The sequence below is a fragment of the Osmia bicornis genome, chromosome 11 (assembly GCF_907164935.1).
Source record: "Osmia bicornis bicornis chromosome 11, iOsmBic2.1, whole genome shotgun sequence".
Taxonomy (NCBI): domain Eukaryota; kingdom Metazoa; phylum Arthropoda; class Insecta; order Hymenoptera; family Megachilidae; genus Osmia; species Osmia bicornis.
The window spans coordinates 7,975,151-8,235,813 of NC_060226.1; the positions used below are offsets into that span (position 1 = coordinate 7,975,151).

Genomic DNA, 260,663 nt, shown 5'->3' on the forward strand with positions numbered 1-260,663 from the left:
GCCGTACCATACCACTCCAGTGGTCATGCGGAAAGTAATTTAGTTAAACCATCCCGTATACACAATAAAACGGTTTCCTATCATGCATATAGTATATGCGCCATTTAGAGGGAATTCTAAAATTCCATAATCATATACATAATAACCTCTGTCCAACGAGTTATTTTATTATGGTATAAAGGGATGCTTAACAGTTACTTTATTATATCCATTATTTTTCCCAGCACACCCCTAGGAAACATTACATATTTTAAGAACGATACATTTTCGAGCTGTGGCAATTAATAAAAAATTGTAACAACACGGTACTATAAAAGTGTTGTAAAATAAAGTGTAGGAAATTTACTCTAACAAGTTGGTTCTCTTTTTTCTTTAATCAATTGTCTATGAGGGTTCGAAGGTGTTGTTACACTTAGGAAGTACAAACATCTTTTGACTTTCGGGTTACGAGAAAAAGCATCAAGCAAGGTGACCATGTAACAGTGGGTAAGGCAATTTCGACCCTTCGCCAGACGTAAAGAAGTGTTAGCCCAGCAACCAATGTTGTTCACGGTCCAATACATCTTATCGACTTTACTTCCTATCCCATCTACGTGGGAAAACTCTCATTCTTTTCCCCTCTCTTTCTTCCGCCTTCTTTTATTTCTATCTTCCTTCGGTCACCGTTTACATGCCGCTTTTCTATCCTACTTCTTCCTGGGATTATTTTTGTCTACGGCTTTAAATCTTCGCCCGGTACTTTCAAATAAAGTTTACGGTAGCGGTAGAGTTGATTTATATGAAGAAAAACGAAGAAACACGGGAAAGAAAGTACATATGCGTACGTTTCTGTATTTATATACAGGGTGCTGCAAAAATAACGCTGATGGCTCGTGGACAATTTACATATTAATTTTTCATTTCTCTTATATTTTTTTTATCATTCTCTCCATGGTCCGCCAGTCGGGGGTTAATTCAAGTAATTTATATGTTTGAAAATTGTTAAGGAGAATCAAGAATTCATTCTCATTTCTTGTACACGAATTCAGCCAAGTGGTAAGAATTCTTTATTCTAACAACGGTGAAGAATAAACGCAACCGACCGTCAACTGAACGGTTAAATTAGTTTGCACTTGTAGGGTGTACATCCTTTAACCTGTATTCCTTCCATTTTCGAGCGAGAAATATCGTGAATCTTGCTTTGCTCGAGAACGATCTAACTATTACACAAAGTCTTATCTTAAGGTATACACACCTCATAAAACAGGGAAGAGATACAACCCTGGTTTAGTGTACTGTAAACTATTACACGACGAATGCACCCTCATTACCGCTCCAACAATTGTACTCGTATAACAGGATTTTCCGATTTACCAATTCCCGCGTAATCTATAAATTACGATGGCATAGTCTCGATAGAGTTATATGTATTATCGCACTGCTATTAATTATGGTGATTGCAGTTTGTAAAACATTTTCAACGTGTCATCGTTTAATCAGTGACGTGTTATATGTTTATTCAGTGGTCTAATAATAGTTAGTGTTTTATTAAGATAAAAAATATGAAAATTTCATTTTTTTTAGCGTTTCACATATAGTAATATTACCGGTTGAAAATTAAAATTGGAATTCTCTTCATGGTCCGCCGTCTGAGGGTTAATAATAATATTATTTCATTTCTTTCAATTTCCTCGTTTTACTTAAACTTCCTCTAGTAGAAACTATAAATTCTAATGTATCCTGTTCTTCTCGAAGTAACATCGTCAATTTCGTTCTGCAGCAACCAGCTGCATAAGTATTTGTGCGGTGTTTTCAATAGGTAAACATTGCAGTATTTCCGCCAAATACGAAGCAACTTTTTACTTAAGTCGCTTCATTTAGTTGGCCATCCCGGTATATATTGGCTCGGGAAGTTGCTAGCTGAACTTTCAGCCTCACTATATCCAGCCTCCTCTTAACTGTAGTAAGTTTTTATTTACTTAAAGTCGAAGGAGGATGTTTCAGTCAGCCATGGGAATATTTACTTCGCATCTTTTGATTTTCCTGGATCGTGCGTGACTGATAAAATTATAATGGATTGATCGTCGAGGTAACTTTAGGAATTTTTATAACTTGCAGTATGAAAAAATTTTTACGCTTAAAATTTTCAAGCTTCTAATTATTCATATGAAATTATAATTTGTTTCGATTAACAAATTAATCATTTCCTTCCCAAGTATTTTAAATGTTCCCAACAATAAATCACTTAAGTCTAATCGTAGAAAATAAATGATATTTATCTCGTGATCTCACGACATGGAAGAATATTGACTTGGCTGACCTGAAAACGTAGAAAACATTCTCGAGAGGCATCGGCATTCGCTAAACGGTTACGGAATCTCTAACAAAAGACGGAACGATTTTGCTAAGCGTTGCGATCGTACGCCTTTCTAGCCACACGGTGAACGCATGGGGTGAGGCATAGGTCTGCGTTGTTCGGACAAGTATGCACCCATAAATGCCACAAGTTTGTTTATTTATGGCTAGGTGAGCCACGTAACTTAGGACACAACTACTTTTCGCCGATGTATTTATTTGTTATTCCAGCAACGTGGGTAACTGGGACGACCAGCGTGTAGGGTAGGTCTCAAAGGCTGTTATTTACCGAGGGCCAACGGCTACGCCATGGTAGCAGCAGTTTCGCCAGGCTGCCTATAAATATGCGTAATGATATGAAACGGAACGTTTCCTTCTGGTCATGCGAGAAACGCTTCCTCGTCTTTCTTCCTTTCCCATTCTGATCCTCTTGCCGTTGGTATACTTCCTTCTTCTGTCTTGATATTCCTCGGCATAACGCCAGAACGAAAAACCTTTAATTTTTCATGCCTCAATTTACAATTTTGGCAATATGTCCTCGCTTATAATTTAATTTCGCCATTAATTCATTTGGCAGAGAATAGCCATCAACGTCCAAGGTTCTATATCGCTCAATGTTCGTTCTCCTTTTTCGTTAATCGATTACCCGAATTCGTCAGCTTAACGGCAGACAACGTGTTAATTTGCAAGCGAGTGTATCTATTTCTTGGTCGTCACGATGTACCTCGGCTCATCTAGTAATAACATGTTTATCAGACGATGATGCGCGAGTATTAAGCTGAACGCACGCCTCGGGTAATTATGCAGCAACCTATCAGCAGAGAAGCACGGCTCGGTTAACATCATAGATATCGATGAACCGTGCCTCTTCTAGCTCGCCCCAATGGCCTCTTGCTCCTACTGTACATTATAGCCGATCTGGGCCACCCAATTATACGCTCATCTACGACCGGAGGATCTACGAGACGTACAAATTGATCTGTCTAGGAAATATCACGATAGGTATCGATACCATTGTTATAAAATAGAGATACGACTAAGAAGATCAGTTCTATTCAAAAAAGTAGAATCTACCTATAATTCTTCCGTATTAAAGAATTATTTAAAATCCAATTTTGATAATTTTCTGTAACAAAAATTGAAGATGAATTTTCGATTTAGAACTTTCTAATTAATTATCCGGTTAAATAAATACGCAAGGGTAAATCTTAATTAGACACAGATAGAAGGAGAAGCTCAGCCGCAGATTTATTGAAGTCAGGCATATCTCCGAGCTGAAACTTCCATCTTTGGATACATTCCCTCGCTCTTTCTCAACCACGCTCACGAGCTCCGAACTTTACCACCCCTAACCCAGGCCTCCTTGTTTACACGAATCTGATTTAATCGAATTCGCCTTGATTCACCGATGCACCCCCGAAATTCTAAGTCGATCCATGCTCGTCTACGGTGTTCCGTGTCCTTAGCCGCCGTTGGCGCAGTTTGTCGAACAACGAAGATTGGTTAGATCGAGCAAATTCGTCCTGAATTTGCATGCTGTGGACTTAGGTCCGATAGACAGCGTAGGATGGTCGGATGCATCGAGGCTGAGGGAGGAAAAGGCCGCGTTTAACTAAACTATAGCTGTTACGATAGAATAGTTCGAATTCATAGTTTAACCACAGACGTTGTCGTACCGTGGAAGAGAGGAGTCAGGGAAACAGAGACAGAGATCCTTGGAGGATAAACAGAAAAGATATTGGGGGATTTAATAGGTCATATCCATCCCTTTCGCTTTAACAATTTTAAGATTTTTTTTTAAAGAATGCTCGCGTGCTCGGTTTAATTTTTAGTATAACAATTTAAAGCTTGAAATCTTCTGAAAATAATCGTAAAAATGATTTATTCATATTTTTGATATAAGCTACCTTAATTCTGTGAGTGTCGCCTTATTGATTACTGTATAAATGCACAGTAAAACGATTCTCGCTAGTTTGAACCAAAATTATTAATAAAGAGCTTACGCAGTTTTCTATAAAGTTCACCGGATATAGGATGAATGGTATTTGAAATCGTGTCAGATTAATGAGCAACAATCTGACACTTGAGTAAAATATCTTGCTAAGCAATGAATAAATAGTACATTTAATAGGATTTCCAATTACGAACACATTACTGGTAGCTGGATATACGCTCTTATGATTGAAGCGAACCTTTGATATGCAAAATATTGATAATCCCCACCTTCGACCGATAATGGCACGTTTCAAACTTCCATCAAGCACTTAAGGGTAATCCCATTATTGCAGTGTCTAATATGCAAATCGCCTGCTTTTTCACTGCCTATTTATTTATCGCTTTCTCCTTTCTCAATCACCAAATTGAATATTTCCAATATCTATTTTATTATTCCATATAGCTGTAAAAAGCAAAGACCCGTATTTGTTAATTTTAATTTTCGAAATACTTCAGTGAAAATTAAAATGAAATTCATTGGATAGTATAATTAATTCATTTCTTCTGTTCTCGTTAGTTAGGAATCTTCAAGTAAAATAGGTCGAAGATTTGAGAAGGAAGTGATGAAATCTATGTGATCATGTCGGATAAGGTTTTTAATTAAGTAAAGTTTCTACTTAAACACGATTCGCAAAGGGATATTAATGAAATTGCTGAAGAAGTGGAATGTCAACGCGATAAGGAGACTTGGAATAAGCTATCCCCTTGTTCATTAGATCCGTGAAAAGTGTTCCACTACAGCTGAAAATTATTTAGTTTCTTCAAGTCTGTTAAATCCTCTTTTAAGGATTTAATAGTACCACTGTTCGAGGCATTAATAATTTCAGTAAGAAATAAAATGAATTTGTTTTATATAAAAGTTTTATATATTGAAAGAAAATTTTTAAGAGAACAGTATGAAATTTATAAAATAAAAATAATATGAAATACAAAATTAAAAATAAAGGGTTAATTCGATGACGAAGGGATCAAAATTGCAGGAAAATGTTAAGAAAGCTCGGGTTATTTTACATGTCCCCATCTAAGGAGGATTCTCAAATATACATAGGTAGATATCGTATCGAATTTCCCTAGCGGACACCAAAAGCAGTACCAACGACGAAGGGTTTGCATCAAGTGAATAAGAAGCCTCTCCGAGGACGTGTCTGTAGGTACACCTTACGTTTGTTCGGTCCAAACGTGTACTCTGTAAAACTAAAGTCAGCAAAAGGTGGCAGAGAAACAGGAATGATCCGTGCTACGTGACACAGGTCTCCAGCGTGTCTTCGAATTCTCACAGATGTAAAAATCCCCTGAAATTCAAATTGCACTGACACACGAGAGCTAGGAAACGCAGGTCCCTTGTGAATGATGCTTTCGCCGTTGAAGAGGATGCTACAGACACTTTAAGAAAATTTGATTCAATAATTTAAATACGTTGGCCCTGCGGCTTTTACAAATTTATTCCTTCTTACATATAAGGTAGATAGATATTTTGGGATATTTTCTCTGGATGGGATATACGTTTATTTTAGGCAAATAGAGATCATTGGCATAACTTGGTCCTTCTTCGAAAGCATTACTGAATTTCATTTCTCGAATAAGACTGAGTTATAAAAAAATTTTTATTACTTTATCTTAAGCAGTTTTCTTACAATTTTTCCAATATATGTATGTATTCGAAGAAATACCCCTGTGTTTCAGGATACCTTTCAGAACGTGGTATATCTATCTTTCGTTTCACAGAAAATATCACAACTCCCTTGGAATAAAACCGAGTGTTAAATCATAAAATAGAGGGAGGGAAAAGGATATAAACTAAACTGTTTCATGGTCGTCGATAATACCGGTGTACTTTTTGCGTATCCCTTTAGCTTGTACGTACAAACGATTTACAATCTTCCCGGTCATCCCTTTCCACCATTTTCTTCTCTCGTCACTATTTCTTTCTTCCTATTCTCTGTTTCTATCCAACATCGGGAAGGCCCCTATGGGAAGTTCGTGAACCTTCCCGTTTGCAAATCCCTTTCTGTGCCTCGACGGAGCAAGAAATGCAACTCTCCTTAGGGAATTAATTGCGCCGTAAAACGTAGATTCAAATCCATGCTTTAAAGGAGAAGGAAAAAAGATAGGCAAACGAATGGTAAGAAAGAACGGGATGAAAGGAGAAAGATGTTAGCTTCCTTTTCTTCAGTCGTCCGAAAGGTTCTCCCAAGATGGTTCTCATCTCGGCTGCAATCAGTGTCGTAAATTGCTTGCAATCGCCCCTGCAATTAATTCCGTCTCATCCTCTCGGGATTTATTATTCTCAATAATACTGTAATATTCTTGGACGCAAGGACAGATCGCTGTCTTCGCGGCTACGTTTTCTTACTGGGCCATCGTAATATCTCGTCGCCATTTTTTCTTCTCGACAATTCTTCTCAATAACGTGATTCAATATTTAAGATTAATCTATGTAAAAAGAAAAATTGTATTCGATATCTTTTTGACATAGTAAATGGAAGGCTTATAAGGAGGTGCCCAGACCTCTCCTTAATTAAGCACTCTGTAACTTTCTCGCGTATGACAGTGGTACCCAAGTGATTCATGTAAAAAGAAAATTTTGATAGCGTGTGTATAGTTAAACGAGACGGACTATAGATTAATCAACGTCGATTAAATTTACGAGAGCGTAATTTAGAAAATTTCCAGCGAAAAGCCGTTCTAAGCTCGTACGTGTGTCTACACCGGTATCATCCATTTGCACGCTGGCTGAGTTTCTCTTCGCTGGAGTTAATTAGTAACAAACAGTCATGGACTGTTCGCGCCTAACTTTGTTTCGCTCAATCTACAGTCGCAATCCAACCGTTGCATTGGCCAGAAACCGTGCAACCGACCAATTTCCGACACCTATCCTATCATTCGTAACTCAACACGAAAACACAAACGATTCTTTCGTTTTCTGTTCTTTTTTTTTTTAATTATGATTTCTGGGGCCCGGATGCTGTTGAACCTTGGAAAGCACCTTTGGTTAAAAAATTAAAATTTATTCTAAATAATAGTGTGGGGGCGTGAATTTCTGGCGGGAAAAAGTTAGCCATGCCTGTCTTAACAATCAGAGCGCAAGAAGAATGATGAAAAACTGCGAGGAAGGTGAGAACGAGCAAATGGAAGGGCGTAACAAAGGAAGAAAATGGCGAATAACGCTGGTCTTTCTTCTAGCGAAAGAAGAAGAAGAAGAAAGAGAAAGTTGAAATACGAAGTGGCCGTGAAAAGTGCGAGGGCTCGTTCAAACTTTTACATCAGAGAATTCTTTCTAGGTTCGCGGGAATATCGGTGATAAAGTTATAAACTTTTTGGAAGGACTTGCCACCGGCTAAATAACTGCTTACTCTCCCCTACTCCATTTCTACGCGACATCTAACGACCTAACTAAATTTTCTTTTACCGTGAAAGCCATGACCGCTTTCGACAATTAATTTTCTTCCACTGTTGTAATAAAGAAAGGAGAAATGGTAGTTGTACGGTTGAATTATACGGTCGGATTAAATGTTATTTACTGGAATAATTGAATTTATGGCGATTATAGTTTATTTTTTTAATTTAATCACCCTTGGTATAAAATTGGGAACGAAGGAGGAAATATTTTTAAAAATTTATATTGTGTTTCTTTTCTTTTTTGTATTCGTTCTATATTTTCTCTCTTTGAATTTTTATCTTTTAATATCCACATTCCGCGATGAACATAGCATTAGTGTTATTATTTCAAATAGAGGTCAATGACTTAGTTTCACGGGAATACGAGATTTTTACGATTGAAAATACCAGGAATTTCTCCCTTCACTTTTGTTTGCTACAAAGGAATCGTTAAAATGGTACGAATAGGGGTGGAATGTCGGTATTCAGTCGCAAGGTTTGGACTGGGTCACGTCACGAAAGCTTTGTCGACACGGTGCGGCTAATTAATCAAGCTTTTACGGTCGACGTCCAGTAAAACCACTATTTGTGGGTTTCTTTGTCTTTCTTTTGTACGCCGTTCGTCAACATACAGCCGTATAAATTATTCTTTTCACGATCAGCGCGATTAAATGTCAAAATACTTCATTACCACTTTTATTTTATTATCAGTTTCTTGTATGCAAAACTATTGAAGCACTTATTTTTTACATGATTTTTGTCAACTTATTTAACGATTTTTTAAGCAACAGACAGAATTTATTTCTAAAAATTGAGATGCAGTCACTTCGTTCGTGTTTGTTTTTTTAGAAGTGATTAAATTATTATCACCTCACACGAATTGCTTTTCTCTTTTTTATTACAAAAAACTTGCTGATAGAACGTGCCAATAAATCATAAAACATCGAGACTGATGAAACGCATTCCGAAATGTGACACTGGGGAATAAGAGAGCCAACGTATTGTCAGATCAATATTTCTAATACATTACGAACGGATGTGTATTCATTTTGCAATAAAAAATAATTACACAAACAGAAATATTTTCACTCACAGATATTTACAACAAAAGCGGTACCAATGATTTCTATACTGTTTTACAATATGTACTGCGGTTGAATTTCAAAATATTTTTATCAAATAATTATTAAATAAGAGAAATTTATTGTGGTCCAATTTAGAAGAAAAAAGGGTGATAATAAAATTGAAATAAGAGATTTAACTATAAATAAATTAAAAGTCTATTTCCGAGCATCTATAAATATTTCTATGTATACAGGAAAGAATTAAACGTTATATTTCGTGAAAAGATGGCGTTAGTTCACGCGTACGGATCAATATTTCTATCAATTTCCACAGACCGAACGTGTTAACGGGGAACCGCGGACGCCACGTCTCAAAGGAGCAATGGCTACCGTGTTCTGGTAATGCAAACCCCTCGATTGTCCCTCTTTCTCTCAGCAAGTTGGTAGACTAGTTGCCCGAACCCCCATCCCTCTTGTAGATTTTTCCGTTCGCACTGGTCTCTTGCACTTCATCGAAAGCTTGCGGCCTCCTAAAGTTCCCACCCTTCAGTAATAATATATCTGTCCCTTGGGTGTCGCTGAAGAACCGTGCCCTTCTAAGACCAAAAGCGTAACCATTATCTTATACATAACGAAGTTCCCCTTCCGGCCATTTTCTGACCAGCCTAACCTCGATAGCCCCTGCTACCGTCTATACCTTGAAGATTTCATAGCCGGAAGTAAGTGCTTTCTCCGAACTACCCCGTACCTGTAATTAGCGATCGGACCGATACTAATAGATATTGATGGGAAGTATTGGATGGTATCGACGTTTCAGATACCTGGTATCAATTTTCAACATTGATGCTTCTTAAAGCGATATGGTGCATTTTTTATTATATATTTTAAAAAATTAGGGTGAAAGTGTCCTTGGGTACTTATCGCCCTCGGCAGTGGACCTTTGTTCTCCTCCAAAGTCATAGAAGTCATCAGTGATTAGCAGTGTAAATTAGATAAATTTAAATAATAAAAAAGGATAATAATGGAAAAATACTACTATTATGTTAATAATGAGAGATGGCAAACTGAGAGCCTGAAACATGAAAGGTCTTTTAAAGTAATTTTCCTCTTTAATCCTCTTTTATCCTTTTATAATGCTCTCTATTCAAACATACGCTCAGCTTTTAAATCCTTCAGATAGATCAGCATACTCGCTTCTCAATTCACGTGTCGAACTCAGCAAACAGCCATAATTAGTCTGTCGCTAATTACCCGTACTTTTCCTTCGCACCTTCTGCGTCACGTTTAATCCTCATCTGTTCCAGTTTCCCCACTTTCTGCACATCAGTCTTCTAGACAGAAGTGCTGAGCTAACGACCAGATACAATTATTAAATTAATCTCTCTTTCAGTGCGATAATTTTATCAGTGTCAAGAAAACTCTTTCAAACTTCGTTTGTTAACTTACGTAACTTTCTTGTACAAAGTGTCAAGATAAGATTTTGATAAATTTCAATAACATTGTTTGACATAAAATAATCAAATATTTACAAAATAACGAAATTCATTTTCAAAATCTTCTATAAACTGCTTTCTAATTAATTAATTAATTAATTGTTGTGTTAGCTTGTAGCCATTAGCAATCGTTATTATGTACATTAGTGATGGTTTTACTTATAATTAACATTGGTGATAATCTTAATTATATATAGGGTATCCCAACTAGAGGAGATCACCTTAATTAAAATTTCCCTGTAATTTGCTCGCCTTAGTTTGTATTAATTTTGCAGCTTAGTGTGTGAATCGATAATTATTCACTTAAGAAATTACACTTTAGAAGTTAGGTATATAGAGTTTCAAAAGTGGACATTCCCATGGGATATTTTCAGCTTAAGGTGAAAGAAATGCTCAGGAAAGAACGTGCTCAGAAGTACTATGTTACGAAGGTGTCGTTAAGCTAGCCAAGTCCATTCCCAGGGCTTTGTTAAACGGAATTGGTACCAAACCCATGGGACACGCTGGCCTAGAAGATCTCTATTATGTCAAGGAAGGACGAAATGAGCTTCTTGGGATTTTCTTTCCATTCATCCCTGTTGGAAAAACCGATCGTTCAATAGAAATCATTTCGCTGCTGGATTTCTGACGAGTTTAGATGATGAAACTGCCGATTTCTCCCCTGAGAATTGTCTCGATTGAACTTTCATATGACAGCAATTTTTTTTGCATTTCAATAATTTTAACGTGAAGTCATCAATAGCATCTCAGCTTTCTTCTGTATAGGGTTTTTTACGCATCCTGTAAGTAATTAATTAATTATCAATAATTTCTAGAATGATCGTTCTTGTAAGTTCGACCCTATAATTATTCATAATTAATTAATTACTGGCTGGATCCTTACAAAATCTTTTTGCATGATTTTATGACATAAAATAATTTTAACATGTTTTTTACAATAAAAACCTTCCCCCATGACGAAAACGGTACACGTTGCGCCATTTACTGGTGAACTTAGGAACCACCAAAATAGATCATTCCATTTTTTGGTAAATTCCTTTGTTCCTTAATATGCATTCAGTTTTTTCAATCTATTAGGGCTTATAGAATGATTTACATGTTGTTATTCATTAGTTTTATTATCAGCACCGGTGATTCTGCATACCGGTATGATACCATCCTGGGGTATCAGGGACCCCGATGCATCGGTAGCGCTCTGCATACCGACCTGGTGTCATCCGGGGTGTCTAGGACCCTCTGAGTATCGACTCCTCGAAAGCAGGGGGTAAATTGTCGTGTAGTTTCCACCGTTTCTGTATAGATGACGCTCTGATCGAATTTAAAAAATATTTATGGTGGTCTTTTTAAAACGCAAGTTTGTTAAACGTTTATTTTGATAGTTCTTTAGTCTCGTAATAAATAAAAAGGTGGTCGGCCGAGGCCTAATTAGAAGTATATGTATGTTTGATAGGTTTGATAGATCCGCACACTTGGGCGGTCGCTATAAGACTGAGGAGGTCGCACCTCGTTTTTATATAATTTTAAAAAGAAATTCTTGGAATTAATGTTAATTACCATTCACTGTTTAAATTAAAAATATATCATCCTCAGAACTCCTAAAAAATCTTCATAAAACAGAATCTCAACACGAAACCGTAAAAAAGTAAATTGCAAAAGAGATTGATGTGTAATTTCAATTTTATGAGGTGCAATAACAACGAATACAAATTTCACGTTCAAAATTATTCGGAAACGTACGCGTAATCAGACAGAAAAATTTATTCACCATAAAATAAATAAAAACTAGATAATTGAATTCATCTAACGAGTAATACCCTTGCGTATAATTGTACAGTGCATCTAAAAGAATTTTTTGCCTTGACGATGGGAAATTCATTTAATTAGCTGAGTTTTAAATGTAATATACCGGAAATCAATATCCAATTTTTAATCAATTATCGTTAATCAAACAAATCCAACTACACTCTGATTTTTTGCAATTACTTTATTTAACTCTCATACAGTGTTCATTGACATCCAATATTAAGGATATTCCTATGTTTCGTGCTAAAACATTGACTTTTTTTCCAGTTTAAATTTTTCATGGTATTCGTACTATTTGAATGATCCTGCGTGCGTACAAAAAGAAATCCCAGCTTCATTCGTATGCATTGTTTCATTATTGATTGGATACTCTAAATTAACAAGCAGTGTCTGTTTTTCCGGGCAGATTTCGCAGTTCGAACGGTTAAATGAAAAACAATGTTGGAAGCGGATGCGGAAGATACTTGAACAAACAATATATCGCAGTCAAAAATATGTGAAAAAATAAATTTTGCAAAACGTATGTGTTAACCATTCAGATAAATAACAAAAATCGTAAAAATGTAAATAAACGTGTTTACATATTGCACAGGATTTATAATTGCTTATATAATTTGTTGATTGCATACCAAATTTTTGTAAACAATAACAAATTTTAATGTCATTGTCTTTTTCCCTGGAGGTGCCTATGGGGAAGTCTGATTTGATCGTGAGTGTACATAGTATAAATCATATTTTATCCAAATGAACCTTTTTTTTTCGCATTCATCTGATTTTTCTTTTTACTATCCTGATCCTTGTAAAATGAAGGAAGATGGACGCGGAATTATCGCAACTAGTTTAATTAAAGCGATAGTACGATAAAACCATGGCACGTACGTAAACGGGATTTGCCTTCACGAATTTACGATATCCGCTTACGATACGACAGCCAGCCTGATAAAAGTAGAGGCACGCGAATTATCGTTACCGAATTTATCGGTTAACGTGTTATCACGATCGGTGTATCGACGAAACGTATATCAGGATCACCTCTATACGCATTCTCGTTTGCAACTTTTGAAATAGATCCTTCACGTCCGTTTTGTTTCCCATTGTCTCTTGATGGACATAAAGTGTCAATGATATTCAACCTTTGTCAGCCGATACTGGGCTACTTTTAACCCACACTTTAATCGATAAAAAGAAATAATTTCATGTTATTTTAGAAACAGTTAATCCTAGGATCCTCTTTATTCTCTTTAAGAATTTTTCATTGATCACCCGGATTTAGTATTTTTCATGGAACACCCTCTATAAAATTCGAGGGTAAGATAACTCTGTTTGGTCTATATGTTTCTATGCTTTCGCCTATATTTCAACGTTGGAAAAATTCATTGTCCCATATAGGTCACAATTAATATCGCAGACGTGGTATACAATTTCGGGGATCGAATTTGACGGTTTGTCACTCGTTCGAACATTTTCATGATTAATGTTCGCAGAAATTTTGGACGTGTAGACGAAACGTTGGCAAAACCTAGCAGACGTTGAATCATGACGATGTACTGCTCGATAAATCACAGCTTTGCTCACGGTATAATCCTCGATTTTTCACTCGTTTCACCAGCTTCTTCGTGCATTGGAAAACGCAAAGAACCGTCGTCTCTATAGGTAGATTCAATAAATCATCAGGCTTCTCGTATTCCAATTTTGTCAACGCACGATGAACCATTGAACAATTTGCAGGGTTTCGTAAAAGCGTGAAAATTAATTGGATGGACAAAGTCATATGAAACTGCATCGGAAGTTATTGGAATTTTTCAAAGAATTACTCGAGGGAAATTTGTCATCTCGTTCGATTATACATCGAGTTAACTAAAAATTGTAAAAAGAATAATGAATAAAAGAGTAATTTAAATTTCATACTGACGAGGGTAATGACCTTTGAATTAAGAAAATAAAAGAAAATAATAAATCTTCGAAACCCAAATAAAAGAAAGAGCTATTAGAAAGAATGCACGAGTACTGATCGAATCAAAATAAAGGAAACAATTGTAAGACTAGAAACAACACTGAAACAATGCTCATATCGTTGAGCACCAAATATCCTCGAGATGCACCTGTGCATTCCACCCCCAACGTTCATTCTTAACGTTTCATTAAGTAATGGCTTTCCATTACCAACGAAACTCTCTTCTTTACCTTCGCCTTTGGTATTTCAGTTACTCTTGTACTCTCTTATAATTACAAACAATAGAAATAAATATACTTACCTTAAAATTCATTCAAGATGCGAGGGGTAAGTGTAAATAAAGAATTTGATAAGGAAGACAGCAGGTAAAAGAGGATCCAAGAATATTTCATTGGGAACACCAAACTCAGAATATATTTAAACGCCTGAGTATGTGTGTATATAGATATATATATATGTATATTAATATGTATATGTATATATTTATAATCGCGTTCATCATAAAAGTACAATAATAGCTTTATATCAAATCACGAGGAGAAATTCAATATTCACACGGTAGGCGCGGACAGTAGCTATTAAAGTTACCGATTTACCGAGGACTGTTTCGTGTGTTCTTCCCACTATTATTACTATTATTATTATTACATTTCTCTTTCTGTTTTGTATCCTCAAAGGAGAAAAGAAGAAATAAAGTTTCTCGGCGCGATACACCCACAACGTGGTCGTTCTCTTTGCACGATAAAACGAATAAAACGAAGCGGAAATAACTCGCAGAAATAAAAACGTACAAGGTGTCCATATAAACAAAACGAAATACATAGACGATGTAGCAATAACAAGAAACAGTTACAAAAGAAATGCGTTTGGCTGTTCGTTAACGACGGAATGACTGATACACACGCCGGATCGTCCAGAAATCATTTAACAAATCTCCTTCTTCCTATTTTTTTTTTTTTTTTTTACATTGCTATTGTTTCCTTATTTTTTCATTCGTCTATTGACTTCCTTTGCCTCCCCTTTTTTCCTTAACCTGCTATCCTTGATGATAAACATTTTTGTAATATTTTAAAATATGTACATCTCTGATTACGTTTAACTGGTCCATAATTTAAATGAATGCGCAGTACCCTCTCGTTATTGAGCAAGCGAATTCTATTGCTCCTTAGAAACATCTCAAAAATAAAATTCCTTTCCTTTCTTCTTTTTTTTAATAATATTCAAGTAGTTCGCGTATACTTATTTCCCGTCAATTTTTCAAATTCATAATCAATTACGTTTTGTTAGATAGCGTTCAGGATAGAAGGCAATAAAAAAGGGTAGACGAATCGGTGTTGCGAAGGGCGTTGTAAACCAGGCACTTTATAATGTCCGTCACCCTTTTCGTGTTCACACGTGAACGGTACTTCCGTTTAAAAGTTATTTCGACATTTACACACTGGTCTCATGTGCTCTCGACGCGCCTGACCGTTCAAAAAAAAAAAAAAAAAAAAAATAATAATAATATACATACCTAAACACCTCGTTCACCGTCACACTCACGACAACGAGCACGCGATCGCACTGTCAATTATATAAGTGAACAACAGTCACACTTTCTCCGTACAGTGCGTTTTAAAAAAAGAAAAAAAATGGTGTCTTTACTATCACGTTTTGAACGAATTCCTCTTGTTCCTTTGTCCCCATTCTTTTTCTCTTCACCACTGTTCCCCCGTCATTCCTCCTCCTTCCCCTTTCAACGAATATTTAATATTTTGTTCTTTCTATTTTTACTTTTTTTTGTGTCTTTTCTTCTTTTTTCTTTACTTTTCTTCCTCTTCGTCTGGGACCACTTTGTTCTTTTAACTGGAACCGCGGCGGTTATCGATTCCGACCACCACGTTTTTTTCCTAACGCCGCACGAACACACCGATAAATTTCATCGTGATGTCGAAATTGAACGACTTTCATTAAACTCTTCGACGAGAGGTTTCTGTCGTTGCTTGGCAAGGGTATCTAGGTCATCAGCTCCGTTGTGTCGTCAACGTCCACGTCGTCCGGTGGTTCCACCCTCATGGCCAGCTGCGTGTAGCCCTTGTTCGTTTCTCTTCTGCTCGACATAGCCTGGAAACAAGGGTACGAGGATTTTTATTTGACTCGAGGTGCGTTGCGTCGGGTACCAAGATAATTTCTCCCTGGAGAAAGCAGGAGTGGATGGACCGATTGGACGGGGACAAACCGATTGGACAGGGACGAACCGACTGGACGTGGAAGATGAAGAAAGCATTCCACGAATGATAAATTTATACACACCTGAAGTGCAATGAATATAGTGGCAAACAAAGCCACTGACACCAGACAAATAGCAACAGCTATAGTTGTAGTTGCTGTTATCGCCAGTGTAGTCGAATCATTTTTATTCGCTGTCCCTTCGTAATTTGCGTACATTTCAGAAATAGCCGTGTCAGCCGAGGTGAATTCTGTGCCTGGTACTCTCCTTTTACCTGCCGGTGAGCTGTTCCTGCAGCCACCTAAAATTGCGACAAAACGAGCAAAGAAATTAGAATTATTATCAGTTTTTATTAATTTTACTTATTTTCAAAATAATTAAGATTTTAATGAATTAAAAGAAAATTAAAGTATCCAAAGTATAATTAATTTCCAGTCACGAACTGACGCAACTATAATCTACATATTTATCTCTAGGTTAGTGAATGGTGTTACCAGTTTCTGGGTCACAGAGGCAACATTCTTCAGCCTGAGCTCCTTTCTCGTTACCGGTGCAACAGGGTACGCACTGATTATTCAGTTTGTCCAAGTGTAATGGCGGCGAGCATGCCGCGCAACTGAATTTACCAGGACCCATACATCTTCGGCATTCGGAGTGACAGTTCTTGCAAAGTTGCGTCAGAGGATCGTAGTACTGTGCCCCAAGGCACTCCATGCACAAACCACCCTCCAGCATCGAATGCGGAGGACAAGAGGTGCATTCCAATGGCCCTTCCCCTGTAACGCATTAGATGGATGTTGTTATTCCTGAAAAATCCTTGACACAGGTTTCGTCTCACCTTTGCACGTGCGACAATAGTGATGACACTTCTGACAACCGAAGTTGGATTTGAAGAACCCTTCGGGACACTCCGGATGACACTCTCCTGCTGCTAGTTGCCAACCTCGAGGACAAGTTACGCACTGATCCCTTCTTGGTCCTGAACACGTCTTGCAGGATAAGTAACATTTGGCACATTGACCCCTATCGCTGTAATACCTACATGGAAAGACATTTTCATTTTTATTCATAAATTCGGATTAAAAAACTTGGCTCCTCTATCAGAGGGTTAAAATTATGATTTAAACAGAATTTGTTCATAGGGATGGCAATGACCTGTGGATGAGATAGAAACTAGAAGCTCATGTTATTCATTACACATGTAACTTTGTTCAATAATTACAATCCCCTTATGAATTTCTGCATAAAAGCCAACAAATTGACTACAGTAGTCCTCTGGACCACATAGGATAGTTATCACTTCTGACACTTTATCCTTTGGGAAAACCACCACAGCTAACTCGGCGCATAAATTATGGAAGGCTGTGTATATAATCCCTTCCGAACTCTGCAACAACTTCTGCAGACAAAAAAAATGATAAGTGTTTGGAAACTCACCCTTGAGCGCAAGAAGACCTGCATTCTCCGCTCTGCAGTTGCAGTCCATCCTGGCAGGCGGTGCAGTTCAACCGGGACACGCATGTTTTGCAGGTATGTAAACAAGGTACGCAGATAGGCCTCGAAGGCTGTGCCATGGAGTAGTAGCCATCGTCGCACTGATAGACGCATCGCTTTCCTTGAAGAAGCAACGAATTCTGGCAGGATATGCAGTCGGTCTCCGCAGGTCCGGCGCATGTCTTGCACGAGGTATGGCACGTCGTACAGTGTCCGTTGTCGAAATATTCGGAGGTATCGCAACGATCGTAGTGTTCTGGAGCACACAGATCCTCTTTGTTCAAGGTCCATCCGTCGATGCAGCTCGTGCAGGTTGCCGTGGCACACGTGGCACATCCTGGGGGGCATGGCACGCATTCTCGACGCTTCTTGTCTGCACTGTAGCCAGCTGGACAAGACGCTCGACAGGTGCCTGTAATTTATGAAAAAGGAAATTTATTTTTCTTCAGGAATTTTATTCCCACCCCCTGGTCATCCTCCAACTGGTTTATTCGGGTTGCAATATATCATTTCCTTACCTTAATAAATAAAAGTTAAGACCTGAACACTTTAGCTAAATAAAGGATTTCTAGGCTATCAGTTACAACAGTATATCATTTTTAAGGATTATCGCGTAGATGAGTGTATGTACATACCGTTCAGAGAAAACAAGCCCGGTCGACACGAGATGCAGTGATTTTCAGCGGTGCCGTTGCAAGTTTCGCAGGTAGAATGACACGGTGCACAGTTGTAATCTTGAGTCTCGTAGGTATACAGAGGACACGCCGCGTAACACTTGTTTTCATACATAACCAGGTGATGTTCGCAACTGGTACATTTATCCGGCCTATCCTGGCAACTGGCACAGTTCGCCTCGCAAGGTACACAGGTACCATTCTCGGTATCTGAAAACGTCCAAATATTTTCGTTCCAAACAAATCAAGTATTTTCGAATCGTTAACGAAATCGATGGTACTCACTCTCGTAATATCCTTCGGGACATTGTTGCAGGCAAACAGCCAGATCGGTGACCCGAAGATGAGCAGGTGCACAGGAAAGGCAAGAATCCTGACCAGCCCCGGCACAAATTTCACAGGACTCGTGACAAGGCCAACAAACGCCACCCTGGTTTGGAAAACTCCTCGGTGGGCATCGACTCACGCATGTACTGTAATTTTAATTTTCCAAGCAAACGTTCCTTCGCCATTTCATTTTATCGATTAATGAATTTTCATTGTTAGCAGTTCGTTAATTGCACCCTTACGGTTCGTTGACTGCGTACATCGTGTGTAAGGTGAGACATAAATTTTCTATTATCGATTAGACGGTGTTCTATTTTAGTAAGGGAGCTTTTTGCAAAACATAGAGCTACTTAAAATTGAAATTTATATGGTGCAGTTATTAAAAGTTATGTTAGTAATTATAGAGCGATCGATTCTGTTAGTGAAAAAGTTAGAAAGAATAGCTGCACTTTCTGCACCGGAAGAAGTTTCATTTTTCATGAATGCACAATGAATCTACGTTACAGAGCACAACGTAATTACGATGCGAATACAAAGTTACTTTAATCTTGCGGAACGAACATTTTTATTTTAAACTTCCATCCCCCCGATAACGTAGAAAATTGAACGAGTTAGTACTCGTTCTACCTGATTAAAAAAATTTTAATAACATTCAGCAATTATTGTTTTTAATAACGCTGAGTATTAACCATCGTAGAAATTAATCCTCTCATTCGAGTAGCTCTTTCGATTTCACGAAAAAAAGTAGCGAACTTGTTTTTACCGTTTGTATCGAGAAAATTCGAAATTCAATGTCGTACTTTTACATAAAAAGTATCACTCTGAATAACAGTTTGTTCCAAACGTTTGCGAGACACGATGGATGTGCAGAGGGTGCAATAAACCGTGGAACGAAATAAATGGTGCAGGAGACAAATTTCAAGGATTTCGTAGCAATTTTTTAAAACGAAAAACTACGTACTTTTATTTATATAAAAAAAAAAAAATAATTACCAAAAAATAGCAGCTTTCGAAATTAACATGCAGGAGGGTCTCCCATTTGGTAGAAAAATATTTTATACTGAAATTGATCCTGCCAGGACATCCCGTGTATAATTACCTCTGTTCCATGCTCCCTTTCCCAAGCTACTTTCCACAGCCAGAATTTCTAAAACGATCACTTACTTGTCGAGACGATAATTTTTACACGCAACACACTGGGTGGGTCCTTTCCCATAGCAGCCCTGAGGATCGCATTGAGGATCACAGTCGTGAAGGATCTTTCTAGTGGTGTCCAATGACTCGTCCCCGACTTGGGACAAGGACGAGGGAGAGTCGTAAGACGAGGACGTGTCCCCAGGTAGACGATTGGTCAGGATAGGCGCCGATGAACCGTCCAACGTGGCCACCGATGCTTGGATGTTGGAGGCGGAACCAACGTACGGGCCCTGGTAGCCCTGAAAGGTAGACGAAGGAAAGAAGTCGACGTCGCCGCGATGGCCCGATGGATCATCGTCTACAGGATATGGATAATGCACGGAGGCGTACGAAGAATGGGCTTGTACCGGGTTAAATTGACGTGTCCGTATCCGGATCGGGTTGGCTGCAGTTCCGTAAAATATTAGCTGCCACTTCTTTAAGATTCCTGGAACAACAAATGATAGAAATTATTTCAGATTTTTTCAGATTCTGTCTTTCATTTTTGAAACACTTTGTCAATCGAATTGGTCAGTTATAGCATTTTTCTTTCTTTTCGAGGGTGGAGGTGGGGGAGAATAAATTAATATAATATTACGATTTTTATAAAGTTGAAAGTGTAATAAAACTACAGCTGGAAGTTTAAATTGTCATTAAAGCGCGCAGGACGGGAACTGAATTCTAAAGTGAAGCAAATAAATCTTTTCTGCACTGCTCCGCAGTGATTAAGGTAAACGACAAGTCAGACCAAGTATAAACTTCTTTAATCACTATTGGTTTTTCTGGCAGCCTCGGTTTCTGGATTTTCAAATAATCAGATATCTGAAAAAATAAATATAAAATTAAATAAAAATGTCCAAAATGGAGGCAAGGAAGACCATTAGAACTGTACAAAATAGTCAGGGTTAATAACGTGGGATTAATAATTCAATATCCCGGTAAAATCCTATAACCCCATTCATCGACAAAGTGTTATTTGTACAATAATTTATATATATAATGGCAATCAATGTTAATTTGTTAATAACCATTTTCAGTACAAGGACTTAATTAGTCAGCGTACAAAGTTCAGTTTCAATTAGTTAATTATTAATTACTTACAGAGAAACAGTTTTACATTTATAACAAATTAGCAAAATTAATCTTATTAAGTTAGGTCACATTTGGATAACCATTGATTATTTAACAAAGTGTTAAATCGTATTTCTCTTGTCAAATCTGCTTGGACAAGTGAGAAAAGATATTAAAACTACTTACCTGGGGAATTGACGTGCCGGTTACCGGCGTTAATGATCTGCAGAGTCCACCGACCATCCGCCTTTTCACCCCAGAAGTGGACGCTGAGGAAAGGCCAGTCGTCGAAACTCGAGCTAAGAACGTCCCGTGGCCTTTCGAACAGTAAAGTCGACGTGGTACCCATCGGAGATGTCAACAGCAATCGCAGATTTCCTCGAGGAAAGAACCTTAATGAAACCTGTTCGAAAAATGTTTGACGTTTCAATCGTCTATCTCTTCGACAAAGAAAATACCTAGAAAACCTGTCCAACCCTCAAACTAATTTGATTAAAAAATATTTATTAGATAAACAGATACTCTAGAGCTCGGATCAACGATACTACTAAATATTTGATCCTTCTAATCTTCTAATAATGAAAATTCTATTTTGCAGCGTGTGCCAGTCAGTCTGTTAACCACTTCATTAGAATGAACACCCTCTTACCTTACACTGCACGTGCTCGAGGAAGCGAACCTCGTTCAAGGAGCCAGCACAGCCGGTAACGTCCATGGAGACGCTTAGAGTGTAACCGTAGGTCGGGTCGATACGTCTCTCCTCGTTGATCTCATCGGACTTGCAGATATGTTGAGGCGGCACGTTGGTCCATTGTTCGGCCAGGCTAACCATAGCGCCGGCATCCATGAGGCCATAACCGAATTTGTGGGAGACCTTTCTCTTTACACCGTTCAGTATCCAGCCAGGTTCCTTCTCGAGTGGTACCGACCTGGATGTAAGCACCACCAGGTACTGCATGTCTCTCCACGTGAGGCTCGGATTAGCTTCGAGGGCGAGGGCGGCAATACCGGCAGCCAACGGTGCCGATGCCGATGTTCCCGTGTGTTCGACCGTGCAAATATGATCTGGCCTTAGTTTCGCGTCCATATCCACCGTCGCGACGCTCTTGTCGTTACCGGGCGTGCCGGACGAGTAAGTGGAGGCTAACGTCGAGCTACATTCCTCGAGATACCAGGGCTTGTAACCGCCCTGGGTAGCGCTCGATATGGACAAGGTGAAAATACTGTTTGTATAGCCGTCGCAGTTGCAAGAGTCCGTGTGACGGCCACCGTTGCCCGATGCCCACACGAAGATCGATCCTTTGCCTTTGCGACCCTGTACGTTTGGAAATCGTTAGACCTTTCAAGTGGTCCTCGTTAAAGCGCTACCCGGCACACTTGACGGTGTTTGCGCTTCAATTTTAAGGGCTAGTTAAACCTTGCTGATTAAGAACGACTTGATCCTAATGAAAGTTTGCCGGACAGTGTAACGCGTTATAGATCACGTTTACTTTCAACTAATTATATCAAAGGAATTTTCAGCATCAACTCGTGAGAAAAAAAGCTTGGAGCGCAAAGGGTTGATGCGATACGTTATAAGATACAAACAAATGGAAATACCTATTGATTTTAACACCTTCATCAAGTATGGATTTAAATCGATCCCAAGCCGATTTGCTTGAGATCCATTGTATCCCGTGACACCTGCAGATTGCCTTGATGCACGCCCCTCGGTTGAAGCAATAAAAGAAAAGCAAAGGTGTATAACTTACGCTGGTTACGCCATAAATAAACGCCCTCCTGGCAAGAGGGCCAGGACCATCGACGGTTTTCCCATCGTCCTCGGGGCCCCAGGATGCACTGTATATATCGATGTGATCAGGATTCAATCCGAGTGCTCTGGCTTCGACAGCATCGTTTACCGGGCCATCGAGCATTCGCACGCCTGAGAACACGGATGGTATGTGTGTCAGATAGCTTTCCTTCTCGTTACCCCTCGTGGGAACCGCAAGATTTTCCCCGAAAATTTTCTAGCAACCCTTTCCCCTTGTTAATCCCGCCTACCCCCGTCTCGTCGCCGCGATCCACGCTATTTTCATTAAAATTTCTCCCGCACCCATTGTCATCTGTTTTTCACCGTTGATCGCAGTCGAGCCAATGAATTTTATCGTAGAAAACGCGTCGCTTCGATGCCGAGGTATGGCGCTATTCCGAACGCGTTAAATCGAACAGGGATTGTTGTCATGCATTTTAATGGAAACCAGCCGACAATATTATCGGAACTCGATATTCCCACGACGTAAAGAGACTTGTAATCGGCAGAGACGAGGAAAGAGGACGATGCATGAAACGAGTGACACCTCGGTAATTGTTATGGCGAGGTAAAAAGAAAAAGATGAACATCCAGGCTGGACGATGAAATTGTTGGAATGTAATTAAACAAAGTAAATGAAATCGAGCGGAGAATAGAATTTATTGAAGTTAATGGACGTGTTAGTGGTTCTGAAACGAATTCTCACGTGGTTCGTTTGGTGTTGATTTCTCTTTTATTTGTGATATATTTTCTGTGATTTTATAGAAGGGAAAAGAAGGATAGCTCGCATTATTCTTTTTAAGAACGAGAATTTGCACAGTTTTACGTGTATTATTGATTTTAATACTGAATTAATTATTCAAAGGTAACGAACCGAGGTTAAAACGATATTAACTCTAACTATAACAGAGTACGAAAGAATGACTGGTTAATTCAATCCGGAGCGTTGAATAATGAACACTATTAATCTCTCCGGTCCTGGGATTTACTCGTTATTACGTATTCCAGAGCTGAGCAGAAAGTTATAATTAAAAAATCAATTTTAGCAAATTGAAAAATATGAAAATGCTTGCTGGAATGGTTTGCATCGTTTATTTATGAGTAGCAACATTATAATTACGGAATGTTCAATTTGCCACTAAATTTAATACATTAACGTATAATTATAATATTTGTACGATGGATCAATTTGGTAATGCAATATTCTATTATGATATTTATCTAATGAAATTAATTTAACGTTCCACAGATATTCTGTTAAAAATTAAATTACTTTCAGAACCACAGTATAACGCGCGAATGAAATTTTAATTTATTCAACCTGGATATGAATACGTTTTATTTTGATTTATTTATGTAATTTATTATTAGTGTAAGATGATGTCAACCTGAGGCGGTTTTCGACCTCGTCAGGAGCAGATTCCTGAGTTTACGTTGGTCAATACATGGATGTAAAGAAAAATTTTTCCCGGGCCTCTAGGCTATCTGCGAAACCGGCAGAGTCGCTATTATGCTCGCGATAGGGATAAGCCCTAAGGATAAACATTCGGATTAGCGGTAAAGGCGGTACTCGTGTCGAAGCGCCGCGATAGTTTCATTCGTTCTTGAGCGTTCCGCGAGTCAACGCATATTAAATAGTGTTCTAAAGTGAATAGTTTAATTTCTAACCCGCCAATATTATCTCAATCGATAACACACAGTTTACATTCAGTGTTTTTAGATACATTACTGTGGAAAAAGTGTTAAAGGTTCCAAAATAATTCCATTATTCCGCGTGTTTCAAAGACGCTTACTCGGCTACCAAGTGACACAAATAAGAATCTATAGCAACGCGATGTCTAAAAGGAAGAAAGCTTTCCAAACACGACAATCTTCAAAACCAGCCACCCTCTTCGTTCTTCGAACTTTACGTAAACACCTCGAAGGATCATAATTCACCACACGAGGTAAGAGAAATGTGGCTTATAATAAAAAGAACCGTTCATTCGTGCGAAGTTTAATTTCAAAACCGCGAGAGTGTGAAACCAAAAACAATTATTTATAGAGTAAACGTGAAATGTTCATTTTTCGAGAAATCAATTGAAAAGAGATAAATTCTATGTATTATATTTTTGCCCCCCGAATCCAAAACTGCTGATAAAATTTGGGGGTCGCTTGTATTTACTAAGATATTGTGGTAAATATTGATAAAAATCATTATTTTCAAAAGTTAATGACTTTGTTAGGTTAGGTTATCAGAAAAAATATAACTTACCTCGCGGTAAAAACTTGACCAGTTAAGAATAGTCTCCTTACTCAGTTCTAAGTCTTGCTCATAGAGTGCACAGCACGGAGGACGCGTCGTGAGGAAACATTTAATAAAACGGGCAATCGTCGTGATTTTACTTGTCAATTTTAACACTTCATTTTAATTCACACTTTGAAGTTATTCTTTTCAAGGAGACTATTGTTGACTGGTCAAGTTTTTGCCATGAGGTAAGTTATATTTTTTCTGATAATTTAACCTATGTATCTTAAAAATACAAGCCACCCCCAAATTTTATCAACAGTTTTGGATTCGAGGGGCAAAGATATTTACCCCTATCGGAATTCATTCGAAAAGTAATAATTTCTTACCTCCTATGCTGGCATTATAGGCAACCCCGACACCGCAATATTGGTTGAAAGCAACCGCTGCGACCTCGCCAGCGCATCGTGTTCCATGCTTGTTGTCACCGTTGTCCCTTGGCATCGGATCGTTGTCGTTGTCGTTGATGTCCGTGCTGGCCTGGTGATCGTAATTTAACGCCAAGTCCGGATGATTCGTTTGTATGCCGTCGTCGAGGATCGACACGACTACACCCTTGCCTGTGTAACCCTTCTGCCAAGCCGGGCCAAGATTCATATCGAAGCCATCCTTAGCGCCGCCATTCTGGTACCAGACAACAAAATGGTATGTTTAATTTTTAGTGAAATAACTTATGTATTTAATTATTAAAAATCCTTTAGATATTAATCGTCCTCTACCACGTTAAGATTTCGAGATAAGTTCGAAGAAGCTCGAGCAATTTTTCTTTAAAAAATTTTAACCGACGATCTACTATCTATTATCTTCTTTTATCAACTCGACGTTAGTTATGGCACGACGTGATATCTCCATTTTATCCGCGAATGCTGATGGATGTACTACTTTGACCCGAGGCTACTATTGCCTCGTCTTTTCACTATTCTCCTCTCTCGGCGCTGCTAATTTATTCTCCGGTGAGAAAGTAAGAACGATTCGTTTCTTGTCGATACGAACGAGAAATTTGAACACGGTCAAAGGTCGTCCTTTCTCATCTTTCGTCGTTCATAATTCTCGACGCGTCGCCTCGAAAACGATCGTTTCCGGTACAAGTTAACGGTGATCGCTGCTCTTGTCATTTCTGGAATTAACGGCGGCAACGATCTATACGAGGGCGGTATTAACGATCAGATGTTTTTCATTCGAAAACAGGATTTCCGCCGCGAAATCGGACACGCCCTTCCGTAGAAACCACCCCGTTCTCATAAATATCGGATTCAATAATTATTCAGCGATTTAGGCGATTAACAACCGATTAATCGAGCAATTAAATACACATTTCCTATACGTCTGATTTATTATTAAAAACATTGTTTTAATCTAGGAAAATCTTGCAATTTAAAAACAAGGAAATAATGATAAAATTTAAGACCGTTGAATGAATTAATTTCACATAATTGTGAGATGAAACGCTTTCATTTTTACTCCCATTCTTTTATTTCGAACGTGTTGAATGAATGCAACATTTAATAACATTCTCCTATCAACTCGTACGATTTAACAAGGAAATAACAACTTTTGTTTATAAAATAGGAAAAAGCGAATCACATATAATCCTCATAAAAATAAATCTCTTTTATCCAGTGAATTTCTCTCCAACTTTTCACTTCTAGCGTGTTAAATAAGCACAGCGTTTAATAATATTTTTCTTATCACATCGTACGATTAAACGACAAAGAAATCATGACTTTTTTACATGTAGAATTTGAGGCAATTAAAAATTGACAGATAAAACTCCCAACATCGTTAAAACGTAACCAGTGTTGCGTAAAAGTGTAAAACCAGCTGAAAAACGTTTTCATCTCGTTTTCTTTCTCCGACCATATTATTCTTTTTTTTTTTTTTTTTTCATTTCTAGCGAGTTAATTCACGGTTCACAATTTCGAAACGTTCCATTTCCCTTGTATAGCGCGCCTTATTCAACTATACACCGTCTAAATTCAAAGGCGTGTAACGATACGAATGGAACTAATTCGGTAATAATTTAGGCAGAAATGATATATCGTGTTTATCTCGATATACGTGAAATTAATTAACTTCTCTAATGGCCACGGACATAAATATCCTGCAATTCTTTCGTATTCAAAACGCAGCGATAACGATAAATCTGTACCCGTCAAATGGATAAATTTATTTGACAATGCTAATGGAACTTTTCGATATAATTCAAATGAAATATTTTTCATTCTTTTCTTTTTTTTACAAAACTGACGGATGGAACTCGATTCATCCATATGCGTTATTCACGTCGTGGTTTCATCCCCGTAAATCTACGAATCAAACATAAATATTCGATTACACCGGCTCGATGTAATAACTGAATGATCGCGCCCGCGATTTTTGTACCGATTTATTTATCCAAATATTTTTTAACAAATACAGGCTAAATTGGATTGTTTTTTATTTTGCAATTTCTGGAGGGATGGACAACCTTCATAATTTTTGGACCATCCGTTGAATTTCATAGTCATTGCCTTTTTTACCTAAGGAAAGTTAAAGCTCCTACCTAAAGAAAATTGGTCCATTTCTTCCGAAATTATCCTGTCAAATTCTAAGTTTTTTTTTTTTTTTAATACGATAATTTAAATATTTGAAAGCGATCTAAAGTGTCGAGGTAGAGACGAAATCAGTAGAAATTGAAACGGCCTTAAGATGAAAGGAAACTAGATCTCGAACACGTTATAGCTGTTATCGGATGTCGTTAAAGTCAGCTACGTCGAGGAACGTAGCAGTCTCGTCACGTAGTTGGTTTTGGTCGGTTCTAAGGTAGCAAAATCGAGAGGTCCACTTACCAGGTACCACTGTTCCTTAAAGAGCGGATCCGTGAACAGGTTCTGAAGAGGTACGCCTCTATTCCTTTGTCGATGGAACGTGGTCTGCCTAGGACGTGGACCAAATTCATCGAAAAACGCCGGATAATCGGCGAAAGAGAACGAGGTGGGCACAAAGTCCCTCTTCTTGCGTTTCTTTTCGTGCTGTTGTTGGAACCATCGCACCTGGAAAAACACCAACGGATTTCTCTTTAGCAATCTTCCTACATGGATTTCGGAACTAAACAATTCCGAAGTACTTTGCCAAAGAAGAAACATACACGCGTGTTTCTTTTACCTGTTTATTTTCAAGATAAATAGTTCAAGAAATTGATTTATTGGAATATTTGAAAAAAATATTTGACACATCTTTTTATCACCCTTAAAAGGCTATTACTCGTGAAATTTTACACTTTGTAAATTCAATTTTAATATTCAATATATCCTTTCCCAAAAGTTTTACAATTAATTACTTTGAGCTAACTTAATTATTGTTTGATAACTTTGTCTTTGAAGCCGGCCAAGAGCAATTTATTGAAATTGAAATGCATTTAGTTTAATAATCATTGCCCGAAATATGGAAATGTACTCAAAGCTGTTGACCTGTTCCTTGGTAATGCATAATTTTAAATAACATCAAAGGCTATTCAGTCATTTCATTTAACTGAAACTAATGATAGTAGTGTAGTAGCTCCTTTGCCTTTGATGGGTTGCTAATTTACAGGCATAGTTTCGTTCATATTCAAAATTGCTTCCACACGGTAAATAATGGAATAGAAATCTAAAGTACATATTTTGATGAGAAAAAAATATGTGTGTATATTGCATTGATTAAGTTGGGCATTGATTATTTCTAAATCAGTGAGTCAATGAATCAGTTTCAGAATTTCAGAAAAATCTTTTTCGAGAAATTTTTTTCCGAACAGAGCTTTTCAATTGTAAAATAAACAAACGTCTGTAATGGAAATAATGCCTCTTCGAATGCAGGCTGTTTATAATGCACGTTCACGTATCCGCTTGGGTGCGACCGTAGGTGGGTGGGATTATTAAAAATTTTACATGTTTGCGGTTACGGGTCAGGACTTTTTTTTTCTTTTTTTTTTCAACCACCCCCTCCCCATACGCGCAATCAGCCAGCACGATTTATCATGGAATATGCAAGCGTGCAGCGGCGAGCAGACGAAAATTCGCAGAATATACGGATCCGGCCGTATGGCGCCTTGTAAACGGTTCCATCAACGTGAAGCGTTTTCGTGGTCGAGCTTTAACTCGACGGAGCGTGAAACGCGTGACGCCTCGGTCATCGTTTCATTCATATCGCCGGACGATTCGACGTTAAAGCCTCGCCACCGAAATTCACGGCTCCTGAATTTTGGCCAGTCTCCAAAATCCCTATGCTAACTAGCGTTCCGGGCCGATAAGTGTCACGCTCGTCTACCACCACTTGGGGGAAAAAAAGGGGAACCCAATTAGCAGAGCTCCATCGAATCAATGCTAATCAAATCTGTGATTTAAATATTTATTTATTTACGCGTCAGAGCTTGATGGCCATCGAGTTTATTACCTACTACGTTTTGTAAATGTCGTCCTTTAGAAAGAAAAAAAAAGGGTGACGTTGCATAACATTATTTTCCAAAATTAACCAAAAATATTATTTCATGCAGAATCAGGATGTAGGAAAATTGAGATTGTACTCTGGTGATTAGGGAACAAAGTTCCTACTTTATCAAGCAAAATTACCACAAATTTGCGCACACGTCAGGGTGATCGACAAGCGTTCGATTGCATCCCATTAATCGAAGTATCTAATTTAAAATGCGCGCGGTGACATGTGCGTGTCAGGGTTACCCACCGTGTGACAAAAGTTATTATACGCCAAGCTTGTAATGACGTTAAATGATTTGCTGTTTGACGGCAAATCTGATTAGATTCCACGTAATAACCTCCCCGTATAATCTGATTGTATGCACCTCTTTGGTGTGCGACCACGTTATACACTCCTTTCATTATTCAGGATCACGGTCTAACAATGTTTCGTAGATCAGAAATTCTCCTAGCATTAAATATTGGCGATGATGGGTCATTATTTTAATTTTCGAGTTTATATTTCAATTTTAGAAGCAATAACTAAATACATACACCCAACCCTTAATTCACAGGGTATTAATTAATTTTGCAAAAGTATTATTTAATTTCTTCTCAATTAGGGGGTTGAAAAATTCTTTTTATATTTGATTAGTAGTCGAGTTTAATAACGTTATCTAACATTTTTGAAAATAATCCAATATTTATTAAGATCAGCTGACTCCGTCTAAGCCCTCTTAGTTACACTACTGTTTTCTTGATTATTTTATGTGAATTCCAGCAATCGTTTGGTTGTAAATACGCGTTACGTATCCGTTCTTGAAACGGCTTCGGTATTTGTCGAATAAACCTTCTCAGGGCCGTTTCATTGGTGTCGACGAAACGCTTTATCGGCGAGAAATAGACAATGTCCGTGACTGGAAAGATGGTGCAAGCACAATATTATCTCCGGAAACAGGCTGATATTTTACCGTGTCCTTTTTCCTCATAGTCTCCCTCGCCAATTGGATACGTTCATTCTCAATGATCATGCCGAGTTTCACTGTTAAAGCTATTTTTATGGGGTAGTTCTAACGTAGCAAGTTACAGTTGAAAGAGCTCGAGACGAAAACGATCGAACAATCGAAGAAAGCTTTAATTAAAAGACCTTTCACTTGTCTTCGGTTCAGTCAATCTTCTAACAAAGTGTCCTTTTTATTATTTAAAAAAAAGTATCGATCCTGGGAATAGTTTATCGTCCTGGAAAAGCAATTCTTTGATTTAGAATATTTTTATATATTTCTTTATCGAATTTCGTCGTTGTTTGGTAACTGTACATTATCGTGCATGGTAGGTTTCGAAATACCTCTGCCAAATTAGGCCATTCCAGACAATATATTATTTATACTATTTAAACAATTGCCTAATTTATCAGAAGAATTACCAGGGATAATGTCAAACAAAATTAAACTATCTTTTAAATAAATTACAGTAGATTAGTAGATGTACAAAATGGACTTAATTGGGCTTCACGGAAATCGATACCTCGTGTGCAACGATAATTAAAAGGTATCCGTATAGTAAACCTTCCGAATTTATTTATTGTTTGGTATCCTTGATGATTAGCAGACTTTACTTTACACGTTCCATTAATTTCTGCCTGTTTGCAACGAAGGGTCGTGTTTTTCAAGCTAACGCGCGGAAACTAAATTACACGACAGGATAACGAATTCTGTACATACGAAAAAGTTATTCCATATGCATGAAAACATCATTTAAAATATGCGGGAATTATAATTCCACGTCACGTAAGAATTTAAAATTCATTCTATTCCGAGTCTTTCATTAACTTAGAATCCTTCGTTTCTCGCTATGATATTTCCTGCACGATTCTTCTATGTTTTACATTTTGTGTTTGAAAAAAATTATACAAAGCAGAAAATATGAATATTTTTGAGTATATTTTAAAAATACGTGTCAAATATTTTTTATAATAATACAAAATATATCGCATTGTTATATTCTTCTTTAGCGATTCGTAACAAAATCAACCACTGTAACAGTAGCTAGTGTAATCACGTGGCTGTGGTCGCGAGGAGGCAGCGTGCATTAAAGCGTGCAAGGAGTAGTAGAAAATTAGAACGTCGGGGTAAACAATGCGCGTTGCAGGATGACAGACACCGTGAAATTACGTCGGTTCTATATTTTGCACCTGTGCCAGAGGCTGGCAAAGTTTGATGAGCACGCCTTTGCGAGTCCGACACCAAAAGATGCATTCAACTTACCCGCGGCTCATCTCTTAGCGTCTTGTGATGCGACTCGCTGTTGGAAAGGGATCGTTTGTGAAGTCGTTTGTCGGCGAACAGGAAGTATTCCTTCAGCGCACCAATCTGCAAATGAACGGAAGCTTCAGTTAGTTTCGTTGTTATGTTGCAAACGTGATGAACAATCTTCGTTCGATTCAAAAAATTTTCCTTTTTTTTATAGTGATTGTCAAATTGAAAGTTTTCTAACAGTAAATTCATTTGGCAATAATTTTAATTTTCTATTGTAACTTCAAAATAATTAGATTCCACTTTTGCCAAAATGAATTTAAATAATAATTCCAGCTTCAAACCGCAGTATTCATTAGCAATGAAACTCGTATATTATTTCAGAGAGTTTATGATTCGTAGAAAACCATGCTTTGTAATTAAAACTGTTTCGAAAATATATTTACATTGGAGGAAATATTTAGTCATAGCAAATTAACTAATTAATTTTAATTAACATTAGGGTAAAAGTAAAATTTCAAAATGAAAAATAAGTATCTTTATTAAAACATTAAGTGAGACTTTTTAATAGTAGGAGTGAATCGATAAAAGTTAATTATAATTAGGTAAATTGATTATTAAATACATAGCAAATAATATTTTCATTGTAGGAATAAATTTCTGTTTGATCGTTATCGAGAACATTTTCCATGTATTATCTTTCATCGGCGAACGCGTATTTCCAACGAAATAATTTTCGTAATTGTGAAATCAATTAGATTGCAATTTGGATGCAATACACATTTTCCGACTGCAGATACATTATGATATTAATATGAGGAACTGATAACACTTCTCATATCAAATAAACGTCGAACAAAAATTGATATGCATTAATATTTTAATGAATAGAGGGAAAATTTAGAATTTTCAAGGACGTAGTTCATCTATAAATTCGTATCGAGTGCAATGGAAGTATTTCAGTGTCAAACCATTCAGCTTACAGCATCTTTTAAAATTTAACGAAGCTGACATTCTTTTTATTTTCATTCTCATTCACCATGAAGAAATTTAAATGGCAATTTCCCACGAGATGTACCTTCCAAAGTGCTCGTCGCGTTTCTTAATGGATCCTAATGGTACGTTTAAGGAACGAACCAAGGTTTATTTGCGAATTCCGCAAACGGGATGGTATAAAGACTATCAACTAGAAGAGAGCACTTTAAAAGGTATATCTATTATCTTTTCACTAGTGTTAACTCGATATCATTCAACGAGATACAACAATGAAATCGTTCTAAACAATTGCTAAAAATTCCTTCAATAACTCCAGTATAATTTAAATTTTCAAATAAATTATTTATCCCAGGGGATTTTTCGAGGTTTGATAGTCCTAGTCCTAGTTGTATCGAGATCTGGTGAAAAGTCAGTGAAAATCTGATTTAATTTCTTTTCATATATTATTCAAGGTGTAGTTAAGGATTCGTTATTCTTAGCTAACAAGTTCAGAGATTGTTGATATTGATTGTAGATTACTGTTCACGCATCAACTTCTCCAAACTAACAATACAGTTTGAATTATTGATCGTCTATTGGTTTGATTGTTCATCAACAATCCGTATCCTGTAGATTGAACCGTATCTGGAAACGGATATCCTTCTGACAGACACGATCTGATTCAGATAGTTAAGCATTATTGGTCCTCGTTGTATTAGGATATTAATTATTGTTACATCAAATAAGGATCTTTTTATTTATTTCTTCAAATATTATCTATTGCTACACGTAGCTTACGATGTAAATAATAGCAGTGAAAATTTCTATAGACGGTTTCGATGGGTCTTGGCTGGTTCCGCGGCGAAGTCGTTACAGTTTTTCAGAGGACCGGATAAGAATAAAAACGCGAGCCAATAGCGAATCGTTGGCTTGATTTCCCAGCGTGCACGGAAATCCATTTCGCCAGCTAGCGGAAGCGGTTTTGAGAAACGGCGATATTGTTCTCGAACTCGGGGCTGACCTTTCGTCGGATCTTCGAAATCCTGACTGTGGTTTCTCAACAGTCATGCTACCTCGCCTCTAGGAACACCTACGTTCCGATGCTGCAAGCAATCCCGAACGGATATTCCCTGCTGACCGAAAGACGACCGGATACGAGATATCGCGAGCGGAAAACGGAAAGCGTTTCGAATAATGCGATGGGGAAAGAAAATGTTGGAAAAGAAATTATTTTGTCTAGTGTTAATGACAGTAGGTTATGCGAGTAGGATTAATATTTGGGAATTTATTTCCATATTTTCTTTATTTTCTTAGCTGCCAGTCTCGAATTTTCATTAAAATTGTATTAGAAATTAGAAATGGTATTAGAAATTCTTTCACTCATTTAATCAGAAATACTTTTATTAGATATTCTGACTAATATCTAAAGAAATAGTTTCAAATTAAGAAAATGAAAACGACTCCCACACCACGGGTCATGGTGTTGGTTAGCAAACGCGAAGGTTTGGGATCAAGTGAAGGTAATAGGAAGTCTATGGAAACCCCAGAGTTTAAAGTTGGTGGGTAAGAACGGAATTTGTGTTAAGTGCAGCATGGTTAAGCTTACTCCCCGAGGGGTAGTCGGATGACCTCCCTGGAATTCGTGTGCAAATAACGACGTAGAAAAGATCAACTAAAAGAATTTGTTTAAAAAAAAAAATTAATTTTAAGCTCCGTTATTTGAAATTTTATTTCTTTTCGTTTTTCGTTTAAAAATGATTAGCTTGAAGCGTGAATTTAAATTTTTCAAGCTCGTGAAACGGTGTTTGATGAAAAAGTTGCATGCAAGCGTTAGTTCCCACTCGTTCGACGAAATGTAGTACTTATTTTCAGCATTTATGTTCCGAGTGCAACGACCATGTGATCGGTACACGTTGAATGCGAAACCGCGAAAGCTTCGCGATCGGCAAGCTTGCACTTGGGCGATTCTAAACACGTAGCATCGATATCATGGCCCTCACCCTCTTTTCCAAAGCTGATATAGGCAACCAGCAGCCACGTTTCACCTAGCACGCAGCTCGATACATGGAGGAACGAGAAGCGTGCTAGCTGACTAGCGAGAATAAAACTGTACTACTGCGATACCCGATAAATCAGCTCGTTTTCTCCTTCCCTTTCTTTTTCACGAATTTCTTAACAATAGAGTTTCTATAATCGCATTTCCTGTAAACGGTAAAGGAAAACGAGCTTAATATAACGAAGTATACACGGTTTTCTACTTAACTCCGGTTTCCTTAATTATTTTTCTTTTTATCCTCTGTTTAATATTGTCAGCAATTCATAAAAAATTGCAATTCTTAAAGTGATTATAATGAACGGATTCCACTGCATATCAAAAAGAAAATTAGGCTATGGGGGTGAAGATCCTCTTGAAGATAATGCTTTTTTCTTTAACGAGACAGCGAACGATACCAACAGTACAAATTTCTCTCTATGTATTTCCTTGAATTGGGAATGATCATTTACGAATTGAATTGCAAATTAATTTATAATAAACATTTCCTTTGATATTCGTTCCGATTAAATCAATACCATTGAAATAATAGTACCTATGCTTATTTAAAGCAGATTGTAATGCTAAATTGTTAATCGAGTGCGGAAATAATCGGAGCAAAGTTGATTCGCTTTAATTGTTCCCCGTTAATTTCCAAACCAATAAATTTCACCTTCCATTCAGCGCAAGAACAATCTGTCTTTCATAGTTTGAAACCGCAGAAGATTTGCTCTTGCACAATTAAATCCATCCCCTTTCCAAAACTGCAAGCCTGCATCGATCGGAATCGATGTCGCGTGCGGGGCCAAAAAATCCCCCGGGAACCCGGTGGCAAAAGCCGAAGAGGAGAAAGCGAGAAAGCGTACACACCCACGCACACACAAATAAAGGAAGAAAAACAAAAAAACAAAAGCCAGTGATTCGTTTGCGATTTCTAAAAACGTTTCAAAGTGCGTTGAATACCGTTCACCGCGTCCATTTAAAACGATGATCACTTCGATCGATATATCGAATCGGTCACACGGATATTTTTACTTTTCGCGACACGCTTTGCTGTGGTCGCGGTGGTCGCGGATTTCGTATCGGCACAACTGTTTCGACGTAACAATATCGCCATCAGTTAACATTCCTTGCATCCATTGTACCCTGTCCGTTTATGAATCCGACACACGCGATCAATCGAAAAAAAATACAAGGACCAATTTGATGTCGGATTTTTTATTTTGTATCTCTTTTTCAATTTTTCGAAATTTCATTACTTTGTTTCATCAAATAAAAAATTAAGAAATTCGATTAAAAACCTACATTATAAAATCTAATTGCATTAATGATAGTCATTAATGATGATCATTAAAAGGAAAATTATTAGAAATAGCTTCGTGGATAGAATTCAATTTTCCTGAAATTTCATAATTTCTGAACGATAGAAAAGATTTGATTTTCCTCAAATTTCATAGATTGTAGAATGATTGGATCCTTTGCTATCGAGCAGAGATTGGCACACACGTACCGAGCCACGTTCTTGCAGTTAATAATAACCAGATTATCGATGTAATTGGCAGCGGAAGATGATCTCGTTCATCCGTGTTCGTTATGGGAGCAGGGTAGAGGAAACGATGAAAGTAACGGATACTTATAACGTTAACACGGAGCAAAGAGCCGGGCTTGCTAAGTTAATGCATTTTTCACGGCGCTTATTAACGCCGATGGCATTATGGCGCGCCACGACCATAAGGAAATTAATGTCCGTAATGAGAACATCTTTGTACACGTAAAAGGGTAATTCGCGCTAAATATCGCTCGTAAATTCTTTTCCTTCTTACACGCTAGACGGAGCTAACAATGTATATTATTAACTATTATTATTTCATATCCATTTGGTGTAATTTTAATAAAACAATTATCTATTTGAATTTTAATTTATAATTTAATAATGTCAGCTTTGTGACATTATTGCATTAATTTTGTATAATTTTCAATAATTAGATTGCATCATTAAGTTTCTAATTTATATTATTACTGGGTTAATTTCGCATAATTTTCAATTGCTTCAAATTTGAATATTATATGCATAATTGGTTCGCAGTATAATTTTTTAGTTAAATAATTAAATCAGGGTATCATTTTGATAGACCATGACGGTGGAAATGATGGTGGCAATCAAAATTTGGAAATTCTTTGAGTTGTGCCACCATCATTGACAAAGAACGATATGTAATATCACAAAATTTGTACACGTATCGAAGTCGTACCAAAAGCGATATTGCATTGCAGGAGTCGAGGGAAATACCACTGGTTTACCTCGCGATAATGTCAGCTTACAAACGATTTGATTGTCAGCAACGGGGGAATAGTTTCTTATCGTGAATTTTTCATCAAATTTCGAGCCATAAAACTGAGTGAATTGTAAGAATAACTTCGGTTAGAACTGTCTTTCACGTATCAAATTGTAGGTCGGCTCGGTCCCAAGAGCACACCTGTGTCAACTTCAATTCTAGATGTACAACTTTCAGGCACGCTAACATAATCGAGGCGTGACGTGAAACAGTAAAGGAAGTTAGAAAGCAGACACAAGTGGTGCTAATGTTGGAAGAATGAAATAACTGAGCTGAATTCTGGCTCTGTTCAAATACCAAGTAAATTGTCTCGAGGAATAATTGCGACAGAACGTTAAACCAAAGATTCTGTAGCGGTTCGCTGTGATACAAAAGCGAAGAAACGAAAAGACAGAAAGGGGAAACATTTCGTTCAAGACCTTCTAATTTAATTAGTTGTTGCGCGTCGCGTTGCTGATTTAGAGACAGAAACTCTGACACGATTTCTGCGCACAAAAGTGCTTTAGAATATCTCGACAAGCGCAAGGTACACAGAAGATTCGAAACGTAGCCTAAAAGTTGTTTGCGTATCAAGAAAATTGTGTTAAAAATTCGTGGTTTCGGTTTGTCGACAGCAGGCTGAAGGGTCACGAATTGAAGCCCGTTTCAAAGTGTCACCGCGTACCGTTGAAAAATATTTACCCCTCCAATTTTCCAACGAGCGAAAAGTTCGAACGAAACTCGCGCAACTTACTTACCTCTATACTTTTACCGGCATACGTCCTCGAACTTAAATTACTAGGCAAAAGTTGACTGTTGGAAATCGCGGAAAGTAATGTATCCATATCGATGGATTAAAATTGCGAATGATAAAGATTGAAATAATACAGACTTTCTAACAAGAAAAGGGTGAACGCCTAAGGGTGTATAATCGAGATTGGTCACGTCGATGGAAAGTCAACTATGAAACGGGAGCATTTATTGTTATTTCAAGTTTCGTGATTGGCACAGGGATGAAGTGAAGTTTAAATCGATCCGAGAAAATTTAATTTTATTCCTCGAAACAGCCAAAACTAATAAACGTAAATTTACAAGCAATCCTTACTCGATCCTCCTCTGAATGCAATCCTTTTTATTCGAAGTCCAAGGAGAATTTAATAATTCTTAATTCATTGCAGCGATGCTCGAAGCAATCGGTGAGAAAGATTAAAAATACAATGAAAGGTCCTCGCTGGGTGCCATTTCTTTCCTCTGTCTATTTTCTTGTGTTTTTATCTTCTCATATATTGGCTTCGCCATTGTATCTCTTGTTTCTTATTCTGTAGTCTCTATTAAAGGAATGATGTCTTTGAAACTGGAGAGGTTGTAAATCTTTTCTATGTTAACAGTAGAATAGAAAATTGAAAAATTTTCAAAAATTATGGGAACTGTAGTTTTCTTTTAGAAAATTGAAATAGTGGGTGAATTGAAAGTTGAAAGAAAAAATTGTCCAAGATGCCATTAAGGATATTTTTATTTCTAAATTACAATAAATAATTAAGACACTCCAAAGAAGATGAAAATAGGAAAGGTTAATTCCCTTTCTGGTCACCGTTCTTTGACCAATTATCTTCCCATGAAAACGATGGAAAAAAGATAGGAAGTCTAATCCGAAATGAAAAGAAATTGTCTTGGAAAATAGCGAAGGTAAATTCAAAGAGCGTTTCGTTGATTTTTTGGTGGGACGTTAAATGGGTGAGAGCAGCACGAAATCTCGTGTTACAGTCGAAATTCTCAAACCGCAATTTACCCTATCTCTCTTTTCTCTAGCTTTTTATCTGGTTTCAACGTTCTTTCCTGACCGTTTCGAGCCGTTTCCTCGTAGACTGCTTATCTGGTCGTTTCGTGCGGTTTCGCTTCCGCCGATCCGAAACAGGACTCATCGTCAGCTTATTTGACCCAGGCTGCTGATCGATATTTAACATTCGAGGCTGGGAGAGATGCTCTTCACTAATCTGTTATTGGAATTAATACCTCGTCGATGCTATTGATTAGAGGTGTTGCTCTTAATAAGTAGGTTCATATAGTAACAAAACGTTGTTGATAATTAAGTGTACTAATAATATCATTAACATCCATATTATGGATGTTCTTCATTATTAACCACCCACTGATGTCTAGGCAAATTTTGTCGTTTGGAAATTTTGATATCATCATTTTTGTAATTATAAGGGCAAGAACCATTTGTCTTGGGAGAGCCTAGGGGGAGCTTAGGGGGAGCCTAGAAAGAATCTAGGAAGAGCACAGGAAGAACCTAATGGAAGCCAAAGTTAAAACCTAGAATCTATCCTAAACGCCATTATTTTTCCATTTCCCTTTAACTAAAAAAGGCCTAAGTTACATCCGCGAAATCAGGGACCAATCAACGCCTAATAAAAATAATCAGGCCAATCCTGAAGAAATAAATGACAAAGTTATAAAAATTGAAATGAGTTTTATCGTGAAAAAAGACAATTTATTTTATTTATTGTAAAATTCCGAGATAAAACAGCTTTGGCTGTAAATACTTCTAGATTGAAGGTACATACTTTTAAAAGGATTATCGAAGGGTCGATTCGAACCAGGATCGTAGTAAACGACTCTTTCTTCAATGGACTATTGATTCCTTTTTATTTCGTTTTTATGAAGCCACTTATTTTCTGTTTATTGTTAGCCCGAGACCGCTCATTTCTCGTTGAAATTCAATTCCAAGACTGAAGGGATACGAATGAACAAGACGCTGGATTTTTCTTACGTTTCATCGGGAGGAGAACAGAAACGTCAAAATATCGGTGGATATTTTATTTACTCTTGGATCTCATTTAGTTCGATGCTCTCGTTTCCTCAACGATAGTCAATTCAGTTGAATGAATAGAATGGTTATCGGTATTTCTCTCTGAATGTAAAGAAACTAGAAGAAAGCGAAGTAATTTTAACCCTTTGAACCATGGAGAGAGCCCCAATTTTCATTTAATTTTCAGCTTCATATTATTTTTATTTTCTAAATTCTATACTACTTCTTTAAAAATTATACCATTAACTTCAAGCTGATATTTTTGTATGTATTTTGCAAATTTGGTTCACGAATGATCCAAACTCGATCGTTCAACGATTAAAGCTAATAAGAAGAAATCAATGAATCAATCAGCCCCGCAAAGAGCAGCCGTTTTAATCGATATTATGCGTGGAGAATGCTACGAGAAACAGTGTATGTATACGCTAATCTGTCGATGCTCGTTTGAGGTAGCGTCACGACGCAAAGCATCGAGTAACTAGGAAGCTTCGATCGAAAGCGGTTTACAAGCGAACCGAAGAACAAGCTGGCTCGAGTGCTGTGTAGTGTTCTTTACACGATCTTTTATCGGTCTTCTGGCAAAACAGCCAGAGATAGCTAACGATCTCTGCCCTTCTCTTTCCCGCCCTTTTATCGTGCGAACGAGACAGAACCTAATGACCGGAAAACATGCTTCCCCATGGTGCGTCTCATTCTTATTCAACCACTTTTTTCCACTCTTCTTTGACGTGGATCTGTGCGCGGATTCAAGCTGGCACAAGAGTGGTTGCAATCGTTGGCAGAAATACTATGTGCATTTGTGAAGCAAAACATCAGTCAAAGAAACGAGACGCATCAAAGGTTGTGATTTAAAAAAGAGAAGTTGGGGAGATTTTTAATTTGTTGTTAGAAAATAAATTTTAAATTGACGACCGGCTGGTTGCAAACTTTTGCGTTTAAATGCGACAGCTTGTGCCGTAACTTGAAAATGTTGACAAATATGCCGTCGAGAGGAGGTCAGACATTTATCTAAACTACTTTGAAGAGTACACACCGCCATCAATCTATGTGTCCAAGTGTTTCGAAAGCGTTATGATATTACCAGCGAGCCAAAGTTGCAAGATCTATCAAGTGGATGACTTTAAAAATCAACTTCCTATCCAACCTGAAGAATATACATCGCCTGCTCGAGTGTTTATCAATATCAAAAGGTATCTCCGCGATGTCGATATTTCCTTTTTATTGAGATTGATAGGTTTTAAGAACTTTTTTTAAGAGGCAGGAAACGACCCACTTGCAATATAAACGCTGTTTGAAAAGTGACAATCATTTGAACGTAGCAGGTTGAAAAATAGTCGAACTTTACTTCGAGGGATACAAAATTTACATTTTTCATATTCTGATAATATTCGACAAGAAAAATTAAAAAATGCAAGTGTTGTCCTTAATTTGACTATGAGATCGATCGTTAATTTAGTTTGTTGCATTTCGCTCTACAGGTAGGTCGGGAAGAAACGTTTTGTAAGGGGATGTAATCATGACCGTCTTTTTTGTAGAGAATGAAAAGGTAAAAGGTGTGAGCCCTCGATGTTAGGTCAAAGGGTGAATGAAAGATAAAACGGTGTAGCTTCAGGCGCATGACAGACAATTTCCTTCGAGAGACGCCCTCGAGACGAACGATGCTCACGATGCGTGTCACTTGCAGAATGCCAGATCGAAAATCAATTTCCGGTAAACGAATCGGAAAACGAGGATTTGATGCGAACATTACGTATAAACAGAAATGGTTTATATCGTGTCTGATAGGTAGAATTTATATCATTTTTATATAAATTATACAATTATTTACAGACTCACGATCACTATCGGATTTAATTAATTTCTGCAAAAATATTTAATTACCTATATCGACACTATTACGTTAATGGTATCATAGTCTAAAAATGTCCAACTGCCTTTCTCTACCGGGGAACAATAGCGATCATATTTTACACAGTATCCTTTACAACCGCATTCATGGTTGGGTAATATGCTCGAAAGAATCATAATATAACATGATACGGTATAACAATATAGCCTAAAGATATACTATAACGTTATTCATAGCGTTACTTCATGAAAATTTTATGATAATAAATTGATGAAAGGTTTCGGTTAAAGCGGGACAATTTTCCTGTTCGATGACTTATAAGAAAATGAATTTTATTGCAAACAATATTAGCTTTCTTTCAGCTAAATAAAAAAAAAATCATAGTTGGTTACATTCTTGTATCTAGTTATTTATTCGGTATGACATTCAATTTGAAACGGCAGGCGTCATATTTAAAAAGGCCGGCAGTGAAAAGGAAAACAAGCTTTTCAAAACGCGTTCGATTCCGAGTCGATACGTCAATCCGTTTCCGAGAAGAAGCTTCTGAAGCGAATCGTTTAAAGCTTACGGAAAGCTGAATGGCAACCGAAATTCCAGGAAATGGTTCGACCTATTTCATCCTTCGGGATATACGCACAGGGTGCGACTAGCGATAGCGAAACAAAAAGGGATACGCTGACCCAGCTACCGTCATTCAGCAGAGGCTAGTGCCTCGTTCGGGATAGGTCAATGGAGGGATACTCGAAATAAATCCAAATGAATCCAAAGCATTAACACTTTTAGTGTTACCGTAAAATCGCAGAGAATTAATGGAATTTTTAGAAACTTTATAGGATAAAAACTGCTTTTAGAGCACAATTTTTCAATACAATTCAGTTTGTTTCTCGTCCGGTAAGAAAGATAGAGTTCCATTTCTAAAACTGTCGAACGCAACAAAAGTTACCCACTCGAGGTGATTGCGATACAACTTCATATAAAATTTCATCCATTCGCCATGCAGCCTGCCAGCTCTTTCCATGAAATCAAATCGGTTGTTTCGCTTCCTCTTTCCACCGTTCCTCCTCTATTCCCTTTTCCTTTCTCGAAGGAGCTATATTAAATTGAGCGAGAGCGAACAAATGACAAAATGGAAGAACGAATCTTGAAGCAAAGTCGGCTGCAAGGCAAAAGTAAATAGATAAAAGACAAACTCGATCGTTGAAGACGATATCTTTCGAAGCGTTTGAAATCGGTCTTATTCTTCCGTGAACTTATACATTCAAACGTAATCGATTATATTTTCATTTAATACACGTATTAAATCAATTTCGAATGGTACCAAAAAGAAAATAGATATTGGGGATCTTAAGGGACCATTTTACCGTGTTGAGGGTTAATTTAACATCATGTTTTATGCAATAAATTTTCCATATCTCGAATTTTGCAACCGAGTACACGCATGGAGTACTATGCACGATCATGCAAGACGATCCGAAGTAAATGCCAAAGTAATCGTTTCGAGTGATTCGAAATCCCCGAAGCATCTTGGAGAAGTGGTGTAAGGGCCGATCTATCCAACCTTCTAGTCCTTTTGCCGTCCCTAGAGTGCAAGTACGCCTGGAGCATCTCTATTTGCATAGATTTACATGCTCGGTAACCTTGCCGGCTCTATCCACTTGCATACGTCTCCCCTTATTCACAAACCTTTCGCTCACAGCTATATCGGCTCTTGTTCACTTCACAGATTTTTCAAACGTTTCACCCGATTTCCAAATCTTCCTACCCGTTCCCGGTCACTCGCCGCACGACGTAACTGTGATTGTCTTGAATGTTTGATGGGATATAAAGCGACGCGAGTTCGTTGAATATTTATCGTTTAAAAGCGAAACAGCTGAAATATTAACAGTGAAAAATTGCTCGTCCCTGTTTTCGTCCTCGATCATGCAACAATTATGTTGTCTCGTGTAAAAATGATCGAATTTGATTATCCTTGAAATTTCTGTTCATTTCACTTTGAAATATTTTTCTTTTCCCATTTGGGATTGGAACGAGTGCAATAGTTGCATAATTGATGGAGTTACATTAATGCTATATTTTTGCCAAGACTATACTCTTGCCTATTCATACTCGGGCGCTTTCTTCCATTACAAAATGATTCGAAAAATGACGAGGAAGCAATTGGGTCAGATTAGACGACAGCTTCGTTTCGTTTCGTTTCGTTCAACTGAAATTCACGCCAATTGGAAAATACGAGTTCGCCGAACCCAGGTTTTCCGGGAAAACGTTGCACGGGATTTCAAACTGGTTGGCCAGTGAAAATTTACGACGACGAATCGTCGATAACCCGGTTATTCTCGTAAATGGGAACATGGTTTGCAGCATCAAACGAAGCCACCCTCGAGGGTCCAAAGATATTTTTTACGTGGTTCGCGTGCCCCGTATCAAGCAGCGCACGGATACTTTTAACGCGATCTGAAACGTTTGTTCGATTGGTGCTCCGAAAATTGGAGAAAAAAATTTCCAAACGTGGACCATTCAACCGAGAGCGAAATACCGTCGCCCTTTAGCTAAGCAAAACAATGTTTAAGTTACATTGTTTTATTTTGTTTGATTGATGTCACGCATTGAATGCGATGCAGCAAGAAACTCAGTCGCCTAGACGAGGAAGCAGTGGCTACAGCTTTTTGGAATCGCTTTGAGAGGCAAGAACCACGAATCATGCAGCATTCCAGGTCACTGTAAACAAGGATTAATAATCCAAGTACAGAATTCTCGTTGAAAATCGTCGACCAAGAGCGTACCCATGTTAGCATATTGCTGCTGCAATATTGTGATGGTCTATTATTAAAATTTGCAACGCGTCATTCAACTGCAAAAATGCAACTCGCTGCATTTGTCTGAGGTGAAAAATTTGCATGTCTAAAAAATGAATTATCCTTCGTGTTTTGAACTTACAATATTTCTAATTACAATAAAAATTTTCATCAGAAATTCGATGGAGTATAAAATGCAATCATGCGTCGTCTTTCAATCTCTTCAAATCGAATCACCGACATAAAATTTTCCATCCAGCAAGAACATTGATTCGACATCAGTGAAATCGATGTCAGGAAGGAATATTGAAGAAGAAACACGAAGTAGAATAGAAAAAGGAAAATGCTAGAAGAGTATCTACAAGATGAAGAAGGGCTCGTGGGAGGTGAAAGAGCAAGGTGACTAGGTGGAACGTACGCTCGATTACGAGCTCTTCGGGTAAAAGCAAAGGAGCATTAGCCATCTGGGCGAAGAAATCGGGCAGTGGTGAAAGAACTCGACATTGGAAGGAATAACCGTGGAGAAAACGGAGAGAAAAGATCGTAAAGCTCAGTTTCGCGTTGGTTAAAGTCAAGGAAGAGGAGGAGCTACGTGGCTGGAACAAAACCTGGTAAACTTTCTCGCGTTACTTTTCAACGCGGTTGTCGTTCCGGAGGTTGCCAAGGGACCGCCAGTCGAGGATAGTTCTGGGTTAGGTGACGAAACGGCCCTGTGATTTCGTCGTATGGAGTTCTAGTTGCGAGCTTCTCTGATTTATGAGACTTCCTGTCCGCGCCTGTGCCACCACGGAATCGGATCAAAGTGGAACGTGTTCGGTGAAACGCGAACGTTTTTGCATACCGATGAATCCGTTCCAGAAAACAGTTCCAGAGAAAATTTTCACGGCAAGGGACAGTTTCAGTGATTGCGTTGAATAGAATTTCGAACGATTTCTTTGCAATTAGTGATTTTTTATAAATTCTGTTGTATTTGAGCCTTTAAGAGTTCTTCTTGGTGCAAAAATTCAAATTATTTCTAAATGAAATAAAATAAAATTTGCATAAGAAATATGCGTTCATTTCGCGAAGAAAACTGCTAATCATAGTAATGCACCGAGTACAAAGAAGCGACACTCGCGAGTAATTAATTACTTGTTCGCTCCTCCAGCTGGAAACTAAATCTCTCTGAACGTCATATAACACCGCCAGTCTGTTTACCTTAATTAAAAATAAATCACCTCTCTGTTTTTCATTAGCCGACGCGTAACACCCCCTCCGTTACGTTAATAAAAACATTTTCGTGTTTTTATTTTCATTGATTACGAGGTAAGAATTTTGTTTAAAATACCTGTCAGAAATATCCGCAGCTTTAACAAGATGAAATTGTAATCAGAATAAATGAACTTAAATTAATTAAGCTTTACCACGACGATGGACGTCTGTACAACCATGATATTTCTTTTGCATTTATATTAAATTTATTTTAAAAAATGTGCACAGATTAAATTCGCAAAAAATGGATTATTAAATGACTAGATAAAATATACAAATATAGATGGGTAAAAAATGAGGTGGCAATACGGATATTGATTATAATTTTAATTAATTTAAATTGGATTAAATGGATTAATTGAAATAAAAAGATTCAAAATTTATTACCGTCAAATTTGATCCAAATTAGCAAGCCAAATGAAAGAGTCAAAATGAAAATAATAATCCACAGAATATTCAGAATTAATTACAGAAATAAATTGCATTGTTTAAGCTTCATTTCACATTATTTGAAGAAAAAGTATTATCGTTTGAATATGTGTGATGACGAGATTTTCGAATGATCCCGTATCCTACATCATTCCGATTTAAATCCCCATTTAAGCTTGCCTATTACCAATTGAAAATCGATTACGTTGCTCATGCGAATCCTTCGACATCACGAGAACAAATCCTCATATTCATTACATAATTGAAACAAAATGAAAGTCAAGAATGAATGCGTATTCACGCAAAATGACGATTAGCAGGTGAAAACATGCTTTTGTTTTAAAAATACCAATTAAACCGCATTGGTTAGTGGCTTGGTGTATTTGTAGTCAGTTTCAAATGATTCGATTCAGAGGAAAAACCGATTGTACCATCGTCACAAATAGAAATGCCAGCTATAAAGTATCAGTGTGAAACAGCTCGGTCTGCTTTATTGTTATCCTCGAAGCATTGTCGCCAAAAACAATGATGCTTCTTTTCGTATAAGCAATTATCACCGCCACTGCGCTTCTCTGATTAATTACACTGAATTGATTGTGCCTTTTCATAGTTCGGACTGTTGAAATGAAAATTTCCGAATAAATAAATTTATTTATATCGTAATCTGGTTCATCAGGACCCTTTTATAATTAAAACTTGAAATCAATTTTATCAAAGAATCCTTCGGTTATCGGTGACAATGGAGAAGACAAAAAAGACGAAAGAGAACGAAAGGCTGTAAGTAACGACGGTTTCATTTTTCTTCAAGAATTTTATGCGTCCCCGAATCTTTCGACCACAAAGCAAGAGAAATTCGTAAGAAAGTTGTGGCCATTTTCTTAGCATCCTGTGAGGAGAAACTTTTTAAGCCCGACGAGAAGTATTAAGCGAAAAAAGGCGATTTCTTTCGCTTCCTCGTTTCGACGGACTCTTTTAATCACGACCGAACGGTTCAGCAAGTTGCTGCAGATGAATTTAATTATCCATCCTTCCATGCCGATGATTTAAACTTAACTAGCGGCAAGTTTTCTCCCCGATAGAAAGAAAAGAACGAATCACGTACGTGAATTATATTCGACAAACGATCGTGAATAAAGATCATCATACTGCATTTATTTAATTTATGCAGATGATTCTAATAAATTGATCACCTCCTGTAGGCAACCTTACCGAATAGATTAAGGACAGCCCCTATTCTTTTTGTCGCTTCTTTTTCGCATCTCATAAAGAAAGAACAAACGCATCAGTGATTATTTTGGCACAGAATGCTTTTTCTTTTTCTCCCCTTTAACGATAAGCCATGCGATCGAAATAACGCGAAGCAGAACAAGGGAGGACCGGCGAGTTTTCAAGCCGCTTTAACGCGCGGCAAACAGCCAAACTATTCCAGAGCTCGACTTTTCGCGTCTATGAAACCGATGATTCGTTCATTCATGCGTACCGTTTGTCTTTCATCCCTTTACGCGTTCCAGTTATTTCATCCCCTGTGACGTACACGCGAATATTCATATTCCTTTCAACGAAATCAATCACAATTTCACCAACGACAAACATTCCTGGTCCTATTCTAAAACATAAAAGTTTTGCAAAAATTCAATATCCCTTTTCATTTTACTTTCGGTCGAAAGGCGCGAGAATTATTTTGTACAAGTTCGTTCGTACGTACAAGTGGTCGTTTCCGTCTTTTCGAAGTGAGCTGTATTCCATTACAATATCGGTTCAAACAATGACTGGACACGGGTGATGATAACGTCGGTAAGCATTGTACTACTCACTCGAAATCGCGTGCTCGATAGAGAGTTCCGTGTTCCATCACGCGATATTCTGTTCTAGATCGTCAGCGTTAAAATAAATATCTCATCACGCGATTTGACGAACTTCGAATAAACGCTGAATAATGGATTACTCGATACCACGTGTTCCATTTTCAACGCTCTATATCCCAACACGCGATATCGCGTGCTCTATCGTAAACGCCGTGTTTCGTCGCTAAATGTCTCGTCACCGAATATCGCGAATTTGGAGTAAACACTAAATAGAAAATTCCCCGATACCAGCTGATCTAGCGTTTCGAGCTCTATGATCCATCACGCGATATAGCGTGGTCTATTTTCAGATTTAACCGGAATTCGAATGCTTTATAAATGAAAATAATGGTGTTAGCAGGAGCAAGGAGTTACGAAGCTCCTTTCCTCAAACATTTTCTCCGCGATAAACGTAAGGTCAAATAGACGTAGCAATTACGCGTTTCAGCTAATGAAGCAATCTCCAGCTCGTCCTTGTTATCTCGTTGTATCCGTGGAGCAGAGATGTTAGCACGTGGACGCATGCTCGACGGATATTCAGGCATCGAGACGATGGAAGATTTCCCGGGGGCCCCCTCATAATTCGGATGTGCCCCAGAGGGGAGGGAGAGCAACGAGCTCTGGATTTTGGACGCGAAATTTAATAGGTACCTTCGTGTGTCACAAGAACGTTGAACCAACGGTCGAGCTACTCTAATAATTAAATTCATTTTCATGCGATTGCCCAGAGGGTTGAACGCCAACTGTATCCCTACTACAACTCTAACCAAGACGGATCCACGTGGTCCCTGCCTGATACCATTTATTCCTTCCGTTTCTTTTAATTTTCTACTTTATCCCGGTTGTAAATGTAATTTCGTCCTCGGCTGTAAGATAAACGAGTATTTCTATCGGCTCCCAACGAGTTACACCCTGTACTGGAAAAGATTCGTTTTAATTTGCGGACCATTGGTCTTTAACCCTCTTAGGACTAACCCTTTTAACTTTCTTTCTTTGAATTACAGTTCCGGGTAATACAAAGGAACGGAGCAAATTTCTTAGCACATTCCTTTCTTTCGAAACATTTAATTTCGTTTCAATTCAATTCTAAAATTCTAACACTCGAAAATTTTTTAAATCCGGTACTAATATTCTGATATTCTAAGAGAACATTTTGAGATATAAATATCGAGAATCGATAAGAAAATCTTGTGTAATGAAAGATAAATAAATTTATGCGCGGTAAGGAAATTCAAAGGTTCGGACGAAGAAAAGAAAAGAAAGCGATAAGTAATGAAAAATAAGTAAGTTCGTGGGAGGAGAAATTGAAAGAAGGATTCGTAAAACGATCGACACATTGAAGTGCTTTCAATAGTCTGTCGCGAGCAGGTAAGTCTCCGGTAAAGGAGCCAATAATGAAAATCACTGCTTTCACGATGGTAGATTGGTTCACCTTTCAAAATCACGCGTTAGTCTCGTTATATCGGGCAATTGGTTTTTGCACTCGTAGAGCAACGCAATATTCTATCGCGCGGGACACCCCGAGAGACGTTTTCATCCACGGTAGTCGTATTAAAAGCTTAAGCTTTAGGGCATGTCGCGTTGAAAGAAGAAGCAATTTCATATGAACCGGTATTGCTCGAAGATTTGTAGAGTTCGTGTGACTTGTATACAGGAAAGCTGTTCTTTTCCCTACAACGTCGACAAAGATATCCCTTTGTTGTCAGATTCATTTTCAGAATAGAAATCTTATAAAGGAAAATTCTGCGATTGTATCAAAAAGATTTGTATTCATGTTTTCACGTATGTCGCTTGAATATGTAGCTTGTGAATTCCGAAACCCTCTTATGAAAATATGTAAAGCATACATTTATTTTGTAATTGCTTTTCCCTTTTTTCTTTCATACTACGTTTATTATGCAAATATTTTGCATTAAATTATTTCATACTTAACGCATATAAAATTTTATTCCATGACAAATTCTACATCTATTTCTACGCCAATTATCACTGATTATCAGTGAAGAAAGTATCTCCGGTGGTGGACAGGTTCCAGGTCGGGGTTGGAACGACTGGTAAACGTCTACTTATTCGTGGGTGGATTTCCGTATGGAGTTATAGAACCGTGAGCGTGCGTGGAAACGCGAATGCAGAAAGGAGAGAAAACCGTAACCCGATGCGGATTGTTAGTAACGTTCCGAAACTCAACACCATGTTCAATTAAAGCGAAATGAAATCCCGGTTTAGAAGCTGCGATAGCCGCTTGTTACGTCGTCGACAAGCTGCACCAGTGCGGATTCGAGACACGTAACAACATCAAAGTAAGTGGAATTATGTAGGGCCAGGATTAAACGTTTATACCGGTCATATTATGAAACATTTAACATTCGGATATGTGTAAATTAGAAATGACAAGGGTATCTCGTGTCTCTTCGTTAAACAATTTAATTTTTTCGTGGTCAAATGAATGTTCTTCTATAAAAAAATAAAATGGTACATCTACTGCTCGTCGAGTCTTCAATCCTTTCACGAAAACCAAGTACATTTTACCTTTGAGTGTTTAAAAAATTAATTTTTGCTATTTCTACTTTGGCTATCGATGTATTAATTATTTAAAAGATAACGGCAATGATCAGTTGTTAAATAATTAATAATATCTTCCTTTTTCATCAACAGGTAGAAAATTGTATTTATCGAAATTGCCTTGATTGTGAAAATTTAAGTATTTAAAACACGTTGGTGGAACGCGTTAACGGGAAGTCGTTCAATGAACTATTCATCGATAATGCTTGAAAATTAATGTCGTTCAACTGTTCCAGCACGCTTAGCGGAGCGAAAAACGTCATTTTAAATGCGAGGCATGCATGATAACTTAAATTCCAATACTACCCTTACGTATTATATCTATGGATTGTCAATAAATTATTGGTAAATATGGTACACATTTTAATTGCGCGTTCATTTCAATTCAACACAAGTTGCTTTTACTTATTACTCGTTCATTTTGATACAATGAGAGTTGATGATTTGTTTCGAGATTTATCAACACCATGAACAATAACACGTAAGCTTCATTCTCTTATTGATTATCGGGAGTTTAGGAAAATTCCCGGTGGACCAGAAGTATCTGTGAAATATTTTTTCAAATACTATTTTATACTGCAGCAGCATCAAAATTGCTGGCTTGCCTAAAATTTCATTCCAGTAGAATTGTCGTTTAATCTCTTTCAATCGCAACACTGTATCAGATTTTCGTGCGTTTTATTTCTTTTACATTTTGTGCATATGAAAAACAATAACACGGATAGATTTCACGAATAGTTTCAGACAATACAGAATAGGTTTAGACAACTTGATACCCGCATGTCAAAAGCCTTGTTATTCTCTCTCACGATATATCTAAATCTCTGAAAAAAAAGAGAGATAGGAAAAGCTAAAATCAAATGAAAGTTTGATACTGTTCCAGGTTACGTACCGTTTCGAACGAACCAATCCCGAACTAAATTAGTTTTTTCCCCCATATACGATTCAATTTTTGCCATCAACAGTCACGTATTACGTTGCGAGCTTGAAACCACATCGTTTCCCATAACGCAACGCTGCGTATACTTTCGTGTTGTTTGAAATTAACTTTCAGATCGCAACACGTTCAAACTCGTTATTAAACGTAAAATGTAATTTTATTACATGGTTGGCTGTAGAATCGCAACCAATTCAAATTATAAAGCCATTCCTGGGAAGAATTCATTCAAACATTCTACTCGCTAACATTTTACATTAAAATTCCAAAATTTTGGGGTTACACTTGCAATCAACTCAGGTTTCTCGTCCCCTAATTGGGGAGGGTTGGACCACCTATCTGGAGTAAAATTTTATTTCTAAATCGCTTTTAATGTTAATATTGTCAAAAGGAGGATTTTGAGAATTTCTTCTTCTTCTATATCGTCATTTTCCTCAGGGAAGCCCCTAATTTGATGGCGAATGTATTATTTGTTCTGAGCTATTAGCAGAGCTTATAATATTATAGCTTGTAATAGCAGTGCTATATAATTCTATAGCTCTTGTGCAATGCCACAACCACAAATTCTAAAAGCTTACGATACTAAAGCTACTTTCTTCCAAGTGAATAATAAAATATAATTTGAAAATTTATTATGAAATTTCGGGAAAAAATTTCGAGTTTTATTGATCGGTAACAATTTTCTGAAATGGTTCTTAGAAATTCGATCCCGCAGGCAGACATAGACTCGTACGAAGTCGAAATGATTCTTTGGCATGCAATTGAGAAGCACTTAAGGGGAAAAGCAATCAACATTTCAGGAAATTGTAACGCGTCGTTCACGGTTCGCGCAAGTTACAGCAAATTTTTCGCTGGTAAGCGAACGAGAGTTTGGATCCTGTCCAGAGTTCTTCACTTCGGACATACTTGCAAACTCTACTCAGCTTCCAAGTCGATTCACATTTTGCGAGCCATTTCAAAATGAGTTGCACTTTATTAATTTAAAGCCCCGCCTCTTCAACGACTTTGGATGAAATTATCGCTATACGCTTGATTGAATTTTGCGAACAGAGTATACTGTGCTTTCCTTACAAGTTGACGGAATTTTCGAAAGTTGAAATTACTTCTAATTAAAATTTTCTCGAATTTATACTTCAAAGAAATCATTTTTTACTACTTACACGCTGTTTTAGCTTTTAACTTGGCAACTACTTACATTCGGCAACTTTACATCCATTTACTTTCCATAGAATTATCTATTAAAATTTAGCAAATGTTTTTCTCAAACTTATTTTCCATTTTTGTTTATTTTTGTAGAAGCAACCTTTTAACTATATTTCTCATTTATAACTTTGTATTATAATAAACATGATAAGTTGTTAATACACCTGCAAGATATGCAGGATAAGAAAATTAAAAATTAAAACAAAAATTATTGTAAAGGGCAACATTAACACGAAAGATCATTAAATTTTCGCTACATGCATCCTGCTGGTTTTATGAGATTGTTATGCGTAGGATATGCATGTTGAATACCGCAAAACATGGCATGTAGAATCAACAATGAGGTTCGTTACTTTTCTCTCTTAATTAGTACACGGTATGAATTGAGAATTATTCAAAATTCTCTTTCACAAAATTATCATTTGTATAAATTAATAAGCTTAATTAAGCAAAAAGTATCGTTCGTTTTACAGTTCATTTACAAAAACTATCATTGTTTTATACATATATGCCTAAATCAGTATTCACCGAGCTTCCAGAATTATCAATATATCCACCATTATATTAGTTCAGTAAAACAGTAAACATTCCATCCTGAGCGTATATATGTATACACCCTTCGTGCATATTAATGATCGTTTGAGAGCGTATATATACGCCTTTCGCATTCAAAGGGTTAATTTGGCCCAGTTAGCCAGCAACCCAAGCTTTTGGCTGCCGTTATATTAACCCTGGATTAAATCTTTTTGTCATAGTCGTTTGAGCCTGATCCGGAAATCGAGGGTTTGCTAGAGATATTAGGAAATGAGGGCACACTGCTGACTCTCATGGTTTTGTTTAATTTTGACTCAATTTCTCCATTGTGGCTAGGTTGCATTTGAAAATGAATTAATAACTGCAATTTTAATTTAATATATTATCGATAATTACTAAATGAACCAATTCCCTTTGAAATAAATATCAACCCAAATACTCGTCTCGCATAAACCAGGCATAATGTATAATACTATAATTCTCGTGTAAGGAAGAGAGTGGTGAAACCTTCTTCCCCTATATCGCGTTCATCCCCTAGGGAAGGTTAGCGTGCCCGATAGTGTACCTAATCGATTTTCCTTATATAATATCGCTTCCTCGGTGGAAAAAAAAAACGTATGGATTATAAATCGAAGGAGGAAGAAAACGGAAGGAAGGAGGTATTAACTTTCCGCGAATTCTCGCGCAGAATTGTTCGTCGAGCGTCGCTGAGATATGGAGAGGAATAAAATCGAACGGAAGGTAGAACGACGATGGGGAATAAAAACGAAAGAACAGAAGAAGAAACGAGGCGGACCAACTGCCGTCGAAATGTACGCTCGGTTTCCTGCCAGAGAACGCGACCACGATTCTCGAACAATGAAAATGATGCGGTAAGTTCACGTTTTTTAACGGTCGTTACTGCTGTATTACGGTAATGCGGACTGTTCGAAGACCGGCCAGAGACGACAGGCTGCAAAGGGGACATCTAAATTCAGCGGAAAGAAAAAAAAAAAAAAAAATTAGTCGCTTGGACGTTTACGAATACACTGGCTTGAGAAAAATGCTGAAGACAGTAAAGTGGATGATACGGTATTAAAAAGGTGCACAGGATTACCCTTTCTTCGCTCACCGCTTTACATACACCGGAATAAGACTTTTAATATAGCTGGAATTTCATTTGAATAATTATCATGTAAATTTTCCTACCCTTCCGAGCGGAATTGTATTCAAAAGGGTGCAAAAGAATAGGGTATTTTCAGAAATTTATTTAAGAAAAGCTACTCCCTCAATTGATTTCATTTTTGGGTTAATAGAAAGACGATACGTTGTAGATTATTTAATTAAAACAGCAGCGATAATTACGAAAAGGAAAGGCAGAAATTACAAGCTTAATTAAGTAATTTAATCTTGATCACTCGCGTTTCTCTTTGTAGTTTTAAACAATAATTTTCAAGCTTTATTTTCAAGCCGGTTTGTATAATAAACGTTTCGTTTAAAATAACCTGTTTGCTACACAAAATACTCGCATAATTAAACCATTGAAACTGCTTAATGACCGTGACGGGAAAATAAAAATAAAGTCAGACTCGTTATAACTTGCAACGAGGCAACAAGTAATTTTTTTAAATACTTCACTCAGAATGTGCTTGATCATTAAAAGTTATATTTAAGTCGTGATATATTTAATCCTTGTACAATGGTTCATTTTGTAAAATTTTAAATTTTGGGAAGCCAACTCTACTTTGGGATTTCAACAAAACTGTCCCAGACTCAGTGTGCCAGTGGACCAATCTGCTAACAAACTTGAAACGAAAACAACCAGCATACACGTGTACGTATCACGCATAACTCACCGTCAAACTGTTCCCTGTCTCTATCAAACTTTTCCAACGATACGTGTCGTCGTTAGTCACCATCCGTTAGCCGGTTTAATCGTAACGATATAACAAGGACTACGGTGAAGCACCGCAAAAGTGTTAACAGTTACAAACGATTCACGCGGCGATGTTCAATTCACAAAGGGACCAACCGGTCGGTGATATGGTCGTTGGTAAAGGGTGAGTTTCGTTCCGATGTGAAACTCCGTGGCATAAGTGGAACGTGTGGGTCCGGGCTTTCGTCGATGTCACCGACTCGGATCGAATGGCCGTGATCTATTTTGTGTTTCTGTTAGGAGAATCAGCGAGTTTACCTGACTCGCGACATTAATGTTCACGGGGGCGCGAAATGACGCGACCTAATTGGGAAACTCCCGGAGTAATCCCCATAGCCTGACATTCTGAGAAAATCGACTAACGAACGGAATAGGAGGGTGGGATTTGGGGAAAGGGATGAATGGATCGATACAGGCTGTTCGATAAACGTTACATCAAATTTTAGTTTGATTTACTATTTGCCAAAATAATCTTAAATATTTTCACCCAGGAATAAAAATTTTGCATAATTCTGTCTGTACAGCGTCGCGTTGCACGTCGTTGAAATAACGAGGTAATTATCAGCGCGAAGAAATTAACCGTAGTGTTTCAGCTCTTTTCCATCGGTGTCTGCCCTCCGGCACCCTTCGAAGCTTAGCCGTGTCGTTTTCAGACGTCATCGGCTAATTATCGAGCGACGCCGGCTTCGCGTCTGCCATTCAGGGTCGCGACGAGCCGCGTCACGCGTCTTCTGTCCGCCTACGATGAATAAAAGGGCGCGGAGCTCGATCGGACCGTTATAATTAAAATCTTTAATTACCGTAGAAATCAACGACGAACGAGGGTGGAAGCGTAACTGGCCGGGTAAGAGAATTACTCGTAGCAAGGTGTACGAAACGGAAGAGGAAAAGAAGTCGGCGCAAATTATCAGGAATTATTGCGTAATGGAATTTCTTTCCGGTCCGTGGCGTAACCCGACCCGTTCGTTCGATCCTTTCGGTTCAACGATTGCTCGTCGGGTATTTTTTTACGCGTGCGTGTGCAATTTCGTCGATCGAATCGACAAAGGGCGTTCAGGGATGAACGAAGTGAGAGAGGGAGAGGGAAAGTGGTATAGGGAAAAATTGCAAACCACACGTGCGGTTCGTTTAATGTGCAAACGAGGGAGGCTCGTATCAGTGGAAAACAAGCTTTTCCTGGTCGGCGAATCCGCACGTGATAACTATCCCTGCCCTCTATTCCGGGTCTATCGTAACCCCTCCACAGTCTGAGTACTGGGATTCAGCAAATTCATAACCAGATGCTGGTATATTCAGTTCTTTATGTGAATTTCAGTGTAATTATCGTTGAAGCACAATAATACAGGTATACGTAGGCAGAAACATAAAATTTTCTAACTTTTAAATCATTCTAGTAATTGTAGATATGATATTTTATTTTATTTTTCATTCGGATATTTATTTAATGAAGAAGAAACTTTCTCGACTTAAAAAAATGAATAAAACAAGTTGTGTACCATTAAGTTGACATAGGACACGTCGTCCAATTTCGACTTGAAAAATACTCTTTGAACGACGATGATACGGTACACACGTTCCATGTAACGACACGCTGTGCAAGTAAAAGCGTTCAGATTTGTCAAGCAGATGTTCTGATGAATCTTCCTTGCAGTTGCATGAAAGATTCAGCCCATCAACAGAACGAGAACAAACTTATTTCACCGATGTGCAAGAAACATGACGTTCTATCGAAGCAATTTATTTCGGTCGCGGGGCTTTGAAAACGCGCGAGCACCTCGATAAAAGACGAAGGTTTCTCGGGAAATCAAAGAATAATCTGATCAGAATTGATAAAACTCGGAAAGCTATGGTACTACAGATGAATCTTATCCTATTCCATCGTCTGGCTGCTATTCGAGTCCTTTCCGTAAATCCAATGGTACTCGTAGAGATATATTTTGCATTAGGATAATTAGTGACTTCTGTTCATATTATAATTAAAAATTGAAGGAACAAATAATTCTAATTATAAATATTTTTATTGAAATTTTCAGTTGTAACAAATCTTATTTATCTAATACGAATATTTCTAATTAGATAAATAAAAAAGTTTCTTATTCAAACGTAAGCCACATACGGATGACGTGGTAGTTAACGCGTTATGTACACCTAAAATGAAGATGCCCGGATGTCTTTCATCAGAATTCTAAGCGAGAAATTCTCGCGTAGAACGTAGGAAAAATGGCTTCATATTCCGCGCTTCACGGTTTGCGCGTTGCGTGAAAATGTTCCTAATGTTCGAAGAACGGATACGGAAAATCTTTCTTGTGTTCTTGCGATTCACAGGGCGAAACTGTTGAATGCGTGTAGCCATGTGTCACTAATACCCGAAGAATGAAAGGTTAACACGCTCTTGATCCTGCTGAAAGGAACGTACGAAAGCTGACACGGGGAGTAAAGAAAAGATTTCTTGTACTATAGTTGCTCCGCGGTCAGAGATGAACGATTTTCTTCGTTTTTTCCTAACAGCAGTTGCTGAAAGATTCTGCGCGTCCATTTTGCCTGTACTAGCCACGAAACCGACTCTTATTGTCAGCGAGAAACCTCGAAATCACCGGGATAACAAAAGCCTTCCAGGATTTTCTCCCCGCGAACGGTTTCAATGGGTCAGCAGTATGCTTGAAAAATTCTGGCAAACAAATCACTGCATTGTTCTCGTTGAAATACGAAAACAATCCGTTTCTGAAACTCTCCTACACCTGGCTCATCAAACTTTGATAGACCTTTTCATTTGATATATTCGATTAATGGGTGAAGTTCCATGGAAAATTTCTTATTTCACGATGGTCATTTTCGGTGTGTGACATAATTATTAATTGCAGATGATAATTCCATTATTACTCAATTAAAATATTAATATCCAAATGCAGAAATTTTAATATTTTTCATTTTTTTATTATTAAGTTGTACAAGGATAGTACGTTTGTTTAATCTATGAACGGTGGTTAATCAGCAAGCTTTATTTTACCAGCCGGCTATTTTATTATTCGACTCTTCGTGCTTTCGTGCTTTCGGTCTCCTCGCGATTCAGCAATATTTCTTTTACGTTCACGAGGGACGTTTGCCGTTACTTTTCTCGTAATTTACGCGCTGTCGTGATCCAGACGGCTAAGTAATTAATGTTGCAATGGACGATACAAAGGGAAAGTGGAGGGACACCGGTGGGAAAAAAGCGGGCTATAAAATGGCAAGTTCGATGCAACCGAGTGAACACGAAGTAAACAGTTTTGTAAATATGTTAAAAAGAAGTGCACGGTTAAGTAGCGTCGTTAGTTGACGAAGAAATTTATGAGAGAAAAAAAGGCTGGAAACAAGAACGTCATGATGTTGCACGTTGCGGGAAAGAAAAATGGAAGTGATATATTTTTCTTACTTGAGGGGAAAAATGCGGCGTACGAAGTTTATTATTCATGAACAAATATATATTAGATAAAAATGTTAAGACGTGCAAGTATTTAAAAAAGGAAACATTTTAATTATAGTTTGAAAATTTACAAACGCACTGTGTTAAGTGATAAATGAATATTAAATTAATAAATAAATAATTCAACAGTTTGGGTAAAATGGGTCTACAATCGCGTATTATAGATAAAGATAAGACGGAAATATAAAATTAAATTTGAAACGGATCCGGAACCAAGGAATCCAAGTTTCAAATGGAAGCTCCAGTGCCAAGCAGAATTTCTCAAGAGCAGCAATAAACATTCGATACAAGCCCGTATAATAAATAAACATAAATGGATTCAATATGGTAATTTGAAACAATAGAATGGGCGGCACGATCATACGTGCTATTCAAATTCTATTCATCTGAGAGCGCAGAGATTTAAATGCAGCCCTGCGGTTGCCAGCGCCGCCGTATCTCTACCGGCGAAGGTTAAAGCAGAACAAATGTGGTTTTAGAAGCTTTTGAATCGCAGAAATAACCATGATTTTAGCTAGAAGATTCTGCTTCCTTCAAAAATACCACAGCAGGATATATTTAACCATAATACACCAATTTATGTATCTTGTACATAGTTCCAGTATTTGCTAACAGAGGAACATGGATCATAACTTTCTCGCAAGTTTCGAGAAAGGGTAGACAGATGTATTAAGGAAACGATTGGTTAATTTTCAAAACTAAGCTTTTAAATTAATTGAATATTAATACATTTTAATGTTCGCATTCCTTTTATTTTACTAATTATTTGATTATATAAAATTTGAAGTACCGATAACCTCCATGATAGCACATATTGAACGAATAAATCACTATAGTTGTCTTATGGTCGGCCATCAAGGGCGGTAAATAGAATGAACAGCGTAAACAGCCTGTTTGCTCCTCCTAGAGTATGATTGAAGCTGGAAGAGGAGGGGTCAGAGGTGGAATGGAGACATACCACAGACCCTGCAGGCTACCAAGATAATGGGCTCACGATTAGCGCCAGACACGATGCGTATAACCGACGCTACCGTCGATCGAATATTAACGAGCGCTATTATTAACGTCTAAGTTCCTATCACGGAATTGAGCCCCGTCTCTCTCTTCATCCCTGTGTCCAAGCATTGGACCCTGTCACGGGTGGTAAACCTCGTTGACGCATTGAAACCGCGGCTTAATCGATTGTATTTTCCGAAAATTGGATATTAACACTCCGTTAAGACTGCATTAACACGGTTAATGTTCTAATTTTATCGTAGCACAGGATAACAATGGATAGGTAATTAGATAAACGGTGCTAGTTATCAATCATAAATAGAGGTATTAATGTGATTCTAATTAATATGAAATGTTTTCTTTGAAAATAGAAATTTATAGACTATGACAAAATTAATTTTACTAATTAATTATTAGTACCTAATATTGTCATAAAAAGAATTTCGAATGTTATCTCGAAAAAGAATTAATCAAGTTAATTGTTCACGATTTTCTTGAAGAAGTGTTTGAAGTGAAACTCGGTAAATCGTTTGATGTTCGTTCGACAAAGATTGGAACTGTACACAGATTTCCTGCTTTTTCGTATCTTCATTCAATCAGCAAAAATCAATGCAAGTGCACTTTAATTAATTTAATTAAATTGCAAACATAGTCACCATTCTGGTTACGATATAAGATTGTTACATAACTGGGTACTTGAGGATGCAATTAATTAACCCTGCTGCTCTTTCGCTTTTACTTTATAACATTTGAAACTTGTTATATTTTTCCAAATTTTCAAATAATTTATTCATAAAAATGTTTAAATGCTGAAAAAATAAATATAAAATCTAAATACAATGAATATTAAAAACATAGTAAATAGCATTTTTTATAATTATATTCATAAAAAAAAATTATAATTCCTAACAGTTGTGTGGATCACCATCTATGTAGTATAGTAAAGGGTTAAACCCGTCCGATCAGCGTTTAAAATAAGTTTCAATTTCATAATTGACATTAAGAAAAAGAGGAAAAGGAAACAGTAGGTCGGAAGGAAGTATGAAAGTTTGCTGAAGTGACAGTAACAAGGGCATTTGTCGGATCGTTTTATCGTTCTGAGGCATGGTTGACATCTGTTCCATGGCACACGCAGCCCATGGGATTTAACGAGCCAGTCCTTGGTACGGTTGGTCGGCTTCCATCGATACCTGTAATATCCTACATTAATATCGGAGACGCGGTCACTCGTGTAAACGTGTTTCCCAATCAACGAGCCGGAACAATTTTCTGGATTTTGTGGTCGCCGTAGATACATGTGACGCTTCGAAGAACACGGGAAAATTTTCCTTTGATAAGCCGTTTCGGAAAACCGATGAAAATCAACGACATGTCACCGACCTTTCGATCATCCCTCAAAACTAATTACTTAATTGTAAAATTAACGCCTAAAGTAAAGAAAAAAATTATTCCTAATTTTATCATGGCGTTGATAATAAATTATGGATCTCTCTGAGAAAAATAAAGAAACGGGAGAAAGTAAGTGTACTTAATAAGGAAATGTCAGTGAAGAACACCATTAAGTACCATAGAGAATGGGAACGTTATCGACTGTATTTACCTCGCAAATCTTTTTTATTGGCTTCTCCGAAACAATGATCTGTGGGAGAGCAAACCCAATAAAGATAATAGTCTCTACTCTAACTGATAAGAGTTTCATCCAATTCGAGATGTCACTTTGACGATGTTTCCTTGTTGGACATCTCCTCTTCGCGTCACGGAGCTTTTAGTTGATCACTTGAACATTTAAAAAAATGAAAAATGAGAGATCACTTAAATGTCAAGATATCCTTTGTTTCGAAATATTTTAATAAAATACCATCGTTTTAATGAAACTCTAAATTAAGGTAAATAGAGAATTTCCCTAATTTATGGAAGGAGTACGGGTTTGTTTAATTGACACGTTTGACTTTATGCAATATGCACAATTGCACTCGGTTTTGAAGTGTTTCAGAGGATCCTCTGAAGTCCTTTGACATCAGATCTTCACACGTTACCCTTTGATTCCCTAATTTCACTCTTTGAAGTAGAACTCGTTACAATAAATTTGTCATTAAGAGAAGAAACATATAGAAATTTTTTAACAATGAAAGAATTAAAAATTGAAATTTTTTATTGTACGATAACTTCTTAGAATTTTCAAACTGTTGAAAAAGCATGGAGGTCGGTCCCTTGGATGGATCGGAAGGTTGGAAAAAAAGGCAAAGAGAAAGGGTGGTTTTACTCGGTGACCCAGTAATGAATAACCCGGAAGAGCCTTCGGGCTTCGACCGAGATCGGACCTTCTCCTCTTCGCTTCATCGAATGCGGACTATCCGTTCTTTTCGAGCGATTGCGCGACACAAGAGAGACAGAAGAGAAATGAAAAGCTTAAGAGAGAAAGAGAGAGAAGGAGACAAATTGGTGGTAGGGGTAATGGTCCACAAATCACAATGCGGAAGGGCAAAAAGTTTGCCTCGAAAGAACGGAATAATAAATCTTTGAATATCTTTAAATAGGAAGAATAAAGAGACCGGTAGAGATCGCAATTTATCCTCAACATCCTGCTAATTGCAACGTTTCTAGCCTCGCGTCGGATGGAAATCGAGACCATTACCACCATCGACTTTGATGGAACTAACCAATACTTGAAAATCACCTTTGCTGCGACTAACTGCTCGTTCAAGTGCCATTTAGTTAGTAAAAGCAGAAGTTCGAAATTCGATCGTGATAACTTGTAAACAAGTGTTAATAGTTTATCAAGTGGAAGACTGTTAACACCTTGATGACCACAGCTTTCATGTCTATTACTACAGAGATTTCCTGTTTAAAAAATTAATTATGATATTCAGACATACCTGACGAATAGAAAACAAAGTTAAAAAATATTCCCTGCTTATTTTAAATTAAAATAAAATAGGTTAAATGTTTAAAAAATAAATGTAAATAACGGTAATTCCTATGTGCAGCGTTTTGTAAATAGGCGAAGAAAAGTGTATACGATATACCAAGAAATACCATAGTAACGTGTTTTCGAAAGCACCTCTTCTTCGTTCGCAATATTTTCGGAAGAATCGTAGCACCTAGCTCGAAAACGTAACTTCGACGCTTTTCCCATCGTAAATGGAGAACGATGGGGAAGATTTATCCATCCGTTCGACACGAAGGTTATCGACGTTGATCGGTTTTATTTTTCGCTCGACTCTTGGAAAAAAAAAAACGATGCCGAGGAAATATCCTTTTCGATCGTCAAAGTCCTTTTTATACCCTTTAAAACACCCTCGCCCTATTCACGAATAATTCCTTAAAAAACCCACGAATATCGCTTCTTTCAGCCAATTACTTTTCAAATATCTCTTCCTTAAGGTAAATTATATAAAATTGTTTTGGAAAGACGGTAATTGGCCATTAGAGCAACTAATTTATTAATTACAAATTTAAAAAAAATTGTTTAAAGACACAAAGTTCTGTTTGAAATGAAATAAAACGTCTCGTTTACTGAGCAAGTAGTATAACCCCTGCAATAGTCAGACATCTCCTATTCAGGCAGCTACAGAATTCTACAATGACAATTTTATTCTATTCTATCGTTATAATGGTATAATAATAATTCAGAACAATAATTAAATGGTTAATTAAAATAATTTGGTACAGTGATTGTCACAATGGAAATGACTCTATGGTGCAAAGCACACTCAGATAGCAATAATTTAAATTAAATTTCATCTCTATTTTCTATATTATTTTCCAATATCCAATATTAAGTAAATATAAATTAAAATAATTGCAATATAATCAGATGTGCCATTACTTTTTTATTCCACTGTGAATTACAATAAATAAATTATTAAAATGGATTTATAATATCGAGAAACGATCTGAAATAACTCCGTAGGATTGACAGATCACTTTTCTGTATCGACTCGATAAGCAACATGTTTCTGTTCTATATCTGTTATGCCACATGCAGTAGGACGAAAGAAATATTCGAAACGTCCAAGAAAAACTTTTCCCATTGATTGACATCGTTGTTCCATTCTCCAACGTTCGTGGTATTTCATAACAAGTTGGCAGAAAATTGAAAGCATTTTATTTTCAGTTCGAGCGAAGGTACAGTTTCAAATTGATTTTATACATTTTCAATGTATTTATAAATAATTGGATTAAGAAATGTTTGCGCGACCAATAGTTCCACAGAAACAAACATTTTATTTCTTGGCTCATTTTAAAATACGATACATCTTCTACGTTCAATTACTGCTTTAATGTGTCTATTTAAAGCTTTAGAAAGGATCGCTTGAAATTCCATGTAAACAAAGGAAAGACCTTTTTAAAGTTTATTGGAAACGATTCTCTCCTCTTCCTTGAAATACATTTTTTAGCAGAGAAGTTTAAAAGATACGTAACCTTTTACTGCCACGTTCGATCTCAAATTTAAAGGGTAAAAGAATTCCAAGTGAACAAATAGCTTTTAAAACTTCTCTGAAATTAAATTCTATCAGACCCTTACATTCTCCTGATCCTTTGAACGGACTGATGCTTTTAGAAACAGGATATACTAGCATCATGAATTGTTTTATTTAATTAAATGGATATTGAAAATTTAATTTCTTACAGATTGCTAAAATTCTTAACATCATTAATTTGGTAATAAATCGCAGAGCGGTCCCTGAAGTCGTGATCGATTGAAAATAATTTATTTTTTTATTGGAGTAAATTATTTGCGAACATAATAGAAGGGAAAGTCGCGAATTATTCGCTTCTCAAACGGCTAATGTTCATCGAGGACAGGTTTAACCATCCCGTTGCTAGTCAGCAGATAAGCGAATTAACGTGTCCCGGTAATTCTGGCAATTACATTTGAGCGTGCAACGGCGCGGCTCCTTATCTGGTTGAATTCCTAAAGTTCAGCTGGCAGGAAAATAGCTGGACGAGGGTATTAAAATCCATCAAGCCTCCAATACGGTTCCATGTATCGTTCTGAATTCCGGAACGCGATAGAACGAGAAATGCATTCTCCCTATGGGCGAGGAATTATCGGCTTTTCATGCTTCAAAGGCCGCTCGAAGCAGCGAATTCTTTTTAGCCAACTGAATCCTCGTTGAAATTAATTTAAATCTCGTTCGCTACGACGTTTCGTCGACCTCTGTTCGATCTATTAAATTCCCAACACCGAACTGTTGACATTCGCGTACACCATGACCAACCATCCTCCAATATACCTTTCTTTAATCAGCCTTCGCCCACCTTTTTTCACCCCCCACCCCTTCGGAATCCTTTCCTCTGACGTAACAAAGCGAAATCTATTATTTTCCTCTGTCTTTCAATTCCCACGTCGCTGTTTGTTCGTTCATTGGTTGTCTATCTGTTCCCGTCCCTCAACAGACGCAATCTCTGCAGACGGGACACAATTCCCGTCCTTGATAGCACTGAATTACTCTAGATAATTTAGTTTTACCCCTTTGACGATACGTCGACCTGGCTATTCTCCTCTGGCACACGGTCATTGTTCCCCGGCCACGATAACATTTGTAATCTTTGCGAATGATTGCTTCTACGATCAGCGAGGAACAAAAGTATTTCTTGTAAAATCTTATGTTTCTATTGAAAGAATTTTTATTTTGAAAATTTCTCATCTTTGCAAAATTTGCAAAAGAACATTTTTCTAAGCATCTATTTTAATTATCAGGAATCCGTGGTATTAAAAATTAAAAAATCATTAATATTTTTACAAAAGCATACAAAATTTCAAATATTCTTTGCTAATTGATCCGTGTAATTTATCAGCAAAGATTATACTACATTCATCGCGAAACCCTACAAAAAGAAAGTTGAAAGGATTTAATTCAGGGGATCAATCTTCAACCTCTTCTACATCTATACCACTTAAAACCAGTGTAGACAAAAAAGAAAGATAAAAAATGTTAGTTTAGGTTGCGAACCGTTCTTGTAACGAAGGATGAAGGGAAGCTCTTGATCCGAGCGGAAATGGATCGTGATGCTACGCTACATAAAACGGAAAGCTAGAGAAACGTATGCAGAGAGGAATCGAGAAGGGTTGGTCACTCGACATCAATGGATTTCATTCTGCCAGTGCTTCCGGCTTTATCGACGACGCGGATGCGATACCACGACAAAATTTCTCATCTGCACATCCACGCGTGAAAGCAGAAAGCTACGAATCAACGAGGTATGAGAATGTTGACGTTCTGGCATTATTTCATGGCAGAAAATTATTGCAGAATGGTACTTAAAAAGGAACATATAAACCTTAAATTAATATCTTCATTAAGATCATTAAAAAGAGCTTTTATAACCAATTATCCAAATCTTCAAATTGATATGACGTAAAAGTAATTTTGCGATACTTTAATGTTTTCAAATCATGTCTGACTTTCGAAGTTTCGAAATTGGCCATTTAATATGCAACAGCCCAATATTTCACTTTCGGATCAAATTAAGTTCAATCTTATCACTAGTTTCGGTACTTCCGCATCCACTGACCGCGATAAAGAACTTTAGCATTCCTTGGAGCTGGAAACTTTTTGGAACTCGAGCCAAAGCTGCGGGTATTTGAACGACTTCAGATCCTTTGTTCGCCTTAAATGTGATTAATTAACGACCTTTTTCAAGAAAAGATGTTCCATTAAAGTGATCGCATAGTTGCGGAGATAAATCCATTTGTTTAAATTCCTAAAACTAATATGGCAAAAATTTAAGGATTAAACTAATTTGGAATTTTCAAAATAAATACGGAGATTGTATTTGGAAAGGTTCTTCTTTATTTTAGTACTGTACTGTACAACTTTGCTATAATTTTGTCAGGTCGTGAAAATTGTTCACCGAATCAGCGATTAAGGTGCCTTCAAGTTTAAACAGATTAAAAACTTTAACGAAGAAAATACTTATTTTCCGCCTGAAGCTTTGAACGGAAACCAATTGCGTTTTTCCAAGGTTTATTGTCGTTAGTCGCCGCTTCGAAACGAGTTTTCAGAAAAAAGTAAATGAAAACTTTGTTGGACTACAGAATATCAAGGAAATTATGTAACAAGGATTTGCAGAGTCAAAGTGGTTTTTAAAAATTTTTTTTCTGATTTACTGTAGTTTAGATCAATTTTAACGCTCTCAGAAATTTTTCACCCCCTGCAAATTCACGTGTTGCAGGGTTGGTTGAACTGGCCCTGACTAAAGGTCTCTTAAATTGAATGGGTACCTAAATCGAATTTTCAACAATTGAAGGATTAATTATTAATTATCTCTATGCGATGGCTCTGTTGTTTTGCCTCGTTCAATTAACACGTCAACTTCTATAATAGATGACCTAGTAAATCCGATTATACGGGCTATTGTTATAAAATGAAATTTTAAATTGCAAATTGACAAATAGGAGAAATAAAATTATGAGGCCACCTTCTCGATAAACCGGACTGGGGAAAATTTAAAATAAGGGCTCGTATTTCACCGAACGGGTTTAAAAAATAACAGCAAAATAACATTTTCAAATAATTACGCCCTGTTCGCGGCGTTAATAGAGATTGAAATCACAACGTGGATGCACTCGACATCATTTTTATTTCCACCGAATCTATCCTCTCGGCTTTTTTCACGAAAACGATCGAATATACTCTCGCACTTCCATCGAAACGCTTCGCTTAAGCGGTAACAAATTTTTCCACCGTCCATCAGTGAAAACCCAGTTCTGTTCTTTCAGCTTGCGTTCTGGAAAAAAAAGCTACGCGCGTTACATAGCATATTCATATCATCGCTTCTTCCGCCGTGCGCGAGAGGACACTGGTAAAACTGAATGAAAAAGCATGCCTACTAGTACTCACGCACACGTACGCACACACATACACGCGTCGTCGCAGAGACAATCTCCGATAATGGACCGAACAAAACGGAACGTGTTTTTGGTGTCCCGTAATGGGTCCATTGTGCCCCGCGTATCCTCACGGAACCGGATACAGTTTCGTTTAAAGCACGACCGTGCTGTATTAAGCGGTAGAAATCCGTGGAGGGTCGTTGAGTATCGTACTTACTGATCCGATCAGGAATAACCCTTCAGGCGAATTATACTCGCTGCGATATAATTCCTGTTACTAATCAGACAATGGTGTCATCTCATGCAAAAGTGAATCGAAGTTGCACATAATATTAAAAAGAAGGGATTCAGAATTTTTAGGATTTTAATTTGTAACGAGTAAAATTGATTTCTCTTATTTTTAACAATTCTACAAATTTGCAACGATCAAGGTGTCATCGCTTAACAGTACCATTGTTCAAACTCATTACACATCTGTGTCCCCGATTCTCCGTTACATAGCAAACCAATAAATGTATGCCTAATTTATGTGGAAAGCGCACGTGCCATTGGCCCTCAATAATACACCGCATCCTGGAAAAGGCCACCTCTAAATCCCCTAGAGCGGCCGATTATCCGTCCACCGCTGCGTTACATCAGCGGTTATATGTGCGTGTTAATTAATGCAATGCAAAAAAAATTTCATTTATTCGTTCGAATGATTTATAACCGTAATATGAAATACGGATAGCAGCATAGCCAACGTTCGAATACTTTCACGAACCGCTGTACTTTCCGTTTCGTGCATTGCACGCTTTCGAATCGACTTCCTGGCGTAACGAGATCGCTCCTGGGGCTCGTTATTCCGTGGCACCGCGTTCTCAGTCGTTCAACGTCGTCCTTTCCACAAGGCGATACCAAAGTTGCGAGCAAAGTCTAGCTTTCGAGCAAGTTGCTTCTGGAGAAACGGTCGCGTTCACGACGAGAGAAAAGGACGAAGTGGAAGAGGTTGAAAGGACCGATGGAACGATAGGTAGGAGGACGGTGTTGCCGCACCGTTGTCCCTGTCATCGTAACTTCCGGTTCCCAGGGAACGAAGCTCGTTCCACGGAAGTAACGGTTCTGCTAATTGAGCCAAGCTCCTTCGGGATCACTGCCGTTCGAAACTACTGTTTTCTCTCCTTTCTGTATTCTCTGCCTGTTCTTTCACTTTTGATGCTGGTCGAATCGAAATACCTTCTTCTTTTCCTTTTCAACCTAGCGATCTTTATACCATAAAGCTACTCGAAGCTTTGTTTTATTTAGCATTTGAAACTTTCCTGAATTAAGGAGTTCAGTATTTGAAACTTTGATGAATTAAGGATAGCGAGGATCCATCCGTAGAGTCGGCGACGGACGGAATTTAAGACCTTGGGCTTTGGAACTTAAGAAAGACTTGGAAATTTTTCCTTTCGTTAATAAGTAGGTATCAAGGATACTCGCGCTATACTTCCCTACAAATGCCAAGGGTGCATCCGTAGAATTAGGGACGCACCGGACTTAGGATCAGGGTTTTGGAGCTTAAGACTCCCGAATACTGACAAAATAGGGACTTGGAAGTTTAGATTTCCGTTAACGCGCTATGCTTCCTTATAGGTATCAAAGTTGCTTGCGCTATGCTTCCCTACGGATACCATGGAATCTCGCACTATGCTACCCCACAGATACCAAAGGTGTGTCCGTAGAGTCGGCGACGGACGGGACTTAGAACCTGGGTTTCGGAGCTTAAGACTCTCAAAGTGGCAAATAGGGACTTGGAAGTTTAGCTCTCCGTCAACGCAATACGCTTCCCTATAGATACCAAGGTTCCTTTCATTATTTCTTTAGTATATTTCATTAAGTTTTTTCAGTATAGATTTAAACGAGACCTACTTTATGTACAAATGAGGTATCTCGTTACACTAAGCTAGTATTAAATATGAAAGGATGATATATCTCGTCTTCCAATTCGAACGTGATGTTGATTAAATAACTTGCACTTTCTACTTATATAAGCGTTTAAGCAACCGGTCGTTAATTAAAGAAGCAATCTTCATGATCGATTAAGATTAAAGTTCATAAAGTTCTTTGGACTCGTTTCAAAAGATTTTTGAAACAACAATTTTTGAAAGCTTTAACCAGTTTATGCTTTTGTGTCTGATGCATGAAAAATGTACGCACGCAACATATTTTACCACTTTCGACAGCCCTGTTAGCGATATTTGACTGACGCATAAGCGCACTAAAATCTCCCCCTCATTTTATGGAGAAAAAATCTTGCATATCAAATTACAAATAATTTTAGTTGAGTGCAGTTTAAAATTGTCAAAGGAAGTAGAAGTTTTATGAACCATAGGATCATCAGCGGCAGAAAGACTTATAATTTTACGGTCGGAAAAATATATTTACTTTGAAAACTCCATCAGTCGTTTCGCCATTTTGCGGAAGTATTACGTAGCTCGCGGTTACGATCGATCATCCGGTAGGGAGGGGTCAAGCGGCAAAGGTGATCTTTTTGAAAATTTCCTATGGGTTTATTCGGTCATAAATCGGCCAAGTAATCGCCGTAGGAAGTATGCTGAGATATTGCAAATACTTCAACTGACCCGCTCTATAATCGACCCGTACATATATTCAGAAATTTCACTACTATTTAAAATTATTTTTTCATTTTCTCTGTTTTCTTAATTAATTGAATTCATTAAATTTATAGCAGGGATCATTAGCGATCCTTTCGGTAGTCAACGCATTAAATAGTAATCTTTTCGTTGCTCGCTACCTGTAATAAATTTTACAAAATATGATGTACACGGTTACGAGGATCGTTATATTAATTTGTTTACAGGAGATAAAATTAAAAGCATAGATTTAGTAGCCGTTTATAATTAAGGCGCATAGCTCCAGACACCGAAAGAGAAAGAGATAACGCGTTGATACATATTTATGACCCAATTACGTCTACGACGACCGTTCATCCGTGAACTAGCGAGCACGGTCCGAGCCACCCACTTCTGGCAAGGGTGAGTTTATTTCGAAAAAAAAAAGAGAGAAAGAGAGAGAGAGAGAGCGGTATATACACCATGGAGGAAACAGAGCGGCAAATTACTCCTTGCTGGCGTTTAATTCGCAGAGTATCGTAGCAGAGGAGAAAAACGACCGCCACGGTGGGTAGTTTACGCCTCTGAATGGATTCGAAGGGGAAATTTTGATCAAAAGTTAATTTTAAAATAGCACGAAGATGAAGTTTCCCGGATTTAGTGCTCGCATCAAGCTGCTGCAAAAAATTCGAGGAATTAAAGTTGTATTTTAACATTTCATACTTGAACTATACTCGTAAAATAATCTCAGGAGAAATGTTGAAAAACGAATATTTTGGTCAATTTTGTGCCATTCGCAGCGAAGAAGTAATTTAATTATTAATTATAAATTTTAACTTTCTGACGAGATACTTTATTTAAAGTTGAAAATACACTTCAAAAATTCTTTACACTTTCGATATTCATACACCAGACTCCACGTGTCATTAATTGACAAATATAATTAACATCATTCGGACAATTTTTGCCTTCTTAGTGTCATAGGCTAAAAAAGCGTCTCGATTCCCTTCTAATGGAACAGGATTTACGTGTCTATCTTCCCAGCTGTCAAGGGAGGGCCACGGTGTTCTTCGATTTCAAAGGAACGTTCTTAGTTTTCAGGCCGGCTCAAAGCGATAAATAAATCCGTGAGCTTTATTGTGAAACGCCGGCTCGAAGGAAATTCAGTGGCGGATGAGAGGGAGTAGTGCTTTCAACGCGAGGAGGAATTAAGAACAAATAATCCGCGAGAGACACGACTGGATCTTACCCGTAGCCGTCTTTCATCGAACTTTATAGTCCCCACGTCGACGGCATACCAAACGAAATTTTTATCCCCGACGGAACCGAGCTTCTTGGATCAAACGAATGGATTTACGCTCTCTTTCTGTATCGGCCTCGAAACATAGACATTCTTGAACAGTGGCAAAGTTTCTTTGCAATCCAGAGGAATTCAGAGTTACCGGTAAAGCGTAGTACGCTATGAGGGTGTCAAATATTGATTTGAAATTGAATGCTGTAGTGACAGTGTAATTGTTAAAATGTATATTAGATACGAAATCAATATTCTGAATTTAATGGAACTGAAAATTTGATATAAATCTAGAGAAGATTATTTGCAACAGAAATATGATGTTACATGTAACTTCCTATGTTTTAAATTTCAGATTAACAGTAAAATAGCAACGAGATAATCCGTGTCGAATATAATTGAGATTTCGAGCAGAAATCGCTAGGAATAGCTGTGTAAAACGATTATTCCACACGACTCTGTGTAATCCCGGATTTTCCACCGATAATAATACCTATAGTCGTTCAGCATAGATTTGTTTTTTATAATCAACTGATCCGTCCGGGAAACTGATTGAATATTATTTTCGACATTGCATTTCACTCATGCCAAAGTAACGTTTATCCGATCACTGATAAATTGATGATAAAAATGAAATACATTCAGGTCATCCGAAAGTTGTAGTACCCTATATTACTGAACTTGATTTGTAAAGTGGATTTCAGGGGAAGGTAAAGGAGGGAAAAGGTTGACAGTGAAATTCAAAATTTATTTTGATTTCTACAATCTCTAAAAAAATCAGAATAGATAAAAAACAAGTGTCACGGTACTGTTTCTGATGTATCAGTATGAAAATGGGGATGCAATCTCACGCGAAGGAGGACAGAAAGTTCCTCCGGAAGCGATTTGCCAAAAAATCTGCAACCAGACAATCTGTCATTGGTGAAAAGAAATAAATCGTATCCCATGGATGACAATCTCCAGCTGGAAGAAGAATTGATACTTCTCGAGGATGCTTTCTCTTTCGAAGGGCGTCACGTGAAACGGTTCGATATGGCGATCGATTATTCTCGACAGATATATTAGACAGCCATTTCCTCGAGGATTCCGTTTCTGTCGGTGAACGTGTACGCGTCAATTGACGTGACGGAGTGGTGCGGTACATAAATTGAACGAAAACCAAACCAGCGTCCGTCAGCCAACGGCCAAGTCACGCACACTGGTGAATTATGGACTCGTTCGTTTTTCGCGCTGTTATTCGCGAGTGTGATTATGATGACATACCCGACACGACCGATCATCCCTCCACCAGTGTTCTATCACCGAAATGCGAAAGGTTCGTCACCGTGATACTGAACGTTCGATAATATATATTTCACTTTCTATTCGTATCCTAAAAGATCTCAAATTTAGAAAAATTACTTCAAATTACTTCAACATTTACACTACCTCCGTTTTTATTCCAAAATAATAGCAATTTCTTTTTATTCTGTATGGTAGATGCAATCGATTATATCAGGAGAAATTTAATCATTCTTATATTTCATATGATTTCCGAATGATAAAGGTTTCCAATTAATTAAGCTCAGGGAATTGATTTTATTATTTTCTTGATAACACGATACAACACATATCCATGATATTTAATTATTGGAATGTGCTTTATTTAAAATGAACAAGAATGTATTCATACGTTTGTATAAACTCTTTGTTTTTATTATTTCTGTACTGAATCCACTACTGAAATTATGTACACGTATTACAGTACTTCCTGTACTTAATATCTTCTGTACCATACACTGCTATTTGCAACCATATTTTTAAAAAAAATTTGCATTCTTTTAACCGCGAAAAAAGTAATGGACAAAGGGGTTAAATGGCTTTTTATGTATTATAAAGGGCACTTTGTAGCTTCTATGTTCCCTTTTAAAAATTTCACCAATTTTTCAACAAAATCTTGAAATACATTATTCATTTATTTACTTTAAAAATGAATATGCATACAGATCATTTAAAAACATTCACGCTGTCCATTTAAAAATGTATATTTACATTGTTCATTTACCCCATCAAACTGAATGCTTTTTCTCTGAAATATTTTTGTGCAATTAAGGCATTCATATCCGAAACTGTTTAAATGAATAATTCAACGTGTATAAAAATATGATCTGTCGCGAATGAAGTGTCGAATTGAATAAAAATGCATGGAATTTAAATAATAAATTCTACTGATTCTAGAATTTGAAATAAAATGATACAAATTGTTATAGTTCGATAATACATTTATAAAATTGTTAAAGTCGGTCGAAAATTTTTTAGCTCAAAGTAGTTTTGAAGTTGTTCTCGGAGCTGAGAATAATCTTCAGTATTTTATTTTGTTAACACGGGAGAATAAAATGATTATTATGTACCTTTTAAAATGTTAAAGTAAACAAAATATAACCGACATAAAATATCTCATGTTTCATGTAGCGTGTAATTTATTGATACGACTGATGTTATAAATAATGCATGAAATATTAATAAATGTTTCGCTTTTTCGTGAAATATTTATCATTCTTGCACACATCGGTTTAATCGATGATAATTCTCGACAAATGCACTGTCCTGACAAAATTTCAAGAACAACAATCTGTTTTCATTTGTTAGAATCCCCCCTATAAATCTTACCAATAAACGAACAGAAAACAATATCTGCTAAACTCTGTCACAATTTTGCAAATATTAATTTATTGTAATTTTAATTTACCAACCAGTATCGCATTAATTATGATTTTAATAAAAACAGCAACGGCTTAAGGTACAGCTGATTATTTACAGCCACCGTTTACATTTTATTTGTTTAGTTAAAAATTCCTGTGAAAGTTGAAAATTAAATTTTTAATTATTTGATTATTGGATATCGAATCCAATATTATAAAGTTAAAATAAATATTGAAAAATTGAAATTTTTGCATGGCTTAAATAATCGATTGAATAATAATGTATAACTTTTTGGATAGTTTTATAAAAAGACTTTTAGCTGCATTGCTGATGCAAACGCCCTACCATTCAAAGGAATGCGTTTCGCAAACAAGTTCAATTTCCTTGAAAGACCGTTTCAGCAAATGACGACACTCTGTGTTGTAAGTCTTTGCGATATGATCGAGATATATCGACAAGAATCGCGAGAACACGGCTGGTGCTTGTAACCGGAAAGTACCTATTACACGGCACGAGACAGTGCATGCAAATTACAACCGTGATGCATCTATTGCACTACTCACGCGAATTTTCCGCGATGTACAAGGTGTCTCAAAAACTGATCATTTTTCATGAATTTCGAAAGAAATTTACCGAAAATATTTTGTTTTGTTACAGTTCACTCCGTCCTCCAAACTACGTACAAAATAACGAGAGAGGGGGATGGCGAGAGGAATCAGCGTAGTTCACGGTGTTTGAACAGTTCATCCAAATTGTTTATCCGCTGTTCAGTCGGCTGTTTGCCATCCGCACGAGTTGACGCCGTATTCTGGCGTTTGTCTAGAAACTGGCGATTAAACCAGCAAGTCGTGAGAGATGCCGACGCTGTGGCGTCCTTGGTGAGTGCGTAAATCAACAACGAGCATAACTTGAGAACGCGTTACCGGAAGCGTGGCAGAAGAGGACACGGTCTGGCTTTTCATACATACGAGAATCCTCGCGTTCCATCAGCGTAATTTTCACCCACGTTTCTGTCTCCGCGCGGCCGTGTGTCTGTGTACGTCAACATCTACGGAAACGGAAGTTCCTTCTGTGAGCACAACAGCTTGCAGGGATCTTCTCGTTGACGTCCACAGATGCGTACAAGACGGTGAGAAAGCAGCGTTCGCGAGGTAAATTGGGAACAACAACTTTCCATTCTCCAAATTTTCTTCCAAGGTAATATTTAAATTTATTCTCAAGATGCGCCATTCTTTTTTCTCATTTTTTTTTCAAACGACGCATATGCGTCAGCTGATTTTCTTCTCACTCGGGAATTGATCGATAATGGACTTCCATGCTTCCTACGTTGATCAACCATTCTCGTAAGCTCTATTATCCCGTTCTGTTGTCTTAAATCTCTTTCAACGAGCATAAAAAGGGGAAGTAAAAGCGCGATGGTCGAGTAACGTTGGTGAAATATTAAAAACGGTCGAAAGCTTCTTTCCTTGGTTGCTCGGTCGAAACCGTACGGAGAGGAAAGACCATAAATAGAGGCGTTACAGGAAGGCTATCAGGCAAAATTTAGTCTCTGGCATCTCCACCGGAATCAGATATTCCGGAAAAGTGAAAATCGGATTCGGTAGGTGGTTCTTCAGCGCGAAATTCAATCGCAGTCTCGCTCTCCGGAGAGAACCCATAAAGTTACCGACCCAGCGAAGACGCTGCACCCCTTGTACAGGGTGTTAAGAAAATGAGGGTCGCGGCTTATGAAAATTGCAATCTTATTTTAATAATTTGAAAAATTAAAAAGATAGAAATTTAGAAAATCGACAAGAACTTATTAATGAAACTTTCAATGAATATAGAATTTCAGTTTAGAATTATATAGAATTTTAGTTATTCAAAAAGAGACCAATTATCATTAAAAAAAAAAAAATGTTAGGAACCAAGGATTTGACCCGAGGATCTCTAGATTGCGAGTTGTATGTGTTCAGAATGTAAGAAGTAACTAACTGTAATTGTTAATATCTTTTAAACAATTAGCCGTCTGCCCCCAAAAAGGGGTATAGACGTGTTCAGTTCGACGAGCTCCACAAGCTGGCAAAGTTTCATTAATAAGTGCGTGTAACACTTGGGTAGTTCCCCTTGTCAGACTCGTGCCTCTTTAGGGCAACAGACAAGTCTGATACGAAGCTAAATTAGCATTTTAATTGAATGTACAAGTTCCAAGACGTGTTTTTTACCACACCCGACCACGCATCCAGCTAGTTTCGTGGTGCTAGCGTGTTTCGAGGTGCCGGGAAGGCGGCAGACCGAAAACGCGATCCTTGAAATTTATCGTCGCGTTATTTGCGCCTGCTGCCAGAAGACAAACATAGTTAAGGAACCGGTAGACGTAATTAGAATTTCTGCAGGTGAGGATATTAATCCTTGAAAACGGTATATCGATCAACTGTTTAAGATTATTAATAGAACGTTTACTTCACTTTTAATTAAATTCAAAATACGAAACTTTTCTTTGAAAAATAATTTCATAGATGTTCGTCATTTTTATTTAAATAAAATCCATTTGAGATCCCGTTTCCCATTGAAACACTAAGCCTACATTTATCCCGTAGATTTACCCTGATCTCTGTATCCAAGGTTACATCGTATCGTGATGGAAGAGCCGTCAGGATTCATTGGATTTCGACAATCTTGAAATCTGTCGTCCGTAGGGGTGACACACACGACGTCTTCGCCAGATTTCGTTATGGTTCTATAAACGGATACGGATGGATGCAGCACTTCTGACCATCCCTGGATAGATCTACCCATCGATCTGACCTCGTATGGACGCGTGGTTTGTCTTCAACGCCGAGGATTTACAATCTACCCCTACACACCTTCCTTTCCTTTCCTTTTAAATGGAACCATCCATTTCTTTTATATACAATTTCCTTAGGACATCGTGATGTTTCGCTCGTAGATAAGAGAATTCAAGAAGGCGTTTAATTAATATTATGTTCAAGGCATAGAATTTCGTGAATTCCCAATTGAAGTAGCCCCCTACAATTCAAAGTTTCCCCGCAGATGGCATTACGCCGTTCGCGTTTAGATTTTGCTAACAGAGTTTCGTCTATTATCGTGGATGACTATTGTTATCGAGGTGACCACCGTAGAGGGTTAACAGGATTCCGAGTTCACCACAATGGTGTAATATCGAGTGTTCAACGGTGCACGTCACACTTGTGTAGTACCGTTGTTAATACATATCCAACTTCCGTGTCAAGATTTCCAGTTCAAGATCACATTAATGTGGAAATGGTCTCTTGTTCGCAAAATCCCCCAAAAAAGAAAAAAGACATTTTTTAAAATACCTTTCCTACCATAATATTACAAAATTATTATTTTTCTATTTCCACAAATTAATTTCCATATATATATATATATATATATATATATATTTTTATATTTTACCCTACAATACTTTGCTATAGAGTCACCTTTAGGCGAGTGGAAAATGCAACAGTTCTTTATTTATTTATCGTTTATGACAGAATTTCGCAGTTTCGAAAAATCCTTGGAGTTCGAGGCGTGAACGTGCAAAGCGTATTTCACAAATTCGCTCCTGTGCGGATAATAAATCAGTCGCTTAATGCCCGACCTGTTACCGCGGCCACGCAGCTTGCCCTTACGCGAGCGTGTGCCTGCTCCTCATTGTCAGCTACGCAGCGAGTGCGCGAGTGCTCGTGCTTGTACGTGTACGTAGAAGAGTAAACGTTGCGTGTACACGGACGAGCACGTATGCATCCGAGTGAATTATGTGCTTGGTCCCCGTGTCCAGCGTCACCCCGTAAATTTACATCTCCCCTACGTACACCCCCGCGATCGACCAAACCCCATTTCTGTCCTATTCTATTCTGAAACGTACGTGTGCACCGTGCGGTTTGATCCAAAAATAATGAGAATGCTTGCTTTATAACTCGGATCGATAGTCGTAACGAGAAGAAGATGAACTGATATGATCCGGGGATGCTAACCCTTTATGGAAAGGGTTGAAATAATTTGTTCTAAAATAAATTCAAATTGTTCCTCTCTTCCAAGTCCGCCATCCAAGTGTTAATCTTCTTACGTAAGATTTCTAAGTCGATCGTAACTCAGACCTATGAAAATTAAATCCAAATTGTTGTTCTCTTCCTGGTCCGTCATCCAAGGGCTGAACTTCCCCACGGTACTTGATTTATGTCAGTTTTGTTATTAAACGGAGTTCACGGACGGAAAGAGTACTACAATAGAAGTATCTTGGAGAGAATTGGAAAGTTGAACAGTGCCAGGGAAACAGTTTCCGGTAGGCTGATCGAATTGATTGCGGGAGCGTTATATATTGATCAGAGAAACAATATGGCCGAGCGTTTACGCATCAAGTCATTCGCATCGTAGTCGTTGCAACAATGGTAAAACACTTGCATATCGATTTGCGGTGTATTCAAAGTTGGTACACGGTTCGAAGCAGGCTCGGTTGTATCGATTTCACTGACTTGTGTGCTGGCAGTTACGTTCCAGTGACGAAACCGTGGACCCATGTGTGGTACACACATATATATCCGGTACAATGTCGAGGTACGGTAAAGTTTTATTCCAATATAGAAATTCACATGCAAACGACATGCGAATTGCACAGACTATACCGGTTACAAAGAGAACTAAAGCGAGCCTTGGTTCGATTGTCTTCCCTAAGCCCTGGGATTGACGGTGCACGAACAACCGTATAATTAAACGCACGGTACAATGCATAATAAGTTCCTGGCCTATTGTAACGATGCATTCATCTTGCACACAGTGTGCATTGTAATTTTCGATTCGTGATTAGCGACGGTTAATCAAACCATTTTTTTGATGAAAATTCTTTCTTTTCTTAATTGCACCTGATACGTTCCTATACATTGTCCCTTTTTTTTTAATCACGCAGAGACTGATTCGCAGGTTCTCTATCAGGGGTGGTAATAATCAGAAAGTGAGAAACTAAATCAACAATTTAGAGTCACATTTTTTATTCATATTTTCATACAAATTTATCCTTCTTCATTCTGTGTATCTGACGCTTTTAATTTCCCATATGAGATTTTAGTAAGTGGTCTTAATTTAATGCCCAGGGGCTGTGGGTTAGTTATTTTCGGCTGAATCCATTCCAATCAGAAACGGTTAATTAACACGAGGATAAATTCAGTTTTCGCGGTTTTCGTAGAGCCTTCGTAGCTTTAAACGTTCGAAACCATTTGGGGATAACAAGTGCGAATGTCTCGTTGCCTATAACCACCGAATGCCCTCGATTTCGCGACACTCGTATTCTACATCCTCGCGTTTGCAATTCAAGGTTTTTAGAATTCGACGCGTGTTTCACCCTTGCCGGTGATAAAACAGCACTTTGCGGATTGGGAAATAGGATGTATTCCTATTCGAAGGTGCATTCGTACGGTTGCTTTCGCTGTTTCTTCGCCGCTCCGAAAGGAAATTAAACGATTCCAAGCTATTTAGCTGAACGTAACGAATCAGTTTATGTTCTTATTTAATCGCGATTTCCTTTTAACACTTCGATGGCTCCTTATTTTGACGAATTTATGTCTTGCAATTTTATGTTCTTCCTTGTAACTAATTTAAGATGTTTAAAATTTTTAATTTTTAAATTGCAATTAATATTTTTAAGAGTAGATTAAATGGACAAAGAAATTGTCCAGTCAATTTTTAGGATTAAAGAACCTAAGGACCAAAGGAACAGTGTAAGATTTATCAATTGGAGCTCTCTCCATGGTCTGCCTTTCGAGGAATTAAACGAACAGTTGTAAAAATTTAAAATGTGGGTTAATCAAACAAACTCGAATAGATTAAAATCAAGCATTCTCTAGGAATATCCCCGTTTCTTTCTTTTTTTCCACGATCGCATCCACGGAGAAATGTACCGAGTCGAGATATTCAACGTTAGAGAAGCGGAGAAACGGTGGTCGTTCAAATTGGATTCAGCGATAGTGCTGAATCGAATTGCATACCTTCCAAATTACATTCCACAAATGTGACAGGGAAAGAGTGTAAAAAGAAATTCGAGAAGAGAAAAAATTTTCTGTCTTTCGAAAATACATTCGAATCTTTACGTAAGACAAAAGAAAAGAAAACAGGAAGAAAAAAAAATGGACATGACAGCTTGTTTAAGCTGAAAACCAAATATGTATACTGTCACACTTTATACTGTGCTCGATAATAGTATCACGATTTTCATATTCTTTTGTTTTTCTTCTTCTTGCCATGCATTTCACGTATTCTCCGTGTTTTTCGATTCAGAAAACTTTCCAACGATTCGATACAATCTTCCCACACCACGAATTTAAAGTATTCCATTGCCGATTGTTTGCTCCTGGCGGTTACGATAACAATTTTCTATTCAAAGATCTGTATGTAAAGTGTTCCTTTTAAAAATTTTATTCGAAGGTAGATGAAAAATTGACATATTCAGTTACGTTTATTCGTGTTTCTGAAAATTTTTATGCAAACTAAAAATGAAACAATATTTGATGCACGTACGTAACATTCAATTGAAAATAAACAAATAATTAATCTAAGGGTTGTTGCATATCAAATGCAGCTTCGAAAACTTTCAGAAAATCAATAGCTGTAATTGATTAAATTGCCCCTCGAACTCACCTTCGAAATAAATGGAGCACCATTCTTTTTTTTTCTATCCGTTCCACAACTACTGCATATAAGTTATTCCTGTATGTACCTGTTGTTTTAAATTTGCTTGCAACGTAGTAAAAATTTGCATGTTATGAGAAGTTACACGTTCTCGACACATGTTGCATATTTCCATGAAGTGTTTTTTTTCCTTTTTAATAGATGATTACGGTGTTGGATTACTTCGAGTTTCAAACTCTCATTTTGCTGTTTTTTCAACACAATTTCAGTTCAGTGGAACAGCAGTAAATTAAACATTGCAGCATAGGTTTGGAAGGCAAACGTGATAAAATATATTGAAATCAAATTATCTAATAATTATTTTGTACTATTTCTGTTTTTATTTTTAATTTATTTCAATTTTTTACATTTTATTTTTACTAGTTCTCATATAAATAATCATTAACATAGGTTTGCATAGAGGATCTTAATAAATTTTCAGAGCTAATTTTCTCAACAACAATAAAATATTTTTTTCATGTAATTCCTGCATTGTATACCAAACAAAAGATCTCATAGAATTAGTACGTCCTCCTCCTTCCCCAACGGCCTGAAGTAATCCAAACGAACCACCATAGGGTCCAGTTATAAGTGACTTACTAGTAGCGCTAACGTAAGCTTCATTATTCGACTTCCACCAGGCCCTAGACTTCTCGATCGTGCTCGTTCGACTAATACCGTTAATTACTCTCTCGTTGAGGACGTACTTCGTGGCTGGAGTCGCCTAACGAACGCTAATTGGACGTCGCCGTGACATCGTAATGCCAGGAATACCTGGCAATCTGTCTGGCTAGCCCACTTTCAGCCAACTGGCAGTATGTTACAGTGGTTCAATCGACGATATATCAGACCCCATTTCTTTTTCGGTAACCCTGTTTGCTGTTTGATGCAGTTCGATCAGGGATAATCTTCAGTGGAAGATTTAAATCAGTGCTACATTAAAAATAATTAACAATAATTTAACAGGTGGCCAAATTAGATGATTCAGTCTAGCAATGACTATCTTAGATCCTTATTCTACCAATCTCAGGACTAACACCATATTATAGTAAGACCCTCTCTGTATCAAGGATTCATTCCTCATTCTATAGTCCTAAGACTGTACCACATCCTAAGTACAGTTTACCTAGATTGTCTCACGTCAATATACTTTATTCCCTATTGTGTTAGCCCTTCGACCCAATCTCATATTCACCTATGCTCTCCCAAAACCACTGGTCCTAAAGGACCAGTCTTATCTTTTGATCTCACTGAACGTGGTGAATCCACCATAATTTAAATGATTTTAATAATAAAGCGAACACATCCTCCATCCCTTTATTTTCACACCAGCCACGTATAACACGTGATTTTTACCTAATATAAGGTTACAGGATTGAAGTGTATGAAACGGCCTGTGCAAGGTATTTCTCAAAAGTCTCCACGAGGAGACTGCATTTGTTAGAAGCCCGTAGAGATGGGAGATTCGGTAGTTCCTTGGTGGCGAAGGATAAGTTGATCGAAGATAGAGAGTCTGGTGTTCGATCCGACCCGTCTACGTGTAACTCATCCATAACTGGGCCGGAAGCCAAGCACGTGTCTCGTGTAAGCAAATAAGTAGACGAGATTCGGATATAAAGCGTGACCCGCTTGTCGTCCCGCGACGCCAATCCCTCGAATCGATCCTGGTAGATTGTTCATGGAAGCATTGTCTCTCTTAAGAGCCAGCTATCGGTTCGATTGATTACGTAACCCTCCGTAACCTGTAAGCCCTTGCAGGCTGTAACCTTCGCCAGGGGAAATCGCGAGCTTTGTACCACCGGAGTTTGATAGAATGTAGGGATTAAGCAACCATTCTGTTGCAACGCTCCACCTACACGATACCACGATGAATCGTGCAAACATACTGTAACCTATGACGTTCGTACGATAAATAAAGGGATAAACGATTGCAGTTAAAGAAATATTGACGTGCACTGCTTTTACCCGAGGATCAGGTTTCAAGTAAATCAAACTTTTCTGTATTATACAGTGTTCGTTTCCTCTCTGGTAATATTAAATATAGAATTACATTAAGACTGGGGCGCTCTCCATGGTCCGCCGTTTGATTGAGGGTTAATAATTAATTTGAATGGTTCATCATTAATTACAACAAAAGATTATGTCTACAATAAGTAAGTAAATTACTTATAGAATTTCCTATCGTCTATATGTCTAAAGAACCTGCAGCATTACTTTGTTAAACCAACGAACGGAAATTGGGAGAGAAAAAAAAGGTTATCGTTTGATGGTCGTGGAACAGGTTGAAAAATTGGCAAGCAGCCGTATTCCCACGGAGAATATATTCGATGGAGCGTGATGAGCCCAACGGTGATTCGATTGTTAATGAAAGAACGGAAACTCGATTGAGAGTTAGTTTAGCGGAAATTATCGGTACGATCGAGGGAAACGATATTTTTAAGGGGTAAATAGGGGGACAGAAATTAAGGCTGCACTTGCTTCCACTCCGTGTGTGTTAATTGACTTTTACATTATTTTATAATTTATTAACCGTGATAAATGATGTTTTTTTTAATAAAAAATTTAGATTATTCAGGGTCAAAAATGAAGATTATTTTTGTGGTTGTTTATCATGTCATAACACGTTCTTGCTGATTTAACGTAGCCCGCCTCATAATATCCTCGAGAATCTGTAACTCCTACCTTCCTATAAAATATTCATAACTTTCCTGTCATTAATCTATTTCGACGTGGTATGTCGGTTCTTACCGCATCTCCATCTTATTGCCTGCCATTAATAACACCCGTGAAAAACACTTGATTACCGTGCTTCCTTATCAGTCAAATAACTTTCCGAGGAAGTTATCGTTACCCATATAACAGTTTATAATCTTTCCTCGATATCTTCGAGCGCGCTGAGATACTCTGTATTTATACTTCTACATTTTTTTACCTTCAGAAAAGATTTTCTTTCCTCAGAAAATTACTCTAGCTTTTAACTATTTTCTTAATTATTCATTAAAACATATGAATATCATTTCGACTCATTTTTGATCTTCTGTTATAACAAGTACCAATTAATTCAAATATTCCTACGGTTCATAGACTTCTCGCAAACCTGTGCAAGAAAGAAGACAGACTTCAGAAACCATTTACTTGACGAAAACTAAAAGTTTCTTTCCAGAAACATATTAGCATTTATTTAAAGTCATAAAACTGAAAGCGTGACCCTATCTCGTTACGCTGAAAAGTAATCTAAACTTTCGTTTAATTACATTTAACCAAAAAAAGAAAAAGAAGGAACAACCGAGAAGAGACCTGGTTATTAATTACACCGAAAGAAGGGAAAAAATTTTACAGGAAAAGAGTGCAGTCTCAAAAATGAGAAAATTAATGAAGCCATGCAGTAATTAATTTAACCCCTAATTAGGTCTATCAGACTAATAATTCGCATCGAGGGTAAACTTCGCAGGTCATATTTTAAACAATTCCTCCATTCGTTCGATGACCTAGATCAGCCATAAAAGCCAGGACGTTGTCATCGAACAGTAATTATTCATCGTAACGAGCAACAAATTCGATCTCGACCAAAGTTGAAGCTGATCCCCCTAAACCGGGGGTTTCCTTTCTTAGCAGTAACACTACACTGCAATCCATTAGAAACAGGATGCTGCATCGTCGAATTCGAGCCGAAGATCAATCGATGATCTTCGTTCGCGTCGTCGATGCAGCATCCTGCGGAAATCGGAGAAGGTATCGGGTGATTCCTTCGACAGGGTTTGCATTCTGTTGCTTCACTCGTCGAAAACGTCACCGACCCGTAACCAGACGTCGACGATTCGTCGAGGTAAAAGGGAAGAACTGACGCGATACGCAGGCAAAGGTACGCGTTCGAGCGGTAAACCCTGACTTTTTCGCTCGAACAGCACTCGGCCAAAGCGATATGTACGTGGAAGGCAAAGTCGACGAGCAGAAACGTTTGCCAGTGATACGATCGATGAACTGCAGGGGATGAAACGAATGCCAGAGAAGAACCGATGAATAAGGTAGGGTGGTGAATCAAACACGATCCAAGAGGGAACATTTAGTTTCAAGAACTATTCACTGACATATTTCAGACTGTAGAACATGGTTAAAGGGATCCTGTTTCAGTTGAGTTCGTTGTTTCAAATTGATAGGAAGTTTACAAGACGATCGAAGAATTTTGTCTTCGACTACATAGAGAATTCCTTATACGATAGACAGATATTTTTCATAAATATATTAAAAGCCTTAGTGCGTTATAAAAGTTAATACCGTTGCTTTTCTTTCCATCGTTGCGAAGCTTAACCGCATTTTCCACAAGCGTTTTCCAGCCACGGAAAATTGTCTCCCCCATAAACCTTTTCGCAATAACAAGAACAATAACGGGAAGAAAATCTTGTCGAAAATAAGTTCGAAGAAAGAAACAGAAAAATAGGGAAAATTCCATTTACGTGATTCTGTGAAACGACGCAATTATGTTAATGGACATAATGAGATTTAGTTAATTAACAGGAAAAGACAAGACGAACGTTATTGCACCCTTATGATCCGTTCGTCAGAACACGAAGCTGATCGCGTTGCTATTTACCAAAGCAGCGGAAGTAAACTTGCTACTTCGTGTCTCAGGCCAGCCAACTAATCTCTACGTTAACAAGAACACGTGTTCTTGCACATCTTCTGCTGTCTCAACGTACACATACAGTTCGCGAGACCGTGCTATGCTTAAACTTTACCGACTTTACTGCGAAACTGAGAACATTGATCATACGCAGTTCGTCGCTAACTACGATACTAATCACTCTTTGTTCAAGGCGGACGCTAATTAGCGTCAAAAACTTTACTACAACTATTTCTATTTCTAACCCCTCGTTGCAAATCTGTTTTACGTAAGGTTGACAATTTTCAACATTATACATTTCTAAAACGGAAAAATATTTTCTTATTGTTTAAAATTATTTTTCTTTTTAAAATTCAAGGGGTCAAATGGAGGAAAGGCTTAAATACTCATAAACAATTATGATATTATAATGGCAATGATCATTTTAAAATCGACAAGTAGGTAATTTATGTCAGTGTCAGACCGATCGAGTTGAAAATGAACATGAATTGGCGAATTCTCGTCTTTGGTACTATTCCTCAAAGAGCAGCGATAAAATAAAAATTCAACGAGCTAGCATCTTTCATAGGATTCTTTTGACTTGTACGAAAATCGATGAGATTCAGAGTAACGTTCCCAATAAAGTTTCCGAACACTGGGCATACTTGCTGACCTTACGGCCGATGTTCCTTCTTAATTCGCGGATCGATCGGAAAATTTCACCTTTCTTCCTGTACGAAGACGTCGAAGATCCGATCACCGGGAAATCGAGGGTTGTTACAGAGGAGATTGATGTACGCGGTGACGTTTCCAGGGAATATAAAACCATCGTTCTTTTCCGACCAAGGGAAAAGGAAAGCAGGGCCGCGATCGGATGGTTAATGATTCTAGCCAAGGGAATTGACGAACGGAAAAATCCTACTTAGCGATCATTGTTTTATCCTGATTGCTTCCTTTCCAGGAAAAGGACCAAGTAATTTCTTTCCGGAGAAGCAGACGTTATGAAAAATGCAGTGTTCCTTCTTAAAAATTTCCTATCCGGTTTTAGAATCATTTGATTATTATTAAGTGGAGGGTACAAGAAATAAATTTCAATTTTTAATTATTCGAAATTTTAATCACAGCTAATTGCAGGATCGTATATTTTATTCAGTTGCACTATGGTCAGCAATAAATTAATTAACAGGTTAAAGTAATCGAAAAATTAAAACGGGGTGAATTATAGATACATTATATATGACCATCAAAAATATTAGTAAAGTTGGAACACGAATGTAATTATTTGAAGTTTCAATTATAGTTAGTTGCACGGTAATTTGTGTCCTAATAGTTCTATGGTCCGCCTGGTAATAACTAGAAACTTGCAGTTGAACTGCACGTTATTACATGCCATACACATACTGTAATGCACTTCTTTTTTTTTAAGTTGATGTAATATCAACAACTTTGGGAGAGATGTTTGTTACACCTCCATCAAGTCGTGCTTAAACAGGGGTACTGTATTTTGCAGTAGAGTGACCAGAGAGTTTCGTGAAGTTATTATCAAATTTACCTACCTACTGTTCTGTTTCGACATCAAATACATTCATCCTGTATGATTTATTAAAATGTTTAAGTGTATTTAAAAATGTATGAAATGCAAAATAAAAATAAAACTGGGGCTCTGTACATGGTCCGTTGTCCGTTGTCCGAAGATTAATATTTACGATTGCGTTTCACAATTTTCCCACCATTTCTAAAGTACATAATTATCGTCTGACTCCTGGGAGTTTTTCCTCTTCGTTTAGTTTCCAAATTGGCCATTTACTGGCATTGTTCAATTCATTGCTTCTCGGTAATCAATTCCCAGATTGCCAAACCTAAAAATGCGAATTAGCTTGAAGTTGAAGAAGGAAAGAATGGGAACTTTTCCCAGCATTGTTCAGCCACGTTCACCATAAATGTCTGGAGGAATCGTGATACGTTAAGAATTTTCAAGCTGAATTCCCGGTTTCGAACGAGATTTTTACGTGCCTTCAGTTTCCTGTTACGGACGGAATGGCAGCAGAGGTTCTGCTTCGAAAGGATTCGCGTGTTTTCCAACGATTTGCGTGGCAAACAGTCGAACCTGTCGTTCAACGTCTTCATTACTGTTCCACGATTGCATCGATCCTTTTCCATCGGCAACCTTTGCTTACGCTTTCGATCGTTTTCTGCTTCCCGACAAAGCACACAGTCCACCCTCAAACCCGCTACGACACTTTTCCTAAAGTATAAAGTATCGTGGAACCTAACTTTTTGACTCCTGCTCCCGACGTACTTGCGAACTGCAAAGAGCATTATCTACTTCTTAAATCGTTTCTTTAGAATGATATATAGGTGAAGTTTCACGGTGCAAACCAGCACGTTGAAATCTGGTATATAAAATGTCGTGAAGGGATGAAACAACGAAACAAGATTTGATTGATCATTATTAGCTACATCATTTTGAACCCAGATCATTTTCAGAGAAAAATTGGCAAAATTTTAACTTCAAATTAATATGCCACAAGTGACATTTTATGATACTTTTTCATTATTAAATCGTCTCAGTATTTCCAAATCAGCCACCTGATATCCAGTAATTCAATATTATGGAGTTCTGAAGTAATTAAGTTTTGTCTTCGATATTTATTTTGGTGTCTATCGAAGAAAATACATGTTTGCATAATGAATACGTTTTCAATGAGTGCTTTTTATTTGATTAGATAGTCAATTAATTGAATAAATTAATTTTCGTAAAATCACGTCATTTGTATTTTCTGGATATTCTGTTCTTTTTCGTAGATAAGTACTTCTGCAACCGTTGAAAGTGTATCTCACTCACCCACGTCGAATGAAATTGTTTCGTTAATGACACAGACACGAGCGGCTAAGAAGGGAAAGTAATTCTCTTTAAGCCGAAGAAATCGTAATTTAGCGTGTTTGAGGCTCTCCACAGACCTTGAAGAGATTTCGAAACGTTGTAGTTTCTCACTTAATCTTCTCGTTGCTGACTTGATGAAGTCTTTTGTTGAGTGCAACTCGTTAATCGTTGTCGAGAGTGATTCTTTGAGGATTTCGAGGACCTGCTTGTAAAATAGCATAAGGCGAATATCGTGAAAGAAATTACAACTTCATTTTTTATTTTATAAAGCACCCTTTGTAATTTCCTTGAAATTGAAAGGTTTCATTTTTAACCTGAACATTTTTGTTGCTTCGTTCAGCTACGTTCGTTTGTAAATACCATTTTCCTTTTAATTTCAATTTTTCGAGGTCTGGAAAAACGTATTAATACCTGGTTTATGCTGTTGAAATACAACACGCTAGGATAACGAATGCATTGAAACTTTTCATAATTGAGGAAACCATGCGTGGTGCACGCTTGATTATAATATTTAATTTTCTTTGAATTATTAACGAAGTGAGAGCGATTCATAAATGAGCAGTTTTGCCACGCATTGTAACCAGCTTTTAAAGAAGAAAATATTCATTTAAACGGACATAGTAAATCTACCGGATGTCCAGAAAAATTGAAATCAAATGTTTTAATCTAAATGTGAAAATTCCACATACCGATGCAATTTATGTTGCAAATGGCACGACACATTTTATGGACTCGAACGATCTTAGCAATAATAAAAAGGAAAATGTGTTAAAATTCTCAAAAAGCCATGGTTCGATAGACCATCGAATAAAAGACGTGAAAAGCTTCAAAAATATTATTTCTAAAATCTATCAGTTTTACAGGGTTATCCAATCTCCGTTTTATGTATTACCGTGAAATCTCTAACAAAGCTGCATTTAAAAGAGCTGAAAAAGCCCTTTGAATGAATCTTTCGGTAGCATTCCATAACACGTCTGGCAAACAAGAGTAACGTTCGAATGAACGGATATGACGCGAAGCCCCAAAGCGACAGCATAAAAAGAATCGATACTCCATTTCTTTCATTTTTCTTCTCATTTTATTTTCTTTTCCACCGAAAGGTTCGTTTCCCTTCGCACGAATCAACTTCCGCACGTTTCTGAATGAAAACGCGCGTTAATCGAGCGTAATTAAAAAGAAGAAGAAAAAGAATCAGCCGCTGGATTTCAGTTCAAGAGAGAAATGAATTTCCTCCATTAAAATGTAATAATTTCAATTTTAAATTTCTTCGTTAATATTGAACGTAAGCAATATTTAATGACGAATGTATAAAATAATTGAATAATGAAAATTATTAATATTGATAATATTCAGATTGGATTAAGATTTCTGGAGTCCAGGACTATCAAACCTTCGATGTTTATAATAATGTATTGATGCAGTTTTGGTTTATCATACATAATGGGAAGTATTTATGTAAATACAGCTTCGAAAAAATATGTAATAGGAAAAGAGGAACATGGAAGGATGAAATCGGGGCTTTTCTAAAATTTATCACTGTTATTATTCATGATAAACTTATGATTGACCTATTCGCTATTACGTCTTTAGTTTATCATGTAGGTTAGCTGATAACGTAACATAATTGGTTATCTGCAATGACGCATGCATAGAAAACATGATTCAGTACAATATTATGGGTTCATAAAAATCATGGAAAAATATGAAGTAAGTGCAAAGTCTATTATGTCTCCCAACTGTGAATTATGTACAGGGCATTTCATAAGTTTCTACGTAAACTTTATGAATCTAAAACTTCTAAATAAAATTAATGAAGTTTCTTGTAAATAAAAAGAAAATATGAAACTTGATAATTTTCCATATGAACAATTTATGAACTCCTTTAAAATGAAAAAGTATGCGCTATTACGTTAACAAGGGTAGGTCTTAAAGAGAGGGACAAAATAATAAGTTTGAAAGGTGTACTGCATTTTAACGTGATAATAGGATTCCACCAGTGTCTTTTGACATCAACCAGAATAATATAAAATTCTTTCTCTGGGACTTTCTTTTCTTCATGGTTCGATATACCTCTAGGCAAAAGACATTATTATCATCGTAGCTGTGGCTCGATTAATGATTCACGAGATGGAATACGTTCAGTTCGTATTTAATAACGTCTGAGTTCGTTCTTTCTCCAGCGTGCCAGACATCCGCTGTAAGTTAAAAGAGCGACCGCTCTTTCAGATTCCCCATTTTATATTTTACATTATTTTTTCCTCTCTCTCCTTTCTGTTGATAGAATCTTTAGCTGGCTGCTTTCCTTTTTTCAGATACGGGATTCTCCGACTATATCTACGTACAGCGACTACAGGCCCAACAAGACTGGACAGGCCTTTGTGTTCAAAGGGTATTGAATTTGTTCATTGAGGACAAGCACCCTCTGCTCTATCCTAGGATAAAAATGTAAAAAACTTCGCAGTGCAACAGTCTAACAAACGTCAACAGTAACAGCAGATAACTTTGATATCAACGACTATGCTCCATCACTCATTGTCTGACCTAGAGCATGGTGATGACTAGTCAGTCTTACCGCGACCGCCAAGGGATGCGGATCTTCCCGTTAAATATACATGTACCTTTAATTTATTATATTTCTTGAGCTCAATAAACTTTATTATTTAAACTTTATATTTGTTGAGTTCAATTTACTTATTCCTGCAGCCCTTATATCTCTGCATCCCTTATATCCTTGCACCTCTTACATCCCTGTATCTCTAATATTACTGCATCCCTTATATCAGTCTATTCCTTACATTCCTCTATCCTTTACATCCCTCTATGCTTTACATTCCTCTATCCTTCACATCCCTCTATCCTTTACACCCCTGTACCCTTTACATCCCTCTATCCTTTACATCCCTCTATTCCTTACATTCCCTTATATGCCGCCAACCCTTATATTCTCTATAATTCCGTACCAGCACAGTAAAAAAATCGTGGCAAATTTAGTTCCGATTTTAGCCGCCAGATGGCGCTGATTCGAGGTCGAGATTTTAGTTCACATTTTTGCCGCTAGAGGGCCAAAAAGTCTGCATGATTTAGTTCCTTTTTCAAAAACCAGATGGCGCTGACTCGAGGTCGAGATTTTAGTTCACATTTTTGCCGCTAGAGGGCCAAAAAGTCTGCATGATTTAGTTCCTTTTTCAAAAACCAGATGGCGCTGACTCGAGGTCGAGATTTTAGTTCACATTTTTGCCGCTAGAGGGCCAAAATCTCTGCTTGATTTAGTTCCTTTTTCAAAAACCAGATGGCGCTGATTCGAGGTCGAGATTTTAGTTCACATTTTTGCCGCTAGAGGGCCAAAATCTCTGCTTGATTTAGTTCCTTTTTTCAAAACCAGATGGCGCTGATTCGAGGTCGAGATTTTAGTTCACATTTTTGCCGCCAGAGGGCCAAAAATTCTACCAGTTTTAGTTCCTTTTCTTGCCGCCAGAGGGCGCTGATTCGACGTGAAGAGAATTAAGAAGAAAAATTGAAAGAATTTAATTATTTAATTAAGGGAGAAACTTAAATAGATTAAATATATGTTCTAGAAAGGAAATTAAGTGCTTAAATAAAGAAGGTGAGTAAATTAAAAAATAACTTACTTGCTTCTTTAAAATAATTTATTTATTAAAGTGCATGAAGTAAATACAAGCTTACAAAACAATAATTATAATACTTTTTGGGACTTGTACTGATTTGGACTAATTTATAAAAGAAATAGATCTAAGGGAGTTGTTAGTGCAAGGTGTTGTACAAAAGTGTCTGGTAAAATAGGAACTGTGGGGGTGTCTCACCGGAGAAGTCTGGGACCTCCAAAATTATCCTCAAGAACAAAGGCATGTCCAGTCTTCTTGTATCTGTTGTCACTGGTATGTATATGTGTATGTATTTACATCTAGTGGAGCGAAGTGTCCAGTTCGGTTCGTTAGTGCTTTGGTGTGTACACACGTGATGGCAGGAAAGATGAAAAGGAGCTTTCTGTCAGGCCTCGAATTAATATCGTGCCAGTGATTTGATGGCGGATGTCCACGACAGCGGCGCGTGTATGTTTCAAAAGGAAATCAGCACACGCCTGTAAAGAACCATTGGATGTTAAACCAACAATGAGTTTCTTCGAAGATCAAAGCGTAACTTTGATTTGATGAAAAATTTTTAGCGGCTTTCTAGTTTTATCTAGGCTATGATTTACTCGGAATTTTAACGCTTGAAATTCTGGCTACAGGGCGGCTCAAAAGTAGTGCAAATTATCAGTCGTGGCATTTAATTAATTATCATTAGAAGATCCACTACTGATAATTTGCATTTATAAAAGTGAATGAATTCTTACATGATTAAAAGAAATGATTGAAAGAAGTGAAAAAGTACCTGACAAGTTGATGAAAAAAGATGGTCCCAGCTAACATTATCGTCTTTCGATTTTCTCTTGGATCGAATAGCTGATGAAGAGAGACGAGGAAGGACTGTGTCACGGAGATCGGTGTACAATTATGCAAAGCGTGGCTCATTTTAAATGTAGAAACGCAAAGTACCATTTATGGGAACACCACCAGGGAATAGTGGCACATGCTCTAGTGCATACACACGGTTCACGAGCAAGCAACACTCTACATGTATGGCATGCTTTTTCATGGAAATTCGTCGTCGTCGTCGTCGTCGTCGTCGTCGTCGTCGTGATCGTGAAATTATTCAACGACCCCTCCGGTGCAACACGATCACATCTTACAAGCTTAAGCTTCTCTGTTTAAAGAAGTTTGTTAACCCTTTTGCTATCAAAATCGACTGCACTCGATCGTGACATGTGAATCTCTGTAATCCTCAAATCCCTACACTCAGCTACTGTATATTTCTGTAATGAAAAATGAATAAATCTTTTCCAAAGTTATTGCAAAATAAAAGAGTAGAAATGAACGTACAAAAGATGTATACCTTCGATATCATCTTTCCATTCCTTTGTCGTAATGGAGATTTAATTTGTATATTTCTCTGTCGAGAAAGGTGAAATTATGTTTCGTAAATAATCGAGCATCGATAGGAAATGAAACGGATTGAAATCGATGGAAACATTTTCGATTTCATGTTCCATTGATTTCAATTAATGAAACAATGTTATACATCAATATCGAAAACGATTTCAAACCTTTTATCGGACATTTCAGCGATGTTCTTTCATTTATATCCTTTTTTCTCCGGTGTTATTGTTGCTGTAATCGTTGCATCAGCATCGGTATTAAACGACAAATCAGCCTTGCTACAATGTGCAACATGATTTTTTCATCTATCCTACATCCAACGTCGGATATTTCGATTTGAAGCGATTATTATTGAATAAAAGAAGTATTACCCTAGCTATTCAAAATTTGTATCAAAGTGGTGAGAAGAATAATGTTACAACTGTAATTACACCATACCATATTTTAAAATTTAAATATTTGCTTTTTACGAGAAATTTGGAATGATGTTTTAATTTATTATCTTGAAATAAAAGTCATAAAGTTGAATTAATATTGTCACATTCCTTTACTATTAACATATCTTCCATATCTTAAAAATATAGCATAAAATTTTTAATATTTTCATTTAAATTTCAAGTATGAAGGAAGATTACTTAAAATAATCCACTGTTTCTAACTAATAATAATATATCACTTGAATATCGTCATATTTTTAAAAAATATTGTAACAGTATTTCATCTCTTTCATTGAAAATTCATAAAAACGGTATAAAGAATTGCTAACACATTATTGGGTGGAATTAATTTGCATAAGCCATTGAAATAGGTGCTTATCGGGAAAAAGAAACCAAAAAGAATCTGCAAGGATTAGTTTCAACTCTGTATTTAAAATTATATATGCATATACCTTAATTTTGATTTTCTACAATTTCAAAGCTGCAGTATGATTTCAATGCGGTTTTATTCGAAACTTCTCGCTGTACTAATGAAAATTATTTCAACGAAAAACTTATGAATGTACCCGAGTAATTCTAAACGAATTTCAAAGCTGCCAGCATTCGCTTCTCCACCTGCAATTTTTAATATACGAATAGCAATTTTTAAAATTACTTTCCACCTGGCAAAGAAAATATTGCTGCAAATAACAAATGGAGAAATGTTCAAATGCATAGAACTATACATACTGTGTTCCTGTAAATTTTATTTTTTTTTCAAAACCAGTTTATTTTTATGACAAATATAATTATCTCTTAAAGACGAGCACAAAATGTCGTCCATAAAAATTTCGTATTTGAAAAACTACCTTGGTGGTGCTAGTGAATAAAACCATTCGATTCACGAGCCTTCGTTGAATGTTGGCAACAGAAACCTCTGGTGACAAAGTATACGGAGTTTTAAAACCGAAAGTACAAAAGCTCAATTAAGGTATAATTAACTAGCTCACGATCCACCGATACGATAAATGAAGAATTATCTTGTTCGTTTTCCGGCTTTCGAAGAGACTGGGTACAAGAGAGTCGACAGAAATGGGACACGATCATGAAAAGACTTAGCCTGTTGAAAGAAGAGGCTCAAAGGTCGCCTTAATCCGACATATTTAGAGCAGTAATGCGTGAAACGAACTGTAACAAGCAGCGTCTCCTCGTCCATGGGGAAATATGAGCATGGAAACGAGTGAAATGGGTCGATATCGTGTCACTCGTTGAATGAAAACGAGAATACTAGACGTTTTGTACTTAAAAATGTAAGTACGAAATCCTGCGTCGAAAGTTTCCTTATTACTTGAACCACTGAGGAAGCTCGTTATGTTAGAACCTTTCCCACTGCCGATGTTATATGTACTCCTCTATGTTCTTTGTATTTGTAGAACAATATGTATGCTTTTCCCCTTTTCACTAACATTCGAACAAATGCTTTTATTCGTGAAAGAAACCGTGCATCAATAGCTTTCAGTATTTTGAATGCATGTAGAATGTAGGTTAATGTAGAAATTCCAGATTTGTATTTTTAAGTATTTTTATACTTCTTTAAAATTCACAAACACGTATAGTACAGAAGCTTAAGATTGAAACTTAAACATAATTTTATAAATAATCCGCTTCCAGACATCAAAAAGAACATTTCGCAATTTAAATAGTCCGCGTGAAGGGACTTCTGTTACTATATCCACCTAGCTGCGCAGTAGCGACCTGCGCAGCAGCGACCTGCGTAGTAGCTACCTGCGCAGTAGCACACAGTACTTACAAAGAGCGCCCATAACTAAAAAGCTTCCTAATTTCTATTTTGCATAGCAATTACGCCCAGAATCGTCCACTTTTTCAAAAATATAAAGAAAATATTGTCTAATACTTTTACTTAAGTATATAATGGATCATTTTTTCTGATCACTGAGCTGTAAAATCGAACGGGAGTGTAATTGTCTAGCAGAAAGCTCCTAATGTATCGCTGTAGTTGAGTCTCTATACAATTTCTGAGCCGTACGTGTTCGTTCCGGTTATCCAGCGTTGGAGGTGTAGCAGTTTTTGACGGAAGGAACAGACTAACTACTTTATCCGGTAAATTCTGCTCGGCGGGACTTTTGACCGTGCTCAACGTCAACAATGAAACTAGGAGCAAGTACGAGGAAATTCAAAGCACGTTAAACTAAATTAAATTGTTTTGGCAGTCGGGAGAAAAGTTGGCACTGTCGTAACAGGGATATATTTTATATCTTCAAGAGTGTTTTTGAAAAATATAATAAAATGTTTCACTTTTTTCTGTTCTTTCACTTATGCTTTTGTTTCATGACACTTGAAACATGTTACATCATTTTTTCCATTCGAAGAAATAAAATTTGATGTATAGAAACGTAATTTCTATTTGGAGTTTTACAGATCCAAGGGAAAGAATAAACAAAAGTATGGAACGAAATTTAAAGTGATGTTCCCATGGTAGCAGTTACTAAAAATGCTTTCAATGCATAGAATTTTAATTTGTAATTATCGTATCTGACTCTTTTCATGGAGTTGCATTCACGTTCATTACAATGAACATTGCACCGTTGATATTAAATCTTTAATATATCCGTTTGTACAATTCACTAACCTCTTTTAACGTTCCGCCATTCAACGTTTTCATTTCCATGCTTTTCCTTGAATTTTACAATTTGACGTCGAGTCTGTGAGGCAGAAATAATGGTAATATTACTGGAAAGGATCGTCAACGTTCACTGTCCCTCATTTTCCCAACGTCCCTTCGGCTATCTCATTAAATTCTACGTGGAAAAAATCAAAACCGAAGATCCTTATTGATCGACGTAATAATGTACCTGCCTCTATTGTTTCTTGTTCATTTTGTAGAATATTCAATTCCATAGTAAAGTAATGCAGTAAAGCTGACATTGATATTTAATTAACATGGTAAATATTATTTGGAAATATTTCACATAAATGTAATTATCAAATGTATTAATGCTAATATAACATTTTCATCGTCCTAATTGCTATCACACAATTTGCATACATATATTTCTTTGTTGCAATTGAACCTGTTAATGCATATTCATAATCAATTTCTAAAGGTCTGTTTAGAACTCGTTCAATATTATACAGTAATTATTTAGGAACTGGTATATTCGTTTATCTACAGGGTCAATAAACATTTGTAAAACATGCATTTGTAATTCATAATCGATGCACACTGCATGTTAATAACATAACAAAGAAGAATTAAAAATAATATAATTTTCATTTATTTGCAATTTAGCTATTGGAAAATATGAACTAGTAAAAATGATAATAGTTTCCAATGTTGAATGAAAAAGAAATCCAATAGTGCATACCATCGGTCATTGGAACAATTGAAATTTGCTATCGCTGGTTCTTTCAATAGATTTTAGCGTAGACAAATGGTTACTCTGAGAGCATGCTGACCAAATGTTCGGGACAAATATGTACCAGAACGATCGAACGGTTCCTATGTTTCTTGACCAAGCCTTTGAAATGCAGGGAACTCTATTCACCGACAGTTTACCGTGTAAATTATGGTTAAGGATGCTCTTTGATCGAGTTGCTATGGAGGCAACATCTAAATAAGAAACGCCCCATCCTATTTCCATGTTCTATAGTGTTACAGAGTGATGCTAATTAATAATTGGCCTAGAATGTACGTAATTACGAGTAGCTTATGTTTAAAACTTGTTACTGTCAGTGATGGATCGATAAGGGAGGAGGGGTCCACCCCTTTTCTCTTAAGAGTAATGATATCACAGTCTGAAAAAATTTTTAATATATACCTAATGAGATATTAAAAAATAAATTAGAAGCAAATTTTAAATCTTTTAAAAGATAGGGCACTCGTATATTTTTAATTCAGCCTCACAGCGAAATTCAAATGACTGAATAATCAATGTAAACGAATTTAAATAAATTAATCAACGTGAAATTATGGAACATACTTCTGGTTAATTTCAACGAAATTTCAGGAAACGTTGCGCATCCTACACGACAAATCGACGAAGTAATAAGACCAGCGGCTTGTTCCAGACCAGTGAGTTATAACTTATAACGGCCGCATCGTATTTCATGGATACAAATTGTTACGAGCTTACGTAGCCACCCACTACGTGGACAGGTGTGCGATGAGAAAGCGCGAAAGGCAGATTGGAATAGCGATGAAAAACGCGTGCTCTAAAAGAATACACTGCCGCTCGTAAGTCCTGGGACACTTATCAAATATCAGGGGAATCGTATAAAAATGTTACAAACCTATACTGTTTTGGAAGGACGGAAAACGATAAAAGTAATGAGAACGATAAATAATAGATTAATAAATAAAATAAGGACGTTCTGGGAAAAAATTACCGATTTAAATTTGTTGTCATTTCTCTCTAGTGGTTTTCTAAAAGTAAAACTTCACAGTCGATAAGAAGACAATATATCACTTGAAAAATAGTACCTTCAACCTCGAGGGGTTTGTATTTTTTTAAGAAGATCATTAGCTATTTTTCCTGTAAACATTTAATACTACGAATTATCAGCTTCAAATATTATGAATCAACAAGTTTTTGAACAAACTTCCACGCCGAGTTTGCATATTAATGTACACATCAATTATTACGAGAAGAGAACTTCGGACGCAACTTGCAAAGTCTTAATTAACAGTGTTAATTACAAACTTCAATAAATCATTCAAACAGACAGCATCAGGATACACATTTAGAGAAAGAGTAAATATTCGAAAAACGAAGCCGCAATTACTTCTAATATTTTTAATCGTTCCAAATTAAAAGTAAACAACCAATGGATTAATTAAATATAAAATTAAAAGAAGGACCATTAATCAAGAAAATTTCAAACCTTCCATGTATCATTGTATCCATATATTTTTGAAAATAAAAATCTTTTTGAAAAAATACATTGTGTATCTTAATTTAACGATTAATGATACCTTTGAAAATTTCCACTTTCCCTATACCAACATTTCCATAGATACCTTTAGTGCAAGGATTTAACAAAAAGCGAGCATATCCAGATTAAACTACAGTGAACAGAAATTAAAAAAGATTTTCAAAGTGAATCATAAAAAATCCAGGCCAGAATTAAATAACATGGTCGGAACGATTTTGTAGCAAAAATTACTATTACTGGTCCTTAACTTTCATCACGGCAGAGTTGATCCTCTCTGATTTCGTTTTCCTTGAAACGCTTTGAAACGCCAACAGTTCGTCATGTCAAAAAAACATTAACGACCTTCTACTCGCGGCGAGAGACTGTCAAATGCACCTCGTAATCACAGAAATTAATTACGGACATTTTTTTCTCCGCTCTTTTTTTTCCCCTCGTGGGCGTCGTGAAATAATTTCGCGGAGAGAACACCACCAAATTACGGCGAGAGCTCGAATACGATTTATTTTAACCGTGATAAGATAAAGCAACCACCGTTCGGGAACAAAGAAAAAAATAATGGAGATAATTAAAAATTTTAACCAAAGTGTTGCTGCGAAAAAAAACCGATTAAATCATTTGTTTTCTAATTGACTTTGTACGCGTAAAAGAGGTGATTTCTTTCGTAAAAATAAGGAACAAATTTGAGCGAGAGAAGTTTGTTTCTATGTCTAATCAGTTCGAGTAATTTTACCCAAATGGATTGAGGAGATGAAATAGTAAATACCTACATTGTCATGACACTGGATTTTATGTCACGACTTCAATTAATTAATTTTTCAGACGGTAATGAATCGCAACTTTCACTCTGATCACTTTAATCGCACCAGAAGTAAAAAATTTTCAGTAGAAACAGAAGATAAATGAACATGTCTGACCATTCGCGTGTTTATACTACTGAAATTGCATCACTGAAAAGTAGTCGAACTTCAAACCTGTATAACTTTGTTAAAATTTAACCAAAATCGTTGCATCAAAAAGTAAATTAAAGCTTGAACCTTCTACTTTTTCCTACATTTGGCCAATTTTAATTAAATCAGCATACAAAGGGCGAAATCTGCCCTTAAAGAGGGGCTTGTATAATAACAATTTTGTGATGTTTGACAAACTTCCTGGATTAAATTGTAAGAGCTGTTTGATAAAATATACCACCGTTAAAGTGCTAAAATGTCAAGAAGAAAGAAAGGAAAAGTTTCTTAAATATGAAGAAACGTAAAGCAAGATTGCTTTATTGTTTCAACCAATACGTGTCGCGAGAAATCCAGAACTGGCGTATTCACGGGGCGCATACATAGAATAACCGATTTCAGAATCGATGGATGTACTTTGAGAATTTATCAGTGCCATTTTATTCGATCGTTCGCTGTCAGGTGCAGGCAGGAACAGAAATTTTTCGTTGTCACAAGGAAAGGGAGAAAAGGAAGGCCGTTCGGATGCATTGAACTCGTCGACGGTGCATCCTTTTTGTTCGTCGACGGTTTTACGTAAAGTAACGTCTCTCCTCTGGTTCGACGTAACCAATTCGTGGAGGAAGCCGTGTCTCTTCGAAAGACTTCTCTCCTCGAGAGCAACAGCTTCTTTTGTGACGGAAACGGACTGGAAAACCGTGCGACGATTTCACGTTTTGCTCTGCCCCTTTACGTCAGACAGCCAGAAAGAACGACCCCCCCTGTCTCGACTTCCTTTTTCGAGAGGCCTTGCCTCTGGATTAACCTACTCGAATCAAGATCACGAAGATACTTCTTTCTTCTCAAGCTACGTAGCGTGAAACTGCCAACAATGCCGACTGAACGATTCGCAGGAATTTATTCTACATAAGAAATTCTCAATGGAATATTCTTAAAAATTCTTACTTGGTATTCGATGCAACTGGGAAAAAATATATTTCTAAAATAGTTAAAAATAAAAAATGTTAAGAAAAAAGTATATTGGAATTAAATTATTCTTTTTCTAGATGCACTTTACAAAGAGGTCAAATACTTGAGCCTTAAAATTCATCATTTTCAAGTATCCCACTTTTTTTCTGGAGAAAGGAAAAGCATAATTCACGAAATTGGTTAAAAGTTACATGGCATCGATCAATCAAAATAATAATATGAAGAAAGTTTTCAGTGACAGAAAAAGAGTATAAGAAAAACACGATTCTTTTCCACCCTTTGAACATTTCCGAAAACTTTTAGCTGTCGATATACATACATCGCTCCTAGCTTATGCACCTCTCAAAGGATTAGGAAGTGCTCTAAAGTTGTGGGGAAATTTCGTCTACAAACAAAAGTGCACGATTCTCACTTACCCTGGTTAGTACCAAAATTTCAGAGACTTAATATAAAAATATTTTAGTAGATTTCATGTTTATCAGCAAGCACAATATCAACGTGTCTGAACGTTAATGTAGATCACTGTAGACAGACAAGATAGAACACGTTCATACATGGTTTCAGGTAATGCTGACGAAGGAAAATCAGGTAACTCGGCTGGAATTTACACGGTGCGTTAATCGTCATGGCTTTTCATCGAACTGGCAGCGAGGAAAATTCAGGAATGAAAAGGCCAACGGCTACGTGTCACGCTGCTCGAAACTTACGCAGCGCCAGCAGGGCAAACTAATGAGAACGACATCGCGTCTGTCGCTCCATTGCAGAGCTGTCCTATCTTCGTTCGTGATACGATATCAACCAGCAAATTCAGTTTTTCCGTACTGACCGGGTGCAACGCCAACCGGAGTAAGAGTCAACGTGAAAACCGTTGTGTCACGTACAGGATGTCACAAATGTAACGGTCGTGACTTACAAAGGCGATCGATATTCAATTTTTGATGAATTACAAGATGATTCAGTTTCCATAAGAAGAATTCATAATAGACCGCGTTGAAAGTAACGGATTTCGTGAAAAGAATCGAGAGTACGTTGTTTCATAACGTTAATGCAATCCACAACTACTCCGAGCCGAGAGTTACGCAAACAGAATACGGAAATTGTCAAAGCAGCCTAATGTTGTATTACGTTCACTGATACACGTGTCCTGAAATCCCGATAACGAACGTTATTTGTTCGGTCGCTTAATGACCATTACGATAATTACCGGTTTAAGCGGTACGCTGCGCTGAAAACGATCATCGTTGATGCATTGATGCACGTTCGTAAGTGGCCGGTATCGATTTATACCGATTGCACGAATCTTCAATACGGATGAATAATTCCAACTACCGATTGCAAATTCTATGACGCGTGTATAGTGGCATGCATTAATATTCAAACACCACGATATTTAAATAATTATTGCCACGTACATATACCCGTTCGCATATATGTGGTACGTTAAGAGACACACGTATACACGATACTACATTCAAGTAGATGTTGTAACAAGTATACTGATTTACAATTATGTGGTAGGTTGTGTGATATCTATTACGATATTGAGATAATTATTGTAATGCGCTCGTTAGCAATTGTACCAGATTGTTATCGTGACACGACATCGCAATGCATATCATTAACATTGATGATATTTTATATAAAGTATAACATGTATTTTTAATGAGAAAAATAAAATATTTTGAAGTAAACTATAATGACCATATTTAATTACTCACGCAAAACTTAAAATATCGGATCGATCGATCGATCGACCACGAAGGACATTGTGCCCTCGACATTTCAGCCATCACGGCATGGTTTGCTTAATCGAGTTACGAGACCAAATGATTTCGCTGATAAAAACGCAGCACCGGCCAGGCGGAGGCGGAAACTGACGCGTTTTTATTATTAATCCAACGGAGCCGCGGCAACGCCATAACGGTGCAGCTGCTGCGAGTAAAAAGGAATCCTTCTCGCCCTCCCTTTTGCTCATCCATTTTACTGTCTTTTCTTATACAAACCCTATTCTGTTTTGCTCTCAGACCGAATAAATCGAAACCCGTCTGAGAGGAAAATTTGAAGCAGCAGCTCTTTACTCTTTAAATTTCTTTCCAATCAGAATCCTTAAAAAATTTACACCGATTTTCTAATAAAATAGTAAACTGATCATTCGAGCTTTATGAACGTCGATAATTGATCAATTTATTTAATAATAGCACCGGATGCGTCGTCTATGACTCCTTACGAATAAGTAAATGCATCTGGTGTATCACAGAATTTTGAAGAAAATTCCATAAATTAATAAACGTGAAACTAGTGTGTTAAATATATCTTCGATCACAGATTGGAGGAGCCATCGAATAAAGTTCGAAAGTAACTGAAACAACAGTTTCATCGAACCGCAACGTGGTCGATCTGGGAAATGTAATTATCTTCATCAAAGCCGACCACAGAAAACATAGCGAGCGTCCATTACGGAATTGTTCCATGGCACGATAATTTACGACGACACTGCCATACACACAATTCCACTGTTCATTCAATTAGATGGATTAAATCGATCAGAAGTGGAAAACGTGGAGTTCCTCTATCGATTAGGTGTTCAGGAAATTATATCGGAACGTGATACATGAAACAGTAATTCTTTCAACATTTACGAAATAGTATGCTGTTGAATATTAAATGACTGATATCAAAATATTAAAATTCAAAATCAAAAAATTCCTTTGTTACGAAACAGTATCTGTTAATGAAACAATCCAACTTTTAATGTGAAATTTAAATAGAAGGTTCGAAAACAAGCATTCTCTTTAACAGTTAATAGAAAGTAGTTGCGAGAAGTAATAACAATTCGACGCGACTCGATAACACTCTCGACGGTCATTAACAAAGCTGTTAATTAGCGGAAAGAGACAGGAGAGAGATGGAGATTAACTTTGCCCAATATGGACTAGTGAAATCAGCAAAATTTCAGGATTAATCCTAAACAAATATGCGTTTAAACGTGGCTTTGTGTCGCCAATGTGGCACCTGTTGCTTTCAACAGGCTAAACAGCCGTGAGTCTAGCAACGTGCTCATTCACCTACTCGATTGCTCGAATATAGTTGCACAGCTACCCGATCGACGTTTCGCCACCTCGATCAAGCAACGACAAAGGATTTCATGCTGGTTTATTGCACCCGAGTCAAGTGCGTCACACAACGTGTCACTAGCACCGCTCTCTGTGCTTGTTTAAATGCTTCTAGCCGACGGCGTTCATTTTGAAACGGTGCATTTCAAATATCTATGGTGTTCGTCTTAATCTATTAGATTTGCAGCTCAATTCGCAATCTTCTCGTCTGATTTTCTTTTAAATCACTCGAATTTTAATACAAGGGAATCTAAAAACCACCCTAAAATTATTAGCTGTCATTTTTTAATAAAATTGTATTAATTATGGCTGATGATATCGATAGGGTTGAAATGCTGTAAGGGTTAATACTGTTAGGTTTCTGCAAGCAGCTTAATACGATCAAATCTATATTTTACCAAGCTCTCCCCAAGAACTCAGTCGCGAATTTATCCCATTTCCGTTTCTCGATTGCCACCGCCGCGCCGCAAATTTCCCTACACGCGACGGAAAACCTCACGCTTTCAGACCAGATTATAGAATTTCCGGCGCAGCCCGCAGCCTTTTTCGACGCTCGATTTTTGAACAGGAAAATCATGGATCGCTGATGGATCGTAAACCGAGCGACTTACGAGACACGAGTTAAAGTGAAACATAAAATACTTGATGGTACACCGGAAGTAGCTTCTTCGCTTTTCGACCAAGAAAAGCCATTCTTTTTATTTAAATCAATATTTGGATTAAATTTCTAAAGCTTTTCTAAATGGTAAATTCATAGATTGTTACAAGCAACAGTTTAAAAAAGAAAAAACATAAGAAAATGGATTAACATTAAATGTATTAAATGTATTTCATTAAAAATATTCTTTTGAAAGCAAAGATTGCAAAGTTATTTCAGACGACAGTTTTCAATGAATCTAGGCTAAAAGGGGTCACCAAGAAGAAAGAAAAACCCTCCCTATTCCACATTCCATAATCTTGTATTACTTACTTAAGACATCAAGGCTCGATTTTATAAAATTTATTTACGCGTTTTCCACTTAAGGAAAACTCAATTAATAAATAAAGTGTCTGAACGCCTACTAGGCGCCAACAATGTGGAGTGTGCAATTAAGGGTGCGTGCCTTTGCCACAACCAACTGATTCATCCACGTTCATCAAAGAACAACACCAAACAGACTAATTCCCATGATATCAAATTCCAGTAGAAAAATATCCCTATGGTAAACATTCAGAGAACACAGAAAGATAAAACGTTCTTGTATCAGCGTCGAAAGTGTCGTGCAATCCTCCTTTGTATTTTTCTGATAGTGGTTTTAATTTTCACTAATATTAAATATTGTTAAAACAATTTTTATTTTAAAACAAAATTTGAAATAGTTTTTTTTTCTTTCTAAATTTTATCCATCGCTGGAAATAATACCAGAAATCAGAGGTATCGGGATGACAAAAGAAACATAATAGCATGGAAAAGCATCGAATTGCAAGGATCGGATATTCGATTCGGAAATGTGACGTATCCTTGGCGATAATTGGCAGCAACAAGACCGTTTCAACGAGTCTACCCGGAAAGGAACGGAAGCATCTGGTGCAAGGAGACAAGGAATACCGAGAAATTCAATAACCGCAACCATCTCGCCAATTGAAGTGTCATCGTCTTTTATAGAAACCGCGTACACAGGGCAAAGAACACGGCCTGAAGATCGTCGCCGCCTTTGATACCGGAGCATGTTTCCTTCGATGCAATAACTGCACCGTCTCCTTTGTTACGTGACCCTGAAACGAGATCTTCACCTAACAGTGGATGATCAATTAAATTAGCCGTCGTGCATAGACTAAGATCGTTGTACCTTGCAGTCTAGGATACGGTTACCCTTCGTCCATGTCAATGAGGAGGAAACATAACTACAGAGACAATATCAGGGATCAAATTTATACTTAGTTGCCTTTACACTGATATTACGTCGAGTAAATGGAATTAACCTTTGTCTCGTGATTTTTGAAAATTTTAAGACCAAGAGATCCTTTAATTTTACATTAAAATCAATCTTTATTTAAGGTCATCTTGATTTTTCTTACTGAAACGGGGGACTTTTATTCAGTTGGTTTTATCGACGTTGTAAAGATTAAGATCTGTTTTATTACTGTTACGTGGTATCGTCTTCACTCTGTCTCAACTTAGAAATCACTTGAAAGCAAATCAAGTGTCCCTACGGGAGACAACTTAGATCTCTACGGTTGCAAATATCCCGCACCATAAATTATAATAAAAGTGTACACAGCTCTGTGCCTTTCAAATGCATGAGTAACATAGTTTTATCATTTTTATTTTTGATTCTTAGATAACAAGCTTAGTTTCCCAAATATTCGCGAAAAAATATTCTTATTATTATAACATAGAACGGTAAGAAAGACTTTTAGGATCGTTCTTTCTCGTTCAGTTTTAAAATCGACCATTTTCTACTATCCTACTTCTACCATTTCCATCGTAATACCCGGAAGTGGAAGTTTCCATTGGTCCTTTTGCTGTCACGGCAAACTGTAACTAGATCAGGGTAATTTGAACTAAAATTTCAAATTACTTGCGCGAACGTGAATTACAATAACAAGAATCGGATGAGTTCCATAAAATTCATTATTCATTTTTCCCTGGTAGCCCGAACACCGGTTCAACTTGAAACGAGCTTTAGCTACTTTCATTACGTAACCTTCTATTAAGTTTCTAAGAAAATTTTCCAAGACATCGCGAAGTGATTTAATCGATTTCAACAGGCTGTCCGATAAACGACTTTTTAGTAACTCTACCTCCTGTTATTAAATGTACAAAGATAACATAATCAATTGTCTTTTAAACAAGAAATGGTCTATTAATTATTCTGTCATGTAACATTAATTTAAAAAAGAAAAGAAATATAGAATTTTATTAATTATAAATAAATCAAATCATTTTATAAATATTCGCTTCCAGCTTAATGGTTCAAAATAATCTGATATTAAATTTTCTAAACGAATCTGTGATAAAACTTTTTGGATAGTGTACACATACGTAACAGGAGGCATAATATTAAGATTAATTTCAAGATATGCTGGACGTATCCACGATAAAGCGGACAATTCCCAAGTGCGATAAATCATTTTAATAGAAGACTCATAAATCACCGGCACAGAGGTAGCCTCAGCTTTGGCAACTACTCGAGAAATTAATTTTTTTTTTTTCCTACGAAAATTAAAGCGCATCCTGTTTTCCCTCTTATCCTGGCATCGACACGAAAGAAGGATACAGAAGTGAAGAGAGAAAGAAGAGGCTTTTATGCATCACGCTATCAACGATTAATCAGCTTCACCGTTTATTAGGTCTACTTTATCATCCTATATCACGAAATCTTTCTATTTATTAAAAAATGTTTGATGTTATTTACCTTCGAAAGGTTTTTCCTATGACTGAAATGTAAAATACGAAAAATAGAATATTTTGCGATTAAAAAAAGCTGTACTTTGATTGTTCACTTTTTCTATTACATAAAACACTGAAGCTTATTCATTGCATTTTCAATGTAAAATCTTTGATCAAAAAAACACACACATTTTCCATTTTCTACCGCTTCATGTCCTTTCTGTTTCTCTTTATTTATTTTTATGTTTCTTTCTACGGGATTATCAGATTTTTGTTTGACCGTTCCCTTTTGTTATTTTTTTATTTCATAGCCGCTATTTTTCTTTCTGTTCTCTGTCGTTTGAATCTCCCCTTTTTAAACAAACATCGTACGTCGACTTCTGTTTTTCCTCAACATTCGCAGGGAAAAATATTATTCCAATTTATGGAATTTTCATTAATTTTTTTAATGCCAATTGTTGAAATAAGGTATAGGATTTATACAGTAAAAGGTTTGTCAATAATTGATGAAGAAAAATTAATGGAAATTTTCATCTCCATATTGTCAATATTATCAATATCTATTGACAATACGTTCAGTTTCGAGTTTATATTCAGCAATGTTTAATAACAAAAAATAATTTGTATAACCATTATTGCTGCTATTTGTTTTCAATATTCTGTCAATATTAAAAATGTTTCAATTTTTATCAATATTTTAAATAACAGCAGTATATGTGTTTTCTCACATATTCAACAATATAAAAAATATATATACTGGTCGATTGCACGCAATAATATATTTTCATTGTGAAAAAAATTTTTTTAAACTACGAAACATATACAATTTGTACACTAGAAAGTCTTGGTGCTCACCGCTCCCTTAAAAGTTTAATGACCATCAACATCTTTTTATAAAAAATTCTTTCAAACAGTTAAATGTTTCTTTTCCTGAATTTCAGTGCTTATGGAAAGAAATTAAGGGCAGAGTGATTAAAATATAAAACTGTTACAAAAATATGACCTCATTGTTAAAAAAGGTTCTTACACAAAAGCCCTTCACTGTATTTTAACAAGGAGAACATTTTTCACTCGTTCTTCAGTTAAACCTTTCCTACTTTCCACTGCAAACGAGTGACAAGCCTTTAACTATGCTGAAAATTGTCCAACTGTAAAGATAGAACGCGTTTCTGATTCCAGAAATAAAATATAAAACGAAAAATAAAAGATTCGACACCGGCGTTTTTAAAAAGTTAAAATAAAGAAATGCACACCGGTGTAAAATTGAACTTTTCCAATCATTCGTGCTATTATGCTTTGCTTCTTGTTCTTTTTATTTTTAATCAAACAGAATTTAAACGAATGTTCCCATGAAAAATTTCATTTTACAAAGTGAAAAGCATGAACGTTCTGTGCAAACGAATTGAATGAAATGAATTGAAAGATCAATCGGATCAAAAAGCAAAAATTAAATCATCATCATGGCTTCCTCTTATGAATGAAAAATATATATAAAAGCGGTCGCTGCACATTTTTAGTACGTACCAATTTTTTATATTCTTGTAGAATCTGTCGAGTGACAGCAATAAATTTAAAAAAACGTAAAAATCAATTTAATTGGAAATATTGCTGACAGGAGATTCTAAAATCGAATACTTTCTACATTTAAATAAATCTCGTTGATTGACAATTTGTCATTGATTTTGCAATATAAATTCCACGACAAGATCGTTGGCTTAAAAATGTCGACTGGCAACACACGATATGTCAATCAAAATTATTTTAAGCCCGAATAGAATATAGAATATAAATCTGAAAAGAAATGACGCGCGCGTCCGATTCAAAAAATCTGCTTTGAAAACTTTTTCATTTACACACGAATGAGAATTTACTAGTGATAAGTTTTTAACATTACCAACATTATACTTTGGAACTTACAAAGTCTAAGCCGTACTTGGCAAGAGGATACCAACCAGAGACCATTTTATGTAAATTTCGAACGTTTGCAATACCAAACCCTAAAATCTTCAGAATAATTTAAATAAAACTTAATCCGTGGAATCTTGATATTCCTGATCGTGCCAAAACTACAAGGCTTTTGCTTGCGTGGCAAGAAGTAGATTACTTTTTTTAACGTTGTTAATTAAGGTAGCTGAGAATTTGGGACTGTAACAATTTTAAGAATCCCAGCAGTAATAATCAACAGCTAAGGGGGACTAACGAGAACGACTTACACAACATTTCTCTCGTACTTTTCCCGGAATAAAAGTGTATCGACGCGCATTAACAGGCAGCAAAACGAATGATACTTCAACCAGGGTTTTCCACGCACCCCAACCGACTCGTAATTATCGCCCGCTTCTATTTTCAACGAGACCCGCGTCGCTCTTTACCTCCCTCTCCTTATTCTTAAAAGGTGAAAAAAAAGAATAAACGGAAAAACATGGAAGAAAAACAGCGTATTACCGTCGTAACAACACCGCGGTCGTAAAATTCCGACGGACGCAGAAAATTGCATGCTGAGAGAGAAAAGAAAGGCCAAAGAGCAAAACGACGTTACGTCTGAAACATGTAATGGCGAGCGTGTCCTCGTCTCTGGGGAAAGTTCCGCAGAAGCGTGGCTTTTACATCGTGTTTCCCTTTTCTTTTCTTTCTTTTTCTTTCTTTTTTTTCAAGCTCCACCAGGGACTTCCCTGTTGTGTTCGGTGGATCGACCATTAGTATCGGTGTCTCTTCACCAGCGACAAGACGCGAAATGCAAAATGGATTTCGATGTAAATTGTACGTCAGCCGAGAATTCTCTTTTAGAACGAGGAAGGAAACGATGCTGAATCCGAGGAACGTTCTTTGTTCGTGGAACGAACAGACGAAACGCGGGAAATCTTGCGCGAGGTAGTTCATCTGTATGCTTAACGATCAAGACCAGTTGCTTCCATTGTGTGATCCTGAATCCAAGTAGTTAAGTCGGAATAATTTGCGCCGTGCTCTCAAAGTGGTGATGCTCGATTGGCTGCGACAATTATCCGCCGAAATTTCCCTGCGTCTGATGTACACTTTTTCACCGATTCGTCTTTTCCACCGTCGAAAATTAATTTATCGAACTTACTAATAGCGGAGGAGCGCATGAAAAGTTTAGAAATTTCCGTGTTATCGTTAGAATGCAATTTTAACCGGTTCCTTGGTTAGCGATATCGGTCGGCGTTAAATTATGGCCCCAATGCGGTGGACACCAACCGAGCGGTCTCCGGGCAAAGTTTATTTTGGGTCATTGAAGCACGATTTACGTTGACGCGTGAAGGGACGATAAATTTCTGCGGCACAAGGGAAAATCCGCTTGGAAACGGGTTGACGGTGTAAGGAAAATTGTCGGACTACCCGGCTTCCAGCTCGTGTTTACAAAGTCACGCGATTGTTCGTTACGTCGATTGAGACTCGAAGCGGCAGTCTAATCTTCTAATGAACTTTGAATAAGGCTAAGCGGATCGATACGTGTGAAAGCGCGAAGCGAATTTCCAGATTAATGGCCAACGTTCTCTATGACGACACCTAACCTGCAGTGGGTGATCAAATTATTAGAGCCACTCGCGTAAATTCATGATTTTACATAAATATTATCAATAATTCTTAAATGAAAACCGAGGTAAACGGAGTTTTTCTTATTATTTTATGATGTATCGATACTTGTAAAATTTGTGGAAATATTTGTGGAAAAAATTCATTCCTCATTTTTAAAATCTCAGCTAATTAGGTTAAGATTTTTCTTTTTTTAAACGTCTTAACCCATTTTTGAATGCAAAATAAAAGCAAGCATGGAACATTCGTATTCGTGTTAATTAGCTTCCTTGGTGTAAAAAGATTCCACGTAATGGATCCACATCCCTTTTTTCTTTCTCGATCCTTCGTTTTCTACACCGCCACTCAATTCCGCGCGAGTCTCTGGCTGGACCAGAGATTTCGCCAGAAATAAGTCTCGTTCGTTCCTTCGTTCTCCGATGGTTCGAACGTGTGTCGTTAAGGTTGTTCAAGAGAAGGAAGAAAAGAGAGACCGGGAAGCTATCGTCGAATGGATAATTGAATTGCAGTCGAGGACCAGGCTGCGTATCCGTTCCCGGTCAAATCACCGTGAAAGAAAGGAGAATGGGAGCCGAGGTCCGAAGAGGAATAGGGTTATCGTTGGTACACGCTCGAATGGAAATTATCGTCGAAAACGAATGGAGGAGATCGACGTATTCGATACGAGCTCCTCGAAACAGATCGAACGAAATTGCACGCTTCCGTTCCGCGATAGATTCAAATTTAATTATGATTTTTTACCTGTGCTAGGATTTTTTTCGAATCGCATGAATTCCCGTGGAGAGGCTCTGCACTCGATAGAAAAAGTGAAGGATCGCGAATTTTTTTTAATTTTGTAGCGTTATTTCGAGGCGAACATTTATCTCGATTAAACTTTAGAAGAAAATAATTTTTAACTTGAAGAGCTTTCAATTTCACAGCGCGCAACTTTTTTCGAGTACCTACTTCGTGATAATTTGAAAAAATATTAGAGTTACATTTTACATCCAATTTCTGTTTGACTTTACGTTGAAATTAATATTGTAAAAGTTATAGATCTCACGGTTCGCATCATTTTTGAAACATCTCGTAGCTCGTACAGCTATGCGATTCTCGTGAAAGAGAGAGTTTCTGTTCGATCTCCTACGATAATTGGAAAATTGATCGAGTAGAGCAGAGATATTTGAGGAGGACATAAAATTTCGTCGTAGAGTTTGAAGAGAAGATGAAAGCAAAACGAAGGGGTATCATTCTGGATTTTTGAGAACCCTTGTACTATTATCTTGACGCAAAGTGCGCGCCTATTTTGATGCACCCTATAGATTAAAGTATGAAAACGACGAAGCAAGGAGTGTGTCTTTTCGTTAATCCGAAGCAGAATTGCGCGCCACTCGCGACTTTGTCAACACAGCAGCCTCGTTGAAAGTTGCGAGCGCTTTTAAACTCGTCGGTACGCGACGCGTGTCGAAATGAGCCGCCACTACACGCGCTGGTAAACGTTTTTCTCGCGCAGCGGAATACGCGATCGATGTTTCCGGTCTAGCGAGTTTCGCGTAGGAAACTCCTTTTCGCGGCCGCTCGATCGCAGGCCTCTTCCAGTTAAGAGTTCGAAACTCGCCCAATGTGCTTCAACCCCTTCCGCTCCAACCAACGACGTCTATACATATTTTATTCGCCCTACCGTGTACACCACCCTACGTCTTTTCCCAGTCTTGCTACACCCTTTGCATATAACTATGCGAAACTAACCCCTTGATACCATCGGTTACCGCCGCCACCATCTTACACGGGCCACTCGAGCTGCTACAGATTTCTCTGGATGGTAGTTCGGTAGAAGAGAGGTTTCATGGTTAGCTACAAGAGTGGCTCTGTATTGACCATAAGGAATAATTTGTGATATCTTAGCAAGATACATGTTGCAGCTTTCATGTTAACCAATTCACTGTCCAATTTTCTATTAAGAATATTAAGGAGTTATAAAACTTGAAGAAACTTCATCAAACTTTATAAAACTCTATCAAACCTTAAGCTTCAATTTGATATATATATAAGTACCATTTCGTGATACTTTTCTGTCATGAAATTTTCATCAAATTGACCATTGAAAAGATGACAGAGTTGAAACATCTGCGACGTGAATATTTTCTTAATTAAAGGGTTGCAATTTACTGTCACGTAAAGGTGTACCTTCAAAGTCTTAATCATCGCAGTATACGACACTGTCTTGATTGCACTGCTGCCCATCCTTATCCTCGACCGTCCTTTAAACAAGGCAGGTCAGTCCACCCTAGTGTGTACACAAGGGAACAATGGAGTCACTCATATGCAGACGTCTCAAGCTGTGCCATCCATGGTGGCACTTTTCGAACGCGATATCAGGAAGGTGAGTTTGTTCTTTACCGAGAAGAGAAGCCTCCACCGGCGTGACAATCCAATTGGTTGGCCAGCTTCGGTTTCGCTTCTGAATATTCGGAATTGCAATTAGACCGGCTCGCATCTGATCTCTCGGTGTCGGTACCTTATTGTACGGACCGGTGTTCCCCGACGTGGCCGTGTAATCCTGATACAATATGAATGGTAAGTAAGGGATAGAACGGTGTTATTCGCGGCACCGAATGAACGAGACACGTCGACGGCAATGCGAGCATTTGAATAACAGACTAACGTGTGTATATATACGCCAACCTAACAAACGAGCTCTCGTTGAATTACGATGGAAAACCTAAATTCTCTTGGAAAGAACCGAGAGAAGACTTCGCTTTTTCTGAGATAGCGAAAGGAATTAGAGTGGGATTATGAAATTTAGAAATATTGACATTTTCTTATTGCATCCTGAATTTTATCTGCAATTCATGGCTAGAAACTAGGATCGATTAAAAATTCCAGCAAGATACGTTTCTCCTCTACGAGTGAAGGGGAAACACACACGTGCTTATGAAATAGTTCACATTCTTACATAAGGAATAAAGATTACGACATAAGAGGACTGTCTGAGAAATTTCCGTGCGAGTATTCTTCTGTTGAACGTCACTGTTGATATTTCATTCTCAATACCTATATGTTTTTACATTATTAAATTTAAAAAATGAAAATAATGTGAAATACAATGCACGAAAACAGTATAAAAATACTGTTCAACCCTTTTATGGACACCTAAAATTTTACGTAGGTACTTGGATAATTCAGAAAACAATAGTCAAATGGATTAATCGCGAATGGTCTGAAGGAGGATTGGATTGGTCAGTGAAGGAGGATGCAATAGGCTAAAGGTACGTCGATGCATTGCCCATGGTATCGATCATTCCTGGAGGTGTCCTCGTTACCGTGTGACGTTAGGTCTTCGAAATTGACCAGATGGAATACAACAAGCAACCATGACAGTATACTCACGTCTGGTATAACTGAGGAACGTGAGACGCGTAATCCACGCTCCGCTGCCACGTCTCTTTTGTTTCATTCTCATTCCTTTCAGGCGGCCAACAGAACACACGTACACAGCTTGGGAACATTTCGAAACGATTATCTTCGAGTCGCCTTGCCTTCTGCACCGTTTCTACATTCGTTTCCCGATAATTGTTATTATTATCCCAGCGTGCACCGAGTGTGACGTCGGTGTTCCACTTGTGCCAAACGTATCACGGCGAACCTAGAAGAGCCGCACTGCTTTTGTTGCCGACCTTGTTTCGGATTAAAGCTACGTCTCCACGGAAGTCTGGCATTCTGCACCGATAATGTTAATGGAGATAATTAAATTCGGCTATTCGCAAGTCATTCAAATACTTCGGATCGTTCGGATACTGGTAGTTTGGCTACTAAAATTGGGCCTCTCTTCATGGTCCGCCGTCCGAGCGTTCCAGTCGACATTGCACCGTGACCTGTTACATATTGCATTCTCAATCATTTTATTCAGATTTTTGTTACGTGATAAATGAATGAAAATAAAAATTATTTAAATTGCAAAAAATCATCATTTCTATATTGTAATCTCACTCAATTCTGTTCACTGATCCATCGAATTTTATAGTTGACTAAAATTCAGCTGAATTCAACCTTCGATTTCACCACGCTTTTAAACTCATCACAAAGATCCTGCACTCTCGTCACGTATTCACCTTCTTACGCTCAAAATTCCAGCGGCGTTTCTAGAATTCATTTGGACGTACATTTCACTCGAAACGGTTCGTTATATCCTAAACAATCGCTTAATCTTTCAGGAACGTTTGTCTTTCCTACGCATGAGAAATTCATTCTTCATATGAAAAGTTTATTCACCTTTCTGCTATTTTTTCCTTGTAACATAGGATCTTTCATTAATTGTTTACTTACTTTATTAGTTATTTTTTCATATACGATAGGCGAGAGAAATTTGATACACTATTAAAATTTATTCATCGATATTTTTTCGTTGTTTTTTTATTGTCTGGAGCTTTCCTTTCGATCCAATTTCCATGAATTTCATACCCATACTCTCTATCCAGTGTTTTCACTTTCAGGTTCAACCTGTCAATATAGTCATCGAATTTGATTATAAATTCAATATTTTTGATTGACAGTCTGCAATATTCACCTGTCGAATTAGGACCCCTCAATAGTTTCAACATTTTTCATACTTTTAATAAAAAGGCTTCAACAAATGAAAAATTTGATTTTATTTAAAATTTCTGCTTGTAAATCGTGAAAGGTGATGATGGCTGATAAATGGATAATTTGAGTACCTTCCAAACATTTTCAATGGCAATCGAATCGAGCAAATTGCCAGGCAATGGGAATTCTATCGTTCTCCCAGTGCTAAATCAATAACAATAAATAGTAAGATATCATATCACAGTAATAAATCCATCGTTACGTATACGCGATCGTTTACATGCGTGTGTGTTTAGCAATAATTCAAATAACGAAGACCACATCTCCATTTGTGAAATAATGTTATACATACGTAGTTAGAAAAATCGAATTTTTCGTATATGATTTTGATTCGATGAAAATCAACAAAGGCACTTTAACAATTTCAGTAATATAAAATAAAAAATTTAATATTTATCATTTTGAATGTGTTTGAAAATTTGATGTATTTAATTTTTACCTTTTATTCCAAGACAATAATTTTCAACGGAATTTTCATTTTAAACTACTATTCCCCGTTTCAGTAACTCAATATTCCAAATATGCCATATTATATTGTAAAGTTATTGGTCGCGATGCACACCCATTTTTCGTTTATTTTTTTATACGAAATAAAATATTGAAAAGTGCAAAATATTTTAAACGCCGCGCAAACATATTGAAAATTTGGTTGCCTCGATGTTCAGTAACATGAAACTGCCCGAAATTTGCAAGCGTGAAAATTTTTGAAATATCTGATTGAACTTCTAATCGATTATAGTTCACCTCTTGTTTTTTTTTATTTTTTATTTAACAATCTGAATTTGGTATACTGTATTTAACAGTAACTTTATGGTAAAATATTATTTATGGACAACTAAAGTTAGTTTACGATGTAATTATTTGATAATAGATTCAAAGTACAAGAACTATAATCGGCTTTATCTTTTGGTAGGTGAACATACATATTCCCTTGCTCCTCGATTATTCAGTCAAATTTACAAAATTTTAAGAAAATTAGAAAAAAGAATTTCTATTCAATGAGTACTTAATTTTCAATGTATAGTTGTATTCAAGAAATAATTTAAAAAATAATTATTTTGTACATCAATGATAAAATATTTGCAAATAGAACAAAAAGTTTATTTTGAGGAATAAAACATTATGTTTGAAACACCATGGTACACCGAACGTTTCAACGAGTGATTTAATGGATTATAAAATGCTTTCAAGGTCTTTATAATAGATATGTTACATTCACCGCGTGCCTCAATATTAAACTGATATTAAATATTCGTAGCTAGTTTGCTGTGTATGCAATATTGCGATCGACAAATTGCCCTCGATGTTATATTCGCGCAAGCCCTGACGAAGCACGCGTGCAGCATGTATGAAATATTCTGAATCGCGTGATTAAGATATTACGTAGAAACTATTCAATTTAAACTACAACAACCCTGTGCGATGACTGGGTTTCAAATTTCAAAAGCCACTCATTTCGAAGCTTTAAAATCCTTGTGAATTAATTTTTCATTAAAGGAAGAAAAGAAATTCTTTTCTAATCCACTTGGTGGCTTTATTTTTTAATCCTCAAACCTTAAATTTAATTACCCAATAGAACTCTATTGTTTGTTACCATTAACCATTAACCAGACGTTTTGCATTCAGAAGATTGATACCTGTTACAGGATAATCACAATGGAAGATTTTGAAATTCCTATGAAATCAGCATTTATGCAAAACCTATTCATCCCGTCGAAATTCTAGTTGATCGTCCTGGTATCGTCACTCGTGCACCGTTAGCGCAAGATAGGCAAGCAACGTACCGAGGCCGACAACGTTGACGTGGATGTTAACAGCAACGAGGGGTAGCAAGCAACACAACAGGGATACCGACAATGCGGATCGATCTCTTATACCCGGAAGAATGAAATATATAACGGTGTACGCCGCCCGGGAATTGATAACTCTAGGTATGAAAGCATAGCGTGTTTAGATGCTCTTGCCAGCTTGAAATTGGAATAGCACGGCTACGTTCGACGATGTTCCACGTGGCGTATTACTTTTTCTATGTTAAATGTCACGATAAAGTTTACGACTGCTATGTTAAATTGGTTATCTCAGATAACCGCATAGCCATATTTATTGTTGCTATTACCGATACACCTGCCAGTAATATTCGTAACCATTTCTGAAGCTATGCAGTTTTTTTAAAAATTCACATGTATCTTTAATAAAATGAAACAATAAATAAGTGCCAGTTTTTATTATTGTGTATTATTATTATACCTCTGTTTGAAATTAATATTGTAATAATTTAAAAAAAGATTTTCAGGAGAAGAAATTTAATATTTGCATTTAATTAGTACAATTAAATACTGACAATATGATTTCCTTCTAATTGTGTTCTAAATCGAGATTCACAATTATCTTATCTATTTGGTATCTCACAAATGAACAACGTTAGTCTTAACCTCATTAGAGAGGAATTTATTAAAGTCATAAAAAATGTGACAGTATTAAAAGTGACATGAATATGATATCCGACTATTTTTGAAGAGATATCGTTATCTCTATACAGAAATATCGTAGGGAATGTTTATTAATAGCGCGTTGAACTTCTTCCAGAATAGCATGAAGTTTCTATCGAAATCACGCGGTTTGTGCTTAGCTTTCTGCTTTATATTGATTTACCGCGACAATGTATGGTATCATAATCGACCCATCCTATAGAGACACGTGTATCTGAAGAACTAAACTTGGTGCAAAGGATTAGTTTAATCGTTATTCAGTGCTAGGAAGTTTAACCCTTTTAGTCTATTTAAGTTCGAATAGAAATATGCATATTTCAATAGTTTCAATTTAATTTGATCGGAAATGAAACGAAATACACAGGAAAGAATTGAAGATTTATAGAATATTGATTATTTTTCAGAATAACAATTTATTATTCATTAGAATATTGATTTAATTTCGAAGAAGTGTCTTCGCTTACTTAATAAATAAATGATGAAATATAGAAATACATAGTAAATTAATTTAATTAAAAAATATCAAACTGTCTGTACTCGAACGAGTTAACTGGATCAAAGTTAGATCAAGGATGTGTGGGCCATTTACAAAATTTCTCTTCGCGTTCTTCGAGGTAGAGCGAAGAGTAATGATTACATAAAAGAAGAATATAACACTACAACGATCCGTCATAACATTCTATGTGTATTACGTGCACTACGTTTCGTGGCTTTCCAGGCATGATTAAGGTCTCTCGCGAAAAGAAGTAAGAGACTAGAGAGGAAGTAAGCATCAGAGAGGCGAGAGGAAAAGGGAGAAGATCGTCTCTCGAGTCTCTTCATCCGGCAGAGTGGCGAAGAAGAGAGAGAAGAGACTGTAAATCGTTGTATCCAAGGCGGCAGCTTCTTAATAAAAGAAAATCGCGAAAGTCTTTTCCCTTTTTGAAGCTTTTAGCCTGTCGAGTAGTACCATACTTGCATTGGTACACAGTTCGCTATGCATGCTAGTCAACAGACCCGAACACTCTTCAAAATGACATTACTTGAAATATCACATTCTTGGTTTGCAAGAAAAGTGGTATTAGTCGAAAAAGTTAATTTCTCAGGAAAGCAGTTCAAATTTTATTTTTTTACTAATTTATTTACTACTTCAGTCCTTTTATTGTTTGGGTAATTACTCTAAGGGTTTTTAGCCTTGTCTTTGAACCATGAAGAAAGTCCTAATTTTAATTTAAATTCGTTAAGGTTTTTTTCGTTTGAAAATCATGCGTTTAATTTATTAACGTTATTCTATTTCAAGAAATAATTTTGAAAATGATAAATCATTAAAGCAATTGGAATTCTATTGCATTTCAAGCGTTTGCTTACTTTTTCAATCCTACTTTATCGAATAACAACTTCCATGGCTGGTCTCTATACTGGTTATAGCAAAATAGTTGAAGGAAACGAAGCACTTCGCGAAACCTCTACGGGAATCGGAAAGAGGATTATTATTTTCTTTTCTTCGTCTTTCGGTTTTGATTTGGTTCGTGATTCGAATAAAAAGGAATCGAGCTCGAACCCTCGGTTCGACTGCATACCAGGGGGGAATTTGATAAGATTATTTTGAAGTCTACCGGGCACATGCAAACGCGACCCCATGATTATGCTATCAAAGGATGAAAAATCTAGAAATGTGAGCGTGAAAATTGAAAATTTATCCAGCCATTTTTTTCTTCAGGTCAAATAATAAATGGATATCACAGTACAATGTTAAAATATTTTAAATTCAAGGGTGAAATATTTCATTAAAGAAATTTGCAATACTCGATAACTGTTAATTATTTTAGTTAGACATCTCAGAAGTTAGATACGTCACTCTGTATGATTCAAATTCCGACTGAAATTGTCACACCTGAATAATCTTCCGCGAAACAACAGTTATACACGGAGCAAACTGTGCGATTCACTTAGCACAAGACACATTTCGTAATTATTACAGCGCGAAATCGACACGTTTCAATTACATTACACGGTTTTCATTTACCCGATTGAAATCCATTTGACAGACGTCGTATTGTCGATGTTGAGAGTTCCATACGGATTCTCTCAGTGGAGCGAGATGGAATTTACTTGGTTGAGTAAAACGGTAGCAAGAGAATTCGTAATCGGTGTCATGTGACGGCTGCTAAATAATTTCTCCTTCGCTCTAACGTTTACTATAAGCGACTCGGGGACTTTGTGAATCGACACGCAGCCACATATCCGCCATTCGATTAATTACAAATGCATCTACGAAGACAATCGTGGGATCGGATTCTAAAAATGAAAATTGTAATTGCTTAGTCGAATATTGAAAAATACACAGAAATAGCATAATCAATTTCCATTTGGCCATACTATAATTATTAATTATACTTGTTCCAAAAAAGAAGGAAAAAAGATACACACCGGTGATTGATATTTTCGATTTTCCAAAGTTTTCCCAGAAAATATTTATCGTGTTATAAACTTTCGCAGCTATCGAATAACAGGCAGCGCAGCCGTGTATTACAGCAAACAAGCCGCAAAAAAGCTGCTGTAATGAAAGTTACACACGACAAAGTTTCTCAAAAGATTTGCGCGTCATCTTGAAAATCCGTAAGAGCAGCAATCTCTCCTCATTTTTCTTTTTATCTTCCTACTTGACTAGTCTCTTTTCCGATTGCCTGACACGAGATGTATCTACGGTTATTAATCCGTATCATTCATTTTTTACTTATATCTTACCGCGTGTTCGCGGTTTCACAATTAATTACTTAAGCTTCCTTTGTTCCTACCCTCCCACCCCAACCCCTTTTCAATTTCCTGCCACGGTAAATTTCCTCTCCCATTCCGCTTGCAGGATGTAAGTCATAATAACAAGGCTGGAATCGTTTCTATTATCAGACAGCGTTCTTATTCTCCATTTTATTATGAATTTTTATCTTTTAATCTAAATTAAATAACTTTCTCGAATTGCCAGCACGGTAATTTGTTTTATAAACGTTTGACAATAATACGAAGAATAGAAACAAAATGTTATTATTATTAGAGAGGAAACCATGACTAAAAATTTGTAAATTTGTAAATATTTTGAAAGATTTGAACAGCTTAATAAATAATATATGTAATTTTCTTTCGGTGTATCGAATCAACTGACCGAGAGTCCAGTCGTTTCCCATTTCAATAGCCCGGAGAGCATTGTTCCCCATGGAAGCCGTGTCGTTTCCACGATCTTTAATTTTCATCGCTTACAATAAGCACTCAGGAACCAGTTTAACGGTCGGCTTTGCTTGTCAGTTCGAGCGGTCCGTGTTTTAATTACTGCAGCTCCGTGAAATTTTCTTGGCCGAGAGTTCACGGGAGAAGGTGGCCCTTTGTGACCAGGCACGAAGGTACCGTTCCTCTTTCCGCTAGATTCAATTGTGACTCTTTATATTCCTTTTCAACGGTATATCGCGGCCTTCCTTTTAATCGGTTACTGTAAAATGCCTGAATAAATCCGCGCTCGTCGCCCTCGTAACTTACCACCCGTTTTGTATTTCGCTTCGAACGTGGATTCTATTCAACGTTGGCTAAAGTTTTTCCATTCGAATAACAGACAACGAACGAATATAAAAAGAAATAAAATTCGATTTTGAGATATTTTTAAGAAGACTCAGAAGTTTGAATAAATAGGAAAGACTAGTTCGAAATAAAGAAAATTGTCACTGCGAGCAATAAAATCGAAGATAGCATGAAATTTCGTAGCATACGAATGGAACAGGTACTTAAACGCGGCATTCGGCCACGTTCAGTTTGAATTTATCTCGCTGGTTGGTCGGCGGTACACCGAAAACCGCTTTATAGCACAGTTGGGTATCGCGGTCGGATCCAAGAACGCTTTTACTACTTACTTGCTGCAGTAGACAGTGTCATTCACGAAGGCAACGTGAACCAAGTCCACGGTATTCTCTCGCAAAATATCGCGAAAAATCCTTGAGAAAGTGTCGCCTCGTCATCTCCACCGTATCGTGAAGAGGAGAAAGAAAAATGTTTACTTACTTTTCTGCTCTTTCAGTGTTATGTTTTTTCAAATGCAACACGTTCGCTTTAAAATTTATGTTACTTATTTTTACTGCAAATAGAGAAAAATGAAATGCTTTACAAATATTTATTTTTCTCTAATTTCCTTTTTTATAAGTGCATCGATGCACTTTAAAAATGCAATTGCATCGGAAGTAACAGTGATACGTCTGTTTTGAGTTCAGTTAACTTTTTAACAATGTAAATAGTATGATAAATCATATTTTTGATTAGCCACCTTTGTTTAAAGAACGTTCAGCATGGAATGCCAGATTGGATTGATAAGAGCCACTGTAAACTGGTCGGTTACTGGTGTTCGCGTGAAACTTCCGTTAGCTATCTCCCTCGGAGGGCAGAGCCCGCCCCGAAGAAGCTCAGAAATCCCTCGAAACTTGAAGTAACTTTCGCGTAAACTCAATTTTCACAGCAAGGGACTGCTCGATGTTCCTAAGAACCGCGAACGCACACTGTTCGTGACTGGAATCGTTCCTTTCGCTCGGTTTAGCATAACTCCAGGCAACTACGAGACGCCATTTTATCTTCCTTAAATTCCGTCACCGGCCAAACTCGTGCTTTCAATCGGCGAACGAGCACCCTTTACGAGACACTTAAAGCTCGGAGTACAGTAATAAGTGAAATCAGTTTGTGCTCATATTTTATAACTTAGGAGATACAGCACTTTGGAACTTTAATTTTATCTCAAGAAAACTATGAATTCTCCATGACGTACCAAATATAAAATTCTGTTAGCATTTTGGAATGTAGGCAATTGAAAATTAAATATTTTTTTAACGAACAACCTAGACACACCCCTGTAGGGCTTCATCAAGCTTCAGAAATTAGATGTTATAAGTGGTAATTATGTCACGAATTCCTTTCAAAGTGATAAGCCTCCCTCAAAATCATTCACTGATACGCATCCAGGTAATAACGGAGGGCTATTATTTCCAATATCTAGGAGGGATCAACGGAAAAAGTTCCATTACACGTGCAGGATATCCGTCACAATCCGTCGCGTTCGATATCACGAAACGTGGCGAAGATCCGAGGCAACGGGTGATTAATTGTTCGCAGGAGCGACAGGGCATTGGTTTTCGTGGCACGTACCTCCGCGGGCTTTAACGAGGCGAAAGGTGGCGCGATTATCCGCGCATCGAGGACCACGCGACGCGTATATCCAGGGCTGTCCTCTATCTTCCAGACACGCACGTACACAGAAACGGGAGAGAAAGCCCGTTGACAACGGGGCCCCCGGTCGAATAAAAGCAAATCCCGTCGATACGATCGCAAGTTCAGTCACGTACGCTCGCGCTCGCGCCTCCCTCTCGCTGATGCTCGTAATCGAGCGGAATTTGCAATTACATCGCCTATAATGCAACTAACGTTACAATCTCCCGTAACGCATAACGATACAAGCTTATGTATCCGCGTTTCCTGCAACCCCCGAGCGTTTTTGGCCACGTTAACCGACGGCCATTGTGGTCTCTCCTATTATCGGATACGCCCGAACACGTGGCCAGGGAACAGATTTACCAGAAACCTGGTCCACCGATTTGTTTGCCCATCTTGGACTTCGTGTCACTGGGTTTAGAATGTTTTTAGACAATTTTCAATCAATTTGACCCTTTGTAAATTGAAGCTCCTAATTGTATATTCCTTTCTAAAATCTATAAAATTGAATTGAATTTGACCGCAATATAAAAATTACTGGGGAGTCAGATATCACCCTTTCCTTCCTAATAATTAAAATAATAACAGAAATCACGGATGAACCTGTCACAAAATCAACTACACTCAATACTCGTGTCTATTCCCTTTTTCTGTCGAGAGAAATAAACTGTGCTCCCCTTTTTTCTCTAAATCACCGGTATTTGCAGTTCTATTAGCGACCCTTCGACCCTAACCCCTACGAGGATCCTGACGACTCTCCAGGAAGTTTCTTCGTGGTCTGGCCTGTCGTTCGTGGGTGTAGCACGTCTCACGAATTCGCAGAAAAGGAGGGCAGAGGTTGAAGTCGCGTCTACTGTAGCAAAATACCGTATGCATTATGCATGGGGGTAACTCGCTGCTCGTGCCAAGTGTGCCCTCGTGACTGTACGGGGGACTGCGTGTAATTTAATTTAACAGCATCGTAAGGAAACCACCAACGGGCCCCCCGATCCTTTGTTTCCGGTAGCACGCCTACTTTTCATCCCCCTGTCACGATGTTTCGATCCTCTTTACACATTCCTTTCTTTTCTTTTTTATCGCTGTTCCTTTCACACCTTTCGTCAACGTGGGGTAATGTCGTATTTTGTTTGTAGGATCATTTTTATTGAATAAAATCCAAATGGAAAACACTTGAGTCGAAAGGGTTAACTTGACATAGTCGTAAGGTGAAGGATACAAATTTTATGAATTTATAATTTTGGATAATTTTTTATACTAATTAAACTTCCTGCGTTATTAATTTTGCACTTAACATTATAGTAGCAAATCTAATTTCATAATTAAAAATCATGTTCCTAATTGAAATATGATTAATTGCCTTATTACTGATGCGTATATGAACTGTGATTTAACAGTAAATGGAAAAGGGAAACAACGAGGGAGAAAAATGCAAATAAAAGAAGAAAAACAAATAGCTCCGGGGTTAAGGGCATACCAGCGTCGAAGTCTATTGGATTTGCAAACTTGCCAGAGCTTCGGTACGCGTCGCCATGCGCTCGAAATCTCCCCATAGGTACTTTCCTACTTCGACAACGAGATTTCGATGATAGTGGTATGCGGATTCAAAGTTGGAGGGATGTAAAAGATTCTTTGGTAGAATAAGCTGTTCTTCTATCGGTGGAAACTAGATTTCACGGTTTCTCGCCTGTCACGGATACTTTCTCATTTACATATTTAATCTAGTTTGGTTGAAATTAAATTAGAAAAAAAAATATCTTTAGACGTGTATTACAAGCGAGGATTGGAATAATCAAAATTTCATTGGTGCAATTTGAAAATCATCATTGTATGGTAAGATGCATTCGTAAGAAGATCGTTTCGCTATTGCGATTGCATCCTTTATATTCCAGGTCGTAAAAAGAAAGCATCGGAAAGTTGGAAGTAAAATACTGAAAGTTTGATCAGACAACGGACACGAAAGTTTTTCCCTGGGAATAGAAGAAAAGCGATACATTGTTCTGTGTTCCATCTTCGAGAATGACATTGCGGTATTCAGTATTTGGTAAATCACAGTTTAACAATACCATTGCGAAAATAAAAACAAAAGCGAATATGAAACAACAATATCACCATTTAAAAGTGTTACCTCAGGATGAATATTTATTTATATTTTCTTCAATGAAAAATTATTATCTGCACTCTCTTAATTACTTTTTAAAATTTGAATAAATTTTTTTACCGCAATTAAAATAAATAAACATCTGTAGCAAACAATGTAGAAATTATAAGAATAAAACAGATGCTAACAACTTTATCCACTTTTAATGTTATCTTATTCATTATCATTCAGTAAATTAAAGTAAGTAGAGGCGAGGATAAGTATGGCACGGAAAAAGAAACACAACAATCACGGAAATGAATGGGTACAAAGAGGATGGCGGCAAAAATCTGCAGAACAATTAGCTTTACGAGCAAACTTTCTTCGCAGGTGTGCAAAAAACTATTCCGTCGAGTGTGGAACAATTAAATTCTTTCATCATTCCCTTTCTTCTTCGACTTTTCCACCGGACTTTTCTTTTCCAACGTCCACGTACCTCGTCCCTTTTCTTTTCAACGACGCTTTTACCAAGACGTTCGTTGATCTTCTCGAGAACCCCACGAAGGAACAACAAGACACCAGGAAGGTTTCTCGCGATAACGAGCCACCATACTTTTCGGCCCCGGCCCGTCCCCCATTTCGCGCCCACCCTCTTTTTCAACCGCTTTTCTAACCCTACCAAGGAAAGGCAACAGTTTTCCAGCCGTTTCTTCGCGTCGACACTTCGTTAAACACGACGAAATATTCGTGACATCAACGCTCGAGACGGGAGGGACGGGGGAACCGTTGCGTTTCCGCTCGAGAAGCAAGCAACTCGCACCGACTTTTATATTACATTTCCGGGAATGTCGCGACTCGCAACCACTCGTCAGGGTGCATTAATTAAAACGTCGAAAGGTCTACGAGGTTTTTCTTTTTTTCCTTCAATCTTCCTCTCCCGCCGAATGTTCAAATGCGACGTAACAATTAGGACGGTGACTTTTTTAAATGAAATGCCTTTTTACTTTTACGCGTTCGCCGAGTCGAGCTTTCTATCGGATATTTTTGAATCGTGTACCGTGAAAATGGTGCTAAACAAATGTGAAAAATTTCGTATTATTATTAAAAAATCTTCCATTTTTTGAAAGATACAATTTGATTTGACTGTTTGCTAGGATGTACCATGCGGTGGTACCTTAACGAGAAAACGAAATGGAAGACACATTGAATTTGTGCAGAAACGAAACCATCACAGAATTCTGCAATAATATTATCCTCCCCGTATTGTCGTGAATAGATTAACTCCCTTCTCGAAAATACAACTGCAAACGAGGGTGTTTGCAGTTCTAGAATCCGTTTGTTAGCACACGCTCCCGTGATACGTACGAATCAAATTGTTTGCGAAAGCTGCGAAAATAATCAGTGTTTCGTGAGAAACAACGTCAAAATTATTCATTTATTTCTTAACGAATATGAATAATAAACAAATATGACCTGAACCTTAATACTGACTGCATATTAATTAACGATAAATAAATAGAATGCCAACGATTTAAAATAGAAAATAATACGACAGATGGACATACAACTAACGAAACTATAAATTTTGATTAAATAATCAAATGAGATTCACCTCAAATCATGACCACACCATCACTGTACAAAAGTGATCCTAATTTCGATTGCAAACAATCAGTGGCTTTGATTGTTTATATTCGGAATTCTTTGTCACCTGGGAATTCAATAGCTGGCAATTATTTTTGCAAACAGTGGATTCGAAGGCGAGTTTGAAAAAAAAATTTACGTCAAATAAAAATAAACGAACACATGGTAGATTTGCTAGTCGAATAATATTAACATTTTGTAAAAAGTTTTACCTTCCTTTGTATTGAGTTGGGAAGGTAATTATTGTAATTGCATGCATAATCAAAAATGCACCTACCATAGATAATTTTAAAGTATTTATTTCAAGCTAATGGAAGCTGTTACTTACCGAATAGGACGTATTTGTCCCCCTTTCTTTCTCCTTTTCTCCCTTTCTCTCACCTCTTTCTGCTTTATCTCTCTCTGAGTGTTATAACTTCATTGAAACATACCTGAAACAGAAATAGAAATAAAAGTTAGAAAAATTTTTAAAAAAATTATTGATCTGTTAATTGGTTTCCAATAAGCACCATTTTTAATTTAACCTTTAGAACACGAAATTCCATGTTTGCAAGAGATGCACTTTCATGCATAGTGGATGCAGAAGAACGCGTTTACTATTGTCGACAAATGAATCATTGAACAGGTTTCAATATTTCGGAAGAACTTTCACCATATCGTTGGACGGTGGTCGATCCGTTTCCGGTGTGCCGTTGGATTCCATCGAAAATTGCAAACTCTCGAAGAGAACAGGGCGAAGGATGGGATCGATGGAACAGGAAGGAAAACAGTAGTTGGAACATTCTTTCGAAACTATGCGAGGACATCCGAGCGTTTGTTGGAGAATCTTCGACGTCGCGTTTCGACGCAGGTGAATCGAAATCGTTTCGTTCGAACAAATAGATCGTGATCTCGCCACGGCTTAAGATTCTCCAACGATTAGATCCCTTTCACCCTTTATTGCCATCCTCTTAGAGTATCTTACCTTCTTTAGGTCAATTACCAATCGATCGACATACTAAGGAAACAAAACTGCATTGATTTCCAATTGATTTCCGTATTTTTGCCTAATTCAATTTAATTAATCATTTCATCCCTCTGTAATAGCTTGCAGAAAATGGCTCTTCTTTATTGAATCCAACATTCAAGTATCAAATAATTAGTTTTCCAATTAGAACTGTGCTCGAAATTGAAAAGAAGTAATCATATCTAATACGAGAACTCATGAAGAAAATTAGAAATTCACATGATATTATTTACCATTTGAAAGAATATTTTGCCTAGCTCTGGATAATGGAGATAGTAATTAGCGCGTAATTCGTCGTTGAAAAAAGAAAGATGGAGAGGAGAAAAAAATAGAGAAAGAGGAGAGAAAAAAGTGAATTAGTAGGATTGGGCCTGCGGTGTTTGCTCTATCCCACAGCTTTGAGAGGATTCAGGAGCACGATTAATCTTCCTTCTTTATCCCACGCGCATATTCCCCTTTGTTCGGGGAAAAAATATATTCCACGCGATGCCACTCACCTATCGTCGGTTTATTTATTTATATGGACCGTCTAATATCGTGTTCGTGTACCTACAGAAGCAAAGAATGGGAACAGCCTCGATAAATCTTTCTCTTCTGCCAGCAGAAAAGATATCTTTTAATGATTGAGCATCCTCGATGTGTGTTCATTTTCTCGGTGACGCGGCAGAAAAACACCCAAGTAAAATTAATTAACCACGGAAACTGTTATTGAATTATTATCGTATCACGTGAATACTAATTTTCCGAGTCTCTGTACCTGCAATGACATTACAACAATCTGAAACACGACAATATCACACTAATGAGATTCCTGATTACTTTTACGAATTATATATATAATTACTCTGTCAGTACATTCGGCGTGTACGTTGCGGAGTATGATCGAACATTATTTGACTAAAGTAATTACTGTAACGTATCCATCGTTCAAATAGGCTATATGTCAATTAACTGCAAATTATAGACGGAATCATGTGACCTAATCCAAATTATGCAGTTCGCCGAATTTATCACGATTTCGACGAACAGTTTGTAATACGAAATTATGTTCGTCAACTCAAATAAATCCCTATTTGGGGATTTATGTATTTCGCAAAATATCGATAAAAGATTTAATTCCAAAGCCTCTGATTCTCAATTTTTAATCTGCAAAGAACTTTATTTTCAAATAATATTATTTTCACTGTAATTTGATTAATTAAATTTTAAACTAAGATTAGAAAAACTATCAGCAAAAGAAAAAGTTGCAGCAATAACTTTTGACAAGTTGCAACTGGAAGAACTAATGAAACAACAGACTGGCCTTTATGGATAGTCAAAAAAATAAAAATTCTTTACTTCTCTCTGTTCAGAGAGACACAGTGTTTTTAAAATCTAGCTACGAACACGGAAAAATGACTCCGTTTCAACGATTACACGTTGGAATCCTCTGGTTACTTTAACCACGAACACGATTAATCCTAGCGAAACTAATTCACTCCGACGAGTTTTATTTTATTCGACCCGGTTTCTTATTTTTCTGAAGCACTCTTGTATAACTCATTTTAATGATCGTAATTTCAATGCACGGCTTTTTATATATTCAATTTAAAAATTAATAAAAGCAATTAAAAATTTAAAGATAATAATAAGATATAATATTTTCTACGTAGTTTATATCAGAAAATAGATTTTTATTAAAAATGCTTTCAGACTTTTCTGTCTGAAAAATTCAGCACAGTGAATCTATCATATTTATCCATGAATATATCATTCATGTTTACTCTTAAGCAATTTTCCATGTCTGTTACTACGTATCAGATACATCTAAAGTAAAGCCGAATGTCGTATCGAAAACAGGAAGAGGATAGCAGCCTGAAGGCAACCGATGGAACGTACAGATCCAACAGGGAAGAAAGAAAAATAAAATAAGCAAATATTCTGTTACGTCTTGTCCATCTTTCCCATTATTTCGATATACTGTACTAACATCCTTAATCGTTTGTAGACACGGAAACAATAAATCCTGTTTCAATTCTTTAAAAAGAAAAAACACCTTAAAATCTATTGTTGACAAATGAAAAAATTTCTTTAAATCTCTAAATGAAACGTAAAGTTCTAAATTAAAAAGAAAAAATTCTAAACGAAATTAAATTACAGAGGTGAATATAATATCCAATTCTTTTTCACAATTCATCAATCTTCTGTTGAATAAAACCACCCATGTTGCGGGTAACAAACCTTACCGCGACACCAAACTTCGTCACTCCCATTTATCCATCCATCCATCAGTCCGTTTGTCCATTCTTTCGAGCAGTGACTGGAACGCAAAGTCTGGTGAGCGACAAGCTGATAATTACTCGCCCGGAGCTAGTTAACTAGCTGACGAACGAACGAAATCTCATTTTCATGCGACCCCAGTGTGTCGGCGTCGGCGTCGGCGTCGGCGTCGGCGTCGTCACCGGAACGAGAAACCCGTTGGTTTCTTTGCGACCGACCGACAGTTTCCACGGTAATACGACCAGGAAAATTGAGTCCATGACCTTAAAGGTATATATTTGAGGAAGGAAAAAGGGGATAGCGGGTGTCGGCGAGGGACGAACAATAGGGTAGAGAAAGCGAAACATCGTGAATTCGACGACGAACAGGGTGAAGAGAAACGAGAAGAGGGACGAGGTGCAAATTAAAGGGACTTCGTTAGGCCGTTGTAATAATTGGTACGACCTGTTCGCGGTTGAAAACCGTTCGTGGCTTCGCAGCTTCCGTTATGGAACATTCTTCCGCGAGGAAAGGGAGGAAAAATGTGGAAACTTTCGTTCCATAACAAAAAGCTCGAGAATAACGTCTGCATTAACGACCAGGAAAGAGTGGCGAAGGTTTTTATTTCCCATCCTAACCATACACTGCTGGCTCTCGGTTCTGTGGAAACTTTCAAACCATCTAATTCATTGTTGAATCGTATGATATAAATGAATCATAGAATGGTTAATTTATGTATACACTGACGAGCGGATTTGGCTTAAGCTTTGCACCGTTACAAAGGAGTGTGAAATTAATAATTTTGTGAGATTACAACGTGCAACTGTTAATAAATTACAATTGACAAATAAAAAATTTGATAGTTTGATTATTTGATTTTGAAAATCATCATCTTCCCTACTTTAATTTTGAAGTACGTTTCAATAAAAAATTTCTATCTTTCAGAGGCAAGTTAATTACTTTAATCATTTCCATAATGATGGAAAGTGTAACCCTAATTTAATCCTAAATTACCAAAGATTGCATGGTTCTAAACAATAATTAAAATTTCTTGTTGAATGAAAACGATGGAGTGAAATGATTAAAATTGAAACGTGACATGGTAGGTATGGTTCTACCATACGATGCTGTTTGGTCGGCATGGTAAGGCTTTGAATTCGACGACCAGCCGAATAAACCAACGAAAAGCAAACGAAAGCGGCATCAGAAGGGGATGAACGAACGACTATGCTGTGCCCGTTGAAATATTCAATGCGTTTCGACATCGACGAACACACGAAATCCACGCTGAATCTCGTCAGAAAGATAATTTCCCGTCGCTGGACAGCAAATACCAAATTTCCTATCTCTCTCTTTGGTTTTCAACCTCGTCGACACTGATGAATACGATTCTACGAATTAATAGTTAACACTCGTACGACTATGTCTTTTTTATACACTTTGCTATTGGCGACACGTTACTTAAAAATGCTTCGCGAAATAACGTATGTTTTACGATATTTTTTGTAAAAGAATAAAAAAAAAAAATAAAAATAATAATGTACCTACGCTTCAAAATTATCAGCTTCCAAATTGAAATTACAACAGAGGACAGTGAATTCAGAATAGAGCGAAGAATACTAGCGAATTTTATTTCCAGAAGAATGGGAACCTATATCGAGAGTATGTTCCCCTTTTGAAAACATGACAGCACACACTTCTGCATATTGTTTAACCAACGTTCAACCAGGGACAATATTTATACACGACCGTACCCCGGTGGTCAGATGGTTTTATCAATTTTGAAATGAAAATTGGCGTTCACGTTGAAGGATCATCGTCTGTTGATTCACGACTGACCACGTTTCTATCCATAAACGTTTATATTTTTAATAAAATTAAACGGAAAAGCAGCCATTTATTTATTTACATTTGTGAAGCTTAAAAATAGAAAATTACATTAAAATTGTGGCTCTCTTCATGGTCCGCCATCCGAGAATTAATGTACAAAATTACGGAAATATTTTCCAATAGAAATAAACGTAGTGAAAGATTGAAATGTAATAGAGAAAGGGTTAAAGTTCCATTTAACACAAAACCGTATTTATTGCGATTCCGGATATAATTGACCCGACTCGAGGCAGTTGCAGCTACGAACGTCTGCACACGGGACTTCCGTTTTCCTTTGACTTAATGAAATCGAATCTAAATGTTGAATTCGCGGCACGAAATTGAATTCGATTCCATTTCGATCCGGCGTGTTTGCCGATCCTCTTACCAACTTATCCTTCTTATCTTATGCGTATCTGTTATATACGTACGTTTACGCGAGAAGTATTTCATTTCTCGATATATTACAACTGCAACCCAGCCATTTTCTGATAAAAATATTGATGAGGAGTTTACACAGTTATTTTTATTAAAGTTCAACCCTCGAATCTACCAAATTTTTATTTCTTACAAACTGCAAATACACGTTTCATATTAGAAATATTAACATCATCTTCATCGAACTTTGGTCTTCAAATCGATACACCGTAAGTGATATTTTACGACAACGTCGCGTCATCGAATCGTCAGACCCGATGCCAAATCACCAAATAAAAATTTGAAGTTGCAGAAGCAAAAAAAGGATATTACATTGGTAAGCAACCCTTGTACTCTGTCCCTGAGAGCAATCTTCGTTGCCCTCGTAAAAAGGAAAAGACTGTAATAAAAAAAAATTACGATCGCCAGGAAAGATGGTATTGAAATATCCTCGTGAATTCACGGAACTATCGTTTCAGCGGAGATTCGTCGTCGATCGGTCAAACGAAGCTTTTCATCTGTTCGCGGAAAAGATCGACGCGGCAATAAAACGGGGAATAAAAACATTCCCTGGTCGAACGAAGAGCACAAAAATCGTCGGATAACAGCATCTTCGCGTTTCCCTCGTCTGGACGTAGTTGCCGTCATTGCTGCCGTCGTCCCTAGGGAACACCAGGTACGAGAGAGTCCAAGCACGAAGTGCACTTCCTTGTACAACACTCGTTGATGATGAAGAGGAAAAAGGGAACAAGATGGCGAGGGGAAAGGTGTGCGTGAAACGGTACGAGGCAAGTTTCGAGAACACCCTGCAGAAGACGTGTCAGGTGTCTTGATAGGACGATATTTTGGAAACGTGAACTCAAAGTGTTTCCAAAAGAACCATCGTACCAGTCGAAAATGTTCAACAGAAACAAATATATTAATATTTTATTAACCCTTAGGTAACGGATGTCAGTCTTCGTATTGTCTGACAATTCGTTGAATCTATTATTGTATCCGGTGACAAATTTCAACAGTGGAAATGCCTCTTTGAATGTTAATAAGAAGTTCTGGCTAATTTAGGAGGAAAAAGGATAAACAGACGTATAAATGAATTTCATTACCGGGCCGTTTTCATATGAGAGCTGGCAGAAAAAACGTACACCGTGACGATGAATTTCATAACAGGGATCCGGAAGTCAAAGAAGAATATCATTAACGTTCCTAGCGACAATTTCCTCTTTTTTCGGCTCGTTGAAATTCAACGACTCGAAAGAAAAATTAACGCGGATGCAACGAGACGTGACTTTTTTCATTTTATACTCGTTCAACGAATCGATTGACCTCGTTCCAATCATCGAACAGAAAGTTTTTAACATTGTTTTTGAATTTTCTGGTTGAAATGAGGAGGAAAATAATATTTTGCTGATGGCCACACACGTGTGGCTGTTTTATTTCAAAGAATTCCAGTTGGAAAATAGACAACTCAAAGATTTAGAAAAATAAAATTTTGAAAATTTTCAACTTCTCAAGATACACTTCAATCCTTAATTAAAAATGTAATCACTAATCGACATTTAATTTACCAAAGAACTTATAAACTGACACGATACTTGATATTTCATCAGGGACAGTGTAAAGGATAATTATGAGAATGTATAGAGAAAGTAGATGAAAAGGTATGGGGGTTGTCATTAGCAGAACCAGAGCTGGATAATAATATCGTACGCCCCCGCGGTGGCAGAAAATTATTAGAAGTTATTGCTGAACAATGCTACCCCAGGGGATGCGAGCATCTCTTCACTCGTTCGAGAATTAATTTTCTGCATTCCGTCGAGGATTCAACACTCGGACTTTTGTAATTTAATCGAGCCGACAGCGGCTCTATGGGAAATGAATGCGTTACACGTGGCAGGACTACACCCTCATCTTCTTCCTTCTAAAGATTCGACATCGGCTGGTCAAGAAATATTAAATCTCAATTACAATTTTTTTTCCTGACAAAAAAAATAATTACACAATGGGAAAAAATAATTACTCAAAACTAATGAGAGGCTGTCGAAGAAGCCTCCCCCTTAAATTTAAAAAATTTGTCTGTCAATTGGAAAATACTGAAAATGGTATTTTTTGCCATTTAGAAAATTTTCAAAAAATCATATAACGTAATAAAAAAAATAATTTTCTAAAAAGTGGTTTTATTGAATCAGCTTTGCCTCTGACTGTAGTAGTCAAACGAAATGCCCAGATTTTCCAGAAGGATTTTCACAGAAGGATAAAAATTCCGTCCTTACCCATTACTTAATTTTCAACGTCCAGATAAAAACGAGGTACAGCGATATCGCTGCGATAAAATCAACCCCCGGTACCAAAGGGGTGAATGTACTTATCGTTAACATAATTGGGTTCTTATTAAGCAATTTAAAGACCCAAGCCACTGTATGATAGGATTTTCTTTTTTTTCGCAGTCGGTTACCTTGGAATAGTTGGAACAAAAGGAAATTAAACGCGGTATCCGGATTATATAAATTTGCATGGTAATGGGCAAATACCAAAGGGTGAACTATTTGACTCGAAGATCTAAAGCTATTTTTTAATAGAAGATAAAATCAGCACTAAAAATTTTAATTATTAAAAAATGATTGCAGGGTACTTGATTATTTTGATGATTTTAAAATTAAAATATTAGAACTTAATTGATACATTACAAATTTGAATTTAATCTATTTCAAATTACACATTTGATCTAGAAAAACACCCCAGCATCTTTCGTACACGTTTAACCGCAAATTGCACCAGAGAAATTTCTCTAAATGCAAGCTCCGTCTTTGCGAACGTCGAAAAACACTTTATCAAAGATCCACCCTGATGAAATAGCCAATATAACGAGAAAGAGGGTTTATACGATTGGAGATGTAGAGTCGAACTCGGTTGAAAGATCTGTCTAGTAGCTTCAGTCTACCTAAAGAAACAACACGCGAAGCCTAAATGTGTGGATACGAAAATAGGGTGAGAAAGTAGTACGATTACGAGAAAGGTTTACGATGAGCCCAAAACACCATCTGCAGTTCGATCGCCACCACTATCAATAGAAAGTTCGTCGACGGAATGATAAGACGAAAACCAAGTTCTCTCGGTTTGAACCCTCGTAAATTAAGTACCAGTTACTCGGCTCGTTCATCCACCCACGTACAATTTTAATGACCAATCCTGACACGCGCCAAGAAGTGTGAATCTTAAATCATGGATCACGAAAGATTAATTTTCAACTGATTAAACGTTCAACAGACAGAGTGCAAATTTTGTCAAATGATATTAATTAAATAAAAAACAAAATATTTCAATAATTTCTATTTGATCTTAATTAATTTGAAATAACGAATTATTGAAGAAATATGATAATTTCATTGCCCTTTACATCGAGATTGCTCTGCGAACAATAACATTATTATAGCCGTTGAAAAAGAAATAACGAACATTTATGCGCTTATACAATTTATCGCGCAAATAAACTGTTCTTTCTTCTCGCGTAATTGGTACATTGAGAGTAAAGTGTCTAATTGACGTCATTATGTTCTCGGGTAGAATTCCACGGAAAATTGTTCCTTTCTATGGCAAAGAGGAAAATGGCAAACCTTTTGCCTCGTAAAAACTCTAATAAAAGACGCGTTGTTTTCAATTACGTTTCCTTTCACGATCTCGAGTGTCGCCACTCACGCATTTACATTTTAATTCCTTTCTCATCTCGAATTTTCAAACTGATTCGTGAGAAATTTATTATTTTACAATTTTAATTTCTTTCTGTTATTAAAGTCAGCGTCGAATTAAGGGGAAGTTTAAAACCAGAGAAACTGATATGAAATCAATCCTACAGCGCCACGACCATTGTACTGGGATCCCTTTGACGACGACAGAATTAATTGCATTAGCATTTGATATTCTCTTATCGAACTGTAAAATATATTCCACAGGGTCGTAATTCTTCGATGCTCGAGCTCGATGCTGTTTGTTGTTTGTTCGAGCAACGAACGCGTTGTTTAATTTATTTGACAGCGGAAGAGCGGAAATTAATTTTAAACAATGAAGCGACCAAGCAATAATACTTCTCCAGCTCGCGTGCCAAATAAATGTCTACTCATTTAAAGGCAAATTAGCCTTTTACCATTCGACGAGCAAACCCCGTCTCTCGATATCGAATACAGAGGAGAAAAGAGATGTTAATATCGTAAAAAGTAAATACGAAATAATAGCAAAACAAAGATAAATGAACATTGGAGATGTTAGATTTTAGATTTTACAGCAGAAACAGAGAGCAAACCCATTCCTTTTCTATGAAAGATTCTCGTAATATGTTATATTTGAATCCAGAAAGTGTTTGCGCTCTGCTGAATTCGGTGTGTCGTCGCAGGAGAGATCGGTAAATCAGTTTTTGGCTATACATACATGTCCTACGGTTTCACGTGTATTTATTGTGCACGTATATACAGGGTGTCCCGAGACAAGTGCTTTATAAAATAGAAGCTTATGGTTAAGAATAAAGGGAAGACGCAACAGGAATTTTTATCTATTGTAGTTTTCAGATTTTGCTGAGCTCGTTTTCATTTCGTTTAGATTCTTTGCTTTCTATTTCAATCTCTCAACGAAAATTTTTAATGAATTTTTCAATTATTTATTTGTATTAAATTTGAAGTGTCAATGCATTAATATTTTCCTTGCTGTGTCAATTAATTATAACCAATGGTAATACATTTTTAATGATGCTGCCAGGTACTCAAAAATACATTAAATTAATATTTAGTGAGAAATTTGATTGATTTCGCACGGCAATGGAAATTTTAAATAGAATATTGAATATTGATTTATACAATTGAGAAAAATGAAAATTATTCCCTCTGAATATAAATCATGTTTTTATCTCTGTTTTTACTAAATTTATCGAATAAAATCTTTTTTCATATTTTATAAAGCGTATACACGGTTTCATTAAATTTGGAATGTTACCTTTATCAAAGCGAAATTGAAATGATCTTAAGAAGATTACTTTGAAAGGATGCAGATTAATTTAAAATAATAGTACTATCTAGAAACACTTTATAAAGAACGAGAAAATTCAGCTTCCTTGAAACAATCTTGAAATAATTTTAATAAAATCAATTTGTAGAGACCTCGGATGGCACAAAATTAATATCATCTAGAAATACTTTTAAAAAAATATGAAGAAATATTTGTTATAATCTGATTTAAAAAATATTACACTTTAAATTGTCGTGGAAATAAATTTCCCGTTACACCCTGTATATACAGCGATTCTATTTGAAAGCACACAAGGAATAGGATCAGCGAAAAAGGTGTTTCTCGGATTCCATCCCCGAGGCGATGACTCTGTGCTTGTTATACGTCAACCTGCTCCAGTTCGATGCATCGATGCAGATGTATCGATTTCGGGAGCCTAAACAATCTTTATTTAAGCAATAACGAAAAAGGAGGAAACGTTTCCAATGGAAAATATTCGGGTTGAAAGGGGTTAAACGTAATGAAACTTGAAACGGTACAGATTTTGGCAACTCTGCCCTACGAGTAATATAACGAATGATCTGCAAGGGTTCTATCTGACGAAGAATACCTAGTGTTCTCTCTACCGGAATCATAATGCGAGATTCCCTCGAAACAAACAGCATTTCAAGCTGCCTTGAGAAGTTGCAACAGAGCTAATCTATTTTCCAGCTGGCTGCATTGCAATCTATCAACCGACTGTTCCAGCATTTATTAGATACGTTCTAAATAATCAAAGGATTTATTAAGATTCTCTTGAAACGTCATTGTTCATTGAAAGTCACATTTCCAAGACAACGATCGTGATAAAATTGTATTGATTCATAGATGGTTCGATTCTTTAGCCAAGATATTTAAAAAAAAATAAAAAAAATCTTTTTTAGTATTTTCCAATGGTAACTGAAGGGATACACGAAAGAATTTCGACCAATATTTCTATACTGTCAAATCTTTATAACATTCTTAAACAAATCAAATAACATCGTAACTAATGCAAAAGTCGAGTAAAATAAAGTAAAGAATATGTTTCTTCTACTCGCAAATCTACCAAGTGAAACAGTGGAGAAAGGTTTCTTAGCACATCCGTAAACAGATATGTTTAGGTGTTTCACGAACGTCCCATTTCATACGTAAGTTCGAGTAGGTACAACGTAGAAACTTTTCTCTTAGTATTTTGCGAATAAATTCCTGTTGGATTCTAAAAGGTTTCGTATTCCCTGGTAGCACATTTCTGTCGATGCCACGAGGAATTCCGTGGCTCTGGTTACATTATTTCCGGTATGGATTATCGGAACCAGCTTCGTTTCTTTAACCTCCCCCAACCGGCCCATCTCCCCTCTCCACTTAATAAATGCACCACCAAGAATAATCGACCCCCTTTCCGTAAGGGATCATTTCAATCTTCATTATTCGTCGGCCACAGAAAGAAGTCACGATTTCTACGAATTCAGCAATTTCTATATCCCAGATTGCGATCAATCGTTCATTGTAACTTGAAAATGCGAACAACTAATGCTTACGTTGCCACCGTCGCGGTTTATTACAATTTGTCTTCATTTGCAAACTCATTAAAGGAATTATCAATTGGTGTAATTAAATAGGAACCAAAGCGAGCCTCCAAATAAGGACTAGCATCTCACTATTTTAAAATATTAAGATTCCAAAATTCTTAATCTTTAGATTTTAAAAATTCCAGAATGAAACAAATTTTTAAATTCTAAAATTTCTAAGAACCTAATCCACCTTGGAAAGAATCCTACTTTTTTTAAAAAACGGAATCTAATTTCCAAGTGGATATAATAAATTTCACCATGGTGATCTTTCTGGTCCTTCAAAGGGCAAAGGTACAACTCGACCCACTTCCATGGATCACCCTGTAGACCTATCACTTGTGACGAAAGAGTGTTCGTTAAGGGTTTAAATTATCGACAGGATAGACGAAGGTAAGTTGACAAAGTAGAATAGGGAAGGGAGGAGGACAAGTTTTCCTTCATGGAAGCTTGCTCGAAGATCATCCCGGGTAATGAAGTTGCAAATCGAAGCGGAACAGAGTGGCCAGCCCCGAAGACTTTCCACTCCCGTAGGAACGGGTAAAAAGTTTTTACTTTCCACGTTCAGCCATCGGCAGTCAGAGTTTTTACTTTGCATACCATCGTCCTAAACGTCTTCCTCTCGTCCCTGCGTGGCCGTAATTTCGGCACCTTGGAAAGATCGAATCGAATGACAGAACTCCGGTTGGCCATTTTGTCGAAGGGTCGTTTCTTACCCGACGCAGCAGCGACGCTTTTTCCAGCTTTTCTCCACGAAAAGGATCGTTGAAAGGAACGTATTCGCACTCCAACGACATTTTTCCGGCCAAGCCGTTCTGCCTGCTCTGATGAATAGCATCCCCTCAGGACAAACTTTAACGGGATTACTTTCTTACGACCGGCCGTGGCCTAATGTCATTGGAAGATTTGCATGAAGACGACAGAGTTTCCGGGATAGAAAAGTGAAAGTTTTAGTCTCGATGATAATCTTAAAAAAGGTACAAAAAGAAAGTCGAACTCCTTTCTTCGCAATAACCCTTCTTCGAATTTTCAATTTTCATTCCATCGATGCTGGGGTCATTTTAATATTGTTGTGTACAGAATGGTTAGGTAACTTAATTTACATCTCACGAACGTTGCATCTTCTTACATTAATATTCATCGTGAAGCTCCGTATTGTAATTCTTGATATCGATAAATTAGCAACAAGGAACAAACAACAAGTTATTTAAAATTTAATTATCCTATGACTCTACTATTTTAAAAATAACTTTGTAAGTACAGCTACAAGGCTTACAAGGTGATATTATATAAATAATCAGTGATGTTATCTAACCATCTTGATAGCTTCAACAACTACAGTCTAAAACATTAGACTTCACTTATTTTGAAATCACTTATTTTTTCAAAATTAGATTTCAAAATTCTAACACTACTTAAAATAATGATCTCCCTTTCTAATTAACATTGGTATGCACCATCCTGTGACATTTAGCGAGGCAACGCTTTCCACTAGAACGTTTCATTAATAAATGTAAAATTCAAGTGTAATTAAACGCGAAAGGAAAGTCATGAATTAAAATAGCAGGAAGAGAAGTTTATTAGCTCTCGATATATGGCCAGGCAACCGGGTTCCGTTTCATAGATTACTAACGACCTTTCACGTTTCCTCGGAGCTCGGTTGCATGCTGGCGGGTTTGATCTACAGTGTGCATATCAGCAATTAAAATGAGCGTTCCTTGATAATTGAACGTAATAACGTGGCCTTGGCGATTCGAAGGTAGCCGTCTCGGCAATTAACCGATTGGAAAAAGGAATTCACAACGAAGAAGCGTCACGTCAGGTCTCATCAACTAATACGGTAATTACAGTTGTAATAATAGCTATACAACAACGACACATTAATTTCCGTTACTCTGATGGTATTATTATGGTTGTAAATTCACGCAATTTGTATTTTATCGATGGATTTACGTGTCACTGAATAAATTGCGGTTTACAAATGTCTTTTGGTATTGTACCTATGAGAACATTCGGAATGAGCATATTATACCGTGTAATAAATTGGATGATTTTATCGAGTGATAAAGTTAGCAATTACAAAGGGCTCGGAACGATTATTCTACCACTGGAATTTGAGAAACCTTTGATACGAAATTTTATCATGTTCATGCACCGATTAATAATTTTCCAAAGATTTTGATAACAAATTGTAATTATGAAACGTTGGGGAACAAAAATTTAGGAACAGTAAGATTTGTTGGAAAGTCCATTTTACAAATTAGAATGTACTTATTCAGCTGGCAATACATATTAGATAGGTCACACCCTGAGCTTTCTATAGAAGGGCGTGAACCCCTGCGCCCTAGGGCTCCAGCTGTGGCCACCTAGACGGGCTATTCAAAGACCCTTCCTCTCTCTTGAAGGTACACAAATATACTTTGACTTCTCCAGCTATTGTACTACTCTATCAGAACGTAATATTTCAATTTCGAAAATGGCTTATGTCATAATTTTATTTTCCATCGCCATTCTTTGAGCACTGATTGCGCCATCAACTTTAATACCTGCTCAACATCTCAAGAAGAATCCTCCTTGATTTCTACGATGTCCGTTACAAGTTCCATCTTAGATGTTGAAAAGTATCGACAGTATATACGATCAAAGAGGCCGAGTGCAATCTCTATTGCGTAAGTTCGCGTCGATACGCGTAAATCCTTGAGCGAAAAGGAAATATCGAAAGGATCTCTTGGATGTTTCTGTGTTGCGTGAAGTAGGTCGTGTCTGACGGACACGCTTATCTCTGCCTAGTTATTCGAACACGACCGATAGACGCGCGGCTTCCGGAAGCAAGACCGTAATGCCCGTCGGCGTTCAGCACCGGGCCGGAAGATAAAGAAATAAATAGAAGAGGAAGAGCAAGTTGGAGGAATCCTGCTGGTAGATAAAAAGCAGCTGGAATGGTCGGATAGGAAGGAAAGGCGGTCAGATAGATGGAAAAGGAGGAATAAGAGGGGGAGTTAAAAGAAGGGATGCGTGACTTCGTATATTGGTTTCACTTAGGCTTCTTTCGTTGAGAGCGAAAGTAATGAGATAATTAATTGGTTATCAAGATGAATTACCGGGTTACCGTTCATTTTTGTTGAATATTTCAAATTTCGAAACTGCACAAATTTATAATAATAGTAATATCGAGTAATATAAAATTTGGTTAGAAAACCAAAAAGGGAATAACATAAAAATTTTTACTGTCCTCCCAATCTACCCTTAATTCAACACTGGAACTAAATATTAATTAATTTTACTTTTCGCAAATTTTGCAAATTATTATACCTTTGTCCACTTCATTTTATTTCCACGGTTTGGAAAATGACCCTGCAAATGGCCCTCGAACGAATAAGAAAAAACTTTTCGCTGAGTATTATAGCGAAAGGGTTAATAGGATGGTAATTAAGGAAAGTCCACGGTATCGAGAATTATACGAAGGTCGATTCAACGAAGAAGACAAGTGGCTGCTTCATAAATTTCTGCCTCGTTCACGATTGTCCTGGGGTAACAGACCGCAGGATCCTCACTTCAAAACTCTTACGAATGCTTGTTCCATTTGCTATCGTTGGAATGAAGCCGACCCGTTGCTGCTTCTCTTTCTGCTCCAGGGTATAGGACAGTAGGATTCCAGCCAGGATCGGCTCATCGTCCCCGCGAACGAGCCACTCCAACGGTCCAATGGTCCTCGAGGCTTTGCCAAAACGCGAGTTCAGAGCCGCCATTCTGGCGAAAACTTGCCCGCCAAGTAGGGGGATAGAGAGAGAGAAAAAAAAATAAGTTTTCCAGCAGAGGCTTTGCTCGTAGGCGCAAGAATCTCGCGAGATATCGCCGTCGTTTCCTGTTTCCCGCCAACTTGCATTCGTTATCTCGACAGAATGTGCAGACACTTTTCTTTCGTCCTTTTTTTTTTTTTTCTTCTTTTACTCCTCCTTCTTCGTTCGTTACCTTCCTGTTAATTTCCTTCGGAATAATTTCACTGTTACCTCGGATTGGTCCAATTTCGCGTTACCTCCTACGAGATAGTTCAGCGAGAATATGCTGGCCGAGTTTAAAGGAGGGGAGAAAGAGTTTGTCGAGCGGACTTAGATGAAATAAGTTTGTAATATCTGCTGGAAAGTTTGCGTTCGCAAGGTCTAAACACTTTTTCTTCGAGACAATGACTTCACTGCCGAGCCCGAGATTTACCAAAACTTGAGCACAGATCTTCTTATCGTAGACTCGACGATTTATCAACTCCAAATAGCTCTTTAGTTATTAAAATTTTTCCTCGAACTTGTATAAATTTTCATTTCATTTCTACCTCACTTAAAAGACGTAATAAAATTTAAATTATTATCTGTGCTTCATCTTTGGTATACTGGGATTAATTATAGTATTATCAACGCCTAATTAAGGGGAGGTCTATAAGTCTTCCATTTATGTCAAAAAATATTGAACCGAGTTTATAAACCAAGGAGACCCTCGAAATTAATTTTATATTGAACTTTGAAAGAGCTCGAAAAATTGAAATATTAATATCTAATAAAGTCGTGTCATGCCTGGAGTGATCTGTTTTCAAGAGAGATTTTCAATTACATGTAAAATTATATACAAACGTGTGGGTCACCTATGTATCGAGTCCACGGGATTGAAGAGACCCGGAGAGTGCTCGTTCGTTTCCTCGACGGCTTAAACTCACCTGAAACAGAAAGATAACGCCGGGAATTAATTATGCAGCCGGTTGCACACAGACACGGGGTTCGGTTCGGTTGTTATCGTCGGATTACCAAATTATTCGCTATCAATTACGCCCAGGATTTATCGGAATCACGATCAAACGTTAATACACGTACAGAGGGGCCGACGATTTAACGTTCGTTTTACGTTGGATCATGCAAATAACCTGGTAGTAAAATCAAATGAAACTGCCAACGACAAATCCGACTACTTGAGATATGTGTACTCAAGTAAAAAAGTAGTACATGTCAGCAATTTTATAAAAATAAAGATCTTGAATAATTTCTTGATAAAACATTTTATTTCTGTGAATTCCACTGACTCTAATTTAAGAGTACTAAAAAATAAAATCTATAATTATTGAATAGTATTTGATATTTTGAGATGCATGTAAACCGAATGATCCTAGTGTAATAAAAATATGAACAGTTCACAAGGATTACAACAAAGTTAGCTAAGTCTTGCATAATTCAGTTGACAATCAACAACGTGATCACTTCGAGGAGCTTAGCATTTCCCATCCATCACGATGTATTTAATCGATCGAGTATACATAGACGGAATTAATAAACTCCGGCAACTAGCCTGAAGCCAACAGTCAATGTAGAGCTACTTTATGCAAGACAGAGTTTTGAAATTAGAGATCTATTGATCTCATAACGCCAGCTTCCGTTGATAATTTCGATACCACAAGCATCTGCTCTTGTACGAGACCCCCATCCCCAATATATTGGTTCTAATTTGCGACAAATTCGTGAAATTCGAGTTTCCTGTTTCCCGTTTCCTGTACGATGTTACCGGATCACCGTGCACAATTGCATGGACCCAAAGGGGAAGATACGTGATACATAGTTGTCAAATTTAAGATAACGTGTTGTAAATTGAAGATCACTATCACTGAATTATAATTATCGTCGTAATTAAAATTTTGAGCTTGAATTAATTGCGAATGTACATACATAAATCCCAATAGAAATTTCGTTTGGCAATATTGAAAATAAAGTTAATAATAAATTGAAATAAATCAAAATCTTTCGTTGAAATTTAAAATTATTTTATACTTCATATTTTATAATACAATATTTTGGAATTTTTATAACTGATTACATTATAAAATATGAATTTCCCAAAACCGATATCTGATCGCTGATTCGTATCTTTTTCAATCATCGTTACCATTACGTTAATACCCATTCAATGATGGTTTCGCCGAAACGAAAATTAATTTGTCGATAGGTTGGGTATCACGTAAACGGCATTTTATCATGGCCGTACGCAATTGTGAAATGCAAGCAATTAAATCGATAGCGGATGTAACAACGCGAGCTTTTCGATTCGAGTTTCACTCGTCTCGGTCGAATTTGCAAATTGATACGATATTGGATTATCCAGTTTACTTTTTACTCTTCATTGTTCGACTCGTTTCTGTTAATTTTCCTAAATAAATTAAACAGCGAAAAAAAAAAATTATTAAACTGAAAGGTGGAGGGGATCATTTTTTTGTATTTTAACTCTTTCTGAATAAAATCCACATAGATCCACTTTTTTAAAAAGTAACTTTGAAAAGCTGAGTACATCCTTGCACCCAAAAGTGCAATCACAGTTGTCGTTTACTTTGGTAATTGGAATACCTGTGTAACACCAGAAACATTGCACCAATAATACAAAATTGTAACATCAAACTGTACTATTCTGAACAAGGTGCAAGTTTCTGCGTATGTACGAAGAACATGGGGCGGTGGAATAATTTTCAAAAGGGGAAAGAAAACTTTTAGCCAAGTCGGAACTGGAAAAAGTTTAAGAGTTTCCAAGTGGATGCTGCATAGCCTCGAACCAGCCAAAAACTCTTCCACCGGATATCCTGTTCTCTTAGTTATTTCGGATGCCATCGAAGCAAAGTAGCTTTCCCAAAAATACAAGCATTTTCTTTGGATACTTCAAACGTTCTTGTGTGCGGAATTTAAAATAATCGCACGAAGATACGAGCAAATAAATTATATCAGAATTAGGAGCTTAAAAACATAAAAATGTTAGGTAACTGAAGATTGGCCACTGCGAAGGGGCGTTAATTAAAAAAAAGGGTCAACAAAAGTCGTACCCTTTGCCGGATAAATCTTTGGTATTTGACTTTCACCGGTCATCCGTTCGTTCATCCAGCTAAACTGTTTTCGTCGAGTACCTTTAAAGTCAAAGAACTTCTTAAGAGCAAAAGTACAGACCATTCTGAATTCTTCTGCTTCTTTCGCCTTGAGAGCCGGCTGAAAACTACCCACCCTTCTTCTTTACTTTTCGAGACGCCGCCAGGAATTTCAAGCAACGATCCCTTTTCTCGGCTACTTCTGTCAAAATTATCCCGGATAATTAAATTTAGGATCAATTTAAACCCTTACCTTGGTATTCAACTAATTACCGTATCTACTTAACGTCGCTACTCTCTCAGTTAATTAAAACGTACATTTGTTATCATCGAAAAGTAACAGTAATCGCAAACTTGTATGGCTGTACAATTATTTCTTGCAATATCACTAATTAATACAGGTATTAACGTATTAAAATATTCCTACCGCTATCGCAAGAGTATGCTTGAATATCAAATAACGGAAACACTGATTTTATAGGAAACCGTTAACCATCTGGTAATTAAGATGGCATAGATAGCAATACACGAATAGAAAAGTATAAAAACCATATCGCAGCCAATGACGAAGGACATTAGGTAGCAAAACTGTCTCGCCTCAAACGGAAGTGTCATAAACCATGCACATCCGTCGCTTCTTATCTACCCAGTTTCTGCTATTCCCCGGTGCGTGCTTCCGATTCGTTAACCTTAATGCACCGAGTCTTTATGTCGTCTTTTTTCCAACCACCCCCTGTTACCACCCTGTCCCATCCCACCGCTTCAATTTCTTGGCTCTTTGCGGTTCGTTGTATAAAATATGTCAAAACGATCAAACATACGTACACAATTTCCTCGGAATTGTTTGATTGATCCATATGGTTTACGGTGTCCGTGATTTCCAGGTAATTGCTAGTTGCGTTTATAACGCAGTTCTGACAAAGTGAAGCGGACAATTTGTCCCCGGGTATGTACGGTGCAATTGGTGGGCACGATAATTTTCTATTGCTACGTATATTAAACATCCTTTCGAACGTAAACATCGGTCCAATAATCGTTCCTGGCAAATATCCGTGGTATTTAATGACAGCGAATAAATTGTCGTTCACCGAATGGTTTGGTTGCTCGACCGTTCCGTGTTTTACGCGGTGAAATTTTACGAATTACGATTATTGCGGCTGACAAGCAGCTAAAAGCCTCGAATGCAATGATTGTTTGCGTTACAACGCGTTCTTATACGGTACGTTCGTGTTTCACGAGCAATTTCGCAAATTAATTGAGCATAAATGACCGACAGAACGTAAATAACCGGCCAGGATTTTCAAAATCGAATATCCTGAAAAAGGAAAGTCAAGGCACCCTCTTCCCCCATACAAGTTTTCTAGTATCGAAGCTGCCAGATAAGGATAATGAAATACCAAGATATGGAAAAGCCATCGTCGTTCAGACACAAAATTAACTCCTGACGGTTCTCGAGAGATAAATAGAAATGCACTCGTTTAATGGTTCACGTGTAATAATTGAAATGTTTACAACCGACATGGGTAATTCAAAAGATAAAATTCCCGAGATAACTCGATATTTTTCCACGGTATTCCGACCCATTGTCCATGGAAAATGGGTACGAATCAAATGAAAAGGCCGGACTGATTAATAAAATAGAAGCTGGCGGTTCGCTGGAAATTTTACGAGATGAATACGACGCGCCGTTCCATTTTGCTTGTTATAATGCCGCGATTGTCTTCGGCTACGAGGCGCGGCGTAATCGTGCATTAATGATGCCCGTTTGCACGGTTAATAACATGAAATTTAAACCAGCTAGGCTACGTTACGTGCACGCGAATGCGCCGACCTGATTAAATTGACGAGTACCGACTAATTCGAAAGCTGCATCATCGAAACCGGATTCCTCCGGAAGAAAATGAGACGATGTTGCGTGGCTTTTGTTCAAACTTCAGAGATAAAGAAGAGCCTTGAGAAATTATTCTGAAAAGCATAGCCGAAAATATGTATGCAATAAAGTTTTTTTTATAAAAGGGAAGAAGTTATTTTCGTGGAATTTTTATGTCGTACGGTTCAATCTCTAAAGATTGACGTGAAACGAGGCGTGGAAAATGAAAAATCGATGCAAAACTCGCATAAGTGGAGAAGGAAAGGGCCCGGATGTTTCCCCGGGGTAAACAATAGTTCCTCTAAACTATTACATTGATTTCACGATATCGATTTCCTCTGTTTAAACTCGGGGAAACTCACAGATAGTCTCTATCGGCAAACTTGAACGGCAACTTTCTTCGTCGTCCCGAGTCGTCCCCGTCCACCGCAAGGATGAACACACGGATACCTCATCGTTCCATCCTCCATTTGTTCTGATCGGTTAGTTACGAGCCATACGGATCTTTGCAAACTATCAACCGGCGTCCATCAAACTTGAGATTCTCACTGTACCAGAGAATGGTACAAAGGTTACGGAAGTTTGCCTACCATTAAGTTCTCATTAACCACGTAGCTGCAATTTGTTGCTTTGTCAAAAACTTTTGCACGCTGGCAGACTGTAGTCTACGTGGAGTATACTCTATTTGTTATTTTGTTACAGCTGTAAGCATTTCGAGAATTTAATAAAAATAATAGCCATACTTTTATACTTTTATTAAATTGCTCTAAATTTTTGCTGAAGTGTAGATAAATTAACCAAGGTGAAAATAAAAGAAAAATAATTCAACCAGTTATTAACAAGGAATTATAATACCCTCTTTCTTCTATTTATCCACTCATGATACTTATGCATTTGTTAATCCAAATTTATATTATAAATTGAGAAAAGTAAAAAGAGTACGATTTCGAAATCTTTTAGAAGGAAGTATCCAGTCAAAGTTTATCCGTAAACTTTCAATTCCGCGAAACTGGCTAATAAATCGATCATTTGTACCGTTTCAGCGCGTTCGTTTATTCGTAAATCGAGAAAGAAGTGGAGCGCAAGATGGAAAGTTTAATCTAAATGCATTTGATCGTACTCGCGTTCCTCCCAGGGCTGAATTTCTTACCCAGTTTCTTTTACGAGGTTCTTTAACAGCGGAAAAGAGAGCGAGTTATCGATTTCGATGAAATCGCCGAACTGTTCTTTGACGAGACAATGGGGAAAACATTAGGGTTTCACTCAATCTTTTATTTATGGCAGTAGAATTCAGGAAAATCTTTTGTACTTTTCAAACTGAAAGCAACTATAATAAAGATCATTTCCTCTAATGAAATAGAATTATTAATAAACTAAAAACCCTTTCAATGAACTGTATTAACTTTTTAATAGCAGTTCGACGATCATTTTGATCCAGCAACAAAGTTCAGAATAGTTGATTTGGATATAAAGTCTGTCACGATTTTTATGACATAAAAGTATCCTAAAATAACACTTGTGGTATACCAATTTAAAGCTTAAAGTTAACTAAAAATGATCACACAAACATTTCGTCAATATAGAAAGCAAAGAACAAAGAATTTCAAGAAATAAAACTCGTGAATTGAGGAACTGATATAAAATCATAGGATACTTCTGCGATAGAGAAATCATTGAACGGTGAGAATGTTTTGCCGTCAAATATTTGGCACAATCAAGTGCCTGCAAATATGTAAATAGACTGTTAATATATAGCGAGTATATACACATTGCCACCGTGTTCATACAACATTGTTTTCTTATTTCTATTCGTAGACCAACACAACGTGCAGAGAAATTTAAAAACAAATTTTAAATAGGCATCTAAAAATTATATAGCGTTATCACCTTTTCAAAAATATCAACATTTAATACCATACAAAAAATTGTATGGCTTTGTTAAAAAAAAGTTTTAAAAAATATTCTCAACCTGATTAATTTTACAAACAGAATTTTTTTTTTACAAACATTACGAAGAATAATCTGAGCCTTTGTCAGTATATTTTTTACGAAACAGCTTACCGTGTATTCCGCATAGGATTAAAACTACATGTTACCTAGAAAGAGCTTCGTTACTTTCATTGGATAATTAGACGCGTTTTGTCAAAAAGCTATCACCGTTACCGTCATGCTTCTGATTAATGCAACACCATTATTCTTGGATTAAATCGACGATTTCATGGAATCATGATTAACTCGCGTCACCGTGATACAACGGATGTATGTAAATATTAAACGGAAAGCACTTAACGGAAATTTGTTATTACAATTCAATGGATCCTAGTGTTGAAACACAATATATTGCTCTTAACAATCCGGCTGAAAATTAACAACGACTTACAAACATGATAAACGTCGTCGCAGTTCCCCAACCCCACCGTTTTCAATTCAAACACCAATTCAAACTATTAGGCGAGTGCATAAATTCGCTACGCTTTACCTGACGTCGCGTTCAAATTGCTGGCCTATCTGCATTTGCCCGCACAATTGGGAGATTCCGCTTGTCGAACACATTTATGGCAGATTGGTAGCTTAACCGAAGTCGTTTCAAGACTTCCGGGGACGAAAAAATATTGTAATTACTCTGAACAGATAGAGCCATTACCTACTCTGAAATGGCACAGTGGAAATGGACATGTGTAGTCGGACAAATTGAAACTCCATTAAAAATGCAAATAGGAAATTTTCAAATCTAATTAATTTTCTCTTTAATATCATTACAGAGTACGAAGGTTTTTTCTGCGTCAAAAGGTAGAATAATTTTAAAAAATTATTCTGAACTCTTTGAATGTCACAGGGGAAATGGACATGTGTAGTCAGACACGTTGAAACTCCATTAAAAATACAATAGCTAATTGTCAAATTTAAATTAATTTTTTCTTATGTAAAAATTGAATAGTCTTCAATTTTAAAAATAATATTTACTTGCACTTAGGCAAGTAAAAGTATTCCTAATAGAAATACTGATAAAATTCAGTAGCTAACCAGATATCGGTAATCAACGAGTTATACAGAGTTCTATTGTGCTCTGACACGCGTACCCTGATCAGAGAAAATGGTCAGACCCGAGCCATCTGTGTGTGTGAATATTAGCAATCGATTGGTAACGAGAAGTAGGCGAAATATCGCGTCGACGAACTCGGCCAGACACAGGAAACGAGTAGAACAGCCTTACGTAAAATTGCGTTCGTTAGCGTGCAAATGGATCGATGGAAATGCTGGAACGTAGAATAGTGTCCAGTTGCGTGGATCTAGCATCCGGATGTATGTTCGTTAAAGCGTCTGTGCGCTACGAAATGGGCGCAATTACCAAGGACAAAATCGAAGCGAATCGGTAGATTCCATCGTAGCAGAAATTTCATGGTAATTCTTTTTTTTCTACAAATCTTTACTACCCATTATCACTGGGATAATAAATCCATCAATTGAACCAAAGATTATTGATTTTTTAAATATATTCTGAACTTGCATTTTTTAATTTATCTCGTCAAATATTATTAAAATATGTTTAAAAAAGTGAATAATTTCGTGTGCTCCAAAGTAAAATTGAGCCAATCTATCGTTTAGAAATAACCAGAATTTTATGACCCTTGTGTAAAAATGTGCATTTTTCTTTTTTTCCTTTTTTAATGCACTGCAACCCATTTATACCATGAGTTTTCATGAATTTTCGCAACGAACGTTTCCAAGAATACTTCGGTTAGAATCGCGATCGTTAAAACAACGCAGGCTATCAAGAACAAGACACAGAATCAGCGTCTCGACCATCGTTACACAAGGAACGACGTATTAAAACGCAGACTGTAATTCCATGTAATTCCATGAAATCATGTCGCCTCGTTTTCATCACCTTTTACGCGGCGGAGAACACAAACATCGAACGAGGCGGAAAGCAAAGGACGACTAACTCGATTCTACGTTCAAACCGAGCTTCGTCCTGATTCAGGGAAGAAATAGATTTTGTAGGCGACCCGTACTTCAGAAATCTAAACAATTCCGATGCTTGTTACCAACTGCGATCGTTATGGAAGTGGATTTAAGGGAGGAAAGTTCCTCGAGCTGGACACGTTCGAATAAACAAGGAGATCCTTTAGAAAATTGAAATACACGTGATATTTCCTTTGGCTAACCCTTGGCCACTATTAAATTTATTTCTGACAATCCTTCCTTCTTTTTTATTTTTGAAACTTCGTTCCACAGGAAAACTGGTGATTCCTCCCTCCACAGAAATAATTTTTAAAAAATTGGAATGGAAATTTGTTGCATTAAAATTTATAATTTATCAACTGAAAAAATGACTTTTAAAACTCCAAGCTAACGCACACATTCCCGCTCGTTATTAGCAATTCCAGTGGTATTAAGCATATAAGTACTTCAGTAAACAAACATGTAATTTCGAAATTCAGGATGCTTGAAATTTAAATTCGCGTTAGTTTATTAACAAAGCATTCACGGAGCTTTTATCAACTGTCTGCGCTAAACACTTCGGACAGGATGTTTGCAGAAAAGTTTGAATAATTCATTCTACCCGTTTACAGTATCGTACCGCAAACGTACTAATTACCAGCTAATTATAGACCGGCAAAATTAAGTACCAAAAAATGGCATTCGAACAGAATTTAACAGTGAAGCATCTGAAAATGGTCAGAAATAAAAACCATTCTGCCTGTCACAAATTCTACGGCAGAAAAAAAGAATTCAACAGCTTTTTCCTCTCCGGGCAATCTCTCTGTATTTTTGGCCCCGGGCTAACAGTGATTCGGAAAAATGGCCGACATTTCTAGCAAGCTGTGCGAAATCAAAGGACGTGCAAGCGTTGTAACACCGCGCGAGTGTTTCAGTCTCCCGTGGAGAGGCGATTGCGAACAAATTTCTAGACGGTTTTACGCGGCCGGTAGCGCGCGAACCGTGTACTACATCGAATCCAGAACGATTTACAAAGCTCTAGTTTCACCCCCGACCAATTGTACCCTCCATCCCTCCTTCGCGTGTATCTCGCAATTCGTATCCCTTTCCCCCTGCTTTAGCCTTTTCGTTATGGGGGGGTGTTCATACAAAATCTCGTTAAAGGACGGGAAACCGCGACTTTCAATTTATTATACCAGATGCTGAGTTAATTTCAAATTGGACGATTGGAGATTGTAAATGATTAGTTAATTAGAGTTTGGGAGCTTAAAAAATTTGTATCCTCACCGCGGCAATATAACGAGAGTCTACTGTAATATTAATTGTACTGTAATCTGAGACAGAAAAGTATCTCAGAATGGCACTTGTGATGCATCAATTGAAAGCTTAAAATTTATCGAAAATAACTACCTAATTGGCTCCTCGATATTCTCAATAAAACCCAATTAGTCAGCAATTACATGAAGCAATAAAATTTTGGAATCCTAGAAAGTCAATCATGATTCGATAGGAAATTTAAAAGTCTTTCATCATTTCGCAGTCTGTGATTTCGTTTGCCATATATAAACGATCAAAAATTGCCTGTTCCAACTTCCGTGGCGCCATATTTGAACGACGCGAAGCTAACTATAGTTCCATCCAACTCTCGTTGCTGCCTCGAATACTATAATCACTCTTCCCTTTCTCGTTTTAATCGGTGCTCGTGCACCAACCTCGTCGATTAGAAGATAAAACGCCCGTAGGAATAGCCTCGGAGGTACACCTGGAAATTCGATGGTTCACGGAAATGGATGGATTCGGAAACGCTGTTACGTGACCCCTCTTTGCCTCACCCTCATTATCCTTTTCCGCTCGTCACAGTCCGTGTTACACACGGCAAATACTCAGATCTGGACACGATTGGGGATTTCGTGCAAACTCGTTACACCTACGAACATGTGCATACCGCGCACAAACACCCACGCCCGGTCACACGTGTACGGGGTGTTAAAGAAGTAATGATCACGGCTTACAGAGGTGATTTTTCGTATCACGTTGCACGGAGAGTTGGAGAAAAAAGAACTGGACACGAAATTAATTAAAACAGAGAAATTGAAGGATTACATTTCCGTTATAATCTTGAAATTGAAGATTATCATAAAAAATGTAGAAAATATTAAACACTGTTCATGGATGCTTAAAGCTCAATTATCGAAAATCAATTAGAGGTTTAATTATATCCACTTAGGTTTTTAATTGAGCGGCTTTAGATTCATGCCAGCAAGAAAATACACCCGGAGAGAAATTTTAGTATCCCGGCTAATTTTGTGGCTGTGTCGAGAATCAACTTTGTAAACCATGACCGCTATTCGTTTTACACCCTCTTTTTCCACGCATAAAATGTCGGTTTTACGAGGCACGTTCCGGGTAGCCCCGTTTGATCTCTTCTCTATTCGGACTTCCCTGTTCTCTTTGCCGCTTTTCAACGTTTCCTTCCGCCCAATCGTTCAGTCATCTTTCGCAGCCACAAATCGAGACCGGGTCGCCCTGTTGAATTAGCGACTCGAGTCTCTGTGAAAATGTCCCCGGTTCAACTAACAACCGATAATTCGTCGGTAGTTGGACGTACTTTGCAGAACAGCGGTTAAATGGCCGATGATTTGACTCTACGCGACGAATTTTCCATGGGGGACGTAATTTTCCCTTTATACGGGTCAGGCACAAAGGGAACGGATATTTTAGAATAAATTTTCTTTACATCGTACACTGAACGTTTCTAAGTGAATAATGTAATTAAATTTAAAATTTGAACTTTTCAGTTACATGAATTTTCCAGGAATATTTTCATTAAATGTAAGTTTTGGTTTTGTTGTATCTGTCTGAAATTTTTGCCTCATTCTCTCAACAATATATTCAACAGAAAATATTTATATTCAATGTATTCAAGAAGGATCAAGTTCTTTTGAATCATTTCTCTTATTACTAGGCATTCTACGTTTTTCAACTGTTGTACCGTGTGTTGGCTTCGCGAAAAACATTTTTATTCCTCTCTGAAGAAGCCTCATCTTTTTGAATATCTTTGTTGCGTAGGAATATTACAACTTCTTTTTCTATGAATTCACCACTACCAGGAGGGAAATAACAGCATGGCAAGACGATGAAAGGAACGATATGAGCGCGTTATTTCTATGCTGCTCATTTGTTACAACCTCCTTTTACCACGGTAATTTTATCCAAGATTGCATAAACCTTATCAGACATTCTGCTTCGCTCGCTTTCGCTAAAGAATTGAATTCTTTCGAATAATATCTCAAAACCCCTACACGCGATATCTTGGTTTTACATGAGATTTTTAAATCCGTTCCCTTTATATTACTACGTTCTAAATTCTTGTAAAATTATTTTAAAAAAAAACAGATTGAGATAAGAGAAGTAGGGTGGTAGATTAATGATTGAATGCGTTTTAAATTCTACTGACGAAACTTTCTGAATTATTCTGCTATTGAACTTCGAAACTATTCAAACATTACAGGACGCAACTTTAGAACTCTTAAACTCGTAGTTTCATAAATTTTAAAGCTCAATGGGTGTACGTAAAATTTTGTGAAATTTAGACTATCCACACATCAATACTCACACGCGTCACCATAAAAGATAGCTTCTTTAAAAAAGAAAAACTTTCTACTTTGTTAACAAAGTAATTTGATTATAGATGGTCGAATATATTCAGAAATTCCTGGAGTATTTTCGAATTTTGTTACGAAAGTCGATAGACAATAATTGATGTATTATTATTGAACATGCACACAAAGTACGAAGGTAGGTAGAAAATTTATGATAAAATCTTAATGCACCGAGGTTCTTCACCCCCAGCGAGTAAATGCAGTACATCAATCTTACGCCGGAAGGATTAAGCACGTACTTGGATACATCATCGTCACACGACACTGAGAATACGATATAGTCATTTATTTTTCAAAAAACGCACCTTCGTATTTTCAAAGTCACTGTATTCATCGTATTCATGATATTCAAAAAATACTATTTGTGAATAAAGTACATTAATCTGAAAAACCCTTCTGATAATTTGATTGAAAAAAAAACTAATAAAATAAAATTTAAACTTACAAGCATCTATGTAAATAAAATTAAAAAATTATGAAGTGTTCCAAAAAAATATTTTATAATCCCCAAATAAATATGATACACTTTTATAAAGATGTTTAATTATTTTCAAGTCCTTTGATCATAATTGGTGAAGGCACTTGTTATGGAACTCCATATAGATTTAAACTGCTGAGTTACAACAAGGTTCACTTAGGTTTAAACTAGTTGCATTTTGTATACTCGAGTCAAGCATTAATTCGACAACGATCTGTCATTTTATGCTGAACCCGTGGCAAAGTTTTACGACTTTATTCACGTAATGTTTGACCCGGCTGTAATAAACGGGAAAAGTTTTAATCGCTATGGGGCTTTCCCGGTTTATTGCACGCTGCTTAAACCATAAAGTAACCGGATTCTTTAAGAAATGCGACATTTCCTGCTGGAATTTCATGGAATGAAAATTCTTATCTATATCTTATCTACAACAGCAGGCTAAAGATATTCCCACGAGGAAAATTTAAACATGAAACTGCATATATTTTCTTTTTTAGCAACGATTAATTTTGAAAAAAGAATAATTTAATTTTCCTTTCTGTGTTAAAAAGAAATATATACATAAAGCTTATTGCACCAAAATGAGCACGAATTTCAATGAAAACAATTCCAAAAATAGATTATGCAAAAGTTTCTTTCGTTCGTGGTTTTCGTGTCTGTCGAATTAGTGTAAATGCGGTTTCCAAGTGGAATTACTTTCGCAGTGGTGCGATTACATTCTAAAGCTTAAGGTATTTGTTCGTCCAGAATGGCATTGAAAGGGAAAAAAAAAAAGCTAAATTAGTCCACGCTTAAAATGCAGATGATCACGTCCGCTTCGAAATCGGATCCAGGCCATCTTCGTTTTAGGAATTTTAATTTTACCATTTTAGTGGCAAACGATAATAGCTTTGTAGGGAAATATTCCGTTCACGAAACTTGCTCTTGATTTTCAGATGATAATTTCTTACAAACATCTTCCTCCTATTGGATAAATAATTATAAAATTTTCACGTTCATTTCATTAACATCTAAAATAATTTTTTTTTATTATAATAATATCTACCCCATTAGATTGGTTTAAGTCTAATACGATTTCATGACATAAAAGGTTAAAATATGCTGAAAATTAATATTTTTAATACGAACTGAGTGGACATCAAAAAACTGTCTTAGTGACGATTTAATCAGACCACGTGGTACCTGAGTTAAATCACAAATTCCAAGAGTATTAGATAGCAAACAAGCTGTCGAAAGCATTTGGTCAACGAACCGATGAAAAATGTTCCACACGAGAGACGTACAAATTGAAATTCCCTTTGATTTCACGTTCTTCCGAATCGTTTCGTATCGGGTCGCACTCACAACCCTAAGGATTGGAGAGGATCGAATTGGTGAACGATCACCGATTTTCGATATCTACCGGGCCAATTTTGTTACGGCCTGCTGGAACTGTATCGGTTGTATCGACGAAAATCATTCGATCGGTTTGCTGTTAACTCTGTTTACCCAGCCTCTCCCCTGTGTTGACGCGTTCGGACGTCAAATATTTTCCAACTGTCACTAAAATGACTGATATTTCGCGAATACGTGATAACATTATTTATTTAGCTATTGGGCCGCATAAACCTTTCGTATGAAATACATCAGAGGCACTTAAGATAATTGTTTACAATAAATTAACAATCAAATAATTTTGTTAAAAGTGAGTCAACCGTTAAAGACTAATTTTAATTTCAATAAAAAAAGAGTAAAAGAATAAAATTCCTTTTAAATTTAATATTTAATGAAAGAGAGAAAATTTGATTAACAAATCGTAATGAGAAAGGAGCGATTTAAATTTGGTCGAATTAATAGAAATTGAGTTAATATCAATTATTCCTTAATTAATTATATTGCTTCCAGCGTTTATATCGTTTCTAATTTTCGAGACGTCGCGATAAGCGCGAAAAGGTACCGCGGGTTTGTTAACTTCGCCAAAATTCGAGTGATAAAGTTGAGAGAGTAACTTTGTTCCGTCGTAAATTCAATCTTTACGAGCTAACTAAAACTTTGAATGCGAAGAGAAACATTATGGTCACGTTGCTCCTTCTTTGTCGATTCTGTGAAACTGCTATTTGTCACATTTCGTTAAAAAACCTTTGTAATCTACTTTTCACGTGTTTCAAACAGCACTGATCGTGTTGAATAATAGAAGATGCTGACGTGGGTATTTTTGAATTGAAAGTGAAAAGAATTTAATGAAAATGTAATGAAAATTCTACGTCACATGGAACAAAAAGTTTTTATTTTATTTAATTGAATTAATAACTCCACTTTTAAACTGGATGACCAGGTCGATCAGTGCTGATGATTAACATATAAAGATTTGAAAACGGTTGAACGGAAATGAAAATGAATACAATAATGTTAAAGTAATGACCAGAATGTCTCTCAGGAGACAATTCAATCTGTTTTCACAATACAACATCGTGGCACACAAAGTCGAAAATGGAGAATGATAGACGAGCAATCTGGGAAAACTAATGTCTGTTAGTTCACCGAGTCGCGTTAAGGCCTTTAATTGTATATGGATTTACGGTACGTCGGTTACCGTTCAAAATGAGAAGGTAAACTGTAGGAACGAACATATAGAGTACGGATTTCGCAATCAGCCGGAAAAATTTCGCTCCGAGGCGTACACGCAATGTACAAAGTTACGATTGCAATTGTAGCAATTACTCAAAATACTATCCGTTGGATCCCCTTGTCATTTATCAACTCCTTTGACAACGAAGTTGAATTACTTCCCTGCGACACATTGTTAATTGCTATTTTTTGTAATTCTAATTTTTCTTTTCGCGATAACTGATAAAACAGTAACATCTAATGACAATTGTACATGGTGCACCTGTTTTAAAACGTTCTACATAACAGTACGTAGTGGAAAAAGATTCTAAGACTCAAATTTGTATCAATTGCTAAGGGGTTAATTACCTCCTACAATAATCTGAAATTAATTTTTCCAGAAAAAGAGAATGTCTGTTGATAAAAAATCCCACGCCATTCTGTTGACAAAACTTCAAGTGGAAAAAGAGTTCAGAAGAAAACGAATGAGCAAACAATGGCAAGTAGAATGTGTAGCCCACGGTGTTGGGCAATTAACGTTATTTCTCCATGGTGAAAATAAAATAATTGGCCGATAGTCAGTCACGGATGTCCAAGCGTATTTTTACTTCGGTTTGTGACGGCTGGACGAGATTAATGGCCTCTGAAGTACAAAGTGCGGTCATTAATTTCCTCCGGGGGTGGTAAAAAGAAAGAACAAAAGTCAACGACGTCGTGCCGTGGCAACTAAAAGAGATCACTGCTCGTTTTAACCCTTTCCTCCACGAGGGGCGTGTACACAGGGTGGCACACCTCGAGCAAAACACTGGAATATTTTTTCTCATCTAACATTTAAATGATTAAAGTCGTAGAGCCTTTTATTTATCACAGAAATTATGAAGGTTTATCCTAATCTATATTTTTGTAGAACTAATTGGCAAAATTGTAAATTTAACAAAATCTTAAAAATCTTAAAAATATAATTTCTTTTCAAGAATAATTTGGTGCTTTTATTATCTACAAAACTACTATTATTGATATTGAAAATATTTTGCAATTTTAATTAAGAAAATATTCTCAATTTGATATTCATTCCAAATAGAACATAGACTGTTCTTGGAAGTATCTTTTTTATAATATAAAAATCGTATATATTTCAAAAGATACTACAAAGGATCATCGAGATGCCAGTCATCGATCCTCGATATGGACCATATCTGTCCCATTACCTTTGAAACTCCGGCGATTCTCGAAATCTGTAGATGATAAAGCGAAACCGCGATAACAGGGATATTCCCTGCTATTCTCTGCGCTGAATGGAACTAGAGATTTAGTTCTCTATAACTTGTTGTGGTTGCTAGATTCGTTCGTACGTGCTCTGTCGCAGACTAATTTCATTCAGTTTGCAGTTTATGGCTGCTAACTTCAAATGAGTGAGACTGCTACACTCGAGTGCACTCGTTTTAGAAAGACTTTCAGTAACAATCTGTGTTTATGTGTCCTTCTATTGTTTGTAATAGGAGCTTGATATTAAATTGCTGGGTATTAAACAGCTAATTTTGAACTGTATAAAATCTGACAAAATTTTATGACAGAAAAGTACTTTAAAATGGCACTTGTGGTGTATCATTTTAAAGCTTAAAGATTCATGAGAATCAGCACATAAACGTTTCGTTAATATTCCTAACAGAAAATGGTTGATTGTAAATTGCAACCAACAAAGTAGAAAAAGAAGTTAATTTCAGAATATTAAGGATTTCATAACAGAAAAGTATTTTAAAATGGCACTTATGGTACATCATTTTAAAGCTTGAAGATTCATGAGAATCAGCACATAAACGTTTCATTAATATTCTGAACATGGAATGGTTAGTCGTTAGTTGTAGCAGACAGTGTACGCTCCTATTACATTGTTGAATACCAAATAGTTAATTTCGAATGTATAAATTCTAACATAATTTCATCATATAAAAATGTTGCAAAATGGCACTTGCGTCATTTTAATTTAAAGCTTAAACTTTTATGAAATGGCTACACATCCGTCAAATTTTCTACCTTTCAAAATTCACTATTAAATTTGCAACATCCTCATAGATGGTAAAAATTCCAAATGAACACTTGGTTAGTGTTCATCTGGTATTCCACTTTCTCCGGCTACGTGTGTCCTCTATAGGCACGTGAAAATCTCCATGCGGAAAGTGAAAACAGACGTGGACGTTGCTCGCCTACGAAACAGCACGATTCGTCGTGTAATTCGCTCTTCACGGAATCTATAGTTCGTTACGAAGCTTCGAACTTGCGGTCTGTCGATCAAGGAAGTCGACAATCGGGAAAGAAAAAAGAACGGGAAGAGACAGGGTTCGGTCGACTGTGAACGAATAAGGAAAACCAGACTAACGGGAACCATTTTGGTATCGCCGCCTAATGATATCTGACAGGTACCATTTTATTTATGGATAATTTATGCCATTGACTCGAAGGAAATTGAAACCTACTTGACCTTTTAAAAATACCTCTTCCCTGCAAAATAAAACGAAATTACGATGAAAATTGAATCGACTCAACTTTTTTTTCAAACCGTACGTCATTGCTCGTGAATAAAATTTACATAAATTATTAAATATCGCGTAAAATAAAGTTTCAGCTGAGAATCAAAATGACTCAGCATTTAAGATTTAAATATAATTTTCTTCTCTACAGATAACATGCAGAGCCATTTCGCCCCGGTATCAATCGTATATTCCTATGCTTACACTCGAAATTAAATCAGACTTACCGAAGAAGAATGTTGATGTCCCAAGTTCTCGCCCTTCCCCGCCGAAGTCCGCGAGGAGAATGACAATACACGGAAGAAGATCCCGTATCTACAGTCTATCCCCACCACGTCGCCATCACATACACGATATTTATTCGTAAACTACTTATAATATTAATATCGTCAAAATTAAAATTTAAAAAATGTATACTTCCTCTTTATTAGCCAACCCGTATCTAAGACTGAAAATCTTGAGAAGAGGATTAAAGCATTTAGACTTTCTGTCACTTTTGTACAGGCCAAACGGTAAGAGTTGACGAAAAAATTCTTGCGCCATTGTGTGGGTCAAAATCTCAACGAATGCCCGAAAAAAAATTTTTGTTTGCTACTTCCGGCTGACCGGAAATGGCCGGAAAAAGGTTGGCTCTAGGGCGAATCTCGCTCTAGTTCACTTTAGCTTGTTGCTATTTTCTCTAGTGAAGCCTGATTTAATTACCAGTGTAGGTTAAAATGACCCTGTACCCGATACCCTGTTCCTCGACGGTTAAACGCGTTTCATGATATACGCTGCGTGTAATCGTCGCAAAACAATGTTTACTTCCGAACAATTGAGGTTTTAAATCTGACCAGCTTTTAGATTCGAATTACATCGGCGTACATAAAATGAATGTTTTACAACGACAGAATTAATCGATTGGCTGGCTACCGTGTAACGAAGTTAACCGTTTATTTGAAAAGCGTTTAGTCGTAATTGTAACGCGTTGTACGTTTTGCATTCCAGCAATCGTATAAATTGCACGCACTCGATTACGAGTATCGCACTACCATTGTTTGCAGTCGGTCCCGGTCGCATTAATGATGCTCGAAGAATAAACGGTGACAATGTCCCATTATCTCATCGTCCGATAACATACCGTGAGAAATATCTGATTTCCATTAACCGCGATATGATAAAAATAATTCGTCAGACTGTCATCGTTGAACATTCATAGAACTGATGCTTTCGTTTCGTCAGATTTCCAGTCGTTTCATTTTCAGGGGATAGGAATAAACGAGTGATGAAAATTCGATAGACTTTCCTGTCATCATTAACGTTTCTAACGTTCGTTAAAAAAGGTACGGATAAAGAACTGAGAAATGAGAAGGGATGGTTCTAAAATTGGTCGAATCAGGGAAATTTGAAATTCAATATTTTATTTATTTATGAACAGAATTCTGGAAGAGCGGAGAAATTAAAAATGAGAAATTTATTGCTTCTAGATTAAAATAAAATGAAATTTTCTTCAATTTGAAAATAGGCAAAAATTACAAAATTTAAAGGGAGAATTTTTTAAGCAAAATGATTAAGTATTCAATAAATTTTTCAACGCTATGAAACAATTTATTCTTGCGATCACAATGAGAAGCATTGAGATACCCATGGGACAAGGAAGTTCCAGTTCTTCGACATTCGTTGCCACAACCGACGTTTTTCCTATTCTGACCCGCTTCCGTCGAAGCCGTAACGATTACTCTATTGGGACAACGAACTTTACCTTCCGAACGTGGATGATGGCGGACAAGACTGGCTTAGGTCGGCAGAAAAATGCCGCGAAAAATAACGCACACGTCGCGACACATTGCCAAGCGAGTCATCAGATTTTTACGATTCGTTCGTCGCTCACTGACAATCGAATATTTTCTTCCCGTTCGTTCAACAGAATCGTTCGTTATTCGGAATTTCGAAAGACTTCTTCTTGCTGTGATTTACAGACCCGTGAAAGGAATCGCTACTTTTTTCCCCTCGATGGACTTCCGGTACGAGTCTGTAAATCCAGCTAGCTGAAACTCTCATTCATTATCCGATCATTTGTATTAACAGTAAGCTTCGATCTACCGGTTGTTTATCTTGTATGGAAAACGGAAAACAAGATTCTGCTCGAGAATATCAAGAGAGATTGGAAAGCTGACAAATTTTCCATTTCATTTGCAATATAAATCATGGCCAATATAAAAAAAAATGTGCATTAAAATTGGCATGTCATAATTCCATAATGTTCCTTCCTAGAAATAATTCCATGTCGCTAATCACCCACAACCCCGTGCAACATTAAACCTTCGAATGAAAAAGGAAAAGATTCTGCTTAGATATACAAAAGAACTTATTACTCGGGCAAGTTGTATTTCGTATGGAAGATGCAGTTTGGTCACGCGATGTCGTACAAAGGTAACGAAAGGGATCGAGAGCGAGCTTTTTCCCTCGCGATTGATTAGTCGCGTGTGGCAGGATTAGTCCAAAGTTATATCAAATTATTCCGTGTATGAACGAACGGACACAATGGCGCTTAAAAGGTAACAATTCGAGCGAGAACGGACACGGGATGTCCAGGCTGACGCCAACAATCACGACGATTATCCGTTCGCGGAATCATCGGTATTGGCCGGTTGTCATCGCACGCCCTACCGTCTCCCTTTGATCGCGCAATTAAATTTCAACGAGATATTCAATTTTAATTAATCCTCGCGTAACGCTCGTTTCCCTGACCGTAGAATCCTTGTATAATTGAAGTCGAACGTGCTGCTGCCTCTCTGTTCACCTATTTCATTCCGTTCCTTCGATATCAGTCAGGGATTTCCTCCTCTTTTTCTCATCCTATCCTCCTCAATCTCCATCTCTATCTATCTCACACGATTTTCCTTCGACGCGGAACGTTTACATACAACGTGTTTCTCGGGCTTGTCACGAACGTGCTCTATACGGTTCCCGCTCTCTCGTCGGATATCGACTTTTCTTCCGTATTCCTCCGAGAGAGGAACGAACGACTACACTCGTCGAGAAGGAACGTCGCGATTATATTTTCTCGCCTCGTATAACACCCACCCGCAAGGCTGTCTATCACGCTTTCCTATCCGTACCCCGTGGCCAACACCAGAGCGCACAGGTGCCTCCTCTCGGCATACCATTACACACACACTCGCAACTTGTATTTCGTTTTGTAATAACACCAGAGGTATTTCCATATAGATTTCTATGCGTTTGATATTGTAGGAATTTCGGAAAAATACCGGACCACCGCTGGGAGCTGGAACTCCCTGGTCCTCCCTCCGTTGCTCTGACACCTCTGTCCATTGCACCTCTGCCAGATCACGCGTATGAAAAAAAAAGGGTCTATTCCAACCTCCATCCCCCAAGAGTATTAAACATTCACTGATTAAAAAATGATAATTATATATCCTTGGTATACAAAATTATATGTTGAAAAGAAATTGATGTTATCATTAAAGACACGTTGGCGAACAGCTACATCCTTCGTTTCGCTTAAACAAACGATGAACGCGACGCGGATGTCGATAATAAATATAAGTCTTCATCGAAGGAAAAACGCTTCGGGTTCCGGGCGTTAATTTACGACGCCTGCAGGCGATCTCCTCGAGATTACCTGTCACACGTGCGATTCTATCGGCAGATCAGGCCTCCCTCCTGGCACTTGGACTCGATTAAAATGTACGAGAAAACGGTGTCGCTTTCGACGCCCGGCGATGGAGAAAATAATAGGTGTTTGGTCCTTAGAATGATGGACATTCGCATGATTTACGCGGGATGAGCACAGGGTACAGCCGTTGCTGAGTAAACGTACAGCGTTCGTGCTATGAATGCCTAACAATGGACCAAATAATTGGTGCTTGATTCTTCGAATGATCGACGTTTTCATGATTTCCGTAGGATTAGTACAGATGGTTGTCATTAGGCGGGCGTACAGGATTGTTCAAAAAATAAATTTTCTAACGATGATCGTGGATAAAAATCTCTTCTTCCTTTACAGTTACCACAATACACCTCGTAGAAATGATCCGATAGATATGTTAATCCTGTCGACCTCTGGACCTCTTTTACGAGAAATGAAATTTTTCCTTTGCTGGGGCAAAGTAGCGACCGTTCGACCGGAAAGTCAAATACTCGTTGCTGTGTGGAGATTTCTTTATCAATGCCTTTGTACCCATCGCGGCGAAGAGAGAAAAAATGCGCCAAGAGAACGTATGTCACGCTGAAGTGCTATCGAACGATCGCAATTTATTTCACAGTGCTATCTCTTCGAGCGAACGCGTAAAAGAACGTACGTTTCCCATCCGATCGGTTCGAGAGACATCAGGGAACTCGAAATACGAAACCTGTGAATTTTATTTTTATCGAAATCGTCCCTTAAGATTCATCATTATTCCAAAAGATACGATCACTCTCCGAGGCCCTCGTTGCTAACTTGAAATCCTCCAAACCACTTTTGCAGCATTTGTGTACTTGCAGTATTACACTGGAAAGCTATGCAAATTTTTCTGGCAACTTTGGAGCTCTGATACCAAGTTTAAACTCCTCGAGTAAACATGAATTAGAATTCTCGGTACTGACGTTTTCAAGTGGCCTCGGACATTAAAAACGAATTTTTCGTATATTTGACTTTAAGTTTATAAAGCTGGCCAACATGTTCGTGCAGCTTGCAAAAATTAAACTGCACAACTAAATAAATAATCCTGTAGACGTATATTTCAATTTTAATTTCATACATATACAGGGTGATACAAACGTCACTAAAGGGATAAAAGATTCTCTAGGATTTAATATTTTTTTTTTTGGAAAGATGAAATATGATTGGAAAAAATTTTTTTGAACTATCCCGTATAAGTAATCACCATTTTCAACGTCATATAGTCTGGCTCCTGAAACCGTGCCAATTACTCCCCATGAACGATTAAGTGGTACATCAACGTTTGCAGGCAAACTTTTTGGCTTGAAATCTGAAATTTCTAATAACGATCCGCTCGCGCAAACTACACGGAACGACTCGGTTCGTGCAATTTACAGGAGCATGTAAACCCGGCTTTGAAGACAGGTAAAACAATAAAAACATTTGCACACCAAAAGGTAAAATAACCATGGGAGAAAAACCGAACGAAGTTTCAGAGGATGGCTAATAAAAGAGAAACGAAAAGCACGATAAACTCTGGCGACGCCAAGAGCGATGCAAGATCCGCGTTACTATCCCGGTATCGTTCTTTTCTTGTTCCTCTCTGCTGTTTCTCTTTTTTCTTCTTCTTATTTCCACTTCCCACCATCGAAGGGAAAAGCAACAAGAATTTACGGTTTCACCGGGAACTTTGTTATTGCTGAAAAAAAATTATACGGTCCCAAGAAGAAGAGAAGAATAGAAGCTTCCTCGTAGGAACACTTATTCTTACTTTTCTTCATTGGCTCATCGGAAACTGCGTTGCTGAAAGCAATTTCTTATGACAAACGATGCTGTACAATTAACAGATTTGTTTCAGTATTTTTAATTTAACAAATAGGTGGCTGTAATTTAGAAACTTCCATTTTTTAAACAGCCTGTATGTTGGAGTATTCTATTTTGCAAAATAAATATATCCGGAACCAATACCTACTAATATTTTTAACACTGAAAGTTATGCCTATTTCTAACGCTGAAAGTGTATGTAAAACAGTAAGGTTAAAGCGTTTCCTCTCCGCAATAATATAAAATAATTTTTAAAGCGGGTGATAAATTGTTTCGGTGCAAAGAAGGACACAACAGTGGTTATTAAGCAAAACATTAGTACTTTTTAAACGTATCGCATCACGAGTTGAACGACTTTTTACCATCACGTTATCCGCCCTTAACAAACACGTCAGGCACCGTTCTACTGGGACAAAAGTCGTTTCCCTTCTGATTTATACATTACGTTTGGAAAAAAATTCTCACCGGTGCTCGTTGTCGCGTGCGTGCCAACGATTTTTCTGCGGCTTTCAAGAAGTAATTTTTTGCTCTTACAAACCAACCCTGTTTCAAAGACTGCCAACTTATTTAACCCCTTTGCTACGAAATATGTACATCCTCGTTCATAAATGATACCTCATCAAATATATGAAAAATTATATAAAGAGTATAAAGAATCTGTTAATTACTCGTCCACCTTTAATTATTCTATTATTTTTGCAAAAATGTTAAGTAATTTTAGGTACCATTCAACAAAGAAACGAAAGTGGACGATGTACATGAAGTAGACAACGAATACAACAATAAAATGGAGATTTTTTTGCGAACTTTAATTTATTCTTAAACGAGACCATTGCAGCCGTTAAGTGCAGCGGCCAGGTTTATGACATGGACGTGATTTCTTCGTTATCTTTGAGATGAACAATTTCCATGTTCTTTCACCGTAGTACTCGGTTCGCCCTTTCATCAGCAGAATAATTACAAATTCAAATTAAATCCTGAGGACCTTGAATTTTTTTTCCATCATTCGAAATAATTCCTTCTGATTACAGGAAATTTTATTTTTTTTATATCTATCCAATTTTCAATGTTATTAAAATAAATTTCAAAATTCCTTTGCTACCCTACCAAAAACTATTTTCTTAAAAATATTATTTTGAACTGGGTTCAAAGAGAAATCAAATTTTTCTAAACCTCTATCTAATCTGCCCAGAATGAAACTTCCTGTACCGCATCCCTCATCCGGAGCGCTATCACGAAAGAAGATCGCAAAAACCTTAAGATGGATGCATTTTATCATCACGGTGAACGATGCCGCAAGAAACTCCCAAACTTTTCGACATATCCGTACAACAGTAACCATTATTCGAGACAGTGAAACAGTTATTAAAAGTACAAAACAACTTCGTCTTTGTCTATGGCCCGTTTTCTTGCAGCGTTGCCTCGGAAAAATGACGATTCCGAGTCGCGGAACGGTGCAAAACACACGGGCACGCGTATACAGAGACACAGAAAAGGAAAGAACAATATCCGCGTCGCGACGCCTCCGTCGTGTCGAGGAATAGAAGGCAATTCGACGTGTCGAAAAGTTTGTTCGCCGCTTTCCCGGCGCCATCGAGAACGGTGAACTACCGAAATTAAGATCGAGGAGCAATCCGAAACGAAAGCTACTCTCTTCTATTTCATTTGCCAAGGCTGGACGTCAACAACGTTCGCTTAATCGAGTTAATCTCGATGTAATTACACTGGAAACGAAAAGAACGTTACGATTCGACACCTGTCCCGACTTCCTTCCGACGATATCCTGTGAAACATCGCGTCTCTTAGCTACACAACTTTCTTCTACTGCAAACTTTTCTTCTCTTTGAAGATTCGCCCGCGAGGAAAAATGGGTAAACAACGCGGCACAGAAGAGAAACACCGACCGGATAATACCTTGAGAAGATTAGATAGATGCATCCAACAAAGTTCAACGATATTATTCTAAATCTTAATAACAGATTTGGTATCCGCAAACAACTTAAACTTTAAATATTAATACAATTTGGTCCTTCAATCTGGTTGTACAGAACAGTTTGTAGTTTCTCAGTGAAACTAAATGAAACGACTCGTAATGGTTGCTCGAAACTCTGATGATATGCAAATATTTTTTGTAAACATGCAATGTAAACCAGCAGGTTCCTTAACGTTCCTTGTAATCAAGACGCTGCACCATCGTGGTATTTTTAATCTATTCATTTAGGAGCGGGAAAACTTTAAATTCTAATTAAGATTTGAAGAACATTGGTTGACTCGCGTTGCCGCGGCACGGAATCGCAAATGGCCGTACCGGAATTGGAATTCTTTCGGACTTTGGTAATTTTGCACGTGGAGTGCCGACTAATTCTCGGATGCTTCTCTTTCCAGGCCAAATAAGTAACAGCTTGTACTCAAAGTTCCATTAAAAGTGTAACTTTAGTAGTCGTTATACGAGTAAGCGTTTGAGCAGAATCTCACTATGGTGTAATGATTAATTAGTACCATCTTAATGGACTGTTCGATGTCATTTATTATTATCGCAAAATGCTCTTCATTATTCATCGTTCATTTCACATACCGTCGTGATATGAAAATATAAATACTCATATTTATATACCCTTTATTAATTATGCAATTAAGAAGTGACAGCACGTGTCCTATTTCTGATTTTAAATAACCAAATGGCTGCTCACTTCACTTCAGAATATTAAATCATTTTCATAACATCTTTTCAGAAGAAATAATTGATTACATCAAAGGTGAATTATGCAATATCATTTGCGACTGAAATAAAATGATATGTCCCAGAGGGTTAAGGATCTCTATACCGCAATGGTACCAGTTTAGTCAAACAAAGTTGGTATCCTCTGAATCATCAACGACCCCAAACTCAACCCCGCCGTAAGCTCATCTACGCGATGCTCCCGTCAAATAACTCTGAATTGACGATGGACTAACTCGCGAGCGTGATAGATCAAAGAGCAACGCGACACATTCGATCCATCTCGCGTTTGCACCCGTTTGTATGCGAGGTAGCATAATACGCGCACCACCTACACAGAGGATAGATAGACGAGACTGCGTTCCGTTTAGCCGCGTCTAAACAACAGGCAACTGTTGTAAGCTACGTTTGCACACGTACACGTTTACCCTCGAGTTTACAGAGAGATACTCGTACACGCGCAAATTATGTCATTTTCGTTGGATACACTAGCAACCTCGTCGATCCTAACGTTCTATCGGTTCTTCCAATCAACGCCGTTCCCTGCTCCCTATTATCATCCGCGGTTAATTATGCCGTACCAACTTGATCGTCGTTGTTCCTGTTTACCCTCTATCACTGATTTTGCAATTGATTCCGAGGAAATTTTTTAAGCATGTTTGTATGAAATTTTAGCGTACACGTGTCCTTTGAACAAGACGCGAAACATGTGCATTTACTCGTTGGTATTTACCCTCACGAGGTTTATATCGCGTGCACACAATTACTATGCCGATTGACTAAACCTGTTAATAGTTGCAAATCTAGCCAGGCGTATCGCCGCAAGTTTCCACGTGGAAACGTGAGCCTCGACAAATGTTAAACGAACCTAGCTACCTTTGACGAGACATCCATGACTAAACTGGTCGAGGGTCGTCGAATACGCTAATTAAATACGAATTTCGAGTGCCTACGGGTCGAAATTTCGAAACCACTAATTTTTACCCTTTTTCCTTTTTTAAGTCCTTCTCTCCAGTGAAACGAAAGTTTCGAGTTAAAAAGTTTTCCGATAGTTTCACTTGAAGCTGTTTTAAGCACTGACCCTTTTAAATTATTCAAAACCGATCAGTATTAATACTATGTACGGAATTTATATAAATGGAAAGATAAAAAGTTATTAGATATACTTCTGGATATTTCAAGATAATAGGAAAATAGTCCATCACACATCCTATATTCTGAGATTTTATTGATTTTCTCGAATTGATGTTTACATGAAAATTTACTTTAGTCTATAGTTAGTTAACCGGAGCTCTCCGTTTCTCGTTTTAAATTAAGAAACACTACTGACAGGGATTGGATTCTATTTCCTCGTATTATCCTAACTGAATGGTTTATGGCCAAGAGCAGTAAACTTTTATTAGATCGTTCAGCCAATCAATGAGGATGAGAATTTTAATTCCTCGCCTTATAATTAAATCGCGTAATTAGTTAATTCTCAAGAAATTAGGTGATGAAACTGTATAACTCATTTTCCCATTATTTGTGCTATAATCCTTACATTTCAGTCATCTCCAAGTGCTTTCTGTTTGATTAATTTCCAATAATTGAATCTTCACTTTAGTCAAATGTTTTAATTACTCTGAAGACAAACGTTTACTTACTCAAAATAATAATTCAACGTTCACAGTGGTCACATTCCATGAAAGATTGAAATACATACCTGAAACAAAAAAAAAGAAATACCTATATTAATTAAATATTCTATAATTATTGGGGCGATATACGGGCAAGAGGTTTTGGAAAGCATTCTAATCATACATTCCGTAGAGGGGCAATCGTAAGGTTGCAGAGTGAAATTTCTCTAGTAACGAAATTTCTGTACATAATATCTACCAAAACGCGTAGAAACATATGTATGCACTTGATCGCACTCGAGATGTACAGAACTTTGAGTTGGAAACGGAGGAACCCCCGATTACACGCGTGCAACACAAGGACCGAGACATGTCCCTAATCACTGTCGGTTAACAATGACCGAGTCTTTGCTGGTGTGCAGCCATCGGAACGCTTAGAACAATGGCACGATTGAAGCTTAAACGCATTCTAGTTGGTCGCTGTTAATAAAGCACGTCGAGCTTCCTACCATGTATTTACAATTACCTTCGTGAAAATTGGACACGACTACGAAACAACCGAATCGTGTATTAACGAACGAGGAAAATGATTCGACCCTTCAAACCGGCTACAACCTGTACACTCTGATTGCAGACAAAAGCGACCTGAATATCTCTAAAAAAAAAAAATGGATTTCCTGTCAGAGCAATAGTTTGATACTGCATTTGGCCAGGGATTAATTTGAGAAACTTATATTCGTGGACAAAGAATTGCCCTGTTAAAAGTAGAGTAGAAAGTGGTCAATATTCTTTTCTTGGGGTATTACCTCGTCATGTAGGGGCGGAGCCTAAGGGCGTGGCTTACTTGCCTGTTGAAGGAGCGTGTACTATGAAAAGCTAAAAAATTAGAATACAGGATGACAAAGGGGTAATAATAAGTGCTAGAATCCTATACTCGCGAATGGCATGTTCTAGATGTTATTCGGGTTGCGCATCGACTAGAAATAGCATAGGATAACCAATCTCTCATTGGATCGTTCCCCCACCACATAGAGGCGGAGCCAGGAGGCTTGGCCGAAAGGCGTGGTTTGCCCGGTGCTCCAAAAATACTGTCCCAGATACCTTAAACTGTCCACATTTGCAGCGAACAATGATTATCTGGAAATAGTTATCTTGTGATTTAAATCGAGCAAGAAAAACGAAGTACAATTAACGTATTTATACAGAGAAAATTAATTAATTTGAAATGCAATTGCAACTGTTCAGTTACCACGTTCCTCTAATCTGCATAAGATTGACGGAGCTTCAAAAAGTGAAACGTTCAAAGGGAAATATAGAATCGTTTGATGTCTTTTGGATGAAAATATGAAATCGTATATTTAAACGAACGTTAAATATTCTTCTGCATTTAACCGGAGGTGGCAAATTAACATAGGATATGTAGGTTACCATCCTAACGAAACTTCTTCCTGCTACACAGTTACCTCCCTGTTAATTTCAGTGGACTTTTAATATATATTGGCAGCGAGAGATCGATACTCTGTCCTTTAAGCAAACACCGCGAGAAATTAACTTTAACGAACCGCAGGTATGAACTCGCGAAATGTGTAATTTTAACGATAACTGGAAAATCGAGGGAAATGCTTACCGAAGAAATTTTCATACTTTGTTTATCATGTGCAGTCAGCGAAAGTTATAATCCAGAAGCGAGAAGCTTATGTCGATAACAATCATATACCTACAACTTTTAATTAACTTTTTCAGTGAACACTGAGGCATAATAAATAGATTTTTTTAATTTAATTTAAATTTATCAAGTATTGAATTACTTGAAAAAATAAATTTTGAAATTTTTGACACTCTTTTCGAAATATTTAACCTTCAGCTGTCGAGAGTCGGTTTGGCAAGGGTTGATTGCCGAAAGTTACCCTCGTTTGACTAGCAGTCACTTTCAGTGTTCACCCGACAGCATTTCGCGTGGACACGTACCCCAAGGGTTAAACCTTTCTCGGCTGATGAAATCGCGAAAAACTCCATTCCATCGTATATTTTTTCGTTCCATTTTTATTCGCGTCCATGATATTCCGCTGGCCAAACATCGAAAGATCATGTCAACTCATCGTAGCCGAAGAAATTACCCAAGGGATCTCTAATCCTATTCTGAGGGCAAAAAAGGAAAGCGTACACAGGTACAAGGGACCGTAGCCAAGAATACATTTCGCGTGGCTGGCGGATAAAAGCCCAGACTCGCGCAGAGACCAGTCGGGGCCTGGTTGAAAGAAAAACTGAAGGAAAAAAACAAGCGAGGTGGAAAAAAAGCAGGAAAGATGAAGAGGTAGCAGGAGAAGAGAAGAAAAATCCGAGAAAAATCAAGAATAGAGAGGAAAGTATGAGCAAGGCGAGTGGAAGAACAGCCCCGAGGGCCGAGGTCTACGTCGTCCGTTGGTCGTTGGCGATATGCATCGCACGGTGCTGATGTCCTCTCCTCTTTTTCCCTCAGGTAGCGCCCGCAGGTAACCGTTATCGATCTCGCAAATAATAGCGGACATGTACGAAGCGACGTACCCATCCGCGTAACGAGGCTGTATGTGCGCGCGACCACCTATCTCCCCTGCGGCACACCACTCGGAGATGCCCTCTTGTTTCTGGCCCCCCCCAAACCCACCCTTTACAGAACGCGAACCGTTTCCACGTACATACGTGACCTGGATGTCGTCGAACTTAAGGAGGAAGCCGAATGTTTACGGTGTCACGGCAATTGCACCCGCGACCGGATCTGTCGATCGGCAGCCATCCTTCTTCGTCTTGGACCTAAACTTCGCTTCGATCTACGCGACGATTCATGGCGCGTGGTTCGAGACCAGATTGGAGGTTCTCCAATATGTCTGCGTGTCAATCTTAGGCATTTACTCCGATACTCATTACGCCCGGACAGATAATAGAGAGTGATTAACTCGATTCGGGACTCTTTGTCAAAGAACCGAAGTGTATTATACCTAGACGTAACTTTCGAGTGTTAAGGCAAGTGGCGAAACCTCCTTCTCTTACGGTGTCTTTTCCCCTAGGGAGAACCAACGTGCTCGGCACTGTACTTTAAATATACATGCGCCCACTTATCCGGAACCGCATAACAACTGCGTCTTATTGCATCGCCTCGACACTAGCGAGATTTTTAGTATAAATATTTTACTCATCAGGTAGCAAACGTATGACGAGATAGTTGTTTATTAGTCATACTGCTAGTTATTTTCATCCTCGTCGAGTAATAATATAATTATAGTCATTTCTTTAGGATTAAATCCTGGCAGACAAAAGATATACTGTTATGTTGCTGACGTCTGGAATACGGCAAATGGTATTAATGTTCCATAATGCTGTTAAGTAGGCAACAGCCTTAAAGGACCATTCGGATACCACCATACTGACGTAACATCCCTTTCTGTGTTCATTTCAGATGAATGGACAGAGAGAAGCGGTAGCTATGTTGACGATAAAGCAATGTATACCTGACCTTAATACTGTTTGAAGCATTCAGTTATGCCATGTTAACCCTTTCACAGTGGTGTGCTTGTGACGAAATGTGCTAGCATACGGCACGTTTGCAATGCAAAATTACGTTTTAATCTTGAATAGATGGGCTCGAGAAAAATTAAGAAAGAGGAAGAGGATTGAGTCTGACTTGATAATGCGTATCCCTAATGATTGACTACGTCCTGGGTGTTCCTAACAGACACCAGTAATATCAGTACATCATCTGACCCCGAATGAGACTGCAATGAAAATTGAAAATTCCGTCTGTCGAATGGAGTCCCATGCATCAAACTTTATGACACGGCAAAAGCTGTTTGTACGTCTTGGTTAAGTAGAAACGGTCATAAAACAAGCGTCAAATCGGCAGCCACCGACATGATACACGGCAAAGTCTCGTGCTTACGGAAGTCATTATACGAACGACCACCATAAAAGTCTTCGGATCATTTGTTCCGGACGCATCCAACGTTCCTATATGCTCCACGTCGAGAGCGCTCACAAAGAAATTGTACAATTCTTCTTCAAGTTCTCGTATCGTTCCTACCGCATCTTTTCCTCTGATTTATCGCTGACTTCTCGCTGTTACGACATTTCTTTTTTTTCTTCTCTCAAGTTTGCAGTGGTATCGGCGTAATGCAGTCATTTAAAGTGAAGCACGACGCGATAATACAACGCGATAGCCCAAGCATTTTCGCGACCGAACGCAATTTTCTCGTACATCCGCGGGAACACGGTGACCCAGACCACTTTTACATTCTTATTCGTGGAAAAGTTTCCTTTCCATTCCCCTATCTTCTTACTTATTTCCCTCGTAGACTTATACACGGCCTTTTTATGGCCGTTTATACCGATAGGTTAGTTAAAGTTAACGCAACATGGCAAATTATTCTCCTCGGGGCAACTAATCGATTGAAACTGAGTTAATAATTGAAGAACGAGTCAACGATAATTTTTCAATGATCATTATCTTAGACTCTGTTCGTAATGAATATAACACGAGATTCCCGTCGATTCGATTCATTCGTTAGCCAACGTTCCTCGACGTTTAACATGCTATCGTTAATTTGTTCGCGTCACCGGCACGCTCGGGTCATTTTTAAACCATTAAGGGCCGAGCCCTTTAATAACACACCGAGAAACGAATTCACCTTCGGGTCATCGTACAGAGCCCGAGTGCTGGAGTAGATTAAATCCAAGCAGTTTTTTTCATCTAGGCCAGTAGTCCGGTAAATCTTCGGGTGTAAACGTACAATGTAGTCGTTTAAAGTGAAGCATAACGCGATAATGCGGTGTACTATATAATACCAGGCGGTAGCCACTTCCTTCGGGCAAATGCAATTTTCCCGCGCGGCCCTTTTAAATTGCCGCCGCTGCAAAGTTCAGCCTTTGCCATCCGTTTCTTCAACTTTATACAATTACCGTGAAAGTACACGGACCCATGGATCTATTTCACGACTACGAGGATTTCACGCCCACCGGATGTTACAACGTGCTATAACTTGATTCGAAATGTTCCTAATTTCATAGGCACCCTGCCAACTAGGCGACGCTCTGCATAAGTTGAATATTAAGACAAAGTGATATTTATCGTCTTTACGGTCTGCACAAATGTTCAGAAATAAAATTGCGAAGTGGGAATCTCTTCTTATAGGGGAGGTTCGAACAAAACCCCTGCAGACATTATTGGCCAAAGGGTTAAAGATACCATTGTTCCGGCTCGGTAAGCAAAATTGATTACTCCTCTACCAATTAGCAGCGTGTTCATATCGAGAGTGCCGCAGCGAAAGGTACACAGACGTCCGGGCGGGGGTGTCGCGACGTCGATGCAGAACAAGCCATTTCCATTCGGTCGAAGCGAGCATCCGTGGAAACGCATTATAGACCGGAAGTGGAGGTGTGCAACCACCGCGGGCAATAATCCAGATCTGATTCACGTGTCGCGTATCAACGGACACGGTTACGCGCACCTACATTATTGTCGCGTTTGCGCGTACCAACAGGATTGCGTTTCCAACGCGGTCGAAAAGCTGTTGGTGAAAACTAGCAGAAGGATAGGAATCGGGGACAGTTTATCGAACGTCCATCGTGGCGGAACGCGGACAAGATTGCCATTCCTCAAGATTGAGTCGAGCCGCGAAATTGCATCGCCCTCGGTGCCCGAATATCCGATACATCCGCGACCAGCATCGGGAATACCGAGGATTTTCGACTCGTAATTGGATATCAGCCGCTTTGAGACAGACCCACCTCTAACTCTGACGAGTTTCTGGTTATTGTTGATGTATCGATGCCGGAATAGTTGGAACTTGGACGGCAAAGGACCATGGCGGACCCTTTCCTTACGTAACCACTGATCAGAGGGTTTCCAACCCCTTGACCCATGAACAACGATACCTTGGTCAATCGTGCAGATAATTCAATATTAATAATAAGAATTAATATAAAAATTTCTCATTTTATAACGAGAGTTTACAAGCCAGAATGTTATTTTTAATTTTCTAAAATGCTAAGGAATCAAATGACTGGGTGTACGAAACATACTCCATTGTTCAACTTATTTATAGCAGCTAATAAATTATATACTTCCTAAGAATGCATCGCGAGCTTCGAAACTTTCCGTCGGTGAATAATGTGCCGCAAGAGTGTTTCGCAGGACGATATTAAACCTATTTCGGAGATGTGAAACACGAAAGCATAACCAGCTACGCGATTCCGCTATAATATATTCACCGTGTGAAACTAACTTCTGTCGGACCGGAAACGTTTAGAACGGGACCCTATTCAATTTATACTTCGAGGAATCCTCTTCGAGAAATTACACGAATAAAACGTAATCATCTTTATGATGAATTCCATGCACGAGTAATAATTTCACTTTATATCCCTTGGCTACCGAGACATCTTACATTATGAATCTAAATTAATTGAATTTAACATCCATACCCATCATTACTATCTATAATTAATTTCAAGATTTATTAGATCCCAAAATGAGTATCGAATATTAATAATAAATATATACAGTTTCATCGAAAATAGTTTAACCAAATGTGCTATATATATGTATGTTCACAGCTCTCAAAGGGTTAAAATAAACAAATCGTGCTTTGAACTTGATTTAATAAAAACACCCCATGTAACGTGGAATGAACGCACCGATAAAATTCAACAAGGTATGCGCAGATAGGGCGGCACGTGCAAAGAACTAACATTTTTGTCCGTTTTAATACAGAACGTAACCGCTACACGAACTCGGGGAAATTGTTTGCCGTAGAGGAGAGCTATGCGAATTATTAAATTCATTATTCCAACAATTGTACATGGCCGGCATCAACACGCTCGTCACGCGTTCGCACGCGCGTTGGCTTATTATCTCGCTGTAGGCAATCCGTTCTGAAATAAGCGTCTACGTGAACACGGACCACCGCGAACAAACGTCCATACCGATTTTAACAAAAGCTAGATAGTCGGCTTACACGTGCGTTTAAAACCGTTGCTTTACATCCTCCCTGGTATTAGCTGGCTGCATATTAAACGAATCATTCTGAAGCGTACAAAGTCTAACGCGAATTGATGACATAAAATTGTCGCAAATTAGCACCTGTATTATATCAATTTCAAGCTAAAAGCTTGATGAAAATGACCATATTAACGTTACTGGATTTTTGTTTATCATTTATCATCGACAGATTCATTTTTGTTGATACCTTGTTGACTTCTGGCACGATTTCATGACATAAAAATATTGCAAAATACCAGTTACCACGCGTAAATTTAAAGCTAGAAATGTAATTAAAATTACTGCACGAAGACTTCTTATTTAGACCACATTGATATAATATGTGTTATTTTTTAATTCTTGTTAGTTTGCCTTCTCGTTACCAGTAGAAATAACCTACTCTATCTATGCTTTGCTCTATTTAACCTCCTTACAAGTTATTTAACATTTTCCTTCCTGGAAATTTCAACAGAAAACATGCGAGGTAAAAGGAAAAGAAATTGAAGACCAGCTAGGGTAGTTAACTCCTCAGTGATAGTTACACAAAGGATCCTCTTGGGTGATATTTTACTCATTTATGCTTTATGTTAGCAGCCCGTTATCCTATGTTTCATTAAAAAATTGGTCTTCAAATTGACGCACTAAAGTTTCTTCGCACAGAGAAAGAAAGGAAAATTTATTCCAGAAAAAGAGACGTTGATGAATTTTTTCTTTGCCGGTAATCCAGAGAAAAATTTTCAACTCTGACTTTTAAAACTAGTGCTTTGATAATGAACTGTTATTAATAAAGTTACAATTGTATTCCGCAACACGAGCGTAACTCAAATTCCATACAGTTCAGTTCATAAAGTAAAAATGAAAGGCTGCGAATAAAGAAAAATTCCAAAGCAAAAAAACGATTGACTGAACGAGAAAGTGTAGAATTTGTTGGATCGAAAAACCCTTGAACAAAAAATGAAATTGGAAGAAAAAAAAGTCTAAACCGAATTAGCAATTGCAACTGGCCCGATCGATCATCGATACCAGATCGACCAGCTCTGTTGTCCGTCAACAAACATGAAAATATGATATCGAGTCGTTTGCCGCCTTTATTGTCATCGCACAAACAATAGGGAGATTTTATAAAATGCGTTATTGAAACGAAAAATATCGATTGCAACTTGTCTGGAGGCTGTTTCGGGTTTTTTATGAATCGAATGCAAAACACAACAGCTCAGATTCATTTCGAACCACAGGCAAACTTTGCATCATAGTGCAGAGATTCTTCTTTTTCTTTTTTGAAAAATTTAGTGGAAATCGTGATTGAAAGTAAGCACAAATCAGCCACGTTTTCATATCATAGGTCAACATCGTTTTAAAGGAATTGTATGCAAATTTGAACAATTGGCGGTATAATAGATTCCAGAATAAAGAAGAATCACTATAAAAAAATTCTGAAAAATCGTCTGAGATTTTTCGACGGTAACGTTGAAGAAAAACCCTTTAAGTCGTCGTTAAAATAAAAATCTCTCGATAATCGTTTGTCGGTTATCTGGGTTGGCTTGGTTAAAGTATAAGGATTTATTTTCGATCTAATCTATTTTACTACGCGCCGCTGCCAACGAACGAGGACCGAATCCTTTTAGCGTGAACGAGCGTTCGTCCTCTCCGCTGGGATTTCGGACTTCAGGAAGACGAACGTACGACGATAACGCTTCGACCGGTTGGGATCAGGACGACAGGCTAGAAAGTGGAGAAATATGCTTCCAATCACCAAGGATTTTTTCGCCCGAAACGAATCATTCTATCTCTCTTGTCAGTATACTATTAATGTACATGTAAATAAATATTTTTATAAAAAAATAAATAGAAAAATTAGACCAGGACAGAAATTTGTTTCGTCATTAAGCAAATAAATTTGGTATAGTGCAATTTTGTGCGTATTTCGTACTTATGGCCCCCTGATGGTAACTTAGCCCCAGGTAGTTTAGTCTTCGGTGATTGATTGCTCCAATCGAAACAGATGACAAATCCACGTAAAAATTCATTCGTACATCACTCAAAGTTGGGTGACACATTGGCTCAACTATTAAAAAATTGGACAAAACCTTCTGTTTCTTCTCAATGAAATCCCAATCGGAATTCATTCGTTTGTTTACACCCAGGGACCGATTGAATTCATAAATAGAACAGCTTCTTTGTGCTTAAGTGGCCTGGCACTTTCATTTATTTCCCCAGGAATCCATTCGAATTTAAATCGACCGACAAAGTTGAAGGAGATTACCTTCTTCTTGCCACGCAAACAGAGAGAGAAGAGGGAGAAGACGTCTCGAAAAGTGGATAAAAGGGGGTTGAAGGTGGCAGAAGGTTTCGCGGTAGACGCGAGGGTGCTTTCGATTAAACGGATAATTAGGCTTGGAAGATGGATGGACATAATTCCCTTCGAGACAGGGCCAATCTTCTGAACGCGAGATTCGTCGCGAAAATATCAGATTCTGTTTAAACATACGTTATTCTTAGAGAATTTTGAAACATCTGTTCTGTGGGCCAAGAGTCTGGAATTTTATTTTATTCTTTAATAAATTATTATATAAAGTAATTACCTCATTTGAAAAATAATATACTTAAATGGATGAACTTATTTTTTTATGGATTGGTCAAATTGACCCTGCAGCCACCATGCGAGGATTAATTTAATTTAATATGAGCAATTAATCTTCGAAATTGTCCCATTAGTCTATCAAGACCTCTCAGAACTGAACAAATGTCCCACGTATCTACTCTCTACGACATCCAATACGTCAAACGCCTCCAACAATCACCAATACATAGACAGAAGAAATATTCGTTCAATTGGGTCATAAAAACATCGGCAAAGAACGACAAAATCACAAGGAATTCTCGTCAACGGTGTCTTTTCAAGATCAATAGCCCAGCGAAAAGCGGAAGGGACGAGACGGGATGAAAGGTAGGGAGCGACGTTATCTAACTCGAACGAAATCAATGGAAAATTCTTGGAAAAAGTCTTTGCAAAGAGTTTTCCCGATCTCCCATAGATAGCTCCTGTCAGAAGCTGTTTCAAGAGATCGTAAACTTTTTCATAAGTTTAATCGAGTCACCTCTGCTAGCCCTGCGCTCCAGCTTCAACAACAAAATGCCAATAAAAGTAGAACCTTCAAGACTCGTGGATTAGAGACTAATTCTTTACGAGCAATGACCCGTCACGAGCTTCCATGGAAACTGTAAATTTTATCGACCAGAGAAGACTTTGCTTTGAAAAGAATTCTCTTAGTTTCATGGGAAGAGTACCTTTCTTATCCAAGCAAATTGGGCTCACACTTAAGACGCGTGTCTATTTGAGAATAAAACTCGCGTTCAGAGCTATCAACTTCATTTGCATACTGTGCTAAAGATATTACGCTAAATGACCGACGATTGGTGGATTAAATTGCCGCCTACACACGACCGAGGTTAAATTTCATTTATTCCTTAGATTTTCGCGATATTTCGAATAACTTTGTCAGCAGAACGATTTTCCTGGCAAAGTATTTTGTAGCTCGGTCTACTGAAAACTGCTTATTAGCCAAATAACATAAACCGCCGTAAAGTCGGTGCCGCGTTGGAAAAGCCGGCGTAACGCTAAATTCTACAATTTCCAGATCCGTTTCAGAATGGTTCGAGTGCAAGGTGCAATCGGATGGTTATCGAGAAAAGCAAAGTCGGCGAAATTAAGTGAATTCTCAAGCGGCCGGGGTGAGATTCAGATAGAGAGACTTGGTCGCCGGCGACGATTTCCCTTCCATGCATACGAATGTAAAGCACGGGTCACAATGTTCTGCGGTGCTAATTGCCAGCAGCTGCAGAAGCAACCCCGTTAGTTTGCTGGTCTGCGTGCTCGCTAGCTGCTCTAGTTGTGTATACGTATAATTTTCAGGCAGACGCGTGAAGAGAAACGTAAAGGCGGCTGCCTCAGACCTGTACACAGGCGTCAAATCCTAGCCTCAGAGACGGATTCGCGTCTGACGTTGCTATTAATTCCCCTTTGTGCAAATTGCGACCTCAGTTACGCCCACGACCTGAAATCCATGTACCAGACGGTACGCTCGTCTGACAGAGGCGGCAAAACGACAGGTTACAGCATTATATTCGAATAAGCGGCTGCCATTCAGCGGCGAACTGCTAAAAGCCCCGCGAAACAATCCGCAATGGGATGCTATATGTTTATTTGTCAATTAGGGATGCACCGGATTCGGTACGTTCATTTACGTTACACGAGTGAAAAATTTTCAGTCACGCGTGTAAAATTCAGAAGGATGCTGTGCTTTTGTTCGCCGGTGCACCATTTTGTCACCCACAGCAAGATACATGAATATACATCGGACTAAAAATTGTAAAAAAATAGACGCTGGGTCACTGTTCTTTCGGTAGGGCGTTCTCTACAGTGTGGAGGCGTGGCCTAGGGGTGTGGCTTATCTAAGTGGGGACACTTCTATTGACTCTGATTGGTGTTCACTCACCAAATGTTTAGACAAATTTTCAATTATAAGAAAATGGCCACTGTTCTCTTATAGGGGCGTTCTCCAATCATACGGAGGCGGTACCAAAGGACGTGGTTTTGAAAATGTCTTTAAATATATTTGATTGGAACAAATGCTTATCGCTTATAGTTGCACTAACTTCGCCAAGAAATGTTGGCTTTAAAGCGAAACTCTATCTCCTTGGTCCCTAAACAGCCGATTTCAGCAGTTCCACAAGACTCGAAGGAAACCGCAAACTGTAAGAGAAGCGAAAGATCGTGGTGGCTTCGAAATGTTCGAATAGCCTCTCGTTTAACTGGATTCAAAGGGGGGCGAAACGGGGAATGCGAGACAGAGGATACCGCCCAAGGGTGCAGCAGCTGCTGTTACCCAACTCTAAAGGGCCAAATAGGATATTCAAGGAACGAAGGCCGATAGAAACGTTTACGAGCGGCGGGAATATCTAACCTCCCGCATCACGGCAACTCCTGTTCCAGGCTTGTTGCTAAAAATAACAAATCCTCGGGATGCGTCGAATCTGTGAAAACTTTGACGAGAAGTAAACATTTCGGTGGAACCGCGTAAACAACCGACATATGGTCAAATAACATCGTTCATTTACCAAAATGAAATGGTAAATGTTTTATGAAAAAAATTGAAAAAAAGTAACAAAAATTATTTCAGTCGAGAAGTTGCAAGCGATCGATTAAAATAACTTTACAGAACGGTACTTTTGATGTTTTTTACGCCGAGTGAAACGAGCATCGAGTTGTTTCAGAAGAGAAGTTGTTCGAAACAAACCACCTTTACTTTACAAAACAGTTGATCAATCAATCTCATTACTTTTGTGACAGGCCACGTACAGATCCTTCAAAGAACTCGACGCTCAAAGCACTAAGTATCCCAGTGATTGGGTCGATAAAGTTGAAAGAAGAGGCTAATGATGAACACAGAGTTGTTCTTAAGATCCCTAACAAAAATATAGAGTTTCGCAACTGATAGGCTTATCAAGAAGATACAAGTTCTGTCGTCTCGTTACATGTTGGATCCAACTACCAAAAGCAGCAACAGAAATTTGATATATTACCTCAAAATTGCATAAAGATTCAATAGCCATGGGTTGATAAACTCTAAGAAGGCGTCAAACACTTTAGGACCTGTATTCCCATGATACGCGTTTCTTAAAATTCATATCCATCTTCCTGATCCCTTTCCGCCTGTTATATACTGCCTAAAAATATCTTTTCTCGTTACACGTGCCACCATAAACAGCAACCAATAAACCTAAGCAAGTATATCCCAGCTGTATACTAACGCTAAATTACACCTCACGATAAAAGATTGACGAAATGCCATCACTTTCATGGCAAAAGAGCGAGGAAAATGAAGGAAAAATTAAACTCTCTTTGCAAATGATTTGAAAAGATTTGGGAGCACGTTATTGCATATTTTTCACATCCTGAGAATATAACAGAATGTACTAAAAATTCTAAATTTCAACTTTAACGATTGAAATAGTTTAAATCAAACTATAAACAGAAATTTAAACGTCTCGAACGATACAAGATAACGTTATCGGAATTTCTCGCGTGGCGATCCGAAGTCGAAGTCTAACGTAATCTAAAAATCAGTCGAACAAACTTGCATCCAGCTAGGATGCAAGGAACCGTTCGTTGGAAAAAGTTTGATTGGCACGATGTTCACGTAGGCAAGGGAACAAAACTTACGTCGGCGAACTCGTCCTATTAAAAGCATTCCTGGCATTCGAAGAAGCGGCCTATTGAGCGCGATTTCGAGAGGGGTCACACAAGTTCGCGAAAGTTTGAAATCTCGATCTAACTTTATGAAGTGCGGCGCCAGCCTCACCGACACTTCACCCTGCCAGTAGCATCGTATTCGATGGCTCGGTCGACCCGCAAAACTCGCCTCTAATTTCACCCTCTTTTCACTTCTCCTTCGACAACTCAAAGAACGATTTGCCTAAGTCGATAAAAACACTCTGTGCGCCCCCCTTGGTTACAAACTGACAGGATCGTGAAAGATTCCTGTCGAACGTGATCGAGTTCGATGATCGTTCCAGCTGATTACAAGAGTGATCTTTCACCACTTGTCTCCGATAAAATTCTTTTATCACGTGAAATTAATCGTTTCAACGAATCGCCATTTGAATCGCGCAGGTACCTTGTAAATATTTAATGAAAATATGAAAATAATTGTCATTTTCAGGAGGTTGGTTATTCGATCCGATAATCTATCAAGAAGATAAGCATCCCAAACTTTTGCCCCCTGCTGTATCGTCCGTACGCGTTGATAGCGTTCGAAAACCACAGGAAACTTTCTAGTATACACCTAATACCTCAAACAAAAACTCAATTTCCGTAAACGTCCATGGTACACGATGGAACGAGGTATCAGCGTTTCATCTTGTTTCCACGCAACGCCTTGCGAGGTCCGACCATGTGAAACAACTTCTAACAAGCTTAACGAGAGAGTATCCGCAGACTGGGTAAACGGCATTAAGGGCAACCTACGTACGTTAAGAATCATTGTTATTGATGGATCCTATATATGGATCATAGAGATCTTGTAACGTATATCGTGCGGACAAACCCATGTTCAAGGGTGACATTTACGAGGTGGATTACGCCAAGGCCGAACTACATATTGGATAATTCGCAGTAAACTATTCCGTCGGTTCAGACGTGTCCCCTAATGAGGATCACTCGGTGTGTGCATGCTTAGTGTACCAATAGTACCTGTGTCTGTATCTCTGTCTCTGTGCGCGTGTAATGCGCGATCGTTGGAACGATGAAGTTCGATGAGCAGATTCACGTTATACGCTTCTCTCTGCCGAATTTGCCACGTAATCGACGTAGGATTCGCCTTGCGACCTAAACTGCGTTAATATCCCGAAGGGCAGCAACGGGCCAACCGGGAGAATTAGCGAGAGAAGTTGCCGCGGTAACGACTCCCTTAAGCTTGTTTCAACGACGTCGTTCCGTTGATGCTTCTCTTCCTATCGAGTCTTTCCGAGAGAAAAAAAATCGATATAACAGTTACGGTCAAATGGTCGAACGAGTGGATCGCCGAGAGTACTCGCCATTTTGGTATAAGAGATCACGTCTTCGACTTTCCTTTCATCCGAACTTAAACCGCGGCTGCCATATGATTTTTGCAATAACCGAGCGCAGAGAAAGGAAATTGAAATATTACACGGTGGCTGACATCAGTTAAAAATGACTACCTTCTCGATAGATTATTACAGCGTTCCATAAATATTAAATAGCTAATAAATCAAAGTCGTTTCGAAGCATCCAACGATACTTGGATGATCCTCCTTCGTTACTTTGCAAGCTGAGAAATGATTAAGAATCGAGTGTTCGACTTTCAACGATGATTTTCAACTATCGAACTCCGACAAAAATGTCAGGGATCGAGCACCGAGCCTGTTCGCAGAAATAAAAATTGCCGATTACCATTTCGAGCGCGCGATAATACAGAGGAAGAAGGACGCGATTACACGGCTAAAGTAGAGAGGACAAAGGGCGAGGCAGCGGGGAAAAAAGAGGGTTAAAAGCGAAGGGATGCAAAAGGGTTGGAAGCGTACAATACACGTATAGATACGAAATTGTCTGCAGCTCGCTGAAATTGTCGACTAATGCAACGACACGCTCACATGCACGGTTCAAAAAAAAAAAAAAAGGAGGACACGGGAGTAAGTTGCCAAAGCGAAAGACGACGAAAGGAGAGAAGGGCCGCAAAAACGTTTCGCCATTGACTCGTCGCGAAGCGAGCCGGAAGCGAGCCACAAATAGAGGAACAATAGTTCAACGCCGCTCGTTAAAGCATTAAAAGCACTTTTGTCTTTCGTGGTCGGTTAAAAAAAAAAAAAAGGGAGAAAAGAGGCCGTGATGGGCTCGAAAAGTCAGTCTAACTGCCATGACTGAAACTGGAACAGTTTTCTACCCTTCATCGTGAACCTACACAACATGTTTCCGTTAGCTTCATTTTCTTCTCTCGTTCTTGCCGAGCAGAGGAAAGAAAAAGGCTATCTAATTTTCGTAGACCCTGCAGAAATTTCGTTGTCTCGTACTACCTGCGCGTGTAAAACTATCTCCCTCGGGAGATTGAACAACGGAAGGTGAAAAATCTTGAGAGTCCCGGGTGCAATCGTTTCGACGAATTTAAGGCTCTTGGATTACTTGGAACTAACAATATGGGGTCACTTACGTGTCTGGTCTGATGGGATTTCGGGATGGATTTTTAAAACTCACCTGAAAAGAAAAAAAGAGAAAAATATTAGTTACTACATTCTATTTATTATCAATTTCAAAAAGAAAATTTCAATTTTAGATAAGTTTATGATTTTCAGGAATTTCGAAAATGTCTAGATTTTCAGAATTTCAATGGAATTCTAAATGATTCGTTCCAGTTGATTGCTAGCCCATCACTATCAGCAGCATAACCACCATGATCACGACAAAGGGACGCATACCATTTACCAGATTTTATCAGTACACACTTGTGACAATGTAATTGCGCACCAATTGGCGCGTTGCACCCAACAGAGGTTTTCATTAAATTTACATGGTGATATGGTTCGAGTAATTAATGGCGGAAGCCGATGGAATGATGGCATGGTCAAAGTAAACGTGGTACTATTTGCAAAGATGAGAGAAGAACTAAAATAATGTATAATACCCCATATATAAAAAACAATAAAAAATTGTATATAATATAAGGAAGGCAACAATATTTATAAAATATTTAACAAAAGTTGACTGACAAAGAGCTGATTATACAAATTATTAACACTATGTATAATTACAAAATTGTAACACTCTTACTAATTTTTTTTTCTTTTTTTTTTTTGAGAAAAAAGGAAATTGTAGAAACATTGTTTCCTTCTTTGTAACTGATCGAATTGGTTGGCTTTCACTACTTGTCAAATGTCTCGACACCGTGGCGACCCCGACAAATAGCTTTAACGTGTGCTGTGCACGTATAATACTTCGTTTTTATTAAAGTGACCCTGTCATTTTTCAAGCGACACGACTCGACAAGAATTCTGAACCTTACTCTTGGTAAGGACTAACATATTGCTAGTAGAATACAACACTAATACAAAATTAATTCCTTTTCTTTGGAATAAATTTGAAATTTTTTCTTTCAGTCAACAGGTCAAAGACATTTCAGGGTAAGCCAACATAAGATAACAGAATTAAAAAATTGAAAGTATTCATATCCCTTTGTACCCGTATATTCATGTCCTGAGTGAACAAAATAAACGCGCCGGACCCTGTATAACGAGAAGCCCAAACTAAATCATACCAGAGTGTATGTTACCAGAATATTTTATATGAATTTTCTCAAAAGTGGTGCCTCGTGAAAACAAATTTCTCCGAAAACTTCAATTCACTTTCATACAGAATTATTCTATCTCATTTTCATCGCAACCATAGAATTATTTATATGTATGAAGAGTGGTAAATTAAAAAATTTAAATGTTCAATTTTCAAAATTTCTACATATTAAATAAAAGATATTTTCCCAAATTCTTATGGACCCAAACTAGAATGTCGCATCATTTTATTTTTTAACATTTTAAAGCTCCAAAAATTAAATCTCAACCCAAAGGACATACAAAAAAAAGGGCAGACTATAATCTGTCCTATCAGAAAGCATGAAGGATTAATTTCGCTGCAGAGTGTTTTTTTCAAATGTCTTTTTAACACCCCCCATAAAAGGGGTTGATCAATAACTTGCTGGTATTATGAACACTTACAATCTCAAGAATCGTTCGATCCATCCCCCTTACCCCTCGTTGTCCGAAATTCCCTGTCCTACAGGAACGGTCTTGTTTCGCTTATGAAACAAGCGTCTTGTTTCCCGGAGCAAATAGCTGCGGTAGATGAGGTTCGTGTGGCCAGGAAACCGACGCTACGACGATCGCGACGCCCGCTACACATGCCTAAACTAACCAACCCCGAAACTAACCTAACACCACTGTAAGCCTTCGCTGGCCTGGAAGCTGGACAGTCAACAAAGATACGAGAAACCTGTGGTGTCCACGATATGGGGAAAGTGGAATGGTGAAGGATAAGAGGGAAACATCTACGTAAACCAAGTTGACAGTAGCAACCATTACAATTCTCCTTCCTCTCCCTCTCTCTCTCTCTCTCTCTCTCTCTCTCTTTTATGATCTTCCTCTTTAATCCACGTCTGTCTCGCTCTCTCTCTATGCTACCACCCATACAACACGTGTATGATCTCCTTGTTCCTTTGCCAGGATAGTTCGAGCTTCTGTTTGCGGTCAAGTTCTCGGACTGTTTGAACGAGAAGTCTTTGGATCTCGATGTCTTTCCTGCTCTGTGTGCACGGCAAACGTGCACGGCAAGTAATAGCAAATCGAGAGCCAAATGGTAGAATAGAACGAGGTAGTCACTTTGGAGTGAAATAGGAACTTTGAAATAATTATCGTCGTCAACCCTCTGCTTGCATTACGCTTCCTTATAGGGTAGCAAGGATCTGGCACGGGACTTGAGGACCCGAGATCTCCAAATTTACCCCCTACATTTTTCTTCGCTTTAGGGTACCAAGGATTCAACCGCATGATCGGTCGCACTCCTTAGTTATGGCTAGCTCCCTGCCCTGGGTGACCCAGCCATTGGTACGCGAAACTCGCAAATCAAGCTTAACCTTTTTGCATATCACGTTTGTAGTTCAATAATGGCCGGAAGCAGGAAATTCGATTCAGTTTTCCTTCGAATGAATCGTAGAAAAGCGGAACGACATAGTTAAGCGGCTTTTAAATTCCCTCTAAGTGTCGAGCTCGCTTGAAACTTTCAAATGATAATATTATTGTCCATTATCGGTGTTTCGTAAAAAAGAAAATTTCAGTTCTCCGAGCCGAGCAATTCCCCGAAGGCAATGGCTGACGGTGTACGGTATCGGTGGCTGCGCTTAATGCATTTACAACGTCGCGACCGTAAAACCAAGCGGTAAGGGGTTAAACCTGGCCGCGTATTGCTTTCCAAGGACCGCCATTCTCGATTCCCGTGGGTGAAAGAGCTGCAAAGGCGTAGCTGGTTACCTCGTTCCCCGGTTAAGAGCTCAGGTGCTTTCTGCTCGGCAATATTGTACACAGGAAGTAGTCTTTGCTAGGTAAATGTAGGATCATTTTGATCCAATTGATATCACCACCTAAAAGATCAGGGCACACTGTTTCCTACAGTGAAACGGTGCTTCCTACATATTTTTATTTTATTTATTTAAACAAGAAATAAAACTACTCGCTCATTAATTAATTAACGCACGAATAAATTAAATTAGCAGTTAAATATTGTTGAACTGCTTGATTGAAATTACGAAAACTTAAAACTGTCCCTTTGTATTAGATACGTAGAACTGAAACCTTTCAGCGAAGTCTGACTAGAATTATGCACATCCCTCTGTACGACTGTAACAACCTGTGCTGGTTAAGACAGAAGTAAAGAAAAGAATTCTTACAAGTGATTTTCTCATTTCACGGCAAGGAAACTGAATATAACGTAAAGGGATGAACCAATTGGATTGGTTTGAACAGAAAATAACAGGAAACTAGTATAAGAAGTATTTCCTTGTTGTACACATTCAGAAAGAGATTTCGAAACAAAATTATTTATTTCGCGCCAAATTGATCAAAGTCATTACGTTTGCTTCAGCAATTACTTCGGAAAACAATATTTTAAGTTTAAAAATCTTCTTTCTACATGGTAACGCAATCTTAATAAAAATGTTCCGAGTGAAATTTATTAATAGAGCTTATCACGGTTTAACACTGGTAATTTCTTGCTAAGAGCAGTTAACAAGTGCAACGAATTCATTATACAAGTTGTTCGTGTATAGAACATTATAACATGAACTTCTGCTTGTAAAATCTTCGGTCGTTTGGAAATGGACCAAAGAAACTTTGCCATTATCGAACGATGGAAAGTTTCTCGAAGAAGCTGTCGCGGTTTATGAGTAACCTCGAGAACAAGAAGGAACACAACACTTCGTGTTCTTCGACAGTTCATTGTATCGCCTGATTTTTCGTCTAAAATGGATGAACAAGGCGAAACAAGAAGCTTAATCTAGAGAAAGAGCAGTGACTATCCCGGAAGTGACTGTACTATCGACAGTCATGGTCGTAGGAAAGTTTTAAACCAATTTACATGTTAATCAACTGATACACAGTTCAGATCTTAACTTCCTTGTCACAGTATGTTTTGCATTTAATCTTTTAAGATAATGGTTGCCATAGTGTAAATAATTATAATTAGGGAAAAAATAAATGATCAATTTATTAGCATTTAATTAGTAAGTATATAATTTTTGCAATTATTCACTGACTTTAAGTATAAATCATAAAAAATAAAAGCAAGTATAAAAACACAGAGTTTGTCATATTATGGGGAAACTTTCTAGAGATAAAAAAAGATTGATATTTGATCGTCAATAATTCGTTTTATCTCACTGTGTACAGTAATAAAAATGATTAACACCCAGTCACCGGTTAAACGTTTGAAGAATGAATATTCTTTTTGAATCGCCCTGTATTTCTTTACCATACTGTCTGCACAATATTGCCATCGATTCTATTTTATCGCAGCTTTTTATTTCCGGAAATATTAGTCCGTGCTTTTCAGTACACTTTTTTATTCGACACAAGGCAACAGGAATCGGAATATTGGAGATCTGTGCAATATTTTTAGGCGAAACGGATATTCTGTATTTAATACCGTAGTATTTTTACTAAATGCCTAACTCGTATATCACCATAGAAACATTTCAAGCTTTATGGTCATCGCACGAGTTATGCAATCGTTCGATTATTTCAAACAACGTATCTTTTTTCGTGTTTCGAAATCCTTGATTAATACCTGCATTCCACTCGTGTTACAAAATCTCTTGATTTTTCTGTGTCGTAATAAAGTATGTTGATTGAAATTAGATTTCAGACCGGTGTTGTATTTCAATTTCGTAACAATTTCTGATGAGATAAACACGGTAAATTTCTGTTGTTTTAAAAAATGTTCGCATTTTTTCACTGATTCACTTCTGTAAATTTGCTCAGCTTGCTGTTTCTGAGGTCATAAACACTTCTGGTCTCGTGATCGAACAAAGAACCGGAAATTATTATTTCACAATAAAACAAAGGTTTGCTTATAATCTCGAACATTAAAATATAGAACAGGAAAGAAAATAACAGCCACGATACTACACGTTATTCGTGTTATTTACAACTTTCAAAATTTTTAATAAATTATCCTAAATTTTGTGCAAAATTTCAACTTGCTTGATTTGATCATTTTTTTTTTTTAATTTAATTTCCAAAAAAGCACCCTGGAATTAATGATGTTTACGCTAGGATACGTCCTTAATTGAATTTTTGGTAGATTGCTAAAATATCACAATGTCCACGAATTCAATTCCGGGTCTGGAAAAAGTTTCTTCTGAAAAGTCACTGACAGTCACGTACGCTTTTTACCGCCTTATACTTGGACGAACAGTTTCCCGATTCGATAAAGCGTCTCACGAACGACGCATTTCCGACGTCGTTGTAATGTCGTCGGAGGCAGAAAAGAATTTTCCTCCGCCCCCACCGTGAGGAAGGGTCACGATTTCTGTGCATCGCATTATGCGACTACCGTACCGTAGAATGCGCATTTCATGGGAATGTTTTTCTGAATTATTCGCGAAAACGCCCCTCGACCGCACGGGTCATATTCAGCAAATTCTATGGTCCTTCAAAGTATAGTCAAGTTTCAAAATTAGGATTTCGATAATTATCATTTTTCCACTCAATTATTTGAATCATTAATGTTTTTAATTGAGAATGCAGTGCAACTGCAGAAAATTATAGTGAGTGCTAGTCCCTTTAATCAAAAGCATACAATTAATTTACAGGAATATTCGGTAACAATGCAAAGCATCTAAAGTGTTAATGTTCCGAGTACCATCCTTTCAACCGATTTTAATTCACAGATTTGGCCTGGACCAGACTACCCGGTGCTGTGGAGGGAGGGGAACAGTAATTAAGGAAATTGTTTGCTACTTCTTAATTCAATCAGATCAATTAGAGCGAATTAAACGGTGACATTAATTGCTGGAAAGTAACTGTTTCCGAGCCAAACGTTCTGTCCGAAAGTCTGAGATTGAGTAACGAGGTTTCGTGTCAATGACAACGACGGAAATCCGAGGGAAGAAAAAAAGAAACCGTGTCGTGATAGGCATGCCGGCAAAAAGCCAACATTGTACACGAGGAGGATCGAGCTGTTGCAAACAGGAAATAGGAAATGAAAAAGCTCACGTGCCATTGATCACCAATTGGTACAGATGATTTCAGGTACAGTTGAATCGCACGTCAATCCATTGACATAACTTGAATAGTCATTTTCATCGAACTTAAAATTAAAAATTTTAAATTAATGAGCTCTCAATCATTTAATTACAAAAATATGTCTGGTATCTTTATTGAAAAATAAAAATATGGTATAAGAGGAAGAGAAGATTCTTCCCCAATATTCAAAGCTGCGTTCAATATTTCACTCAAAGTGTCAACCTGAAAAATGATAGAAACTTCTGAAACACAACCTCGATGCTTTTGCATTATTTGTTCACAATCGACGGAACGTTACAGCCAGACAAATTCGAGCAAATGAAAGACGTACTTCCACCCTACGATCCATAAAAGAGGGTGTTTTCATTTGGACGGGTACAGAAAATCGTCGTCTGTCGGGGTTATAAATATTTATACGTTCGCGAGTTCACTGTCAGAAGATGTGTTCTCTCGGTGGCACTTGAACGTAAGCATACCACGAAATCTTGTAGCACGGTGTTCGAGTTCATTGGTAATGTCGATTCGTGAAAGGCAGCTGTTGCCTCGTCAATTGCATCAACTCGAGCAGGGAAGACATTTTCAGTCGGTACAATATCCCGGAAAGCTCTGTTGCAACGGTGAGCCTTCGTAGCCCGTTTTACCCGGAAGAATTTTAAATTCTGTCTACGTCGAAACTCGCTGCTTTTTCTCTTCTTTCTTGCCTGGAAACATGGCCGATTTTACGAGCCGGGACAGTCTCGAAATGTCACTCGTCGATCCGTCACTCTAGACGACCCATTCGCCCGGATAAATTCCGACTTCCTGGCGAAATCGAAACGAACGATCGACAACAATCAAGTTACCGACAAGAAACCGGTGCGCTGGTTTTCCCTGCTAGAAGCAGACTCAATTTTTTAAAGGAACCATGTAAAATTTAGAAAATTCTGTCTCTCTCCATGGTCCGCTATTCAAGAATTAAATCAACATTTTTGGGCCCAAGTATTCAATACATAAAAAAAATAGAAGAATTTTATTAATCAAAAGTCACATAGAGACATTTATGGTGTTCGTCCAACAACAAGAACCGTAACGAAAACAAGGATAGAAGCATCGTTTCAAGATTCGTGCTAAGGGGACGATAGAAACGAGCGCGTCGCGGCGGAATTGGGGCGCAACGTGTGTCCGCTTCGTCACGTGAACCAATTATAGAATATGTCGCTTCCGGGGAGAGCAAGTTTCGGGCAAAAGCTTGGTCCGTCGTTCGGACGACAGGGTTAACTGATTCCAGGGAGAGAGAAACGTGCCGGATATTCGGAACGGGTGGAAACGTTTCAACGATCTGCCGATCGTAAAAACCTTTTTACAACAGCGAGGACACTTCGGCATATACATACGCGCACGGTGTTCAAAGTAGAAAATCAGAAACAGGTGGCATCCGGTTAATTCGTTCGACAGAACCAACTATTCGCGAGAAGACAACGCGTGTTAATCGTGTTAACATCGCGACTCTGCACGAAACCACGCCGGCCAAACACGAAATTGGGTCGCGTAATTATTTTGAGCGACGCTTCAGAAAACCGGCTATCAAAGAGGGAGAGAGAATGTTCCTAGAAGAGAAAAGGGGTTGCGAACTTGCACTCTGCGATGGAAGCAGTTTGGTTCGGTCCTTTTGGGGTCAGAAATCAAATTGTCTTTCGCAATGATTTTTGAAAATTTGGAATTTCAATTCTACTCATTTTGAAATATTTTATTAATACAAGATACTCTGACTTTTATTTTAAGTAATAAGAAGTTTGAACTTATATTTCAATCTGAACATATTTTGCAACGTTGGACAAACTTTTGATTAGTCCACCGTACAAAAGTCGATAACATGCACTTTCAGTAAATTTATTAATTTTGCGTGTAATAATTAAATGAAATTTAATGAATAATAATTCAAAAAGTTTCCAAACCACCGTTCTCTTAATTAATCTGTCTATTGTAATTAAGGGAAACTAACGAAATTTTGACACTTTTTCAGTGACACTGTAATTGCAATTGTTTCAATCATTATTATAATGAATAAAATAAAGAAATTACTATTTTTAAAATTAACAAACTTTTAATTAAATCAGTTTCATCTCAATCATGCATAATATTATGCAAAAGGAAAATGTGTAAATTAATAACAGAGACTCGGAAAATTAACTTACAGTCAATTACGTTAATTAAAATAGCGATAATTAGTTGGTTTACGTGCCGAAAGGGACATATTTGTCATCGAAATATTCTTGGAATAGCTTCTGCAAAATTTAGATTCTCTTACCTACCATTAAGAGACTAGGCCAAAGGTGTACCATGAATCAAAACTTTCAAGAAGAAAAACTTTTTCTTAACATACAATAAAATTGAACGTATACAACCCCTAAGTTCATCCTCAACTTAAACAACAAAAACATTAATTACCACAAACTTCTAATTCTTAACACTTTCATTCATTTAACAATTAAAAAAATTAATTTTTTTCATTTTTAACTTTTTGAAATGAAAATCTCGAGAAATTGCAGTATTTAAGAAAGCTCGAGTTTAATACATTCGCGACCTACGTGGAGTATCGATCGAGACGGCGAATTAGCCTGGAGGCACAACAGGATAAGGATTTTCTTTCAAAGCTTCGAATATATTGAACAAATTGTTTATCAAGTTTTCACGATCGAAGCATTGCACAATGGACGGCCTCCGGCGAAAGGGTCAATTGGGTTCGCAGGGTTGCGTCGAGCGTTTATAACCGACGACCGGGAAAGCTGTAACGTGGTTACGTCAAATTAGAACGTACGGCTGAGTCCTGGCCTCGATACATTTTGGACCCGCGAAAATGTGTAAGGGATGCAGGAAAACCGAAATAGCGAGACGGCGAATAGGCACACGCGAACGTCTATACATAAACGCAAGGGACACTGTGCGCCAAGCGAAAGCGTGTGGAATTTGCGACACATTGCCTACCAGACTATGAACATCGTCGCACCTGGTGCACACATTCCGACCTCCTAATAAACCAATTCGAACGTATCGTTGCCTCACACTTAGACACTTCATAAAGCACCTTTATGAAACAATAGGCCCGGATAACGTTCAGGTTATAACGTTGAGGTAAGCGAAAGGGAAGGGTAATTACCGACTGCTGTTGCCTATTGAGTTTCTGTTCTCCTTTTCGGCGAATGGTCTAACGAGGTCAGGTGTCAAGGTCAGCCAGTTATGGCATTAAAGGGGTACAGCTGATTTTGAATCAGAACTCTAAATCTGATGAGAAAAATCGAGGAGTTGGGGATGTTAAATTCATAAAGTAGCTGACTAGGAGGACTTATTTTTCACCAACTTCTACATTTACGTCTTTGAAGTTCGGGAACAAATGTTTGTTGATGACCTGGATAGCTTAATTGATTAGAGGACATCAACCTAGTGATGGGTCGGTATCTCCTGCTGATCTTGTATCGGTGGCTTATCCTAGTCCTGATTCAATGTCTCGTCCTCTTCTTGAATCGATATCTCATCCTAATCCTGAGTTAATGTCTTATGCTGATTCCAAGTTAGGGTGCCTAGTCTTAGGTGGAATACGGTGGTTGGGCTGTGAGAAGAAAGTGAGACTGCTCTGACTTAGGGTGCCTGCGTTGTTTGGAGAGAGTACTACTGATCCTAAATCAATATCTATTCTAACAGTAGAGATTCTAAAGGGGCAGCACTATGATTCATACTGTTAATCTTTTATCAATACAAAACTTCATCTAGATTTATTTTCTTCTCCATGATAGGCATCTCTTTTGAGACACCCTATATTTAGAGATTACGACGTCTCCTGAAGGAGGCAAAGTTGCAACCATTCTACCACCTTATTGTACTCCTTCATGGACAAACTGCTGAACGTTCCGCAAAGTGTGACCCAGTTACCCAATGAAGTCTAAAGCGGACAAATCTACAAACTTTCCTCCACTCGAGTTGATTATACGTAAATGCTCGGTCCACTCTTGTAAATCAAACTCTGTGTTTTACCGAAATGATCATTTCTGCTGATGCAATCTGTCCTTCGTGCAATTTAAACGCGCTCACGTTTGCAAAGTTACAGGAATTTTAATCTATCTTCATAACGAAAAAAGAAACAAAATAGCGAAACGATTTGAATCGTAATAATGGAAAGATAAACGATACCCGTTCAGCTACTTTGTTTAAGGGGAAAAAGAATCTGAAAACACCCGAATGGCTACGCGATCATCTCGTAAAACAGCAAACGAGCTATTCCCTGGAGTGGGCATCGAAAAGAGATTGCCACTCGCATAAATCACGGTGTAAAAACGTCAAGCGAACACGATCGACTTTAAATCAAGCGATCGTTACGAAAAGACTTCACGGCACTTCCGGAATTAATATAAACGACGCCCCGATACCTTATCGTGCATTGCACGTACAGTCTCTCACCATAAAACTGGCGATTGCACTTTAACCGCCAGTCATTCTCATTTACCTGGATCATTAAGGAAACCATAGCCGGAAGGCACGAAACATCTCCATGGAACTGAACGTATATAGGCTGGCTCGTAATAATAAGTACTATTGCAATTGTCTGCTCTATCTCGCTCTCTTATTCTGTTATGCCGTCCCATAAGTTCCAGCAGATTTTCACACTGATACTCAAAGCGAAATTATTCGAGGTCTGAATATTTTTCTATTTCTCCAACTTCTTAGCATCCGTGATAAGGTTTTTTAGTCTTTCGTAGAAATTCGAAGCTTCCGTTATGATCTGATGGTGTTTTGTTTGCTCTAGACTTTAAAGTCTACAGAGAATTGAAAAGATTGCAGTTTACTTCGGTAATGGTAGCTTGCAAAGAGCTGAATTTCTTTATTGCGATTCAAGAAGGTTTGTAACTAGGTAAGATTTAAGCGGTTTGTTTTTTTAGGCTAGCCTAATATTATCTTTGTATTTTCTGAAACTAAGGGAACGGTTGATTGTTATGAGAAGTTAATAAAGTGTGCCAGCAGCAGCATCGTAACGACACTCTTCGCTGCACTTTCTGCGAAAGGACATTAACGAGAGAATGTAATGGAGCTCGGCACGTCTCAGAAAAATATGGTCGTCCGTTTATCGTGATAACGCCAGGGCAGCATAGCTTTTCTCATCCTATTTCCTCGAGAGTCGCTGAGGCGCTTAAAAACATTGCCGGCTGCCATCGTACGGCTCGCTAGAAATGCAATTTCGAAAATGATACGTGACCCCTGTTGGTTCGTTTATCATTCGTTACTCCTCGTAAATATCGCTTAATCGAATGATACTTCAAACAAACTTTGACTCGCTAAACGAAGCGAATATCCGCTACAGGAAATCGAGTTTCTTCTGAAACATTTCAAGTACACCGTAACACTGTACATTAGACGTAACTCAATTTATAAACACTTTACCTATCGAAAGTCTATTAGCCGTTCTAATGGCAACAATTATTAATTAATTACCTTCGGAAAATTTTTGTTGGGATCTCAGTCCCTGCTGATTCAAACCAATTCAAACCGATTCAAATAAACTTAAATCAAACCCAATCAGAAACAAAATTTGGCAGTAAAAATCATGGTATTTAAAATTCCAATCTGACTTGACCCAAATCTAGGCAACCCGCATATCCTTACAGAAAGTTAATTAGTAAGTCATTGACCGTACCTCATATAAATTGCTTTCGTTTTACAATAACAGTTGTTGTCAGTTATCATGATTGAATACAATTATTGTATTATTGTATTATTGATTGAAGGTAGTTGTATCGGTATTCGTTTGACGAAATCCAACACTGCCACTTTCCATTTCAAGACAGATAGGAAATTATACTCTGTAACATTTCCTGATTTTACATCAAACGAGTATCGTGATTCTACGTTCGATCAAATGATACGTCAGAATTTTTTATTCCCTACATCATATGAAAAATTGTCGAGAACAGATCAGAATTTTATTTTCCCTTGAAAATGATGAATAATATAGATGATCGGGCAAACGACTTTTGGATCAAGCAAAGAGAGAGATTCTAATTTAGCAAACGCATGGAGGTTCACACAATTATTCCGATTTTCAGGATGAATTCTGCCTTCGTACCGGAACATCGACCCAAATACGTCACAGGGAATGATATTCGCTTCAAAAGAACGAGCCAGACAGGTAAAAGGACGAACGAATCGTCGGGTGAACGTAGCTGAGATTATGAACGAGAATAGTAATTAACGACTGGCAACGTTCGTTAGAACCACGTCCCGAGCTCGACGAAAAGAGAAAGCAATAGGGGATTGTGCTCGATTCTAGTAATTTGATGATCATATTAAAACTCTTTCCAGATTCCTGCACTCTACTCGGATTCGTTTTACCCGGGTCAAACGTAATCACCAGCGAAAAAAAAGAATACTCTAGTAAGCTATACTAATTTTCCCACTGCATTAATCATTTCCACTTCCAACTTATTACTTTAACAAGTACGCGTTTCGCGGAATCTGTGACTTGCAATTTTATGTATCTTTTCTAATAACCTAATGGACATTAATTATAAAAGTGTAAGCATATTTTAACATAAGTTTCCCTGAGGGTCTCCCAAGACTGAAGGTAAAGGGTGGGGTCCTTCTCCAGTCCAGTAAAGAATAAAAAATAAACTCTAATTGACAATTATAAATTTTAGAAAAAAATGATGATCAAATTGTTAAAACCAAGAGCCAGGAAATAAAATGATAAAACACAAGGAAATACTGGAGGGGAATAAAAATGATTTTGGATCAAAGGAAGGCAAATAGAACAGCAGGGTTAACGAGGGTAAAATTCAACGCAATGGCTGCCACTCGAGAAACTTCCTGTTCTGCATCTGGCCAGGATATCGTGGTTGTGGAATAATCTTAACCCTCCGCGTTACTCTCTATTTCAGACTTTCTCGTCGCGTCGGTTCAGCCTGCGAACCGAGGAGAACCGCTTCGAGCGTCGGCCTACTTCCGGCCAACTACGACGGAAGGAAAGTTTCAGCAGTACGCTCGCGGTCGTTACCTTGAACGAATATTTTCCGAAAAAGAGAAAAAAAGAAGAAAAAAAATGCATACGCCTTGGAACTGTAAAATCAGCTGCCGGGAAATATTAACAGTTTACGCGGCAAGTTTTCCTTGACCCGGCGCAAATAACATCTCTGGTTAAACCACAGACGCGGTGTAACTCGCTTTTCCCTCTGGCAAACGGTTAAATTTCAACCCCTCTCCGTTCCCATAGAATAGTTTCCGGTCTTGCTAAACACCATCGCGTACTCTATGGCGTTTCATCCACGAGCACCTTTGTGCCGTTGTTTCGTGATCTGTATCTCTACGGCGGACAAGGATTTCGTAATTGAAAAGTGGAAACTGCGATCAAATCTCGCCACAGGCTGATTCATTAAACATACTAAAGCTACATTCATTTAAGCGACGTTGTTGCCGAACAACTCGGTACGGTTTACGGATATGCTTGTTTGCTCCCGGAAATTCGATTTACCGGCATTGTGAAATTTTACATCTACCCAGCTACGGGACCATTGAGGGCTCGCTCGAATACTTTGACAACCGTACATTTGATGGAATCAATGGTTCTTTTGATTTTACATCGAAAAGGAGATGCGTTGAATTTTTGATAAATTAGAAGATTACGGGCCGCAGGTGAGTCTATACCGAATCGATGAAGCGAATCAATTGGTATATTTTGCATTGGCAGCATACCTATCCCTAAATGAGTCCGAGTCACCGTGAAATTCAGTTGCTCGAAAACTATCAAACTTTACTTGAATCCCGGAAACCCGATTGCTCTCGGTTAACTTCGACCGTTCTGACTCTGATGTACACTTATGCGACTGTTCCTGAATGTTAGCTGTTCGGAATATCGAGTGAATACCGAGTGAATACTGGCCCTAATGCAACCTGATGTTTGACTAATTGCAATGGTTTAAGTTGAAAATTTGAAATACTGTAAACTCGGATAAAAAATCAAATATTGTTTCCGAGTTTATTTTCACATTCTGCCGAAGCCAATACAGGCTCGAACAATAATCGATTGACACTGTGCAAGTCAGCTCGCTCGAATTGAACAGCTGCCAATGTTTACAAAGGTGCGTCTAATTAATAATGCACCGGTGGTCATTGCGGTTAATTTGTCGTGTGCATGTTTTTAGACTGAGAATAATTTTGTAAATATCGCCCCCACGTGTGTTAAATTCCTTCCACACCCCCAAAATTTAAAATAAACTCGAATCGACGTGCTAAATCGTTTACCAAATCGAAAGCAAATATTGTACACACCGATCGCTTCTGTATCGGATTTTGTACAAAATGTGTAGATAGCTCAGCTTTTTATTTTTGATAAACATTTACAGTCGAACGCTGACAGCACGCGTATGTTTAACGAAGTTTCGAAATTACATTTTTTTCAAAAACGATGCACAAAATGAAACAAATTTCAATTTCCTTTTGCTATTTTCTACGAATTTTATCAAACTCTACGTATGTATTGTTACACAGTTGATATACGAAAAGAAGAAGTTAAATAAATTTCATTGTGATGAAATATGCTTTTTATTCGTTTATTTGGATCTCTTGTCTAGTTTTCACGAAATCAGTTCTCGTGTCTCTAATCCGCATTCCCGATGAATCCAACGATTTCGATGCCTGTCTTATCCCAATATTTGTCCACGCACTCTCCAACCATTCGTCATAAATTTTTTGCTAAGCGAAATCCGTGTCATACTGGAACAATATTGCAGAAAGTATTTCCATATCATTTTTATACTGAGAATTTTAGGTCAGACTGGTATAAAATACCATTGAGAGATAAACAAACAAATAAACTATCAGCATTAAAGTCAGGAATATTTTGTTTCTGTCCAATGCCCCTCTATTGTTAACCTAACAATAAATATCGCTAAAAATTCCGGGATATATTTTCTATTTATCAAATTGCTTAGCTTCAAAAAATAAAAAGTAGAAAAATTGGGTTAAACTGAAATTTAAATAAAATTTGAAAAGTGAAGTTAATCATTTTTGACTTTGATCAATGAACGCCTCGTTTAAAAGGGTTGAAATTTGCATATATGTAATAATATTTTAATTAAGGGTGAAAATTAGCGTATATTCATCTGCTATATCAATCTTGGATTATCATTTTCCTGAAATTTAATTTCCAATCCTGTTTTTCAATTTCATTTTCACATTTCCGGAAATTATTCCAAACTTAAGCAAACATTTTCAACCCGTTCTGTTTATAATGTCAGCAAAATCTCTGTTCCAACCATGTTACACCAATATAATGCTGTTCTGAACTATCGACATAGTTCAACCACCAGAATGTAGCCAAAATTGATCGTCATCGATTCTAACAGTTACCCTCTTTCAACGTTCTTCTTTTTCTCTGCCGTCAAGCACGAGGACTACATTCTCCAGTCATAATATCGGAATTCCATAAATCGATCGAACAGTTTGAAAAGTCTGACCAGTGATATCGAGTCTCCTTCTTACTTGACTCGACAGGAATTTCGGTCAAAAGTGGGCCATACCGCTTCCTTCCTTCCTTCCTTCCTTTTTTTTTTCTTTTTTTTCTTTAACCCTTCTCCTACCCATCCGAACCTTTGACATTTATGAAAACGAAACCAAGTTTTCTCGAGTAATTTACAAGTAGTATCTCAAGTTTTCGAGGGTAAAGTTTCGCGTACTCGAGAAGAAGAGGATCGTAGATGCGGTTTTAAGGATTGCGCCGGAAGACTATCGTGGAAAGTTGGCCGGAAGCGGCACGGCTGGAAGCATCTTCGGATTCCAGGAGGCTCGTACCCCAACACGAGAAGCGAAATCGGCTTTCGACCCGGGCGAAAGTTAATCTTCGAGCTAGTATCGGCGCTAAATAGTTCCCTCGGCTCTTACCACTTTTGCCGCTCTACTGCTTTTCCAATTTTGATATTTAACCGAGACTTGTTTGCCATCCGATAGATAGTTAGGAAATCTTTCGCGCAGCTCGTTAGAAGTTTCTTAACAATGTGTAATTTCTATACGAAAGATGATACAGAAGGATTTCACCCTCTAAACATTCTTCGTTTAAGCTTCTAACAAGATAGCTATTCAATTTTACTTTCGCATAACATTGCAAATCTAGTTTTTAATATTATATAAATTTTGAAACAGAACAAATTTGTATATTCTTGTTAGCAAAATGAATTTCTCTTTTTTTTCCGGTAGAATAATTTTTCCACGAACGCATTCTAGCATTATTTTGGTACTTGTATCGCTAATTGCCGGAATAATTACGAGCATTGTATTTGCACAGAATTTCTAGATAAGAACCTTTTGTATTCAATTACAGCACATAACGTTTTCGTGACCAGGTATAGTATGTAGGATGATTTACGTGCTGCGTTGGAAACTTCCATTATAATTGCTGGTGGCTACGTTTTAATAGCAGCTATTCGAACGTACGATACCCTTAATTATTCTAGCAACACTGCACGTCTAATTTACCATGCATTTAAAAGCAATGAAATCCCAACCCTGCAATTTATTATACAACGCTGATGTACGATCGCCTTGCACGAAAATTAGAAAATTTTCACAGAACAGTAATTTGATAAACGTTTTTATGAAAATTAATTTATTATACGTGCGCGTAAAATTCAATTTAACGCGTATCTTGGATTTTAAAATTGATAATTAGATAATTATAGAAATAGAAAAATGAAACTTCAATTAACAGGAAATAATTTTCTTCGCCAATTAAATTCTTAAATATAAGTAGTTCCTTTTCATAACACCGAATCCTTCTAAAACGAGTACCAATTACAAGATCTATTACACCCAATCAGTACGATCGGACTGAAACAAAGATGGAATGGTGAAAATGGAAGCGAAAAGAAGGAAAAAGCATCGAATCGAAAAAGACGATGGTGCACGTTTCCTCGTCTCTGACATTACGAGAATCCAGCACGTGCAATTTCAAGCGTACCGAGAGAGACTCGAAGCCACCTTTCTTTGACGAGAGTGACAAACGAAATGCACCGGGTAACCAGCCGGCAAAAATAGAAAAACGAAAAAAACAAAAACAAAAGGAAAAGAGAAATAAGAATAAGAACGAAAGATAAAGGAATGAAATGCAAGGAAACACGAATGCGTGGAAAATATTACCCCTTTTGCGATGATTAAACAATATTGGGACTGATGCATATGAAATGGCGAATTCCTGTCGCAAGGAATTCGTGAAAAATTGAAATTGTTACTTCACATCGAGAACTGAACATGTTCTCTTTTACATGTTACTACTATGCTGGTGTGCGATGCCTTTGTTATTATTGAATCTGCAGGTTCATGTTGGCGCCTGAACTTGCATGGGTCAAGAAGTCTATTATTGCAATCCTGACGTCCAAGCTCACACATGATCCTTTTCTTGCATTTATTGAGTCGAGAGAAATTCATTTATTGCCTTCTTGACATCCAAACTCACATGATTCTTCCATTTTATCGATCTGCTCTAGTATACTCTACCTTGATATTCATACTCATATTTCCTAATATTATTGGATCCAGAGATGTCTACCACCTCCACGATTCCTTATTTTATTAAATTTAGGGATTTGTTATCCCAACTAACTCTGATTCTCTTTTAACTTACAGAATTCCATCACTCATTTTATTATGGAGGAAGTTTGGAAGTCGACTGTCAAGAAGAGGACCCACCCTGTCATTCTAGCATTCCAAATCACACCTTCCTTTTTATATTATTCGATTTGGAATGTCTTCTTCTGTGCTATCCTAACATCATGAGAGTACTTTTCTTTTATTGGATCAGTGAAGAAGGATCCTCCATTATTTAAATTCTACCATCCAAAGTCCACACATGATTCCCTAATATTATTATATCCTCCAGCATGCCCTTCTAAACATTCCAACCCTCGCACCATTCATTCTTTCTGTTTTATTGGATCTGGAGGTAGGTTACCAACCCGCAATCCCATCGTCCAGCTGCAACATTTGTACTCGAATATCCTTCTACCTTCTTCTTTTTCACATTTAGTCTTCCTCTCTGTGCTTCCAGTATGTTTCTCTGATTTTTTTCTCTTAGTTGCGTTCACTTTTTATACCCCTGTCACAACCATCTGCTGGTGTTTCCTGATTCTGTTACAGCGATGCTGTTTCCCTCTCTTTTCTCCAATTGGAAAACTCGTTAAATTTTTATTTTTTCTTATTCGCCTCGTGGTCATTATCTTCGGATCAGTTACGCGGTTATCGATCCGTTTTTTTCTTTCCATTCCAAGCGCACATTCCAAATTTTAGAAATTCATGAAAAATCGTCACTCCCAACGGAATTCGAAACTCTTTTCCTCCGTGTGGCAGTCAAAGGCGGTTTACTCTTTATTTCTGAATTATTATTAGAGAAAAGAGTTTCTCTTTCCTTGGTAAATGAAATTTCTGTTTTGAGTATTCCGTAGATTTTGGTCGTTGAAACTGTAAGCGGTCGAAATTTGCATAAAGTGGACTCTGGTTGGTGCTCGTTTGCCAAGTATGGCTTAGGCTTGGAAAGTTCCAAGGATAGAAGTTTCAAAGTATACTATTGGTAGTGTTAGAGACTTGTTAGTGCTAGACTATCATTCGTATGTAAATCGAAGAACTTGCAGAGCAAGCAGATTTGAATAATGTCGGATGATTAGTAACTGTAGAAACCTTCCTGATAAACTGTTAAAATCATTTCATATTTATGCCTTTCTTAAATGTACTTCACACTGTATTTCACGTATACTTAAATTTAAATTTTGTACTTCGTCTATTTCTATGGAATTTGTATCGCAAATTGAAGAAGAAAATTCCCAACACTTGGCACGTGATATCACGTTTATGTGCGGACTATTAATAGAAAAGTAATCGATAAACCTTTAATCAATAATGATTCAGTGTAGATAGAGCTAAGGTTAGCAAAATCGTTCGATCAAACAATTATTTGAAATATGACAGAAGGTTAATTTTGATTGCAAATTATTAATTGAATTTTAATAGTAAAAATTGTGAAGCTCGTTCATTTAATTGCCAAGCTGACATACTACAGTTTTCAAAAATGTAACTACAAAATTCATTAATATTCATAATTAATTAAGTGCGGGGATCTGGTTTAGAAGGTCAACTGGAATCTTGGAATAAATTTAAAACAAATATAAATAAATAATACTAGCAACTTGATTTCTACATACAGAGTGTTCCAAAAAAATTGTTTATTGGAAAATAAATTCTATTAAACAACGAGTCTGACAGGGTCATTAATATGTCTGATGATAGGCAAAGGATATTCAATTTAGATACCTCAAAATAGAAACAACCGCAGACAGCAAAACAATTTATTTATTTTCCTTTTATCTGTTCTCATTAACCTTTGCTTGGCCTACATTTGGCATTACTACTAGTTGAATAAATGATACTCCAAATTACATGCAGCGTTTCCAATAATCACTGTTGGAGTTAAAAATAAGAAAGATTCTACAGCACCAGACTGATATTTCAAAAATATTCTTCGTAAATAATTAAATAACACTCAATTAATTTGTTGAATTCCAAATCACTCAGCTACAAGTAAATACATTCGCATGGAATCGATTAAAAAATTCTGTGTACTTAAATAAATTGTATTCAATTACCTCGTCGAGTGCCAAATCACCGACATCTAAACGTAGACGAAGAGAATTGATTAGAAAGCCGGAAAAATTCAATAAAAGTATACCGAATGGCGAGATAAATTACGCTTTGAAAATGCAGCTGGGTTCGCCGGAAGCTTGACGACGGAAAGAACAAATAAAGAACGAGGAGGGACAGCGAGGAAACGGCTTCTTCCAGAACCTCTCCAGCTAGCAAATTTATTCGAGCCTTGGCACCGATTTTCAACCGCGAGTCAAACCGAGATTATGCCATCGACGTACACCAGACTCTTATGCATATCTAAATCTCCTCTCTCACGGTTGTATTTCCCTTCAAACGTATCCATGTCCCCGTCCCCTGACCTACCGAGCACTCATCCCCTGGCCAAGAATTCAAAAACCATACAACCACCTCACGATTTACGACCGTTAAAAGATAAATCATATTTTTGCCGCGCGAATAAACCATCCGAAGTGTTTTTCAAATGTACAGGATCGTTCAAAAGAAATCACCTTCTATAAATAATTTTTGATTGAATTATTCTCATTGAATCTAATTAGATAATTTCTAATTTTTTGAAATATTTTTTGAAAAATGAAATATATATTCCAAGGATGAAATCAAATTCATTATGGACCTATTTATAAATTCTAGTCAGTTGCTGTAACCAAATTCCAGTTCAGAAGATTTATTACTGCCTCACGGGTTCAATGAATCCTGAATCCTTTTACTTCGACACTGATCTAAAAGATTCTTTTTTAGAGCCATGGTAGAACGTGATGAGAGTTGAAATAACTATATACAGCAAGGTTTAGATCGACCATGTGTTCTTCTTTGAACGAATGTAGGACAGAGAGGATGTTAATCTTGACGCGAGAATCTCATTGACATATAAGCAAATAATTATCATTCTAGAGTGCTTGGATTAATTGGAACGAAGGCTCGAGGGACACGGACAAATAAGAGGGAACGGTATTCCTTTCGAGAGGTTCTTAGATTGTGAAATAACGCCGGATATGTATCTCGATGTGTTAGCCTACCACCTAATCGCCGAGATCTGGCTCAAAGTAATTAGTACTGTCTGATATTGAAATAAACAACAGATGAAACAAAATGGACTTATTTAGTAACGTTATCAAGAGTATTAGCTCCTATTTACTTGTTTGTTAATGAATCGCTTGCAAATTTTGTAGCTTGTAAATTGGAATTTAAACTGTCATTTCTTTTTTTTTAGTATCAATATGTTTTCCTGATCCATTGGATGTACAGTGTCGGGAAAACAGGAAAAAAAATGAATATAAATTACGACACTTGAATTGTTTGAATAACCAAGGTAAATTATGGTAATCTGCGCAAAGAACCGTGTAAAAGTTGCGAAACTCGTCGAGGAACATTCACAAAGGTTTCAGAGACAGCAACAACAGCCGCGACTGAAACAGCAATTTACCAAATTCCGTATACACGCATTTATCCGACGTCACAAGATTGCCCCAACTAGCTAAACTCGGTTACAAATTGCAATGCACAACATCTTGGGTGTCAGATGTATGCCTGGTCATTTAGCAACGAGGTTTTAAGCACGAAGTAAATTTCACGCACCTGTCGTGATAACGACACTTGTCCCTACGATCCGAAAGATATACGATCGTGTTGCAGGTAAACTGCAAACTCAAGAACTTAACTTTAGTGTTAATAGGATTTCGTAAGATTTTCGGATATCTCGTTGTTGAAATAAATCTTTGACCATTTTAATAATTAACACCTGTGCAAACGTGTTAACTGCACAAATCAGACATTGGTGTTAATTTTGTACTGTAACAATATTTTGCAACATTTTAGTACACTCTTGAACAGAAATTTATTTTTAAGTATAAGTTTTTTTTATTTTATTATAGTATACTGCAATACAGAATCTTTTGTTACTTTGAAAAATGTTCCATGATAGAATCTATTGATGTCCTGATACAATACAAATAGAATGAAAGCAAAGAATAAATAAAATAACAAAAGATTCCATAATACAATATAAATTTATAAATATAAATTTCTGTGTGCTTGTTTAACAAGCGAGAAACTGTTAAAGAGAAGATTACTTATTTCAGCAACAGTAGAAACATTTTAGCGATAATAATCACATTTCTATTCGTGTTATTATTATCATTGTTCCTATTGTATTTTAAATCAACTTTTCAGTGATGGAACATTTATCTTCATTATTCATTTCTCTGAGCTACAAATACATTACCACAAAAAAGAGCTTCAAATTATATCACTTTACCGTGATTCAAATCCCGACAAATATAATTAAAAGAGTTATAATTCCATGCCCAAATAATTGAAGATAATTTGAAAAAAATTTTAAAGATTGAATTAAAGCCATGCTGTTCATGATAAAGGATGAACTAATAGAGATGCACAAGTTACGTAAATTTACCTTGCAGAATTACTTCGACATATTTCAGTGTCTTTCATCAGTTGCAGTAATGAATCAATTAAATAGCTAACTCTAGCGCGCGTAGCCATTAACAAGTTAACTATGGTATGGGGCGTTCATTCCTGCCGGGCCATATTTCATTGAAACTTTTGTTACGTGCCAAGAAGATTCCTTCCACTGTTCTTTTTTAATTGATATCTCATTCTTTTCCATAATCATATTTTATGAATAAGCTTTGTTTATTTCAAGTAAATTCCCAAATATAATTTTAAAGAATTAACCCACAGGCGAAAATATGATCACGTTAAAAAAAAATGGAAAACTTAAACGTAAAAATACGAAATTAGATAATTTATAATTAACCTAATTTTTGCCATAGCAATGATAGGGAAATGGGAACTTCTATTTATTCCTAACATAAATTCTTCTAAACAGATGAATTCATAGCGTTACCGTGTTAATTAACATTCAAGATGTTATACGGGGTCGGGTCTTAATTTAAGAAGCTACTCGTCTAGTTGCAACGCGCCGGAGTAAAAACAATCGTACGTGAGGGAGAGAATCTAGCTTGGAAAAAGGCACTCGAGATTTCAAACGTTTCGCCGTTGGATGGATATCCTGGCTTCTTTATTCCGGGTAGTCGCGACTTGAATTATTTACCCAAAGCATAGCCTGCCTTCTCGAGAGTACGCGCAAACAACGAGAAGACGTGTTTCCGCGATCGACTCATGATCCAACCTTTGAAATGGAAGAGAATAGAGAAATGTCCGTGAGAAACGGTCTCGTTTACGGATGCATAGAATTTTCCCTATTCCCTTCGTCTTCTATTTTTTCATTACGAACAACATTTACTACATTCTCTCCGTCTTATTTTATGCCCTCTCTTTTGCAAAATTCAAGTAAAATCTTACAAGTCACAAACAATCCTCGAATTTCTTCTAATCTGTTTTTTCAAATGTCAATTTTGCAATTTTATAAAAAATATATTTCTGTAAAAGAACTTTTCAATCGCACAATCGATTCCAATTAAATTTACTGAATTGTTTATTTAAATATAATATTAAGAAACTTTTGCTTACTTTGAACGGTGGTTTAACAATCAGATCACTCAAGCATTCACAATGGTCGGTATACATACCTGGAAAATAAAAAAGAAAAATTTATTATTTACGACTGTTCATTTATCGTTGCTAAAAACATTATGCATTTTTACCACTCCACATGTGGCTCGATTATTTTATATTTGGATAATGCTACGCGTTTCTGTACCGACATTAAAATGTTACAAGATTACACCATAACATTCATATTAAATGATATACAAGCATGTTATTATACCACGCCACGTTTTACCGTACTGTAATTAAACGGATGTAGGATATTTTTTGTTTGAGAGGAAAACAGAATGCAATGTTACGTAAAAAATTGTTGAAACAATGAAATTTGTCCAGTTATTTATTATTTACTGTTACATTCGCACACGAAAAATGTAAAAGTTTATATAAGAAATTATCTATATATAATTACACAGAAAATGGACTATTAAATAAATGCCTAAAAAAGTGTCTTAAAGCTTGTTTCGAATATTTATTGATATTATAATCAATCAAGAGGTATGTAAACACGCAAGGCCTCGTCAATACTACTTAATAAATTTGTGTGGGTATCTAAACTTGCACCAGTTATCCTTGAAGCAGAAGAAACACCTCTCAAAGTTGGCAAATAAGTGAAATCTCTTCTGAAATTCACAAGCTTAAGATGAAAATTCGGAATCACAAATATCGTATACTTGCGTAAACTTTCTCAGACAGTTAATAATCCAGTATATCTCAGAAAAACAAAGAATCAAAAATTATCCTCCAACTGGTGCAGCATTGATTTAGACCTGTTTCTGTATTCTGCTTTCTTCTCCCACGGATTAATGTAACCGTAAGAAAACTAATGGGCAACATTTGTGTGGTCTTCTGAATTTCGTATGCATCCGGTGCAAATCTCTTGCATGCATGGAAAACGTAATCATGAGACATTACTCATATCCTTAATTTCACGAACCTACTTTGCTATTCTCTCGAGTACATGATACATCAGCTGCTTAAAAAAGCGAAATGAAAAATGAGAAATAAACTTTGAATCCTAATGAAAATTTAACCCCATTTAACCCCAGCCTTCGTACAGTCACTAAAAATTTCCTTGCATACAAATTATAATTTCCAAGATGATTACAAATTAAATTGCCATTTTCCCTGTGAAATTCATCTCTACCTAAAGTACTGAAAATGAATTGTTAACATATGTAAAACAACTGGAAATTAAACAAGACATAATAAGAGCCTAATAAATCATCCAAAGTATAATAAACGACGAATGAAAAATGCTTACATTAACACGAAACAAGAATGAAATAAAAAGGGTGCTGGTAGTCGGACAGAGTAGAACGAGGAAGAAGCAAAAGAATGCGAAACAAGACAGAAAAACAAGGAGAAACGAGACAGAACAAAAGCAGGAAGATAAGCTGGGAAAGGAAAACAGGAAGAACAGAAATATCAAGAGAAACTGGCGATCAGACGGAACGGGAAAAGTAGAACGAGAAACAGGAAGTGAAAAGAAGGGATCGGAACAGAAATCGAGAGTAGTAAAGAGAGTGGAAGAGAACAAAGGGAAAGTAGCAATGAGGGATGGAAAGAGATAGAGATACCAGTATGTTCTCCATTGGGTTTTGTTTCTCTGTTCCAACCAGCAACGGAGGATTAAATCCCGTTCACACTAACGACTACTATCGTAGGAACACAATTTACAACATGGTTCAATAGGGAAGGAAGATTGTCGTCTTTTGAGCACAGGGTAGATTCACATGTTGATAATATTAAATAATCAAAAAAATAAAAAATAAATTTTTTAAATTAATGGATACTAAGTGATCGACAAATTGCAAAAGTACCATTTTTTTTTAAATTATAACTAGAGCAAGATTAATTCTTTAGAAATAATCTTGAAGACCTGTAATAACAAGAACGAAGAATGTAATAACAGGTATTCTGAACTGGGCCTTATACTCAAACATGACCGTATCTGTACCCTTTCCCTCGGTGTACCAACAACGGTATATCTCTGGTAAACGGGTTCTGTTGGTCCCGAGGTTACCAACATATACGGGGTCCGTTCACGCAACTGAACGGACCTCGACAGAACCGCGTGACGGGGCAGTCTCTTTGTTTCAGTACGACTTGTGATCGATGCAAAAACTTTTGTTCAATTGCCTGCTGACGTTGGACAAGGTAACGGGATTTACAACTTGTCTCCTTTAAAGTAGTTCCAGAGTTCGAGTACTGAATCAAACGGAAATGATACTATCCATCTTTGGTCCCATTGTTATTGATTCTTGGAATTGACATTTGCTCAAGACACTTGAAATTGTTTAAAGTATAGAAGATGTATGGTAGACCGTTCTGAATCAGCAATTGATTCATTTGTTATTTATGTATTTAAAAGAAAAAAGATTCTACACGTATGTACACCTGAGATACGAGACACATTTTAAGTCAACACCATTCAATAATAATAAAATTTTTTCCTTTCATCTTTAGGTTTTAAGGTGGATAATTGTTATGTTTCTTAAAAAATGAAGAGAAATAATTTTATTATCTTTGAAATGCATTATTTTAAACCACCGACATAATTTCAATGTCCAGAACAAATCCTGTTCTAAATTTATAAGCAAACAGATGTTGACGTAACCAAATAATAATTAAATTACCTAACATGTTATAATCAAACGATGCATTATTATCGGAACAAGTATTACGTTCGTTAAATTATGTAGAGGCATTAACGCGTATGCATCATAGATTGTTAAAATCAAACTTTGTACCGAGATAGAATTACTGCTAAAACCTGTTTGTAACGAATAACGAAAGAATTAACGATGCGGTAGATAATTGTAAGATTGTCTGCCGTTTCATTCGTATTCAAGATAATTAAACAAAAGGAACAAGTTGCACGTGTTATCATCATTTACGTAATGATTACATTGACAAATGTTTACATTATAATTCATGAATGAATGAATGAATGAATACGATTGGAACAAGTGTTTCGTCGATTTACCTGTAAAATATTTTTTCACAAAGCAATCGTTGCAAGAAGAAATATTTATGGAAATTTGAAGCAGAGTTTTGAAAAGAAACCAGTATACAATCTACAGTGGAAAATTACAAATTGAAAAAAGGTAAGAGGCAATAAGATAAAAAGTTAAACAACAAATTAAAAATAAGTTTCTGTTTGTTTGAAATGGTAGATACCAGATTATTAACATTGCTGTTGATTTGCTTCGTAAGTTATTCGAACAGTTTTCTGATCGGACCCGTTGTATAACGCAACACTATGATTTTATACTGGAAAGCGTAACGCCATTATTTTTAACTCGATCGCGTGATTTCATGATATTACGAGTGTATGCGTACACAGGCACACGCAGCAGCAAGTGTTAACATGATACTTCACTTAAAAGCCTGTAAATTGGCGCACACGTGGCGATAATGTCCACGATCACCACCAGAGGGACATTTGTGACACCTACACCCATGTACTTTCTCACTAGTCTTCGGCAAACTACCCATTCGTAAACAGGAGGATTTTATAAAACCCCAGAAAAGTGGTGGAATTTTTATTTTATAGTAAGGCACACATACTCATTAGCAGTCAACTGGATTTCATTAATAGAGAGAATCCCAATTTTAATATAATTTTATATTTCATATCATTTTCTAAATTTTAAACTAAAGCTATCTTTTTTCAAATATTTCAAAATGTAATTTTTGAACTGAGATATACCGTTCTTTGACTCATCAATTGAATTATGTGAACATCAGTCCCTCTTACATATGCGAATAAGCAATAGCGGATAGGGGAGTTAGTCGACCCCTATTATTCACACATGCTCCTACATTCCACTCTTCCGCCTAAGTAATCAATGAAAGTATAGCTATATCACACGAACAAACCATGAAGAATACCATTGACTCTCTATAATTCCTCGCTTTTTAAAAAAACCTACCCCCAAAGCCTCAAAGGCGTGAAATTATCGAGTGGCTACTGTATCCTTCGACTACTGTATATAATTTTGGTCCATGGCATTGCCATTGATATTATGTTTAATTACATTTATTACTTTCTAAAATTATATAACAGCTGTCGCAGAAATATCAAGGTGTTCGAACGATGCCTTGTGGCAGTTTCTTGCAACATTCCTTAACCTGGACGAAATACTTTCTATTCCTTCCTTCTTATCTTTTTTCTGTAACACTCCTGTCATGATTAAGAATTAAATAACTATTAGATAAATATGTTACAATAATATGAAACTTTTTGGGATCGACAGGAAGAAGAGGTAAGATGCAACGTTTCCGCCTATGGTACCTTTAAACGTTCGAACTTAATTCGAAGGAAATAGAAATGGGGATTGAACAGGAACGATGGAAAAGGGAGGGCTGTTAGAGCCAAGGAGAAAGCAAGATATTTCCGCGCGAAAACGTCAGAACAGAAGCGAGCGGCGCGGAAGGAAACTGATTTTCCTCGGTCCGTCGAGGTGAAACGATTCGCAGAAATTGTGGAGGAGGCATAAATCCGACAAGCACGCTTTTATGCAAGGGCATTCTGAACATCTTCCTCGCGGTCCCCGATGTTTTTCCTACACACGACGGGAATAAAAATATTCCTCGACCAACCGAGTCAATTCCCCGTGAACTTTGACCCGTTCGACGCTTTCGACTAGAAAATAGGAAGCTCCAATTTCTTCCTTTTCACCAGTTGCATAAAATACAAATATAGAGGATTTTTTATCAGACTTAATTGGAAAACTTATTCTAAAATAAAGTTCAGCCAAATATTTGGGAATGAAATGACGAAAAACAATAACGTTTTAAGATATTCCCGTCGTTGTTCTACCCCGTTCTTGTTATTCGTATCGGGTTCCCTAATCCCAAAGTAACAGGAATCGAGTTTCATAATCCGTGAGTTGTTTATATCGGATTCCATGACCGCGGGGTTGTTGCCATTAAATCCTATAACACCGGGTCGTACGTATATCCGTTTGCAAGATTCTTGGGGTCGTTGCTGTCGTATCCCACGACCCGCGGGGTTACCTTCTATCGTTCGAGTACACAAAGTGTAGCGAGATCAAAAATATCGACGAAAAGGTATGCGGAGGTGGATGTAGCCGGGCTGCACCCACACCCTTGGCCACGTGAGAAACGCCAAAGGAACTGTGCAAGAAATCCTTTCTCCGTACGCGACCTCGATTTAATATCGTGCTGAAGGAACTTTTCTTAAGTGCACGTTGCCAGACTGCTCTGATTGCTCGGTATGACGTCGATTATCTCAATACCGGTTACCAAAAGGACCGATTAATTATCAAAACACAGAATGAGTCACGCATTTAACCCTGTTCTTGCGAGTTCACTTTCAGACACTCGAAACAAATTATTTTAAGGCGTGAAAATGTTTTTAAGTCTTAAAATAATTTACTTCTAAAAATTGGAATAAATATATTCAGTGGCTGTAACTGCTCCAATATACCAGAAATTTTAATACATATCATTAATTAAATCCTAATTTAAAATTATCTGAACAAATGATTACATTTGCCATAAAATAAAACAGGTGAAAAAGTTTTATCCCCTAACGCATCCACTATTCCTGAAACACCTGTTTCGCTTTTCCCGTTTCTTTCTCGCGTTCGCTCTTTTATTCATTGATTCTCGATTCTCCCGCATTTGTGGCAAGTTTGTGGCCCAGAATCGTATAAAACGTAGATATACAGCGCAAACAGGAAACAGAGCTTAACCTGGGCATCATCCCTCGCTAAGATACAACCGTTAGTACTCGTTGTTGGAAAAACATAACTCTAGCCGGAGAGAGAAGAATGGAAACTCGGGGAAACGACGCGGGAAAATGCCGGCATACTGTACTTTTACGAGGTGGTAAGGAAACGAAGCGTCGATAAACCTTTTATCAAACATTTTTCGAAAACGCCAAGTTTTATTATAAAAATTGTAGTTAAGAATAAAAATATTATTATAATATCAATACCTTAAGAGCGTTTTATTCAGCATTTAATACGCTTTTGAATGACTACAGTCTCCATATAAAAAGCTGAAGATAACATTCATGCCTCGATAAAAACTAGGAGGAAACTAATTTTTATACCCGGTTGATGAAATATTAAAATTTAATAGAGAGACGCGGTCGGAATTAATCAGAAATAGAATGGAGTAACCAAATGAATATGTAGCAACGAGAAATTCTAAAGGCACTGATAAATGGACGAAGATAGCATATCGGATGCAATTCATGACCGGTAAACGTAATTCCGTCGGTGTTTTTTTCATTTCTCGCCGCGGCATATAACAAGGGTTGCAAATTAGCGAGAGGAACGAAATATCTCCCTTGATAGTTGACAACACGATGAAATTTCCGTGCACGCGACCGAATGAAAACGGCAGGACGAGGAGCGAGCTACTGCATAAAAATACAACCGCAAACGAACGGACAACGATAGAATCCGCCAAGATCACAAAAGCTACGGTATCGCGTATGCAGATGATGAAACGTCCATAGAAAAACTAGCCACGATTTATAGCTCTATGATTATGATACTTTTTAGCTTATGGTTCGAACAACTGTAATAATTATTTGAATCTGCGCAAAACCAACCTTGTTGAATTTAGATCGTCAGTTGAGGTGACTGTACTATTTGTGATTTAAATTAGTGGATCAGAGCCAAGTTGAAATTAAAATTTAATTATGCAGTCAAATAGTACGAACTTCCTTTTTTGGAACACTCTGTGTATGAAAGGAAAACAAGAGATATAATTTATCGTTTTTTATTTTCATATGCGAAATGTTCCAAAAAAAGATTATCTAATCTAAAAATCAAGTATGCTCCAGTTCTCCGAAGTAGAATCTCCAATGTGTGATTGAATACAATTTTATCCGTAACACGTGTTAAATTACAAGCGGGCTGAACTCGAAAATCAGTTACCCATCATCGAAACTATGTCAATTCAAAGCAATCCCCGTAAAAGTTTTATAATGGATTTTGATCGGCGATCGATAAGCAGGTACCTACAATTGAGTTGAACGTGCACGAAGACCGTATTCAAATTACGTGCTTAATTGAGAACTGTTTGGTAGAAGTGACTTGGGCGCGATGGTGAAGATAAAAGCTCTTTAAATGCTCAATTAATAGTGCTCTTAATTAACGCGAGTATGTACACTATCGCTCAAAAGTATCCGGATAGTAATTAAATCACAAACTTGTACAAATTTTCAAACACCTATCCATTTTAGTAGGATAGTTATCGTTAACCATTTTTCTACCTTTAATTAATATGTTTTTAATAATGTGATTAATTTAACTGAAGAATAATTTACCCACGATTATTCTTATTATTTTCGTTCATCTGTTTGCTGAATAATTCTTGAAAATTTGTACTCAGTAATTGTGGAATTTCTATTTTAACTATGCGGTATGGTTTAAAATAAATTGGGAGGAATCATCGCTCACCTGTCCGTAGTTGTCGAACCCGTGTCTGTCGGCGATCTCGGATGCAGCGTCCAGACCATCCGGCACATGGACCGCAAACTGATTGGTGTAAATCGGCGATGATCGTGATCGTGGTTCGGCTTTTGACTTCACTAAGGCACCGATCAGCAACACCAACACGCACAACGTGCTCGTTTGGACGATCATCTCGTTGACGATCAAATAGGACGATAAAAGAGAGACAAATACTTAAACACCGATGTTCACCGTTCGCGATCAAACACAAACGATAAGAATACAACGACAGAAACACGATTTTTCATTAATTTAATTATTTTCGAACATCGCCGTGAACTTCTCGACGCGTCGGACGACGAGAAGAAGGAACAAGGATACTGTGTTACGTTTAAAACAAAAATACGATTAATTGAAACGCGACGCGACACACTGTGTTTGATCACTTTGATCACACTGACCGATCATCGACTCTTCTGATGGATGTATCTGTAATTAAAACGAAAGAGGAAAAATTAAAAATGCTGATGTTACTTGGCGGACATTCTGGTCACGATACCGAAAGGATGTTGATAGATTCCTTGCGGTATGCTGATATTAATTATCGCTTAGTGGACTTTCCAAATCTGCCGGATACTTGACTTATTAACATTTTTATGGTTTATAAATTATAATGCAGAATGATTCCACTTGGACAGAATATTCTAAGAAAGAGTGTTAATTAAATTTTTATTTCTCAATTTTTGGAACAATTTATTGCGACGCTAATAGAATGATAACAAATGTTTGTCGTAGACTAAACATATGATGCTTTTTAAATTCATTGTGTGTTATTTAAATTGGCTAGAAGGGCGAATTTATGTGCCGTTTCGTTTTAAGGAATAAGCCTCTTTCTCGGTGCTGTCCTATTTATCATACCAAAGGATTTTAGTGAGTCTTAAAGTACGAAGAATGGGTCTTGCTGTTATTTTTGGTAACCTTGAAGAAGATAACGTACGATATCTTACTTCGCCAACAATGAATACCAAATATTCTTCGACGTAATAAGTATCAAAACAGGCTAAAAATAAGACACGTTGAAAATTCGAATGATCGAAGGGAAAAATTGGAAAAAGAAAGGTTCGAATTTTCTCCCATACAATCGTTATCGACTACTGGAACTTGCTGAGCTCGAATTGGATAGAAACAATTACACAGAAAATTACGAGAAAATGCCAATTCGAGAAGTTGAAAAATCTTTTCCCTTGTATTTTCTTCGTGTCAAGCCCTGCGTAACCCAGATCAGGAAACTTGATAAAATCAAAAAACACCCATGCTGTTCTTCGCTTCTTTCTCGCGCCACGTACAGAGGAGAGCGTGCTTCGAAGGATTTCGAAAACTGAATTAAAGCTCGTCGATAGAAGTCACTCTGTTCGAGAGACCTTAGCAGAATTGTAACCCAGAGACAAGGGGTCAGAAATGTAACGTCCAAGCTATTGTGTTCGAGGGGATAGAAAAAATATTAGGGCAATTTACAAAAGTGTCTGGAAGTACATAAGCACGTCTCGACTTTTATAGACTTAATTTCATACGTTGAAAGAATAACTTTTCAAAGGAACAGTGTAAAATTTAGAAAATGAAAATAATATGAAATACAAAATTGAATTAAAATCCGCCGCCCGAGGGTTACAACCCTTTCACTAAGGGATGTTTATTGAAAGGGGGTTAAAAGCGACATCTGTTAATTGCTTTAAGAATTAATATGGCCGATAAGGCTGCGACTGTTCTGAACGAATGAGAAAGAGATAAGGAAAGGCGACAAAGATTTCAAGAAGAAATAAAGAGAACTTTTACAACACAGTATATCGGCGTTAATTTCCTTCCCCTTTTCACGCAATTACCAAGGTTCCATTATTTTCGGACAATCTGTAGGGTACATCGTTGGACGTGGATGAACGGGTTACCGTTGAGGAACCGATGAACTGGTAGACACTTATATAAATAGTAGAATTGATCGGAATCGAGATTGCTAAGGTCCAAATTTGACAGAACTATAGTCGAATTCGTTAGCGGAGCGAAGGAAATATCGTTGGGTACGGTCGATGATCTAATTTCACTCGCAAACTATCCAAGCGAATATACATATATTCGCGGATAGTTCGGCAAGTAGTAGTAAGCTGCGAGTCGCAGACAAGAGGAGAAGTCGATATACCTGGTCGTATTGTCGATAGTTACCGCGAAACGAGCGAAAGGCCGATCGAGTTCTACGACTGGCTTCGAGTTAACTGGATCCGCTCGCGAAATTGCTATTGCTATTGCTATTGCGAGCAACAGTTTAACAGGCAAATTGAAGTGACGCGTGAAAGATGTGTGTTTCCGGTACCCTTTTCGCTCTTGCATCAATTTTCCCTTACCATCCATTTCCATTAATCGTTTTGTAAGGAAAAAAGAAACTTTCAGACAAATAGACAGATCATTAACTGACTGTTAATTAAGTACCGATGTTGACTATCCAAGACTCTGGTCGTGCTTGTAACGTAATCGCGTTTGGAATCATTAGCTGAGACTACGTCCGAGTTGGGTTACACTATATCGCATTGCTTCGAGAGATTACCCTAATGCTCATCCTTATTGACCTGCGAGGTCATCGTGTTTAAAATCATTGCTCGAGTTAGGTTACAGTGTATCACATTATACTGAGAGACTGTCTAATCATCCTTACTTGTAATACCAAGATATAATATCATCCTCGCTCGTTACATCATCGCGTTAACAATCATTGGCTGAGTTAGGTTGCAATTTATCGCATTACCACGAAAGATTGCCCCAATGTTTGCTCTTACTGACCCACAACATCATATTCGCAATCATTGCCAGACACTGTAACCGAGCCTCTCTGCCCCCCGGGCAACGATGCATACCCATGAGGAACAGCGATCGAACATACCCGTCGTATAACATTATCTAACGAGTAATCGGATCGGTGACAAGCCCTAGAGTTACAGATGTCGTGGATGACGTCAGAATAGGGATATATTTAACCGATGAAATGCCAATCTGTGGCACAAAGTCGTCAACATTTGCCCTAAAATCTTTCCAACACATGCAATTATCCTTCTCCTAGGTCTTCCTCGAGGAATCCTCCAATTACAAGGCAGAAAACATAATGAACTCTGTACGATGTAGGCACCCGGTGATCGAATGAAACGCGATTCGATTGTAATTACCCGCGGGAACGTGGAAGTTTGTCGCGTGAAATAAGCCACGAGGAACAGCTGCACGATATTTCTGTTCTAATTACGGAACAAGTTCGAGTAATTTAGCCGACGTCCATCAGCAAAGAAGAAGAAAAAGAAAAGAAAAACGTTACCTCGATAAGACGTATCTGATTTGAACGCTCGGTTGGCTAACTTCGAGCCACACACCGAAATTACCGGGGGATTAAGGTGAAAATTGTAACACACAACCGCGCGATCCGTGTGCACCGCTACCTGTTTCGTTAAACGATGGGTTGTGTGCTTTTTCTTTCCATAAAAAGGAAAAAGAACACGATGCTTGATAAGACGCTTCCACCATGACGATAAACTTCCAGGTACTGAAGTTGCTTGATATGAATTTATGGAGTAGGCTAAACGTGCAAGAAATTAGGTACCAACTGACACGATGAAGTATGACGCGAGGTAACATGGACAAAATATCGAAGAAACTTTTTTTTACAGTTGCAAATGACGAGGTACAATGAATTTTCACACCTTCCCCGGAAAAAATGATGGTATCGAGTTTGTTTGGAAGGTCAATCGCGATTGTATTTGCTTTTCAAGATAGAGAAAGTTGATAAAAAAAAATGCCAACTTCCTCTATTGTGATTTTTATCTCAAGTGCAACGAGGCTAATACGATATGCCGGTTATCTTCTCACGGAAGTATTCAGTTCTTATAATGGATACTATGACTCATTATGTTGCATTTATAAATGCCTTTGAATCGTTGGACAACGGAGTCTGGATCAATCGAGATACGAATTCGCAAAACATATATACATGGGTATTAATTAAATTATAAAGAGTTGATTTAAATTATTATTATAATTTTGAGAAAATCAGTGTAACATTTAGAAAATAAAAATAATATGAAATAGAAAATTAGATTAAAATTGGGGCTCTCTCCATGGTCCGCCGTCCAAAAAATAATAAAATCAAATAATTAATTAATTTCCCTCTTTTAATTCTTTAAAAATAAATCTTCTTCAATGATTAATGTAATTAAAAAGTACAATGAATATTAAATAATAAACTGAGAGACATTTCACATGAAAATGTGAAATTATACAATCCCCAATTTATTGCACAAACCATATTCGAGACTAGTTGCACTTGATTCGTAACCTTTGCGAAAACTCGTTTCCTTACCAAACTAGGAAAAATAAACCAACATACCTAATTAAACACAGACTATTATAACACAGCTGCTAATGAAACACCTTCAGACGTACATATGTACCATTGCAAACACGAACTCGTACTCTCGTCGTTTCGGTAAACACACTTCTGTTTCAAAACTAACGGAGCATCTGGATGATACCGCGCGTAAACAGGGTTGACAACTCGTTCGAACCGGAACCGGGTTTGAATGTTTTCTTTTCCTGGTTGTTGCAATCATTGAATTCCTGACGACGACCTTAGCGAGCGAAAGAAATGGAGCGAAATTGGTGGGAAAAACGGTGGCTACGTGTTCAGTGAACGAATCGCGATACCGTAATTAGTTTCGGATGAAAAAAGAGCGTTAATCGGGGTTAAAAGGTTTTTCAAACCCGCATGATTAGAACGTGACAACGGAGGGGGGATATATTTCTTCGAGGACGCTTCTAGCATACGATATACGCGACACGCACATCGGCCGATGATTTTTCGCACGCCTGCCTGTGCCGAATAAACGCGGCCACGACTACGTGAAACGCCAACGCCGACCGCTATTGCTTTCACAGCATTTTTTCCCCCTACGCTGCAAAGCGACGCGTGCAACGCGTACGTACGCGAATTGCGGTTAGCTTGTATTTTCGACGAAAGTGAAAGAACAGAGATCAACGACTCCTGACCGAGGAGAAATTCACCAAAGAACATCGGGCGTTGGAATGATTTTAGTCAATGCTCCGATCCACGAAAGAAAGAAGGGAAAAAGAGGAATATGGAGAAGTTTCGCGAAGAGAAAGTTGCTGTTACACGAGGACGCAACGGTGTCAGCTGACGGAAACAAAGGCCGCGAGAGGCGTGCAATCGGTCATCGGAGAGGACGGTCCAATACGGAATAACAGCAGAGACACAACAGTCGATATAAAAGTGACAGGAGGTTAACCATGAATAACGCGACATCGATGACTTTATTGTCCGTTAAATGAATTAAATGATGCAGACTTACCTGTTTTGGTAGAACCGTGCGGTGATACAGCTTCCCTCCAGCGGTCTAACCTTGCTTTTTCAACACGAAATGTCACCGATCTTTTTGGCACAACGATACACGAACGAACGAAACTATGTTTTGGCAGCGGTTCGCGGCATGTTCTTCCGGCACGAAATTTTTCAACTAAGCTAAACGTACGTTGACATGAGAAAACACGACGGCACCCACGCACTACACGAAGTAAGTTGTCAGAAGAAACGGAGCCGAACTTTCGAACCGACCTACCGATCGCTCCAACCACTACAGGCCAAGTGTAGCACCGCACTGACTGCTCTCGCCGTTCACCAAGGCGATAAACAAACTCGTCGCCTCTCCCTCGTGAATCTACTCTTCCTTCTCACCGTTTCGCGTCCTTCTTCCATCCAACGGTCGACTGTCTTGTTCTCACGGACTATCGCGCGGTAGTGAACGAAACTCCTCGCTCTCTCTTTCTCACGCCTTAGCGCCGGCGATATGATATGATCTCACTCACGTTATCCTCTCTCCGTTATTCTAACGTTATGCGTCCTTGTCGCGCAGGCTCGCTCTCTCTTCCCCTTCGCCAATTTAAAGCCCAGTGCTGCCACCACCACATACTCCCCCCCTCAACTCCAAAGCGGACGACTCGTACCTTGTCACCTAGCGTTTCGAATTTTCTGATATTTTACGCACCCTCTGTCAATGCTGAACGATGCCTCGTAATTGGCAGCACTTACACTACTCAGGAAACTGAATGTCACTCGCGAGCAAGATAACTGGAGTCCATTTAAACTTACTCCATGACGCGACAACACAACGTACGACATGTTTTGAGCCACTGACGTTCTATACTAACTCCGTCGATATTTTAGTGGCGGCACCTACTGAAATCGATTTGAAAACTCTAGTGTTTTTTACATTTATTTTTGTTAACTAATATTTGTACTTATTTACTTAATCGATGTTTAATATCGTTATGAGCATTTTAGTGAACGATTAAATATTTATGCTTGCAACAACTGGTTAAATTTCCTGCATTATCGTCAGTGGAATTTCTTGCAGGTATGTACCATTGCAATTAAATTTTAATAACGAATTACATTTTAGTTTTACTATTTTCATTCATGAATTTAATTTTAAGTTCAACGTGTATACTTTCATGTTTTAATTTTTTCCGCTTACCACCTGTAAATAAATAACTGAATAGAAATTTTAGATGTCTCCAATGTCGCAATTTATCTAAAAGACTTTCTATAGGGCCGCTCCTGGTGATAGTTCAGGTGGCGGTAGTATCTTTCGGCCATTTTGTTGCGTGTCTTTTCCGGAATACCAGGCATCATGGTACGTATGTTTTAATATTTCTTAATAAAAATCAAAAAAGATATCAGTAATCCGTTATTAAACGTAAAAATTAATTATTTACCAATATATTATCAAATATTGTAAACCTAAAAGTGTATATATTCATTATGTAAATGTGTGATGAATGTTCATTTTTGTGATTATAGTAATTAAGGTTATGTGAAAATATTTCTAGCATTTCTGAATATCTTTTTGATTAAAGATTAATGTAATTATTTATGATTTCAGAGTCGTGTCAGGACAAAGACGGTCAAAAAGGCCGCAAAGCTTATTATCGAGAAATATTACACTCGATTGACGATGGATTTCCATACAAATAAAAGGATATGCGAAGAAATCGCAATTATTCCTAGCAAATCTTTAAGAAATAAAATTGCTGGGTATGTATTTATAGGTTAATTGTTTGTAAACCTTAAAGTTTTCGTGTCAGTAATATAATTTATTTATTTTTTGATTCGTCGAATAGATTTGTTACGCATTTAATGAAACGTCTCCGACACAGTCAAGTGCGAGGTATTTCCATTAAATTGCAAGAAGAAGAGAGGGAACGCAGAGACAACTATGTTCCTGAAGTGTCTGCTTTAGAGCATGACATTATTGAGGTTGATCCAGAAACCAAGGAAATGTTACAAATGCTTGGATTTAATAACATTCCTGGATTACAGCTCACACAATCTCAGTTACCACCGTATAACAACAGACGTTCTTAAAACTTTATCCTTTATATTAAATAAGATTGTTGGTTGTGCATTTTTTAATAAAATTGCAAACTAACATTCTAAAAAAACAATTATATTTTTATACTAATTCCAGTGTATGAAGTTGATCCTGTATGATTGTACCAGTCTTCCATCCATATTGATTTCCACAAGGTAAGCCTCAAAGTAATTCAGAGCAGTTTCCTTTACAAAAAACGTAATTTTTATTAAAAAATTACTGAATATATGTTGGTTTTCCAAACTTAATGTATATTAACTTCTTGTTCTACAACATCTTGTCACACTTGTGACGCATCTTACAGTCCAAATGTGTCAAATTTAGTTAGTACTTTTAGTATGGTTGAATTTTGAGTTTAATTTTAATTATATGCTATTCAGTTACGGAACATTGAATGCGATGTATGCATGATACTTCATTTTCGTTTATTTGTTCTGAAAGGGTTAAAATATCTACATATACAGTTTAATCGAACTTTGTTTTTCATCAAGAGGGTGAAGATAAAGTTTTTGTAAAAACGAAAAGTTTTCTGACTTGTCCACTACAATCGGTTGTTAGTGTATTTTGAATTTCTAACGCTACTTATGTACACTGGCAGAGTAGCGTTGAAACAATCCGATGATCAATAAAAAAAGAATATTAAGATCATGTATATAACTTACATGAAAAGAAAATAAGCTTGAATTAGTCCAGCTCTCAGATATAGAATATATTTTAAAGCTATTTCTGAATTTTTAAAAAGTGAACAATGGACATTAATGTTAGACGTCCATATCATGTTCACATAATACATAATCTAACCTTACATAGTTTCGTTGAAACATCTTTATTTAAGACCTTATGCTCTATCTGTTTTTCGTGGAAATTTATACCAAAATTTACTAAGTGATTTGCAACAAGCCAAACAAACTTTTGAAACAGATCAGGTATGAACATAAGTCATACTTTGAGTATTTCAAATGAAGGTAAGTTTAAACTTAACATAGCTAATTTTTTGAAGAACGAAGTGTACAAATACTTATTGTAAATGGATGTATAAATAAAGTTATCCAATTAATGATAGAAATTATTTGGTCAGTTGCAACTCGATTGCAGCGCCACTATTCTAGCGTCGGATTGGCAATACAGACCATATCCCAATACGAAGCTACCCCCATCACAGGAGTATCAGGTCCTGTGTATACGACCGCGTTTTTCATGATACATAACACTTTTTATGTATGATGGTTTAAAGTTTTGTCTTTTGTATTTAATAAGAATTTCTCCGCTGAAATTTCTGGTAAATATATTGTATTGAAAACTCGACTGTCGTCCTCAAGTGTCCTACTATTGAACAGTGTGTTTTGCTGTGTATGAAATGAATCTAAAAGTGCTGGAAGATACTTCTAATCAAAGTGATCAGTGACAAAAGTGCAAAAAATTTGGAATTCAAGCACGTCGTAACCAGTGAATTGTGCAACGTTAAATATTTGATTGAATGCAAGGCATAAATTCGCTGCTGCATTAAAGTGAAATGCGTTGTTGCCCTGCGGAGGCACCTACGCGCTTGGGCCGGACCTGGCCAAGTTGTTCCGAGGCTGCGCGACCTAGCACGAACCAAGGCTAGGTAGCCTACCACAACCTGATAGACGGAGTCAGATTGAGGAGAAAGTGTAAGAGAAAGAGAGAGAGCGGGAAAGAGTAGGTGTAATCGCACGCCTGCGAATGTTGGAACTCTTCGGAGCAGGGAGCAGAGACCGTACAACCGGCGAGTCAGTCGACTATTAGTGGTCTGTGACTCTGGAGGTAGCCCGACCACCGCAGAACCGAGCCCGACGCAGCTCGGTTGCGTTCGGGCGGTAGTCGGGGCCAGTCGGGCGCTCCACTGCTCTTTTCGGTCTGCTCGTTTTCCTCAGTCCGTCGTCGTTGCGCATCGAGAGCAGTTGCATCTTTTCATTTTTTTCGTTAAAGCGAACGAATAGTACCATTTTTTAACGCGCTATGTGACGGATATCACGGGGCACCGTGCGTACCCCGCCTTTTGTACATCATTTCCACCCTGTCCTTCAAGCCTGCCTCTTTACTCTCCTTTACCTAGCAAGAACCGTGAGAGAGACAGAGAGAAGGAAGGAGCACGTTGTAAACGCAGGCACGTACGTACGCAGGCACTCGCCAACGGAGGGGCCACGAGGGCCCCGTGGAAGTGTGCCTAGGAAAACATGGAGTGTCCACATCTTGCTCAAAGCGTCCAATTCGGCGGTAATGACGTAGAAGCTAACTGTACAAAGGATCTACCATTCGTCTGCGCAGGTAGGACCTTATACGAAATCCCTAAAACCTTTTACCCTTGCAGCTTGAAAGAGGTTGCATCTATAGATCGAATTTAGGTGTCTTTCTCCTTTGTTCCTCGACCGATCCTTCTCAGGTTGAATACTATTTTGCACGTCTTTCCGTCTCGGCTCGATCTCGATCTTGATCTTTTCTTTATATTCTATTGTCTCCCATCTTCTTTTCTCTCTTTTGCGTTCTTTATCCACTCTCTATCTTTCTTTCTCTCAGTATCTGTCTCCGTCCGTTTCTCTCCCCGGTCTTTCTCTTTTTCTTTCTCTCTTTACCTCTCGTGACCGAGGCCCCGGCCGTTCCTCTCGCGGCCTTGAGCCGTCGTAGTCGACAAGACGGGGCAAACCATTTCTATTTTCATTTTTTCAAAACCCATCATATGTATATTTTGAGGAAAAAAGTAGCAACGTGCAAAGCTCATCTATTTTGTATTCCCAGTTAGCGTACGCGATATCGATGACACTGACTGGCGGATGCACGATTGTATGTATCAGGAATGGAACTGATCGTACGAAGGTATATGTGTACGTGTGAGTTTTATACGGGTACGACAGAGAGACAACTCCTATATGCTCGTCGTGTTGCGCGGGTGTGTACGTGAAAGTCCACTCCTCTTCTTGATGCATTCGTATACGTGCAAATATAGTTTAGGTGTATGTGTTCGCCGTTCATGGGTGTTTACGGAGCGAACAAGAGCGTCGTCGTCGGCGTCGTCGTCGTAGACGTGCGCGTGTGCATCGTCCTGCTGGGAGTTCTCAGTATGCGGCGCGGTCGTCATTGGAAAATCAATACCAGACGGCACTAATCAGCTGGTCTGAGATCTGTCATTAGAACTCGCCAGATAAACGTGTTCATCTTTCTTCGACATTCCCGTTTCTTCAGCATTTCGTGTGCTTCCGCTCGGCAACCTGTTTCGTGATTTCTCAAAGACCGAGTTGCATCAACGAAGAAAACGTTAGTCCATCGTTAGTCCGTTCTCTCCCTAACCTCTAATACCGCGTCTACCCAAAACAGACGCAGTACTTGATCGCTTCCCTTTAAGTCTGCGCTCCTATTCGTCCATTTAGTAATCGATGCCGAATCGCAGGCCTTCTTTTTCCTATCTCAGTGACCTCCTGCCGTAGAACAATCAAGAAGGAAGTATTTTAACAATCGACCATTGGGGTTCCCTGAAAAGTGGAGGCCCAAAGCATCGTCAGGTTTCTCCGAGGAGAGTTGGTCCTTACTTAAATAGGGAATATATCTCGTGTTTCATTTCTTCATTGAAATTAATCCATAGAATCTGACGCGTTTCACAAACAGTATCCATCTCGTTCATCACGCTGGCGAGTAGTAAGAGAATGGCGGAACAGTAGGGAGAGATAGGGGAAGGAGAGAAATAGTCAAAGAAGGAGAAGGAGAGAGAGAGAGTTCGTAGAACATTTTAGCGGTGTACCAGCAACGATGAGTCAGAGCAAAGAATTTTTTGCAGACTTTCGATTGCTCAACTCCGTACTCGTGTCGATCCGCGGTTTCCCGAGTCATACTAGTCGAGATGGTCCATTCGAACCAGACGGATTCTTCGTTCGGTTGGCAGCCGTTACTCTCACGGAGAGATCGTTCACGCTCGGTGAATCGCAACGTATCTAGATTGCAAGATCAATTTAAATATCGCCGTGTTGTATTGCGAACGTTGGTAAGGAATTACCGGGCTGCTGCTGTGTGACGCGACTCGCGCAGGAGAAAAATCGTCCCTCGTGGGCTATAAAAGAACCCCATGTTCCATAGCATCCCACCTCACCCTCCCCCTTAGCCCCTCTTCTGCCTCTATTCCTGCGCTGCAAGCTGCTTCGGGTACGACGTTGCAAAATCGATAACGGCGTCGTTGCTAATCGGATGCCTCGATATGAGTGGCACATTGCACGGACGAATTTTCGCTTCGGTCTTATGGGTGTCGTCATCCTCTTTTTTCCCTTCTGCCTTTATCTGATCCCCTGTGCATCGGGTCATTCGGGAAAAATCAAAATGCGCAATAGGCGTGGCGAGCCGAATGGTTCGTCACCAGTGATGAAAGAAACAAAGGAACTGATGGAATAAAAGGAAAAAACGTGCATACGATCTTTGGGCAGTTGGCTAAAAGATTTAGTAAGTTAGAAACAAAATGTCATCCTACGCAATTAAGAAGGGAACTCTTGTTCATCGATTTGAATGGGACTTTTTTGGTTGACTGAAGTTAGTTTCCTTCGCACCCTTAAGGGTTGATCAGGAATAAATAAGGTGTAATATTATTTTTGTCTTAGATCCCTCTATATGTAAATGGGATTCGAAGTCGTAATGAAAAAGTAGCCTACCGTAGGCTGACGCCTTACCGACCACGCCACGATCATAAAGCAGTAGCTTTAATTTCGAATATCTCACGAACTATTAATCATTTCCTCTCAAAACTAAGCGTTATTAGCTTCAGTTTTTCAAGTTCTATCAGTGTGCAAAATGCCATCAAAAAGTCTGCGTCACACCTCAGGCTCTTCCTTGTATATAATATCAAAGGAAACCATCAAGGCATGCAGTCTGCGTTCGGCCATAAAATATATTTCACACAGGAAATTCATGGCATGCATTTTTTTATAATTTATGGTTTGTTATCCTTTGATCATCAATGATGAGTCTTTCGAACAAGATAAAAACTTGAACTACGATCGCGGGTAGTACAGCTTAGGCTTCCGTTAATTAAAAGGAACTGTAGAAGAAGAAGTGTCCCACTACTCGTCTTGTTTGTCCATATTCTTTATGTGCGAAGACTTGCTTCTCCTAAGGCTGAAGGCAAGTAGTGGGAAACTACTGCCCCTACAATTATTCTTAACTAACAGAAGCCTGCGAATGCCTAAGTGCACCCTATTGTTCATAAGTATTTGGACAATTGGTGGAACCTGACTCAGTTGGTATGAATTTTACCAACGAATAAACAAAAATCGTTGAATATTTCGTTTTTTGTAATTGCCTGGATTCGATCTTCTAGAACTATCGTCCCAATTTTCATGTACTGTGAAAGTTTCACGTCTTTTTATTACTGGCTTCAGTGTTTATTTTACCACCTAAGAATAGAAGAGTTGCGTCGAACGAAATCGTTTATAATCCTTATAAAAACAAAAGGAACAATGATTAACAGTCGCAAAACCATCGGTCGGTTAGGTTAATGTACACACAGACGTAATCGCAAATATTGTAGTCATAAGATACGAATTTAAAAAAAAACCGACAACGGCCATGAAGTGTTAAAAATGAAATGAGAGTTCAGAACTCGGCATCTCGTCATCAAAGCATCCAATGTGCTTCCTCGTGGCACTTAATTGTAGAAATGCGTCGTCTTGGAATGAGATCAATTAAAGTTGACGCGTAGCACGACGAGCGTTTGCTTCGAAATTCTGGTGAACATCGCGTGCCAAGAAAAAAAAAGAATCCAACATGCAAAATCCCGATAGAAGGGTGCGAGACATTTCGCGATCGATCGACTGCGAAGGGGGTGTGTCGAACAGCCTTCCTTCCTTCCATTCACCCCGCTTTTACGCGCTCTCTTAAGAATTACGTAAGCCAAAGAAATGGTATATCCTGGCTTACCAATTTCGCCTTTTTTTGGCTTTATTTCTAACTTGGCTACATCCCATTATTTCGTAATATTCGAAGCTCCTTACCTTTCAAATCACCTTTAATTATATGTTGAAAATTTGTAACTTGGAATATATGACCTAATGCTATGTCCCATATCCTCATACTCCAGCACATGATTCCTCTTGTACTGCACCTTAATTTCATTTCATTTGATCTCTTTTGAGGACACTAAATTTGACCTCATTTCTGTCATATTAATTGTTTGTAATTTCATAAAAATAGCAAAATGATAGAGGGTAAGAAATTTCGTAATTTAGTATTCTCGTTCGAGGAGGTTAGTTAAGGTATCGTGGTGAAGATTCTGAAGAAAAAAAGTAGGCGAGGAGAATGATATTTTTACCGAGTATTTTATTACTGTCGATAGTGTGTGGCACCGAGAAAAGTACGTGGCTCTGTCTGTACTGCGGAGCCGTTCACTGCGGACGATACGTGGCAGGCCATGCGTTAAAGCATCACGAAGAAAATACTCAACACTGCGTTTGCATCGACTGTGAGAACCTTGCAGTATTCTGGTAAGTCGAACCCTACGCTTTCGCCATTCTCCTTGTCACACGATACACGGCCTCCTAGTCTTTTTCGATACAATATTCAACATCGCCTTCTCGCCTTTCCCTTCTTTTATTCGTAGGCGGCAGCCATACTTTGAACACGCTAAAGAAAAATATGTCGACTGTTCGATGAACAATTTTTTCCTATGTGTCTTAATCATTCCATCGAATTAACAATGATTCCCGTAGCAATCGTTTGAGAAATAACTATATTTTATGCTAACCAAACCACAAGGACCAGTAGTAGAAATAACATACTGCGGAACATGTTGGCCTTCCCTAGGGGAAGTCGCCTCAATACTTGAGAGTTACTACGCATTACGCCTAGGCTAGGTTTGGGTTAAGTTACACAAGACGTATTCGCTTCGGTATTTGTTTCAAAGCAAGTTAGTTTAGTTAATAACCGGTAAAATGGGTAATACACTCCTTTGTCACAGACATAACTCGAGTATTAGTAATGGCCTATCACTGGTGGGACTTGTTTCCCCTAGGAAAGGCTCTGTTCTGTGCATTATTGTTCCCTTTCAAAAAACGACGCAACTATCGGACCAACGTAACAGTATTATAACAAAGGGGAACCATATTGATGGTGAAACGTGTTTTGCAGTTATACGTGCGACGAGTATGTCGTCAACGACACGACGACCGGTCAAATCGAGAAGATACGTCGTGTCACGTTCCGCAAGGACGAGCACAAAGAGAACGAGGAGAACTGGAATACGTCGTCGTCGACGACACCGTCCTCGATGAGGGAGAACAGCGACAATGACAACGACGCGGATGCCTTGTGGAAGGCGGAAGTGGTGGTGAGGAACCTTCGGCCGAGGACGGCACGGAAGAGGCTGCACTCGTTGGACGGTACTAGCGGGGACAATCGGCCAGCGACAAAGCGTAGGAGCTCGAAGATAACCAAAGAGAAGAAGGTCGTCGGCCTAAGGAACCTTGGCAACACCTGTTTCATGAACGTCGTGTTGCAATCGTTCAACAACATCAGCCACTTTTGCGAATATCTTACGCAGATGCCCAGTCTCGAGGGTATACCTTTCGACGAACCACCCACGCACAGGGGGCGAATCGTCACCCCTGGTAGGGCAAAAGAGTTCATGAGCGACGCCTTGTTGGCTGAGGAGCTCAGAAAGGTTCTGTTAGGACTGAATCTTGGTGGCTCGAACGGTCAAGCAATTTCTCCCGAATGTCTGTTCCTCGTCATCTGGAAAGTTGTACCAAGATTTCGGGGCTACCAGCAACAAGACGCTCACGAGTTTCTCACCTACATGCTCGACAGGCTGCACACGGAGTTGTTACAGTTGCTACCCAGACTGGGACACGAACCCCTCGGTCTGCGTGGCAAACAGAGCATCGTCACAGCCGTGTTCGGAGGCACTCTTCTTAGCGTGGTAAGTTCATCTTCGCCGTCGCTCCTCAACGAAGGAGAATCTCTGAGCATTTAACCCTCAAACGGCGGAAGTTTGGGTAAAGACACGCACTGTCGGTGGATGACGAGACTAAGTTCCACCCTTAGGGTTCAGGTTTATTCTACACGTTTTAAGAAGCGTTCCCTCTTACAGAATTTACAAGGTTGCGTGTAACAGGGTGTGTCAGTAAGCATACTGTAAGTTAGAATTTATTAAAGGGGTGTTATAATTGTAACGTAGACCTTGGCCACCCACTGGGTGAGGGTTAATGCGTTTCTGGTCAAATTTTGTTATACCGACGTGGAACAACGGGAGGGTGTGCCCTTTCCGAATCAATGATCTTTTTGGAAAGTCATTTTATTCGTTTTCTTCTTGGGAGAAGCGCGGACAAATTATGGATCGCGTTTCCTCGCGCAGGTCCACTGCATGAACTGCCGTACAGATTCCAAGACGCACGAGCCTTTCCAGGATCTATCGTTGGATATACCGGACAGATTGCAGAGACGAACGAAGGAACAAGAAGAAGTATGCAGTCTCACCTACAGTCTGACCAGATTTTTCAAAGTCGAAGAGTTGGCCGACAGTGAACTGTACTTCTGCGATAATTGTATGGGAAAGCAAAGGTCCACTAAGAGGTTCTGGATACACAGGCTGCCTAATGTTAGCATCAATTTATTGTCCAATTACCTGCTACCGTTTTATCATTTTGGGTTGGTATAACTGTTCTTGTTTCAGGTGTTGTGCCTTCACATTAAAAGATTTAGGTGGTGCAATTCCTATCGCTCGAAAGTGGACACGCAGGTAGATTTCCCCATGAAATCACTTGACATGTCTGCATTTACGGTACGCGGCATGACTGGGACGAAGATGGGCGCTTCGAATAGCCACCTATATGACTTAGCTGCTGTTATTGTGCACCACGGTTCAGGGTACGTCTCTAATATTCCTTTTACTTATATTCATTTCGTTTCAGGGTTACAAGATGTATCAATGTTCTGTGATAATTTCGTGAAACGTTATCGTTTCAGTGCTGGAACTGGACATTACACTGCCTTCGCTGTTCACGACGGACAATGGTTTCACTTTAACGATAGTTCTGTACGACCAGCAACCACAGACGCGGTCGCCAAGTGTAAACCGTACATTCTATTTTACGTGCGGAAAGAATTCTCCATTCCACCCCCTTTGTGACGTTATTTCCCCAATCAGTCCCGTCCTGACGGTGCGAGCATTGACGACGACGACGATGATGAACGGATGAGCAAGAAGTAAGCGAACCTGAGTGGGATGCAACCATGGTAAATGGCCAAACGAACGAATAAGAAGACCTCAATAACCGTTTCAGAGAGTTTCTAAAAGAGAAAGGAAGAAATTGTCCCTTCCTTGTTTTCAATCTCATTCAATATCCATTTAGCATGTGTATCCTTTTATTAATTATCTTTTGTTGTCCTGATCGTATTGTCTATACGTTGAAAGTATTACTCTACATCGTATAGTAATTTTTCCAGATGTAAAGAAATAATTTAGCACGATGTACGAGCCAGCCCCTCTGTCGTTCCAAGCGAAACAAATTTGAAGAGCTCGCAAATGAGCGATCATCGCTCATTGTTTTGTTCATTTTAATTCCCTTTTCTCTTACGACAAACTTTTAAGGTTAGCTCCGTAACTTACCTTCTTTTTCCTAGTTATTTATTGTAGTCTCGATAAACTAAGTGTTTGGATATAATCTTTTATAGATTATTATACACTACTGCTCGATAGTCTTAGGATACTTGGTAAGTGCTCCAGAAACCTCCATTGTGAAAGATAAAAAGAATATTTCCGCCATTATGGACTACATTAGGAGGTTTTGACATTTTGATATTTTTGCTAATATTCCTTTACTTTTTAGCCATCATAATTTACCACGGTCATAAAGAAAATTGGTATTTTTATCATTAACCTAAGAATAAAATAACAACATTTATTTAAATATCATAATTTACGTTAAGACTTTAGGTGTCCTAAGACTTCAGGGCAGTGGCACACCTCGTACATACTCGCTGCCCTTTACGAGTTGGCGCGAGTATGGCAACGTGCAACTTAGGCTTTCCTTAGTTAAAAGGAAGCGTCGAGGAAGAAGTGTCCCACTACCCGCCTTGTTTGTCCACGTTCTTTATATGCGAAAATAGGAAGTTCTAGGTTAAGCTCTTCTTAGCCTCTCCCTATGTTCTCCCTGTGTTCTGCCAACACCAATGGCGAACGGTGGGATTCTCGTCACACCTATCCTTGACCAAGAGAAGTCTACGTTGCAGCCGAGTGTACATGTAGGGTTATGGCGTATACCGAGAAAGCTTCCTTTCCTTTTTTAGAAACAGTCCGAAAGAAAGAAGGAACGTTCTCGAGGCAGATCGCGGAAACGCATCGCCTTTAACGTTGATTTTCTTTATACTCCTTTTCGCTGATTTCTCTCGCGGTCGGTCGTCGGACTTAACGTCCCTTCGTCGAATCGATTAAAAAGAGCTCCTCCAGGCCGTGTAGCAAAATGGCGCGCGCGTAAAACGCGTGTCACATATATACATATAGTTTTTAAAACGCGAAAACGACTGGTCTTCTCGGTATAGACAGATTTCTTTCTAGCCTTAGCACGGCATCATCGTTATTTCGTGGCCACTGGCAAAACGAAAGTACCGTATAGAGCGAAACAACCCAAGCAACTCTGTTACTTCGGAGAACACGTGGTACCCAATTTTTATTCTCGACACGCACACAAGTACACCGGAGTCGTTTACACATGTGTGTCTACAAAATTACACGTATGCATTCATATAAAAACACGTTCTCTAACCCTTGCCCTTACTGCTCCTCTCGCGCCATATCCTTCTGCCCTTACGATTCTCGAAGGCTCGACGACTCTTATGTGATTATTTAAAGACTTATTTTTTCTATAATGGTAAGGATAATAACGATAATAAGTTAAAAGAAGCGTAGCAAAGAAACGTTTTATTAAGGCGATAAACTCGAGAATATGTGCGAGAAAAGAAAGCAAAAGAAAAAAAAAAGAAGAAGATGGAAGCAAGCGTGTGTAACACTACTACTTGAGGATAAATGAGATATGTACGAACGACGTATAAATAAAGAACATGAACGACGACATACCTTTCCTACATCTAGTCTGAATATCCATCGATTTTATAGCAAGTGGTATGTTCTCTTTTTTTAAACATATATTTAACGTAACAGCCATGAACAAATTGTTGCTCGTAATTAAATGCATGATTTTACAAATGTACACGTATGTATGAAATTCTTTAACGTCAGGGGAAAATGTAAGAAATATTTTGTACATTGAAAGACAAAAATATCCTCCTTTAATTGTTTCAACGACACAGTTGTAATATGGCTCACCCCTTTTTTCTCTGCAGAGAGAAGCGAGATTTCTTCTGTACCGACGTCCAGTTTTCACGTGGTCGACGTTTGGAAACCGACCTGAAGGAAACAGGTACGATCATTCTATAAAATTGTAGGCAAAGGCAACCATTTCCAACGTTTCTATCTCTTTTAACATTTTCGAATTTCCTTCTCCTGGCAGGTACGTCCTCGTCCGAGTTCTTTGGAACAACAGCCAAAGAACTACCTCGAAATTTCACTCTATCCCCTTTCCGCTCCACAGAGACTGGTCTCTCCTCGTTTTCCGGTAAGAATTCTCTAGCAAACGTATCACGCGCGCTCTTCACGAAGAATACCGAATAAGGATCTCTAGCTGATTTACATTCGTCCAGTTCTTTCTGCGTCTCCACGATTTCCTTCTGTCCTCCGCTTTCAGGACCAGACTTCTCGAAGGTTCGAATCCAGAGGTCGTCTCGATCGTATCTTCTGTACGGACGTTCAGGTGATTTCTTGTCGGAAACCACTGACGACTTCTCGTCTGGTGAATCACCAGTGGTACACTTTGGCTCCCCCATACCTCCGTACATTCTAAGTTCCTTTACCAACGACGATTCGGAGCAACTACCTGTCAAACTGTCATGTTCTTCTCGATAAGCATGATTTTCATAAATGACACTAGTGTTGGTATCCGGTTTCACCTGGTCCAGTTTCTTCGACCTCCTCAGTCGCGCTGAGAATCTTTGCACCAGACCCTTCATGCCGTAGGATTTAACCTCCCGATCTGCTTGCTCGCTGCGGGTTACGTAGTCGATTATGTCCGCTGGTGTATCCTCGAATCCGGAACCAGCTAGTCTGGTTATGCTAGGATGCGTGTCCAGGTGGTAATTTCTGTCCGGGGACTTCTTGTCCGGATCCATGTTGGTCAGTCGGCCAGGATGCTTGAACTTGATGGACGAAACGCTTGTCTTCTCTGATATGGTGAAGGGAAATCGGTCTTGACTCTTCCTAAACCGTGGTGAATCCCTCGTTCTCTCATATCCGTGATGTAATTTGGACGTTGAGGAAGCGTGCTGCGTAGCCTCGTATATCTTCTCCGTGAAATAGGTCATAGTGTTTCGTTCCGAGCAGATGTTCCTACGAAGTTGTTCAGCAGCTAACCTCTCCATAGAGAATCGAAGCTTGTCTCGATGGTGAAGCGTTTTTCTCTTTTTTCCAAATTCCTCCTCTTCGGAGGACGATTCCTGGAATATTTCTTGACAACCACCGTCACCGATTTGCTTCTCCAGCAGTGTTGTCCTCCTTTCTTCTGCAGCTCCCTCGCAGACTTCTTTCTCGTAAGTGTTCGTGTACTTCGTTCGATGATTTCTTGATCTTGCCGATGATTCCTGGTCTTCCAAACTGCTTTGATGCTCGTTTTGATTATCTGATGAATTCTGAGTCTGAAGGGTGCCCTCTGCCTTGGGTTCAACTAGAGACTCGCCAGAATTCTTGTCGTCGTTGGTACTAACTCGATAGGTCTCATTTTGTGTCCCTTCGGTGTCCTCCGGTCGGTCGTCGTCGTTTGGGATTTCCAAAAGAGCCAAACAGTCCTTAGACTGAGTTTCCTTCAACCCTAAACTCATTCTTTCCGAATTTTCCGACTCAAAAGTTTTGTTTTCGTCCCGCTGGGTGTCATTCATGGACGAATTAGATGTAGGACTGATCGACTCGCCAAAAGTCTCAGCTAAATAATTTTTAGTAGCAGATAGACTCTCGCGGAATCCTGAAAGCTCCTCTGTCCCAGCAGATTCCACTTGGCACCCCTTGGATAATGACCGAATACTTTCATAATTCGAAGCAGCGTCATTTTTCGCGCGAAAAGACTCATCGTTTCTTTCGGAACACGATTGAAGTCCTTCGGGAGATGATGACACATTTTGGGAAGCTGATCTGTTTGATTTGATCCTGTTTGTTGGCACCTTCACTGGGATCCTCGATCTCCTGCTAACAGAAGACCCACAGGACATCTCTGACCCGTTGTACCGACTACGATTCGTAGGAAAATTATTTTCAGACGAGTATTCACTGCAGACATTTACCGGAGTCTCGTTCGTTGCTTGTTGTTTTAAGGAGACGTTTGACAGCGCCACTATCAAAGCGTCAGTGTCCAAACATCTTCCTGATGAAGCTTTAGCTGCTGGTGACGTAACGTGAGACATTTCCTGTGAATTCAACGCAAGAGTAGGAACGTTTGTAAATTGTTGTCTATTTACAGTGCTGTTAGAAGTTTGATTAGTGCATGATTCTCTTGAGGAAAGGTTTTCTTTCGGCTGCTCTGGGAGCTTCTCATCAAACAGCTCCATGAACGCAGAAGCAACACTGCTAGTTTCAGTGTTTTCAGCTTCCTTAGACTTAAAATTCTGCTGTTCCTGGTCTTCTCTGGGAAGGAAAGGATTCCTGAACACTGAACTCCTCAAACTGTTTCCTGTCGAAGGAGTCCGCATTTCTTTCCACCTGGAAGAATCAATGCAGCGTCCGTTTCGAGGCGTTTGCCCCATTTTCTCATAATTTATCACACTGCATTCTAAATTGTTAGATGTTTCAGGTTTTGCTTTGGCTGAAGAAGATTCTGCTCTAACGCTGCCTCCAAAGGCGTCCCTCGTGGTTCTCGAAGAGGCCCCCATTCGATAGAACGAATCGTGAGTTATTCTTGAGGAAGACAGAGGTGTTGACATCGAACTCTGAAGCAAATTAATCTCTGAAAAAATTTCGTTTCTAGGAGGATCCGAAACTTCAGGTGGAACTACGGACCTCCTTGAGGACAGAGGTGGCAGGCGATTAGGCGAAGCTGGAGAGGTAATTGGAATTAAATGTTCAATTCTCTGGATAAATACAGTTTCACGGCTGGATTCTGGGTCGCTCCCAGAACTTAAGTTCTGTAAGATCACGCCAGCTTGAGGTCTGTAACCTCCAAATCTCGTGGGTCGGACGTTGTTCAAAGAGATTGGAGAAAGTGATCGCAGATCGACTTTGTTTTTAGGTGAATTTTCGCGCGATGCACTAGAATATAAGCGAAGTAACGGTGGCTGAGATCTGGAAGAATCATTGTCGGAACCGTTGCGTTTGCTACGGTATGGACCTAATGTAGGAAGGGTCCTTCCTGACAATGGAGAATTCAATGTTTCTGTCAATGTAGATCTTGGTTCAGATTGTGACGACCTGCTTTCGAGCATCGAGCTTCTGTTTGATCTCTGATCGTCGTTAGAGGTGCTTTTTGAGTCTAATACATTCGTTTCGGTGGGTTTCAAAACCACCATTGTCTGATTCTGCAAACGAAGCCTAGCCCTCCTGCGCGCTCTAGCACCTCTTTCTTGAACTACGCTCGAAGATGGTTGCTCTTCCTCTTTCTCTTCACTTTCTTCGATTTTTTCTGCAGTACCGCGGAAAGTTGTGTCCCGTTGTTGAGACAAACGTCGATTGATGTTAATCACGCGAATTGTCAGGTGTGTTGCCTGGTTTGGTGAGGAATAACGGCGAAGACGTTCTTTTAGATCAGAAGGGGAACTCTCGGCGGAACTACTGCTTCCGCTTATCGCTAGGGTCTCTTCGCCTTCGTTGATAGAACGATCTGCACCATCACGGTTACGTCCACTATTTATTTATCGAGCATTTAATGTTTCCCGTTAGTCAATCAATGCTTTAAACCTTCTGTACACCATTTTTACTAATAATCTTTTACGATAATGATAATGTAAAAAGAATTTACGTATTTAAAAAAGAAATTTTCAAATTATATAAAAATAGAAGAAGAATCAATTTTTGTTAATTCAAAAAGTGGAAATCTGATTATGAATAATAATGAATGATGAGAAGAATGATGAAATCGAAGGTTTTGAAATATTGAGATGTAAAATTTCAATTTTGAAATTTGTAAATTCGTACCAGTGGAAGAGGATAGGGGACTGGGTGTCTTTACCTCAAAGTTCCCCAAACTCTTGTTGTTATTTAACATATCGAATCCATCGGTAATATTTTGTCGATTTTCTATGCATGGAACTTTTGCAAGAGGTTAGCAGAACGTTCAAGTTGCTTTTCATTCCCAATATGCAATTAAAAACAAAAAAGTATGTCTTGTTTAACGAAACAACTAGATCGCGAACGTTTTTCTTCAAATCAAATGTGGAAAAATATTTTATTTTTTATTTTTTAATATTGCTTCATGATATTATTGAATAAAAATTATTATAGTATAATTTTTTTTTCTATTGTTATTAGAAATCAATATTTGATCAACTCTGGATTTATTTTTTAATTTTTAGAGCAATGTGGCCCATTTGCCATTATCATCTAATGGTGAAATCATTGGCGCTGTAGTCTTGTTCCTGCAATTTCTATTACTCTTAACACCTTAAATACGCTTTGGTATCATTGAAAGAGGCATGTTATGGATACAAAACTTCTTACAGATTTCAACAAATTAAAAAAGTGAGGTATGTACAAGCAAAAATATAGTAACTAAAAGTTAGTTCCATTAGTACACCACCATTTTATCGTTGAATGTCTGTAGCATTTCTTCAATATTCGCCACTAGATGGTGCTAGTAAATAGCTTTCAAGGCATCCATTTATATAAACTTAAAAAACATAAAAATAAGACTTGCACAGTACATCGAGTCTTTTAAACCAATTACTTTATAATAATATATTGTTCTCTATTTCTGCTGTACAAATGAAGTAATTATAGCACTCTGATTAAGAACATATATTTAAGAAAACAGTGTTGGGGATGAAAACACCCTCTTTAGAAAATGGTAATATTTTTCCAATTGTTCCAATAATTTCTTTAATGGAAGAAGCTAGTTTATTACTCTTTATCTAACTCTACCTATGCCAGTAATAAGTTTTTCGTGCGATAGAATAATTTTTTGCATACTACCCTTATATCCACCATGATTTTTATCATTCACACGATGGGATCCTTTTTTTCCGTGTAACGGTGTGTCATGACCATCAGTACTGGATAGTGGTAGTTGTAATTAATCGAATTAGAAAGTATAATGCACTGAAAGCATGTATCTCTTATGTTAATGGAACTAGCTAATGGCAAGCAGTCACGATTATCTCGGACGAACCTAACTTCAACTTTTGCAAACTGTTTCTTTGTACGCACATAAGAAAATCAGTTTTGCTCTTTTTTAAATGGCGTACGAAAACCCCTTTTCACACCTGCAGGATACGTCGTAGAATGAAATCTGCAATTATAGTGATTTCAAAGAGACGTATGGTACGTAATACAACACGGTTTTCACGAGATTGTTACATCCTTGTGTTATTAATTGAGAGTCGAGTGTTACTCTTAATTGCAGATTTAATCTGATAGAGCATGATTTTGATTTTTGCCTTACCCTTAATGTATCATCCTACAATTTTCATTTAGCTTACATGTGTAACAGATGGTTTATCTGTTGCTTGATCATTCCTGCTGAAACGTTCTGAAGTTAATTAAAAATCTTCGTTCGAACGGTGTTATTGAACTTAATAAACTATGATTATTATTAGAAATATATGCTTCTTGTTGTGTTATAGAAGCATTAATTTGCAAGTGAAAAACCTTTCTTGATGTTTGGTATTTCACACAAAATAAATTTTTAAAAAATTGTCTTCAAAGTAAAAACAATGTACTTTTCATAATTTTAATTCTTATGTACATTTTATGCTTTACTTAATAACAATGAAATAACCAAGTAAAATTAATTTGAAGCAACACCTCGTACGCACTGCGTCCGACGGAAGCTCACCCTGGAATCTATGGCAAATGCTGTTTCGAAAATTCCATTCAATCTTAATTCAGAAATATTAATATTTTATTTTTTAACTTTTCTTATAAATACATTTCGTATACCTATTTCTTCATTCAATTAAAATACGTAAGTGGTTTCTATTTAAACAATAGAGCAAAGTAGAATGATCGATACCACTTTGATAATTTTTATAATAAATTTCTTTTCTCAAAGAATTCCTTGAAATTATAAATAATAAAATATTGTGAAAATAGTCGGTGAGATCTGTTAAAAATAAAAATACCATCTAATAAAACTTTCAACAGCTTCATAGTAGTTAACAGTGTTAATAACACTTCTGTGATTATGCATTCAATACGGGGATAAGATTGTTGCATCGTGAAAATAATTAGAGCGTCTTTGCAAACGAGACCACTTGAAATGGAAGGATCTTTGTGCGTGGTACGGGGTTTGTTCGCTGTCCGACGATGGCAAAGAGGAAAGTCTGGCTAACGAGGGAGCCAAGAACAGCTTACTTGGCGGAGGCAGACCATTTTCGAAAGTTCGCCGAGTTGTGTAACAAACTTTACTCAGGATTGGTTGCCCGAAGGGACGGGTGGGGCTGCCGGAAGCACGACAGGCGGAAAGAGGGTGAAACGTTGAGGGACAAAGAGAAGGAGACAGAGATGGTGGTTCTAGCGAAGAAAAGGAAGGGAACCGTGGAGAAGAGATCCTCCGAGAGAAGAGATTCAGTTAGGATTCTCTATAACCGATCTACCGTTATACGTCCGACGAAATACGAGCAACTTCGTAATGATAAGCGATACGAGAATACCTTTGGGAACTATCCTAGGAAAAAGAAACAACGTTTCCTTCGGTTTCGACATTCCTCATGCATTTTTTCTTTCTTTACGATAACCACAAAACATTTGCTCTTTTCTAAAAATTTGACAAATTTTTCTATAAATTGGGCAATGTAAAATAAAGAAAACTGAAGTTATTAAGAGAATGGATCTCAACACCATGCTTTAACAGGATTTTCCAAATGAACTATCATCGAGGGAAAAGATAATAATTAAATCTCATCAAGATTAAATTTTCTCAAGTTTTATTTGGTACTGCGAGGCCTAAGAATCCACCGAGATAAAAACGTGCGTGTTGACCAAGTGCAAACAAGAATAAACAAAATGAAAAAGAAAATTGAATCATAGAATGATTCAGCGAGAATCGTGCAGCTCTGAAACAACCCAATAATTATTAATTTCAGCCTTTTGAATCGTGGTTAGGTTTGCTTTTTTAGAAGCAAACTTCCTCGAAGTCGGGTTGTTCGCAGGGGAATAAAAGAAAATTCGTAAGGTATTGCAGCCCCGCCGGAAGTGTGTTGGCCGAAGAAAAAGAGAAGGAACGCGAGTCGATGCAGATCACAAAGTGCAGGATGCGGCGGCAGTTGGTTGTTCCCCAACGCTCCTAATTCCGTCGGTCGCGCGGACGTCAAACAAACAACCGGCAATTAAATGCAAATACGGCTAATGCGTTCTGGGTCGAATGTGCAAGTCATCAGGCTCGTTATGGAGATCCACCCGCGGCCATGTTGTTTCGGCTTGTGTGTTACACGGCCATTGTATATATACATGTATGTATATGTCAATATATCGATGCGCTTTCGAATAGATCGAGCGAGTCGAAGCGGAGTGAAACAGAGATGCCGCTCAGGGATAACCTAGCCCGAACAAATACCCGAAACTATGGATCAAAGGATCCTATGAAATTTCTTTTGTCTGTATCTTTAGAGTGCCTCTTTTGTGATCGAGTGCAATTAAAAACTCCACTTTCATTTTCACTCGGGATGATACACTTATTGCTACCCAGAATTATGGCCGATTTGCCTAGAAATAATTGGACCGATTCAACATCCACAGTCCAACACGAAGAATCTCAAAAGGGTAGGAAGCTTTTCGAAGCAACGGATATTACAATTTCCTCTTACAAGATCATCGTTGGATAAAAGGCGTCGAATCTCGGAGGACATTGAATCGCGCCCGTCTATGGGGTCTTCTTGATCCGCGGGGTAAACCTGTGGCAGCGACAGACGCTCGGATCAGGCCAGGGTCTTCGTTCTCATCGGTTCGGTGTGCACCATCGACGCGAACACATCGGGCCCGAAGGGTGTTCGAAGAGAGACGGAGGGACGGATCAGGAGGTAGCTGGAGAGAGAGACGGAGGGGTTGAAACGTACGCAGGTTCGTGTACCATCCATATTATGGACGGTGCACGTATATTACCGGGTCAGGATACACGAAGCCGCGGCGTATCGTGCAGAATAGACCAGCGGATTACGGGTTATACACAATCTGCGGGATTTGAGGGATGTATAGAATCATGGATCTGCGCGGGCCAAGTGTGTGCGTTGGGTGCGCAAGCGCACCGACTCGATTACGGAAGCTGGGAAGAGAAGCCATCTAGGAAATCCCGGGAGAGACTGATTCGCGTCTATCCCACCCCACAGACGTAGGTATCATTGAAAAGTCCGGATCGTTCTTCTTTCGACTCGATCGGAATGCTTTATGTTTCTCGATGTTCTTGCATTCTTTTTCGCTATTCTTAACTGGATGGCAAATTGAATCTTTTCTGGAACTGAAATAATATTGGGTACATTCGTTATTACGTTATTCGATGAATGGGGGTGAAAGTAGTTTGTTAATTAACATTCGGTCATAATGATTTTTCAACGCATAGAACTTAGATGAAAAATCAAAAATGACTACGGTATGTTTAGAAGGAATCTGAAGTGTATATTTGATCGAAACATTACGTACTCGAGACGCAATGTCCACATCGGTGTTGCGTTGCTGTTATCGAAGCATATGTCATGAAAGGCATAGTCAGCGATCGTTACACGGCCACGTGACGTTGGCCTAATACAACAAGATCGCTATCGTGATTTCATAGGGTGCTTGTGTATACCTTGACGAATGACGTTCGCTCGTCAATGGATCAAGATTTTCTGTATTGTTACACTGCCACGTGCTGTTACGGTTAAATGTGTGGCACGCGTTTACTTAAGCAAATTGCACGAGTATCCGTGCAACGAGTTTTTATAGATCATCAGGGTTAAGCTTCGTTGGTCTCGGTTCGTTGAAACCGATCAAATGAGTTGCGATTCAGACCAGTCTTCGTTTAAGAGTAAACTGTTGCGAATGTACATTGAATCAGATGTGAAATTTTTATTTATATAACAATTGAAATTTTAATACAAGTATATCTTGAAGAAGTAGCATCGTGTAATGTCATCTAAGAATTTACCCTAGGACTTAGAGCCTAAAGGGTAATGGTTTCATTGCTCCTAACAATGTGGTCTTCTTCTACTTATATCACCGTTTCTGCCATCCCTGCCTCGAGGTTTATCTCGTGGCATCCCGAACCAGGAGGGCATCCCTAAACAGCCAGCCACAAATGGTCCGAGTCAAGAGTGTGGATGTCACGTGGACCATTCGATGGTGACCCCGTGTCGGGTAGAGATCGACAATGCCGCGTTGAAGATCCAGCGAATCGCGAGAGGCCGCGAGAGCCCAACGGACGGAACAATGCGACCACTCGAGCGCGTGCATTTAATTGTTTCCGTTTCTGTCCGACGTCGTTTTCATTCGTGTGCACCGCCTCTAAGCGTGCTCTCCGCTCGTTAGGCAGTTCCTCTCGGAAGCGGAAGATGTCAATGCTAAAGCTGAGCCCTCTCGCCTTCCAACTCCTTCGACATCCAACCGTTGGGGTACGGGGAGTTGGTCTTCGCGAAAGACAGCCGGGAACAACTTAATTTACTTGTTTCGTCGATGAACTTTTGCGGCGACTCGCGATAACGATGGTGGAAAGGTTCTGCCGAACACAAAGCAGAGTACCTGGCTGATTTTTCAGCTTAATGGCTCCATTGTGACGGGTGAAGGAAAAGGGTCGAATCGCTGGATTTTCGCTTTAACTTCGAGAATATATTTCGGCTTGATAAAGGTGGACTAATCAAACACGTTTTCAGTATCTTGGGGTGGGAATTATTAGTGACCGCCGAGGTGAATTTAACGTAACCGAATATTCAATAGAAAGAAATATTTTTATACATATATGTTCATATATTGGACGGATAATTTTTAAACGAACAGTATAAAATTTAGAAAAGAAAAATGTTATGAAATTTGCATTTAACATACCTTTAACTGGAAAAAAATCTGAAAAAAATAATTCTGGCTCGTGCGAACCCAATGGATAAGATAAAATCTAGCCCAAAATCAAACCTGCCAATTACATACAAATGACTGACATGAGTCTATAGAAATCTGAGCGTGTCAACCATATATAGCTGACATGAAAGTTAACACGTTAAAATTAGTCAAGCTTGCTTAATCACGTCAGGTTGAAATCATTTATGAGAGAATTTATAAAAATATTCTATATAATAGTAAAGTACTTTAAACTACTTAAAAGGCAGTAAATCAACTCATTCACAAAAAAGTAGGAAACGCTTATTGGACAATCTAATTATGTAATAGAAGAGACCTCTAGCATTACACGTATTTGGCTAATGCAAAACTGTCAATAGAGAGCAAGGGTTAAATTATGTATGCCGCGCATAAACGGGCCGCAGTATGCAAATGTGTACAAAGTGTCTGAAACATTTTGCCAGCCGTTATTCCCCGGCTTATGAAAACCCGACCGCGAGCTACTGGATCCAATTTCCATCAACGCTTCTCTTCGCCAGCAACGTTTCGCGAAACCAGACCGAAACTGTTTGATTCCTTTCTGTAAAAACGAATAAACATCTCAAGAAACCATTTAGAATTTAATTTGTATCGATTACAAATATGTTTGATAATTCTCGTACACCTTCAGAAGTTGCAATTACGTTTCCCTCATTAATGCATCGTTGGCTTAATTAAAAAGTGATTCGATAAAATTGAATTCAATGAATAAATTACACAGAGTGAAATTTCAATGAGTATAATATAACATGCGATGGAATTTTGCATATTTTGCAATGGTAAAAGCGTTAAATAGGTGACGTGACACGTAAATATTATACCACTGCATTATTAATAAATAATCCGCTAGCAAGTTTCGCAAAAGCAACCCTCCAACTCCCGCATCAGACCGCCATGTTAGTAACATCGAAGAAACAACCAAATGGCCCCCAACAACGAAACAAAAAATGGAGGAAATTCTTAATTTTAATCTCACTGCGAGGTGCGATGATTTCGTGTGGCCACTTTGTCGCTGTTTTACCGCGAAAGTCCGCTTTAATTACCGCCTCGGGCACAGCCTGGCCTGGAATACCTGGGTTGGACGGAGGCCGTCCCTCGGTAAACGACGCCGGGCGTCCCGTGAGCCAACACGGGGTGGATGCCTAGCGGTCGTGCGAAGGCGCGCGAAAATAATATTTTATTCATACACTGTAGGGCTACATAGTGCCTCGGGCTACATAGTGCCCGGGGAGCGGCCGTTGTACGGTCAAGAGTGCGGTCGATGGCTTGGATTACGATTAAGGTACATTTTCACGTACCATTAAAAGTCATTGCAACAAAAAACTGAAAGTCGCAAACTGGACGAGCTTTCAGAGATCCACGGCTCTTGGTGTCCTCATCCTCCATGGAGGATGGTGTGTTTGTATGTATGTATATGCATTCGCCGGGCACAAAGAGCACGCTTGGCAGCCGCGAGGAGGAAGAGACGAAACGTCCCTTGCAAAATGTTCCCGCCGCTTTGTACACATTTGCATACCGCGTTTCGCGTGTGCGTGGCGACGTGTGAAATCCGACCTCCGTCGTCCCTTCTTCCTTCATCGCGTGTACAACACGTACTGCGCGCGTGCCCATCGCTCCACACTCTAGATTTTGCTTCAGCTTCCTCCACCCTGGTCGTAACACGGTAGCCATTTTCAGTTACGACGTTTACGGAGAAAAGAATTTACCGTCAACGCGATGCATCTCACCCCTTATGCATCGGGGTAACTTTGAAGCGAGTATAATTAAAATAATCTGATTACGAATTTATTTTATCGATTCTCTGATAAATAATAAAGAAACGTTTGAAGGATGCTTACACAATGCAATAATCACAAATTAATCAATTCATTAACAGTTTGATTACAACGAAAGTGTAGCATTGCAATTAACCCAGAAATTTTTTCTTCGATCAGACGTCCTATGATAATTTCATCTCGATGGACGTTTTTTTTTCCATGAGAGCAATCGTGTTGCTAGATACGAGGTGGCAAGGAGCAGCCTCTCGCAGAAAGGGCAAATAACGTCGTTAGGAGGGGCTAATGGAAGAGCCGCGAAAATTATTGCTCAAACGTAGCGTATTTATCGCGTCTGCTATCTAGCGCCCCCTCTCGGAGCCGTGCAACGTGTAATGTATTTTAAAAGCGTGCCTTCCAAGGGCGGCGTCAAAAGCCGATATAAAATATGATCAAATAAAGCGAGCGGGAATTAAATTTGCCAGGCTCTTTCTCCGCGTCACGGCAGCCTCTCTCTTCGTGTCGAGAAGATTGCGTGAAAACCTTCGTTCAGCATACTCGCGAACCCTCTAATTTACACGCCGCAAATCCACCCTTCCATCAGACTGTTTTGGACACACCTGTTTTCAATCGCTGAAAATTTTTTATCGATCATTGCCCGTTTTCATGTTCGGTCGGGACGTGTCAGGTGGATTTTTGACTGTTTCATCTTCATTATGGAACTTTTTGTAATTTTTTATTTTAATTAACCCAGACCATTCTTTTACCCTGTGCTACCTTTCTCTAAACTTTTTTCACTCCACCCGGTTTTGATTTTTGAAAAATTTTCAAGGGTTAATAATTATCAATATTTCTATCATTATTAATATTTATAGTATTTTAACTTATTTTATTTATCCAGAGAATATCTCTAACACAACAACCTCCTTCTGACTTTATGAAATGTCAAGGATCAAAGATGTCAAGCTTGTTATTCAATTTCTTAGGATTCATAATTTGATGAAATATTATTTTCTTTGCTCGCATTAACAAACATCTATTTACAGTGATAAATGATAAAGGTGAATAATCGTAGTAGGTTGGAAGGAAGATAGATAGGTCGGAATGACAGGTATGGAGCAAACCGAGTGACCAAACGAAGCAGGAAAGGGGTTGGCCGAGCATTCGTCGGTCCGTCTATGTCTACCTCTCGGCAGCCATTAGTCGCACCCTGCAAATTGAGTGGCGCCTGCTAGATACGCGCCTGATTCCATTAAAGACATCAAACGGGCAAAAATTACATCAGCAGCCACCCTCCACTCTACGCGGCTGCTGTATTAACCTGCCATGCAGGCATCCTCGCTGAATACCCACACGCGCACACACGTTTGCTCACTTTACTCCAACCCTCTGTCTTCGTGGTGCATTCTCTTCCTCTGTTGCTCTAGAACTAGTGTAAATTCCCATTTAGAGCCGATTGTTTTATTTTCTCTTTCTTTTTGCAACTAAGTCCAAAAGAAAATCCTTCCTTCGAGTCGAGTAGCTTTTTTATTTCTTCATAATAATACTACATTTTAAAAAATTTTAACCCCCTTTATAATTCATCATTTGGTGTTCTCTAAAATCGCATGAATTTTCTGGGACACCAAACACGAACCCTTAAACATAGCAAAATGAGGAGGGTAAAAGGGAAACAAGGTAGAGGGATGATCAAGTCTTGGAAGTTACTTCAACGAATGTCCTGCAGATGCGTCGTAAAATATATTACGTTCCGCTCATTATCGCGCTATTCTTCGCGAGCGATCGCCTGGAACGATTGAAGAGGAACGAGTGAGTGTATTTAGTCGAACGCTTCGACCTAAATGTTTGACATTAGCGAGGCGACCATGGCAGGAGGGGGTGGTTAGGTGGCCTTTCGCCCCCTTTTGCCAACGTCCCTGCCCTCGAAATGCGTTTTCACGCCAATTTGTCTCTCCGGAAGCTTTCACGAGTCTTTACGCTTCCCTCTCGATGGTCGCGTTTCTCCATGTAACCACGCACAAGCGCGACATTTTGTCGTCCAACGTTGCAAACGCTCGACGCGAGAACAAAATCGGCAATTTAAAGATCGTCCACTGTCGCCGTTGCTTTTTCAATCTTTTTTTTTTTTTTTTTTTCAAAGGACCGGTTGCGATTTTGACACTTTTTGCTTTTGTGTGTGGAAAAGCATCGGGGGAAGTGTGGATAAGAGCAACAGACACTAAACTTGTTATCGTCTCTAAATTTGGAGAAAAATATACAATGGCAGTAATGGTAGCAAAATTTGGAAAATCAAAAAATTAAATTGAAATTATGATATTGTTATATCCACGTGTTCGGGGCTGTATTGGTACATGTTTCGAAATCCTTGATCCAACGTCAAAGTATTATTCACATTTTCAACCCTCTAATCTACCCCGCGTAGGAAGATCGCGATCAGTTTGCGGTATGAAAAGAACGAAAGCAAAAGGAAGCGTGCAAGCAGGCACAAGGTGGATCCTTGAAAAAGGTAATCGCATTAATCGCGCGAAACCACAACGGCTTCTTAATATTATCGGCATAGAGTATTCAGCGAGGATAATAGATTCGCCGATTGGAGAAGGTCGATTCGACGGGTGGCCGGGCGTGTGTATAATAACGAGAGGAAACCCGAAGGAGCTTTTATTTCCCTCGGGAGCTTAAAAAAGGCCCCATTCGACGAGGCAGAGCGAGAGCAAAGACGCGGAAGATCATATCGAAGCAGATAATTGGGCGGTCGGTGATCCTCTTCTCGAAACCCTAAGCGTCTCGCTCTCTTCTTCGTCGACTCGTTTCATCAGCCTACGGATTGCTTTAATTAAAAGCAAGATCCGAACAGTCGTGATCTTTCCCTTTTTCTTTTCTTTTTTGCTCCTTTCCAAGCACGGAGGAACAAAATTGCTTCGGATCTGATTATCTGCTATCGGTCTACTTCTCAGCAGCACAATGTTTGATATTAAAGAAGAAAAAAGGTATCTCATAAGTTCGCTTAGTTTTTTGTTCAATTCCTATTGTTGCTTCGATGATCTAAGAATGGAAAAAAAAGATATTTTGAAGTGACATTTTATGAAGTGAATTTTTCATTCAGAAGGTAACGCGAACCGTGTCGTGAGCCACGAGCTCTCAGGTTCTACGATGATGGCGGCATCGATGGGTGATTACAGGCCACGTCTCTCGCTGCCAGGTCGAAAGCTCGTCGAATCGAAGGGGGACAAGAAAAGAAGCTCGTAAGCAACGGCGAGGCGTCTACGGGTAACGCAAGCGGATAGAAACCGGCATTTTACTTGTACAGCTAAAGGGTGGGAGATCATCCGCTAACGAACATGATTCTATTCGATGCTGAAGGTACAAGAAGAAGCTTCAATTGATAGATAAAAGCAAATTTAAGGTGGGAAATATCTTGTTCAAATTACACGGTATTACTTATCTTCCGCACCTTATGAATGTTCTTTCATCCTGAAGTAAATAAAGAGTCTTTTATCCTCGCGGTCGAAAGGTGCACAAAAATGTTATGACAGTAAATTCAATTTATTTGTCAGTGATACAGGGAACGTTGTATAATTTAAAATTACAAAGACACTTCCAGGTGCTCCTCCTTTATTTTTCACTTCCAATGAAATTAAGGGATGATTTGTGTATCATATAAATAGAGTCATGATTTATAAATTAAAATTACAGAGAACTCCAAGTACAGTTAAACGAGTGTGCCTACAAATAAAAGGTTCGAAACTGTAACAACCGTGATAGGATCAGAATGAGCAGCCATGTCCATTAAATATGCTTGCGTAGTGGTTTCAAAGCGATCAGAAAACATCCTCTCGCCGTGGTAGCGCCCCCCAAACAACATCCTCTAAACAGGCCTAGCGTGAAACAATCCTGACCGACAGCTAGCATGAAAAATTCTCTAAAATCGTCTGGCACGATTCGTTGCCCGTGCCATGGAAGGCAAAGTTTACACTCGAGAGTGAAAACGAGAGGGAATAATACGACAATGGCGGTGCGTCCGCAGGCACCACTCGAGCTGAAAGGGTTGAGTAGAATCGACGAAAAGGCAACGACAGCGAACGGACAACGACAGAAATATCGTGATACAGTCGATGAAGACACAGAGAACTGGTCGAGGATCGAGAGGTAGTAGGAGGAACTCGAAGAGGATAAACCCGTGGAGTATCCTAGAGGGGATGAAGAGAAAGGGCGAGGAAAAGGAGCAAGAAGTAGGAGGAGGCGCGGGATTCGAGTCTTTGGAACAGGCAGGATAAATAAACGCACCGCGCCGCCCTCTCATCTCGAACACCTCTATTTCGCCGCTATTCGAGACGCAAGTCATTCTTCGTTTCTGACCGCGGCAGCCGAGAAGAAAAAAAAAGAAGGATCAGCGGAGAAGACCAACAGCGGCAAGCTGAACCATCTTCTTCATCGCCTTTCCCTATTCACTATGGCTGCTCGGTAACAGTCTGTTAGAAGACGAATTTATTCCCCCTCCCCTGGGATGTTTCGAGAATTAGACGGTTGTAGGTGATTTTAAGATAATCCATCGACCAGTCGCCAAAGGGTTGAAAGTTTAACGTAAATCTGGAGTAACGAGCTGACCGAGCACCTGTCGAATCCACCATAAGTGCCTAAGATGTTTGTAATGCGAACAAGTATTCAGAGGTCACGTGAACGGTACCTGCCATACAAATTCGACAGTGGTCCCTTCAATCCGCCAGCTCCTGGCTTCGTAATAAAGAATGACCTGTGCCGGAGGCGCCCTTTCCAGATTAGTGTCTCCGGTAATCGGCTTCCCCGGAACAATCAAATCGCCCTGGAAGATCTGAAAGAGGTAACTCGCCAAACAAACCTCGTTTCGACTAGTGAAGTGACAGGGAAAAGAAACTTTTGATCCGTCTTTGCTGATTTCCTAACTTCTCGTCTGACCCTTCCAGGCCAATCCTCTAAATGCTCGAGATTCGAGATAAGTTGCAGTACATTTGCGATTAAAATTGTTTTCCACTAGTGTGAAACACTGAATTTTGCTTGATTAGCTATCTCAAGCTTCTAGGACTTATAAGTTGGAAAAAGATATTTTCTGATGGGAAGGGAACGGGAGCTAATTTGCATTTGGAGGATGGAAGGCAAGCCTATACTTGGCTACATTAAATTAACCAAGGTTTAGCTCGGCTCAACGGGGGTAAAGGTTAAAAATGATAAAACAAAAGGGTTAAAGTAATACTGGAGGAAAGATAGGATTCGTTGCGGACATATCGGGCCGATTTTCTGGATCGTACCACATAGGGACGAGTTGGCGCATGATTTGCGCGATTACCTGTAATGACGCTCGACCTCTCACGGGGGTCGTGGACCGATCCTCGTGTGTGGGTACAGCTTCGTGACAATGGTCGCTCATTATCGGCTCGCTATTGGCCTATTGTTGGCCGGTGAGAGAGCCGGAACGGCCTTACCGACTGTGGCGACCAGTGATACCAGCTACACCGCACCATGGTGACTCGTCCTTTTTCCGACTCGTCGTCAACCCGAATCCGTATTACAAATGCTGTCACGCCACGGTACCAGCCGCACCGAGTGCAACGTGAATGGTAAAAGGTGAATTTCAACGATCTATGATTTTAATGCGACGAACGCTCAACTCGTTCTCTTCCATCGGCCCAACAATCGGACGGCTGCTATTCCGGGGGATAATGTGGTAACCGGTGGTGAATATCACCCTAGTCTCTTCGATAAGCTTCTTCTTTTTCTTGAATTTCTTAGAATCCGATCGTTTGAAAATTGGCTAAATATTCTTCAGGAAAATTAAAAAAAAAAATATTTCTCATTAATCTTTGGCAGAAGGTAAATTGCTTAAGACTCGTCTAACGAGTTCTGTTCTTCAATAGCAGGCTAACCCTTTCAGAAAGGGAAGCAGAATGGTGGCAAGTTTTCCTCGGTAATTTTTCAGCCGAGGACGATCTTTAAACGGCAACACGGCCCCTTCCTTCCTGTCTTCAGGCTCGATTAATATTCCGTCGTTTCGACGGCCAGCCTCACCGAGAAAAACCAAGAAAAATAATTTCCCGTCTCATCCGAGTCAGCCGACGTGGCCTGTCCCTGTAACCTTCCCCGTTCGCAACCCCTTCACGCCAACCCCCTTCCATCGTACCTAGGTGCAGCCAGAAAAGCAAGCAGAAAACGTAGGCAGAAAGCTGAAACCCGATGGGCGCAGCCAGGACGCGCTAAAACATGCAAAATCATGCAAATTGCGTTCGTTCGAACACCACCTCCACCTCCTCTACCTCCGACTCCACCTACAGTCTGTCTCACAAGAGTTTATCCATCCTACCTCTCTTATCAAACGATATAAAATTATAAAATATTATAATACAATTATTCAAATTTACGATACCATTCTCTTTTTGTAAATTCTTCCAATTTATGACTGTAAGTATTTAGCTGCATTTGCAAAAGTCAGTGGCAACATAAGAAAATGCCCTTGTCTTTTAATATAGGACGTAATCTTCTCAAATCGTTTGCAATTCATGATTGCAATTATAAATGATTTATAGCAGCCCTATAGTACCTCTTGCAACTTCCTTTGATTGACTGGTACGTTTTTGTGAGACAGACTGTACATCGGCTTTCTCCAGCGTTTTACCGATCCCATCGTGTCTCTTTTCCCTCTCTTTCTCTTTGCTGATCTCTTTTTCTCCGTTTTCCCTAGGCATCGTCCGTCTTCGTTCAATCGTTTTGCTTTAACGTTCCTCTCTTCTTCGCCAAACCCCCCCTCGCGCGAGTGGCAGCGTCAAAAATGTTTCGACGATTGCGTGCCGCGGCGTTTGTTCCTTTATTTTTGCCGAGGGGTGGAATACCAGGGCTGGGCGGGGCTGCTGCCCCCGGGACACAAAGGGGATGAAACTTCGCTCGCCATATTTACGTCTCTACGCAGAGTGGGAAACGAAAAAAAGCCCAGGGAAATCGTTGTACAACGGTCCAATCCTTTTTTTCTTTCTTCGAATGTCGTCAAGGATGGACATACCAGCCGCGTTGCTTGTAAAATAATTTTATTTTCTTCTTTCGCAAACAGGAAATATTTCTAACAAGAGATTTCCTCTTTCTTCATAATTTCGTCATTTTAATTAGGGGCGAAATAAATGAGTCCCGTAGATATTTTTAATCTTACTTGCAGGATGAACGGCAACTCTTTTCTTCAGCCTCCGTTATTAAATTTACACCGCAAAAATCACGTATTAAAAAAAGAAACATTTTTCTATTTCAACCAGTAGAACAGCATCCCTCAGTCGTGTTTCGCATTTGCTGCTAGTTTTTCCGAGCTTTGATAATCCCGAAGAGGGAGCCTACCTAGTCCGCGTAATCCGACTGCTGTTTGCTAATGAAATTAAAAAATAAAAAAAAAAGAGGAGAAAAGTAGAGGTCTTGATGGACGAAAAAAAAAAGAAAAAGAAAAATGAGACTCGACGCCGAGGGGATTTTCAGTGGCGTTGATTAAAACCACGACGACGTATGGCTGCATTTGACGAATTCGCGGCGCTGTCCGATGCGGCGCAGAGCCGATAATACGCGTGGGTGGTTGGACGCGTGTTCATTCGCCGCTATGTAATCTTTTTTCATTTTTTTTTTCCGTTCCACCAGCCGCCACAAAAGAAACGGAATGGCAAATTTCTGAGAGTGGTGGCCGGCCATTATAATTGAACACGCATTATTCTTCATGCATAAAGGATACTTCGTGTATAGAGGGTCCATCTCTCGCGGACTTGCATATCTTCATTATCGGATTAATTAAAAATTGTTAATTAAAACCCTCCTGGTCGCTCGATACTCTTAAAGCTGATCTTTTCAGTCCCTCAGCGCCGTTTATGTTCATTATTGCTGAGGCGATTCAATTTGTTAAACAAAATTTCTTTTTCTAATTAGAAGTTCAAGGTAATTATTTGAAAATTTTATAATAATCTTGTAAAGATTCATTTTGACAATTTAGTGTTAGGGATAATTCAGTAAGAAGCTTTTAGAGTATACATAGTAAATAAGAGGTGTTGGAAAATTAGCTTTAGAAACAGGGAAAATCCTTTCGAGTAGCATTTATAGAATTTCTGTGAACTTGTTCATGGCAAGCAACCGAACGGCTCGTAGAAGAAGCAGAAGGACGAGGATGAAGTACCGTTTCGAAACGGGGTAAAACCTTCCGACTCATCGCGCAAAATTACCCAGTCGAGTGGGTTCCATCTCGACGAATTAGCTGAAATTTTCTTTTTCGTTCCATTGTAACCGGGCCCCGATCTGACACTGATATAAGCCTGCTTTTCAGACGCTCACAAAAGGAGATACGTGGTTAGAAATACATTCTTCTGCCTGTCCTTAAATTCACCGGTGCTTGTGTTTCATCGAATAAAAATAACAGCGAAACAATGTTGTGTCAATGATTCGACGTTATTGAACGTTGTCCGTATCGGTTTCCACCTCGAGCCTTTATTCACGACACATAATTATAATATTATCCGTTCTTTTAATTTCGACCTTAGCCGCATGCCAGTATTCATTCTTCTCTTATTACCTTCGTATCCGTTAGAATCGAATTATCCTCCCTATCTTTATAACGAATTCTTTCTTCAATTGTTTGTTATAGATGGCAATAATTTTTTAGAAAAAATGACTGAAAATTGAACGAGTGCACTTGTAAAAGTTTCCAAACTGTAAAAACTTCTTTCAACTGTACCCCTTTTCTCAAGACCCGGCTCTTTGGAAGAATAGTCAATATTTGTTCACGGTTACATTCTTGCGATAACATTTTCAACGTCTCGATCTTTTCGATCGAGCACTTTCTGTTGACCATACGTGAAAAGTTCGCGGCCAAACGCAAAACGATATCAATGAACGTTAAGATGTTTCGTGATGCTTGGTTGCCGAGAAGGTAGAGTGATTCTTAACAATGGTACCGATGTTGTCGGACGCGGTACGGCTTTTCGATGTTTATTTAACTAACAAACCATGATGTATGTATCAAACTCGCGAGCTACCGACGTCACTCTTTGTCGATCAGTGTATCTATATTTTTCGATCGAAATGACAACAATGCTTACATTGACCATTTTTTTAAGCATCTTTATTTAAAAATTGATTATGTAAAATTATATGAAACTTATGTTTCACCATCGCCAAGCAAGGCTTCTGTATTCACCCCTGCATACATAATTGTCTCCGTTGCCAAAACGACAAAGGTCTGAATTGTTTGAACTTCCGCAGAGTGCGATGGGCGATGAAAATCAAGAGGAGCGAGTAATCGTGACCCCACGACTCGTAGGGTGGAATTAGTATTCAGGGGCGTATCCGCGAGCGTTTATTTTCCAAAGACCGGTAAATAGGTCTGGCTCGAAGCGACCCACCAAGGCTCTACCATCTAGCTACGGTACACTTTCCGCTCGTCCCATGGTGTAATGGGCATGTCGTCGCAAACTGTTGGGACGTTTAACCGACATAAGCAACGCGGTGTTCGATGCGGCGTCGGCGTGGAATCGTCCTGTCTCGTCCCGTCTACCGAAGAGTAGAGACCGATGGGAAGAAGAAGAAGAACGATACGGGGACGAAAAGAGAGGAAACAGGAGACAGAGTCGGGGGCGGTGCATGTCGGGAGCAAACTACAGCCGCCATCTTGCACGTGAATGGAATTTCTAAACGCGAACACGAGCATGACACTAGCGGCACGACGCGATGTCCTTTACACTTCTCTCTTAGACCTTATACTATCTGTCTCTATGATTCAGGGACATTTCAGATTCCTTGAACAATCGTGTTATTTTGTAAAAACAACAATATTTCTTTTGCATACTTAAATATGCAATATATTGAAATACTAATTTTTAGTATTGTCCAAATAAAATCAGGTGAACCGGTTATGACTGGTTCACCCCTTCTTCTTTTTCTTGTCCCTGTGTCTCGACAATAGTACTCAATTGACCTATTGTTTGTACAACATTTTCTTCTTCAAAATGACCTCTCAAATATGCTGACAAAGTTTACCAGTTTCGTTGCGAAACAGGCAATAGATAGAAATGGATAGTTAAGTGAGCGAGTACTAACGAGAAAGTTGCCGGGGACGTTCCTCTGGCGACGAACACGCGAAACAGACTTTTTTAAATCCAACAGCTAAATGTCATGTCACTTGATGTTCTAACGAAGCGACGAGTCACACCTGCCCGTATCTTTGCGTCTCTCGGCAAAGCGACATTTGCGACTTATCCTCGTGCCATCGTAATTAATATTACGTCTATGTAGGTAATTAACATTAACGTCTTTACGCCAGTCAAACGAATCCTTTAGCTGGTAGAAAGGAGAGGAAAAAAAAAAATCTAATGACCTTATTCAACGTCAACGGTCCTGTAATTACCCGCAGGCTGGTGTGCACGAGGAAACGGTAGCCCCCCCATAGCGATTAGCAGTCCCTCGTCGATTACCAAGTTAGCCTAAATAGGGTATAGTGTTTAGGGAGACTCTACGTGGACCCAATGCTAATCGCCGACAGTGTGTAAGGACATTGGCATGGGTGGAGGTTTTCGAAGCGGTCCTGTCACCGGTTTCACCATTGTTTCGTGGAAACACGTTGGAAAGGATAGAGTTGTACGGACAACTAAAGGATACCGTGTACTTTCCGATGGGTCAGCTTTGAATTGAATTCCGGTATACTGTTCTACCCGTTCGTTTAATAAACATTAGAATGTCGTGAACGGTTATGGTCAAATATTTTGATATTTAAACAAGGAGATATTCGTCTCTTTACACTTGGTCCGATAATAATATTTTCAACCTTTCGAACATAGACTGAATTTTTTATACTATTTATTGTTATTTTTTTTATTACTTTGCTCGTCAAAAAAAGGTGTGATAATTTTTGATGTTTCTCTCTAAACAAGAGAAACCACTGGTGTATCTGAAAAAGATTAATTCCATAGTAGGCAGGTTCAAAGAATAGCTCAGGGCAGAAAGTAGCAAGGCTGCTATAATGAGCGTATTAGCGAGCTAAATGCTCGTTACACGGTCCGTCCCGAGAGAGCGAAGGGTAAAATTTTGCCCCGAGGACCAGCAAGCCAACTTTCCCTCGGGACACGATCGGCACTTCGATTCAGAATCGGACTATCGAGTTTCATTGGGCAACTTGGCAAAACTAGCCTGCTTCCTGTTACCAACCCCACACTCGACTACCCAAAGATCAGAGACGATCATTTCATTTTCTATTAAATCTATAAATGTATCAATAATTTTTACACAGATTCTGATTATTACATCTCATCAAAGTTACATAATCGCATTATTTAAGAAGCTGCATCGTTCCTCTTCGTATCTTTGAAAAACAACATTCCTCGGCGATCATCAGGGTCGCGGAGATCCCGTGGTCAGCTGGTTTCATGACCGAAAGAAAAAGAATGTACGATGGTGGACGGTTCGCGTGTACGTTCGAGGCTATGGTCGCAGCAGTCTGAAGGATCAAGCTTTTACGCTCGATCGAAACAGCCGGGTTACGGGACGGGTAAAGCGTTTTCGGTGCAAGAGGCAGGAAGCAAAGAGGCAAAAGGTAAAGAGGCAAGAGTCGCGGATGGGTTTTCAAGAAACGTCGTCGATGTTTGCCGCGGCCAAAGTGGTCTCGAGTGGCGTCCATTAGCTGGCCACGCGGTTACGTTCGCGTTTCGTCTCTCTTCATCTTACCGTACAAGTATCTCGCTGAGCGCGTGGAAAAGTACACGCTCGAGGGGCAAAGAAAGCCGTGCGTGTGTAAAGAAATATCGTGGAAGACACCTCGATTGCATGGCTACCGGCAGCCGCATGGCAAACACAGGCAAAAGCAGCAGCCCTCGTATATACGCCGCTACCCTCTGCATATATACCTATATATCGTACAAGTGGCGTTCTTGTCTTTTGCTCGTTTTTCGAAACGTCTCGAGTAGAGGACCCAGTCCCTCTATCCTCCTACCGTATCGCTCTTCTCGATGACGAACTTTCATTGGGAAACCGATTTCTTCTGGTTCATTTGCAGGATTAATCTCCTCCTTTCGAGTGTTTATCTTGAGGAAGGACTTAATTGATTCAATTTACTTCGAGGTGATGATACTTGTCCAAAGAAAAATGAATTTAAGTTCAACCCCTTGATTCTTAGACGGCGGACCATGAAGAGAGTCGCAATTTTAATTTAATTTCGTATTTCACTAAGGAAATTCAGGAAAATCACTAAGTACCCAATGACGTATCGTCACGCACTCCACCCGTTTCTTGAATGTCCAATGGCAGAGAACGCGAGGACACGTAGGCGTCTTAATACACTGGGGTGTTTACGGGAATTCGAAATTCAGTCTGCATAGAGGGCTGCAAGGGACAATCGGCCTGCGGCGTGTTGCCCTCTCGAGACGATTTCTACGGGCCACTTTGAATCCAACCAGGCAGCTTCACGCATGGACGAATGTCATTACCGTCGCACGAGACAATCCACCGTCCCCGTTGGATCTTCGAGGCCCTACCGCGTCGAATTTGTTTCTGATTTGATTCTTCTGACCGTGAGGAGAGTCCTTCAGCATGCGAACACATGGAACGGGCGAGCCACCGCAACCGGTACCTTCTCCATCATGCGCTCGGTTACACCCTTAAGTGCGGTGCCCAATCGAGTGCCCTCGAATACCTCACGAGTGCTCCCCGTGGTCCATCAAGGGAAACTCGAACCATTATTTCGTACGGTTCTCGATTTCAGCAATATTTTCTTTAAATCTTTCGTTACTAATTATATAAAATGTCGCTCGATACTTTTGTCGACGCACCTGAAATTGTGTTATCAGTTTGAAGTATGTAGAAATGGAAATTCGTGTGAATAGCGAAGCTATTCAAAGGGACAATAGAGTATCTACAATATAGATGTGTAAAATTTCGTTTGGTTTTGAAAATCGTCTGGTGGCATCCTGATAAAAGTAACACGCAGGATACGCAGTGTCGCATTGTCGCGTAGTCGACAAACGCGTGTTTCGAATTGAACGAGGCCATTGATCGATTCGAGCAATCGACGCCAGGTACAAATAAATAACAGCCTCGATAGCCCGGTCGACAGAAAATAGCCGAATTCTCGCAAAACGCTGCGCCATTCCATAATGCGGATGTCACTGGAAAATATTTGGTAACAGCCCGATTGCTTCACGCCCGTCTATACACAGATTTATTGAAATTCGACATTTCAT

General features: G+C 38.1%; 3 protein-coding genes and 4 long non-coding RNA genes across 11 annotated transcripts; 6 read left to right on the plus strand and 1 right to left on the minus strand.

Moving 5' to 3' along the window:
- Window positions 1-14,453: 14,453 nt before the first annotated feature.
- LOC114873934 (furin-like protease 2) lies at window positions 14,454-223,369 on the minus strand. 2 transcript variants are annotated; one of them, XM_029182738.2, is made up of 17 exons: window positions 222,322-223,368; window positions 216,935-217,417; window positions 31,746-31,850; window positions 27,880-28,083; window positions 25,381-25,675; window positions 22,724-22,896; window positions 21,622-22,287; window positions 21,159-21,375; window positions 20,270-20,349; window positions 19,890-20,161; window positions 18,684-18,871; window positions 18,360-18,608; window positions 17,668-18,136; window positions 17,069-17,268; window positions 16,725-17,006; window positions 16,314-16,531; window positions 14,454-16,124 (listed from the first exon to the last, which is right to left on the minus strand). In XM_029182738.2, exons 2-17 carry the CDS (start codon window positions 217,118-217,120, stop codon window positions 16,017-16,019), a joined length of 3,912 nt encoding a protein of 1,303 aa, XP_029038571.2. In that variant the 5' UTR covers window positions 217,121-217,417; window positions 222,322-223,368; the 3' UTR covers window positions 14,454-16,016. The 2 variants fall into 2 exon arrangements, with proteins under 2 accessions (XP_029038571.2, XP_029038570.2); XM_029182737.2 differs by having other exon boundaries at window positions 19,890-20,349; window positions 222,322-223,369.
- On the plus strand, window positions 18,780-21,653 carry LOC123988334. Of its 2 annotated transcripts, none has more exons than XR_006829921.1 (3): window positions 18,780-18,868; window positions 18,948-18,997; window positions 21,571-21,653. It is a non-coding gene; the product is annotated as an uncharacterized LOC123988334 (long non-coding RNA). The 2 variants fall into 2 exon arrangements; XR_006829922.1 differs by having other exon boundaries at window positions 18,781-18,868; window positions 18,945-18,997.
- LOC114873938 lies at window positions 22,830-25,488 on the plus strand. The gene is made up of 3 exons (XR_003789014.2): window positions 22,830-22,911; window positions 24,476-24,710; window positions 25,401-25,488. It is a non-coding gene; the product is annotated as an uncharacterized LOC114873938 (long non-coding RNA).
- On the plus strand, window positions 25,614-76,889 carry LOC123988333. The gene is made up of 3 exons (XR_006829920.1): window positions 25,614-25,696; window positions 74,707-75,246; window positions 76,654-76,889. It is a non-coding gene; the product is annotated as an uncharacterized LOC123988333 (long non-coding RNA).
- Window positions 90,047-90,869, plus strand: LOC114873937. Its single transcript, XR_003789013.2, has 2 exons — window positions 90,047-90,396; window positions 90,512-90,869. It is a non-coding gene; the product is annotated as an uncharacterized LOC114873937 (long non-coding RNA).
- A 191-nt stretch (window positions 223,370-223,560) lies between the features above and the next one.
- LOC114873936 (40S ribosomal protein S17) lies at window positions 223,561-224,473 on the plus strand. The gene is made up of 3 exons (XM_029182741.2): window positions 223,561-223,662; window positions 223,912-224,063; window positions 224,150-224,473. The coding sequence occupies exons 1-3, from the start codon at window positions 223,660-223,662 to the stop codon at window positions 224,391-224,393; spliced, it is 399 nt and encodes a 132-aa protein (XP_029038574.1). The 5' UTR covers window positions 223,561-223,659; the 3' UTR covers window positions 224,394-224,473.
- A 1,703-nt stretch (window positions 224,474-226,176) lies between these two features.
- On the plus strand, window positions 226,177-235,690 carry LOC114873935 (ubiquitin carboxyl-terminal hydrolase 3-like). 3 transcript variants are annotated; one of them, XR_003789012.2, is made up of 7 exons: window positions 226,177-226,689; window positions 230,729-230,876; window positions 231,520-232,309; window positions 232,745-232,987; window positions 233,063-233,256; window positions 233,356-233,980; window positions 234,064-235,690. XR_003789012.2 is itself a non-coding variant. In XM_029182739.2 (6 exons), exons 1-6 carry the CDS (start codon window positions 226,599-226,601, stop codon window positions 233,516-233,518), a joined length of 1,629 nt encoding a protein of 542 aa, XP_029038572.1. In that variant the 5' UTR covers window positions 226,177-226,598; the 3' UTR covers window positions 233,519-235,690. The 3 variants fall into 3 exon arrangements, 2 of the variants coding, with proteins under 2 accessions (XP_029038572.1, XP_029038573.1); XM_029182739.2 differs by having other exon boundaries at window positions 233,356-235,690; XM_029182740.2 differs by lacking the exon at window positions 226,177-226,689 and adding an exon at window positions 228,406-228,843 and having other exon boundaries at window positions 233,356-235,690.
- Window positions 235,691-260,663: the final 24,973 nt, after the last annotated feature.

What these genes read in the sequence shown, in the direction of transcription:
- LOC114873935 (XM_029182739.2), top strand. Translation starts at nt 226,599, where the DNA reads ATGGAGTGTCCACATCTTGCTCAAAGCGTCCAATTCGGCGGTAATGAC. An exon ending in TCTACCATTCGTCTGCGCAG is followed by an intron (nt 226,690 to 230,728) that starts GTAGGACCTTAT and finishes TACTGTCGATAG; the next exon opens with TGTGTGGCACCGAGAAAAGT. An exon ending in GAGAACCTTGCAGTATTCTG is followed by an intron (nt 230,877 to 231,519) that starts GTAAGTCGAACC and finishes CGTGTTTTGCAG; the next exon opens with TTATACGTGCGACGAGTATG.
- LOC114873934 (XM_029182737.2), bottom strand. Translation starts at nt 217,120, where the DNA reads ATGATCGTCCAAACGAGCACGTTGTGCGTGTTGGTGTTGCTGATCGGT. An exon ending in TTAAGGAACAGTGGTACCTG is followed by an intron (nt 25,676 to 27,879) that starts GTAAGTGGACCT and finishes GTCTGGTACCAG; the next exon opens with AATGGCGGCGCTAAGGATGG. An exon ending in AGGTCTTCTTGCGCTCAAGG is followed by an intron (nt 17,269 to 17,667) that starts GTGAGTTTCCAA and finishes CTTTCCATGTAG; the next exon opens with GTATTACAGCGATAGGGGTC.
- LOC114873936 (XM_029182741.2), top strand. An exon ending in TTAAGAAATAAAATTGCTGG is followed by an intron (nt 224,064 to 224,149) that starts GTATGTATTTAT and finishes TTCGTCGAATAG; the next exon opens with ATTTGTTACGCATTTAATGA.